The sequence below is a fragment of the Hemicordylus capensis genome, chromosome 4, assembly GCF_027244095.1.
Source record: "Hemicordylus capensis ecotype Gifberg chromosome 4, rHemCap1.1.pri, whole genome shotgun sequence".
Taxonomy (NCBI): Eukaryota; Metazoa; Chordata; class Lepidosauria; order Squamata; family Cordylidae; genus Hemicordylus; species Hemicordylus capensis.
The window spans coordinates 264,974,172-265,262,529 of record NC_069660.1 but is presented as its reverse complement, the minus strand read 5'-3'; the positions used below and the strand labels follow the sequence as shown (position 1 = coordinate 265,262,529).

The 288,358-nt window shown below is 43.6% G+C and overlaps 2 protein-coding genes and 1 long non-coding RNA gene across 4 annotated transcripts; 1 reads left to right on the top strand and 2 right to left on the bottom strand.

The window, feature by feature from the left end:
* The first annotated feature begins 50,072 nt into the window (after positions 1–50,072).
* On the top strand, positions 50,073–220,064 carry LOC128325113 (cytochrome P450 7B1). 2 transcript variants are annotated; one of them, XM_053250581.1, is made up of 6 exons: positions 50,073–50,495; positions 184,228–184,364; positions 197,979–198,575; positions 199,031–199,237; positions 207,284–207,462; positions 219,507–220,064. In XM_053250581.1, exons 1-6 carry the CDS (start codon positions 50,395–50,397, stop codon positions 219,837–219,839), a joined length of 1,554 nt encoding a protein of 517 aa, XP_053106556.1. In that variant the 5' UTR covers positions 50,073–50,394; the 3' UTR covers positions 219,840–220,064. The 2 variants fall into 2 exon arrangements, with proteins under 2 accessions (XP_053106556.1, XP_053106559.1); XM_053250584.1 differs by lacking the exon at positions 184,228–184,364 and having other exon boundaries at positions 50,074–50,495.
* LOC128325114 (uncharacterized) lies at positions 179,566–236,746 on the bottom strand. Its single transcript, XR_008307267.1, has 5 exons — positions 236,678–236,746; positions 218,714–218,781; positions 216,631–216,721; positions 182,263–182,428; positions 179,566–181,248 (listed from the first exon to the last, which is right to left on the bottom strand). It is a non-coding gene; the product is annotated as an uncharacterized LOC128325114 (long non-coding RNA).
* A 2,884-nt stretch (positions 236,747–239,630) lies between these two features.
* Positions 239,631–243,280, bottom strand: BHLHE22 (basic helix-loop-helix family member e22). Its single transcript, XM_053313700.1, has one exon. The coding sequence runs from the start codon at positions 242,580–242,582 to the stop codon at positions 241,650–241,652; it is 933 nt and encodes a 310-aa protein (XP_053169675.1). The 5' UTR covers positions 242,583–243,280; the 3' UTR covers positions 239,631–241,649.
* Positions 243,281–288,358: the final 45,078 nt, after the last annotated feature.

Genomic DNA, 288,358 nt, shown 5'->3' with positions numbered 1-288,358 from the left:
TTTTGAAGCCCTTTAACTCGCATCTCATCCAGAATGGAGGGAATGCGTTCACATATTGGCTAGATTTACCCCGAAGTCCCTGTGAGTTATCAGGTAGCAGTTCACACACAATTTAGGTATTTCACTGTGCGTTAGAGTATAATCCAATTTATATCCATTTTAATATAAACCACTGCGCCACTTTTGGAAGGGTGGCATAGAAATTAATTAATTAATTAATTAATAAATATCTGAGATTTTTAAAAATCCACTGTTTGTGTTGGTTTTTTGGGACAACTTCGAGTTCACAGTAAAGCCTCCTTGTAAACCCACGGTAAAACCTAGTGTGTGTAAAAGCCCCTCGTAAGTCATGTGAATGGCCCCCATGGCTTTTTAGCCAGGCTTTTATATGAGTGTTGTTTTCTTTTTGCTGCTGCTTCTTTGCTATGTTTTATGGTTTTATTGTGTATATGGTATTTTAAAAACTTTTTCAACAGATTTGTATTTTTTTATATTCCAATTTAATTTTTGTGTTGTTTTCACTGTTTGATAGTTTTGTATTGTTTTTAAATTTTATTGTGAACTATCTTGAGATTAGTTTAATGAAAAGTAACATTCCCTTACCAAATTTTTTAACAGCAGCTGTGGGAACCGCCTGCCCCCCACAAGTCAGAATTGTGGCATGGGTGGGAAGGGGGTTTACTGCAGTCTGGATGAAAATCCCTTCCCAAGACTCTTGTTTGCCTGGGAGAAGCTGGTATGAGTGGGGGGAAATAGTTTGTCTCAGGGGACAAATAGCACCTTAGGAGGATAATTTTTGCTGGGATTATATTGTGGGCATGCACAAAGATTAACCGCACATGCTACAGTCCCAATCTGAAAGGGGAGGGCCTGCTGCTACACATGGCACCTCATTTTATTTATTTATTTATTGTTTGTTTGTTTGTTTGTTGAATTTATATACCGCCTTTCATTAAAAACAACCCCAAGGCGGTTTACAAAAGTTAAAAAACATACAATAAAAATGACAATTAAAATATTAAGCTAAAAATAGAAAACTAATCTAATTTTAAAACTATAAAATACAAGCATAAAAACTATAAATGAATAAAAACACATAGAAGCAGCAACAGAAACAGTCATGTAAAAGCCTGGGTAAAAAGCCAAGATTTAAGAAGCTTTCTAAAAACTGTGATGGAGTCCGAGGAGCGAATGGCCACTGGGAGAGCATTCCAACGTCTGAGGGCAGCAACAGAGAAGGCCCTGTCCCGAGTGCACGACAGCCAAGCCTCCTTCATTGTAGGCACCCGGAGCAGAGCCCGCTCAGATGACCTTGTCAAGCAGGCAGCAACCCTTGGGAGCAGGCGGTCCCTCAGATCCCCCAGGCCCAAACCATTAAGGGCTTTAAAGGTCAAAACCAGCACCTTGAATTGGACCCGGAAATGAATTGGCAGCCAGTGCAACTCTTTCAGAATGGATGTGATGTGCCCCCATCGGGCAGCTCCGGATAAAACCCTAGCTGCCACGTTTTGCACTAGCTGCAGTTTCCAGATATTTTTCATGGGCAGCCCCACGTAGAGCGCGTTACAGTAATCCAGCCGTGACATGATTAAGGCATGGGTAACCATGGCCAGATCTGCCTTCTTGAGAAAGGGACGCAGCTGGCGCACTAGCCGAAGCCGTGCAAAGGCACCCCTGGCCACCGCCTCCACCTGAGCTTCCAAAAGCAGAGCCGGGTCCAGTAGTATCCCCAAGCTGCGTACTTGCTCCTTCATGAAGAAGCTAACATGAGAATCAACATTATGGTATTAAGGAATTCCTGATTTATATTGCTGTAACATTTGTAATACAAATAGAATGACATGTGGTGAACAAAACAATATAAATAGAGGTTCTGAGACATGTTTCCTTTGGTAGAGGGCAGATTTGATTATAAAGTCAAGGTTAATGACAGCATTTAATGGGAGGTAGGGATAGAAAGACACAATCCATCTGTGGCATTTCACTGGGATTGAATGTGCTGCAGAGCAAAGTCGGAGCTAAGTCTGTGATCTTGGACTATGGTGAGGTTATCCTGGACAACCTTACAATATGTACATAATATAAGAATAGCCCTGCTAGATCAGGCCCAAGGCCTATCGGGTCCAGCATCGTGTTTCCCACAGTGGCCCACCAGATGCCGCTGAAAAGCCCAAGGGCAAGAGGTAAGGGCATGCCTCCTCTCTCTTGCTGTTGCTCCCCTGCTACGGGTATCGAAAGGCATCATGCCTCTGAGGCTGGAGGTGGCCCATAGCCACCAGACTAGAAGTCATTGATAGACCTGTCCTCCATGAATTTGTCTAAGTCACTTTCAAAGCCATCTAAGCTAGCAGCCTTCACCACATCCTATGGCAAAGAATTCCATAGATTAATTATATACTATATGAAAAAGTACTAATGACAATGGGTACAGAAACCAGTGTCAGAACTGACAATGAAAACATTGAAGTGGTGGATAGCTTCTGCCTTTTAGGATCAACCATCAACAGTAACGGATCCAGCAGTCAAGAAATATGCTGCAGACTAACACTTCATAGGGTTGCAATGAAGGCCTTGGAAAGGATATTTAGATGCTGTGATGTGCCTACACTTACAAAGATTTGAATCATTTGGACAATGGTTTTTCCTGTGACACTCTATGGATGCAAAAGCTGGACCTTGAAAAAGCAAGATAGAAAAAGCATTGATGCTTTAGAACTTTGATGATGGAGAAGACTTCTGAGGATACCATGGACAGCCAGGAAAACAAACAAATGGATCCTAGAACAAATCAATCCAGAATTTTCACTTGAGGCACAAATGACCAGGCTCAAACTATCATGCTTTGGACACATTATGTGAAGACCCAGCTCCCTTGAGAAATCCATAATGTTGGGAAAAGTTGAAGGAAAGAGAAGAAGAGGATGACCAGCAGCAAGGTGGGTGGACTGGATTATGACAGCAATGAATGCACCACTGAGAGACCTTAAAGGCCAAGCTGAAGACAGATCACCTGGAGAGAATCTATCTATGTAGTCACTAAGAGTCAACACCGACTTGATGGCACTTAATCAATCAATATGAAAAAGTACTTCCTCTTGTTGGTCATAAATCTCCCGATCTTCAGTTTCATGGGATGAACCCAGTTCTAGTGTTATAAGAGAGTGTTGTCCTTTAGACCTTAGACTTATGATAACATTATCTCAGAAAGCCTTTGGCCTATGGTGATGTTACTTTTGACAACCTTAGTCCTATGGTGATGTATCTTGGGAAGCCTTAGGCCTAAAGAGATGTTAACCTGGAAAGCCTTAGGCCTATATTGATGATGTTAGTTTGGACAACCTTAGGTCTATGGTGATGTTATCTTGGAAAACTTTAGTCCTATGGTGATGTTATCTTGGGCAACCTTAAATTTATGATGTTATCTTAGAAAGCCTTAGGTCTATGTTGCCAGCTGCTAGCATATGACTCATAATGCTCTCCACCTGTCAAAGCTTAGGAAAAGGATTTTTCTTTTATGCCTGTTTTCAGTTTAGCCATTTTCCTTTGCCTCTATTCTGTCCTGCTTCAGCCCAATCTGGGCTGAAGAACCATGAAGAGTCAAGCTTCTCTTATGCTACAGCTGTGTAGTAAAACATTCAAAGTGGGAGAGAGTTTGCAAGGGGCACTGAGATAGTTGGAACTGCAGATGAAAAATTGTGTGGTGCAAAATAATCATCTGCAGGGTTGATGCAAGTCAAAATAGAAACAAAATATATTCGGATAGTGGGGCTACTTCACATTTCTTCAATAATTTGTAAGATTTTTCTGAGGTAAGCATGCAACATAAAAGTCCTAATGGTCAGCAAATTTTTGCAGAAGGAAAAGGGATAGTTTATCTGAAATGTAATCTTGATACAAACAGAGCAAGTGAAGTATGTATTCCAGGGGCATACTATGTTCCAAGTTTGCTAAACAGCTTAATCAGTGTAAAAACTGCTACAAAGCATGGATGTAGAGTTCTTTTTGGAAGGGACCATTGCTTTATTTTCAAAGGAGGAGAGCTTCTGATGAAAGGCATGTTGAAAGATGGTGAACTGTATGAAATAGATTGCCAAAGAGAGCAAGCTAATGTTGCAAGTTTCTGTGCACAAAGATTTCATGAGTCTTTGGCATTGCCGATTTGGACATCCAAGCAAAGAATGCATTTCAAAAATAGGAAAAGAACAATTGGCAAGAAACCTACAGGTTAAACCATGCAAATCTAAAGTCAAATGCATCGGATATGTGAAAGCAAAAGAAACAAGGGGCACATATTCATCAACTACAGAAAGGCAATCCAGTGAGGTTTTGGATTTGATTCACAGTGATATTTGTGGGTGCTTCCCAGTAAAGAAACCAGGAAAGAATCTCTATTTCCTGACTTTCATAGATGATTTTTCTTGCTATACTTACACTTACCTTCTCAAAGAGAAAAATGCCAAAACCTAAAGAATATGTGGCTAAAGCATCAAGTTTGGAAGTAAACCTAAGACTCTGCACACTGATAATGGTAGGGAATATATTGGGAAGAATAGTGAGCAATACTTAAAAGAAAAAGGACTTAAGAACATAAGAATAGCCCTGCTGGATCAGGCCTAAGGCCCATCTAGTCCAGCATCCTGTTTCACACAGTGGCCCAGCAGATTCTGCTGGGAGCCACAGGCAGGAGTTGAGGGCAAGCCCTCTCTCCTGCTTTTACTCCCCTGCAACTGGTACTCAGAGGCATCCTGCCTTTGAGGCTGGAGGTGGCCTATAGCCCTCCAGCTAGTAGCCAATGATAGACCAATCCTCCATGAAGTTATCCAGACCCCTCTTAAAGCCATCCAGGTTGTTGGCTGTCACCACATCTTGTGGCAGAGAATTCCACAAGTTGATTATGTGTTGTGTGAAAAAGTACTTCCATTTGTTGGTCCTGGATTTCCTGGCATTCAGTTTCATGGGATGACCCCTGCTTCTAGTGTTATGGGAGAGGGAGAAGGTGCGATAACCAGCCCCGCCTAACTCTCTGAATGTTTGCAAATTCTCAAAGCCTATAGTAGTATTTCAAAGCCTATAGTGGAAGAACCCTATAATATAATGAAATGCTGTGACAAATCAGTTATTCTTGTATTAATTGTAATCCTACTCTTCCTCCAAAGGAATTCATGTCGGTGTATATGCCCCAAAAAGCCCACTTTGTCTTCACAACAATCCTGTGAGGTAGGTTAGTCGGAAAGATGGTGATTAGCCCAATTTCTCCCAATGAGATACATGGCTAAGTGGGGATTTGAACCCAGGTCCTTGTCCAAAATGCTTACCAAATACATCATATTGGATCACAATATAGAGATCAACCTTTAAAGCTGACAGAATTAAGGAAGTCTAACAATACACGGAGAGTAGGAATAGTCAGCTTTCTTTCTGATTTACTTTGACTTCTAGACTAGAAGTACAATGTTCTGGTGAAATTAAGAATGGTGAGAATCAAAATCACAACCTTCAAAACTGTAAGAGACAGCTTAAGACCATGCTTTACCACAAGAAGACAAACATTCACATCCTTAATATTTTGTAGCTTGCCACAATGACACGGCATACTTCATACTTTATTACAATAATGGCTGAAGAACAATCGAATCAGTGTGGATATGTATAGTATTTTGATAGGACACTGAGCAAGGAATGCTCCCTTTCCTGTTAAGTGCATGTCAGCTCTAGATGTCAGGATAAATGGATTAAAAATGCAAATCTTCTTAAAACATTCATGTGAAATCTGTATCTTCGGTGCTTTAATTGCTTTGACTCTCTGAAGATTATATAACTATAGTCTTTATATAAGTAATATATTAAGAATATATTTTCCCCTGCTAACTGAGCAAAGAGGCACCTTTTTACAATGGCGTATCTCTTATTTGAGCAGGGGAAGAGCAACTGGCCATATCCAGCCCAAGCACAGCATCCCTCCATTAGCTGTTGCTGGTGTCATGTTTCTTTTTAGATTGTGAGCCCTTTGAGGCCATCTTTATTTATTTTTATTTTCTGTAAAAATGGCTTTGGGAAATTTTGTTGAAAAGTGGCGTATAGATATTTGTCATTGTTGTTGTCATAAGAATATATTTTTTAAAGTCAACAAATGGAGTGACTTGGCAGAACTTGGTGTTTAGAATAACAAATAATGTAAAGTGTGCCGTTGAATCAGTGTCGACTCCTGGCGATCACAGAGCCCTGTGGTTGTCTTTGGTAGAATACAGGAGCGGTTTACCATTGCCATCTCCTGCACAGACTGAGAGGATGACTTTCAGCATCTTCCTATATCGCTGCTGCCCGATATAGGTGTTTCCCATACCAGCGGGGATTCGAACTGGCAGCCTCTGGCTTGTTAGTCAGTTTATTTCCCTGCTATGCCATGAGGTGGCTGTTGAGCATAATAACCACAGTATAAATAATGAGCGTTCAGTTGAGTCTGTTAACCTATATATCTGAAACAAGCCTACTCTTAGCTATAGCCCTGTTGGTGAACTAGAAAACTTTGCAGGGAAAGATACAACTTCAAAATACTTTGGCTGACCTGCTGACTAAATTTACTAGAGGAACTTCAATTGAAATTAAAAGGGAAAGTTCGGCATGACTACCAGTAGTAATCCTAGTACTGTGTCATGGTGGCAGCGGCGGCATATACCAGGGATTCCTGACCTTGAGTCTCCAAATGTTGTTGGACTACAACTCCCATCATCCCTGGTCACAATGATCTTTGACAAGTTGTAGTCAAAGGTTGAGAACCCCTGATATAGACAGAGCATTCCAAGCCTGCCTTTTCATCACTTTCTATAGATGGTGGTAATGAAAGTGACTGACATACTGCACAACAGTACATCATCCCAGTACATCATTGATGCACTACATATACATAAATTGTGCAAGTTGTGTTCAAGTTGGGGTGGAGAGTCAGTTTTGTGGCAGCAAGCATTAATTGTCCCCCTTTGCTAAGCAGGGCTCACCTTGGTTTGCATTTGGATGGGTGACTAGAGGTGAGCAGTGTTCCCTCTAACAGGGATTCCCAGATGTTGTTGACAACTCCCAGAATCCCCTAGCAAATGCCACTGCAGCTGGGGATTCTGGGAGTTGTAGTCAACAACATCTGGGGATCCCTGTTAGAGGGAATACTGGAGGTGAGCACTTTCTGCTGTAAGCTATTCCCCTTGAGGAGTTCTCAAAATTGGGTCCCCAAATGTTGTTGGAGAACCACTCCCATCATCCTTATCCACAGGGGTGTAGCTATAGTTGAACAAGGTAGGACAAGTGTCCCTGGCCCCAGAGGGAGGTTCCCCTGCACTGTGTAGGGTGTGTGTGGTGTTATTTGCATAGGAACAAAAGAAAGAACATATTGAGATGGTTTTGTGTTTCACTATGACTATTTTTCTGGAACAAAGACAAAAGGAGGAGGTGGGGAGCATCTTGTCCCAGGTCCACTCCAACCTTGCTAAACCACGGCTTCATCAGAAAGCTGCCATGGTGACAAAGGAGCCTGGGTCCCACTGCTAGAATTCCTGGGTTTGATAATTGGTACCTTACAGCTTAGTTTTGTTAAGGGCTGACATACCACACAAGAGTACATCAGCACAGAAAAGTTCTGTGTTCTCAAGTTGTGTAAATGTTACACAAGTGTATGCCCATTGGAACTCTTGTGTAATGTCATTTGCACAATTTGTGCAGCTTATGTAGGGACAAAGGGGAAACTGCCATGCTGTGTCAGACCACTAGTCCATTTAGCTCAGTATTGTCTACACTGAATGGCAGCAGTTCTCCAAGGTTTCAGGCAGGAGTCTTTCCCATCCTTACCTGGAGATGCCAGGGATTGAACCTGGGACCTTCGGCATGCAAAGTAGATGTTCTACTACTGAGTTGTGGCCCCATCCTCTAAGACAGGGGCACTCAAAGTTTGGTCTCCAGACATTTTATTTTAATTTTATTTATTTAACACATTTTTATACCGCCAAATACGCATGTTTTGGACTACATTATTAGACTACAACTCCCATCATCCTTAGCCACAAATATTGTTTTAGTGCCATGCCCAGGATGAAAGCTAGATTGGCATTTGAAAGCTAATTCACTGTATTTTCTAATGGAGCAAGAAATAACAACTAGCAGCAACCATACAAAAAGACAATTACGATGATGAAGATAATGATGGTATTTATAAGACCTGGCCTTTTCTTATCCACTCTCCTGCCTTGAACAGTTTGTGTTTCAGGTGGTCAGAGTTCTGGACCCACCAGTTTTGAACCATGCAAGAATGGCCACAAACCCTTCTGTGAACAGGAAAGGGAGAGCTTTGGGAATGTAAGGCTTCCTCCTTCCTGAGTCCTGGAGCAAAGCGTGTGCTGAACGCCCTAAAGGCAAAGAGCTGGGAGCATGTGCTCGCTGGGCACTTCAGAGAATTTTAGGAGCCGCCACACCATTTCTTGGTGCTCCCTTTAGGAGACAGCAGCTTTGCTATAGGCTAGAAGCACATTTAGTGCTATCGCCCAAAGTGTTTTTAACACTGTCGAACATTCTATGAGCTGTGGTTTAATTAAAAGTTCGCTTTGCCTCCTTCTTGAAAGGGAAAACCATGGTGGGGGAGGAGACACTGCTTCTAAAGCATTCCCAGCTATATGCATGCACGCACAAATCAGTTCTATCATATTCCTAGTATAGAGATTGCTATACTAGGTGGTATAGAAATGCAATTAAATAAATAAATATAAATTAAAAAATGCATTTCCATGTGTATGACATGGAGCCACCCCAAATAGTTGGGATGGGTAACAAAAAATAAATACGCCACCTATTAAAATATAATGGGATAGAATAATGCTTTGCCAGCTTAATCCTGGCCTCTAAAATGCTATGCAAACAGATAGGTCTAACAATGCTTCTGAAAGGTGCTCTAAGGTCAAAAGGTCTGCCTATCTTGTGGTAAAGGTAATGGTAAACTTGTGTCGGTGTCGACTCCTGGCGAACTGGTGGTTTTCTTTGGTAGAATACAGGAGGAGTTTACCATTGCCATCTCCTGCACAGTCTGAGAGGATGCCTTTCAGCATCTTCCTATATCGCTGCTGCCCATACCAGCAGGGATTCAAACCGGCAGCCTCTGGCTTGTTAGTCAATTCATTTCCCTGCTGTGCCATGAGGTGGCTGTTTAGCATAACAACCACAGTATAAATAATGAGCGTTCAGTTGAATCTGTTAACCTACTGTATATATCTGAAACGAGCCTACTCTTAGCTATAGCCCTGTTGGTGAACTATAAGTGTTTCCCATAGTCTGGGAAACATACCAGTGGGGATTCGTACCAACAACCTTTTGCTCCCTAGGCAAGTTACTTCCCCACTGAACCATTAAGTGGCTTGTGGTAGCAAGCATGAATTGTCCCCTTTGCTGAGCAGGGTCTGCCCTGGTTGCATGTGAATGGGAGACTGCATGCGAGCACTGTAAGATATTCCCTTTAGGGGATGGGGCCGCTCTGGGAAGAGTACTGCATGCAGAAGGCTCCAAGGTTGCAGGCAGTTCCCTCCCTGGCATCTCCAGGTAGGACTGGGAGAGATTCCTGCCTGCAACCTTGGAGAAGCCACTGCCAGTCTGGGTCGACAATACTAAGCTAGATGGACCAGTGGTCTGACGCAATATATGGCAACTTCCGATGTTCCTAAGATGATCTAGGCTCACCCACTTGAAGGCTTGAAGGCAGCCCTACGGCAAGGTTGAAGGCAGCCCTACGGCAAAGCTTGAAGGCAGCCCTACGGCAAGGTTGAAGGTGACCCTGGTGCTGCCGCCCCTTGCTCAACCACCCCTCCCTCGCTCACCTGCTTGCTTGCCTGCTCCTTCCTCACTTGCCCACTCCCTCCCTCCCTCACCCACCCTCACCCATCCATTGTTGCCACCGGCCTGACTGTCTTTGCTGAACGAGCGTCCTGCAATAGGATTTCAGCTGCAACCTTTAACTCTTTGTACCTGTGGCTGGTGCTTGGCCCAAGCGAGCAGATCTAAACCTAAATAGCTTTCTTAATCCATAATTGCCCACAATCATTGCACCTCACCCCCCCCCACCCCGCTATTTTCTAACTGAATGTTTGGTGGGTTAGAACTTTCTTTCTTCCCCCCTCCCCACACCCCAAGGCAAAAACAACAACAACAAAACAGCTATTGCTGATGAAGTGATTTCATTTAACTGAAATGATCCCTGTTAGTTACATGAAAGATGGAACACTTGTTCTCTTACGCTGGTATGCAGAGAGTCTTCTAAGTACAAAATACACATCAAGGACCAATTACACATGAAAAACCACTGATGGTATGAGAGCTGGTTAATATTTCTGAATTATTAGGTCTGACAGCATAATCATGCCTTTTTGTTGTTTAGGCTGTTGATACCAGATGTTGAATGCACAGCAGAATGTAACAGCATAATAGAAGAGCATTTTAAGGTAGCACCGTACTGCAAAACGGTACAAAAACTGCTCTGGGTAATTCTAAATGTAGAAAAGCAGATGCTGGCTTCCAATAAAGGGGTGGCTTGGTGGAGCAAATTGGTGGATCTTTGCATTTTATTGTTCTGTCTCTAATCCAGGCAGGATTCATATTATTGCATGGATATTTAAGTAAGGGTGAGTTCAGACTCCCACTTTCTTCCCAGGGAGAGATGACTTCTTCAGTTACTGAAAACTCCAGCTAAATTACGTTCTATGAAGACAGCCATCACATGAGGGACTCTCCCGTTACCATGGATTCAGGAAAGCAGGTTTTGTAGCTTAGTTTGCTGGTCAGACTCTTCATTGCACCCTGGGTCCTTCAGCAGAGGCACCATTTATGGAGGGATTCAGTAACAAGCTCAGACTGGCCCACAGGGCAACAGGACATATTCCCGGTGTGCCCCACTGCATTCAGCAACAGTGAATACTCCCACCCTTAATTATCCATTCTGCTCAGAACCCAGCGCCTTCCTGACATACATTCCATCACCCTCTCAGTGCCCCCAGTCCAGCCCAGCCCTGTTCAGTAACCTCACTCCTTTGCATTTCAGAGTCATGTACTTATTCACACCTTTCGCTATCTCACTATGCTATTATTGCAAACCATTCAAGAGCATGTTGTAGTGTGTTTGCAAAGAAAGACCAGCAGCCATTTTGGAAGAATACAAACTGAAGAAGCCTCCTTCCAGGCAGAGGTGCTCTTAACTCTGGATTTCAGGGACAATGTCCAAGGCCACCACAGCCCCTGGGGCCCCCCAAATCCTCTTTACTCTGTCCTGGGTAGTGTGGTTGGCCGGCAGAGCATGATGATGCTTAATTTGCATGGGAAGGGGGCCTCCAAAGGCCTTTAGGTCCAAGCTCCAAAATTACTTAGGTGCACCTCTGCTTCCAGGGGAGGCAGTCCTTCCTTTATTTAATTCCACCTCTTAGTACATTTAACTTTTAACCATTGAAGTTCTATATACTCTTATGTCACAAATGCCTTCTCCATTATGAACCCCACTGCCTACTGAAATTGTCTAGGGAGGTCCATCTGCAGTTGTCTCCAGCTCGTCTGGTAGCTACTTAGTAATGGGCAAGCACGGAGCCAGCCAAGTGGTGGCTTGGGTCCAGCTCCGCCTGGCGGCCCCTCTGACAACATTATGCTTATGGGGCATGCCTGAGCCCTGAGAGAATCCCCTCCCCACCCATGAGCGAGCACTTGCCCGTCCATCAGGCAGCATTTGCTGCCTGAAAGCATCTATTCCAGAGAGGGAGAGAAAGGGAGAATAGATGCTGTCAGGCAGCAAGCACTGCCTGAAATGACAGGGAAGCACTCGCTCAGGCTCTTCGGAGCTCGAGGTCACATGCAAAGGGGGCATGGCCTCAAGCTCCAAAAAGCCCGAGCGAGTGCTTTCCTGTCATTTCAGGCAACGGGAGAGAAAGGGTGAATAGATGCTTTCAGGGAGCAAACACTGCCTGAAAAGGACAGGCAAGCTCTCGTTCAGGCCTCTTAGTAGCCCAGGCGTGGGCGGGGGGGGGGTTTTCATTCAGGGCTTTCCCAGAGCCCGAGCCATGCCCCCTGGAGGCTTTAGTGGCCCATACCTTTGGTGGCCCGGGTTCTTTGAACCTGTTGGCACAATGGTGGCTATGTCCCTGGTAATACGTCTTCTCCATTGCTACCAGTGGAGGCTTTGAAATGCACTCCATGCCAAAATAAGAGCCTCTCCATCTCTGACAGCTTTTGAAAGGGCTGATTAGACAAATTTATTCATCCAGGCCTTTATTCATGGTATTGTTTTAAAGTTGTAATTTTTGCTTGAATCTGTGTTGTTTATTGTAAACCACCGGGAGACGTGAGTATGGGGTGGTATTTAGATATGCCAAATAAATAAATAAATAAATAAATAAATAAATAAATGAATGGGAGTATGTTGTAGGTATGCATACCAAATGCACAAAACATCGACTTTAAAAGGGTCATATGTGTGACTGTCCTATTGGATAACCCTGCTATAGTTACGGTGTCATAAAAAGGGTCCACAACTCTTACATCAGACTGCTTTTTTCCTATTTAATCTGTAACTTGGCAAGGAGGCACCTTTTAACGTGGTGACTTTTTAAAAATTATTTAGCAGGGGGAGAGTAACTGGCCCTATCCACCCCAGCACAGTACCTCCAGTGACTGTTGCTGGTGTCTATCTGATGTTTCTTTTTAGATTGTGAGCCCTGTAGGGACAGGGAGCCATCTTATTTATTTATTATTTCTCTGTGTAAACCACCCTGAGCCATTTTTGGAAGGGTGGTGTAGAAATCGAATAAAATAAAATAAAATAAAATAAAATCTCTGAGAGTACAACACTTAACTTTGCTGTGAAGCTTGCCCCGCCCCTACCTGCACCAAAATCCAAAATGGCATCTCTACTGTTTGAGGATGATCTACAGGTTATTTCATCAAGCAAAAGAAGCATCCTCCTGCAAGCAAGTGCTGTTGGTCTGGAAACTCCAGTACAGAGGAACAGCACAGTGAGCAGCTCTACAGGTAATGGTGGCCTTGGGGATAGTGCAGAAGCCATTTCAAGTTGTACCCACATGATTAAAGTAATAAGTAAACCAATGCCCCCATTCCATCACCTGGTGGCAGGCAAGATAATCACTTGGGGAAAATCTGGTCTAAATCCCCTTTCAGTTCTCAGGCAGGTCTAATTCTTCATTCTAACATCAGACTGGCAGATGTATATATCTGCATATATGAAACTGGTGCAAGGGCCTTTTTTCTCATTCTGTTCATAATCATTCATTGTTAAGGACTCCAATAGTCCAATTGCCGACATTCACATGTCCTTGTAAACTACTGCCAAGGTTAACCCCAAAGAAGGTAGCTGCTTGTCTGTGAAATCCAGTAGGAATAATAAGAGCAGAAACAGCTCTGTGACCTCAGTAGCTTGATCGCTGTTGACCTGAAGCACTGTACAAAGGATCAACTCAAACAAACAAGAACTGTTTGCGAAATCTAGATTGCAGTCACAGTGCCTTCTTCAGCCCATCCATGACCAGTTTGTTTATGTTCCCTTCCCTGCTGCCAAATAAGTTAAAATACAAAGGCAGCCTCATCCTGAAAGGCTTAATTTCCATGCTGATGATCCAAAGGACTCTTTCTGATCATGTAAGGGAACTGCATGCATATGCTAAGCTTGAAGTCCCAGCTAAATAGTTCTTTCTCATTTACATACTGTAAGCAGCTTCTTTGGATCATGGCCCAAATGTCAACTGTAAAACTACATCTGGTGGAAATTCCTGGAGATGAAAACAAATCTGCTGATATGATTTAAAATTTGTTCAATAGTTGTGTTTATTGTTTTATGAGCAGAGTATATAAAGGGGGGAAATGGAGATCGAAAGCTATTTGCATGTGAAATATTACTGATGATTATGAGAGCTGATTAATATTTCTGAATTATTAAGTCTGACAATCATGCATTTTCCGTTGTCTCTTCTGTTGGCACCAGATGTTTAATGCAGAGTAAAATGAGACTGCAATATACTCTGTAATTAATGGTTAGAAAGCACAAAAGCATATACTCAAATTTTGTATTGCTATGAAGACCTTGTGTAGTAGTTTGACTAAACAGATGTTCCTTGGCAAAATTTTCACTTGACATTCCTGGAAACCCCCTGGGGAGGTGTGGATTCTTTTTTTGGGGGGGGGGGATGGGGGGGTTTCCAAGAACAAGGGACTAAGTTTATTTTTAATAGAAAATAAATTGTGTCTTTGCAGTTAGGCAGTAATGCTCTTACAGTATTTTAGCAGAGTACTAAAGAGTACTTTACTAAAAGAGTAACACGGAGATGTATATGATTTTATTAGTCATGGGATTAGAGGATGTTATGGTTAAACACAGTGTTCCCTCTAATGCATGCACAAAAACACACACAAGTTTTTTTATGTCCGCTAAGTTAATTGTAGATGCCACTCAGGTTGAATCAGGAAGGCCCCAATCTGAATGCACATGCTCACACACTGCCTTGATATTGCTGCTCAGAACAAAACCCATTCTGCACATAGATGGGAAAAGATATATATAGAGAGATCACTAGTTAGACATATTTTTAACTGAGCAGAGAGGCAGAATAACTCAGTGTTCTTCATTGTAAGGCCCAAGGGCCAGTGATGCCTCCCATCCACCCTGTGTTACAAATTGTTTCTTGGGCTTCTGTGAAGCTTCAGCCAAAGTTGAATATTCTGCACACTCCCCCTGGCACCATGCAGAGGTGACCATTCCCTCTGTGCAGTTCTGCTCTTTGCCCAGCACTCATGGAGCTCCTTTAAGGGAAACAGAGCTCTCCTGAGCCCCTGCACTATCTTGAAAGGGATGCAGAAGTTGCTAGGAAGTGTAATCCTTCCCAGCACTTTCCTCCGAGAGCTCTTAAGAGGACTCTATCTCTCTTAAGAGACTCTCCCAGCACTGAGAAAAGTGCCATACTGTGCAGTGGTCAGCAGAGTGGGAAATGACTCTCACATTGAAGGTTGCCAAAGTGGCCCCTGCTTGAAATATAGTGAAGAGCATGGGAATAACTGGTCACTATTCACAACAGAGGGAAGTAAGAAGTGTGGTCCCCAAGGATCTCTATTGGGACTGATGCTTTTTGACTTGGTCATAAACTCTCTCAAACTAGAGGCAAGGAGTGAGGTGGCAAAGTTTTCAGATGATACCAAATTATTCAGGATCATGAAAATGAAAACAGATCGCAAAGAGCTCCAAAGGCATCTCTTCAAACTGGCTGAATGGGCAACCAAATGGTAAATGCAGTACACTGTAAGTAATTGTGAAGCAATGAACACTGGGGCAATTTCCCCCAACTTCCCAACTTGTTGTTTGAGCGGGCAGTGACAAACCAGGAAAAAGATACCGAAATCATGGAGGCTAGCTCAGTGCAAACCAGAGGCGTAACTAGGGAAAACGGTGCCCGGGGCAAGCACTGAAATGGTGCCCCCCCGTGCCCCCCCCCGCCAGCCCCCCAACATACTACATTATACTTAGGTTTTTCCTCACAAGCGCCTGCCGCCGCCGCCAAGCCAGGCCACTGACTGGCCGCCAGGCGCCAGCAAAGCAATGGGGGGGGGGGCGCAGGCGGCGCGGAAGGGACCGCTCATGGGGAAGGGGGCACCGACGTGCTCCCTTGACTGCTGCAGCGCTGCTGCACTGAGCAGGAAACATTTGTGTTAACAAAAAATTTAAAAAAAAAATTTAAAAAAATTGGTCATGGCGGCGCCCCCCACATGACCAGAAAAGATGGCGCCCGGGGCATGTGCCCCCCCTGCCCCCCCTATAGTTACACCTCTGGTGCAAACATTGAACCAGTCCAGTGTACAGCAATGACTAAGGCAAATTCCATGCTAGAGATGTACATATTGGGTGGTATAAAAATATGATGGATAAATAAAAAATAAATTAGGAACAGGATAAATAAAGCTGCTAATATTATAATGTCCTTATACAAATCTGACATAGACCCATTTACAATACTGTGTGCAGTTTTGGTCACCACATCTCAATAAGGATATTATAGAGCTGGAAAAGGAGCAAAAGGGAACAACCAAGATGACCAGGGGTCTCTGGAGCACCTTCCTCATGAAGGCTACAATATTTTGAGCATTTTTATTTAGAAAAAACATGACTAAGGGGGGGACATGGTTGAGGTTTATACCATTAAGCATATTGTGGAGAAAGTGGATAGAGAGATGTGTTTCTCTCTCACACACAGCACTAGAAATGGTGCATCCCATGGAACCTCAGGAATGTATTTTTGGGTGGCATAGAGTACTTCTCTAAAGGAAGGGGAGGTTATCAAAATTTGCCCCAAGATTTGCCAAGCAAGCAGTGGAATTGAGTTAGTTGAACTTTTCAGAAGCACCAGTGCTTCATTAGTCAAGAGGTCAGTCACTGACTTGTGGCAATCTGAATAAAGAATGCAATGTCATTAAAACATGATGATGATTACTCTTACATCCTTGTAAGGATGGCTGTTTAGAGCCTTCACTTCAAGAGGCGAAGTGAGGGCTGGTGCACATGTCATCCTGCTTTATGGCCGTTTCCAGTTTAAATGTGTTAATGTCAGTACCCGTACTAGTAATGTCAACTGCTGGACTCAAGCAGCTGTGCACAGAACTTCTGATCTGTGCACTTGTGCCACTTGTGATGATGCTCTTGAGGCTGCACAATACTAGAAGAAAAAGATAGTATAGTCCTAGCATGGCCTACCCCCAGGCCCAATTTTTGTTGGTTCATCTTGACCTGACCTGGCTATAAATGCTTCCTGATCAAGTCTGGTCTTTGATTGGGCAAAACGTAGACACTAGCTTTGTTTCTCTAGCTCCCCAGTTTTGTTCTGCGCATCTCAGTCTGTTCCTCATATAGTCTGTTCCCCATGCAGCCTGCATCTTCCCTACTTGCTTTCCTGCTCTTCTGCCTAGTGCTTCCATGCATCCTTCTTCCAGCCTTCTTTAGTTGTACTTTTCAGCTGAAACCCTGGACTGCAATCATGTCTGACTCTGGAATGAAACTCCTGTAGATCTACCTCAGCACATCAGTGCAACTTCAGTCCCAGTCCTGCCAGGACTCAGCCTTCAGCCCTACATCTGTCTGGCTGGTTTGGCTCAGTGCTGACCACTGGACACCTTAGTTCTATGCTGCTGCATGAGTGCTACACCCATGGCAGCCTCCTGCATTGGTATTTGAGTCATCTAATTTATTTGCTAAGTGTGTGCACGAATCGATGTTTGGACAAGGCCCAAGCCGGTTTGGTGCCACAGGGAAGTGAGTGGCGAGCAGGAGCTTTAAGGAAGAGGAGAGCAGGTAAGGACCTGCTGGCACCAGATCTGCTGGCACACATCCCAAGTACTGTGCATGGCATCAGCTTAGGTACCTGTGTACCCATGCATGGCATCAGCCATTTGTGTGGTCAACTTAGGACATGTGCCAACCCAGCAGGATGCTCCATGGGGCAGTGGAGAGCAGGTAAGGAACTACTCTCCACCACCACCCCTCCATGCAGCTCCCTGCTGGGTTGGTGCACATCCTAAGCTGACCACACAAATGGCACCCATGCATTCACAGACACCGTGTGTGCTGATGCAATGCGCAGGTACTTGGGATGTGCGCTGCCCCAGCAGGATGCTGCATGGGGCAGCAGAGAGAAGGTAAGGACCTGCTCTCCTCTTTCTTAAAGCTCCCACTCACCGCTCACCTCCACACAGAACCAATCCGTTTCGAACTCATTTGATCCAGTTTGGCACCAAACTTGTGCTCAAATCTTGGTTTGTGTACACGGTTTTCATGCACACTGCTGTTTTGCCCACTACCACAAACACTCCATTTGAGAGCTGAGCAGGGACATGTTGATGGTGTTAAAGTTAAAGTTAAAGAAATCACTCACCATGAAAAGAAAGCTGCTAAGCACTGAGGAAAGAAGGCCATTAACAGGGCATGAGCCCTGGGAGAAATTTGATTTAAACTATTTTAGTACATTAGCATTGTCCAATTGATCTAAGATTACAACTGCACTATAAACTTATAGTGGTTTTATATCAGTTATGACTTCTTTCAAAATATCCGGAGGGTAAGGAGGGCTGTAGATCAATGGAGAGCACATACTTTGTATTTAGAAGGTCCTAGGTCCAATTCTTAAGTCACCTTAAGTGGCACAGTGGGAAAATGCTTGACTAACAAGCAGAAGATTGCCGGTTCGAATCCCCACTGCAACTATATCAGGCAGCAGAGATATAGGAAGATGCTGAAAGGCATCATTTCATACTGCACAGGAGGAGGCAATGGTAAACCCCTCCTGTATTCTACAAAGAAAACCATAGGGCTATGTGGGTGCCAGGAGTCAAAATCGACTTGAAGGCACACTTCACTTTACCTTTAGGTCAAATTCTTAGCATCTCCAGGTAGGACTGAGGAATTCTCCTGTCTAAACTCTGAAGAGTCATTCAGTGGTCAACATCAAGACTATCAAAGCATTGGTGCAGCACTGGTGCATGAGCACCCTGGGGAGGGGTGATTTTCATCTAACTCCCTTTCGCTCTGAAGACAATGGATGTAATGATGGCCACCAATCTAGATGGTCATAAAAGAGGATTTGCCAGATTAATGGAGGATAGGGTTATCAATGGCTACTAGCCTTGGTAGCTGTATATTTCCATCAGGATCAGAGTGGCTTTCCCCTGACCAGCAGATGCTAGTGAACACCAACAGGAGGGGGCAGTTGCCCTCCCCTCCCACTTGTGGACTTCCCAGATGCACTGGATTGGCCACTGCATGAGGCAGGGTGCTGGACGGGATAGGCCTTTGGCCTGAACCAGCAGGGATTTTCTTCTATTTTTATGGCTGCGACCCCCGAAAATCTGTCCCTGAGGATTGTGCAGCCAGTCAGCTTCAGAGCGAAGAGGAGATAGATGAAAATCACCCCACTGCACACATGCACACATACTGTATTAGCTATGCAAGAGCTTCCTTAGTTTGGTTGTCAGCCAGTATTGACAACACTGAGCTGAATCGACTCACAAAATGTTTGCAGGATTTCCTGGGGAGATGTATTGATAATTAAACCAAATTAAGTCTGTACTCTAGATGCAGTCTAAATCTACTAAGTTGTACTAAATCTACTTGTACTAGCTAAGTTGGAGCAGACTAGGCTCGATGCACTCACCAAAGATTGTACACACACACACACACACACACACACACACACCACAGCTTAAAGGTGGACTGACCAACCCTGTGGATATTGCTTCTGAGCCTCAGTTCTTCACCTTTTTTAAAACAGAAGAGGACTCTGGCATGTACATTTGTAGTTGGGTGAAGAATGTTGATAATGCAGCATGGGAAACAGTTCAGAGATCACATCTGCCAGGAGTGCACATTCTCATGTCCCAACTTGCAGTGGGTCGTGTGAACCTGCCCAGTATTTTACTGTCAATCACGATCCAGCTAGAACCTTGAGAGCAGGTCAAGATCACACCAAAATATTTGGCTGCTGTTACTGTTATGGACTGGAATTAAATTAATTGACGCATTTCACCTGAGATCATCTTGAGGGGCAATAATTCAAATCAGCAGGGAAAATTAGAGCCTGCCATTTCCTCCCATTGATACATCCAGCTCACTAACATCTTCTATATTTAAATAGCTTTCCCAATCCTTTATTGCACAATCTGCTAATTTGGAGGGGGAAACAGCTGTTTGGTAGACAGCTGTTTCGTTTAACAAACAACTGAGAAAACTGCTCTCTTGGATGTAGTAAACAAACAGGAAAATTTTTGATTTAAAATTGTTGGGACTCATGCAATTGTACTGCTGTGTGTACTGCGATGAGATGAGGGAACACATGCATGCCCACCCTACTCCTGTTGCATCCTGAAATCATCTTTCTCAGCTATCCACATTATTCTGGCACTGACTTTATAAACTGCTCCTGGAGCTTGAGTGGTTTCCAGTTGGGACTATAAGGGTTCTTATTTATTTATTTATTTCATTGTAAAATACTGGCCCTACATTTCTCACCATATCGTGACACAATGCAACCTATATTACAAGGGAGCAAAAACAAAAATACAGTAACATAACACGTAACATAAAAATCCACCACCCTACTTTTCTGTACTGGACAACATGGGTCTCTTTGCTGGTGCCAGGCACTCCATCCTCCTCATCTTGATTTGGACCTTAAAGGCCAAGGAAAAGTGTGGGTGCAACCAAGACAAGTTGAAAGTGAGCACGATTTGTGGCATTGCACATTACCGATCGTGTGGTACATCCGTTAAGGCATCAGCCTTAAGTTCCAGTTTCCTGGCTTTGTAGAGCTTGAGCCAGACTGAGATGGCCTTAACTCTGGTTAAAAAGAGAGGTTAAACGGACAGGGTTTTTTTTAAACCCATCGAATAATAATTAAAGTGTTCACCATTCCAGAACAAGAACTAGAACAAACACAGAACCACAACAAGCAGAACAGTGCACTAAGCCTTGAGAAATATCCAGGTCTTCATTTAAAAGCTGAAGGTAAAGTGGGTGGGACCATCAGCAGATGAATGTCAGGACCGCCAAAAAGACCCTATTCCTAGTAGGTGAGCACCTCTCCTCCAAAGGGCCTCAAATTCTACCAAACTGCTTCAACTTCAACAGTTTACATATCAATTGCACCACTGCAACTGAGGAGGAATCGTAGGAAACCAGAGCTATTTGGCTCTCTTGTGCCTCTCATGAAAGCTTGATCCCTTTTTCTTCAATATGAAGTGGCCAGTGCTGTAGGATCTCTCTCCCTCTCCCTCCCCTCACACATACACACCGGCCAGAGAAATCCACTGGCTCCTTTGTGGCCCAACTTTGTGGCCACAGCTCCTTTGTGGCCATTGTATTCCAACATCCGGGGACTCCCAGGTTAAGAGAATACAGAGTTGCCATGTAGAACATGGTGTCTTCTCAGTCACATAAGCAAGCCATAGAGGAGTTTGGGTCAGCAGTACCGGTATCATCAGACATGTCTAGGCTAGGAGCAACTCAGCCTTATAAGACCCTTGACTCTTTTTGGGGGACAGCACTCTGGAAACAGAAAGCCAGAAAAGCAAGCCAGGAGCACCTGAGGGCCTACTTTTGTCAGCCAAAAGGCACCTCCAGCTACAATGCTGGATCACAGAGGATCCAGTCAAATCCCCCCTTGAGCATCTTGTGGGATGGCACTTAGCCTCGAGGGGCTCTAGGTTAGACTTAGTGATCTATTGATTCTCACCCCTTTATCTCATCTAGGACACTAAGTAGGTGGATTTTTGCCAAACCCTGAGCAGTAGCATGAAGTCCTGAACAGCAGGGCACAATTGGGCTGGAAAAATCCGGTCCAGGCACAGCCCTGAAACTAAGCTGGAGCCTGAGCCATCATCTGGGAGACCCTGGAAGTTTAAAATTGTGCTCCCTGAGCCCCCCCCCCCCCAGTGAGCCAACTTCTTTCAAAACCTGTACCTTATACTTCTCCAAGCCTGCACAGCAGTGTCTGGAATAGGCTAGGAGGGACTTGATGGAACAGAGCAGAACTGCTAGACTGTAGGTGAGAGGGCTGCTCTTTTAAATCCCTCACACCAGGCAGTGGGTGCAGCCTGGAAAGGATAATTCCAGTTCTAGCCCTTGCTGGAGCAACTTGCTCACATCCAGGATGCCTTGTGAGTTCCTGATTTCAGGACAGGACAAAACCCAAAGACCCAACCCGCAAATCTTGGGATATCATCTTCCAGGCATAGGTCAATGAATGACCTCTGGCTGGGTTGGATATGGTGGGGATATGGATGAGAGACAGACACAGACCTCCGAAAGGGCAAAGGCACACACAGCAGAGAAAGGAGTCAGGACTTTGGATAGCTATGAGCAAGAGAGTTAGGTACAACATAGAATGATGGAAGTTGTTCCAGTGGATGCTTGGAGCTGACTGATGGCTAATATAGTTCTTACCCAGGTAGAGTAAATTTCCTCTGCCTGTTCCCTGGATAAAACATTGTAGTTTAAAAGGGCCTTGCAAGTACTAGCTCTGGCAGCGTGTGTGAGGGGGGAGGGGAGGGGCTTTATCTGGATGGGCAGATCCTCAACAGATTCCTCTGAGTCAGGGGACGAAGGCAGGGCTATGCCTTTCACTTATGGTGGGGCTGCTGGCTCTGGCTCCCCTGCTGTGGGGAGGCTTGGTGGTATGAGGTCCTCCAGAGAGAAACATTTCATCCCATAAACTGTCCACCACATCCCTTCAGTTGGGAGGTCCTGGATCCCAGATCATGACACAAAGCAACATCTACTCCCACTCCAGAATGGGAAACAAGGGCTAAACACTTAACTATCCCTGCCTAATGCACCTGGCATCTTCAGCTGAAGTATCTCAGCTAAGAAAGCTGAGAAAGAGCCCCCTTCTGAAACACTGGCAAGTTCCTACCATTCCAAGTAGACAATACTTAACTAGATGGAGCAATTCACTTATAAGGCACTAAGCCTATTTACACAAGCAACAAAACACAGGCTAGGGCAGCCCAGCCTGGGTTGGGCTACTTGTGTCCTGTGCTAGGATTGAGCCCAATCCAGGCACTTACCTTCCTCCCAATCCAATTTTTAACACCAGCGTTTAGCCAGGATTAAGGATGTGGGCACGCCCTTTACCCTGGTGCTGGGGTTGTGTGTATGCGTGGGCTAGAGCGCCTAGAAATGCTTGCATGGTGCATTTATCGCATGGTTCCTGGAAGCCGGGACCCATTTCCCCAGCCTCCAGAGATCCATGCTGCCAGGAGCAGTGCAGATTTTGTGGGTGCACGAGAAGCATGCCACACACAAACAGGAGATCATCTGTGGGGAAGGTAAGTTTGGTCATGCCTCCTCCCCGCACGCACACACACCCTCCCTGCCAGGCTGCAGTGGTTGTGTGTATGACCTTAATATTTCTTATGCTGAGAAAACTGAAGTATGAATATGACAAATATTTATATACCGCTTTTCAGCAAAAAGTTCCCAAAGCGGTTTACATAGAAATAAATAAATAAAATGGCTCTCTGTCCCCAAAGGGCTCACAATCTTAAAAAGAAACATAAGATAGACGCCATCAACAGCCCCTGGAAGGATGCTGTGCTGGGGATGGGCAGGGCCAGTTGCTCTCCCCCTGCTCAATAAAGAGGATCACCACTTTAAAAAGGTGCCTCTTTGCTCACTTAGCAGGAGACACAATAGATTACAATAGATAAGTCTTTTCTTTACCCTATAACAACTGGAAGCCATCTTGTTCACCTGTGTGTGGAGAAAGGGTAATCTGGTTTACTTTTTCAAACAAATTTGTAAAAATCCTCTATCTTATTCATTTCCTTGGATGTTGCACTCTCCAATCTTTAATAACAAACCGAAAGGATGTCTGAAATATCATTAGACTGTGCCACCATATGGCTGAGATTAAAAATGAATACAACTACAGCACATCTGTCAAAAGCAACTTACTATTTAATGAGAAATCAGAACTCCAAGATAAAAAGTCTTTGTTTCCCTTGTTGCAATACAGATTTATTTCTCTTGGCCATCTGGTCAATTGGGTATTGTTTTGATTCCAACTTGTGACTGCAGGGGTGTCGGGGAAATTATGTTGGAATACAATATATTATCTGCGTATGTGTACTTCTTAATCAGAGTTTCAAGTGCAGAACTGTCATGGTTCATGTTCTGAACTGCGTGAAATTGGAGGAAGAGGATTTTGAAAAGCATAGGATATATTTTAAATATAAATTGGGTGGTTGTTTTTTTGGGTGGGGTGGGGTGGCATTGTTCCTGAATATAAACTTACTGAGTTAATTTACTGTCAATGTCATCCTCACCTGGGAGTAAGCCCCACTGAACACAGAGAGACTTACTTCTGAGTAAGTATTCATTAAATTGTTCTGCAAGTCAGGGCATTCACTCTTGTGTGGAACTGTCCCACTGAAGTAAAAGAATGTAATCCAACACAGGTTGCAGGCAGGAGTCTCTCTCAGCCCTATCTTGGAGATGCCAGGGAGGGAACTTGGAACCTAGATGCTCTTCCCAGAGTGGCTCCATCCCACAAGGAGAATATCTTAAAGTGCTCACACGTGTAGTGTCCCATTCATATGTAACCAGGGCAGACCCTGCTTAGCTAAGGGGACAAGTCATGCTTGCTACCACAAGACCAGCTCTCCTCCCTTGTTGCTGCTCCTGCTACATATTGTACTAAGTGACTAAAATTTCTCAGGAGAACGTTTTAAAAAAAAAATCTGAGAGGCTTGAGTGTGCCTTTTACTGAGACATGTCACTGATTCATCTAAGATAGTTGTCCACACACTGCTGGGTAGCAGTTCCTCAGGGTTTGCAAGCAGGATCTTTCTCATCCCTACCTGGATATGCCAGGAACTGAACCTTCTGCATGCAAAGCATATGTTCTACTCTACTTACTAGGGAACATAGGAAGCTGCCATATACTGAGCCAGACCATAGGTCCATCTAGGTCAGTATTGTCTACACAGACTGGCAGTGGCTTCTCCATGGTTGTAGGCAGGAATCTGCAATTTTCATTAAATTGTTCTGCAAGTCAGGGCATTCACTCTTGTGTGGAACTGTCCCACTGAAGTAAAAGAATGTAATCCAACACAGGTTGCAGGCAGGAATCACTCTCAGCCCTAACTTGGAGATGCCAGGGAGGGAACTTGGAACCTTCTGCTCTTCCCAGAGTGGCTCCATCCCCTGAGGGGACTATCTTACAGTGCTCACACACCAAGTATCCCATGCATATACAACCAGGGTGGACCCTGCTTAGCTAAGGGGACGAGTCATGCTTGCTACCACAAGACCAGCTCTCCTCTCCTGTTAAGGAATAAGTCCCATTGGACACAGTGGGATTTATTTCTGAGGAATCATGCATGGGGTTGTGCACATAGTGGTGAGGCTTCTGAGGACTAGACCAAGAATCCTATGATCCTATTTATTGTTTTTGTTTTTAATTAATGTTTTTTTGTTTTTATCTTGTTGTAAACTGCCCAGAGACGTACATTTGGGGCAGTATAAAAATATGTTAAAATAAATAAATAAATAAATAAATAAATATAAGCACAGATGACTACCTGAGAATCATTGCATTGTGAGTATTGCATTTTATCATGTAGTAGATTGTGTGGCATAAAATGTGTCTGAATTCAGTAAACCTTATTGGGACAACACTGAAATAGAAGTGCCTTTATTTTCTCTGTTCCTTTTAAATTGAAAGAGATATAACCAAGGGGAGGGGGAAGCACCCTACAGGAGGGCTCCACACAGAGGCGTATCTAGGGAAAATAACGCCTAGGGCAAGCACTGAAATTGTGCCCCCTGTCCAAACACCTGATGCCCATCTTTCAGATAACATTACCATAATATCAGTTGAAAAAATACGAGTCAAGCTCGTTAATCTTTTAATATTTCAAAAACTATTTAGCAGTGGACGTAGCCAGACCAAAAGATGCTAGACAGGGAATGCCGATTCTCTGTACATAGTGCCAAACTGAATACGTGTACAGTGACTTATATTATATTAAATTTAAAAAAAAAATTTTTTAACTGTAGCCCCTTCGGGAGGCTACCTAAAGGCCGTGGGGGGTCTGCAGAGGTTCCCCCTCCCTCCGCTGGCCTCTAGGGCTTCACAGGCATCCTTTGAGCATGTGCGGTGGCCGTTTTTTTTGTTTTTGTTTTTTTAATTTTTTTTAATGGCTGCTGAAAACAAAATGGCCACCACGCATGCTCAAATGGCTTCTGTGAGGCCTGGCATGGCCTGGGGCCTCACAGAGGCCATTTGAGCATGCGTGGTGGCCATTTTGTTTTCAGCCGCCATTTAAAAAAAATTTTAAATGGTGCCCCCTTCAAGTGGCGCCCGGGGCATGTGCCCTGCCTGCCCTACCCTAGATACGCCCCTGGATTCACATGCTGTTTCTGGGATTACAGGTAGGTGCCCACACCAACACTTCCCCAGTCTCAATCGCCTCATCTGCATCAAGAGTTTTCCTCTCACCAGTACAGGCCTCCTGGAGGTCAGGAAAGAGAATTGGAAGGGAATGAGAGAGATTATTTCAGCTTGATCTTCTGTTCAGAGGTTGGTTTATAATCCAGTGAGATGTTTCAGTCCCCCAGAGACAGCTGCAACTCTATCGTAAATACCATCTTTGTAGACTGCTACATCCAGCCTGTTTTCCCAGTGATCCTCCTCTGCACTATGTAAAACTAGGCTTGGCTTTCAGAAGATGTTAAAATATATTGATGTAAACTGCATATAAAATGCAAGCGTGCATTAAATGAACATTGTAGGTTGTACATCAGAGATGGGACATGCCAGAGATAGGGCAAATACTTGTCAGTCTGAGAATCTTGGCAGGCTGATTGGGTTGGTGTAATAAGTTCTCAGCTTTGTTGTTTGAAGTTCTTGTGAGCTTTTCGCAAAACACATTTGTGATTTGACTGTAAGAACAGCCCACTGACTCCAGGTTGGGATGCTTGAAGACTACCCAGGATAAGACTCTCGCTCCTCCAAACAGCAGTATCTTGGTGGGAATCCCATTTTCTCCTCCACCTAGCCAGCTCTTTTGAAAGAAGCTAGCTTTTCCTATTCTGGCTGGCAAATATCTAATTTCTGTCTGTATTAACATTTATTTATCAAGCATTGCCTTTTTTGTCAGTTTTTAAAACATCAATTTTGATCTATCATTTCCATATTTACTATTTTATTCAGCATTTGTTGTCACTGTAGATTTAGAATTCTCAGTTTGAACGTATCTGAAATAATCATATTCTAGTTTTTTAAAATGTTATTCAGTCATCGTTACCAAAAAAAAATTTTGGCACCTTGCTATTTCCTGGAAAAATAATCCCTGGTACCTCTCTCTTCCCTGAGCCAAAAATACAAGACAAGATTTTAGCTATCTAGGATCTGGGATTTTGTATTATTCCAGTCCAACAAGTCATGCTAACAATAACACCCTGAGTTTAACAGGGAAGCTAACCAAAATGCTCCAATCTGCTACTGCAGCAAGCTGTCTCAGGGATAACCTGCACCAGCACACAGAGAGACCTGGGCTGTCTATTAGTTTAAGGGCAAATGTGTCTACTTAAGTGGTTTATGACTGCAATGGGTATATTCTAAAATCAAACAGATTGCTTTGCCTTTAGAAGCATACAAATCTATTAAAAAAATATGTCTTCAGAATTCCCCCTAAGCTCAGTTGTACTGTTCAAGGAAGCACTGTGTATTCTAACAAACACGCCTGCCTGGCATCACTGAACACTTTCTTCATTCATCCAAAGCTGCTCCAGGGATTTGTGTCAAGCTAACTTTGCTCATCTAGCTATGCCCTGGGAAGCTAAAAGAACTGCTCCCAAAAGGTTTCATAGGAGAGGTGGTTTTCAAATGTCTTATTAAATTCAGGTGTCTTTTCTATTGGGGGCAAACGCTTTATGGAAGCTTTTGCTTACCCACAAAAGCTATGGGTCAATATATCTACCAAGAAGTTGAGCACATAAACAGATTTTGATTTCAGATACATCTGTGCAGATCCAAACCTCTGAGAGTTGGTGGAGTGGCTAAGAGACCAAACTACCAATTAGGAAGTCCCCAGTTCAAATCTCACAGCTGCCACGAACATATTAGGTAGCCTTATACAAGCCATTTGGTTTCAGCTTTAGCCCTATTGCCTGCAGTTTAAGAGTAATAATATTCACCTTACCTTATAGAGTTGCTGTATGGATTTTTATTTATTTTTATTTTATTTAACGTACTTCTATACTGCCCAAAACACATGAGCACTTGAAAGCACTGCACAAATACTATGTACAGTACTTAGCCAATGTAGGGTTCTACAAACCTCCTCCCTTATAGCTTTGTTCCACAAGAATGCCTTTGGTCCTTCCTAGGGTGGCGTAGATGTGGGAAACATTATGACACAAGCCCAATTCAGACATTATGCTCTAGGAGTGTAAAAGTGAACCGGGATACATTTTAAAAGTGAACCTGGATACATTTTAAAAATGAACCTGGACACAGACCCTTCAAATGTATCGGACAAATAGGAAGTATGTGTGAATGGTCCTTCAATTGGTCCATTATGTGGCTTTCATCTTGCATACTTTCATGATCCAACCATATATCCAGCCATGATCTTCCAAAGCAATATAACAATGTAATGATGCAGGACCATAACAATGCCCCATTTAGTAGCTTTGGCACCAATGTGGGAGAAGTCACCCCCTGTTCTATGAGGATTGGCTAGAATTACCCATGTGACTAGAGGAGAGGTAGGCTTAAGGAAGCCCCGGCTTCTATATAAATAGGGAACAGTAGATAGGAACAATAGCAACAAGGGAACAATAGCAGCTGTTAGAGAGGCGAGCTGGTCTTGTGGTAGCAAGCTTGACTTGTCCCCTTAGCTAAGCAGGGTCTGCCCTGGTTGCGTATGAATGGGAGACTTGATGTATGAGCATTGTAAGAAAAATAATCCCTTAGGGGACAGAGCTGCTCTGGGAAGAGCAGAAGGTTTCAAGTTCCCTCCCTGGCTTCTCCAAGATAGGGCTGAGAGAGATTCCTGCCTGCAGCCTTGGAGAAGTCATTGCCAGTCTGTGTAGACAATACTGAGCTAGATGGACCAAGGGTCTGGCTCAGTATATGACAGCTTCCTATGTTACTAAGCTGCTTTACAGAGTAATCATGAAGGTCTATGAAAGCAACATATTCTACAGGTTTGCCCAACTCTGTTCAATTCAATGAGTAAACTAACGCAGTCTTTCAACATATAACTATTTCTCATCTTTAAAACTCTTTGAAAAGTGAAATGAACCATGATGTAGTGAGTTCCAACCTAGACGGGTGTCATAATATTCACAAAACCAATTCGCCTCACTTACATCTATTGAAAAAGTTAAATTGTATTGATTTTGTTCTGTAAAATGATGACCATGAAGACCATCCCCAAAACACTGTTCTTTAAAAATGGTGAAATACACTGAAGAAATAATATGAGGGGAGAGTGGGGGGAGAGAGAGAAAGAGCATTCACCAACATGTGTGGAGGATAGAAAATTGTGTTGAGCATGAATTAAATATGAACATGGCATGAAAGGGCATTCCTTTTCTAGCATATTGTGAAGAGAAACACAAGGTGGAGTTTACCCATGCATGAGCAAATCTTTTAGCTGTAGGGAGGAACAGAGGGAGCAGAGGAGGACGCTTTCGATTAGATTTTGGAAGAAGAACCCACACTGCTTGGCTTTGCCCCAGATGTGTTGGTAGATGCAGGAATCAGCCATGACAGGTAGCTCTGAGACACATTAGCATCGACCTCCACAGTAAAGGAGAGAATTCCCAAGGAAATATGACAGGCTCTGTATTTCCTGTTTTGAGCAGGTGTAGGAGACAGCAGGGTTGAGATTGGGCAGAAGAGCTGGAAGCTAGGTTGGAAAAATCAAGCCTCGGGAACAGTGGTTCTGGAAAGTGGAAACAAAGTTGATGCCTCTGGGGGCACTAAAAGAAGGCAGCCTCAAGGAGGAGTCCAGAATAGCAGCCAATGTGTGCCTATCCTTTTTAAAAGCCAAAAAACCCCAAAGTGACTTAATTGTTGATCTAGGACAGAGAAATGAATAGATACACACATTAAGATTCCAGGAAAGCTAGAGACAAAGTGTACTTCTGCACACTGCATTTATGTCTTTATTGAGCTGCCTGCTATCATACTGTTTCTTAGTTAATCATTGCCAGTTTAGACTCCATCAGTGTGTATGTGAATTTAGAATATTTTGCTCCAGTCAGCATGACTTTATGCTTACTTTATTCATTTGCCATTTCATTGCTCCTTCACCCAGTCTGAAGAGGTCTTGGAGCTTCTCATAAGCTCCATTCAGAGACTAGGACCATGCACACGGAGGTGGTCTTGGCCCCTGGAGTGGGAAGAGTTTTTATCCCATGCTGAATGGATAGCAGAGTCTCCATTGAGCTGTGAAAGCCCAGCACACACGAGCCCTGCAGCGGTGAGCTTCAGCAAGGAAGTCCGCTAAGGATAAGGAGAATCTTCCCACAATGGACTGCACTGCCAGGAGAAGGGAAAAACCTCATGACATCAGCAGCCACCCTCTGATTGGCCACATGGGGGCAGGAGGCAGACCTAGACCTATTGAAGCCATTCCAAGGAGGAACACAGAGTTTGCTGTGTAGAGGGGCACAATCACAGAATGTAGCCCCTGGAGCTGGAGCTCTCTATTACCAACATGGCGGCTGGCTGCTAGGAGCTGCTGAAACAGAGAAAGTCCAACACACAGTCTGTAACCCAAGATAGGGAGGCTCCTATTTCCCCCCAATCTGGGTTAAGAGCAGGATTTATGATCTGGGTTACCCTACTGTCAGAGATCTGTGTTTGAGGGATACCCATGAGCTCTTGTGACCAGGAATCCCTGGGTATATTGCCTCTTAACCCTGACTTCATGATTGTATGAACTGCCTTATTATGTGCATACAGATGATTGTACACTATACATGTACATTCTGTGTGTATGTGTGAATGCCTATACATGGGTTCCCTTCAAAAGTGAATCTCATACAGACTCCCTCAAATGTGGATAGATTGTCTATTGATAGAAAATGTACTACTGTTTATGCATTGAATATAACATGGGAATGACTGTATATGTGTACAGATCTGTGCATGTGTACACACAGATTGTGTGTACACTGAGCATTACATGTGAATAGGACTAGTTTCCACTTTCCACCATCCCTGGATTATTTGATATCTTCCACAATCTTAGAGTCAAACAACACATTAAACATCATGTGCACATGGGGAGGGGAGGGGCATTGACCCCTTTCCCCCTTGCCCTGCAGAAAACAGTGCCTCCAAAGCTGCTGTTTGCCATGGGAGGGAAAGTGCTGTTGGTGCCAATGGGAGCTTCCTTACTGGAGTTAATGTCAGGTTTTCATCAGGCCTTTGATGCAAGGGAAGAAAGGGTTACATCCTGGTTCCCCGCACCCCCATGGTTGCTACTTAATTTAAAAACCAAAACATGGAAGCACAAATGATGTGTTTTGTGTAGTTTGACTCTGAACTACTCCATTGCAAAACTCCTGACTCAAGATCTTTTGTGAATAAATGGCACTGAGGGACCCTGTTGCTTTCTCACTTCCATTGTGAAAACTGTCGGGTTTTCCTACCTACGCTTCTGACTTGTTCACATGACACTTGTTCACAGACCCAACTCCACACTGGCAGGGTAGGAGAAGTGCCCAGCCTGGGTAGATTAGGGGAATGTGATCTTGTGCGAGGTAACAGCCAGGTTGGATGGCTTTTCCTCCTACCTCGATAAAAAGCTGGGGGTGGAATCTGAACAGGGTCCACTCATCCTACCCAGCTGCTGCCTTGCACAAGATCATTCTCCCTGCCTCCTACCTTAATGTTTGCAAGCACATGACTGAAAACTGGGAACAATCCTGGCTCTCCTACCCAGGGCTGGATGAGAACCTAGACTTCCGGCAGTCATGTGAACAAGCTCTTTGTGTCTTTCAACCAGTTCTTATCCATAAAACAGCCTCTCTTTCAATTCCTTTACTGCTTAGTTTGTGTAGGCACTTTTGGTTAAGGAATTTGTCATTTCCTTGAAAATCCAAGCTTTTTCTTGAAAATCCAAGCATATGACAGAGAATTCTACTGTATTTACTTGAATCCAAGTCTAGGTTCCCCGCCCCCCGCCCCCAAGTTCTTTGATATTAGAACTCAGGGGGTCATCTTAAATTCAGAATCCTCTTCTTTTGGGCTAAATATAGGAATATCCTGTATTTAACTTCTATTTTTTAATTTTAAGGGTCTCATCTTAAATTCGGGGGTTTTCTGTATTCCGGTCAATACGATACATCTTTTGGAAAAGTAACAGAAGCCAAAGGGATTTAAAATGGCTTTCACTCGTACCCAGCAAAGACAATCTGTGTTCAGAAACAGGCTTCATGTGTCAATAGCCTTGCAGAATAAGATCAACATGTGCAAAAACCTATAGCACCCAGGGTTGCACACCTGCTAATCCTTGCTGGATCATTCATACAAGCATCCCCTAACAGATGGAACTGTCATCTTTGGCTGTACTAATCACCTGTTTGGGGAGGTAGTAGGGTGGACTGGATCCCTTCCCATCTTTGCCCCCAAACAGGTTATTGGGGTTGTCAGAGATGACAGCAGTGCACTAACCATCTGTTTGGCAAGTACGTGCACAAAAGTCCCCATGTGTGCAGCATTATGCGTGCAATCCACTGCTGTGCATGGGAATCCATGGTAGGGAGCCTTTATTTCCAATCTCCTATTAAAAAATAATCTTTAAAAAAATGAACTGTTTTGTTTTTATCCTGTAAAACTATTTTTAATATTTTATTTTATTTTTATTTCTGTTTTTACATTTGTTGTATTTGAAAACTATGTATACCACCGAGAGATGTGTATCTTAGGTGGTCTACAAAGGTGAGAAATAAAACAGACAGAGATGAAAGGTACAAATTTTTTGTTTCTCTTGCTGCATGCAAAATGCTTGTTTGAAGAGTTCAAACTACTAGATTTTTGGAAAAGCCAACTGTAACCATATGGGGTTAAAAAATGGTAAATGTGATGTGACTTTCATATCACTTTGGCTGCTTGTTCTTTCCTATTTGCCTGTGAGAATAAGGGAATGGGGCAGATTCACAAAGGTTGATGATAAGCAGAGAGGCTGGTCCTTGAGGTTCTTCATTAGTAAAGAATGCATCAAATTTCCAGACAGCACTTTTGCTGAGCATGCTAGGCCATCTGCTCTTGAGGCTTTTGGTTTCATTTCAGACACAACTGGCTCCAGCCCATTTCTAGCCATTGATTTTTTTAAAAAAGAAAAAAGTTCTTAAAATTGAATGAGCATCCCAAACCACAAATCACTTTTTTTTTTGCAAATTGGGGGGAGAAGTTTCAAAACAGCAATGAGGGAAAGACCGTATGTGTGCAGCCCTGAGGGGTACAGATTCCCATTGTCACTCGTCGATTCCTGCTGTACAGAGTTTCATCTGAATATTGCCACCAATGACATTGATCATTTTTACTAGGCACTACTTTTTTGTGTGTGTGATTTTTTTGTTTGTTTGTTTGTTTGTTTGTTTGTTTTAAGTTCTGAACTTCAAGGCTGGTAGCTTAAAAGCACTTTGGTTGGCAGAATTCCACTGGAGCTTATGAGGTTCCGGCAACACAAGTGACTCTAGGAGGATGGCCAAAATGCAGAGTTTTTGGAAGGGTGCAATGCAGAGTCACAGACAATTGATGTGTTGTAATGAAAAATAGGCACCACATTCCAGCAAGCCAGTGAGGCTGAAATGAAGAGATGGAGAAACACGTAATCCATGTACATGCCTAAGGCCTGGCCCAGTTGAATGTGTTGGAGGCAGTCATATTTGTTCATTCATATATCTGCCCTGTACAGGTAGAAAGTGGCAGGGTAGGTGCTTGTCTGTTTTTGACATCAAGAAAAGATGTGGGAGAGAGGAGCTGAATGAGGGTTTACCTCCCTGCACCCCATCACTTCAAGCACTGGCTCATTTCTGGTACTGGGATCAGGCTGGGGGGAAAGTGCCCAAATTGACAGACTGTGGAGAGGTAACACAGGGAAACTTCCCTCACCTGCAAGCACCTTTTCATGTAAACATCAGCCTCATGACCACCCTGCTTTATATGTGAGCAGGCAAACACATCAAAGCAAATGTGACTTGCCCCCATTACATTTAGAGACCACACAAACTCACCCACCTATCATGATTGAGAAAAGAAGTCCTGCTAGAAATCCCTCTCTGTACAAGCTATGCTCAGGAAGGGAGTGTGGCATACTTCCTTTTCTGCTACAGCCTCACGAAAAGAAAAGAATGACCATCCTCAATTAGAGAGTTCCAGCATGCAGAATTTTTTAATGGAAAGCACTACACAAGTTCTTCCTCTAGAAAGTTTTGGGGAATTATTGCAGATGTATTATGTTTTGTATCTGGTCACCCGCTCTGTAACCTATGGCAGTTTCAATTTTTGTCTTTTTATTGTTTTGGAAATAACCCACCAAGAAGTTCTCAGGCTGGTTCACACAATCATCAAAACCAGGGATTCACACAATCATCAAAATCAGAGTAGGAGGCAGGCTACCCTGGTTTGTATAATCATGCAAACTCACAAAAGTCCCTTCAGCCCAGGTTGCTCAAAGCAGGGTAACATAGCTTCCCTATCCTGGTCTTAGCCAAGGTAGGAGGTGATGAGAGCTCTCCTACTTTGGTTCTCAGGTTGTGTGAACCCACTCACCTCTTCTATCCAGCCACCAGGATCCAGCAGGCTCCCCCTCACATGGAAACAATAGAGAGGTGTGGTTACAGGGGTCTCGTCCATGTCTCTGCAGCTCTGCATAGCACGCTCTATGATCTTGGAGCTGGAGCAGCTCCAGCAGGACTGGGTCTATCTCCTGCTCCTTCATGGCCAGAGGGCAGAAGCTTTCCAATCTTCTGGCAAAGCATGCTGGGAAGGCATGTTAGGCCTAGAAAGACTTTCCATTCTTGCAGCTCCCCAGTTCAACAATCGGTGCCATGCCTGGCTTAATTTTGTTTTTCCTGGGTTTGCTAATCGAAGCAGAGGTTCTGGTCATATGCTGCTAATGAAGTTGGTGCTTTCCAACCTTCCAGCCCACCCCCAAATGATCATGTGAACTGCCTTATCAAATACCAGCCCCATTGAAGTGAATAGGAATTGAGCAATAGCACAGTAGGCTATGTTGCTCCTGAGCAGCTTCCAGTCACTTTAGTGGATTGATTCAGGAAAACTTCCTATAAGAACATAAGAGCAGCCCTGCTGGATCAGGACAAAGGCCCATCCAGTCCTGTTTCACATTGTGGCCCACCAGATGCCTCTGAGAAGTTCACAGGCAAGAGTTTCTCAAACTTGCATTTAATCCTGATAAAGTAGCTTAGAACAATGTGTAATAAAATTCCTTTGATAAAGCACAATAAGTCAATAAAATTAAAACCAGTAGAACTGTACATGTTGACTGTAAACTCCGATGATAAAATATGTATAAATCCTGACAGAACAATTGCTCTGTTGAACAGAAACAGATGTGAGAACATGGAATGGAGCACATTCAAAGGCTGATGCCAAGAAGTCCATTTCTATCAACTGATTAAAAAAAAAAGAGTCCTAGAAATGAATGAGAATCCCAAAACACAAATCACTTCTTTTGCAAATGTTGTAGTAAAGTTTCAGAAGTGCAGAAAAAAAGACTGTATGTATATAGCCCTGAGGAGCCGAAGATTGTAACTCATTCATTCCTGACATACACAGTTTCATTCGAACATTTCAAAATAGCACCAGTAATTTTCTACTAATTGCTTTTCTTTTTCAAAAAGTTTCCAACTTCAAGGCTAGTGACACAGAAAAAAGCAAAAAATCTGATTCTGGGGAAATCAGCATGGCCGTGTCAGATTTTCTCTGTAAAGTATTTGGTGTGTCCAATTGTATTTTATCAGCAGCTCATAGGGTAGAAGCTGGTCCTCCGTGGAGGACAAGAAATGAAGGCTATTCTCACAAACAGGCAGGCGGGGGATGGAAGCAGGGTGGAACCTACCTTTCCCCCCAGAGATCTCTGGCATCCTCTTCAATGCACCAATATGCACCCACATGATCTGCACTGCACCTGGCCATTCATCAAGAGCTGGGTAGGTCCATGCAGCTCTACCTGACAAATGGCCAGCCTTCAGGCAGTGCAGCTCTCAATGACACTGGGGCAGGATGGAAGAGAGGTGCAACCAGAGCTACTGGGAACCAGAGGCAGCTGTGCCTCATTTGGGCACCCCTGGACATTAGGATGAGTCGCTACTGTGATAATCAGAGTTCTTTAGCAACTACCCAGTAGAGACACAATGCTCTAATGCACAGCTACAAAGGTACAGAACAGCCTCTGCCTTTGGGAGCTGTGTAGATGGGCTGGTGAGTGCCACGTAAACTGTGAACTCACAGCTGCCTGTAAATATGATCAGTTGCCACGATCTGGCACTGAAGAATGGGCCATATTTGTTGTCAGGAAACTTCTGAGTCAGAGGGTAAATACGCAATGGCCGAATTCAGATGTAATGTGAAACCAGATATGTAGTTGTAATAAACCCTGTGGCATACCTACCTAGGTGTGCTGCCAGGACAGGGAGTTCTACCCCCTTCCCCAATGCTGTGTGCCCCATCCCCAGCCTACCATTTCCCTCCATCCAGCTTCTGCACCTGCTGCCCTCCGCCGTGCTCCAGACCCATGACACACCCCATCACAACCCCCAGAAACACAGGACTAGCACACACACCTCACTACCATCTACAGGCAGCACACCACACCACATCACACTGCCCCCACCCCATAACACAAAGCACCACTTCCACCCTTCTAACATCCATGGGTAACACACAACACCCCCCCCCAAGAAAACAAATCACCAAGTCCACCCCACTACCATCCACAGGTACCACCCTCCACCCCCCCCCACCCCCAAGCACCACATGACCAATTGCAGTGCACCTGTTCATTCCCCTGGCCGATCCAGCACAGTGCGACCTTGATCCTCACAGGTGGGCTGGTGGGAACCTGCACTTTCAGCTGCTACCAAATGGGCCGATGGTACGTGAATTGCTGTGGTGACCCCCCACACCAGACATGACATCAGGTGGTGTGTGGACAAACAGTTTCTCGGACCATTCAGCTTCTAGGCCTTGGTCCTTGCCGCTGCCCATTCCAAGTCCTGCCACCCCCCACCCCTCCGCAGGATATCATAGTCCAGCAGGCAGGCCTGGCTGTCCTCATCGCAGAGATGGGTGGGAGACAGTGGTTGCAGGCGCCCTATCTGGGTTTTATCATCTTCATTGCCCAACTCAATGGAATAGAGGCCAGATTGAAGGGGATGTCCTGCGGGATCCATGAACTGGACGGTCATGGATTCATCAGGGTCTGTGGCATCCCTTTCCAAGTTTCCCCTGTTCTTGGCACTCCTGTCCACTTTTGGGCAGGAGCAGGTTTGGGGTGGGTGAGGAAGAGGGAGTTTGTGGACACCCCCAGTGCTCTGGAGAGTGTAGCAGGCATGTGGGATTGGCAGGTCACTGTAGTTGTTGCCACTGGACCACTCGTCCGGGTAGAAGAGGATGCAGTTCCGAAGGATGGGGTGCCATGCTGGTGCCCTGGGACCCAGGGGCAGCTAGGGACATCCCTGGAAAGAGCTGAAAAAGTAGAGATGGCCACACAGGGCAACATGGATATGGCCTCTGATTGCACTGGGGCGGGGACAGCGGAGGCGGCAGTTGGTGGTGCTGGGGTGCTGGCAGTGGCAGCTGGTTGTTGAGTGGCCCTGCTTACTCCCTGAGCAGCTGTAAGAGCAAACATCTGGCTAGCCCTTGGCCTCCTCCCTGGCATTGGGTGCCCAGTCTCCACCGTGGCTCCTGGGGTGATGTCCCTCCTTTCCAGCAAGACCAATGCAAGCATGTTGTAGTGGGCCATGGTCCTGCACTCTACTCCAGAGAGCTTGTTGCGCATGGTCAGCTCTTTGGGGAGGTGTCCCCAGCTTGACTGCTCCCCGTGGCGCTGTCTGTGCCAGTGCCAGCAGTAGATGTTGTAGCAGAAGAAAATTGCTGGGCCTCAGCAGCTTCGTTTTGGCCAGGTAGCACTTTTACAGTGGAAAACTAATTTAGAGGTGCTGCAGGGAGACCACAGCAAGGGCAACCCGTGCCCCCCAGGCTTTAAACAGCAGCATCGTATTTTGTTCTGCTTCTGCACAAGAAAGCCCTTGGCTGTGGGTTCATTAGCACCCCGTGGCCGCCACCTTCCATCTGCTTGGGACCTCAGCAGCTGTGACTGCAGTTGATGGACACCTGTGCAGCAGGTGAAACCTTTCCTATGCCTGGCTGCCTATGTTGGGTATGGGTGGGATAATGGCATGGGTTGCCCTGTGAGGGGCATGGCTGTGTTAGGGACAAAAGCACAAAGGGATTTTTGAATGCCTCAGTTGATTGGAGGGGGCCTTGCTGGGGTGCACCCCTGTTTCTGCATGGATGGGCTCCAGCTTGGCTGGAGCAGTGATACATGTGCAGCTGTAGGTTGGATGGCCTCCCCCCCTTCACCGTCCCCACCTCCCCCCCAAAAAAATCTGGGGGTACACCAAGTTCACCTTGACAATGGCAGAAAGCTGGGAATAGATGAAAGGATTCTGTTTCTCCGAATGTGACACTTTTGCCAGGCAGAATTGAGAAGAGGGAGGAGGATGGCAGGCGGGGGGCGGGGCACGGCACTGTGGCCAAGAGGTGGTCATCGAGAGCCATGGCATGCATAGAGCAACCATAGAGCTTCCTGGGCGGCATGCATCGAGCCTCCATGGGTTCCGCCACCTCCATGAATGCAGATTCAAAATCAGCACAAAACTATGGTTATGGTGGCATCCAGGTCTGGATGTCATGCTTTGGTGGCCAAACTGCAGGTCTCAGCAGTGAACCTTACTGCAAACTGAAGGCTCAAATTCAAGTTTGGCCAGGCAAACGGGACATTGCTTTCAGCTTGAAACTGCGGTTGCACGAACTCAGACGTAATGGAGTTACAACCTCTGCCCCGTTTAACTATATACTGCTCTCCCTCTCCATGCCCACTCCCTGAAGCATCACCTGAGAAAGAGGATTCTGGCCAGCCACTACTAGTGCCAGAAGGACCAGCAATACCTACTGCACCAGCTCCCATGGAGCAGCTAGCACCATTACCTCCCACCCCACACGGAGCCATGATCAATGCTGAGTGCATGGCCCTGCTATGCAACAGGAGGTTTGTTGGTCTCTGGGGCAACCCGGAGAGACCATATTATGCCTGTCTTGAAACAGTTACACTGCCAATACATTTCTGGGCAAAATACAAAGTGCTGGTTATTACCTTTAAAGCCCTGAATGGCTTAGGTCCGAGTTATCTTTGAGAGCACCTTCTTCTGCATGATCCCCACTGCACATTAAGGTCATCTGAGGAGGTCCGTCTCCAGTTACCGCCGGTTCATCTGGTGGTGATTCAGAGGCGGGCCTTCTCTGTAGCTGCTCCTGGGCTATGGAATGCACTCCTGGCAGAAATCCATAATTTGAGTTCATTATTGTCTTTCAGGAGAACCCTTAAAACCTATCTGTTTGGCCTGGCCTTCCAGGGTTTTTTAATTGTTGGAAATTGTTTTAAATTGTCTTAAATGTTTGCCCTGGTTTTCCAAGGGTTTTTTTTTTTTAACTGTTTGGATGTTTAATTGGTTTTATTCTGTTTTTATAGCAATAGCAATAGCACTTACATTTATATACCGCTCTATAGCTGGAAGCTCTCTAAGCGGTTTACAATGATTTTAGCATATTGCCCCCAACATTCTGGGTACTCATTTTACCGACCTCAGAAGGATGGAAGGCTGAGTCAACCTTGAGCCCCTGGTCAGGATCAAACTTGTAACCTTCTGGTTACAGGGCGGCAGGTTTTTTTACCACTGCGCCACCAGGGGCTTATAGTTTTTATTTTAATGGTTAACTGGTTTTAATTGTTTTTATTTTGTTGTAAACCACCCTGAGCCATTTTTGGAAGGGTGGTATATAACTCAAATAGATAGACAGACAGACAGACAGACAGACAGACAGACAGACAGATAGATAGATAGATAGATAGATAGATAGATAGATAGATAGATAGATAGATAATACATAGGCTACCTTGAATGCATGGCCAGCTCAATGGAATGGCTTACCAACTATCTACCCTCAGCAGCTGCTCTACCAATCCCAGCTGCTGATGCCAGGACCCTACCTGCCCGTACCAGCAGGCCAGTCCCAAGCCACTCTGACCTCTCAAGGGGCCCAAGGGGTCCTGCAGGAGCATGCACAGGTCCAAACGCCACCTGGCTCACTGCAAGGGACTTTCAGGCCACTTGCCATCCATGCCTGATACACCCCTAATACCCTGCCATGGGTCTATGTATAGGGCCAGCAGGAGTGCTAGGGCAGCAGTCCAGCACCCCTGAGTGTGCAGAGACAATTGCCTCACTGCTTCACCTGACACCCTGGGGTCCTGTGCAATGGGAGAAAGGCCCTCTGGTACAGCCCCACTGCTGCGACCACTCAAGTTCCTAGCCAAGACAAGGTTCATGCAGCACACACCACCCCAGACCAGGAGCCTTCCATCCAGGGGGGTCCAGGGACACATCCAGAAATGCACCACCCCAACCCACTCCTCCCCTCACAAGAAGGTTGCAGCATAAGTGTGCCCAGTGCAGACGCACTCTTGTATGGGCTTCTCAGAAGTGCAGGGGAAGACAGGGGCTACAGCAGGAGGTGGCCATGCATGGCCACTGCTTCCCAAGAATGGTGTGGGGGGGGGATATTTTCCATGCCAAGGACACGCAGACCACTCTGAAAATGCACAATCGCATTTGGCTCGCTCCCTTCAAGATCGTGGCCCATCGCAGCCGCTCTGCTGATGCTTTGCCCCCAGTCTAGCCATGGAGCTTGCTGGGATTGGCCTCGGTGGCAAGCAGCAGGAAGGGGTTCCTTTCTCCTGGAAGTGGAGGTTGCCAAACCATGGTTGGACAAATATCTACAATGCGATTTACGGTTTGAAATTGAAACCGCGGGTTCATCAGCCTCCAGTTTTATGTTAGGTCTGAATTTGGCCAATATGTAGCACAACCCAAGTGAAACCAAGGCAGCGTGAGCAGGGGAAACAAAAGTCCTGCTAGGATTCAGACTGCCAAAAAGAAATCTTATAAGAAATCTCAAAACCCTCAGTTGTTGTTTGCATCTGACCTTTCATATCTGACACAGAGCAAGTTCTTTTTTCATACCCTGTAACATTTCATTCAGGTTTACATCAAGTGTAAAGTGTTAACCTCAATTTCCCTTCCCTCTCGTAGATTCCCCAGGGGCAAGTTGGCAACCTGCTAAAATATTCAATGAACCACAAACATTTTAAAGAGCTGCAAGCCCAAACCTCTCCTCCCACCCGCCTCCAGATGCTGCTGCTGCAGCAACAACAGTCACTGTAGCTTCAGCTGCCACTCCTTAGAATGGGGCTGCCAGAAATATCTTTAAGAATAAGGGGGAGAGGAAGTTGCACTGGGCATCTCTGATGGAGAAGTACAGAAATCATCCTATTTATCAGCTGTCATAAGAGCACAAGAACAGCCCTGCTGGATCAGGCTCAAGGCCTATCTAGTCCAGCATCCTGTTTCACACAGTGGGCCACTAAATGTCTTTGAGAAGCCCATAGACATGAGGCAAGGGAATACCCTCTCTCTTGCTGTTGCTCCCCTGACATTTATGGCAGGAATTCTCAAACATCTGGCTCTCCATGTTAGTGGAGCTGGGTTCTGAAGAAACCACTCAAAGTCATAATTCATAATGGTAAGAAACTTTCCTTAGAATAAGGAAAACTTGGCTGATTTGCATGTCTGTCTGAATGGAGAAGCTGCTGCCAGTCTGTGTAGACAATACTGAGCTAGATGGACCAATGGTCTGACTCAGGATAAGGCAGCTTCCTATGTTCTTATGTTGTTAGACTACAACTCCTTTTCACCATTATAGCTGAGGATGATGGGAGCTGTGGATCTGGGGGCCTCAAGTTAAAGAGCCTCTTGATGCTTTTTAAACACTTGGCTTTTTCAGCAGAACTTTACTTTTTGTTAATGCTTGCATTTGCTTGCTCTTCCTGTTTGGTTTTCATCTTTCTTTAAAGTCTGTTTAGTCTTTTTATGTCTCCACTTTGAGCTTTCTCTGATTGGAAAATTGGAATATAATGAACAAAATCTAGACTATGTTGTCATGACAAAGTGCTGTTGACACCAGTGGGGCAACTTAGTCATGACTATTAAATTCACTGAGACTTAGTCATTACTACTTTAGTCAAGATGTTGCCCAACATTTCTAAAATAAACACAAGTAATTAGGATATGTTCAAATATAGATTCAAGTTTGGTATCTAGATATGAAACCAATAGGTTTGCTGCTAGTTCATTTCAGTTGTTTATTATGGTCTATGACCAGCAACAACAAAAAGTATACAATGAGTGAAGGTATGCATCAGACAGAAATATACATGAATACTGATGGGTCTGCTTCTAGTGTTTCCCACCTGAGTCCTGGTGCATGCTGCCATTAGGTAAGCAGCTTAAGCTCATTGCAACATATTGGGCTGGATCCAAAGGCTCCTTCCTCCAACAGAAGGGACTTTCTACAGAGGAAGTGAATCTTCTTCTAGATCTTTATCTTAACCCTAAAAGAATATTATCAGATTAGGAATGAAAAGGTAGTCACAATAGAGCAAGGAGTTTAGAAGGTTATCTAATACTCATTTACTCCTGCCAACTGGGCAAAAAAGGGAATCTTTTAAAGTAGTGGTTCTCTTATATTAGCAGGTGAAGAGCAACTATCTTGATTCAGTCCAGCATATCTCTCTGGGCCTGGCTCATGGACTATATCTGTTGGAAATAAAGTTCCAGTGCATCAACATTTTGCACCGATTATCCTAATAACCACTAGGGGCATTGGGAGTAGAGGTGGTTAGTGAGGGTCTCCTTATCTGTTCCTTCTTGCCTCTACTCTGTGACCCCTGCTTTTACTCCTCAGGTACTTCCTGTAGTGAGTCAGTCCTCTTTGTTTCCTCCTAGAGAGAAGATGGAAATATCTCTCTCCGCCGCCTAAAGGTAAAGTGTGCTGTCGAGTCATTGTCAACTCCTGGCAACCACAGGGCTCCGGGGCTGTCTTTGGTAGATTACAGAAGGTGTTTACCATTGCTATTTCCCATGCAGTTTGAGATGATGCCTTTCAGCATCTTCCTATATTGCTGCCGCCCGCTATAGTTACCAGAGGGGATTCGAACCAGCAACCTCTGGCTTGCTAATCAAGTCATTTCCCCACTGCGCCATTAGGTGGCTTCTCTCCTGCTACCTATTCATTATGTAGCTGATAGATAAGATAGGTCTCTCCTATCTCAATGTACTTCAGCAGTAAATCAGTTTAGTTTAGACTCTATAGCAAGGATTTTCAACGTTGGGTCCCCAGATGATATTGGACTTCAACTCCCATAACCTCCAACTAAAGGCCACTGGGGTTGAGAATTATGGGAGTTGAAGTCCAATAACATCTGGGGACCCAACGTTGAGAATCCCTGCTCTATAGTAATCTCCATGTGTGTACCTTAAATAGGTGCAATGACTAAACCAGAGCTGCACAACTCAAATGCCCTGGTGGGCCGGAACCATCCACCACTTGGCATGCAGGGGCCGAGGTCAAATTTTTAGCAAATCATTACATTACAATTAAACATACTATTAATTACTTGTGGATCTATTCCCACTGTCAATGGACCATAGTTTTAACCAAAGACAGTGGCCAGAGAACAGGTCCTGTCCTTGCTCAATCAGTGGGGCCCCTGGAGTGCATGCTGGCCCCAAACAAATGCCAAGTCCTCTCCTCTCCCTAAATTGTTGTTGCTTTCAGGATGCAATGCTAGGCATGCTTACATGGGAGTAAGCCTCACTGGAGCATATTTCTGAGAAAGCATGCACAGGATGGCACTATGAGGCAGTTTCCAGCTCCTATGTTGCTGCAGGATACCTGGGGGCCAGTAAAATAGTCCCTGTGGGCTGAATCCGGCCCCCGGGCCTTATGTTGTGCAGGCCTGGACTAAACTCTGCACTCTGTGCACTCTGCCAAGGAAGTGGTAACTTCCTTAGCACTTTACTAAATAATCACAAAGCCCAACAATACCTGGGTTGTTTTTGAATGGTTGAAGAGGCTCTTGTTGTTAGCTTTTCCGTTTGTGTTAGGGGCAAGGGCTTCTGAAACCCATCTATGTCCCCTGGACAGTAAATTAACATTTTTGAACAGATAGATTCCCTTTATTGTTGCATAGATACAGGGAGAACCCAAACTACAAATGGGTTGTGTTCCAAAAGTTAATTTGTATGTTGGATGTTCATAACTCAGAATGCAAATAATAATAATAATAATAATAATAATAATAATAATAATTTGATTTCTATCCCGCCCCTCCAAAAATGGCTCAGGGTGGTTTACAAAGAGAAATAAAACAAATAAGATGGCTCCCTGTCCCCAGAGGGCTCACATTCTAAAAAGAAACATAGGACACACACCAGCAACTGTCACTGGAAGTACTGTGCTGGGGGTGGATAGGGCCAGTTACTCTCCCCCTGCTAAATAAAGAGAATCACCACGGTAAAAGGTGCCTCTTTGCCCAGTTATCAGGGGTTCCTATGAGGAACAACTTATTTGTATGTGTGGATTGGCATTGTAAGTTGGGGAGATCATTAATTTATTATATTATGGAGCTTTGTTTGTAAGTAAAGGTCATTTGTAAGTACGGGTTGTTTGTAAGTTGGAGAGTGCCTTTATATACAACAGAACCACATTTTCTGTAAACAGCTACAACAGAACCACAATTTCTGTAAACAGGTTCAAAAATCCAAGTCTGCATGTAAGACATTCCCTTTTTTCCAGTCGAGAGGACAACCTGGCTGTTGTGCACATGGAGTGAGGAGGAGGAGGAGGAGGAGAGAGGGAGGAGGAGGAGGAAAAGAAGTAGTAGTAGTAGTAGTGTTGTATCCCCAAAAGAAAGTTAGTTATATGACTACACACCATTGAAATCAATGAGACATATTGTTCATTTAAGAAAACCCAAAATCTTATAGCCTTTCTTTGTGGAGAATAGAAGCACTAAAAATACAGGAAGAAGCTCCAAGGTAAAATCTCATGGACTGCATATGAGGACTTGTGCTACAAGATTATCAAAATGATGTTTAAGTCACAGAACTTCTATCAAATAATGAGGAAGCAGAAACAAGATTCTTGCTACATACCCAACATACAGCCCAGTAAGGCTACAGGGCAATCATTATTGTTTGTTTCTTGTAGTCATTTTTTTGGTGAGAACTGAATAAATTTTTAAAGAAGACATCTCCATTAAGCAAATGTGTGCAATGAACATGGACTGCCATTAGGGCAAGTCTTGTCCATATTTCTGACTTAAATAATAATTTCCCTATATAGGGATCAATGGGAAACTCAAAAATATAATTCCCGAATGGCTAGGCAGAAAGCTCTGAAATTTCACATGGTGTTCCTACATGATTTTATCATTAAATGTGTGGACATTCAAGGAACTCAGTCCACCTGTTAATTTTTTAAATGAAATTTTATTTATTTATTTATTTATTTATTTGATTGATTGATTGATCTACAGGTGAAACTCAGAAAATTAGAATATCGTGCAAAAGTCCATTAATTTCAGTGATGCAAATTAAAAGGTGAAACTGATATATGAGACAGACACATTACATGCAAAGCAAGATAAGTCAAGCCTTAATTTGTTATAATTGTGATGATCATGGCGTACAGCTCATGAAAACCCCAAATCCACAATCTCAGAAAATTAGAATATTACATGGAACCAAGAAGACAAGGATTGAAGAATAGAACAATATCGGACCTCTGAAAAGTATACAGTGTACTGTGCTTGATTGGCCAGCAAACTCGCCTGACCTGACCCCATAGAGAATCTATGGGGCATTGCCAAGAGAAGGATGAGAGACATGAGACCAAACAATGCAGAATTGCTGAAGGCCGCTAATGAAGCATCCTGGTCTTCCATAATACCTCATCAGTGCCACAGGCTGATAGCATCCATGCCACGCCGCAATGAGGCAGTAATTGCTGCAAAAGGGGCCCAAACCAAGTACTGAATACATATGCATGCTTATACTTTTCAGAGGTCCGATATTGTTCTATTCTTCAATCCTTGTCTTCTTGGTTCCATGTAATAATCTAATTTTCTGAGATTGTGGATTTGGGGTTTTCATGAGCTGTACGCCATGATCATCACAATTATAACAAATTAAGGCTTGACTTATCTCGCTTTGCATGTAATGCGTCTGTCTCATATATCAGTTTCACCTTTTAATTTGCATTACTGAAATTAATGGACTTTTGCACGATATTCTAATTTTCCAAGTTTCACCTGTATATACCGCCCTTCCGAAACGGCTCAGGGCGGATTACAATTAAAACAGAAAACATTAAAAACAATTAAAACAGAGATACAAATATAAATACCAATTTAAAACAACTTAAAAAACAATTAAACTATCAAAACAATTAAAACCCTGAAAACCAGGTATTAAAACAATTAAAACTGATTAAAAACCCTGAAAGGCCAGGCCAAACAGATAGGTTTTAAGGGCTCTCTTGAAGGACAGTAAAGAATCAAGATTACGAATTTCCGCTGGGAATGCATTCCACAGTCCAGGAGCAGCTACAGAGAAGGCCCGCCTCTGAGTAGTCACCAAACGAACCGGTGACAACTGGAGATGGACCTCCCCAGATGACCTTAACGTGCGGTGGGGATCATGTAAAAGAAGGCGCTCTCTAAGATATCTTGGACCCAAGCCGTTCAGGGCTTTAAAGGTAATAACCAGCACTTTGTATTTTGCCCGGAAACATATTGGCAGCCAGTGTAACTGTTTTAAAACAGGCATCATATGGTATCTCTGGGTTGCCCCAGAGACCAATCTGGCTGCCGCATTCTAAACTAACTGAAGTTTCCGGACTACGTACAAAGGCAGCCCCACGTAGAGCGCATTGCAGTAGTCAAGCCGGGAAGTTACCAGCGGATGCACCACTGTTTTGAGGTCATCCTCTTCGAGGAACGGGCGCAGCTGTCGAATCAGCCGGAGCTGATAGAAAGCACTCCTGGCCATGACCTCCACCTGAGATACCAGGGTAAGGCCTGGGTCCAGGAGTACTCCCAAGCTACACACCTGCTCCTTCTGGGGGAGTGTAACCCCATCCATCACAGGAAGATCTAACTCACCCCTCAGATTCTGAGCCCCCACAGTGAGCACCTCCGTCTTGCTTGGATTCAGCTTCAATTTGTTCTCCCTCATCCAGCCCATTACTGCCTGTAGGCAGGCATTTAGAGAATAAGTGCCATTTCCTGGAGATGAAAAGGAGAAGTAGATTTGGGTGTCATCAGCATACTGATAACACTCAGCACCAAACCTCCTGATGACCTCACCCAGCGATTTCATGTAGATGTTAAAAAGCATTGGTGACAGAATGGAGCCCTGAGGGACTCCATTTAACAGCTCCCGTTTTGAGGAGCAACTGTCACCAAGCTCCACCATCTGGAATCTGCCCGAGAGATAGGAACGGAACCACTGCAAAGCAGTGCCCCCTATCCCCAACTCCCCCAGGCGATCCAGAAGGATACCATGGTTGATGGTATCGAACGCCGCCGAGAGATCCAGAAGAACCAGCAGAGTCACACTCCCTCTGTCGATTCCCTGGTAAAGGTCATCCATCAGGCCGACCAAGGCTGTCTCAACTCCATAGCCCGTTCTAAAGCCAGTTTGAAATGGGTCTAGATAATCAGTTTCCTCCAAGACTGCCTGGAGCTGGTCAGCCACCACCCTCTCAATCACCTTGCCCAACCAAGGGAGATTGGAGATTGGCCTGTAGCTGTCCATCGCTAAGGGGTCCAGGGAAAGCTTCTTTAAGAGTGGTCTAATCATTGCCTCCTTCAGGCAGGGGGGCACCCTACCCTCCCTCAGCGATGCATTTATGATATTAATTAGGCCATCTCCAACAATCTCCCTGCTAGACAGAAGCAGCCAAGTCGGGCAAGGATCCAGAGAACAGGTGGTAGGCCGCACCGCCCCAAGCAGCTTGTCCACATCCTCAGGAGTCATAGATTGAAACTGATCCAATCTAATACTGTAAGAAGGATTGCTGGACACCTCCTCCATAAACCTCCTCCATAGATTTTAAAACTTCTTAAAACATTCATTAAATATCAATAGGTGGACTGCTCTTCTTGAACTTGCACACATTTAATGCTACCATCATGTGCTACTCCCATATGAGTTTGGAGTACTTTCTGCCCAGCCATTCTAGAGTTTTGGCATGGGGTGCAAAATATTTGAGGTACTCCAGTTGGGGATAAAACTCCAGAACCTTTTGTAACTTTCTGCCATGAAACAAAGCAGTCATGACAGTTTAAAAAAGTTTTAGAAACGTAAAAATCATTTTTAAAAAATTAACAAGTGAACCAATATCCGACAATGTGCATCATCAGACTTTTTGTTATGAGGTTGTTGGTTTCTTAAACTGATTGAAAACCATGCATTTCAAGCCAAGCCATTTCCTGCTCATAAATCATGTTGTGATGGTGTGGCCTCTCATTTTCTAGGAAAGAAACCCAATGGCTGCTTTCTTTAGCAGTAAAGCACTTACCTCTGTGTTAGTGATGTTAGTATCTGAAGTTTTTCATCTCCCTTTTTCTGAAACAGTGCAACAAATTATGTTCCTTGCCTTGTGTCATTCTTGCCTTGTGTCACAATTTTTGTTATGTGACAAACTTGGCAGAATCTATGATTTATTAAGCTTTTCCAGATGATTACCAAAACAAAGGTTGTCTTATTGCTATCCATTTGTTGATTGTTTCCTATATAAGTTGTTCTATTTCCAGGGTGAAGATACTTATCCAGACAACATTGTATCTTTCCCCCTACTGTCTCTAGAATTAAACCTTGGCAAAGGTTATTTACAAAGCCAAACAAAGCAAGGAAGTGAAAGAATTGGGTATTTAGAGATGCTGAAATACTTGCCTCATCTTCTGGATCACTTGGTTTCAAACTACCTCCATCCATTACAAATTCCAGCTCTAAAATAGAAATATGCTTCTTTTCTGGCAGCCTTACCATTCATTAGTATATTTAAAAGGAGCACAACTGCTTTGCCATGATGATCCCATCTATTCTTGGAATAGGAGGAGGAGAACCAAGCTGCTGCTGTGAGATGCTGCATCTTTTCCTGCATCCTTTACACCAGGCAGGGTTCACAACCTTTGGTACTCCAGATGTTGCTGAACTATGACTCCCATCATCCCCAGCTATAATTTATTGGGCCTGAGGATCATGGGAGTTGTAGTTCAGAAACATCTGAAGTACCACAGGTTAGGTACCACAGACCAAGAACTACTTGCTTGGTCTGTGAATGTCCAGAAGCTCTCTGAATGCATGGCATGGGCTGTGTGTGTGTGTGTGTGTTTGTGAGTGTGTTTTGCTGCTGTGCATAGATTTATTTAATTAATGATCTATTGTAAGGTGCTCTAAAGACTATGTAGCTGGTGGAAAAGCAGAAAGTCCATGTTGCAGGTTTTCAGCTGGCAGACAGAGCCATATATCACTTTTGACAGTTCTCAAAATGGTTGCTAGAAGTCGTTGATAAATGCTTCATGTTGCGGTTAATTCATGGGCATGATGCAAGCAAGAATTGGGTCTAAGTTTAGGGATCCATCTGCAGCCAGGTGAGCCGTGCGTGTGCACACTGTAGAAGAAAGAGTGAACTTGTTTTCTGTCGCCGCCGGTGAGGGCAGCACTAGAACCAATGGGTTGAAATTACCAGGAAGGAAGTGGGGGCCAGGGCGGGGGCGGATAAGGCAGTTAGGTCAGGTCTAAATTACCTAGCTGCATCCCTGGCCCAGTCCAAGCTGGAGATGCCGGGTTTGAACCTGGGACTGGTGTCTGTGTGCATGATAATTAATTTAACACTAAGTAGAGTGTGTGTGTGTGTGTGTGTGTGTGTGTGTGTGTGTGTGTGTGTGTGTGTAAAATAAGCCAACTGAAGGAGTGATGAAACAATCTTAATTTTTATGACAGAGCTAGCTTTCAGTGTATCTCACCTGGCACCCCCTAGGAAGTGAAATACCCGCTCTAATTGTAAACTCTGGGGAAATTATTGGATTGCCACTAGTTGACAACATCCCAGAGCTTTCTTACAACTTTGTGATCTGTCATCCTTTCTGTCTGGAACTCGGTGTCTTACAAAATAGAACTTCCTTCATTCTGGGTGTGCTTCTCTCTCTCTCTCTCTCTCTCTCTCTCCACTTCCTTTGCACTCCGCCACAATGGGAAATGGCAGGCTGGTATCCAATTGCCCTGGAAAGAGGAGGGAGGGAGAGGAGATCGAAGCGGGGAATCGCTCTGAACTTCACTCTTCGTCCGCTCGTTAAGCCCATTCTTTCCTGAGGGGAGGGGCCAGGCAGTTCCCCTCTGGAGCCGCCCAAGTCCTCTCGCGTTCCAAGCGGAGCGATGGTCCCCCCGGGTGCGATCCAAAGTTCCTGAAACGCTGCAAGAGGGAGAAGGAGCAGGAGTTTTCTGTAAACTTTATTCGGAGAAAGAGGGGAAGTCCGCCTCAGTCGTCCGCAGCGGCAACAGTAGCAGGAGGAAGACGCCAACCGGGACGAGTTTCCCCCAAGATGGGCCTTCTGGAGCTGCTCCCGCCCTCTCACACCTATGGCCTGGCGCTCGTTACTGCCCTGGCGCTGTGGGTGTTGTGTGCGTTCTGCAGGAGGAGAAGGTAAGGGGAGAAATCGCTGGCCTGCACGCTCCCAGTCCTGGCTGCAGCTGATCGGGGTAGGGTGGGATTCCAGCCCGACTGGCAAAATGGGCAGCGAAGAAACAAACTTCCATTTAGCGATCTTCTTAGCGCAATACCATTTTTCCCCTCGAGAAAAACCGACTTCTGACTTGGACAGAGAGTCACTTCCTGAAGGACGAAGGAAAAGCGCATTCTGGTGCTGCAAAGTTTGTGTTGCAGTTAATCTTATTCGTTAAGGTGCTTTCTCGAGAGTCTCCCTCTCTCTCTTGCAGCAAACACAGCGATGCCTCTGGAGTCTTCCTAGGAGAGAAGTGCTAAGCTTCAGGATTATCTTGAAGTCCTGTGAAGATAGCAGTTTGTGTTTATCTGGATGCATGATCAGAGGCGCGTGTATGTGCTCTTTTTCACACCCAGCTTTTAGCTGGCATCTCCGCTGGAATGGAGGTGTGCCTTCACATATCGGACAAATTTACCCCAAGTGCCTCTGAGCTATCAAGGAAGGTTTTCACAGGGGGCTCTTAAAGCCCTTTAACTCGCATCTCCTCCGGAGTGGAGGGGGTGTGTTCATATATCGAACAGATTTAGCCCGAAGTCTTTGTGGGTTATTGGGGAGCAGTTCACACACACTATTTGGAGTTTTCACAACATGTTAGAATGTAGCCTGATTTATAGCAAGGTAAAAAAAAAAATCACTTTTTGTGTTGGTTGTTTTGGGCAGCTTCAAATAGGGATGTGTGAACAGTTCAAGGGAGGTTCGGTTCTGTCATACCGGTTTGGTTCAACAGTTCTGGGGCTGAACTGAACCCCCCTCCCCAGTTTGTTCTGATCTTGGACCAACCCCCCCATCGACAGTTTGGGGTGTTCACAATTTTTTAAAATTTCTTTTAACCTTTAGCCCCTTCGAGGGGTTTCCTCTAGGCCGGGGGTGTGTATGGGTGTCTGCAAAGGTTCCCCCTCCTCCTACCAGCCTCGGTAATCACCACCGTGGCCCGTTTTAACCCCCTTTTTGGCCAGTTTGGGCCTCTGTATGTTGGCACGGCAGCCATTTTCTCCACTCCTGTGCATGTGCAAATGGCCTCTGTGAGGCCCTGGGCCATGCCAGGGCTTGCAGAGACCATTTGCACATGCACAGCGGTGGAGAAAATGGCTGCCGCGCCAACATATGGAGGCCCGAACTGGCCGAAAAGGGGGTTAAAAACGAGCCGCGGCGGTGATTACCAAGGCCGGCGGGGGGAGGGGGAACCTTTGCTGCCCCCCCCCGCAGCCTAGAGGAAGCCCCCCAAAGGGGCTAAATGTTAAAAAACATGAAAAAACCCCACTTCGTGAACCCCCTCAAACCGAACTGGGGGGACATTCTAAGGGGTGCCGGACTGAACTGGCCCAGTCAGCTTCGAGTCTGTTCTGGACTCGAACCGAACTGGGCCAGCCGGTTCTGTGCACATCCCTAGCTTCGAACACACCTTAAAGCCTTGCAGAAAACTTGCAGTAAAGCCTGCTGTCTGGGTGTTGATGAAATATGTATACACCACTTTCCCACATGTTTCAGAGTAGTTCTTTTTTTAAAAAAAATGTTGTCATTGCAAAAGCTGACAGCAAATATGCAACAGTCTGCAACTTAAGAAACTAGTTCCCATGGGCTCAGCAGAATAAAAGCTAAGTTTTTCTCGCTGACAGAGAAATGAGGTGGACAGGCAGACCTCCTGGGGATGGCTTTCCACAGCTTTGAGGTCACCACAGAGAAAGCCCTGTTGCTGCTGCCTGGTGGTGACCATCCAAAGCAGATGGTCCCCGAACAAGAACTTCAATGGTTGATCTTGAATCTGGAGAAGAATTCTATCATAATAAACAATTCTTTGTCATAGGAGAAAAATAACATAAGAACAGAAAAAGAGAAGTACTTCATTTCTAAGAAGGGCTGGAGACTTTTTGGAAACTTTGTTGGGGTAAATTCCAATTTTTGGTGCAGGGAGGCTGGCTGAGGTTACTGCAGGGTAAAGGAAATAAATTCAGGGGTGCTCCCTTCTCTTATATAAAAGTTCTGGATGGGGCCAACAAACTTCTGGCTGGCTTTGGTAGCCAAGCAACCTCCTGTGGCTGCCATAATTCTATCCTAGAAGAATCAGGTCTTTGTATCCAGTACTGCACTGGCCTTCAAAGTGCACAGGCGGTGACTATGTCCCACCACTGACCCAGGAGAGAGGTAGGGAATTGTTTGCCCTGCTGTGTTTTGGAGCAAAGTGCAGTGCAAGAAGAACGATCTGCATTGCAAAGTGCAATGCAAGAAGAAAGAAAGCAGGAGTAGAAACCCTGCTACTCTGGATTCCTCCTTCTCTCCTACTCTATTCTGCATCCCACAGGGCTGCAACTGCCACCTTCCTTTCCTTCTCTGGCTTTGTACTGGCAGTGCTGGGCATGCAAGCCTTTGCTGTCCTTGCTAGAACCTCTTGGTACTAGGCTGTGCTCAGTATTTTGATTGCTGCTGCTGCTGCTATGCAATGGCTTTCCTTCTCTGATTGGTCCAGCTGGAAGGGGTAGGGATGTTTGGTGGAGAAAGTTACAATGTGTACTGAATGTTGTTTGATTCTGAAGGGTTGGGGGACAAGTTCATATGCTTGGAGTATCAGTGAAATACTCCATGTGCTTAGTATCAGTGAAAGGTAGGAGAGCATACTTCAGTGGATTGGGGTGGGCAGATGCTAGTGGTGTGCACAGAACTGGGGCCTGCTGGTTCAAAGGTGGGGGAGATCTCTTTAAGGATGGGGGAGGGTGCTCTTACCCCTCTCGCTGCATTTCCCCCACTGGCACTGCCTTTTAAAATGGTCTGGCAGGGTGGCAGCTTACCTCCTTGCTGCCTGGTGCCTCCTCGGACTGGAAATTGCCGCTATGCATGTATGTTGCGACATACGTGTGCAGAGGCAACTTCTGGTCTGAGGAGGCACCGGAACGGCGAAGAGGTACATTGCCGCCTTGCTGGACCGTTTTATGTTGTTGGAGGGGTAAGAGTACCCTCCCCCATCCTTAAAGAGACCCCCCACCTTTGAACCGCAGGCCTTTTGAACTTGTTTGGAGGCCCATAAAGGGCCTCCGAACTGGTTTTGCGCACATCCCTAGTAGATACATTTGTCAGAGGAGGGAGGGAGTGAAGTAGATGTTTCAGATTAATGGTTCTCTGATTAAGAACTGGATAATATTCCACACTGTTCAGTAGAGCTACCGGGGGCTGATATGGCTCCAGCTCAGTATTCTCTCTAAAAGGGGCCAGATCAAAGATCTTTCAGTAATTTATTCATACCCTGCATTTGGAGAATTCCATTGCCCACTGGACACTTTTGGTGATAGGCATGTATTGCTTTACATTAAGATGCTTGCCATGCCTGGTACCAGGGGCGTAACTACCATTAGGCAAGGGGAGGCAGTTGTCTTGAGGCCCCACTGCCTCAAGGGCCCCCCCAGAGGCACATCACATGAGTCCCCACCCGCCCATGTTGCACCCCCTATGAATTATGTTGAGTCTCTTGGAGATCGGCAGGAGCAGAGAGTAAAAAAACTAGATTCAAAGTGAACTAGATTTTCACTGTATTCATAATGGGGATGTGAGTGTGAGTGCACTATATATTGTGAAGTGTGTTTGTGTGTGTATATCAGCAAGGGGCCCATTTTAAAATCTTGTCTCTGGGCCCCCTCCAACCTGGTACATAATCATTCCAGGCATTCTACAATGAAGCATACACATGCAGAAACTAAATATTTACACATAATTCATAAATTTATTAATCTTTATCAAATTCAGTTTTTACACTAACACAGCTAAAGGTGACAGTAGCCATAAACCTGGCAGAAAGGTTTTAAGTGTCTGCTCAAAGCTGACAGCTGAACAGATAGGCTTGATCTTATTAGGGAGGGCTTTGCAAAGTACCAGTGCTGCCACTGGGGGAAAAAACCTGTGCCTAATAGGAGACAGCCTATCTGCTCCCTGAAGACTTTAGTTTTGTGGGTAAAACGTATGAGGTGATGTGCAGATTTGCTAAAACCTTTCAGCTATTCCATATAGACAGATATAGACAGAGTTGACAAATCCCAGGTACCAGGGCGCTATGGTGCCCAGAAATTTGAGATAAAGAGCCATTTATATGAATATGACAAATAATTATATACTGCTTTTCAACAAAGGTTACAAAAACAGTTTACATAGATATAAATAAAATTAGCTGGGCTGAGCACAGAGCATCTGCGCCTCCGCTGGCCCGCACAGCCTGCTTCTTGCCCCACCACTCGGCCCGCTTCTTCCCCCCTCACCTGGCCCGCTTTCTCTCCCTCCACCCTGCCCATGGTTTCTGGGTGGCGGGCTGGCTGGAAAGCTGGCTTACCACCTCCTCCCACCGGCCCATTCTCGGCAGCCGGGCCGGCCTGCCACTGCCTGCTCCTATCGGCCAGCATCCCTATTTTCTCACTGTCCACATCGCTAATCGGCAGCTGCTCGTGAACTCTTGTGAGAGCTGCCACGCCTAGGAGAAATAAATATATAGATGTTTCCTTGTCCCAAAGGGCTCACAGTCTAAAATATAAGATAGACACCAGCAACAGCCACTGGAGGGATGCTGTGCTGTGGGCGGATAGGGCCGGTTGCCCTCCCCCTGCTAAATAAAGAGAATCACCACTTTTAAAAGGTGTCTCTTTGCTCAATTAGCAGGAGTTAGCATTTACTCCCTGACGCTTCCACAAAGACGCACACACACACCATAACCTCCATCACTAAGTTAGGTAATTTTGCCAGGTGTCCACTGTCTGACTTGTAAATTTTGGGGTGCATCCTAGATCCAAATAAAATTGTCGAGCCCTGGTCTGATACTGTCATCTCTGGAGGATTCTGTTTTCTCTTCTGTTGCTATTATATTACTGACACTCAAGGCAACATGCCTGTTCAAGTAAATAATGTTCTGCCTAACAGGCATAATTTTTCAGGTTTAACAGGCTTCTTATATCACACAGGCATGGAACTGTGTGGTGGTGGTGTTTTAAAATAACAACAAAAGCTGGCAAGTATACCATATAAATGCTGCCAAGTTCAATACACGATGTACCTCAAGAATGTATTGGTGATTCTAGTTTGCATATTTAAGACTGTACAAGAATGTCCTTGCTCTCTTCTAAGAGTCTATTTCTGATAATCCTCTTCAGAAAGGATAAATTTCTGAAAAACACATTTTAACATTCAGTTCCTCCTTTACAAATTTACAAATCTACTAACAGCTTTCTTAAAACAAATTAATTGCATCTGACAATGTTGTCTGCCTGTGTTTTTTACTATCTGCATATGCAGGCAATATGTTAATGTAGCTTTTGTGTTTGTGAGAACCTCGGGGGAAGAGGAGACCTTCTGCGTCTCCGTATATTCAACTTTCGCTTGCTCTATCTATTGGCAGACCACTGAGGGACATTTAATGCCTAAATGCAGAGTACTAACTTCTTCAGTAAGAGTGAAATTCTAATTATTTGATGTAGGAATGGCCTACCACAGATCATTCTGTTTTCCAGACAACTGTCTTATATACCCTCCGACTTTAAATGTTGACATCACATGGCTGTCAGATTTTCACAATTGTACCAGGGTGGTATGATGTTGCTCATGGAGTTGAGAAATGAAGGTATTTCCCAAGAGATCAAGTGGCCGATTAGTACTTAGCCTTTCCAGAATGCCTTTAATTGAAATAGTTACAGTATTGCTATGAGACATGTCCATTTCTGTCTTGGTTGAACCTGGCCACAGATACTCACTCACACCCTTGTTCCATCTCTCTTGGAATACTGCCATGGTCTTCAGCTGGTCTAGAATGCAGTGGTGATAGCTTTGACTAATGAAAGATTATCAGAGCATGTGGTATCTGTTCTGCTCCAGTCGTCGTACTACTAACATATTTCCAGGTGCTGGTTTTGACCTTGAAAGCCCTCAACAGCTTGGGACCAGGGTATGTGAAGGACTGTTTACTCCCACATGAATCTGTCTTCTCCATGAGATCTTCTAGAGAGGTCTACTTGCATGTGCTGCTTCATTCTCCAGAAGATTAGTTTAAGGCCTTCTTGGTGGCAGCCCCTGAACTCTCTCATCTGGGAGATTTGATTAGCTTCAGTTTTGCTGATACTTTGGTATCTTAAGACTTTCTGTTTCAACTGGTATTTCTTCTCCCTCCTAATTTTGTACATAAAAGCTGTCTTATACTGAGTCAGACCATTGGTCCATCTAGCTCAGTATTGTCTACATAGACTGGCAGTGACTTCTACAAGACTGCAGGCAGGAGTCTCTCTCAACCCTACTGGAAGATGCCAGGGAGGGGCCTTGAAACTTTCTGCATGCAAGTATACAGATTTTCCTCCCAGAGCAGCTCCATCCCCTAAGGCGGGGGTGGACAAACTTGGCCCTCCAGCTGTTTTTGGACTACCACTCCCAGCATCCCCAGCCACAACTTTTTGTGGCTAGAGATGCTGGGAGTTGTAGTTCAATAACAACTGGAGGACCAAGTTTGCCCAACCCTGCCCTAGAAAAATATCTTACAGCGCTCACACATGTAGTCTCCCATTCAAATGCAAACCAGGGTGGACTCTGCTTAGCAAAAGGGACAATTTTTTAATCTGGACTTGGTGTTTGGATTGAGATGTGTGTTTTTGATTTGTTGTATGCAATCATTTGATTTGATGAGAGAGTCAGGATATAATTAAAATAAAATGTGTTTCTCCAAGTAACTATTTGCTGAGGCACTGTGAATAAACATAGGAAGCTGCCTTGTACCAAGACGGAACACTGGTCCATCAAACTCAGTACTGTCTACACAAACTGGCAGCAGCTTCTCCAAGGTTACAAGTTGGACAATCTCTCAGCCCTGATTGAAGATGCCAGGGAGGAAATTTGGAACATTCTACATGCAGATGCTCTTCCCAGAGCAACCCCATCTCCTAAGGGGAATATCTTACAGTGTTCACACATGTATTCTCCCATTCAAATGTAAACTAGGATGGAGACTCTGCTTAGCAAAGGGGACAATTTATGCTTGCTACCTTTCCATTCCCACATATCACCATGGATAATGAAACTGCGGATAATGAAGCATTGAGTCTATTGGATCGTGCGGTTAAGTTCCCAGACTAAAACAACCACCAAAAGAACACAAAACAGAAAAATGGGCCAAATAAAGTGCCCTACTGTGCTCCGTGGGCCTTTGGGAGTCCAAGGATGCCTCCACAAGTCCCTGAAATTCCTTGAAAAATCATGGTGTTAAAAAATAATAATCCAAGAGAGCCATAAAATAGCTCTCCTCCACAAAATGGCAGCTGGAAATGACCACCGAGCTCTTTTACGGCCACCCCCAACCTGAGGATACATGGAATTAACCCCTTTTATGTCATTTCCCCTGTGTATGCCAAGGTCGGGTGTTAATTGCCCAACTGTGGATATGCAAAACTGTGGATGCTGTATCCGCATATAGTGAGTTTCACCTGTACTTTCTACCACAAGACCAACTCTCCTCCCAACAAGAGGAGAAGAACCTGCCACCAATCCCAGCTCTCCAGTGAACTTGTATGTATATGATATCTGAGTTTGCAGATATCCATTCATTACAATCATACTTTGTATTTTAAGTCACCATTATTTTTTTTAAAACATACACCTAAAAATATTACGTGTGGCCCTGAGAATTCAGCCTAAACACACTTACATAGTAATAGGTTCAGCTGAACTGTAAAAGACTTTGAGAACTTTTCTGTTCAACAGAAAAGTGGTACAGTAAAATTAAAAAACAACAACAACTAGTTAGGCTGGGCACAGAACTTCTGTGCCTCTAGCCACCTGCCAGCCATTGTTTTTCTCCCCCCCCCACCTGTCTGCCTGCCATAATTTTCTCCTTCGTCCACCCAGTGCTGCCGCCACCGCCATTTTGCCCATGCGGCCTGCCGCTGGCTTGTCCTCCCATCTGCTTGTCTGTACCGCCATCGGCCGGCCATCACAGTAGTTTTCTTTGCCCATCAGCTGCCACCATTTTCCCCCCTCCTGCCCGTACCTGTGGTTATCTTGCAGCTTTCTGAACTCTCACAGGAGCTGCCATGAATGGGATTAACCATGGGTATGTCCTAGAGAATTAAATGTCTTAGAGAATTACATATAAAGAAGATAATAAATAATAATTTTGGACTTGCCTCCATCTACATGCATTTAGCACTGAAGTTCAAACTGGGAAAAGATTATTTTGTTGTTGGAGGCAGGAGAATGCTAAACATGACATTTGTGGACACATCAGTTTAAAGAAAAATATTGCACTGGCAATCTAGATAGCTGAAGAAGCTATTTAAAATGGGCTATATAGCCCCAAATGCATTTGCATTTATTTATTGCTTTTGAATAATTTTGTGCACCATTTAGTCTTCACTTTGAATCTGGTTTTAGTGCTGCCATTATGGGTGGCCCTTGTTATCTGCAGGTGTTCTGTTCTGGCCTACAATCATGGATAATGAAACCTTGAGTCAATGGGACTTGGTGGGGTTGGGTTCCTTGAGGGTAAAAAAGGGCTAAAAAAAAGCAGAAAAGTGGGGAAAATAAGAGACAGTAAGTACTGTACCACACTCTCTAGCTATCTAGCAGTGCCGCCCCAAACCCCTCATTCCTTCGGTTTTCCACTTGCAAGATTTTAGAAAAGAGCCACAAAATGGCTCAGTGCTGCAAACCAGTGGCCAGAAATGATACTGGAAGTTCTTTCCGGCCACCTAGGAACCGCAGATAGGCAGATTTTGCCAATTTTTTAAACCGCGGATCATGAGGTCAGATCTACATTGCCTGACCATTGATACGTGAAACTGTGGGTGCCGGACCACCTTATATTAAATACACAAACACACACACACACACACACTCAAAACATACCTAAAAGCTTTAGCCATTTTCCCTGGAAAATGCTGTTATACAGAAGCAGACTCACCAGATGTAGTGGCTAGTATCCAAACAGCTACTTATACATTTTAGAAATTTTGAAATTGGAACAGCAGGGCCTACCCCTATGCCTGCCATGATCAGACTCAGTGTTTTGAAGGTCCCCATTGAGATCTAAAAGCAGTTTGCTATGAGACAGAGGGCTGCTGTTTGAGAAACAAGCCCAAATCCCCCTTGGGCAAATACGACTAACCGCAGTCATGCTGTGTTTCTAAGCAAAACATTAAATGAGTTGTCATGGCCTTAAGTAGACTCCCACATAAAGCTCCCAACCCCATGCTATCCCTTGGCAGAGAAGACTCTTCACGTTCACACAGAATATGGCTGAGCTCAACAGGATACTTGCAAGGCTGTGCCCAGGAGTACTTTTATCAGCTTTGGCTGATACACCAGATATGTCCATTTCTGAGACAAATGACCTTAAAATGGTGGTACATATGCTGGTAACCTCTAGGCTTGACTACTGTAATGCACTCTACTTGGGGCTGCCTTTGTACGTAGACTGGAAACAATAATTGGTACAGAATGCAGCAGCCAGATTGGTCTCTGGGCTTACCCAAAAGGACCATATAACACTGATTGTAAAAGAACTGCACTGGCTGCCAATATGTTTCCGAACAAAATACCTATAAAACACTTAATGGCTTAGGTCCAGGGTACTTAAAAGAGCACCTTCTCTGTTGTGAACCCTGCCGCCTATTAAGATCATTTGGAGAGGTCCGGTTACTGTTGCTGCCAACTTGTTTGGTGGCAGCTCGGGGCCAGGCCTTCTCTGTGGCTGCCCCAGGGCTTTGGAGCCTGCTCCCTGCAGAAATAAGAGCACCTCCTTCTTTGTTTGTTTTTAGGAGGACCCTGAAGATGTACCTATTTTCCCAGGCTTTTAACTGAAACCAGATTTTAAAATTTTAATGTGTTTTTATCTGTTATGATTTTTATCTTTTTAATGAATTTTAAATGTTTTATATGTTATGTTTTAATTCTGTACAGCGCCAAAGATTTCTATATTAGGCGGTATATAAATTCAATAATAAATATGTATGTATATATGGGCTACCAGTCCATGCTCTTTGTCTGCAAAGCAGGGATTCAATATGCCATCACATTATTCTGCCATCCCCCCCGCCCCATGCCCGTGTCCATTCCCTCTTAAAACATACCGAAAGCTTTTAGGTGTGTTTTGAGTGTGTGTATTTGTGTGTGTGTGTTTAACGTAAGTGAGTTTCTTTAAGTAACTATTGGCTTTGTTTCTCTAAGTAGCCAGGCACTGCAAACAAAAAACAACTTTTTATCAGTAATGCATCCAGACCTTTTGTTGTTGTATTGTTGTAACAATAACTAAGAGAAATGAAGGTGAAGAACTAAAATAAACTCTGCTCAAAAACTTTGTAGCAACCAAAGAACCCTGCTAGTAACCTAATTGTCTCCTGTTACCTTGGGCCTCTGCAGAGTTGTTGAATATCGAACCTTATCAACCAGATAAGAAGAAAAGGAACAAGGTAGAAGAATGCATCAAAGGGAAATGAGAGGTAGGAAGGAGGACATGGTGGTGGGAGGATGTTAAGCTTCTGCATCACCTTGGCAAGAACTCTGATTCAGTTCTTGGCTGTGTTTGGGCAACATTGTTGTAGTCTGAAAAAGCATCTCATATGCTAGTAAGTTTATATGTATGGTATTCCTTGCAAGGAATGCAAAAGATTTCTTCATATATAGGTCACCAGGGGAGGCTGGCCAATTAGAGTGAATGGGGCACTTTCCCACCACTCTCGGGCTGCTCCCAGCTTCCTCCTTACCACCAGTGTAGGGGGTGGCAGGCTGGCAGACTCCTTAATTCCAATCTTGTCTCTGTACCACCAAATCCCTACAAAGATGCAGCTTTTTAGCTTGCTTTCCAAAAGGGAAAGTGGTTATGAGATCATTTTATGAGTACCTCTAATTTTTGCATTTACTGCAGGGGCGTATCAAGGTTGGACTGGGTCGGGAGACGCTGTTTTAAAATGGGCCCCTCACTGCCTTCCTCCCCTTCTCCTTGCCCTATGTCTCTGTTAACTATCCCATCTAGTTACAAGGTGTAAATAACAGCAGAACCAACTAAATACACACACGTACACTTCACAATATATAGTGATATACATTGAATACTATATATTTGTGCTACTTTAAATGCCCAGAACACCCTAGAAACACTAGAGGTAAGAGTATTTATGCTGCTTAGCTAGATAGATGCTAAGATATCCTGAGCTAGATAGATGTAATTCAGTTCACTCATTTCCTTCTCGACTTCAACAGTCAAATTCAGCACATGGTTGTCTTCTACAAGTTCAGCAGTTTGTAACATCTCTGCAAGATTAACTCATGGATAAATCACTATCAAGGTCCTTCGAACAATTGACTCTTGAGTAAAAGCATAATCTGAAGCTCAGCTCATGAGGTAAAGAAATCTTTAATGAGGCTGAATATATATATATATATATAGAGAGAGAGAGAGAGAGAGAGAGTGAGAGTGAGAGTGAGAGAGGTGTCATATATATATGACCGATGTACCACAATAGAACATCATCCTAAATTATTTTGTTAAAGGTTTTGTAAATTGTGGACGATGCAAGTCATTTAATGGTACTAGAGAAAGACAAATTGTTCTGGTATTAAAAATATTTTGTATCAGTACTTCTGAATTGATATTTGAGCAAGAGAGTCCCGCTTTATGACATTAAGAGAAAGTAAGTAAATAAAACTTTATTTCGGTTGTAGACCAGCAATAAAAGAAAGTATTTTTCCCTGTTCGATTTGAATTGGCATTTTGTGTAAATGAAGTATTCTTTAAAAGGATGATTTCTATAGTCAGTATACGTATTCCATAAATGTATAGAAAGCAGAGATTCCCACAGAAAAAGAAACATGTTAGCCCTCTGTAATATTTCAGATAAAGCCTGTCCCTTTAAGAATTATAAATATTATTGGAAATTAAATACATGCTGTGAATCATTTTAATTAATTTTTTAAATAAAATGTGTTTTTAAAAAGGCAATAGGTGAACAAATCTAAAAGAATCTTGGTTTTCTTTTGTTGGACAAGAAAGAAGTACAGCTTGATATTGCTTAGTGATGAATTCTGTACTTCACTGTACTATTCTTTTGCAAATAAACTGGCAGTTTCCATTGCTCAGCTTTGTATGATAATTAAGTGACAACTAAGAGCCAACGTGGTGTAGTGGTTAGAGTACTGGACTAGGACTGGGGAGACCCAAGTTCAGCTCCCCATCCAGCCATGATACTTGCTGGGTGACTCTGGGCCAGTCACTTCTCTCTCAGCCTAAGCTATTTCACAGGGTTGTTGTGAGGAGAAACTCAAGTATGTAGTACACCGCTCTGGGCTTCTTGGAGAAAGAGCCGGATATAAAAATAAATAAATAATAAATATTTCAAATACCTTAAACTCAAAGGAGCACTATTTTTTAGTGAAGTGCTTAACAAATCACAAAACTACAGTAAAAAAGCTGATAATGTGGCTTTCTCAATATTGTTTATTGAACATTTAGTTGTATCTTAAACATCTTGATCCTCAAAGTGTTTTAGTACATTCATTAACAAAAGAGAGCATTGATTGAATTAAACATTGATGAGATCCCCATCTTCTAAAAAGCTAAAGGAAAGAGACTTGCTTGCCTTGGGGGAGGTGGGGGGAGGAGAGACAGAGAGAAGCATCTTCTTCCTGATCTCTGTCTCTGGGATGGAGCCCTAGGTAGATAGGAAGTGAGTGGGGGAGAGGCTTGAAGCAGGAAGGAGAGAGAACGAAGCGATCCTCAGTGGAGATGAGGAAATGTTGGGTGTTCTGGTTGTGCTTGTAGTACAAGCACAACCAGAACACCCAACAGCCTTGTAGATCCACAGACATGTATCTCTGGCTACAAGGCATTTGGCACGGCTCTCTCCTCTCAACAATTTTGCATGAATCTGCTCTTTCCCCTCTCCTTCCCCGCGGACCTGTGCTGTGATAGCCCAAAGATTAAAAAGCAAAGATCCTCAGATTCTCTCTACTACCCCCGGCACCCTTACGAGGGGAGGAGGAGGGTGCTAGGGGAGAAAAAATTAGTGGGTGCACGTAAAATAAAGCACTGGGAATAGCCTCATCCCTTCTGTTTGCAGGACAGGCAATTAGGGATGTGCACGGAACTGCAGAGGCGCGATCCGGCGCTGGCACGGGTCTCCCTTTAAGGGTGGGGGGGTTGCACTTACCCCTCCCCCCACTTTCCCCCCACTGGCGCTCCGCCTTTTGGAACTGATTTTGGGGCAGTAGCATTCCTCCCTGCCACCCCTGCCCCTGTCGTTTGCAGGAAATACTGGAAGTCACAAGCGCGGTTGCTGCTGCGCATGCCATGTGCACATGTAATGTACGATGTGTGCTGCGGGCACACACGTGCTTCTTACTTCCGGTATTTCCTGAAAACGATGGGGGCAGGGGCAGCAGGGAGGAACACTGCCGCCCCAGAATCAGTCCCAAAAAAGGAGCGCCGGTGGGGAAAAAGCAGCAGGAGGGGTAAGTGCAACCCCCTGCCCTTAAAGAACTACCCCCTGCTGGCGATGGACCACTGGACCGGGCCAAGTTCAAAACAGTTCAGAGGCCTCTGTCATGGCCTCCGGCCTGGTTTGTGCACAACCCTAGAGGCGATGGGGGGAGGTGAATAAATGGGAGTTGCTGGGGTGGGGGATGGGAGCTTAAAACAATTGCAGTGGACTCGCGCTTTCCCCGCCAGACCTGGGGCGCTGCAAGCTGTGTCCGTGTCACTCCGCCAGGGGGGGCATCTCTGCTCTTCCCTTCCCTCCACAACTTCTTAAAGGGAAACACACCTGCGCTCCAGGACCAGGCCAATTGTGAATGCCAGGACAGGGTCTTGCTCTACAGAGTTAGAGCGGCTAGCTGTGAGATAATAATCGGAGGACCTGAAGTGGAGCGGGAGGGCATGTACATATCAAAGAGCTTATTTTAAGCTTCCGATTCACCTTAACCTGTTCTGAGAATGCCAAAACTCAGCCCTGGCTGAGACCTAAAGGAAAATGTGTCGTTCTTCATCTGTCAGTGAGGTTGCCCACATTCTCCTCCCCCACCCCCAGCAAGGCTTCTGTGGCTTTAACTGCTTGCCTGGCACAGGAAGAGAGCCAGTAAGTGAAGCTGGGCTTCCTATTATCAGCTTTTCATGCTGGAAAAAGCTTCGCTTGTTAAATCGTGCAGCTGTGAAAGCCATAGTAGCCCTCTGAAAGACATAGTAGCCCTACAGACAAAAGTTTGTAGGCCTTCCAGAGAGGCCAGGCACTACTACCAGGTTCCGTTTGGAGTCAGGCTCCAACTAACCAGCTAACCTGAGGAGTCAGGCGCCATGTCTCTCCTCACAAACACACAGCAGCCGCCCTCCCTTCCTATGATGCGTCTGTAACCAGCAGCAAGGCAGGAACGGCTGCCTCGATAAGCTGGGCATTCACAATGATGTCTTGCTCACCTGCTGGCATGTTCCAGCTGATCATGCAGCTTTCTGGACTTTTCCACATGTGGCGCCGACACGTCCACCTGCCAGCCAATGAGAGCCTCTGGACAGGACAGGGCCAGGATGGGGAAGGAGGAGCCTATGAGTAACGAGGCAAAAGTGAGATGGGGAAAAGAGGGAGGGAGGGAGAGAGAGAGAGAAGGAATACGGCACAGAAGGAAGGAATACTGAAGGAAGCCCAGGCGGGCTCTGGGGAGTCATGTGACTTGCCTCTGGGGGGCACCTCAAGTCAGCGGGCCAGGAGATAACTGTCTCCCCTTGCCCAGTGGATGGTACACCCATGATTTACAGTCTGATACATACAATATTCACAATAGATGGGAGGGGACCAGTGAATGACAGAGCGCTTTTTTTGACACTTTGCCATGTTGGTTCAAGAAGGTGGCCACTCAAAGTATAGATAATATCCTTTGTAACCACTGTTTCTTCTAAGGCGTGTGCACGTGTATGCATGGTATGTAGCACTCCTGAGGCAAGCTATTTGCCTTCAATATGTTCCAGAAGCTTGTTTAGCAAAAGAGAAGCTCTGAGAAGGCTTGTACAGAACAGCATCTGTGGGCCTGCTTTCAGTGATTGTAATGTGTGAAAAGATTTAGTTTGGAATGGGGAAAAGTTATTTCTTTGAGGGATCAGTTAAATAGTGTGTTGGACAAGAATTTGGATGTTAAAATGGGGAATCAGCATTACTGTATAAAATATCTATTGCCTGTAGGGGAGCATTGTAATGTTGATTATTCAGTTGTCCTGAAGGGGTAACTCATAATGCAGTATAATGTTTCTATTGTCTTTGGAACCTTTGCTATGCGTATTTTTATGAATGTATTGGAAGGGAAACAAAGCATAGAAACATAGCATAGAAACAAGCACCAGCCAGACAGTTCTTGGCTCTGTGCCAATATGTCGTCTTTCCTTTCAAATTAAAAATTGCATTGAAGAATCTGACTCTGGGCCTTCTGTTTAAAGCAAGGCCAGGCTTCCTATTTTTGTGCTTGTTCTTATTAATGGATGAATAAATGTGTCCTGGACCCTATATATACATAAAATAAACTCAAAGCGTCTTGCCACGCATAAAGCATTGATGCCATGACTGTGTCTGAATTGACCCTAAAACAACTTATCCCCTATGAGAGCATAACAGTATTTATATTTCAACTCTTGAAATTCCAAATCTTAAAACATTTGAACTTCTTTATTTTGAATCTCTAGTTAGAAACCTAGAATCCACCAGCATGTTGTAGCAAAGTTCACTTGCAGTAATACACTTAAAAATTTGGCCTCAAATCCTGTTTTGATTACTTATTCAAATATCCTTTTGACAGGTTTCTTTTAAAGGCTAAGATGTTTACATTTTGAATCAAGGGTTTTGCTAGCTATGCTGTAGAATTTAAAATCTGCCAAGTTCTGAAAACTTGTCAAACATAAAGCTCTAATCAAGACAAGAGAATAATTTTGTGCCTCTTGTGAGAACTTTCCAGCCCTTATGATTTATTGCATCAGCCATTTCACTATGCCCGATTTAGCAAACTTTTATATTAAGTAGGCTTTTATCACATATCTGTTGTGTTTAAAACTCATTGGCAGCTCCTCTAGGAGAGCTCTGGCTAACTCAGGGTGCCACAATACCTAACTGACCTCTCCACCACATTGAAACATTCAGCCCACTTCAACAAACTGTCTAAATGCCAGATTCTTTGTGTTCTTTGGCACATATCATTGTGGGGAACAGGGAACAAATCTTGGAATCTTCTACGAAGCCAATGCTTTTTGTTTGGTAATTCAGATCAATGAACAAGACTTACAGTTGAGTTGCCAGTGAAACTAATTTTGTTTACTTCTCCTGATGAAATATTCTGATGTTCTGTAACATTAGTTTCCTCGTGTTGGGCCCTTCCAGGGTCTATTGCAGTTTTTCAACAAACAATTAGGTTCTGCAGTACAAAAGCCAGAGAGCTTGCACAATAACGGCACTAGTGTGGTTTTGCTTTCCAGGCTAATAGCAATTTCTGGGGCTGGTGTGAGGGAAAAGGATTAATTATTTCCGTGCTGTGGTTTATTTTTATTTTATTCATCATATTTATATACCACCTGATGTGCATCCCTAGGCGGTGTACGTAAGTTAAAAATACAACAAATATCAAAACAGGATAAAATATAAAACATATGATAGAATGATTATAATATGATATATATTATAATATAATATGATATAAAACAAATTAAAATTAATCGTGGCTGAACTGGACTTGAATTGGGCATGTTTTGTCCCCCTGAACAGTCCCCCAGTTCAGCTTGAATTCTAGCTGGTCCAGGGTTCTGATAGGTAGATATAAAAGGACTCACCACCTCTGGGGGGCACAGCCACATGGGGTCTCCGGCAGTTCACCCTTTCCCCACAAGCCTCCCCCCCGGTCTCAAATCGGCCCAGTTCAGGAGGTTTTCGGCCCATTCTGGGCCTCTCCGTGCTGATGGTGGCACTTGAGGAGGTCGGTGCACATGCACAGCAGCCTCTAAAATGGCCTGAAAACTGCCAGAAACCTCCCAAACCAGGCCAGTTTAAGAGGGGGAACCACTGGAGACATGTAACCCTTGCAGCAGTGCCTCCCCTGGAGGTGGTGAGTTCTTAAAAAAAAAAATTCCCATTTGAACCCCCGGACTGGCTGGGGGTGGGGTAGGGGTTGGCTTGATCTTGAGCCAAACTGGATCTGGTTCAGCCCAAGGGTAAGCCCTCAAGCTGGCCAGGTTCTATATGAAACCGGCTCGAGGTCAAGCCAGTTTGCACATCCCTACTGCCTATCAACACATTTAAAATAAGGAGAGGCTGTTCTCATGTGCAGCCTAAACCAAGTTAGGGATGCCTTGCCTGGGTTAGGCTGTATATGAGAACCACTGGGCTTGGGCCCGATCCCAGTGAACCAGCACCACCTAAACCCATTGTGAAACCTGCCTCTTAAACAAGGTTAAGAGAGTGAGCACTCCCCTAGCCCTGTGTTTTTGATCGTGTTTAGTGGCGGCTGCTTTTAGCTGGCTCTGTAGCAGTGATGGGTGGGCGCCCCTTACTGTAGTGTTCCCACAATGCACTGTGCACTCGAGGATTATCTGGGCGTGTGGTGAGCACACCCAGCAATGGAAGAGCAGTCGTTTGTGGGGAAGGTAAGTTTAAGCAGCCAACCGCTTGGTAGCCCTCTCACTCTGTCGTGAGAATGGACTTGGAATTTATCTGGTTTTAGTATTTGCATCTCCTGGTTGGGATCTCCAGGCAGGCTAAGTGCCTGCTAGAGGCCCGGTGCTTAGAAAGGCAGCCTTAGAACTGTCATGTCTGCCTCCACTTCCCCCTAATTTCACACCCAGTCAGAGGGAGCAAAGTTTCTGTGACTTCTGGAAGTTCTTGTCTGCCATAGGAAGTTGTGGTGCTAGGCCTCAGAGATGGGTTCAGGAGGTGAGATCAGATGGGGTGGTGGGAGAAGCTGGACATCATGGGAAAGGAAGAAAGTGGCTGGAGATAATGGGTAAAGTAGAAGATAAAAACATCCGTCTGTAGCCCTTTTTTTAATAGTGATGTTCGCAACTAGTTTCTAGAACTCTTCTTGACTGAGTTCCAATTCACATGTAGTTGCTTTCTGTTCTTGAAAGGAAGGAAACAAGAAGGTTTTTACTGGGTTATTAAAATAAATTCCTTTGAATTTATTTTAGCCCTAGAGAACTGTCCAACTGCATATGAAGCAGCTGCCACAAAGGGTCTGATGTGCATGAAACTGCCTGCACATGGATGGCTGGTTGCATGGTGGCAGCACCATATACAAGTTGGGCTTTTTGTACTCTGCTTTCTGGTTGCAGAACCCATACTTTATTGCCATCTTGCCTGCTCACATGGCAGATATTGGTGCAGCGGTATAAGAAGGCCTGTCTGGATAGTGCAGGAGCTGCAGTAGTACAGCCTGTGCTACTTGGGTAGCATCAAATCTGGAGCCGATCAGGAGCAGTCAATAAAGTGGCCCTTCCCACACCAGCATCTTAAGAACATAAGAATAGCCCTGCTGGATCAGGCCCAAGGCCCATCTAGTCCAGCATCCTGTTTCACACAGTGGCCCACCAGATGCTGCTGGAAGCCACAGGCAGGAGTTGAGGGCATGCCCTCTCTCCTGCTGTTACTCCCCTGCAACTAGTACTCAGAGGCATCCTGCCTTTAAGGCTGGAGGTGGCCTATAGCCCTCCAACTAGTAGCCATTGATAGACCTCTCCTCCATGAAGTTGTCCAAACCCTTCTTAAAGCCACCCAGGTTGTTGGCTGTCACCTCATCTTGTGGCAGAGAATTCCACAAGTTGATTATGCGTTGTGTGAAAAAGCACTTCTGTTTGTTGATCCTAGATTTTTTTGGCAATCAATTTCATGGGATGACCCCTGGTTCTAGTGTTATGTGAGAGGGAGAAGAATTTTCTCTCTATCCACTTTCTCCACACCATGCATGATTTTATAGACCTCTATCATGTCTCCCTGCAATCGTCTGTTTTCTAAACTAAATAGCCCCAGCAGTTGTAGCCTTGCCTCATAAGAAAGGTGCTCGAGGCCCCTGATCATCTTGGTTGCCCTCTTCTGCACCTTTTCCAGTTCTACAATGTCCTTTTTTAGATGTGGTGACCAGAATTGTATGCAGTACTCAGGTGAGGCCGCACCATTGTTTTGTATAAGGGCATTATAATATTAGCAATTTTATTTTCAATTCCCTTCCTAATGATCCCTAGCATGGAATTTGCCTTTTCTCATCAAATTGAGGCAACCCTCTGTAGGAAGGAGCTGTGTTGTGGACTCCTGGAATATGCCAGAGTTGAAACAGTTTGTCCACATCTTCAGAAGTAACAAACTGAAAGTGATCCAATTCAGTCCCACAAGACGAGTTGCTGGGCACCTGTACGGTAGACTCTGCAGTAATTGTGGAGTCTAGTTCAGCATGAATACAAGGTATTTTATCTGCAAAAATGTTGTTAAGAACATCACAGTGAATGACAGATGGTTCCAAGTTCAAATTCCAGGCAGAGAGGGCATGAACTAGCCCCCTCACAATCCTAGACAACTCAGCTGGATGTTAATTTGCAGAAGCAGTGTGGGCAAAGAAGAACTGCTTCTTTGCCATCCACACTGCCAGATCATAGGTCCTCAAATGAGCTTTGCGTTGTAATCTGTTGGATTAATGCCGGGTTTTCCTCCAATAGCATTCTAGTTATCTACCTCACCGCTTCAACTCCAGCTTGAAACCCTTCCAAGGCTTGTTGGAATCTGATTGGATCCAATAACTTTCTTGGGCGGACCAACCTAATGGATCCTTCACCCCTATAGAGGTAGGTTGTGGCTGCAAGTCCTATCTTAACCAGATGGTGATCCATCCATGACAGTGGGGAGATAACAGGGCTCCTCACCCATGGCACACCACCCTGATCAGAGCAAAAGACCAAGTCGAGTGTGTGACCTGCATCCTGAATCGGTCCAGAAACCACTTGGGAAATGCCCATAGTCATCATGGCCGCTATGAACCCTGTCAACCTAGTCCCAAATAGACATTGAAGACCACCAGCAGCAGCCTTGTCCACTTCAATGCCAGCCCTGAAACCAGATCTGTCAGCTCAGTTAGGGACTCCATTGGACAACGGGGTGATTGGTATACCAACAGAAGTCCCAATCTATGCTTGGTCCCTAGACTTAGGAACACACATTCAGTATAGGCCAGCTCCCTGACAGGGATCCTGGTAAGGGAAATAATATTCTTATAGATCACAGCCACCCCATCTCCCTGCCCACATCCTCTCACCTGTTCCACCATCGAGTAACCCATTGGGAGGAGCTGGGACCAAACCGGACCACTAGCCTCTCCCAACCATTTCTCCATAATGCACACCAGGTCGGCATCTTCATCCAGGATCAAGTCATGGATGATCTCAGACCTGTTTTGGACCGACCTGGCATTACAAAGCAATAAGCGGAGGTTCTGTGGGTTGTAGGCACTGCTCTCCAAGGTAAAAGAGGTGGTAGGCATGATTGAGGGGGGAAACTAAATTACTAAATTCCGTTCCCATATTATGACCTGCTGATCTGTCCGTGCCAAATCTTAGTCAATTCCCCACCACTACTGGAATAGCTGCCCCAGAGACTCTCCCTGCCTCCCCATCTCTGGATCAACCAAGACATATACCTACACCAGGCTCAGCTAATCACAGGGCAGCAACAATATAACAGGAGGGTCCCTTCCAGGAGTCTAAAACAATGCATTTGGCCCCACCACCAAAGGCTGCCACCCTTTGGCGGCTGGCTTTGGCGCCCACCTGCAGGCTCCAACAGAGGCTTCCCTCCTTTAAGCACCAAAGAGTTGAAAAGTCCAAGCAGCTGATTCTCACTCAGCAAATGGGCAGGCTTGGCCCTAAGTGCTTCGTGTTGGAGTAAATTGGGAGAGGCAGCCAGGGGGGTGGAAAGGGAGTCTTCAGCAAAGCCTGGAGCTAGCCTGACCACCCCAAACAGGGAAGAAAGGGGAGGAAGGGAGATGGAATGCACACAAACCTCATCCTGACATCTCCTGCCTGTGCCAACAGCCTTACTATGAAGCACTTACTATGAAGCACTGTCACTGGGGTGATGGGAGTTATAGTCCAGAAACAGCTGGAGGGCCAAAGTTGTGGAACCCTGTGGTACAGGGAATAGGAGAAACCTTCTGAGATGAATTGTACACCCAGCTAGTCAAACCACCGTCCTCTATCCTTTTAGTATCTGTATCTTTCCAGCAAGAACACAACCATGTAGTGTTATGGTCCTAATCTTCCTGTAAGGCAGATATCCACATTGTTTTGTATATGCCAGGATCTCTGAAAATTGAATCCATGAATATATAATTTCAGGATGTATTAGTGTGAGTTAGATAAACCATGGCCTCATTGTGGTTTTGTGTGTGTATTTGAAAATCCTGTTTACATTTTTGTACTCCTTAGAGAATGTTTGGGTTATTTGTATTACTTCAGAGCCAAGAATCCTTCTGTTTTGTTACCTTTAAATTGTCTGTAACATCTTTGGAGACTCAAATGGACTATTTAGAGAGAGCATGTAAATGGCAAATGACTAATTCTATATCTAAAATGATTTTGGGATATATTTAATTGAAATGAAAATTGCAAGAAGGTTTTACATGGTTATGAAATGCAAACCACAAAAGAGTAAGTGTGCTTTGAAAACACTAGATTATATTGCTTTACTATTATAATATACACTACTTAATGCCTTTTCAGGATTATTTCATTCTGTAATGCATTGCTTTCCATGCTATGCTACCTGTGCTCCAAAGGTTACACCTGGAGGCTATAGCTAATGGCATTCTTCTTGCTATAGTTTAGGGAATCCTCTAGTAGCCTCTTACCTGTGGGTAGTTAGCTCACGTCACTTGTCCCTGTAGTAATCCCATTGGGTAGACTTGTGTTAAGTGAGAAGCTGAAGGTTGGGGATGGTCCAGTTCCCCATGACCACTAGAGGTAAGTCACCAATACTCTCACATCTTGTAGTGAAGGTTTGGGTTGTTCAGACCCCCACAGAACCTTCTGGTCAGGCCCTGACTGGTTTCCTGCTGCCACCACCTGTTCCCAACCTGGAGAGGTTTTACTGATCTCTTTCCTCTAGGGGTTACCAGGCTGGACTAAACAGGATAACAAGTCTCCCTCCCATTTTCTCCAAATACCTGAAACTGTAAAGTGATCACTTAGGAAATAATATGTGGCTCCTTCGGTCTAGGGCCTTGACTTGGGAGGCATGTGACTTGAGGGTCCTCCTTTCCCCACTGAGCACTCAGGAAACAATATTAACAACTATTAAGTATTAACAGTATTTTCACTGTAAACTGCCCAGAGATGCAAGTTTTGGGCGGTATAGAAATATTTTAAATAAATAAATAAATAAATAAATAAATAAATAAATAAATAAATAAAATAACCTCAAAAAACTTTATTGTTACAGTGGGATATGAATGAGAGCAAATGGGAAAAAATAGAAACGAAGGCCTCAGCCTTATTAATACACCCAGGAAATGAGGGTGCGGTGGGGGGGGGAGAGGACGAACTAACACAAACTGACTACAAGTACTGTCCCTACAGTACCTTTTGTCCTGTGTCCTTGGGGCTATTATACTCCACAGACCTCCAAGAGACTTGCCCAGATCAAGCTGAGCAAGACCCCTGGGAGAGAGACAGAGAGGCTATTCCCACAACCAGCCAAAACCAGGCTAAGGGAGCCCAGCTCTGTTTTGGCTGGTCGTGTGCCACCACGGGAGCCAATGTGGATCCCAGCGGCTAGCCCTCTAAAATGCCCCCCCCCCGAGTTAGCAGAGTGAGTGCTCTGTTAATCCTGTCTTTGTGATCATGAGTCGCCACAGCATGACTCCACGCTGTGGTGACTCACAAGGGGACCCCTGACTAGGAGGCTACAATAAGCCGCCCACCGCCGGGGGGCTCCCCAGAATTCCCAGCTCACTTGCGCACGGCATTCTGGGATTTCTGGAGGCCAGGTGGCCCCCAATCCCTGCCACCCCAGCCGTCTCCCTGATGGAATGGTAATCGTGTGGGTGGCCAATCCAGCTGCCCAAGGTGAGCTCCCTGCTTGTGTGTGGGGAGAGCAGGTCAAGCCTGCTGTCCCTGCGTAAGTCCTCATGGCCCACAAAAGAAATGAATCCCCTCCTCCCAAAAAGGAGGGAGAAGCCAACTGCAAATTTAGTTGGTTCCCTGTGGCAGACTGTAGCCAATTACAGGGTTTGGTGTGTGGTCTGACCATGATGTCATCTATCCTAGCAACCAGGCCCAGACTCCATTAACCCCTTGCTTACCACACATCTGTTCTTATGTATACAGAGACACTCTTGCAGAAAGTAATGCCTTGCAATCTGTGATAGAGACCCTCTTTCTTGATCCATTTTCCTTAGGGCCTCTAAGTCCTTTGTAAAGCAAAACTGCCTCCATAAAGAGAGGCTTCTAGAATTGAGTAGGCAGTGTTATGAACTCTTGAAAATGTGTATTTCCAAGTAATGACCCACACGTCCTTTGATATGGAAATAACTAGCTTAAGATGCTTCTCAAATGGAAATGAGCCTCTTGCCTGAAACAATTACTCGTCCCTTATTTTAAGGGCCCATCTGCCCTTCTGAAGAGACACTCTGCAAATTTAGATTCTTAATCATTTATCACAAATAACTGCTGGGTTCTCTTTAATCTATTTAATAGGTCTGTGCATGGCCAAAATTCCATATTCCTACATGACACAACCCAACAGTAGCATGGTTGGTGGGAGCCCATATTGGCTGCTCCCAACTGTGTGGCCTCCTTGTTGAGGAACTTTGACATTCTGTCAGACTCCCTACCCCACCCTCCTCCTCCTCCTCCTCTCTCTGTAGCTGGGTGGGTTAGGGGAAAGGCTGCATCACTTCCTTTAACTGGTTTGCCATCTGAGGCTTGATTTTAAAGTGACTTTTCTCTTTCTCTAGCTTTCATAGTTGCTCGAATGGCTGAGGCAATCCCAGAAGGAACTGCACCACTCAGGCACCCAGCAGAACAGCTATCTTTCTAGAACCTTTAGAAGGATCTCCTCTCCTGTCAGAGACTCCCAGAACTCTCTCAAACAGAGCATGTCCATCTGGTGTGTTAATCACATCCGTCTGACATATGTATGCAGCCCTATGATTCCACAAAGGTTCATCTTATCTCCTGGCCATGGGAATTTGTAAATATTGGTTGGGACTAAAACTAGCCTCTTCAGTCCCTAGTTGCTGATTGTACCAGCAACTTAAAAGCTTAGCTTTTCCTAAGATCTCTCAGAAAAAGGAGGCAATTTCTGTCTCAAGTTGTAGGATTATTTTTTATGTTTCTCTATTTAATTTTATTTTTTGTATGGCTGTTAATTCAGGGAAGGTGTGGCTTATTTGACTTGTTCAATTTTAATTTGACTAGTGGGTTGTGCTTTCTAGTCTTTGGATTTGTGTACGTTTATTTCTAGGTCTCTGCAAACATTCAGCTCTCAATGGCTGAAGCCGAATAGTGTGCACGGCCCTGTGGACATTATCTGGAGGTGAGCGTTCACCTGTGTTCATCTCTGTGTGGGATCCAGCTCTCTGACAGACTCCCTACTGGAGTCTAGAGCTCCATGGGGAAAATGCTGGAAATGACTCCACTTCCCCATGCTCTCCGTTTGCCTTCCAAGATGGTAGTGGAATGCAGTAGGCCTCTGTGCTCCTTATGGGGGCTTTGGAACCAGTAGGGAGGCTGTAAACACCTCCATGTGGTGCCAGCAGGGCTGTGGACATTATTTGGCTTCAGCTATTCAGAACAGAACATTTGCACAGGCCTACTTATTTTGCTAGGGGTGGGATAGGGGGGAAATCAATAAAACGTCATTTAGGGATGTGCATGGTCCGGAGCGGTCCGGACCGGCACTGAAGGGGGGTCTCCCTTTAAGGGCGGGGAGGGTTTACTTACCCCTCCCGCCGCTTTGCCCCCTCCAGCGCCCGTATTCTTAGTAGAAGCCGCCCCTTCTGCCTCCTCCAGTGCCAATGCCGCCTGGGCGCGCGCGCGGCTTTGCTTTTAAAAGTTCCTTTTGCTGGCGCTGAGGGATTAAACACCAAACAGAAGCCGGCAGAGCACCGCGCCGGCCGGCGGCTCCCCCATGCTCAGCCGCCCAGCAGCCACTGAGAACGCCCAGCGAGGACGCGCCGTCGCCATCGCCGACGCGCCGCGGCCCCCAGGCAACCCTAACTTCCGGCTTCCATGCGACTTCCCCCAGCATACAGAGTGGCTGCATTCTGCCACTCTGTATGCGGGGGGAAGTCGCATGGAAGCCGGAAGTTAGGGTTGCCTGGGGGCCGCGGCGCGTCGGCGATGGCGACGGCGCGTCCTCGCTGGGCGTTCTCAGTGGCTGCTGGGCGGCTGAGCATGGGGGAGCCGCCGGCCGGCGCGGTGCTCTGCCGGCTTCTGTTTGGTGTTTAATCCCTCAGCGCCAGCAAAAGGAACTTTTAAAAGCAAAGCCGCGCGCGCGCCCAGGCGGCATTGGCACTGGAGGAGGCAGAAGGGGCGGCTTCTACTAAGAATACGGGCGCTGGAGGGGGCAAAGCGGCGGGAGGGGTAAGTAAACCCTCCCCGCCCTTAAAGGGAGACCCCCCACCCGAACCGAACCGGCCAGGGGACAGACCGGTCCGGACAGTTCGGAGGCCTTTGCAATGGCCTCCGAACTGGTCCGGACTCATCTCTAACGTCATTAAAACAAAAACAAAACCCTGTAAGGCTGACATGAACTGACACCCATATAAGTGTGTACATAGATGATGATGATGACAATGATGATGATAAAACTTGCGGATTTCTTTTTCTACAGTTGTCTGTGTTTGATAAAATTAATTATATCTGAGTGTCCCCCACGCCTGTGTATCTTGATTCAAAAACTGAATTATATGCCTCACTGAGGGTGGATAAAGCTAAGTTAGGGATCCAGTACTCCGAGAGGGAGGGCTCATATGCTGCTCTGAACATCTGCCACCCTCAGGGTGCTACCACCTTCAGGAAAGGAACTGGAAACCTTTCCTGGTTTGCATGGTGCCATCTGCCAGCCATGTACAAAGGTTCTTCATGCTGTGACATTTGCGGTTCATGTCACCTGACTTCCTGAGTCAGTACAGCCTGTCCTCCAGCTGCAAAGGGCAGACTGTGATGTCTGCAATTAGGACAGACCTTAACAAATTTTCTGTGAATCTAGGAGCCAGTCCAAAAATTAAGAAGACAGACAATGGACACTTGGAAAATTATTGGAATAAGTGATGGACACTGTAGAAGGTAAATGGGCATCTCTGTATCCCCTTTAGAAGTAACATACTTGGAAACAAATTGGGCTGTTTGGGACAAATAAAGTTTTTATTAAATAATGCTACCTCTGAATATCCTAGTGTAGATGCCATGGTTAAATTTCTGTGTACCAACTCCCAGCTATCTTTTCCTGAATGAAGTGTTGTGACACTTGAACAATTTTGTGTTTGTGAGCCGGGGCAGCGCTGGTTTTTCCCTTTCATTGATATTGGGCCAGGATGATGGCCAACGTGGTAAAGAACATAAGAGTAGCCCTGCTGGATCAGGCCAAGGGTGTATCTAGTCCAGCATCCTGTTTCCCACAGTGGTCCACCAGATGCCTCTGAGAAGCCCACAGGCGAGAGGTGATGGCAACCTCTCTCTTTTGCTGTTGCTCCTCTGCAGCTGGTTCTATTCTATCAGGTTCTCTGGAAAGTTCCTTCTTATCTCATTTAGAAAGGGGGGTAGGTTGGCCATTTTTACAACACTAATAATCTTCTCCTAATGCTGACTTTGCTCATATAAATCTTTCATCACATCCACTTTGAGCATAGTCCATCCTACCCCTATCAGTTTAGGAGGGGATTGGCATAATGCTTAGTGGAGCCCTCTGTCCTTCCTAGGGATGTGCACAGACTAATTTTGGTGGTTCAGTCCAAGTCCAGATCAAGTTGCAGGTCCATGAAACAGCTTGAACAGATTTGGCGGTTCAAGGGCTGATGAGGGTGGCGCTGGGTGTGGTGGCAAGAGGCACCTTTACAAGTAATTTAGTAGGCCCTTACCAGCAGTCCTGTCACTCTAGGCAGCTTCCAGGTGTGAAGCTGCTCCCCCCAGCAGCCTGCGTCACTGCCATGTGGGCTGCTGGAAATGCTGCATCACCTGGAAGCCGCCTAGAATGGCGTTACTGCTGGTATGGGCCTCTAAATTGCTTTTAAAGGTGCCTCTCACCCCACCAGCCCTCAAACCGCTGAACCAGATCGCTTTGAACCAGATTTGGTTTGGTTCAGTCTTGGACCAGCCCCCTTCCAGTTCACAATCTGGACCGCCCCGTAGGGATGTGCACGGAACTGGATGGCCCGGTTTGGTTTGAGTCCGGACTGGACTCGAAGCTGACCAGTTTGGTCCAGCACCCCTTAGAATCCCCTCCCGGCTTGGTTCGGTCTGGGTTGTTTTTTTTCGCAATTTGTAAAAATTTTTTAAAAACCTTTTGCCCCTTTGGGGGGCTTTGTCTAGGCCACGGGGTGGGTGGGTGTCCGTGAAGGTTCCCCCTACCCCTGCTGGCCTCGTTTATCACCACTGCAGCCTGTTTTAGCCACTTTCAGGCTTCTGTAAGTTGGCGCGGTAGCCATTTTATCCACTGCCGCACATGCGCAAATGGCCTCTGTGAGGCCTGGCATAGCCCAGGGCCTCACAGAAGCCATTTGCGCATGCGCAGTGGCCATTTTAAAAAAATCACAGAGGCCATTTGCGCATATGCGGCGCTGGAGAAAATGGCCGCTGCGCCAACTTATGGAGGCCTGAATGGGCTGTAAAAGTGGGTAAAACGGGCCGCGGTGGTGATGAACGAGGCCGGCAGGGGGAGGGGGAATCTTCGCAGAGCGCTCTGCAGCCTAGATGAAGCCCCTGAAAGGGCTAGAGGTTAAAAAAATATTCCCCCTGCAAAAAAATTGTAACCCTCTGAACCATCGGCGGGGATGGGGGTTCGGTCCGAGGTCAGACCGATCCAGGGGGGGGGGGTGTTCCATTCGACCCTGGAACCATTGAACCGAACCGGTTCAACATAGAACTGAACTCCCCTCTAACTGTTTCCACATCCCTACCGCCCCGTTTCGCAGCACATCGGTTTGGATGGAACTGGTTCTTGCACATCCCTAGTCCTTTCGCTCCCAGATTGCCTCTTGGCTTTGACCTCTTCATCCGTGTGTGTGTGTGTGTTTATTTATTTATTTTAATGGGCTATTGAATACTTTTCCCATATAGCAATCCTTTTCTTATTCAGGGCCCTGGTGTGCAGGCTACTTCAAATAATAGCCAGTTGGTGAGGGAACATGTAGAGAGAGGAATCCACTGATTCTTGTTCCTGTTCCTTACCTTCATGTAGAGCTGTGCCTGCAGGGAGGTTGTGGATTTTGCCCTTTGTTTCCTGTTTCATATCTGTTGCTGAGTTCCACTTCTAATAGGCAATACCAGAAGGGTTGATTTTGATATAAATCAAATCTATTTAAATCATCATTTAAATCTCTTCACAGGCAGACACTATTTTAATGATTTAAATCTCTAGTCAGGAAGATTCTATTTAATCATCGTTTTCTAGTAAAATCCCGCACAAATCCTTTATTTATTTATTGACTTTCTTTGACTTTGCACTTTAAGTGGGGGGGGGGGCCACAGGTGCTCTGTGTGTGTGTATGTGTGTGCTGCATGTACACTTCCTGCAGAATAGGCTTGATCAGGTCTCTTATCTCTCATCCCCATATACTGCTGTTAACATCTCCATAGAATATAATTGAAGTTATGATTAATATTCCTGATGATATCTTTGAACTAGGTTCTTTTTTATGAATTGGGTTTTCAAAAATTAAAATCCAATGTAAATTTTAAAAATCGGATTTAAAAATTAAAAATCATCGATTTTTATCAACCCTGAATGCCAGACTAAGTGGGACAGAAGAGTTCTGGATACTTGCTTTGCTTTCACATTTTTACAGTGAAAGGTAAACTAGCTGTAAAATTGTGACCAATTGAGAATACATGTCACACGTTAAAGCATTTTCCAGTTTTAAGAAACTACCTTATGAAGTGAAATATGAAACTTGTGTATATGAAATAGCAAATTTGTGTGAAACAACAACAACAAAAACCTTCTTTTTCATCTGTTCTGAAAATGAGTGATCCAAGTTATGTGGGCAAGATTTTTAAAAATACTAATTCATGTGTCCTTATTTATAAGACCAATCACCTATTTGACAGTTTAATTTACTGTGTCCAGTATACCCAAGTAAAGCCTCACAGCAGTGTGCCTGTAAGCCCCTCTGCTGACAAGCTCTGAAAGAACCCTCCTCCGCTTTCCATAAGGACAGCATTCCTCTGTTCAGACCCTGTACTTGGGTAGTCTCCCTCTGCTGTGGACTACTGGCGTGCCATGTTCCTTATCACAGGGAGAACCTCTCCCAAAATAGTTTGCCTGTGGCGACAAACACTAAATGAGTTAATGATGGCATTGGCAAGAAAGCAGAACTTGCTGGTGTGGAGGATGTACCCAGGCACATATTCTGTGCTTTTGTAATGACTCAAAGGGGCACAGTTTGTCTACATCTTTGATTGGGATTACACAGAAATTAAGTAGACACTTGCCTGGTTCAGACCTCATTATCCACAGGGGCTCCATTCCTGCAGCTTATTGTGGGTAACAAAACACACATGACTCATGATAATGAGAAATTAGAGAATGAGTCATTAGAGTATGGAGGTAGGGGGTAGGCTCCCAGAAAATATCACTAAAAATCTTTTTAAAAATGTGAAACCTGGACAAATAAAGTGCCCTACCATGCTCCTCGGGCCTTCTTCAGTCTAGAGATGTCTCCACACCCAAGCCACAAAGTCCCCAAAATTCCATGAAAATTTGTGGTGTTTGTTTGTTTAACAAACAAGCCAGAAAATGGTTCTTCACAAAATGGTGGCCAGAAATATCAAACTCACATATCCAACCCATGGATATGTGAGTTTAACCCTTCCAGGCCCGACCCCAGACCACGTTTGCTGAGGTTGAGTGTCTGTTACCCTACCGCAGATCCATGGATGGTGAAGTTCTCCTGTATCGCAGGTTGTGAAACCCTGATTTAGTGCTCTATGAATGCACTTAAGGGAGCTGCAAGTGCATACATGCCTTCTTTTGCTTGTGATAGGTAAAGAGTGAGAGCTTCTGCTTCTACTTTAAGAATGAACAGTTCCTCATCATATATGAACTGGGAGCTGCAGTGTGTAACTAACTAGATTTGAAGCACACCAAATTGTCAAATTATGACTTGATATCCTGGTTTTCTGACTTTAGTTAAAAAACTGTAGTTCTTCGGGTTCATAAGCAACATGGAACTGCAGTTTGTAAAAAAGAAAGCCTCCATGCTCACCACTCTCTGGCTTACTGAAGGTTTAGTATTGAATCTGAACCAGTTAGTGCTCTACTGTTATATCTGCATCTAGTCATGTGTTCGCAATTCACATCCACTTAGATAGCTCTAGAACAGGGGTGGGGAACTTTGGCCCTCCAGCTGTTTTTGAACTACAACTCCCACCATCCGGGGGTATACTGGAAACTGAAATGGTTGCTGCTGAGGTGGTGGGGGGCCTGATGTCCAAACCTGCCCAAGTCCAGTTCCTGTACTCTCCACCTGACTTCAGAGCTTGGGGTTGCAGAGATCAGGTGGAGGCCAGGAGTTGTAGTTCAACAACAGCTGGAGGGCCAAGGTTCCCCAACCCTGCTCTAGAAGTTAGAACAAATATTATTTCAGGGTTGCATAGTGGATGCTGCATATGAGCAGTATGCCCAGGGCAGGAAGACATATACCACTAGAATGTTGTGCAGGAGAACTCTAGAATTCAGTGAAGTGCAGTTGAAAGGGTAGCTGTGAAAAATGATTGCCACTTTAAAGAGATCCAGAGGCATCTAGCTTTCAGTGGTTAATACACTTAACCACAAGCCCTCCCTTCCCCCCTTTAAGCAGCGAAGGAAACAGTATCCAACCACAAACCTCTTAGATTCGCACCATACTTGTTTATATATTGCAGAAAGTGGGCTCTGACCCTTGAAAACATAGGAATTTGAAGACTGTAAACTTATTGTGGATAAATGCCACAGTTGACAGCATTTGGGGGAAAAAATCTAAACTTCCCTGTCAAAAATGCCCTAACATACCCTATTTGAGTAAGAAGGATTTCTGGTATCATTAGAGAAACTTCTCAGTGGGCTTTCATACATCTCAAGACTTGTTTTTCAAATCTGATATTGATTCTATTACCATAATTAAGGTACTTATTTAAGAAATGTATCTAATTCAGCTTGCTTTAATCTCTTCTGACAACTGCAAAGTAGGTGATTTATATCTAGAAAGCAATGCCAATTTTAATTTCTTTATTCTCTAATCCATAGCTTATAAAATCCTAAGGCTAAATAGATGGTTTGAATTATATACCCAATGAATGATGTGTACCAAATATCGTGCAGCATGTTTGTATGCAGTTGCAATTTAAAAGTTTGAATTGAAAGAGAGCTGTGTTTTACCTGCAGCTGGTTACTTATGAATTTAATAAACTTGTCTGATGCTTAGACTCTTCATTCAAAAACGTCTGGACCTTTTTTTTTTTTGGTCAGGCTGTAATCCTGTGAATACTTGCCTGGGAATAAGACCCATTGAATGCAGGGAAATTATCTTCTCTTTGAGCATGCAAAGGACTAGACTACCCAGAAGAAGTTTTGGTTCTCCTGAGGGCCAAACTACATTTATTTATTTAGCTAGCTAGCATATTTGCACACCACCCACAATTCACATCTCTGGGTGGTTTCAATAAAACCACTTTGCCACTGGGTGGCTTTCACGTGACACTGGGTGGCTTCTCGACCACCAGCAAATGTGTAATTGGGGGAAAGGCCGGGGGTATGCTGGAAACTGAAATGGTTGCTGCTGAGGTGGTGGGGGGCTTGATGTCCAAACCTGCCCAAGTCCAGTTCCTGTACTCTCCACCTGACTTCAGAGCTTGGGGTTGCAGAGATCAGGTGGAGGCCAGGAGAATGTCGGGTGCAGAATGTTGGGAACCCAACCTGGCTAGGCTTGAATGTCATGCCTGCCAGGAGTGCACGCTCTCGGTTTCCACTATAACCCTGGTATTTCCCACACATACGTGCTGGCAGTTGTGTGAAGCTGCCCGTGGTTACCAGACAGTCTCCCTTCCTTCTGGAAACTTTAGCTTCTAATATAAGCAAGGCTGAGCAAAGCATGAATAAGCGCTTAGTGACCAACTTTCCCATTTTATCTGATGTTTATTTTTAGATTGTGAGCTTTTTGGGGACAGGGATCAATCTTATTTATTTATTATTTCTCTGTGTAAACTGCCCTGAGCCATTTTTGGAAGGGCAGTATAGAAATCGAATGAATGAATGAAATGATGACTCTGCTTTCTAGAGTAAAAAACAGGGTTCTTTCTGTTCTGGAACCCACCCTGTCAGTGCTCATTAATACACTGTCCTTACCAAAGGTTACCTTCCGGAAGGGCCACACAGCTGAGTTTACATGAATACTCCCATGGCTTACTTGTCCCCTCACATCAGCCATAAGGTTGGGCATGACTTGTCCCCTTAGCTGAGCAGGGTCTGCCCTGGTTGCATCTGAATGGGAGACGTGATGTGCGAGCACTGCAAGATATTCCCCTTAGGGGATGTAGCTGCTCTGGGAAGAGTAGAAGGTTCCAAGTTCCCTCCCTGGCTTCTCCAAGATAGGACTGAGAGAGATTTCTGCCTGCAACCTTGGAGAAGCTGCTGCCAGTCTGTGAAGACCATACTGAGCTAGATAGACCAATGGTCTGACTCAGTATATGGCAGCTTCCTATGTTCCTATGTTCCCCGCATTCACACACATTCTAGAATACACCAGTTGCCTGGCTAACCAAGCTTCTCCACTCTCCAAGAGATGTTTTCACTCCCTGCACAATCAAGATTGCACTAAGGATGCCAACTACCATGTTTTTACATTGTGCCTCTGCTTTATACAAAATAAACATTGTTGTTCAAAAGTCATGCCTTGAAGTCTGTCTGCTTCTCTGGGGAATGCTAAGTGTTAACATCTTACACTTAATATTTGTCTGGTCTTGCCTTCCAAGGTTTTTAAATTGTTCTTAGATGTTTTTAAATTGTTTTAAATTTTGTTTTATGTTGTCTTAAACTGATTGTTTTAAATGGTTGTTTGTTTTTGTTGTACACTGCCCAGAGCTTTGGATAGGGCAGTACAGAAATGTAGTAAACAAAAATAAAACAATAAATACTGCTTTATAAGATGAGAGATTTAGGTAAGAGCTGTGAAATTTCTGGAGAAGATGAATGATACATTGCTGAAAGAGACTGACCTTTCAGTGTTCTTAGTGCATTCTAAGTTAGCTACTTAGTTACAAGTTTTAAGAGAACTTAGTTTCTGGGTATTTAAGAGAGCCTCTTCTTTTCCATGAACTCCACTTCCCATTGAGATAATCAAGAGAGGTTTGTCTGCAGTTGCCACTGGCTTGTCTGATGGGTACTCAGAGATGGGCTTCTGTGTTGCTGTCCTGAGATGTTGGATGCTCCCTGCTGAAATAAGAGCCTCCCCCATCTCTGACAACTTTTTAAAAGGCAGCTAAGACACATTTGTTCACCCCGGCTTTTAATTAGATTTACAGTTTCAATATGTGTTAAATTTTAAATTTTTGTAATGTTTTAACCTTTTTATTTTGTTTTAATTTGTATTGTTTTGTTGTAAACCACCCAGAGACATCGGTTCTGGGCGGTATACAAATGTGCTTAAATAAAATCAAAATAGAATGGAATCTGGCTCAGGCTCTGTGGAAAGCATGTTGTTTCATGGCAACTTGAAGTCTTACCAGAGTCACTTATTTGCTGAAGAATAACAAGAAGGCAGTCTGAAGCTCATCCTTTCCTATTGTAAACCACAACTTCTGATAGTGGTTGAGGAGAACCAAATCCAGGACAATTCTTTTTAGAACACCAAGTCCAAACCTCCACCATTTCCCTTCTTTCAATAAAGAGACATATGCCATCTATACATGACTATAGTGCTAGAGGAAAGATGCTTTAAATAGTGATAAAATGGCTTTTACTTAGCTAGTTAAAAATTTCACACAGTGTAGCTGCATTGTGTTCTGCTTTGTTTTGGAATCACACCAAAACTCTTCTTGTGAGAAAAGCTACAGAACCTATGACTGTATGTATCTCTTTTTGCGCCTCTATAGGTATAACATTTATTTTTATTTCACTGTATATTTATATCTAGTTCTTTTCTTGTTAGAGCACTGTGCCATATGGTGCAGAGCTGTATGCCGGTTGATTAAAAATATTTTAAGAACACAGGGAACTAGCAGTCAGTTCAAGAAGGTGATGCTTCTTGACCAAAGCGTTTGTTACATTTCTGTTCACTTGTGTGTATTTTGAAATAGTGGACGTTTTTTGATAGAGACCTTCTGCCATGGTTTGTTTTAAAAATATTTAAAATAGTGCGAGAAATTTGTTTTTCTGATTTTATAGTGTGCCCTGCTCATTTTACTATCACTCTTACATGAATATCTATCTATCTATCTATCAATCTATCTAATTCCCTTAAACATACCCATTGCTAATCCCATGCGTGGCAGCTATCATGAAAGTTCGCGAGCAAGGGGAGGAGGAGAGGAAAGCGACAGCGGCGGGGAACATAAGGCCAATGGACAGACCAGCGAACAGGCGGGCAGGGAAGAGAAAGTGCCGGCAGTGGGCGGCAGTGAGGGAGAGAAAGTGGTAACAGTAACAAGAATGTACATACCCTCTGTACATATCCCAAGGAGCATAATTTACATTTCTTCTGTGGCTGTTCATGCTCTAGGGAAAGAATTGCACCCATGTGGTTCCTCTCCTAATATGTTTTAACTAGGGGTGTGCAAAATGTTTCAACATCAAAATGTTTCAACTTGACATGGGCCGTTTCGAGTGTCTCGAGCTTGAAACAAAACACCCTTTAAATAAAGGGCCTGTTTCGAGCTCAGAACAAAATTCAAAATCCATTGCATGTACATCCCTAGTTCTAACACACCTGCATGTGGCTTGTCCTCCATCGTGCTTGCATACTGTGCTAAAGCAGTGTGGATGAACTGCATGGGCTGAAGGTTTTACACACGCTCTTAGCAGCATGGGAGAAAGTATAATGGCCATGTTACTTGTCATGGATAAAGCGAGTCCTAAGGACTCTTTGTTTCGTGTGCCAGACTGAGTGAATTAATGGTAATAGCACTTAATCTAATTACTCTAGAGCAGGGGGTGGCCAACCTGAGGCTCTCCAGCTATTGTTGGATCACAGCTCCCATCACTCCCAGCTGCAATAAATTGTACCTGGGGATTATGGGAATTGTTGTCCAGCCACAGCTAGCAAGCCACAGTTTGGCCACCCCTGTTCTAGGACTCTGATACATGTGTGGTGCTTGCATAAACTGGAGATGCCCCCTTCACCTCAGTGCTATCAAAAGTTCTGTGTGCATGGTAAATGTGTGGAAATGTCATTGGTAAAATTGCCATTAATTAATTAATTTCCATAAATACCATAAATTAATTTCCATAAATACCATAAATTAATTTCCATAAATACTGAGGAGCAATTCTTGCTCTTGCAACACTCAGTGGGCACATTGAAGTTCACATGCATACTGGATTGGGCCTCTCTAATATTAAAAAAAAAAAATCTAACTGAAACAAAAATGGACCAAACCAAACGAAAGGTAAAAAGTACCTGTTCTGATTCAACTAATACCCCCTTTAAAAGACTGTCCCTTTACAAGAGGATAAAAAGCAAGCTTTAAAACTGAAGGGAGACTCTAATATACATTAGAGCAGTGATTCTCAAAGTTGGGTTCCCAGATGTTGTACTCCAACAGCACCTGGGGAGCCAACTTTGAGAACCGCTGCACTAGAGTCAATTGACTCTAGGTTAGAATAGCTGCTAGCAGATGGTTGTCTCACATAGCATTTCTCTGGTGCTTCAGAGTAGGGATGTGCGGACCGGTCCGGTGGTTTGGGGTCGAACTGAACCACCCCCCGGTTCCGTTGGAACGGAACCAGACCTCCGGGTCCAGTCCGGCCGGTCCGCAATTTTTTAAAAAATTAAAGTATATTCATCAATTTTTATTACAGCCATAGGCCAGCAAGAATAGAGGTAGCAAATATGTCCAATACAAAGATCAATAATCAATGCTAAAACACAATAAAACAAAATACAATCATTCATAATAAGTTATTTAAAAACAATAAGCAGCTCCCGCAATTAAGCACTTAACTGAGACCTTAACCTAATGGCTATATAAAAAAACTTAGCTACAGTTTTTGTAGTCTCAGAGCTTAAATCCGCAAGGCAATAATATGTGTAAAAAGGCTCACACCTTAAAGTATATTTAAAATACCTTTAGCCCCTTCGGGGGGCTTGCGGAGGCCACGGGGGAGGAGGTCCGTGCGGGTTCGCTCTCCCCCCGCCGTCCGTCCTTACCACTGCTGCGGCCCACCATGGCCGGGTAATTGACCATTTTTGGCCCTTTCAGGCCTCTGTATGAGCATGTGGCCGCCATTTTGGTGGCCACCGCGCATGCGCCAATGCCCTCTGCAAGGCAAAATGGCAGCCACGCGCTCATACGGAGGCCCGAAAGGGCCAGAAATGGTCAATTACCCAGCCGTGGCAGTGATAAGGACAGTCGGCGGGAGGAGAGGGAACCCGTGCGGACACACCCCCCCATGGCCTCAGCAAGCCCCCCGAAGGGGCTAAAGGTATTTTAAATATACTTTAATTTTTTAAAAAAGAAAGAAAGAAAATTCGCAGACCAGTTCAGGAGTGGACCGGACCGGGGGGGGGGACTCAATGGGGGGGGGTGGACCAGTCCGGGCCAGCCGGTTCCATGCATACCCCTACTTCAGAGAGATTGGCACACATATTTAGGACTTAGGTTAAAAAGCTACAAGAACATTCTGAATTACAATGCATGAGCCTGGTTTGCACAGTCATTCAAACCTAGGTTTAATGTGGGTTGCCAACATTGGCATGATTGTGTGAACTTATGCCAAGGTGGTCTATGGCCCAAGATGGTTCTGAGATTCCCACCTTGGTGTGGGTCAGTAGCAATCGGTGCAGACGCCTCTGGTGGGGGAGGGCGGCGAGAGGCACCTTTAGGCATAAATTAGAAGGTGCTTACCTCCTCTCTGGCAGCACTTGCAAGCTGCTCCAAACTGCAGTGTCCACCCAATACTCCCTGCAGTGGGGATCGGCTCCGCCAGTCACATGGCTGCTGGCAGGGGATTGGCTCCACATAAGGCAGATGAGTGGCAGAGCCAATCCCAGAGTGCTGGGCAGTGCGCTGCAGCTTGGAGCAGCTTTCAGGTGGTAAGCACCTTCTAATTTATGCTTAAAGGTTCCTCTTCTCCCTACTCCGCCGTGGCGCCCGCACCGGCCTCTAAAGGGCATGGGTTCACACAATCATGCTTATTTTGTAACCTACATTAAACCCAATTGTGTGAGCTAAGCTATGTTCTCTTTCTTTGTAGCTATAGAAAATACTAACTGCAACTGTATTTTAATTACAAAGGGAAATCTTAGAGGCTTTTTCAGGAAGTACAGTTATTGTTGTTCTTTCTTCAGAGTGGAAATAATAAAATCTATGTTGCCGTTAATAATGAAAATTTGAGAGCAGTTCATCAGCTAATGTCAGTATAACTCTCTGAATGGTCGGGGTAGGTCCCCCTCCCTCCGCACAACTCTACATGCTTGAAACTGGATTCGTGTGCTCTGTCCATTCTCTTTTGTATTTAACAGCCTCTATAATATTTTCATTCAACCCATGAACCTATCAGCAGTTTGTTTTTACAGGTTAATATACTTACAAATGATTTTCTAATAGAATATCCTCATCAGAGGGCAGATTTATTAACACTCCTCCTCGTCTTTTGATTGTCTTTTTTAATCCTAGCTACATGTATAATTTACTTCCTCCTTGGTGAGTGCTTAGCTTGAAGAAGGCTGTCTTGCTTCAGTACTTGAGCTTAGACAAATTTGCCCCACTCTCCTGGTCAAGACATGTTAACTCCAAGTGCTATTTTTTTAAATCCGTGGTGAAAATTGATATTAATTCATCTTGGTGACACTTAAACAGAAGTGAATGTGTTAAGAATAATAGCCAGGTTCCATATAAGTCTTAATAGGAGTCTTCCATGAATTCCATAAATGCATATGCAGAAAAATATATTGTGTGAGTGGGGGCCAGTTGGCATGTGGTCTTCTTCCAAGCCTCAATCTTTGCTCCATGTTCTTCTCCTTTGGAAAGAACTGTTCTTCTCTTTTTGTGGGCCAAAACAGACAGTATGAAGATTGCTTCATTAAGTATCATTAATGTCTGCATGCTTTGTGTTTTAAAGATGTAAATAGCAGCCTTGCAGGACCCTCCAAACTTGGAGGTCTCTAACCATGTGCCCCAGTGTGGTCCCAGTCATTTATTCAGGGCTGCGTTTGCTCTGGGTAAAAAGTTTCCACTGATGTCAATGGAAGCTTTCATTCTGGGGCAAATAGCAAAGATGGGAATGTCATCCAAATCAGGACCATGGCAGAGAGTGTGGGTTTCTAGGGGCCAGGCCTTAGCCAGGTTCAGATTACAGGATAACCGCAGTTAATTGTGGCAGGGGTTACAATTCCTGATTTACACCAAGGTCAACCTATATATGGAAAAAGTAGAATTTATCTGTTCCCGGATCCTTGCTTATGGCAGCACCTCAAAGCTGGACAGGAGTGCTCCTGCCACAGAATATTTGCTCCCTGTCTGGAGAGTATGTCCCCATGCTTACTGGCTATCCTTGCCATGAGGGGGCCATTTGGCAGGGCATACCTGCTTGCATGGACAGTGTGAGTGCAGGGATTGGGCGTGGACCTTTAAACCCATTCAGAGCTCCCAGGCTGTGTCCAACGTGGCGCTGTATGCTGATGTCCCAGCACAGGGATACCTGGGCAAGGAGAGACCCAGTTTCCAGATGCCTCAGGAGGGTGGGCTCACCCTTTGGGGCTACATGCAGTGGCGCACACCCACACATGGTTGTCTGGGCTGGCAGGGTGGAGGGTTTGACAGTGGCTTGGCAGCAGTTGCTGAGACTAGGACAGCACTTGCCCAGGTGCCTATCCAACCAGCTGTCTTGCATAGAGCATCCTCCCTTGCTCCCGTTAGTCTGCCACTCTCATAACAGAGTATTCTATGGGCTAATGGGACACTGCAGTTTACAACATGAATACCACCTCATGCAACTAGAATACCATCTTGTAAATTTGCAATTAGTGCCCACAGATGGTTCATCTCATTAGCAAGACTTAGAGAGCAAAAATCTCCACCCAGGAAAGGTGCCGGGCCCCCCTGCCCCAACCTTTCTTTGAAAACATCTACATGAAACCCCTGGGAGAGATCATCAGGGGATTTGGTGCAGGGTGCTATCAGTATGCTGATGACACCCAAATCTATTTCTCCATGTTAGCATCATCAGGAGAAGGCATAACTTCCCCAAGTGCTTGCCTAGAGGCGGTGATGGGCTGGATGGGGGATAACAAACTGAGACTCAATCCAGATAAGGTGGAGGAATTTATTTATTTTTATTTGATTTACATACCACCCCTCCAAAAATGACTCAGGGCCGTTTACAACAAATAAAACAATTAAAATCAATTAACAGTTAAAATCAAAACTAAATCAATCAATTAAACAATTAAAATCATTTAAACTTTAAAAACATTAACATTGAAATAATTTAAAACTAGCATTAAAAATTTAAACCATAAATCTAATTAAAAGCCTGGGTGAATAAATGTGTCTTCAGTGCCTTTTAAGAAGTTGCCAGAGATGGGGAGGCTCTTATTTCAACAGGGAGCACATTTCAAAGTCCAGGGGCAGCAATGGAGAAGGCCCATTCCCAAGTAGCCACCAAACGTGTTGGCGGCAACTGCAGGTGAACCTCTCTAGATGTTACTCATTGTTCAGGATCAAAAACTCGGGATATGAGTTTGATCTGCTTGTTCTGGATAGTGTCACACTTCCCCAGAAAAACAGGTACGTTGTCTGGGGGAGCTCCTGGTGTCCCAGGTTGAGGCAGTGGCCAGAAGTGCCTTCTATCAGCTTCATCTGATATGCCAGCTGTGTCCATTTCTTGAGATAAACATCTTCAGAACAGTGGTAAATATGCTGGTAACGTCCAGACTGGATTATTACAGTGCATTCTGTGGGGCTGCCTTTGTGTGCAGTCCGGAAACTACAGTTAGTCCAGAATGCTTCAGCCAGGTTGGTCTCTAGGTCATCTCAGAGAGACCATGTTACTCCCATATTGAAAGAGCTACACTGGCTGCCGATACAAAATACAAAGTGCTGGTTATAACCCTAAAAGCCCTAAAGCCCTAAACAGCTTGGGCCCTGGGGATTAAAGAGAACATTGTCCTGGGTCCGGCCAGGCATGCCACTGTATGCAGATCTTCCGGCTCAGGTGTTGACGGGAGAGGGGATCCCCAGTGCCCTGGGATGGTGGCATTGCCCCTGGGACGAGCCCTCCTGGTCCGTTTGGGGGGTTTGTGAACCTTTTTAGGTGGAATTTTTTTTAAAAAATATATTTTAACTTACCCCATATGGGGGTGGTTATCCAAGGCGGGGGGGGGGTTTGTCCGCAGAAGTTTCCCCTCCCTCTACTGGCCTTCCTTCCTTCCTTCAAAACTCCCCATTTGGCCATTCTTTGGCCTGTTCAAGCTTTTCCGCTGGCACAGTGGCCATTTTGGAGGCCACCACACCTGCACAATGAGCCTCTTCATGGCCCAGGGGGAAGGGGAACCTCCGCTGACCACGGCCACCACTTGGAGGAAACCCCCCCCCCAACAAGGGGGTAAGTTAAAAAAAACGGTTTAAAAAATATTTCCCACTAAAATGATTTGCGAACCCTTCCGGCCCAAACTAAACCAGAGGAGGGGGTTTGGGGGATGCCAGACCAAACAGGCCCAGTCCAGTTCATGTCTGGTTCAGACTCAAACTGAACTGGAACAGCGGGTTCTGTGCACACCCCAAGCGGGTGTGAGGTGTGCTTGAGAAATGTTGCGTCTCGAGCTCCTTTTATGAAGGGCAGGTCAAAAATATAAGAAACATGTATTTTTGCTACGTTGTATTATGATGTTGTGGAGACATCCTATAAATACAGTACTTACATTGTTTTAACATCATATTTGTTTAAATCAGAACTATTACCACCCACTGGTTAACAATTGCTAGTATTTAATAATATTTAGTGTTACATGTGCTGCACTAGAAGAACTGAAGAGAAATCAGTTTTGCTCAGAGTTTAGCTACTTAGACTGAGTATAAAGGAAAACATGCTTTAATGCTTTTGGAATAGGAGCCCTGAGTTCTAGTATCTTGGTATGCTCATCTTCTGTGCAGACCAAATAAGCCTGGGCACTCATGGCAGGGTCTTAGCTCTTGAACTTTGTCTTTAGTCTCCTTCCCCACATACCTCTATATAAGTCACTCTCTCTTCTCCCTTCCCGTTTTTACACTTCCTGCATATTCCACTGCTTTCCCATCTTTTGCTGGATGTTGGAGACAGTCTATGCATGCTCTTACTTACTTTGAACCTTCCAGCAGAGGCGTTCTTACCCCCAGACCTTGGGGCCCCAGTCTGTGACCTCCAAGTTCCGGGCGGGGCCTCCAAAGACCGGTGGGCCTCCTTGCCGCCACCTGGCACCCACTTTGCCGCTGCCCCAAATCGTGGTTTTTCTGTAATTTTAGCCATCATGTGCGGGGGTGGGGATGCGCCGAGCAGGCCTCCCCCCCCCCGTCGTGGCAGTAGGGGCAGGTGGAACAGTCACTGGGCCTGTCTGTCCAGCCCAGCGGCCCTCAAAAACTGTGAGGCGTGCCTGCGCAGTTCGAATAGATCATCACAAGCCCTTGAAGATGTACTTTGTACTTTATGAAGGTGTACTTTGTCTATAGATGTCCCACATTATCTTAAGAGCTGATGTTGCAATTGTATCATACAACTGTGCCCCACCCCCTGATTTGTAGGGCTTTAAGAACATTATGATAAACCAGTTGGCTTATGTCTCTGGGGATCATTTTTTCCATATAGCTGAAGTTTTACAAATTACTTCTGAACTGCTCACAATAGCAAAGGTGTCCTCTCCTTTATCTCTTCTGTTTGATCCTATAAGAGACTTTATTTCCGTAGATAATTTGGGTTCTCATCTTAGCACTGTCATTAGACAACCAGGACTTCAACCCTACACATCTCACTGGTTGTTGCTGTTTAAAACTTTATCAGGAAATTATGCATCTCTGGAGGCTGAAAGGGCAACCTACCACACATGGCTTATTATTATAGTTGCTGTTACTCTTATTCTCCTCAGACTATTTACAGTTCTGTAGCTTAACACAGGTTATCAGATGACTGGAATAACAAGTTTAGTGATTTCATATCTAATATTAACACTTGCTCAAATTAAGCTCATTTGGTGATCTCAAGTTTTAATTTTTCTCTATTTTAGACAATTTTTTCAATGAAAACTGAGGGTTGGCTTACATAGAGTGTGCATCTATAAACACAAAACTTCTGTTTGCAGCAAAGAATCACAGATCATAAATCCATCAGTGTGGGCCAAATTAAATATTACCTAAAATACATGGTTTGGCCCTGGATTTTTAAAAAAAATTAAATAGCCATGGGGGGGCATCCAGATTTGGACCACAGTGTACATGAAGAGGATATTTAACCCTTTTTTCCTATGGCTCTAAAAGAAATTGTGCTCCTGTAGCTGCTATTAACCCTGTGAGAAAAGCTTCCGTTGGTGTTGGTGGCATTTAACATACTATGTAGTTTGTCCCTGAGTTTTGCATACATTAAGTGTAGGGATTCTATACATTATTGTACCTGGTTGTGCATCCCAGTAGCCTTCAGTGAACAACTGTGACTGCAGAATCCCTGGATGCGGGGAAATATATAGTCCACCAGCTAACTGATGTTGGACACACTGGCCATCATCCAGACTAAGTCAGCAGTAGTACTCAAGTTACTCTAAAGGACTATTTAATTTCAATAGGATTGCTTGGGGTAATTTAGTCTGGATGCCAGTTACACTCTTGTGAATCAATCCTACAAGACATTGAGGCTATTCTCACAACCAGGAGGAACCAGGCTAAGGGAGCCTAGACCAGTTCTTCCTGGTCAGGTGCTGGGAGCCATGTGGCTCCTGGCAGCAAATCCCCCCAAATACCCCATCCCTTAAGTGAGTGCTCTGCTAACTCCTTTTAGTTGATTGTGTGCCACCGGTGGTACCACTGGTAATCACTTTTGAAAGGTAATCTCATGCCCTCATCGGCCACCATTGCTGCCACCTAATCACATGGAGTTGAACAGCCCATCAACTCATGTATTAAATACTTGTTGACACACTGGATTGTGGGTGAGATGTGCACACCGTACGCGTTGGTTGACCATCATCTGAACTGGCCCAAATAGTCTCAAACAGACAAGACTATGAATGTCTGGAAGAAGGGATTGAGAAATTAATTACGAGAAATTCCTTTGAATGACTGACATAGAGAAGGGTATGTTCTGTTTCATTCCTTCTTTTTGGTCACCAGTGGGTTAACATAAATGTAAAAGATTGGTTGTTTGCTTCTTTAAGTGAAGAAGGTAGCTGTCCCTTCTATAGCAAAGTAGCTTGTTGCACTAGGTAAAGGGAGCTTGTTCAGAATCCTTGGCCAGATTGAGGATCTACCTGTTGGAGTTTAGGAGTAGCAGCAAACTACCTGCTGCCTGGGAGGAGGTTTTGAAGGGCAACTACTGGTGATGGTTGACAGGCTCTTGGTGTTGGAGGAAGGAAAGATGCTTATTAACAAATATGTTTAGAAAATAGTGTACATGAGGTCATCCACTTGAATCGAGTATCTGGCTACTCTACAAGGTTGTATTCCCAGGGCAATAAAGCTCTCTCATATTCCCATTGTAGGAGTAATAAGGAATTATAGGAAGTCTTAGAACCTCTGAGTGTATGGACTCTACTTATGTGGGACCTGAGGGTGACGACTGAAGAGAAGAGTGTAACTGTACACAACTCTGTATCTCCACTCTGTTTCCCTTTCATGTCTTCTTACAGTAATGTGAGATGCACAGAGTTCCTGCTTAAAGGATGATAACTGCTCTAGGCAAATTTGTGTTCCGGTATATTTTTGTAAGAAATAACCCAAATCCCTAACACAGCTATTTTTGCTAATTCCCTTTAGGATAAAAAGTCACACAGTACATATCTTGAAAACATAATTGCTTTTTGATTTGTAACAGTCACTACAAACAAAATAATATTTCACATTACAAATTCTGGGCAGGCAGTCAGAGTATGAACTCTGGAACATCGCTATCTCCAACCACTTGTCCCAGAGGATCAGTGTGGCAACACTTGTTTTAAAAACATACGCATATTGTGCAAATGAGAAAAATAGTGAAATATTGCACAAATTAAGAAAACAGAGGGGGGATTTCCATCAACTACTTAGTAACCTAAAAGCATGATTTGAGAAACATTAGCCTTGTTCACAAAATTGTTTGGATCTAGGTTTAATGTGGGTTACCAACATTGAAATGATTGTGCATGTGTGAATCCACACCAGTGGTTTATAGCCTGAGATTCCCATCTTGGGGGCATGGGTTCACACAATCACACTAATTTTGGTAGTCCCAGTTACACCTAGATTCAAACATTTGTGTGAACAACCCTATTGTCTAAGTCTGAAAGCCATGCGGCTAAGTGCCTTCCCACGTTCTTCCGTAATTTGCTCCTCCAAATCTATCTGCGCCATTACGGCCTGTTCAGGAAGAGGAAAAAAGTGGAAGCAAGAGGCAGTGGTGGCCAAACCTGGGACTTGACTTTTGCCACTCTGGAGCCTTGAAGCCCAGCAGGCTACTTCTCCAGAAGCCAACACTGGTGGCTGCTGTAGGGAATATTGACAGATCATTCACAGGATGACTCTTGTACAGAGTTCCCAAAAACCTGGTGGAAAGAAGAGGACACAATATGCTTTTAAATGGCTCAGATGAAATGTTTCCCATCGTTATGACCACATCATCTCTTTGAAGGGGCTCAGTGACACTTTACTTTAGTTCTTCCTTTCAAAGCACTCTAGGTTTGCCCAACTGTGAATAAAACTAGAGCGGCTCTAATCATGGGACCTGCAATTGAAAACAGCTGTGTCCAGTTCCCCGGCCTCTGCCCATAATATTTAGTTAGGGAAATTCCTGATGTGACATCATCACATCGGGAATTTCCCTGCTTTGCCCCTTACAGAAGTCAGTAATATGGAGTGAGGGTGGAGATGTTGCAGATTTCCCTGCAGCATGATGGGAAGAGAAGGAAGAAATGTGCAGTTGCTGTTTGGGGCAGTGTTTAGTGTTATGTCCGATTCTGCCCTGTTCTTCTGGGAGAGCTGGTCTTGTGGTAGCAAGCATGACTTGTCCCCTTAGCTAATCAGGGTGCACCCTTCTTGCATATGAATGGGAGACTATATGTGTGAGCACTGTAAGATATTACCCTTAGGGGACTGAGCCGCTCTAGAAAGGGCAGCTAGGTTCCAAGTTCCCTCTCTGGCATCTCCAAGATAGGGCTGAGAGAGATTCCTGCCTGCAACCTTGGAGAAGCCGCTGCCAGCCTGTGTAGACAATATTGAGCTAGATGGATCAATGGCCTGACTCAGTATATGGCAGCTTCCTATGTTCCAATTCCTGCCTTGTCTTGTTTTGCACTTCTTGGGCAGTACAAGCTCCTTTGTTTGTGTCTTATCTAAGGTCTTCTGTAGGAGACTCTGCTTTGCTTTCTGCCTTTATCAGAGATTTGCTTTGGCAGTGACCCAGGACAGGGCCTTTTCTGTTGTCGTGCTTCGATTGTGAAATCCCATTCCTCCAGAGACCTGTCAGGTCTCCCACCCTTGGTTCTTTCTGTCACCAAGTAAAAATCCTTCCTTTTTTGGTGGCTGCTGATTTTTACGACCCAGTATTTATTAGGTTTCAATTTTATTCTGGGCTGCTGCTTTTGTAACTGTCCTATTGTATGATGCTTTTATTTGTGTTAAAATAGACTGCTTTGGATACCTTTTAGTAGAAAATCGGTTAATAAATAGATGATGATGATGATTTTATTATTTTCATTTTATATCCCACTCTTCCTCCAAGGAGCCCAGAGCAGTGTACTACTTACTTCAGTTTCTCCTCACAACAAACCTGTGAAGTAGGTTAGGCTGAGAGAGAAGTGACTGACACAGAGTCACCCAGCAAGTTTCATGGCTGAATGGGGATTTGAACTTGGGTCTCCCTAGTCCTAGTCCAGCACTCTAACCACTATACCACAATGGCTCTGGTCTTCCTTTCTATTACCAGCCTTCTCTTTGTGAATGACAATCCTCCCATTGGTTCATTCAGGTCCTTTACTTTCTCAAAACCTGTGCACAACAAAACCTTTCTAGTCTTCTAGGATACTGTTCTGAGGTTACCATTGTAGCATGTGGAAGCAGCTGTAACACGGTTCTTCTCTAAGGCCCTAACTACAGGAGTCCATGATGTTACTCCTACCACATCACCACCTCCCATTCTGTAAACTGGGGTAGGTTTGCTGTGGGAACTTTTGGACACCTCCAGTGGGACTCAGACAAGGCTGGCCCAAGGCTTGGTGGTGCCTCAGGTAAAGTGGGTGCCCCCACCCCCTTTGCCAGCTCAGAGGGTGTTATAATGACGTTATTGTGTGATGCAATATAATTATAATATGCCATGGCAGGCAAGCTGCCCAGAATCAGCAAGCGGCGGCTGGAGGCAGCAAGGAGAGCAAGTAGTTGGCCAGGTGGGTGACAGGGATGGGGAGTGCCCACTCCTGTCCTTGAGAGTGACACGTGACTCGGGCTGTCTGTGCCCCTCCCTAGAGCTTGGCGCTCTAGGCAACCGCTTAGTTTACCTAGCAGATAGGCTGGCCCCGGACCCAGAACTTTCGAAATTACCTTCCATGTCCTGAAGATAATGTCAGAAGGGAGCCCCTAGAGTCAACCTATTTTCTCTTCTAGTGCCATTTCACCCTCTCATCCCATCCTTGCTATTTATTATCAACCCCTAACCTCCTTTTTCCATACTTGCCTTGTTCACTATTGTAAATTATCCTCCTTTTTGGAAGCAACCATGTCACTTCTGCATTCTAAGCAAACCCTGCTATCCACGGGTTTTTTTTCCCCATGGGGAAACCACAGATAACAGAACTGCGGATAGTGGGGCAGAGTTGGGATTGGGGGGATAGGTTCCTAGAGGCTGGAAAATTGGCTTAAAAGCATGAGGGGGAACACGAAAGAAGGCAAATAAACTGTCCTCCATGGGTGTCGAACTGTCCCCCACCCCAAAGATCTAAATTCCCCATTTCCCCCATGAAACATCACAGAGAAAAATGCTTTTATAATGAAAAAATGAGCCACCAAATGGCTCCTCTTGACAAAATGGTGGCCAGAAATGACCTCCGAGGTCATTAGTAGTATATACTAGTAGTGATGGCTGTTTCTTGGATAAACGGCAGAGGGCAGTTTGTTCAGAAATCCTCCTGCCTGTCCTGCCTCCAAGCTTGAGGACGTGAAGTCTATTTTGTCATATTACAGTGATCTAAATCAGCAGCTATAATTTAAAAGGACATTGTCAACCCCTTTGAGGAGCTTAATGTCCATTTTGGAGGATATGAGTTATGACTATGGGAATTTAATTTCTGTGTTTAGACTGTAAAACTCCCAGCATTAAAAAAAAATTCCACACTGAATTGCTGCTACAAAGTAGTGTGAGAATTATTACCTCTCTGTTGAGTTCTGTAATGCGCAATCGTTCTTCATGCTGTGAACTCCTATATCCAGAGTTGTATTCTGGAAAGTCATGATCATTTTTTTAAGTCTTAAGACACAGAAGTAGAAACTGTTTGTGACTGCCGTTTCACCAGCCTGTCTATACACATGTGCATGTGTCCATACTTCTATTTAAGCATTTAAAATCAAAGGTCTGTGTTGATGCTGAAGGAAGTCCGTGTCTCTTTAATATGTACTTGCCTCCTTTAGTAATTGAAACAGTGTTTGTATTTCATCTGGACAGAATACTTAACAGGTTCTGAAAACAGGCTCAAATCAATGTCATATGTGATTAACTCAATAGGGAGGGAAAGGTGGAGATTTAAAGGAGCATTCTTTTTAATTTACCCGCTTTCTCTCTTCCCCCAAATACACGTGCTTGTGAAACCAAAAGGAGACAGTTCTGGTTTGAGGATAAATGGCTTACTCATGCAAATAGACTTACAATGTTGTTCTTGTTCTTGAAAAGAAAAGAAAAAGTAATGTTTGAGCAGGGTTGCTGATAATAACAGGAAGACTTGTTCTTCTAAGAACAACCCTGCTTTTAATAATGAAAATCACCACTTTAAAAAGATGCCCCTTTTCTCAAAGGGGCACCTTTTAAAAGTAGGGATTCTCTTTATTTAGCAGGAGGAGAGCAATTGGCCCTATCCTTCTCCAGCACAGTATCCCTCCAGTGGTTGTTGCTGGTGTCTATCTTATGTTTCTTTTTTATTTTGTGAGCCCTTTGGAGACAGGGAACCATATTATTTTATTTATGCATATCTATGTAAACCATTTTAGGAACCTTTGTTGAAAAGTGGTATATAAATATTCATTGTATTTATATTCCAAGCAATAGCAATTTGATGAGGTGAAATATTCATCATGTGTCCACCAATATATGCAAAGGTTATATACCCGATTCTGGCATTCTTTTGGCAACTAAAGGCAGAAAGTGGTGTTTATTACAATACTTCTTACTGTTAAAGGACAAAAAGGCCTAAATGCTGGAAGTTTGGAAATATTATATTATCAAAAGATTTTGACTGTTGCACAAAGTAACCTCTAGACAAAACCATATACTGGGATCAAAATTGCTTTGATTTAAGAGGAAATAAAATTTACTTCCAAGCCAACACTGTTGTTACATCCTCCCCCAAAATGACATTTCATGTCATTAATTTCAAAATGTGACCGAAATGTTATGTGAACATTTATATAGCACAGATATTGGCTTCAGTGTTGCTGCCACCCTGCAGAGGAAGAGGACTGGTGCTGAAAGACCAAATCAAAATATATGTAGACTTATGTATGGATGCCTAAGTTTGCAAGCAAATACAGTATATCAGACAGTACAACACCTTTACTTTACACATGATATGCAAAATTTAAAGCCGAAGCTAGGGATGTGTACAAGTCAATTTTTTTTGTTCAATTCATGCCCCAAACAAATCACCCTTGATTTGTTTTGTATCCAAATCTACCCCCTCCAAATCACCCCAGATTCAATTTGTATTTGCTTTGATTCAATTTATATTTGGACTGATTCAGACCACTTAACAAGGTCCTAAGGGCACCAAATTTGGGTGATAGCTAGGTCCCCATGGGTGCCACCTACCACCCAGATTTCAAGGCAGTGGGACACTTGGTTGATTTTTAATGATTTTATTTTAGTTTTTACAGATTTTGAACATTTCTGCCATAGGAAATAATGGTGATTCAAAGTTGCCATATCCTAACACTAAGCCAGTGTGGTGTAGTGGTTAGAGTTCTGGACTAGGACCAGGGAGAACCGGGTTCAAATCCCCATTCAGCCATGATACTTGCTGGATGACTCTGGGCCAGTCACTTCTCTCTCAGCCTACTTCACAGGGTTGTTATGAGGAGAAACTGAAGTATGTAGTACACTGCTCTGGGCTCCTTGGAGGAAGAGCAGGATATAAAGTGTAAATAATAATAACAATAATAACATGGATCCCCAGCTTTCTTTCCCCCCCCAAAGCTAAGCTCTAGCCCTTGTAGAAGTTGAGTTATGGAGCAAAATGCGCAATCATTATTTTTCAAGTGTTTGGATTCTTTGGTTATAATAACTTTTCTTCATAATGAATCCCTATGAAGATTCATTGCGCACATTCATTTCTTCTGTTCATTTTGACTGTCACTGGACAGTGCCAACTGTCAACTGCCATGTGCCAACCAAAGGCCCCCCCCCACCTGCAAGGCAGTGGGGTACTCATTTTAATTTTTAGGAATTTTGAAATGTTTAGATTCTTTGGTGTCTCATAACTTTTCCTCATAATGAATCCCTATGAGAATTAATTATATGCCTTCGTTTCTTATGTTGATTTTGACTGTCATTGGGCAGTGCCAGCTGTCAACTGCCATGTGTCAACTACACCCCCACGCCTGTCCACCCTGCACACACTAGAGTACTCAGTTTATTTTTTAGGTATTTTTGAAGTGTTTAGATTCTTTGGTGTGTTCCAACTACCCCACAAGCCAAAAGCCACTGGGTACTCAGTTTATATTTTAGGAATTTTTGAGGTATTTAGACTCTTTGTGTGTAATGAATCCTCATAGTACCCCTCTGCCTTGCAGGTGGGAGTGGGGTGTAGTTGGCACATGGCAGTTGGCACTGCCAAAAAGAGTGTGGTGGTATGTAATGATTCCTCATAGGGATTCATTGAGCAAAGGTTATTATACACCAAAGAATCCAAATACTTGAAAAATAGTGAACACACATTTTGCTCCATAACTCCACTTCTACAAGGGCTAGAGCTTAGCTTTTTTTTTTTTTTTTTAAATGAAAGCTGGGAATCTTGGGAGGGATCCAAATCTCAATTCAATTCAAATCAAATCAGGCACGATTCAATTTGTACCCGAATCTAGCCAATGGACCCCAGGGGTGATTTGTTTGGTTTCCAAATCACCCTAATCAGCTAGATTTGAGTACAAATTGATTTGTACCTGAATCAATTTGCACATCCCTAGCCGAAGCCTTAACTTAACAGAGTTCATGCTACATGATTGAACTGCTCTTAATTATTCTTTTAATCTGGGGTTCCTAACCTTCTTTAACAAGTTAACCTCTTCTGTCACAAACCTTCAGCTCAGGTGCGTGTTGCACACATGCACACACAAACACACGTGACAGTTATGAGATAGGCTACTACCAGGATGTGAGTCAATGGCTCACATCCACACTAAGTTACTCAGAAGCCTTCTGTTTCAATGGGAGTACGGCATACTGATTTTCTGAAGCCTATCAATCAGGCTGAAGGGAAGGGTATGTTGAGTTTCAGCCTGTAGCCAGCCAATCAGGAGCAGAGGATGAGGATCCTAACTCTCCTCCCTCCCCTTCTGCATCAGACAAATTGCTAAAGATGCACCAGCTTCAAGCTGGCAATCCACAGATGGGAAACAAATAATGCGGCCTCAGTGTGGGGAAGCGTGAGGGCCCTGAGAACCCTCTGGGAGCCCTTTAAGTACCTTTAGAAGTACTAATACCCCCTGTTGAGAGACCTTACCCTAAATCAAAGGATCCTGGAATTTCTGTCTTTTTTGAACAAGAAATTTACTGAATTATACCTCCTGTATTGGTTTCATTGTTCTTACGGGTACTTTGCCTTTCATCCAGCAGAGGCTGTTGAAGTGGTACAGTCCAGCAGGGACTGCACTGCACAATTGTGCTGTTCATCAGATACACTGTTAGTTGTTTCCTTTTTGACCTGTAAAGAAAGCCCTGAAAATGGGAGACAAATAGGATTTGCAAAGTTGTCTTTTACTCCATCAGTTAAGGCCCAAAATGTTTCCTTAACAAAAAGAAAAAGGCATTTGGCTTGGTAATTTCATTGTGAATGCACATTCAAAACTACATGTCTTGTTGAGTCCCTCTTTTCTTTTAGTAAGCAGGTCTGTTCTAGACCTAGTGACGGACATGGTGCTGTGTGGTGGGGCTGCTGCGCCCTTTAAGGGGCGCAAAATGAACAGTTACACAAAATGGATGGTTGTGTAATCAGTGCCTCTACAGATTTCCCTGTTTGGGACAATGGGGAAATCTGAGGAAGAGCGGCTTGTGCAACTTCCCATTTTGCACAGCTCTGATGCTGCCTTTGAAGGGTACAGCAGCTTCTCAGTGCAGCATTATGGACACATAACACTGCACTGAATGTTGGCCGGTAACTTGGCAATATTAATTTCAATGGTAAGTGGACTTAGGTTTCTGGCACACTTCATGGGGAGGAGGTTCCAGTGAAATTCATGGGACTTCTGTATATGTGTGTAATAAACACAATTGTAGCTCACAGCTGGAAATGTAGGAAGTGACCTTGTAGGAAGTGACCTTCCACATGGGAATTAGCCACGTAGACATTCAGAGTCTGTGCTGAACTGTGTCAGCCAAGTAGACTGAGAGGAGGGAAATCTACATACACCAAAAACCCTCAAGGGAGTAGATAGCACCATTTCTGATCCCAAATTAGAGCAGCCTGACTGTATAAATATATAAATATAACGTATATAAGTATTCATTGTATTGTATTGTATATGTGCATAGGATTTATTGATTATTTAAGCCCTCATGCCCTTGTGTGGGCATTGGCCATTGAGGTCTGAAAAACATGGGATTCTGCAAAATTTTCTAAGAGTCTTCCCACCTAAGAGATTTCTTATGCTTGCAAAAAATATTATGGGGTCAGAGTCACCTCAAAATAGTTCCTGATTTGCATGCATGGCTCCCTCCTGCTGCTGCATAAAATTCCAAGTAGCAGAGAGTTGTGTGCAGGTGCTAGACCTGGGATAAAGTGGTGCCGTACAGGATGACTGCTGGGGAGGCCATCCTATACTCTGAGAACTAATAAGACAGGCTATCACATTTTCCAGTTCCTCTCTTACAGGGCTGTCCTTAGGACAGGGCAAGCAGGGCAGCCGTCCTGGGCACCACTCTTTTAACCCCGACTCGGTCCCCCACTTAACCCCCACTAAACCCCACCCAGCCATCCTGGGTGCCACTCCTTTAACCCCCACTAAAATTAACCCTAAAATTAAATTAATTAAATTAAGTTAATTAAAATTAACTAAAATTAAAAATAAATTAAAATTAATTAAATTAAATTAAATTAAAATTAATTAAATTAAATTAAATTAAATTAATTGAGGAGAGCTGGTCTTGTGGTAGCAAGCATGACTTGTCCCCTTAGCTAAGCAGGGTCTGCCCTGGTTGCATATGAAAGGGAGACTAGAAGTGTGAGCACTGTAAGATATTCCCCTCAGGGGATGGAGCCGCTCTGACAAGAGCAGAAGGTTTCAAGTTCCCTCCCTGGCTTCTCCAAGATAGGGCTGAGAGAGATCCCTGCCTACAACCTTGGAGAAGCTACTGTCAATCTGTGTAGACAATACTGAGCTAGATAGACCAATGGTTTAACTCAGTATATGGCAGCTTCCTATGTAACCCGAAGAGGGCTCTGGACTGGCTAATTTGCCCCAGGCCTAAACCCTACCAGGGCTCTCTAAGGACTCCTGTGCACTCTTTGTTTCTTGGAAACTGCTGGGCAGCAGGTCTGTTTGGGGGTACAGGGAGACTGCCCTTTTCCCTCGAAAAAATGGGAGCTGGGACCTGGGCTACTCATGTCCATATAGTGACATGGAGCTACTCCTTCACTCTTGAAAGTGGGAAGGAAAATTGGGCTTTCGCAGGGCAGACATCCTGTGATCTCAGTTCATGCTCCCCTCCAGTTCTTTTTGGCAGCAGAGGGTCAGTCCCCATCACCACCATGGGCCAGTTCAAACAAACAGTAGCCCCGACACTTGATCATGTGAGGCCGTGGTAAGAAAACACCTGCCTCAATGTCATTAAAGGACTTGCCAATCCTCTCCTTCTAGCATGAATAGAGTGGGGCTTAGGATTATCACCCCTCACACACAGTTAAAGTAATTGCTGATAATACATCGCCGCATCCTTTTATGACACCAGGGCAGATGTATTCTTTCAGTAGCCCTAACATGATCATGTGTCAGGGCTGCTGTTTATTTGAAGCAGCCCCATGAGGATCTGTGGAGTAGGACTGAGCTTGGAGGACATGCACCCTCTGAGCCAGATCCTCACTTCATGTGACCTTTATAGTAGTATCAGTTTAATGCAGAACTATAAAAGCTGACAATGGGGACATTTGGGTACCCATTATCTAATGGGTACCAAGGTGTTTGAAACAGACATATTCTCCTTTATTGTTGGCTCTTCATATCTAGATATTGCTGTGCATGATACAAGACTGCCCTATAGGCACACTGAATATACAGCATCATGGATATTCTAAACACTGAGCTATATTCTTACTTCTTTACAAAAAAGGCGGGGGCAATTTTAGGGATTTCAGTGGAAAGCCAGGGCTGTGATGTAACTGTATCTGAGCAGAATTTTAAAATGTATTTTTAATTTTTAGCATCAAAAATCCCCCTTTTATCAGCTTGATGATGCGATGTCTTGAATAGTTGACTCTGGGGTTTTTACTAAACTGCCCACGAATGCTGAAACCATCTGTTTTTCTGGACGTTTGTCAGGGTGAGTGTGGCAGAGGCAGCTGTCTGAAAAGGGACGCTTGGATGATGAACCAGACCATTGTTTCGAAGCGATTCTCTTGCATTCAGAGGCTCTGCCCAAGCGTGCTATAGAGCAATCAAAATCAAACTATTGTTTGTACCGATCATATTGATCTGAAAAGAAGGTGGTGGGATGACCCCATTGTAGATGCAAAGGCTTGTTCAGAGCAGCTGTATGCTAGCCAAGACGTAACCACAGTAGGAAACACACTTAGAAGCTAGAGGGCTCGTGCACCCTACTGGGGAAAAAAGAAAAGATCATGCCAGAGAAATCTCTTGCTTAGAGCAAAAAATGAAGATACAGGACTGTTGGCATTGCTGATAGTCTGCTTTTGCAGAAATTGCTGACGTTACCACCTATTAATCCATTAAAGTGGATTGGTTTGGCTAAATGTAAACTGGAATTGTTCATAAACATAATAAGTACTAAACATATTTGTTTGGACTTATAAATGTCAACAAAGTAGGGTTTTTTGTAGCACAGGAAGATGACATTTTTATTGTTGATTAAGAATAATTTACTCTAGTTTCATACACAATTTAAAGATTTTCATAATTTATTTATGAAAGATACAGAGCAACAGAATCAAAACATATTGTGATGTTCATTGCTCTGTTACATATGACTTTTTCAATAAATAAAAATCCCATGGAAGATCATCTTCAGTGTAAGTGATGAAGGTTATGGATTTTCGTTTAGATGATAGCTGCATTTCATCCATTAACATTTAAGCTTTTTCAGTTGGCCTTGTCACTTCATTGCATGCATACTAATATCTCCTCATATAAAATTTAATCTGTCGAACTAAATGAAGGAATTAGTATCTGAAAGACATCTTTCATTAAGCAATTAACGAATCTTTCTAACAAATCTACAAAAGCATATGTGTTTATATTTAATAAGTATTTGTTTGATCAGCCAATTACTATACATGAGGACATCTTGTTTTATTTAGCTTTGAATGTTTCAAATGCGAAGCTCACATTCAGATGGCAGTAATGACTTGGTAACTGTGCCATAATTATCAACAGGTCTCATTAGTATGGACTCCCTTTAGCAGTTATCTTTCAAACAAAAAAATAAAAATAGTCATATAGTCTTGACACCACATAATTTTCCCCCATCACAAATTTGTAGCGGCACACTTTTCTCTTTTGAAAGGAAAACCAAAGGCAGAAATAAATGTGACACACCTCCATTTTAATTGTATTTATGTCATGCATGTGGACAGTTCACAGATGTATTATTAAGAGGTTAAGTAAATGGCAGTTGCACAGAAATATCTTTACCAACCCCAGGGTTGGGAGGAAGGGGTTGTTTAGCCACCAGACCAAACTGACACGCACCCTTCCTACTTTCCAGCTCTGAAGCTGGGAAAGGTGATGGGCCTCTATGACGGATCCCAGTGACTGCAATTTTTGACTTGGCGAAAGACATCATCTCATACTGCGCGGGAGATGGCAATGGTAAACCCCTCCTATATTCTACCAAAGAAACCCACATGGCTTTGTGGTCGCCAGGAGTCGACGCCGACTTGGCGGCACAAATTTACCTTTACCAAGGCAAGCTAAAATGTGAACTGCTGCTTAATGGAAAATCCTTAAGTAATCAAGTAGGAGAACTGTTACAATGTAGTAAATCTCCTTGCACGTTACATTACAATCTCCCTGCATGTCAAAAGCTGATATATCTTTGACTGTAGTACAAAAACACTTCATCTTTCTGGTGGCTCCCAAGCTTAGCTAGTTCCTGCTGAGCTTGGTGTGTGATTTCTCTTCCCCCTCCTGACATGGTCCAGTTTTTCTGGACAGGACGCATTCGCAAGCAAGAGAGAATGCACTCTTTGAAAGTCAGTTCCAATATGCTGAAGCACAGCAGCAATATGAAAAGTGGGGGGTGCAACTCCTTGAAAACCATAGCACATATCAGCTTGCGCTTTGAACAACAAAATGTTCTCAGAAAGGGATAGCAAGCATCAAAGTAAAGCAAAGATCCAAGCACCTAAGCAAAGCAGAAATATGAAAAGGGGACGGAGTGTATCTGATCCTCAGAAGTTGAGGTGGTATCTATCTCTAATGGGGTTCCCCATCAGTGTTTCCTCTAACAGGGATTCCCAGATGTTGTTGACTAAAACTCCCAGCATCCCCAGCCAAAGGCCACTGCAGCTGGGGATGCTGGGAGTTGTAGTCAACAACATCTGAGAATCCCTGTTAGAGGGAACAGTGTCCCTCATCAACTAGGGATGTGCACATATCTCAATTAGACAAACTGTACTGATTCGAAGTGCAGTTTGGGCACAAGAGAGGAGATCTGGTCTTGTGGTAGCAAGCATGACTTGTCCCCTTAGCTAAGCAGGGCCTGCCCTGGTTGCATATGAATGGGAGTCTTGATATGTGAGCACTGCAAGATATTCCACTCAGGGGATGGAGCCGCTCTGGGAAGCGCAGAAGGTTTCAGGTTTCCTCCCTGGCTTCTCCAAGATAGGGCTGAGAGAGATTCCTGCCTGCAACCTTGGAGAAGCTGCTAGTCTGTGAAGACAATACTGAGCTAGATAGACCAATGGTTTGACTCAGTATATGGCAGCTTCCTATGTTCCTATGTTCACTTTTAAAACTGAGAGCAAGTCGATATCTGCTCCTCTGCTGCTCCAAACAGCTTCTTGCTGTCGTGGTGCACCTTCCAGCACCCCTTGTGTGGCAGCAGCATGCAAAGGGCCACCACGCATGCGTGGAGGCCATGTGCATGCTGTTGTGCCATTGCATGAGGAGTGCTGGATGGTGCGCCGCAGCAGGAAAACTGTGTGTAGCAGCAGAGCAGGTTTGGACATGCTCTCCCCACTTTTAAAGGTGCCCAAACTGTGCTTCGAATCAGTGCACAAATCTTGATTCATGCATATCCCTACCATCAACCCTAACAAGGGTCTACCATCTCTGGAAATTTCATCCCATTTTGCCTTACAAGAATATATAAGCATTTTGGTGGTTTACCATTATTTCCTATGGGACAAGGCATCATCCTGATATGAAGTGTGGGGCCATTTTGATTTGGGCTGTCCTTTGTACCAGAGGAACAATACAGTAATATTTTGGATCAGATTGGATATTTTGATCTGTGAACAGCCCTAGTATTCAGGAAGAGAACCCCACATGGCTCAGATTGGCTCCAGCCTTGCTACAATAAAAGAAAATAAATGCAGCAATAAAGTGCAAAGTGTTAGCAACTTTGCTTTGGTAACAAAAAATAAAAGAAGGTGGAATGTACTAAAAAGATGACCATCTGCGTGGACTTGCAACATGACACTAAAATAGCTTTGCAGATGCTTTCTGCCTTTTCTAGTCTGCATATCTCAGTTTTGGTAGGGAAAGTGTCATATTTTGCAGATTTGTTTGGGTTATCCTTTTGTATGTTGCCATTGATTGTACATTTCCCATCAGCGTTAACAGGACTCCCAACTAAGGTGATTTTTGAGAATGTCACCAATGGTGCTTAAGCCTTAATAGAAATATATTCTATTTTGTTCTCCATCTTAGGATTTGTTCACATCAATATGTCCATTGTATCTTAACTACTAATCTGGTATGAAGATTATGTGGTGGTTCTCCATGAAATGATGTGACTAAATAAATTCCATCTACCAATAATGCGGCTGGGTTGGGTGGGATTTTATTTGGAGCAACCCTTCCCAAGACTAGTTTTCCAAGTTTGGATTCAGGTGACTTCATCCATGCCAGAAGAGTAGACAGGAAGACAGTTCATATATTAATGCCTAGGCCATCTGTCTTTCCTAAAGGCCCCCTGGCCAAGAACGTGAAGCTCAAAGGAGCTCCAATCAGAAATCATCAGTTTAGAATTGCCAGTGAGAAAGAGGTGAGAACAACTGAAAAGTATGCAGGGGGCTTCCCTTTGTTTCTTTTCTTCATCCCAGCTGGGACCTACCCTCCAAGGACTTCAGGGCACACATCACTGAGATGCACAGGGAAATCCAAGATAGAGGATGCTCAAGGTGTAATTCCTAAATATGATTCAGTACTATATATCTCTACTTAAAACAAAGGTAAAATGGACTATTTAATGAAAGTAGGGGTTATCAAACTTGGGTCCCCAGATGTTGCTGGACTTCAACTCCCATCATCCCCAGCCACAATGGCCTTTGATCTATGGACATATGCAGAGACAGCACAAGTATTTCCATTCCACTTTCTTCTTTGATGCACGAGCTTATGAAATATAATTCTTTTGCCTGCTTGTCTTGTAATTTTAGTAGAAACATGTACTTAGTAAACCTTTTAAAATAGAAAATAAAAACCTGCTTGTGTAATTTTGATTTGATTACTGATCTCTGCTAAACGTATGTACCACACTACCCTATAGTTAAAGAGAAGAGACGAAAGGCCTTCCATGTTGCAATTGCTTTAGCCTGGAGAAACTTGAAGCGGTGGAACTTTGACACATGGGAGGTATCCTAAAGGAGGGATTCTGAAGGGGCAAGAGATTATCTAATACCATATCACTGCCCAGAGACGCAGGTTTGGGGCAGCATATACATATGTTAAATAAATAAATAAAGTAATTACATCTTCAGGGTCATTTCATGGGCAATACCCATATTTCCCTGTTGGTCGCAGTGACTCTGACCTTTTGGGTCAGATATCAAAGAGGAATCGTGTTTGCTGAATTCTAAAACTTTGAGACTTCAACCTGCCTGGAATTTCTCTCACCAGGTAAAACTGGATGTGTACAAACTTTCTTATAATCTACCAACAATATGTTATAACCACCAACTAACCTTCGCATATGTAGAAGGCTTTGCCACAAATGTTATCACAGTGTACTATGAGCATGGTTTGTAGTCTTTTTAGGGAGATGAGGGGGCTGAACCTTTCCCACAAAGGGCAGTTTTTCAATCATTCTTTCTCCCCGCCCCCTGCTGCTTTCCCCTTATGGCTGGGAAGAGCACTATATGTATTTTTCCCCTCTGGAGGTGGGAAAGCAACTGGAGGGGGATATTTTTTTTATTGAAAAATACCCCCATGAGGAATGTTTCCCCCTTTACTTCCACTCTTGCTCTCCAAGCTGCTCCTCACAGCTACATTTCAGTTGAAAAACTAAAACAAAAAACCAGCCCTGTTGTGAGCCTGCTCACAATGTTCTGCTTCTTATCTAATATGTGCAGTAACCTCCCTCTTTCTCCAGTCACTGTTATTTTGGACAAGTTATCAGAAGATTTTGTGCAGTTTTCTGCTATAAACATGCATAATCTTATTTATTTATTATTTCTCTGTGTAAACCACCCTGAGCCATTTTTGGAAGGGTGGTATAGAAATCGAATTATTATTATTATTATTATTATTATTATTATTATTATTATTAAATAAAGATGGGGAATGTTAACACTCTGATCTCAAAACTGGACACAGTCCAGCAAAGCTAGGCACTTTTGAGATTTATTTTTAATTAAAATAATATCGAGCCTCCCACTCATGGAATTGCCCTCCAACATGCTTACAGCCTTCGCCACTTCCAATGAAGGCAGTAAGCATGAGGTGTCCACCCGCCCAGCAGAGGAGAGTGATTGACAGCTGGATGGAACTTTTTTGGAACTTTTTCGAACTCGAATATAGCCTCCATTTTATACTGAATGAAGCTCATGTGATTTGCAAATCTGCTCCAAACCATGGCTTTAGCATCCAATTTATGAGGGAACTATGGTTTGTGTCATTGCATGTGTAACACAAAATGTATGATTAAGGCTGGGAAGATGATTATCTCTAGAAGTGGATAGGAATGTGTATTTCCATTTTGCAAGTCATGGATTTCAGGAAGTGGGCATTAAATCTGTGCCAGACATTCTAAAGCTGCAGACAGCTTCTTCCAGGCTGTGACTGCAGACAGATGGGACGTGTGGTTACCAGAGTAATATCCTGATAAGGGATTGGCACTCTCTACACCTTGGCCTACTCTGGGCTTCTCTCTTAGCACCAGCTTGTTAGCTTCAGTTGCTTTCTAAAAGCCAAAATAGGAAACAATATCTCGCTAGAAATATGATGGCTTGTAGTGCATGGGGGCTTGTAGTGCATGATACCAATAAAAAGTTGAAATGATTTGCTTTTCATTATGTCATGTCTCAAGTGCACAACCTTTATCCCCATCTTGAAAAGAACACTTTCTATTTGGACTGAGAGAGGTAGCAAGTCAGCTTTCAATCAAGAAAGGCTCCAGAGTGCCCCCTCAGAAAGCAATTTCCCCCTCACCTGCTCACCCCCATTTCTGTTTCAGAAATTTAACTCATGGGACATAGCTCATCCAGCCAGAAATGCACTTTTCTGTGCCGACCATCAAGTATTTTTCCTGGTGCTGCCTCTACTTTCAACATAGGATGTCAGCCCCTCTGTGCATACCTAACACTATGAGCATGCTGCCAATAAAGTCACACATGCAAGTATAGCATCCCTGCTTCTGAAGCGTGGGGGCTTCTGTTTTTCTCCAATCTCCCCTCCTCCTGGAAGCACTCTGTGCAGCATCAAGTTGTGTCCCTGATGATCGTGCAGCCCTCAGGATCATATTTTGCATTGCACAGAGCATTTCTGGGAGAAAGGGAAAATTGCTGAAAATTGTCCTTCCTTCAGAAGCAGGGACTCTATCATGGGGTGTGTGTATCTTTTTCAACTGCATGTGAGCAACCTTACTCAGCATGTTGCACAGGGATTTCTGAAGGGAATTTCTAGCAGACAACAATTATAAAGAGTTTCATTGTGATGCAATGAGAAAGGTGTTAGAGCAGTAGGAAAGGAAGCAAAGCAGAGAGAGCAGGAGAAAAGATGACAGCATATTCCACCATAAGATAATAATGCTCATTTAATACTGTTGATCAGTGGTTCCCAACCTGAGGGCTTTCAGATGTTTCTGAACTACAACTCCCATTAGCCCCAGCCACAATAAGTTGTAGCTGGGGCTGATGGGAGTTGTAGTTCAGCAACAGCTGGAGGCCCCCAGGTTGGGAACCACTGGTGTAGATCATTTACATGGCTACAGAATTAATGCCAAAAAATCAAGGAAATGCAAAACTGAGAAATTCCTGTTCTCACCTTAAGCAGTTAGACAGTTGTCTAAGCCAGGGCTGCTCAACTTCAGCCCTCCTGCAGATATTGGCCTACAACTCCCATAATTCCTGGCTATTGGCTACTATGGCTGGAGATGATGAGAGTTGTAGTCCAAAAACATCTGGGTGGGCAAAGTTGAGCAGGCCTGCAGTGCCTTTTAAAGTCATGTTTCTTATATTTAGCAGGAGTAAAGCAACTGTCTCTAATCAGTCCAGGTCAGCATTCTTCCAGTGGCTGTTGCTGGCGTGTTCTTTTTAGAGCATGAGCCACTTTGGAACAGGAACTATCTATCTATCTAGCTACCTAGCTATCTTTCACATTTTTATACCACCCAAAACACGAGTTATTACATGTTCTTAATTTTTTTTACTATGTAGAACTTTGAGAACTTCTTTAAATTGGAAAATAGTGCATAAAATATCACAGTGGTAACCGGATAGGGTAGACCAGGGCTGCTCGACTTCGGCCATCCTGCAGATATTGGCCTACAACTCCCATAATCCCTGGCTGTTGGCCGCTGTGGGTGGAGATTATGGCAGTCGTAGTCCAAAAACAGCTGTGAGGCCAACGTTGAGCAGGCCTGGGGAAGACTCTTGAGCCAGCTGCTTTAAATTGGCACTAATCTGCTAACTATTGTGAATGCTTATGGTGCTCTAGGGTTGCTATCTTTTTATACGGAACAGCATCATATCCCCTCCTTCAATGTAAAACATTTCCATTTACATCCTAATTGTAAACTGCATATATATATATATATATATATATATATATATATATATATATATATATGAATAATGTTTACTAGTTTTTATTCTCTGTTTGGTCTAATGACCGTAAATAAAATTACAATACAATTTCCAGGGTTTCTTGCAACAGTAGATAGTGCAAACTGATAACAAAACAAAATTACACAGGTAAGACAACAAGATAAAAATGACAGCATTTAAACAATGCTATCACAACCTTAAAAGCTTGAAAAATAAAAATATCTTCATCTGGTATAGAGACAACATAAGCGTAAGCATCAAGTGAGCCTCCCTGGAGAGTGTATTCTGTGGGCAGGATGCAACAGCTGAGAGAGCCCTCTCACCTGAGCTGGGGGTGTGTGTGCACAGGTGGGATGATGTGGGGGCCAGCACTACTTCTGAATTCCAAGTCACATAAAGATAAGCAACAGCAGTTTGTATTGTGTTTGGAAATGGAGTGGGAGTAACTGGAGCTCTTAAAACTAACAAAAGAGGTTCCTAGTGACCACTTGCAATTAACAGCCTAGCAGCTACATGGAAACTGGAGTTTCCATGCAGCCTTCAAAGACAAACAGACATGTAATACATTATAGTAACAGGGCATAGATAACTGTCTAAGCTATCTCTGCTCAGGAGAGGGGGTGGTTCCCAGCTAGTGTAATAAACTCAGCAGGTAAAAGATGTTCCATATTACCAATCCACTTAAGCCTCCATTGAAAAAGTTGGATCAATGAGCATCCTAAAATTATGAACCTCATTTTTTTTAGAGGTTGAGTACCACTACCCGGAACAGATGAACCACCCACCAATAAAACATCCATCTTATCAGGATTCTTCAATGAGATATCAAAAAGAAACACAGTTGTGTCCATATCCCCTAAATCAGGTCATACTCCAAAATATAGTGTAGCTGTTTATGGGGAATATCTAGGTTAATTCTGCCCAGCAATACACTGAGATCGTTCCCTTACTTTCCATGTACCATATTTTAAGTATTGCTCAACTTAAACCCATAGTTAACTGCTTCAGGATCCACATTAGAAGAAATTCTTCACTGTAAGAGCTGTTCAAGAATGGTTTTGAAAGTGGTGGCCCCTCCCCCCCCCACAACTGCCACCACAGAGCAACCAGGGACCATCTTGCTCTGAGGGAAGGAGAGAAGAAAGAAGTGAGACTAAGGCCCATGTAAAGATGTAAACATGTGGCTTGATAAATTGTTCTTCATTCAAGTTTTTTGTAAACTGCTTTGGGAGGTTTGCCTGAAAAGCGGTATATAAATGATAAATAAATGAAATAAAGGAACAGCCTGCATCATGTAGTGATGGGCTATCTCTCGCTGGAGGTTTTCAGACAGAGGCTGGATGGACATTTCTCGGTTTCCTGCACTGTCCAGGGGCTTAGACAAGAAAGCATCCAAGGTCCCTCTCCACTCCACAGTTCTATGATTATATAAGCATACTTTGTTCTTGATGTGTATACAGCCTTTTGGTCTTGGTAAGAATTAAGCGACCAAGTTAAATGAAGACTTCATTCAGTAACCCTGGTTTTAAAGCTAATGTCTGCTGCCTTTGATTGATAGGTATAAACTCTCTCATTCCAGTAAGAAATTAGGGATTTAAAGTTTAATGGTAGCAATAAGGGGAGGCTAAACTAATGGAATTTATGTGAGAAATGTTATAAATTGCAAATTAATCGTATAACTATGGAATATCACTTGACCTACAACATAATCTTAACCTTGTTAATTGAGATATTGTTTCCCCTTTAATATCTCTAGTTGTCTAAAAGTCTAAGACTGAACTGGGAAAGAATACCTTTTCCCCCATGAACTGATACCTTTGTACCTAAAGAGACATAGAAATTTGTCTGCAGTGCAGAGCCATAATTCTATGGCTTGTGAGAGATCTAATGATTGCCCACCTGCTCCCAAGGAATTCTTCCCATTTGACAAGGTCATTGGAGGGGGCTCTGCTCCGCATGCCAACAATAAGGGAGACTTGGCTGTTATGTACACAAGACAGGGCCTTCTCTGTTATTGCCCCCAGACTTTGGAATGCTCTCCCAGTAGGCATCTGCTCTTCAATCTCCATCACAGTTTTTAGAAAGCAAATGAAATCCTGGCAAAAATATGAGCTTTTTACCCAGGCTATGAAGGCTCCTACCTTCCTCCCAGGTCACCCTCTTGTGGTAGTATGAATAACCTCACTATGCCTTGCCTCTCCTCAAAGCCTCCCTGATTTCCTCCTGCAACTCCCAGTCACTATCAGCGTTTTGATCCAGAAGGCAATAGCACGTTCCCTTTCAGGCCTTGTATAGTCACCCACAGGATTTCTGTGGAGGACTCCAGTCCACTTAGGTTTTCTACCTTGTTAGATTCTGTCCCTTTTTTATCATACAGTGCTACTCCACCTCCAAGGCGCCCCCCCTGTCCTTTCTATAGAGTTTATATCCAGGGATAACAGTGTCCTATTGGTTCTCACTGTTCCACCATGTTTCTGTTATGCCCACTATATCTATTTCTGTGTTATCAACCAAGCACTCCAACTCACCCATCTTGGCTCAGAGGCTTCTGGCATGGGCATATAAGCACCTATATACTGAATCTCTTCCCTGGTGTCTGCTATCTTTCTTTTGACTCTTTGACCAGCTGGCACAGCCTTCTGTCTGCTCTTTATGTTGTTCTGCACTGTCCTCTTCTGTTTTATCTGAATTCTCTGCACCCTCACACTTTAAGGGATGGCATTTGCCAAACCGGATACTGTCTTGCTTCTCTTGGCTATTCCCCAGGCATCATTTTAAACGCTGTTCCGCAACCTTTTTGATTTTAAGCACCAGCAGTCTGGTTCCATCTTGTTTAATGTGAATGGCACCCTAAAACTGAGCTTGACCTGGGCTGGGGGGGTTGGCTTGAAGTTGAGCCCTTGAACTGAGTTGGTTCAAGGTTGTGCCAGCTTGAGCTCGAACTGGCTCGCATATTCCTACTGCTTGCAAGTGGTCTGATTTTTATTACAACTCATGCAAAGAAAGTTGGTTAAAAGCAAGATATGTCTAATGCATTGGAGAATTCTGCTATACAGTGTTGATTTTTTTTTTTAAAAAGTAAATGCTTGTCTCTGGTACTTGAGTGTGTCATTGACTGCATGAATACTGAACAGTCTCCTTGGGTGTGACAGTAAGTTCACACTTAATCTGTTAGGTCTGTCATCCATTTAAAAGTGCCTGTGCAGCCAGCTGACAATCTCTGTCTGTCTTGGGTAGCTTTCATATTGCCTTTTTGTTACTGTGTCTTGGGTTGAATGGTGACAGATCTTGTTGCATTGGGAAAGATCCTGTAAACTAACGGTAAGAGTGTTGACTCAAGTTTATAACCAGAGATCATCACAGTTTAAAAATCACAATGGGGCCACTCTGACAATCAGCAAAAATCAAGCTAGCCTCTGCTAGCCCGATTTCTGCCGATCGTCAGATTTCTGCCGATCGACCGTTCTGGAGCGGGTAACCCACTCACCTGCCCCCAAACCAGGTTTATAGAGCGAGCACTCAGCAAACCTGGTTTTTAGAATCATGAGTATCCGTGGTGCAGCTTCATGCTGTACCTACTCACGAGTAGACCCCAGGAGGGGAGGTGAAAAGCTGTCTCCCAGCTCCGGGGGTCTCCCCAGTATTCCCTGTGTGCTCGCGCAGAGCATACTGGGGCTTCCAGGGGCCGCGTGGCCCCCAAACTCCCCAGCCCCCACTGGCTTCATCTCGGAGCTGGCAATCGTGGCTCCCAGGGCTCCCTTCCAGGGAGCCCAGGGCTCCCTCCCTGCTCGTGAGCAGGGAGTGCGGGCTTAGCCCACTCTTCCTGCTCACTGCCCCAAACCGGGTCTCACGGATTGTGAGACCTGGTCCAATGTGTTTGGAAGGGACTGTTGGCTTCTTTCTGTTTACGAAGTTCAAAGAACATAACAAAAGTCCAAAGTCATTTGGGTATATGAATGAAAAGAACAGAGAGTGCCTTGCAGAAATGTCTTGTTCCTCTTCCCATGAATGGAGGGCAAGATCCTCTGCTGAGAATAAGAACTGACCCTTCTTTTTCTCTAGTTGTACACAGGCTTTTCTCTCTGTCTCTCTCACTCACGTTCATGCAGAATTATGCCAGGTTGGGACTCTTGCCATTTTCTTTCTTGATTACTCCAGGAGATTGACTAAGACCTGTAGTTCGCTTCCTGCCCCTCTCTCTTTCTGACTCTGATCGGTACCTCTCCAAACAGCATTCATTTCCTGCTCCTCACTCTTCCACCAGCATTACACTTGTGGGTAGGCCTGTACTTGTATGCAGGCTATCGCCTCCACTCATGAGGCAGTCCCCCCAGATTGAGCCAGTTCCCATTTAATTCAATGGGGCATGCTCCCAGGGAGGAGGGTTATAAGATTGCTGGCTCCCTGCTGTAGACAGGGAGTCTGCGAATGCCCATGACAGGGTATTCTAGGCCAAAAACATAAGAGCAGCCCTGCTGGATCAAGCCCAAGGTCACCAGCGCTTGTACCTGCATGTTCTTCTTCTGTGTTAACTGCTGGGCTGCCTGGTGCCATGGCTGGCTGCTGCTCTCTGTGGTTTATCTTTGGCTTCACACCCTGAGGGTATTCTCACAATCATTGGGAAGCAGGCAAAGGGAGCTTAGCCCACCTTCCAGTGAGCTTAGCCCGCTTTCCAGTCACTGTGAGAACCAGTGGGCTCGCAGGCAAGCCCGATGGTTCCCTGGTGGCTAGCCTGCCAAAGTAGCCCTCCCCTTACCCTGAGCACTCTGCTAACCCACCCTTCCTGATCGTGTATTGCCGTGGCACAGCTCCATGCCACAGTAACACACGAGGACACCCCCGGCTGGGAGGCTGCAAGCAGCCTCCCAGGCTCAGGGGTCTCTCCAGGATGCCCCACAAGCTCACGTGGGGCATCCTGGAACTTCCGGGGGCCGCATGGCCCCCAATCCCCGCAGCCCCTGCTGGCTCCGTGGTGGAGCCGGCAGTCATGTGGGCGGCCGATCCGAGCACCTGGGCTGTGACCTTGATGTCTGCAGGGAGAGCGGGCTAAGCCCGCTCTCCTCGCAGAACCCCCTCTGGCGAGTCTCACTGATCATGAGACTCGCCTCCCTGTCTTCACCCTTGGCACAAACCCAATTTCTATTTTCAGTACTTTGATTCAGTGAGAGTATCTTCTGAACTTCTGAAAAAAACACTAGAATTGTTGATAATGGGTTGCATTCCCCCCAAAAACTTTTTTTAGTATAAAACCAGTTGTGTGTTGTACACTCACACTTGCGCCAGTAACTTCTGTAATTGATTATTGAATTTTATCCTGCCATCTGTATGACATAACTCCCGCCCATACCCACTAAAGACACTTCATAAACATTTTTCAAGGCTGGTTAAAGGTCTAAACAGCAGGACTATTTGTTAAGATTTAACTCTGAAGACCACTGGTTCAGAGCTAATGAATGTATGGCTTATTAATCAAATGTATGTAGCTGAAAGGAGCCAACCACTGTTCACTTACAATTGAGATTTAACCCCATTTTAACATATTTTAATGAGCTACAGATTTGAATGTGGGCTTTGTTCATCTGTTGCTTCCACTCAATTGCAGTCTCACCCTAAGAAGACACAAGACAGATTGATCAGACTTCCCTGCATTGTGAGACTTAAATGAAGTGAACAGGGCCTTATGTTTCAAAACTAAATGAGACAATTAAAAAAAACACCTTATCTGTCTGATGTTTTTAGGTTTTATTAAGCTACTGCTACTAAATGTTTCCCCTATACTGTAAATATGCTCTAGAAATTAATTTTTCTTGGCCATGGCTAACAATGAATAAGTACATTTGGGCATAATTTCCCCTTTGAAGTGAGTGTTTCACAGTGAAAACCTTACATTTTCAAAGCACAGTTTGATAGAAGAGACTTTTTTCTCCTCTAGTGAGAAATTATTCTAGTGGCTTGAGGACCAGAGTTTGGACTGCATCTAGAATTTCAGGATCAGCATTTCAAGAGTTGAGAAATACGGGCCATTCACACGACCAGGTGTATGTGTGGGGTGGGGGTGGGGTGGGTGGGAAGGCTGGTCCGACTCACCTTCCCTCCCACCCCCAAGACAATAGCAGAAATGTTGCTGGGAATGCAGACTGCACTCCTAGACGACACATCCTAGTCTCGATATCCCACAATGCACCATGCCACGAGCGCAGTACATTGATAGGATTTCTCAAGAGACAGGCACTCTAGGTGCCTGTCTCTGTGTCTGCTTGAGCTGAAAACAGCCTGAATGAACACATGATCCCAGAGCTGGGGTTAATGGCATGCTCATGTCCTTAACCCCCACTAAAAGCCAGGGTAAACAGCTGGGCTAGGTAATGCTGCCCCACAGGGATCGGGCCCAATCCCGATGGTTCTCTATCAAAGCTAGGACTTTGAAAGTTCCGAGATTCCATCTGCTTCCTCTGCCTCAACTTTGGAGTGTATATTATTGAAGTGACTATATCATTGCATATTAGCACCAGCTCTTTTCCATTTCTATGTAAACGGCCTAATCACCCGCCTAAGGCAAGCTGAAACTCACGTGTCAAAGATAGGGGATAGGTGTTTACCTATCCTCATGTATGCAGATGACATGGCCTTACTGTTACAGACCAGAATAGGCCTAAAAAGAGCACTAGAATGCCTGAGTCTGCACTGCAAAGAGGAATATTTGGAAATTAATTACACCCAAACCAAAATTGTGAGATTTGCAAAGAAGCAACGGATCTTCAGATGGTCTATAGGTGGAGCCAGAGTAGAGCAGGTGAAGGCTTACAGATACCTGGGGGTGGTGTTCCAGTTCAATGGGGGTTCTTCTATGCACATCAGTGCCGTTAAAATGAATGCCACCCGATCTGCTATGGAAATTAGGAAAAAATTCTGGGCACAAAGTGGTGGCTATATTCTGGCAGCAAGTGAAGCCTTTCAGGCCAAAGTGATACCTCAGCTGCTATACGGGGTTCAGGTTAGACCTCCAAAAGACCTACAAGCTTTAGAAAAAGTCCAATCGGGCTTTCTGAGATCGCTGTTGGGGGTACCAAAATGTGTCCCGAACTCCTTAATATGGCTGGAGACTGGGCTTTTGAAATTGGAGACTAGGGCCTGGCTTCTTATCATCCTGTATTGGATTAAGATTTACCTTTACTCGGAAGGACCTATCCTCCTTGCCGGCACCCCACAACCCCGTTGGTGCAAGGCGGTTGAGGAGAGACTCCGGAGGATGGGTTTCTGCCCAGCACAATTGCTAGAGTGTGGCAAGTCAATGGCAAGACACCTAGTTAAACAAAGGCTTAGGGACGTAAACTGTCAGGAGGAAAGGGCCTCTATAAATAGGCCTCCCCTACTGCTAAACGCTAAGATTGGGCCACAGCCACTTATTTTTATACAATCTATTCCCCAAAACTTCGCTGGGTGTTTACAAGAGCTAGCTTGAATGCCCTACCCTCAGCGATGTTATCAGGGAGATTTGAGAGAAAACCCTATGATGAGAGACTATGCCCTTGCGGATCTGCCCCTGAAACATTGAAGCATTCACTGCTACACTGCCCGCTTTATATCGCTGAAAGAGACTTATTTTTATCCCAGTACCTGAAAGGTTTCAAAAACCACTCAGAGGAAATGATTCTTACATGCTTACCAGAAGATAGGGACCCAACAATATCCTTGGCGGTTGCCAAATTCTGTTATATGCTAATCAAATTAAGAGAGGCTAGAGCACAGCAATCAGCTACTGCCAAAGGTTCTTGATTTTATGGATGTGACAATATTTTAGTTTCTGTTTTTGCTTTTTCTCTACTGAGTATATTCTGCTAGTATTACTGTTTGATCTAAGATCATAAACAAATAACTAACTATATGATTGCTAGTTAGTTCCTTTGGTTAGGAAACAAGTTTCCAGGTGTAATAGTTGTGTTAGGAACATGTAGGATATTACAGGTATTTTAAAAACAAGCTGACATCCTGACTAATGAAGAATCAGCACTTTGCACGCACGGCCGCCTCATTCCACACCAAGACAGCATGCTCTCTTGTGCAGGGAAATGTGATTTTGCCAACCTGCCCACCCTGGAAGCACTCCCTGTGACCTGGAAGTGGGTCCCTGAGGTTTGTGCAGCCCTCAGGTGATCAATTTCCATATATGGGCATCTGGATGGGCAAAGCCCCCCCCCCCAATTGAACCAGCCCATTGAATCCAATGAAGCTTACTCCCAGTAAGTGGGTATAGAATTTTGCCTCCCCCGAGAAAAAGTCCTGTGGATGCCCATGCCCCCATGTTGCAGGGAGCATTGCCTGGGTGGGGGAGTGACAATCTCCCTTGTGTGACCAGCAGAGCACTGCTAATCTGCAGGGCAGAAACTCCAGTGCTCCTCATGGAACACTGGCACTTGGTTGGGATGTTGGCTATAGTCTGTAAGGAAGGAGATGTTCACATATGCCTGTGCTTTGATTTACTCCTGTTCCAGTTATTTGTGTCATATAAATAAACCTGTTCAGTTGAAACAGTGGTTTTAACACAGCAAGGTTGGAGCTTTGCCCCAAAGAAAAGGCCCTGTGTTTAGTTAAAAACATCAGTAAGTGTGTGACACCATGATAAGCTATTAATCCTAGCCAGGTTTCTGATGCTTAAGTTTAACTGATTCCTCAAAAAGACAAACATGCCAAGATACCAATTTTTATTGGCTGCTTTTGTTGTGTTGTATGCTAGGATTCGCCACAATGAAAATGGAGGTAAAGCAAGCCTATATATATATATATATATATATATATATATATATATATATATATATATATAAAGTTTTTGTTTGGTTTGTTGTAAACTGCCTAAGAGACTTTGGTAGTGGGCAGTATATAAATGTGATAGGTAGGTAGGTAGATAGATAGCCTTAGCTGAAGGCTGGGGTAAAAAGTTGGGTCAGGCTGGGCAGGAACACTGAGCCCAATCCTGGCACTCCACACGAGCAGCCTAACCCAGCCTGGGCTGCCCCTATCTGGATTAGGCTGCTCGTTGAATAGCCTTGATAAATAATATATAGATTTATATAGATTTTTAATAAATCTATGTAGATTTATATATAGATTCATAATAATAACCTTCAGTTATATTTATTTTTGAAAACTTGTGCTGGACACAGTCCAGCAGGGGCGTAACAAGGCTGGAGTGGGCCCAGAGACAAAATTTTAAAATGGGCCCCTCGCTGATATACACACACACACTTCACAATATATAGTCATGTGACTTGCCTTTGGGGGGGCCCTCGAGGCATGGGGGCCCCCAGGCAGCCGCCTCCCCTTGCCTAATAGTAGTTACGCCCCTGCAGTCCAGTATTTTATTTGACCTTGGAGATTGTGAATAGCCAAATTCACCCAGCTCTGTCTTAATAGTCAGTTTTGTGTGTTCAGAGTCAACGGCCTTCTTACACAGTTAGCTAGCTAACAAAAGAATTTAGCCCTACATTCTTGAATGAGTCTTATGATAAGTTCATCTCATTGGCTAATGTGCATTTGGTTAGAGTATATTTTTAAAAGAATGAGCAGAATTTCAAAACAAGGATTTGATATAGATGGTAACTGCATTAAAAAGCAATCAAGTAATAGTGCCACATCTTTTGCTATGGACTTGGGAGAGTTTGTATGCTTAAAGTGTTTGAAGGCATAGTAACATGATTTCTTGGTATAATGTTTTTGGATTTATTTTCCCCACTGTCAGGATGTTTGGTGGCAGAGTCTATGGATATTTCTTTGTAGCAGCAGGCATTAAGCAAATGTCCCTTGACATTCAGTATATGTATGTAACAGAGAATATAGTTCATTTCATTTAGTGTTCAATCATCTACTTTCAAGACATTTTCAATATTACTTAGCTGTGATCGTATTTTCTAGATTGCAGACATGCTGTGTTTAAACCAAAGTTTCCACGTAGCTCAGGTTGCCAAGTATGGTTTTTATATTATTATTGCCCTCATAATAAGTTCAAGGTGAGGTTTTCAGGCAGTAAGCTGCAAGTCAGTTTGCATATAAACACTTTAGAAAAACTATCTTGACATCTACCGCTTATGCAGTCTTCCATCTATAATGTAAATGACTACACCTGTATTATGTTTAGCTTCTTTATTCTTTAGAGGGCATCCATTAATTTAAAAGAATGTTTAAGAATCTCTACAAATATATGTGAAAACAGCCCCATTGTTCTTGGCCCGATCATCCAAATAAAAGAGATGTCATTGAAATGATAAACATAAAAGGGCCAGAACTTGTTGTTATAAGGTTCACAGATCTTCTGTCTGCAGTGAGGACTGAATTCCTATTATGTTTCTAAAGCCTTAAAAAGACATGGGAAGGAACCAAAGTTTTAAGTCAAATAAAAAACACTTAAGCCAAGAGCACATGAATGTATAGCTGGATAATCGACCTTTCATCTCTGAAATAAAAACGGTTCAATTCAATTGGAACGGAGGGGTTTTCCCTTTTGAAAAAGTCTATTTTAATGAGTTTCCATTTTATGCATGTGTTGCTCTTTAATCGATGCTGCTCCATTGAAGTTTTACCCCAATGAAGACACAAGACAGATTGTCCAAGCTTGCGGCTATTGTTGAGAGTTGATGAAGTGTGCGGGCCCTTATGGTTGATAACAGAAGTAGATGGTCAAAGCCAATAAATAAAACTTTAACTCAGATTGTTGGGTGCTTTCCTCTGAAAAGCTTTCTATTAGCATGAATCTTTGGTTTTGAAGGACTTGTGAACCCAAAGGCAGCTCATAGCTCTGTCACACAAACTAAGTCGGTCAGACAAGCAGCAATCTGTCCCATCTGATAAACACCATTTTGTCTCTTAAAATTCTCGACTTCTCTTCAGGAATCAGCATTGTTAATGTCTTGACAGACCATTAACTTCATAATACATGTCGGTTGGACTGTTGATTTTTATCAACAACATTTTTGATGTTTGCAGGAATAAAATTGTTTTGTCCTTGATAGGATCTTAATGAGGTAAACAAGAGAATGAACAATTTCACTGTTGCAAGACTTTGGTTTTTGGAAGCAAAATTAGTAAAATAGTTTCAGTGATGGCACTGGCAAAGTAGCTAGTGCAAAGACCCATTAGAAAACCCATTTGCTTTGGTTAGAGCAAGAAATCTGAAGGTTAACCTACTTTTTCAATGACAGATGCAGTTCATTCTGTGGAGACAGTAGTGCTGAAGCTGGTCAGCTTTGCTTGTCACTAGGATTGAATAGATCACAGAGGACAGGAGGGCAACTATAAATGCAGTTAAAATATTCTGTCATGTTCATTGAAAGACCTTTCTAAAATTTATTGTTCAATCATTTCTTGATTATTTGCAGTGTACCCTTGCTGTCTCTCTAAAATTGTTGTGGAGGTTTGTTTAGACTTGCCTCTTGTTTCTGGCCCAGAGTCATAGTTCAGTACAGTGGTACAATGGTTTCTCAAGGCTGAATGTTTCTCAAAGCATCTGCTTTTGGTGTCTCTTAGTTATGAGGGGTTGCTACTGAACCCCTTTGGGATCTTGTAGGCATGAAATAAATCAGGACATTTCCCAGGAAAGTCACACCCACAGGTGTAAGAATCCAATTAAAAATTATATATTTTATTGAATACAAGTGAGGCTTGAACCATATTAACATGCAGGGCATTCCCACATGACACAGAACACGCACGATGGAAAACATGTCTGGGCACTATCACTTAACCTCTAGTTTAAGGTACATGCGCTATTTAAAAGGCTGTTTAAAGGGGCATGTTTTACTAAGTGTACTAGCCTACTGAGTGGGGGACAGGAAAGCAGGGAAGGGATGGCGGGGGAGATAACGGACAGACACCAGCTCAGAGATCCATAGAGTCAGCCGGGACAGCTAGACAAGAGATCCAAATAAGTTCAAGTTCAGAATGCACGTTGAGGTCAGTCGGGAGAGCAGGAGGACAGAGACAGACTAAGCTGGGTAGAATCGAAACCGAATCCGAAGTAGAGAGAAGGCAGGGTCAGTGAAGAGGTCCAGAGAAGAAGTGGAGAGGAAGACAGGACAGCCTCACGTGAGTTTGGGTAAAGATGGAAGGAAGGGTTGGTCCAGAAGAACTGGACGAAGAGTGGAAAAGAGCAAGAGACAAGCCCGACCAAGTTCAGAGAAAGGAGAGAGTGCAGGTTGTTGAAAGAACCAGTTAAAATAACAATCAAGGACAAGAGCAAAAGGCATCCAGGCACATTTGGGTGATGACAGAGGGGAAGAGTCAATCCAGGGGACCAGGAGAGCAGCAGGAGAGACAAGAGACAAAGATCCAAGTGAGTTTGGGTGACTGAGAACTACAGGTAAACTTTGGCTGCCTTGCTCTTTAGGTCTTCCAGAGGGCCAAAATTCCATTGGGGAAGCTACTTCAAAATATTAGGCTGCCCAGGCCAGGCTACCCTAAAATGGGAAGCAGCTGTTAGGCTCCCCGCTTAGCTAGTCTCTTTAGGAGGCTCTTGGCTGCAGTGGTAAGCACTGTCTGATTCCTGGACCCTCTTAAGCACAGGTCAAGCCAGGCTAGGCAACTCTGTGAAAGGTGCCATGGTGGAGTATACAGACAGTACAAAAATGAACCTCAGCAACACTTTGGTCAACACAGAGGAATGCCAGTGTGGCTGCTCATAATGCATGTAATGGAGTGTAGCAGAGTGGGAAATGAGGCTTGTTACTGAACAAAGTTACTAAGGTTTATTACTTAACTATTTAAGTAAAGTGTGCTGTCAAGTTGGTTTTGACTTCTGGCGACCGCAGAGCCCTGTGGTTGTATTTGGTAGAGTACAGGAGGGGTTTGCCATTGCCATCTCCTGTGCAGCATGAGATGATGCCTTTCAGCATCTTTCCTATATCGCTGCTGCCCGATATAGGTGTTTCCCATAGTTTGGGAAACATACCAGTGGGGATTTGAACCGGCAACCTCTGACTTGCTGGTTGAGTCATTTCCCCGCTTCACCATTAGGTGGCTATTACCGAATAAGCAACAGTCTTTCACTGAGTGAAAGATCATCCTAACAAAAAAATAAGAGTCTCAAGCATTCCATTAGAAATACAAACTGACTAATCAGTCTACCGAACTGATGATTGACATGAACATTCTAAACACTACAACAAACCTATACACAGATAAACTTACAATACATCAGTCTCAAGATCAAAGACAATATATATATATACACATAAATTCCAACAATGCAATTGATAAACAAAGAGGCAGAGAGGGAATTCCTTTTGAGTTGACTTGCTCATTCATTTGTACAGGAACTTGCTATTTCAACTGCAATGACTATTCAAAAACAAATATCTCTGTTTCATTATTGTGTTTTTCATATAACATTTAATTTTATTTTATATTGGAGAAAGCCAGGAATACATAATTGTATTAGATCAATATTTGAGCCAAATATCTTGTTAAGACAACCTGAAAGGAAGAAGTCCTCTTAATTAGTAGTGTAAGTAGTAAGAAGCGTGTCAAAAGCAGTGAGTTGGAGTGTAACCTTCTGAAGTTTTCCTTCCCACAAAAGCAACAACATGGCATCTAGTGATGTGAACTGAGCTGTGAGAAAGCTAGTCTCCAATTCAAAACTCTGCCCAGCTACAATTAGGGGTGTACACAAAACTGGTTTGCCCAGTTTGGTTCAAGTCCGAACCAGACCCCTCCTGGCCCAGCTCGAGTTTGAGCCAGTTCTAAACTCAGATAGATAGATAGATAGATAGATACACACACATATACAAATACATATATATGGGGTCACTGGCCCAGCCACAGGGGGGATCTCCTTACTCTCCCCACACCAGCCCCCCTAGTCCTACAAGGGCTGTTTTGGCATGTTTTCAAGCTGTTTGGGCCCTTTTCTGGGTGGTGGCAGCCATTTCGGAGTACCCCACGCATGCTCCCTGGTCATTTGCATGGCCTGAATAATGACCAGTACAATGGTGAACCAGCTCAACCTCAAGCTGTTTCGTACATCCCTAGCTACATCCCTAGCTACAATCTCACTTAGTGGCCTTAGGTAAGCCATGTCAGTTTCCAGTTGTAACCCATCCCCAAAGTTCTGTAACTCAAAATCAGGGTATTAAATGTAAATGTCTTAAATTAAATCTCTCATCCCCAGTCCTTTCCTCCTCCCCACCATGTGCATTATGGAGATAATAATGCTTCCCTACCTTACAGGGGTAATTGAGAATGGTATTTAGTTATTCAGGAATGTCTATCCTGCATTTCCACTCTGAACACAGATCACTCAAGGCAGCTGACATCAGGTTAAAAACAATGTACAGCAATAAAAATAAAACTCAAAGCAAATATAAGCCTGCAACAATGAACAGAAATTGGGCAGGCGGGGCAGCGGGTGGGCAGAGGGGAGGCTGGTTGAACTCACTTTCTCCCCCAGATGAGCACTCTGAATCCATTTGGCATGCAAGCTGTGCACCCACATGACCTGCAGTGCCAGGAGCAGCATGCATGACTATCCTTGCTGCTCCCAGCAGTGCAGAGCAGTAGGGGCCGGGACTCGTTTTCCTGGTCTCCACATATCCCACAAGGCACAGCACAACAAATGCGGGGCCTTGGGTGACCCACAGGTCCAGCAGCCAGGTTAAGGGAGCACTTGTTCCCTTAACCTCGGCTGAGATCCAGGCTTGGGAGCAGGGTTAGGCTGGGTGGGAGCCGGCTAGGCTGTTCATGAGAACAGCCTCATTGTTTATTGTTGAGCAAGATTTCCACATCCTGGGTGCCATAATTATGTGGTCCCTAATGTATTCTTTCTATCTATCTATCTATCTATCTATCTATCTATCTATCTATCTATCTATTTATCTATCTATTCGATTTCTATACCGTCCTTCCGAAAATGGCTCAGGGCAGTTTACACAGAGAAATAATAAATAAATAAGATGGATCCCTGTCCCCAAAGGGCTCACAATCTAAACAGAAACACAAGATAGACACCAGCAACAGTCACTGGAGGTACTGTGATAGGGGTGAATAGGGGCAGTTACTCTCCCCCTGCTAAATAGAGAATCACCATGTTAAAAGGTGCCTCTTTGCCAAGTTAGCAGGGGATATTTCACAATATAAACACTGCAGGAGTGTTTACCAAGTAGTGTTTATTTTGCTCAAAATGCTTTGAGCAAAATAAACACTACATAACTGCTCAGTACATTGGCATAGGATTCCGTTATTACTTTCCATGGATTTATATCAGCCTTGCAATGTTGTTTAAACTTGGGAAATGCTTGACTAACAAGCAGAAGGTTGCTGGTTCAAATCCCCACTGGTATATTTCCCAGACTATGGGAAACACCTATATCGGGCTGAAGCGATAAAGGAAGATGCTGAAAGGCATCATCTCATACTGCATGGAAAAAGCCAATGGTAAACCCCTCCTGTATTCTACCAAAACAAAAACCACAGGGCTGTGTGGGCGCCAGGAGTCTAAATCGACTTGATGGCACACTTTACCTTTACCACTCTTCTGCATTTACTACCCTTACTGACTCCAGTTTCAGTTTCTGGCATCTCCAGTTAAAAGATCTTGGGTAGCAGGGCAGTGAAAGATCTCTCTACTTGAGACCTTAGTCAACTGCTGCTAATCCAAATAAGAAAATAGGAAACTGCCTTATACCGCATCAGACCTTTGGTCCATTTAGCTCAGTATTGTCTACACTGACTGGCATCGGCTTCTCCAATGTTTCAGGCAGGAGTCTTTCCCAGCACTACCTGGAGATGTCAAGGATTGAACCTGGGACTCTCTGCATGCAGCGCAGATGCTCTACCACTGAGCGATGGATCACACTGGGTTGGCTAAGTATTAGTCTGCTTTCCTCTTTCAAATAGTGAAGGGAGCATTGAGGGGCTTGGTGCTACTTGGCTTAATCCTAACCACTTGGGAAGAGTTAGTCAATAGAGTAGTGAAGCCTTTGAGTAAAAGAGACCATATCATGCTGAAATTCTTGATCTTATAGAAAGCTAAAGGTGAGGGATGGTTCAAATGAACATATGATAATGTTGGGGCCGCAGCAAGAATGCGCCTGCTCCGACATCACTAAAGAGCATGCTGACACAATCCCAGCACACCCTTTAATTGTATGTGAGGAATATTAATCAGAATCGCCTTTCTACATGCTACATATGCTGATTATACACTCTGGCCCTTCTCTAATTGGACAAGGAGCTCTCTCTGGCCCCCAATCCACTCTCCTTGATTCAGCTTTCTTTCACAGAACTGTTGTCTGTAAGGGCCATGGGGAGTGCCACCACAGCAGTAGCTGGCAGCGCTGGGACTAGGGAAGAGGTGCACAAAGATGTGCGATCTTCTTCCGCAAGGACCAGACTCCTGTCACCTATCACATGGCCTACTTTATGGAGCAGGTTTGCCTGCTATTGTTACTTGCATTAGGATGCTCTATGGCACACACGTGGCCCACAATGATTTAAACCAGCTGCGCAAACTGGTTAAGAATGTTCTTAGAATCCTTGCACATACTGGATAGCATTGAGAATTGTCCTGGAAATAGAGAAAAATCCTCTGTGGCTGCATTTAAATAACTCTGTAGCTGTAGGTCTTTTTTCCATGAGTCACTTGCCTCCATCTAGCAGATATGTCTGGGCCTTTGGGGAAGACCTCATCTCCGACTCTGAACATTTGGTGACTACAGGCATTTTTCTTGGTATACAATCTGACTGGAGCTCTTAGAAACGCATTTAATTTTGAGCTATTCTGCTTTCCAGACAATCAACACACTAAAAGGCAATCACAAAAGACACACACTTTTACTCACTAGAAAAACAATCGCTAAAACACAATCACTAAAAGACACACTTTCCAGACAATCAACACACTAAATGCTTATTTGCGTACATTTCCTTTCTTCATATACCTCCTTATTGGTCAGCTGTCTTCAGTTTCTGTTTTGTGCATTCTACCTGTATACCCATGCATGTATTGTGAGGTCTGTATTGTATATTAAAATACAATGAAATAATATTTTGCAGCAGCTTTTGTTTTTCAGTGGGTAGCAAGTGTGAGTTCATTCTCAGTTCACCAATGTTCAGGAAACCTTTTGTGGGTGTTACACTGCATATGTATTCCATTCATGTACAATACACTTAAAAAAAAAAAGCACCCTGGTTAATTCCCGTGTTCAAATGTGTATGTGCTCATCTTTTTATGTATGCTGATATTGCTACACTTCACATTGATCTCACTGTACCTAAATTTGCCCTTTGAAGAACTACTGTTGGCTAGCTGGAAATTAGGTGCATACAAGAAATGCTAGCTTGTTCCAACACTTATCTCTTGACATATTTCTGTTCTGGTCAATGTTGGGATGGGACCAACAAAAACAGACAACTGAGGCAGTCCAAATACTTTTGTAACAACATGAGTTTACTGGCAAACTGCATGAAAAACCAGCTTGGGGGCTATGGTTTTCATTGTGTGTAACCCCTTGCTTCTTGGCTCTTTTTTTAAATTCATCCCCCCTGTCCCACCCACACACAGCCAAGCAGTTTTTCTTCATGCTGGGGTACAGTTTGAGTGTAAATAATCCTGTACACGCTTACATGGGAGTAAAAACTATAGGACACAGCAAGACTTGCCTTTGTATAAACATGCATAAAATCAGGCTGAAAACTAGTGATGTGCACAGACCACAGAGGTGCGGTCTGATGCCGGGGGGAGGTTTGCTTTAAGGGCAGGGGGGTTGTACTTACCCCTCCCGCTGCTTCCCCCCCTCTGGTGCTCCAGTTTTTGGCAAAATCTTCGAGGCGGCAGCGGTCTTCCCTGCCGCCCCTGCCCCCTTGTTCTTCTCCAAAACCGGTATTAACACGGACGCATGCACCCACTGCTGATGTGCATGCGCATGCCGTCCACGTCACAGTGATGTGCGTGACATGAGCAGCAGCAGTGGGCACATGCACCTGTGTTACTTCTGGTTTTGGAGAACAAGGGGGCAGGGGCGGCAGGGAAGAACGCTGCCGCCTCGAAGATTTTGCCAAAAACTGGAGCGCCGGAGGGGGAAAAGCAGCGGGAGGGGTAAGTACAACTGCCCCCCCTGCCAGCAGTTCGTCGGACAGCCAGACAAGCCTCCAACATGGCCTGCAAACCAGTTCATGCACATCCCTACTGAAAACTTCCTTTTTGTTTGTTTTCTCCAACCACTGCTGAATAGTGACTCACAAGCATTGAAGAGCAGTAGGAGTATAGTTGGCTGACAAACTGCGCATTTATATACCACTTTTCAACAAAGATCCCCAAAGCAGTTTACATAGATAAAAATGAATGCAGATGGATCCCTGTCCCCAAAGGGCTCACAATCTAAAAAAGAATCTATAAATATATAGATGGTTCCTTGTCTCCAAAGGGCTCACAGTCTAAAATATAAGATAGACAGCAGCAACAGCCCCTGGAGGGATGCTGTGCTGGGGCTGGATGAGGCCAGTTGCTTTCCCCCTACTCAATGAAGAAAATCACCACTTTAAAAATGTGCCTCTTTGCTCAGTTAGCAGCTGTGCAGAGTGCTTTGCGATGGCTGTTCTGGTGGTTTCCAATCCAATGTCCTAATGGGCACTTTGTATTGTTAGAAAAGGTGGCACCCATGAGCACAACTGCCACAAAATGATCTGGGCTGCTGCCTCACTGACCCAGTAAGCTTTAACTAGAGAGCCTTCCCCATTTGTGAATGGGCTTCTTTCAGAGGTCTCTGTATCATTGTCTGTCTCCCCCAAACCTCAAAGCAGTACACAACCAAAATGGAATACAAAGACATGAACAATTGCATTACATTAAATAGCCATGAACTGTGTGCATTAGGATCACTTGTGTATTTGTATCAGTTGTAGGCCTGTGTGTGTGTACAAAGTCCTCAGACATGCAGTCACTGTCAGGATGTGCAAGAACAGTAAAGGTAGACAAGACAAATACAACTTTGCTTTGCTCTGTGTGATGATACACCAGATATTTATATACTGCTTTTCAACTAAAGTTTCCAAAGCAGTTTACACAAATATAAAGTAAATACATAAAATGGCTCCCTGTCCCCAAAGGGCTCATAATCTGAAAAGACAAGAAAAAAAGAAACATAAGATAGACACCAGCAACAGGCACTGGAGGGATGCTGTGCCAGAGATGTATAGGGCCCAGGGCTGTCCCTAGGGAAGTGCGGGGCTGGGGGTGAATCCGTATGTGTGGGGCCTCCTGAACATTTCATATCATTACAGAACCATACTGACTGATGACATACAGTGTAAATAGTGTGAGTGAGGTTTTTGGACTTGTCCAAACAGCTTGGACATATAATGCATTTCTAAAGAAATAAAAATAAAAAGCACAACACATGCTTCACAGTTCTCAGACCTTCTGGGCTGCAAATCAACTTGCGCATAGTGCATCCATAAATTATATTCATACATTATATATTATTTGTTACAAAAACTTCTGGAATTTTCTGTCATGAAACAAGCCACTTATAGGACTTTTTGGATGGGTTTTTCTTCTTCTTAAAAACTAACCATTTGTCCAATCTACTTCAATTTAAATATACATATTCCTCCCCCACTGCCCTACATCTCTGCTCCATTACTAAGGCTGGGCTGGGCAGAGGGTCTGCAGAGAGCTCTGGTGCGGGACACTCTCTGCCTGCCTGCCTGCCCACCTGCTTCTTTCCTGAGCTTCAGGCTTCAGGGAGGCCTGCATGAGTGCGTCTCTGAAAGCCCCACCCATCTGCCGAACAGCTGAGAGGTGGGAGAGAGGGAGCTCTAGCAGCTTGCCTGGGAGCCTTTCAAGCTGCACACAGACACAGAAGATCGGCTGCAGGGAAAGAGAAGTGGCTGGGACTGGGGGAGAGAGGAGGGCAGGCTGGACACAACTGTGCCCAGAGCAGGGCCTGTGTCAGTGTGGGGCGTGGGGCAATTGCCCTGCCTGCCCTGCCCTAAAGATGGCCCTGATAGGGCCAGTTGCTTTCCCCCTGCTAAATAAAGAAAATCACCACTTTTAAAAGATGCCTCTTTGCTCAGTTAGCAGGGGATATTGCTCAGTTAGCAGGGGAAGATGGGCTGGATCAGCTTGAAGATACTGTCCAAACCAGCCTGATATTGCTACACTTCATGCTTGATCCATACATGCACCAGAATGAGGTGACAGAATGGACTTTACCACTTCAAACTGAAGACTGAGGATCACACGGTACAATTCTCTGCATTAAAAACAAAACAAAACCACCCTCTAGCACAATGAGAAGAATGTTGGACTTAAAAGCTCTCTCCCTGATAGCAAGACTTTCTGTAGCTTATAATTGTTTGTTTGTTTGTTTGTTTGTTACGTTTATATCCTGCTGTGTTTGGCTGAGAGATACATGACTGGCCCATAGTCACCCAGTAAGTTTCATGGCTAAATAGGGATTAGAACTCAGGTCTCCCCAGTCCTAGTCCAACACTCTAACCACTACACCACCCTGGCACACAGTCTGAGGGCCTGTTCAGTTGAGCACAACCTTGTACATGTAGTAATGTTGGGAAAGCACTGAGAGTGCACTCACCCTGATGTCACCAACGGATACTCTGACATGTTCCCAGCACATCCTTTAATCACTTGAGAGGGATATTCTTCTGAATCGCCCCTCTACACATGTTCCAAGGCCCAGGGTTTTGGAGGCTGTGGAGCTTTTCTCATGATTGATGAGAACAGCTCTGGGGCGGTCTATGAAGGTTTAGCCTACCTTCCCCGCAGACTATCGCTTGTCCTTCCCTGGGCAGATGGATTGCCTGCCCAGACGAGCAGCGGCTTCCCCTGCAGTTCGCCTGGCAGCTCCGAGGTCAGGGTGTTGGGACACGCTACTGTGCATTGCCCGCCTCGCCACCCCCCCCAATAATGCACCGTGCGAGTGCGCAGTGCATTACTGGGATCCTCCCCCCACCGAGTGTGCCAGCTGCGGCTGACACACGATCAATAAAAAGAAGTTAAGGGAGTGCTCACTCCCTTAAACTCATTTTAGAAGGAGACTACATAGGTGGGTTTGCCACCATGTAGCCACCAGGATTGGGCACGATCCCAGTGGTTCACACGAGCGTGCAAAACTGGGCTGGGCTCCCTTCACCCGATCTTGCACACACGTGTGAATACCCAGTAAGGCTCTGCACACGATCCGTGTGTAGAGCCAAAAGGGGGTTTGCAAGGATTGCTTGGCCCGCTCTCCCCGCAGAAGAGCAAAGAGCCCTCCCTGGATGGAGGGCTCCATCAGAGCGCCAGGATCCCTGGATCTCCATCACAGAGCCAGTTGGGACAGGGGGGTTCAGGGCCTCCCAGCCCCCGGGGAGTCCCATAAGGCATCGTGTGAGTGTGCAGTGACTTTTCGGGAGCCTCTCGATGCCGGGAGCTGTGCCGCAGTGACAGAATCATTTAACCCGCTTTTTGGGCGCTCTCATGCCTGAAACCTGGGTTAAGCAGCGGGCTCTGTAAGCAGGCATGCTGCAGAGCCACCGCCAGGAGCTGTGCAGCTCCCGTTGCTGCACACAAGCAGCAGGAACCGGGCTGGGCTCCCTTAGCCCCTGCTGCTCATGAAAATAGCTTCTCTGTGCATACGCACGATTCAGATGAATGCCCCCCCTCACATGATTAAAGGATGCCATAAGAGTATGTTCAGATGACTTGGCTTCCCCAGCATTATCATGTATGCAGAGGTGTACTTAGGGGTAGTTTTGGAGCCTGGACCTAAAGGCCCTACTGCAATTTAAGCATCATCCCCCTACACACATGCACACACACACCCCATGACAAACACCATGAAGCCAGTGTGGTGTAGTGGTTAGAGTGCTGGACTAGGTCCCGGGAGACCCGGGTTCAAATCCCCATTCAGCCATGAAACTCGCTGGGTGACTCTGGGTCAGTCACTTCTCTCTCAGCCTAACCTACTTCACAGGGTTGTTGTGAAGAGAAACCGAAGAATGTAGTACACTGCTCTGGGCTCCTTGGAGGAAGAGCGGGAGATAAAATGTAAAAATAAATAAATAAAATAATAATTCTCATGAGCAGCAAAAACCAGCATTGGGGCTCGGGTGCACCACATGGCAGCTGGTGCACCACACGGCAGCGCTTCCCTGCACCCAACCCCCAGAGCTGCCTGGTGAGCCACGGGCTGCCCGCAGGAGAGCAGCTGCTTGTCTGGGCGGGTGATCCGCCCATCTATGGAAGAGTAAGAGATTGTCTGTGGGGAGGGTCAGAAAAACCCACTCTCCCTGCAGACCTCTGTTTGGCGCTTCGCACTGCTCGAGTGAAGTCCCTCAGTATTATCAACGCGTGGGTTCTTGAGGGCACAAAGAGCAACTGAACTCACAAGAATGTAAGAATATAGAACAGGTATATTCATGCAAATATGCATTAGCAGAAACATTTCAAGGCACAACTTCCCATGTTCCCATCCCACAGATTTCTTCCCCCCACCCCCACCCCGTCTCTCTAAAGCACCCAGCACAGACCATAATCTCACTCGGCTGCCCAGTACAGTTTGGGCCAGCGGCGACCACTCCACGCAGGGCAGACTAAGGAGGATTTCAGGGCCCCTAGGGGGTGTGGAGGCCCTGGATTTCAACCCCAAAGTCCGGGGGTAAGAGCGCCCGTGCATGTGCGCCGGCGGATGATCATCCAAACTGGCCCACAGACATGGTTAACAATTCCCACACTGCATTTGTGTATTGCTCTCTGCGTATATTAAAAGCGTGTATATTTTGTCCAGGAAAACCTTCCACAGAGTAGCTGTTGATCATTTTTTGAAAGGAGAGACGATATTACTTTTTTGAATTGTACATGGTGACACCTCCCGGCTCCAAACATGCATTGTCTGCTTTTTCTCCAATTCAGCTTTTGTGATTGCCAAATGTGGGTCAGAAAGGTAGACTGGTAGTCCTTTTGTGCCCAAGCAATGGAGTAATGAGGACATCTGTTTTCATATGGTTCTTGACACACACCACCAGAAATTTGGTGTCGTGCTGTCCAACCTTGTATATCACTGCAGAACAGCATCAGATTTTCTGATTGATTCTGACAAGTCACTGACAGTTTTTGAGGTGAAACACATACATGACAAAGGGCAAGCAGAGGCTGCATATGTCAGCTGCAACTCTCCCTTGTTGACTTCAGGGGTAGCATTGCAGATTGCCTCTCTGTATTTACCCCGTTCACTGTTTAGCCTTTTACGTCTATCTCCAAGCATGCACTTGGAGATAGTGTATGTGTGTTTCCCTCCCCCATTGTATTTTCATGATAGGTAGCGCTTAATAATTTGGGGAGAAGCTCAGTGCTGCAGAATTAATTCTTTCTATGAATTCATTATTATGCCCATGAGGAATACTTGATATACTTGAGTCATGGATTTGTCGGGAACTATTTGGCAATGTTTTCATATGATTTGAGGCTACAGAATTGCAGGATGTTTTGTTGTTTCCCCCCTTTTAGTCATGCAGCACCAGCTAGTTCAAAATCCCTAGCAGCAAGTGTGGGATGGGTTGACATGAAGGGCTAGTTTAGGCTCTGTTTTAGTAGAATAAGGACAAAGAAGCATCCCTAACTTAACACAGGTTTGTCAACTTCAGAACAACAGTTAATCAGTTTAGATATATAATCTGTTCTTTCTCCTCTTGCATGTGTGCTGGACATAGAACAGGTGTGCTCTTGAAATTCAGTAACCTGCCATTGTAGTCACATTTTTCATCCCATGGGATAAAAGAGGGATGCTAAAGCCTGCCACTTATTTATATGAACAGCCTTGACTTCCCAGATTTATCTTGAGTAATCTCTGAGGTAATTCACACAATCAAAAACTGTCATACCCGTGAGCTGTGTGTGCTCTCAATTTTTGGTTGTGTTGAAGCAAGATTAGAGGGAAACCTGGGTAGAAGTGATTGTGTGGAAACAAGGTAGGAGGAAAAGCCAGGGCGATCTGGCTTGGGTAGGCTGGGAGGGCATGGTGGGGAGGCTGTACTTAACTTAACTTACCCCCAGACAACCAAATTGTCCATCATCAGTGCATCTCCCATGCACCCACATGGACAGCCTTGCTCCATGCAGCTCCGTGAAGCACAGAGCAGCATGGGGGGATCTGGAGTTGGAACTTATTGTTCCGGCCTCCAGGCAATGCAACACACAGCATGCACGTCACATTGGGGGTTCCCCCATCAGATGTGCTCTATGCACCTGTCTCTGTGACTCCTCGGGCTTAACCTCAGCCAAAAGTCGGGTTTGTTAAAGGGGTTAGGCGGGCAGGGAGCAGAGGGATCCAGGAGGATCCCACCGCTTCTCACGACCAGCCAAACCCTGCCTGGGGTAGCCCAGGCGGGGTTAGGCTGGTCATGAGAACAGCCTTTATGTGTGCTTGTGAATGCTTCTTAAAACTTTTACATCACACAAACACCTACCCTTGTTGCACACTGGGTGCCCTCACATCCAGTGTGCCATCCTGTCATGCCTAATTGGACATGGGTGGGTTTTGTCGGAACCATTCTTCAGTGCAAGTCATTGTTGAGGAGTGGTTCAGATGTGATTAGATGTTTGGGGGATGGTGCACCAGAAGGAGGAAGACATGCACACACGTGCTTCCCCCCACCCAATGCAATTAGAATAATCCAAACTGCCCCTTTTGGGGCTTTATTGCTGGGAAAGTAGAACTGAAAGCAAAGAGTGTTCCTCTCAGCTCCTTCATATACCTTCCATACACAGCTCCTTCAACCATTGCTCATAGGACTTGGTTTCCAGAGTCCAGACCACTCACCATCTTTGTTGCCCTCCCTGAGACCATTTCAGTTTATGAATGGCCTTCTTAAAATGCAGAGCCTAGAGTTAAACACAGTGAGGCTGTTCTCACGACCTCCGAAAACTGGGCTAGGGGAGCCCAGCCTGGTTTTCAGAGGCCGTGTGCTGCAACGGGAGCCATGCAGCTCCCAGCAGCAAACCTCCTTAAATGCCTCCACCCTTAAACGAGCTTAGCGGAGTGAGTGCTCTGCTAACCCCATTTCGCCAATCATGAGTTGCCATGGCACGGTTCTACATCATGGCAACTCACGAAGAGACCCCTGACCGGGAGGCTCCTACAAGCCTCCTGGCCTCAGAGGTCTCCCCAGAATGCCCCGCGCACTCACGGGGGCATTACCCCGGTTAGGCTCTAGACACAGATCGTGTGTAGAGCCTCATTATTTCAGGTGAGGCCTCTGTTCTGTGCTGGTCATGCCTCCCTGTCTCACCAGCAGAGAATATGGGGTCTAGTTCTGGGCCCCATGTTGTAAGATGGACATTGGTAAACTGGAACGAGTTCAAAGGAGAGCAACCAATATGGTGGAAGATATGGAAACCAAGTCCTATGAGGAATGTTAAGAGGAACTGGGTATGTTTTGTCTGGAGAAGAGAAGACTAAGGGGAGCTATGATGACTGTCTTCAAATATCTGAAGTTCTATCAGGGAGTAGCAGGCTTGTTCTCTCTTGCAGAAATAGAAGCAGTGGGTTGAAATTACAAGGAAGCAGGTTTAGGCTAGATGTTAAGAACAGTTTCCTAACTGTAAGAGATTTCTGGCAGTGGCAGTCTGCCTTGTGCAGTGGTGGGTTCTTTTTTGCTGGAGGTTTTCAGACGGAGGCTAAACAGGGGCTTTGAGATGCTATAGCAGTTTCCTGCACTAAGCAGGGGTTGGGCTAGAAGATTTCTATAGTCATTTACAACTCTAATATTCTGGCAGATTTTTTTTTAACATAAAAACATGAGAAAGGCTTTGCTTGCTCAGACCAAAGTATCCTGCTTCCATTGTGGCTGAGCAGACGCATTTCAGCATCTTCCTGTATCGCTGCTGCCCAATATAGGTGTTTCCTATGCTCTGGGAAACATACTAGCAGGGATTCGAACTGGAAACCTCTTCCTTGCTAGTTAAGTCATTTCCCTGCTGCATCATTAGGTGGCTGAAGGTAGCACTAGTAATCACTAATAGACGCATTCTCTGTAAATTTGTCTAATCCCCCTTTAAAAACATTTAGGCTAGTGGCCATTGCCACTTTTAAAAAATCCTCATATACATATTATTTATAATAATAATTATTATTATTTGTTTACACAGTCAGACAGGTGTTATTGACTGGTTTGTTTTATCCAGACATCGAGTCCTTCCCAAGGACCGGGGATGGCTCAATTTTATTATCAATCTCGTTGTGGTTATTATTATAGATATCGCCGTAGAATATAGGCTGTTCCCAGTAAAGTTGCTTTTTGTAATTGCCTGATGGTGATTTCTGTGGCCCCTATGGTGTTGAGGTGCTCTTCAAGGTGTTTTGGAATTGCACCTATGGCATCAATTACCACTGGGATTATTTTGGTCTTTTTCTGCCACAGCCTTTCAATTTCAATTTGTAGATCTTTGTATTTTGTGATTTTTTTCTATTTCTTTTTCTTCTATTCTGCTATCCCCTGGTATTGCTATGTCAATTATTTTAACTTGTTTTTCTTTCTTCTCAACTACAGTTATATCTGGTGTATTGTGTTGGCAGATGTTTGTCTGTTTGTAGTTGGAAGTCCCATAATATTTTTACATCTTCATTTTCTTCAACTTTTTCAATTTTATGGTCTCACCAATCTTTGGCTACAGGTAGCTTGTATTTTTTGCAGATGTTCCAGTGTATCATCCCTGCTACCCTGCTATCATGCCTTTGTTTGTATCATGCCTTTGTTTGTCTGTGCAATCTTTTTACAACAGCTGATTAGGTGGTCCACTGTTTCATCTGTTTCTTTACAAAGGTGGTACTTGCTGTTTGTTGTTGACTTTTCAACTTTTGCTCATATTGCATTTGTTCTTAGTGCCTGTTCTTGTGCAGCCAGTATTAAACCCTCTGTTTCTTTCTTCAAGTTGCCATTCTTAAGCCATTGCCAGGTCATGGTGATGTTTGATTTTCCACTTATATTGTGCAAATATTGACCGTGCAGTGGCTTATTTTTCCAATTTTTTGCTCATTTCTTGACTTGTTCTTTCTTGTAGGCCTGCTTAGTTTCATTGGTGCTGAATAGTTTCTTGTTATTGACTATTTGAGGTGCATCTTCTTCACTGTCCTTGATATATTCTTCAAGGCCTCTTTTCTCCTCCTCTACTGTTTGAAGGACTTGCAGCATTCCTCTTCCACCTGAGCTGCAAAAGAAGTATAGCCTATCTACATCACTGTGGGGGTGCAGAGCATGATTGATGGTCATTATTTTCCTGGTCTTACGATCTAGCGTCTCTAGCTCTGCCTGGGTCCAGTCTATTATTCCTGCAGTGTATCTGATAACAGGTATAGCCCAGGTGTTTATGGCTTGTATGGTGTTCCCGCCATTGAGTTTGGACTTGAGGATTTTTCTAACTCTCCTGATGTATTCACTTCCAATTTTTCTTTTAACTTCAGTGTGTGCGATGTTATCAGCCTGGAGAATGCCCAAGTATTTGTAATGTTCTTTCTCTTCTAGGTTCTTGATCTTGCTTCCATTGGGCAGTTCTATTCCTTCTGTTTTTTTGTTATTTTCCCTCTGTTCATTATTAATGCAGCACACTTGTCTAGTCCTATTTCCATTGCTATATCGCTACTGAATATACGGACAGTGTTTAGCAGTGATTCAGTTTTTGATTGGGACTTTCCATACAGCTTCAGATCGTCCATGTACAGCAGATGGTTTATTTTACTTGATGTTTTAGATGTTTGGTATCTGAGGCCTGCTTTGTTTAGTATTTGTGAAAGTGGAGTCATGGCAATTACAAACAACAGAGGGGATAGTGAGTCCCCTTGGAAAATACCTCTTCTAATGCTAACCTGTCCAAGTGTCTCTCCATTGATTGTTAACTGTGTACTCCACATTCTCATTGCTTTTTTAAATAAATATCTGAATGTTTTTGCTGACACCAGTTGTTTCTAAACATTTTAGTATCCATGTATGAGGCAATGAGTCGAAGGCCTGCTTGTATGTCAATCCATGTACCACTTAGGTTTGTTTTTCTTCTCTTGCAATCCATGTACCACTTAGGTTTGTTTTTCTTCTCTTGCAATTTTCTAAAATCATTTTGTCAATCAGCAGCTGTTCTTTTGTGCCTCTGGTGTTCGGGCAGTTTCCTTTCTGTTCAACTGGAAGCTGTTTGTTAGTTAATAAGTGTTGCATCACTTCATCTGCTATTATTCCAGTTAATAATTTGAAAATGGTTGGCAGGCAGGTTATCAGTCTATAATTACTTGGAACTGCACCTTTTGCTGGGTCTTTCATTATGAAATGAGTAATGTACAGAGCAGCAACAATAACAACACAAGAGCTAGGATATAAGATCAGTGGACTTGTAAAAAAAAAAGTAGTACATCACCTAAATGGAAGATTAGATTAGGGGGGGAAATCGCCAGGCTTAGCGCAGATGCTAGTAAATTGAAAGCTATGAAAGACAATAAGCTGACGAATGAAAACACCATACAGTATCTGATCCAAAAATACCATCTAGATTCAAGGAAAATTAGAGAAGTCCTGGAAATTATAAAGCAGCAAATAACAGCAGTGTCAAAGAAGATTAGCAGATACGAAGCCAGAATTACACAACACAGGCAGAATCTCCAATTCCATTCGAATCAGAGACATTTCTACCATAGCATAGAAGGAGGAACTGCAAGAACCATAGAAACACCAAATAAAGAAGAAACAGTGCAATTCTGGGGGAAATTATGGAACAATCCAATAGATTATAATAAAAAAGCAGGCTGGTTAAAAGACGTCAAAAAATGTAACCAACAAATGCAAGATCTAATAATAACACCGGAATTAATAAGTGAAAGAGCAAAGAAAATTAAAAATTGGACTGTACCAGGCAACGATGAAGTGCATGGCTTTTGGCTTAAACACCTAACAAGCCTTCATAAACAACTATCAAAACAGTTCAATCACATTTTGCAAGCAGGTGATATTGAACAATGGCTAACAACTGGGAAACCTCACATCATATTATTATTATTATCATCATCATTATCATCATCATCATCATCATCAACAAAATTTCTAGACCACCCCATCCAAAGGCTCTGGATAGTGCATTAAAGTCATTGTCTCTCTTTCCCGGCTAATCCCCCTGAAATAAAGATGTGATGGTACTACTACTACTATTTATATACCACTTTTCAACACAAAGGTTCTTAAATCAGTTTATGTAGAAAAAGAATAAGAAGATGGTTTCCTATCCCCAAAAGGCTCACAATATAAAAATCAACACAGCAGAAACGAGCAACTGCCACTCGAGGGATGCTGTGCTCGAGTTCAAAAGGACCAGTTGCTCTACCTATTGTAAATATAAAGAGAATCACCATTTTGAATGGGGCCTCTTTGTCCAGTTAGCAAGCCATTGAGCATTTGCCCCACTTACCGATTTCCAAACCCCAGTCACAGGACTGGTCACTGATAGTTGAGCAAACACACTTCTCAAGTTAAGAGCCAACTCTTGAATGACTGAATACATGGGGCCAGGCATGGACTAACAAGCTTTCACAGGGGCACTATAACTCTAGGGACTTTATGTCAGTACAGGCATACCTTGTTATTTGCAGGGGTTCCATTCCTTGCATACAACCGCAAGAAACAAAACGGTGAATAATGAGTAATTGCGCCTATGGAAATTGAGGGGCTAGGTTCCCAGATGGTCAAAAATTGCAGAAAAAAATGGCCCAAAAACATTTAAAAGGAAGAATAAAGTGCCCAACCATGCTCTGCAGGCCTCCAGCTATACAGCAATGCCTCTCAGAAGTCCAAATTCTTTCATTTTCCCACAAATTTCCATGGGAAAAGTTTTTTTTTTTAACTAAATGAGCCACAAAATTGCTACCTTTTACAAAATGGAGGCCAGAAATGACCTCCACGGTCATTTCTGGCCTCCGGGGTCATTTCCGGTCATATCCAAACCACGGATACATTAAATTAGCCTTTTTTTGCTGGTTTTTCCCCACGTATCCCAAGGTCAGTTGTCAATTACCTGACTGTGGATATGCAAAACCACACATAATGTGATGTCTGCCTGTACTTTACCCTACAGGTGTATAAAAAGGCCAGGTTTACACAAACATCCTGAACACCTGAGACTGACATGAAATCTACACAAACCCCCCTACTATAGGACATCCCTTTGTCTGTAGCTCCCTTTTCCTATTTGTGTTAGAGAATTCCTTTGCAGCTTCTCTTTGTTCATTGTGTACTTTTGTCTCTTAAAATTATTTGTGGCATTTGTATTTTTGGGCTCCTGAGGGCTGCTCAAGGCTCCTCTGCCCCAGGCCTTAAATTAACTTTAAATGGTTTGCATTCTCTCCTGAAGGTGAATCTGTTGCTTAGTAAAAATGTTGATTTCCAAAGTAGTATTTTCTTTCTTTGCTCTCAGTTTGGTTAGGAAATTTGCATTACGTTTTTGAGGACTATTGTAAAAACAAAACAAGGAACAGCAGCACAAGGAAAAATAACATATTCATCTCCCAGGAATAAACAAGAGCATTAATAGCCTCTTAGCCGTAACCTCTTCAAAGGAGCGTTTCTATTCAGGGAGCAACAGTCGAAGTGATTGGAGTCAGGCAGGCAACCTGTTTTTGGCACTACTTCACTCAGTTTCAGTTGATTTTGAAGATACTTTTTTGGCATGGCAAGTGGGAACAAGTGTTGCTAGAGTGTAAGGGCAGAAGATGGAATCCTGACTAAATTGCTGAGGGCAAAGTGACTCAGGTGAGAGCTACTTATGTATAGGCTGATCAGGTCTTGGCACCTGGATCTTTTTCTTCTGTTGAAAGCGGTATATAAATATTAATCATATTTGTCGTATCCGTAATCCTGGACATGGTGTGTTGCTTGCTCTTTTGGTGCTCTTGTTTTCCTCCCAGGAGAGAAGTCATGATTTCTCTCAGCATTTGCCACTAAATTCAGCATCCCTGCATCTCCGCCTTTGTCTTTCAGCAATAAACGCTTGTAAAACAAAAAGTATGATGCGTTTATTCTGCTACAACCTTTCCCCCCATCTACCTGGCTTAGAATGAAATAAGCAAACTTTCCTCCAGGAAAAATTAAATTTCTGTATGTTTGTTTGACCTAGACTGTTTTGGTTTGTCCCATTTTTCATTCAAAACAATCCCAAGATCAGTTCCACCGTCAAAGCTCAGAATCTAGTGGATCATGAGCAAGCCCTCTGTCAGTCTCTGCCATTCTCTGGTCTGAGTCTGTTTTGATTCTTCTCACAACTGACTAAGTACAGTATATCATAGTGAACTCACTAACCCTTCACAATAGCACTTAGAAGAGAAGTTCTAGCACACTAACTTTTAGGAAACTTTTAATACGGGGCACCAGAGAATTTAGGCACTGAAAAGAACTTAAATCTAAAACCCAGTTTAGAAATAAAACCTTTTTTTTTTCATTTCTCCCCCTTCAAATAATGGCCTTCTAGCCAGAGGCAAACTGCAATCTGGCAGCCACACAAGGCCCTGAAGACGTTAGCCGAACAGAAAAGGGCTGGATATCTCATTTGAAAGCGTTAGAGTAGCTTGGAATCCTTACTCCCATGAGAACTGGTTTGCTTAAAAGGTCTGTCTCTCAAGTGAGAGGGGAGCAAAAGGATTAGACAGACATTTTATACTTTGATGCCTGTATGTTTGTTTTTTAATGTTGCCATTGGAAAAGGTTGGACTCTTATACCTGCGTTGGCAAGCCTATTGATGACGAACCTTTATATCAGTACACGCCATCTTAGCTTCTCAGTAGTTTTCTCTTTCCTACCTTCTCACAGGTGTACTAACTCAGTCGTTTGGTGGTCTGTGGTGTGGTTGGCCGTTTTGTCCCAGAAACCAATCTGAGTATCAGAGAGGGACTCTAAATCTGCTTTTGGGTCTTTTGAATTTTTTTAAGTGCTCTCTGGAGTATGTCAAGTATGCTCTTTGTGTGTTGATCTATTCCTACTTACGCACTATGTTCAACACATATACAATCCATTTACACTGTACACACACAGAGATCTGTACAGAGGTACAGTTGTTCACACACGATGTTGAATGCATGTACAGCAGTCCACTTTGAATCTCTACCTTGCATCTGAGAGTTGCTGTACTCAGATCATGTTGTACATTCAAGTAAATGTACATACAATTCACACAAAAACCTGCACAGGTATTTAGAAGCCTGAATGCACATACAACATAGTATCTGAATAGAGCTTTTGCTTTCTTTTCCAAGCAAGAGTATTGTGCTAAATTTGACACAAAATAGTTTCTTTATGTAGGTATTGTGCTAAATTTGACACAAAATAGTTTCTTTATGTAGGTTGAATACTTCTTAATAATCCATTTTAAACAAATTAATCAAGAATTATCTGGTTTCAAAACTGCCAAGTGCTAAAATTATTGGAGCAATATGTACTCTGGGAACTGACAGTGGCGTGGAATTAGATGCACCAGAGAGAACTGGTTCTGCATTATCTGCTTAACCATTGACTTGCTAGCTATTGGCCAAAGACCACATCTTCACAGTATTATTCTGAAACCAACACATGAAGACTAATAATCACTTTGTAATGCATTGGTTTCATTGGGCTTAAGTGCACTTAACTCTCTGTTGGATTGTGGCCAAAATCTGCTGTGACCTACTGTGACAAACAGTAGGGATTCCCTGTCTGTGCTACTACTAATGCCTGGGCCACTATTGATGAGTTACCAGCTTCAAATTTTTTAAAATTTAATTTGCATGGATGAATAATGCTGTTCATTCTAAACATAGCAAAGCTCCAACATGGTTGTAAATTGCCTTCTGGCCCCAAGTACTGATGTGGGTGTGGTGGAGGAGTGTACTGTAAAGCTTAAATTACGTTCTCTTGTACGTTCTGTATGTTTGACAAAATGCAATTGTTTGGCATCTCCACACTAGCTTGCAGCTATTCTTTAAAATGTCCTTGACCTAAAATGCTAAGTTTATAGCCAGAGCAAGCATATTCTTGGCTTCAGTGTAATTTGCCCTAGTCCACTCCCAAAGCATGTTGTAAGATGGCAGGATGTTCATGGATTTAAGAAGGAAAATGTGTAATAGGAGAAAGCCTATGTACAAAATATTTGGAGCTTATTAAAGTACAGAATTTGTATCCAACTGTTGAAAATAATTTCTCAGATTTAAACATCTATTATGCTTTTGCTGTTGTCTCCTTAAATTGTATTTTTGTTATACTGCAAACCACTTTGAGCCTTTCCAAAAAGCAGTATATAAATATTTTAGTAAGACGATAAAGAAAATGTAATCTGATTGTGCCTATGATCTTGAGAAGAGATGACCACATTGTGCTCTAAGTGGCACTGCTCTTGAAAACCATTAGGAAATGTAAGATATCTCAGAATCTAGGGCTCGCAATGTGTCTCTTTTTTGCTTTTGCCTCATACAATGGCGGTTCACACAATTGTAGGACAAGTGTCCACCCCAGCTTTGAGAGCTGTGCATGCTCCTGATTTTCAATCATGTGTTAGCAAAAACCTTGGTAGGAGGAGAAGTGAGTGATTGTGAGAGAGGAACTGGGTAGGATTGTGCCATCCTACCCATCACTTGTACCCAGCATTTTAATGAGGTAGGAGGAAAAGCCATCCTGCCCAGTTCCTCTCTCACAGTTGCCCACTTCCTCTTCCTCCTACCTAGGTTTTTGCTAGCACACGATTGAAAATCAGAAGCACACACAGCTCCCAAAGCTAGGTAGGACACTTGTCCTACTTTCTTAACAGCCATGTAAACTTCCCTGAAGTGAGGTATCAGAACTTCAGTTCTGTCACATTCATTTGACTACATTTCAGCCTCCTGCTGCTGCCAGTGTAAAAAGGGTGGGCATCTGTGTTGCACTTGTGTCTACACTAGGGGAATGGATGTGGATGATCTAACTGAACCCAGGCAAACATGAGGAATTAAGACTGTCAGTAGGCATGACTGTCATCAGTAGGGTTTGACCTTGGCTTGAAGCTTTAGGGGTTTCTGCACTCATTGCTGCAGCTAGAATCCTATCTGCTTAGCTATGGACTTGCTAAGCAGCTAAAATGGTGATGGTGACCAGGAATAAATACTGGTGCAACTTTCCTTGAATGCCTTTGTCACTCTGGGACATTCTCCATAAGCTTTATGAAGCTTATGAAGAAGCTTCATAAAGTGTCTTCAGAAGTTTGGGATGCCAGAAGCACATAGCACCAGTGCTTCTACATCTACCCTAGCTTCCCATTGTTTTCCAATCACAATTCAACATGCTGGTTTTAACCTATAAAAACTCTTAGGTACTTAGGCCCTGGGAAACAGCAGAGATGACCACCCTTTTTGCTCTTCTCCTAAAGGCAAGTTTTCAACAGTTCCAACAATATGCCAAGTTCAAACAGCATAGGACCTTGACAATATCTTGAGGCTGCAGTTGTTCCTCAGCTATAGAATCCCTTCCCCAGAGACTTTACACATCCCAAGCCTTAGTTCGTTTTGGAAACATTGCAACCCTATACCTTAGGTTTTAGTTAGCAAAGGGCTCTAGTTTAATGCACTTTATTGAGTGAGGGTTTTTTTTAAATATGATTTGGTATGCTGCTTTATTTTCATGAGACACCTATACACAGGACAGGAAGGCACAGTCCAGACAGAACATGGTGAAACAGACTGGTTTCAGATTAGCAAAGGACTAAGACAAGGCTGTATACTTTCTCCTTATTTATTCAATTTATATGCTGAACATATACTGAGAGAAGCTGGATTGGAAGAAGATGAGCATGGTTTAAAGTTGGAGGAAGAAACATCAATAACCTGCACTATGCTGATGACACCACTCTGATAGCTGAGCATGCGGATGATATGCAAGCTCTAGTAATGAAAGTCAAGGAGCACAGTGGAAAAATGGGACTATGACTAAATGTAAAGAAGACTAAACTAATGACAATGGGTACAGAAACCAGCCTCAGAATTGATAATTAAGACATTGAAGTGGTGGATAGCTTCTGCCTTTTAGGATCGACCATCAAAAGTAAAGGATTCAGCAGTCAAGAAATACGCAGCAGACTAGGACTTGGTAGGGTTGCAATGAAGGCCTTGGAAAGGATATTTAAATGCCGTGATGTGTCTACACCTAAAATGATTAGAATCATTCAGACAATGGTTTTCCCTGTGACACTCTATGGATGTAAAAGCTGGATGCTGAAGAAGCAAGATAGAAAAAGCATTGATGCTTTTGAACATTGGTGCTGGACAAGACTTTTGAGGATACCATGGATGGCCAGGAAAACAAACAAAATAGATCATAGAACAAATCAATCCAGAATTTTCACTCAGGGCACAAATGACCAGGCTCAAACTATCATACTTCAGACACATTATGCAAAAACCCAGCTCCCTTGAGAAGTCCATAATGCTGGCGGAAGTTGAAGGAAAGAGAAGAAGAGGACGACCAGCAGCAAGGTGGATGGATTGGATTACGACAGCAATGAATGCACCACTGAGAGACCTTAAAGGCCAAGTTGAAGACAGATCATCCTGGAGAGAATCTATCTGTGTGGTCGCTAAGAGTCGACACTGACTTGACGGCACTCAATCAATCAATCAATGCTGCTTTTAATGAGTTGCTCATCTTGAGCCTTCATAATGGGGATGGGCTTAAAATTAAAATCACTTTTGGTAACTAGTTATCAAGGTACTTGGCTGGGAAAGTGCATATTATGAAGAGGGTAGTAGTTCCTGTCTTCCTCCTCTGGAGCCACATACCTTGTGGTTTTGAGAGCAGCAGGGCTTATGAAGCTTTGCAAGTAATACAGGTGCTGGCGGAGTAAAAAGAAATGCTGCATGCCAGGAAATACTGTGACTCCCTCTTGCATTTTGTATAAGCAATTTTCCAGTCTGTTGTCTTCTGTCAAATGTGATGTTCGGAAGCATTTAAATAAAGTTAATACTGCTATTGATTTATAAATGGGGGTGGTGAAAGCTTAATAATGAAATTCCCAGCTGGGTACAATCAACCAGTATTTCTTTTAACCAGTATTTCAGCGCTCATAAGAACTAAAATTTTGTCCGCATATTTTTGTCCAGCTGCTTGAGCCCATTGAACCAGTTGGCACAACAGAGCTGAGCTCTAAACCCAGTCATTTATTTCCAGTGGTGGAAGCAAACATTTTTCCTTGAATTTCCAGCTTTTTTCCATTCAAAGGTCAAAATCGCAGTGGGGAAATCTTTTTGTGTAAACCTGAGCACAACTTATGGGAATAGGTAGAAATGGAAAGATTCCTCCGCCAGTTCACACACAAATAACTCCACATATGGTTATTTCAGGGGGTAGTTATTTGAAATTTCTGCATCAGTTCATGGATGCATGCACTGCTGTGCTTCCATTGCTTATCACATGGTAGCTGCAACTACCATATAATCGCAGTGGTCTTGGCCCTTCAGCAGGTTTCACATGACTCTATCTATGCATTTCAGTGTTTTCTAGCTGCATTAACTTCACAGAACAGAGAATATTCAGTTATGTTGGTACCTTGCTGGGATATCTACTCCATATCTTAGTACATAAGAACAACCCTGCTGGATCAGGCCCAAGGCCCATCTAGTCCAGCATCCTGTTTCACACAGTGGCCCACCAGATGCCACCGGACGCCTACAGCAGGAGTTGAGGGCATGCCATCTCTACTGCTGTTACTCCCCTGCAACTGGTACTCAGAGGCATCCTGCCTTTGAGGCTGGAGGTGGCCCTCCGACTAGTAGCCGTTGATAGACCTCTCCTCCATGAAGTTATCCAAGCCCCTCTTAAAGCCATCCAGGTTGTTGGCTGTCACCACATCTTGTGGTAGAGAATTCCACAAGTGGGTTATGTGTTGTGTTAAAAAATACTTCCGTTTGCTGGTCCTAAATTTCCCGGCAATCAAATTCATGGGATGACCCCTTGTTCTAGTGTTATGTGAGAGGGAGAAGAATTTCTCTCTATCCACTTTCTCCACTCCATGCATGATTTTATAGACCTCTATCATGTCTCCCCACAGTTGCCTTTTTTCTAAACTAAATAGCCCCGGGTGTTGTAGCCTTGCTTCATAAGAAAAGTGCTCTAGGCCCCTGATAATCTTGGTTGCCTTCTTCTGCACCTTTTCTAGTTCTACAGTGTCCTTTTTCAGTACTGGAACAACTATTTTATTTTCATATGTGTGAATGTGGTGGCAAGCTTCTCAGTTGTCATTCCACTGTAAAAGAGTACTGTCAAATATTAGGTATGTTGGAATGTGCCAACTCATGACCATTCTCATGACCAGCCTTTGTGGGTAGGAGAGAGTTCCTACCTTGTGGGTAGGAGATTTTTATCCTGGCTACAGAGGCTTGTCTGGAGCCAGGGGGACTTCTCCTATCCAGCATCTGCCTAAGTGGGTAGCCTAGCTATCATAACCAGGCTTAAACCAATTTCAGGATAGAAACCCCCACCATCCTGCCTCAGTTTTTGGTCATGTGGGTGATTGCTGTGGTTTCTGCAGCTCCTGGGAGCCAGCAACCATGTTGACAAATGAGTCTAGTGGAAAGCGAGGCCAGGGAAAGGCAAACTGCTGTACTGATGAAGGCAGCCTCTCTGCTGCCTGCACAGTACATTGTGAGAGACTGGAGGGTTATTGGATCTAATAGAGACATTGTGAGAGCCTCTCTGCTGCCTGCACAGTACATTGTGAGAGACTGGAGGACTCCCAGCTCCTGAATGCAGCCCCGAGAAAGCAGGTAGGTTCCTGTCTCACATCCAACCCACCCCCATTTGATCATGTGAAAAGGCTCAGTATGTTCTGTGGTAGCCATGTAGGTGAGTCACGTCCAGCCCTGATTTCAACACATTTGTGCACAATGACATTGCGTATCATCTGGTAATGTTTGCCATTCCTACAATAGCATTGACAACCTGTGTAGCTATTTCATCAAGACATCCTGGATTAACTAGAGATCACCCTCTGTGCCACTATACAGATACAAATGTCACTGACCTAAAACTGTCTTAGTCTGTAGCCCCTCAAAGGTTCAAACTTGGATGGTAGGTTTTGCATTTAAAGTTCTGCAAATTATGAAATGTAAAGAAAATCACTTCTAATTAATGAACTTAATAAAAAGACGAATATATAACCATGTGTGAGTTCTGGTTATGTAATCTGATTATGAATGAAGGGGCCGACTTGGTATGTATCTCAGAGACTTGGCTGAGGGAAGTTGGTGGCCTAGTCTTGTCCCAGCTTCTCCCTCCAGGGCACTCTGTTGAGGAGTAGGTTAGGGGATGTGGGCAGGGAGGTGGAGTGGCTGTGGTCTATAAGAACAACATCTCCCTTACCTGGATCCCTGATGAAGTGTCTGACCATATCAAATGTGTGTACTTAAGTTTGGGAACCAGGGATAGAGTGGGATTTCTGTTAGTGTACTGACCATCCCACTGCTTAACAGTCCCAAACTGACGAGCAGACTTGGTATCAGGATTGGCATTGGAGTCCCCCAGGCTTGTATTGGTGGGGGACTTCAGTGTTCACTTTCAGAACAATTTGTCCGGAGCAGCTCAGGAGTTCATAGTGGCCATGACAACTATAGGCCTATCCCAAGCAGTCTCAGGACTGATGCACATTGCTGGTCACACACTCGATCTGGTTTTTTACTCTGCTCAGTGTGGTGTTCCATGGTGAGGACTTCTCTGATTTCTCCATTGTCATGGGCGGATCTCCATCTGGTTAAGGTTGGACAAGGTTGGTCCTACCTCCATAGTGGTGAGGGACCTATTAAGATGGTCTGCCCAAGAGGGTTATTGGATCTAATAGGATTCCAAGAAGCCTTGGAAGGATTTGTTGTTGGCTCTGCCATGATCCTGTTGATGCCCTGGTGGAGAACAGCAAACTCACCAGGGCAGTAAACATATTTGCTCCTAAGCTTCCTCTCTGACCCACTTCAGAACTGGCCCCTTGGTATACAGAAGATCTATGGGGCCTGAAGCAGCAAGGTAGATGACTGGAGCGCAAGTGGAAAAAGACTCGACTAGAATCTGACAGATTACAACATAGGGCGCATTTGAAGATCTATGCTCAGGCAATATGTGCGGCAAAAAAGCTATATTTTTCTGCCCGTATATTTTTCTATATTTTTCTAAAAAGCTATATTTTTCTGCAAGCTCACATCCATTTGAGATTTTCAGTGTTTTGAGAGAGCTAGTACATGCCCTTCCTCCCTTGAATCAGAATTTGGAACTATCAATTACCCGCAGTTACATTTTAATGAGTTCTTTGTGGATATGATCTCTTGTATTTGGAGTTACTGCAGTCTCTGATGCAGAGGTGTCCAGCAACTCCTCTTATGTGGTTAGGCTGGATCAGTTCCAGTGTGTGACCCTTAAGGATGTGGACAAACTGCTTGGAATGGTGCAGCCTATCACCTGTTCTAAAAGAGCTACACTAGCTACCAATATGTTTCTGGACAAAACACAAGGTGCTGGCTATAAAGCTCTAAACAGCTTAGACCCTGGGTGTTTAAGAGAATGAGGTGAGTCTCATGATCAGTGAGACCGGCCAGAGGGGGTTCTGTGGGGAGAGGGGGCTTAGCCCGCTCTCCCCACAGGCGATCAAGGCTGCAGCCCTGGGCGGCCGGATTGGCCACCCACACAACTGCCAGCTCTGTCACGGAGCCAGTTGGGGTGGCGGGGATCAGGGGACACATGGCCCCCAAAGTTCCAGGATGCTCCGCACAAGCGTGCGGGGCATCCTGGAGAGACCCAAAGGGCCAGGAGGCTTGTTTCAGCCTCCTGCTGAGGGTCTTCTCATGTGTTGCTGTGGCGTGGAGCTGCGCCGTGGCAATGCACGACCAGAAAGATGAGGTCAATGGAGCGCTCGCTCGATTAACCTCGGCTAAGGGGAGGGGTAATTTGGGAGGTTTGCTGCTGGGAGCCGTGCTGCTCCCGTGGCAGCAGACAATCGGCAAAAAGTGGGCTAGACTCCCTTAGCCTGCTTTTTGCTGATCATGAGACTCTCCTCAATGTCTTCTTCGCTATGAGCGCCACTGCCCATTGAGATCATCTGGAGAGGTTTGTCTGTAGTTGCCACCAGTTCATCTTGTGGCTACGCAGGGAGGGCCCTGTTGTTGCCCTGAGACTGTGCAATGTGCTTCCTGCTGAAATAACATTCTTCTGATCTCTGACAACTATTTAAAAGTCTCTGAAGAGTTGTTTTTTCACCCAAACCTTTTAACTGGATTGTGGTTTTAAATTGTTTTGAAGGATTTCATTTTTTATCTGTTTTATGTTGTTGTAAACCACCCAGAGATGGAAGTTTGGGGCGGTCCACAAATATGATAGATAGATAGATAGATAGATAGATAGATAGATAGATAGATAGATAGATAGATAGATAGATAGATATTTGTTTAGCCTTCTGCACTATTTTGATACCTCTGTTTCACTGTGTATGAAACAGGTAGATATTCAAATGTGTATATATATAAATCTTGGGCGACGTATCTTGGTCGACGTGTGCTTCCTTTAGGAATGCTCATATATCTCTCTGGTGTTGGCTGATGCTGTCCGCAGGTTAGAGGTTTATCACATACATAAGAGCCTTCAAAAGTGTGATTTGACGATTGTCATGATGCCATAGAAAACTGCCCATTTTGGTATTTGGTACTTTCAACACTGTTGCTATTCTTAAGGTGTTTATATTGTCATTTCTAACCAAAATAATGATGATAATTGTGGAATTTTATAAGATAGTTTAAAATGTGAAGTGTCTTACAAAATATAGATGAATTTGGTGAGGTTAATAATGGACTAGCCATGACTTATGTAATGAGTTGGCCCCATTGAACGCAGACGGAGCTGATTTCTAAGCCAATCTTTTAAAAAGCCACAGACATCAAAACACCACCTTTTTTTTTAAGGTAGGAGAGGAGGTAAATTGGTTGGAAATATAGTGGGAAAGAGAGCTGAAACTTCAGCAAAACTGAATTGAATTGTAAAAGTACAAAGGGAGGGAACGATGACATTTCTTTTCTTTTATATGTAAAACTAATATCTAGACATTGTGACATTGCCACAGTGTTTGTCATCCATAAATTCCTCCCCTATTCATAAATTGACTCTTTTTAATGCATAAACACACACACATACATATATACACACATATATATGTTTATGTATGTATATGTGTGTGTGTATATATATATACACACACACATACATATACATATGAATATAAAAATACCCAGTTACAGGTTATGTTCTATTTAGTCCTTGATTGAAACGTATTGCTCCTCAGTATCTTTTAGCTATGAAAATTATAATATGGAACAGAGATTAGAATGAAATTATCATGGCTAGAAGGCATTTACTCAGTGGTGGCAGCCACATAAACCTGGGCCCTGAGAATGATGATAATACATTAGGTTCTGCATGCCTGATATTATTGCTGTACATTATGTATGTTTCATTTATACTATTTCGCATACACCAGCAACGCTGACAGATAGGTAATTACTCTCTGCGCCAATGAACACTTATCAGCACCGCCACTGTTTATTGCTGGAATGAAGTGCACTTGTCAGTCAAGGTCACTTGTTTGTGTGTCCTCTTTAATAGTTCTTTCACAGTTGTTGAACTTTGCATACAGTTCTTATGGCAGGGTTTCCAAGGGTTACTTTACTCCATAATGTGTTGCTTGTGTTATCAAAGTCACTTATATTTATCACTTTAATTGATAAACAACTGGGTTGCAGGAAGCAGAACTAAAGATGTGAAAAAGCATATTTGGCTAGTCAGCTGATCCCAGCAGGCACCTAGTAATGAATGACTTCGGAAGTGGAGGTGTTTTGTAGACTATGATATATGCTGCTAGCCTAAGTGGAATTCTTTGTGCAAAAGATAAACCTTAATGCCGTGGCAGTGGACACCAAAGTGGCTTTTCAAACAGCTATGCCGTTAGTATTTTGTGCTTTGCAGCAAGATGTTTACTAAATCTGAATCAGATTGTGGCTCTTTACATCCTCATACATTTCTATAATAGAAACCATCCCATTAATGTGACTTTAAAATCAATAAGATTTATACAACTCAAATTAATATTGCAGGACATCATTATTATTGTATTAATGATTATATTATTTCTCACATGGATAATCCTTTTTGTCCTAGATCAGTGGCTCTTTTCCTTTAAACATCTTGGGTTTCCCCCCCTTTTGACGTCAAAGCAATCACAAAGGCATTATGTCAAGCTTGTAATTTCATGGTTACAAAAGAGAGTGAAATTCTTAAGCATTTTCCATTCCTCCCCTTGCTTCCCCCCCCCTCCACAAACTGGAGCTTTATTAGAAAAGCTGGAACAACCTTTAGGATATAATTTATCCAGTCAAGATAGCTGTGGCTATTTCCTTAAGCCTGTAATCAGCCTGAGTTTGTATGTTGTGAGATTTATACTGCAGTTGGTGGCGACCAAAAGGAGAGGGGAAGCTTAAGAGAATTTATGAATAGTGGTGTGTGTGTGTGTGTGTGTGTGTGTGTGTGTGTGTGTGTGTGTTTTGTATATTTCCTTTACTTTTCTGCTCTGGTAGTTTTTATGCCTACAGCCCTTGTAAACACAGAGAAATATTATGCTGGTTTAACTAAGACTTTATTCAGAAGCAACTTCATTTTTCTCCTTCTTTTGTTCCCTTGTCTTTCTGACTCTGTTTCTACAGAATTCCCTTGGTACAAACGTCCAAACAACAAAACACAAAAGATTATTAGATAGAATACAACATATCCCTCCCCTTTATAACAACTAAAATTGAATTTATTTAAAATTTAGTGGCAAAGTCAAGAAGTATTTTAGGTGGTATCGTGTCATGCATACTTCTCCTAAATCTTGGGTTTTCTGGCACAGGAGCTGTTTGTGATTTTAATTCTGATACCGAAGATTGTCCATCACTTTCATCAGCCTCGTGAGGGCAAAACTGGAGGCAAGATCAACTTCCTTTCCAGTTCCTCTCTTGAGATCAAATTCCTTTCCATCTTGTCTCATGGTATGCATACTGGAAAGTCTCGAACAGTTCTGTTTCTTTCCATCATCCAATACACAGAATTTCCTCAGATTACATTTGTTTTGCTCCAGAATATTGGCAGTATCGCTTTCTAACTTTATAAGGCAACTGTCCCCACCTGAAACATTTAAAGTCCTCCATCTAAAACATTCACTGTTTTGCACCCTGTTTCAGATTCACATACAATTTATATATTTGTTGTTTCTCCCTTATCCGATCATGATTCTCTGCATGCTCAGAGTAAGATAGCACAGAGAGCACTATCACTTGTTGCCATTATGTAAGTTTGGTGGTAGCTTTGCATCCTCTCAGTAGTTCAAATGGTGATTTTCCTGTAGTAGAATGAGTAGTTCAATAAGCAAATAGAGTTTCACAGTTTGCCTCTTTCCACGGTTGTTATAATATAGTAGCCAGTGGGATGGAAATATGTTAAGTTGTGTGTTGAAATGTTTCTTCAAATGCATATTTACATAAATATACCTGTTTTATATTCTTACATAATTGTGAGTTCAGTTGCTATTTGTGCCCTCAAGAACCCACATGTTAAAAACACTGCATGTTTCTCTCTCTCTCTCTCTCTCTCTCTCTCTCTCTGGCAGGGGGTGGAGGGATGATAATTAACTTGCAGTGGAGGGAGCCTTTAGGTCCAGAAATTACCTAGGTGCGCCTCTCTCTCTGGTCATGTCATCAATAAAGATGGCAAACTCACAGGTTACACTTGGCACACAATACTGTGACATATTGATCGATAGATTCTCCAGGTAGTTGGGATATAGAATATAACTTGTAACATTCAGCAATCACATTCAAATTAGGGTTGAGATAAGAATGGATCATGCTCAAGGCCCATCTAGTCCAGCATCTTGTTTCACACAGTGGCCCACCAGATGCCGCTGGAAGCCTACAGGCAGGAGTTGAGGGCATGCCCTCTCTCCTGCTGTTACTCCGCTGCAACTGGTAGTCAGAGGCATCCTGCCTTTAAGGCTGGAGGTGGCCTATAGTCCTCCAACTAGTAGCCATTGATAGACCTCTCTGCCATGAAGTTATGCAAAACCTTCTTAAAGCCATCTAGGTTGTTGGCTGTCACCACATCTTGTGGCAGAGAATTCCACAAGTTGACCATGCGTTGTGTGAAAAAGTACCTCCGTTGCTGGTCTTAAATTTCCTGGCAATCAGTTTCATGGGATGACCCCTGGTTCTAGAGCAGGGCTGCTCAACTTCGGCCCTCCTAAAGATGTTGGCCTACAGTTCCCATAATCCTTGGCTATTGGCCACTGTGGCTGGGGATTATGGGAGTTGTAGTTCAAAAACAGCTGGGGGGCCTAAGTTGAGCAGGCCTGTTCTAGAGTTATGTGAGAGGGAGAAAAATTTATCTCCATCCACTTTCTCCACACCATGCATAATTTTATAGACCTCTGTCATGTCTCCCCACAGTCATATTTTTTCTAAACTAAATAGCCCCAGGTGTTGTAGCCTTGCCTCATAAAGAAGGTGCTCTAGGCCCCTGATTATCTTGGTTGCCCTCTTCTGCACCTTTTCCAATTCTACAATGTCCTTTTTTAGATGTGGTGACCAGAATTGTATGTAGTACTCCAGGTGTGGCCACACAATAGTTTTGTATGAGGGCATTGTAATATTAGCAGTTTTATTTTCAACCCCCTTCCTATTGATCCCTAGCATGGAATTGGTCTTTTTCACAGCTGCCACACATTGAGTCAACACTTTCAATGAGCTGTCCACCACAACCCCATGATCCCTCTCCTGGTCAGTCACCGACAGCTCAGATCCCATCAGCGTATGCTTGAAGTTGGGGTTTTTCGTCCCAATGTGCATCACTTTACGCCAGGCAGCCCCAAACTGCGGCCCTCCAGATGTTGCTGAACTACAACTCCCAGCATCCCTAGACATAATTTTTTGTGGCTGGGTATGCTGGAAGTTGTAGTTCATCAACATCTGGAGGGCCACAGTTTGGGGATGCCTGCTTTACACTTTCCATCATTGAACCACATTTGCCATTTTGTCACCCACTCCTCCAGTTTGGAGAGATCCTTTTGGAGCTCCTCACAATCTGTTTTGGATTTCACTACCCAAAAGAGTTTGGTATCATCTGCAAATTTGGCCACCTCACTGCTTATTCCTACTTCTAGATCATTTATGAATAAATTAAAAAGTACCGGTCCCAGTATAGATCACTGGGGGACCCCACTTCTTACTTCCATTGTGAAAACTCTCCATTTATCCCTACCCTCTGTTTCCTGTCCTTCAACTAGTTAGCAATCCACACATGTACTTGTCCACTTATCCCATGACTGATAAGTTTCCTCAGTAGTCTTTGATGAGGAACTTTGTCGAAAGCTTTTTGGAAGTCTAGATATACTATGTCAGCTGGATCACCTTGATCCACACACTTGTTGACACTCTTAAAGAAGTCCAAAAGGTTTGTGAGGCAAGATTTACCTTTGCAGAAGCCATTCTGGTTCTCTCCCAGCAGGGCCTGTTCTTCTATGTGCTTTACAATTTTATCATTGAGGATGCTTTAAGAGAGGTTTGGATAACTTCATGGAGGACAGGTCTATCAACGCTGCTAGTCGGAGGGCTATAGGCTAGCTCCAGTCTCAAAGGCAGGATGCCTCTGAGTACCTGTTGCAGGGGAATATCAGCAGGAGAGAGGGAATGCCCTCAACTCCTGCCTGTAGGCTTCCAGCGGCATCTGGTGGGCCACTGTGCGAACAGGATGCTGGACTAGATGGACCTTGGGCCTGATCCAGCAGAGCTGTTCTTATGTTCTTATACTTTCCATCAATTTGCATGGAATGGACATTAAGCTAACTGGCCTTTAATTTCCCGGATCATCCCTGGATCCCTTTTTGTATATTGGTGTTACATTTGCTACTTTCCAGGCCTCCGGTACAGAGCCTGATTGCAGGAATAAGTTAAATATCTTAGCAAGGAGGTCAACAATTTCACATTTGAGTTCTTTGAGGACGCTTGGATGGATGCCATCTGGCTCTGGCTGTTTGCTAGTTTTCAGTTTTTCTAGACAGTTTAGTACATTAACTCTTGTCCCTTAGATGAGATGATCGTCTAAGGCTTGAAGAGCAGCTTCATAAGGGTTGGCATCAGTGGTCCCTCTATTATTATTATTTTCATCTCTGGGCGGCAGTATCAAGGCAGTGTGCGCGCACCTGTATTCAGAATGGGGCCTTCCTGATTCAACCTGACCGGGATCGAAAATGAACTGAGTGGACATCCAAGAACTTGTGAGCACACGCACGTGCACATGCCTTAGAGAGAACAGTGGTTGGCATCCCCTTCCAAGTTGGTAGGAAAGGACAAATGATTATATATTACTTGGCCTTCAGGGCCCAGGCAGTGAAGCAATATAGCCTTCTGCTTTGCTGGAATAGTGAGGAGGTGATTAGAGAAACAGGACCTCGATTGTTTCCAGGGAAGAGCAGGTTCTCCTGGAGTGGACAAGAAACGGATGGTGGTGGGATCTGAGCCATGCTGCAGTGGGCATGCAGTGAACAACAGAGTTCAGGATTGATAAGGAAAAAGTACCTTCAGGGGTAGTGCAGGTCATAAAGCTGAATAAACAATCAGCAGCAGCAATAGTAGAATGCAGCAGTTTAGGACTGTAGAGGGCCCATAATGCGATGAAAAGAAAAGGCAGGAACTTTCCCAAGCTTTGTGGGCTCACACACATAGCTAGCTCAAAATCTTGTCCCCAAATGTTTTATAGCTGCTTCCTATGTAAACCCAAAGAAATCTTATGCTTGTTTTAACTAAGACTTTATTCAGAAGCAACTCTGTTTTTCTCCTTCTCCTTTGCTTCCCTTTTCTTTCTGATTCCACCCTCCACACTCTCTACAGGATCCACACTGGTACAAACATCCAAACAACAAAACACAAAAGATTACTAGATGGAATACATTAGTCTTTGAGTTTGGGCTTTTAGTATGCAGAGTGTGCATACACACGTACCATGAAATACAGCTTTTTTTCAGGCATTAAGGTGAAACTCCACTAAATCAAAATAAATATTGCTTTTGTCTGAAATAGCACAATCCTCCATGCTGTAGCACCACATGGTTTCTGTAAATAGCTGTGGGGATCCAGTTGTGCAGAAGTATGTAATTTGATTATTAAAGGATTTTGACGGTTGACAAGGTGCATAGTGTCCATGGATGTTTTGGTTAATTTGATTACAGCCATAGAAAAAGAATTTGACTAGTGCTGAAAGCAGTAGCATTTTTACCTGTTTATGATGCAATTTGAATCCTACTTCTGGATTCGAAAGGCCCTGGGTACCTACAACCAACTTATAAATTTCTGTGAGACTTGAGTGGGTGGTCCATACAAGACCTACTGACATGAATTGCAGTTGTATAGTAACAGCACAAGGTGGTTTGTGCACTCTAGGCTTCATCTTTCCAAGTCAGCCCACATTTTAACTTAGTGGCTCTTCCGACTTTCCTTCCTCACTTTCCCTACTTTGAAATCTATGCCTTGCCTTGGTTCTTCGTTACTAGAATGTTACAAAGGAAGGGTTTTGATCTCATGTAGATAGCGTAGCATTAATTACCCTGACACTAATTAAACTGCATCAAACAAATACCACCGTGTTCCTCAGGGGGACAACAGAAGGCAGTTTAAAATAATTACTGGAGCTTCATGCATGTGTGAAGTTTTCATTACTCTTAGGACACAAGCAAAAGAGATTTGATATCATTAAACCCCCTCCCTCCTTCCATTCCTTTAGTGTTTTGCAAAAAAAAAAAAAAGAAGACTAAAATTTCCTTGGAGCATATTGATGTCTAAATAGTAGCAGTTTCAGTTCTTGAAAACAGTAACTTTCTTTAAGGACCGTAAGTCTGGGAAACCGGAACAGGTGTTCCCATGCACATTCTGGTATGATTATGTATTAGCTTATGTTTGTCAGACCATTTCATTAACCACCCACTGCTATCACATATACATATACTTTGTTCTTTCTGAACCATGAAATGAAATGCATATATCTTCACTAATGCTTGCTATCAATGTAAATGAGAAAAGGAGGCTTATTACCAATCTCTGCTGCTGTGGAGCACACACCTCTGTACAGTTACAGGTAATAAACATCTTTTCATAAGTAGGAAGCAAGATATATTGAGCTTTGTGTACCGTAAAATAGTGATCCTTTGTACCACACTTCAGTATTAATGGATTGGAATGCCCACGCACATTACACATTCAACAGGATACTAAACAAGCATTCTTTTAAAAGAAAAACACAAAAAACATGGATTTCAGAAATGTGCTGGAATCCAGTGAAACCTGGTTAACAGCTTCATCTCTCAAGTGGTCATTACTGCGTGTTTTGTGCCATTGGCATTGTGCAAACATCATCTTTTCCAGGTAGGAACATAGGAAGCTGCCTTCTACCAAGTCAGACCATTGTTCCATCTAACTCAGTTTTGGCTACACAGACGGTCAGCAGCTTCTCCAAGGTTGCAGACAGGAATTTCTCTCAGTCCTATCTTGGAGATACCAGGGAGAGAACTTGGAACATAAATACTCTTTCCAGAGCAGCCCCACCCTTTAAGGGGAATATTCAGATGCAACCAGGGCAGACTCTGCTTAGCAAAGAGAACTATTCATGCTTTCTACCACAAGACCAGCTCTCCTTCTTAACCCGCTCTCTCTTTCTTAACTCCTCACATCTGCATGCTTCTCTTATAGCTCCCCTCGCAGGTGTATGCACTTCTCCTCCTTTCTCCTACTTAAATCCCCTCCCTTTCCTTCTCAGTGCTAACTTTATGATCAGTGGTAACTTTATGGAAGCATAAAGTTGAAGGCTAACCATAGTCAACTTTAAACCAGAGTTCAAAATAAGCTTCTAGATATGCTTTGAAAAAGACTGAGGAGATTCTCACGATCCATGAAAAGCGGGCTAAGGGAGCCTAGCCTGCTTTTAGTGGATCGTATGCTGCCACAGGAGCCGCGTGGCTCCCGGCAGCAAACTCCACTAATTCCCCCTCCCCTTAGCTGAGGATAGTGGAGCTAGCGCTCTGCTAACCGTGGCTTTTGGATTGTGTGTTGCTCCACACCGTAGCAGCTTACGAGTAGACCCCCCGACCAGAAGGCTAAAAAGCAGACTCCCTGCTCGGGGGTCTCTCCAGCATGCCCTGTGCACACTACGGGGGCCTGTGTGGCCTCCAAACTCCCAAGCCCCCACCAGCTCCGTGACAGAGCCGGCAGTCGTGTGGCCAGCCACAGTGGCCGCCCAGGTAGGATTTGCTGCTCGTCTGCGGGGAGAGCGAGCTTAGCCTCTGGGTTAGAGGCTAAGTTTGCAGGGTTAGCCTGCAAACCCTGTGGAGGCGGGCCTCATTGATCGTGAGACCCGCCTCACTGTGTTCTTTATTAGTTGTTACAACTTGATGCAGATGTAACATTAACCAATTCTTAAGGAGGAAATGGAGAGCGGACAGTCAAAAGGTCAATGGAAGAGGAAGAGGAGCGTGAATGTCTGAGGAGTTGCTCTGATCTGCATCATGGTTAAGAGATTGGAGGAATTTGAGGCAGTGTGGAGAGCCTAACCGAGCTCTCCCCACAGATAAGCAGGAAGCTCACCCTGAGTGGCCAGATTGGCTGCCGACATGACTACCACCTCCGTCTCGTAGCTGGTAGGTGTGGTGGGGATCGGGGTGCGCTCGGCCCCAGAGGTCCCAGAATGCCCCATGCAAGTAGACCTCTGAGGTCTGGAGGCTTGTTGACTCACAATTGCCAAAACGGGGTTAGTGGAGTGCTCTCTCCACTAACCTAGTTTAAGGGGAGGGGTGCTTTGGGAGGTTTGCTTCCGGAAGCCATGCAGCTCCCATTGCAGTGTATGACCTCCCAAAAGCGGGCTGGGCTCCCTTAGCCCACCATTGGGAGGTCATGAGAATAGCCTCATTATGTTTCTGCTGTGTCATAGTGGATATAATTATCTTGGTTCTGCAGCCTGCAGTGTGATGCTTTCCTGTGTTGTGAGCTTTGCGCCAATTCACTGTGATCAAGCAGGTGTTTTCTGTGAAACTATGGTTAGAAACAGGTCTTGAGCCCTCTTCAGGCATAAACAAAAGCAGACATAATGAGGTGCTTCACACAATTCGTGTGAAGAGCTTGGAGGGTTAGTGCGGGGAGCATGGGCTTAGCCTGCTCTCCCTGCACATGAGCAGAGCATTCGCCCTGAGCAGCCGGATTGGCTGCCCACACGACTACCAGCTCCATCACAGAATCGGTAGGGGTGGTTGGGATCGGGGGCCAAGCAAGTGCATGGGGCATGCTGGGGGGACCCCCGAGGCTGGAAGGCTTGATGGAGCTTCCTGATTGGGGGTCTCCTTGTGAATCACCATGGTGCAGTGATGTGCTGCAGCATCTCATGATTCGAAAACCCAGCTTGCTCTGCTAACCTGGGTTAAGGGGAGAGGTTTTTAGGCAGGCTAGCCGCCAGAGAACCACCGGGCTTGCCCACGAGCTTGGTGGTTCTCATGACCGTGTGAAAGGGAGCTGGGCTGCATTAGCTCGCTTTCATGCAGTCGTGTGAATAGCTTCAACAGCTTCCTGAGAACACACCTGAAAGTCCCACCCAGGCATTGACACAGAAGCCCTACCCCCACTCTCCATGCTTACAATGCATGTTTGCAGAGACAAGTGCAACAGCCATACCATACTTGCTGTGACAGGGTGCCCCAGCTTTCTAATCATGGAAAGAATCTATCCATGATTACAGCATTTGTCTGTTGCGATAAATGCTGTAACCATGGACAGCAGGCGAGCGGGCCTTCCGAGCATGTCAGTGATGAGGTATCTCTTGCAGGCACACCCCTAGTGTACGGTAGATGAGTACAACAATCCCTTTGTGAATGTCTAAAGAGAGCTTCAGGCTTTTCTAGATTCCAAATAGGCTTTGGTTTTAATGCCTCCAGAGGCGTAACTACCATAAGGCAAGGGGAGACATCTTGGGGCCCCACTGCCTCGAGAGGCCCCCCAGAGGCATGTCACATGACTCCCTACCCACCCGTGTTGCACCCCTCTATGAATTATTGTTGAGTCTCCTGGAGATCGGCAGTAGCAGAGAGTAAAAAAACTAGATTCAATGTGAACTGGATATTCACTGTATTCATAATGGGAATGTGAGTGTGAGTGCACTATATATTGTGAAGTGTTTTTGTGTGTGTGTATCAGCGAGGGGCCCATTTTAAAATCTTGTCTCTGGGCCCCCTCCAACCTTGCTACACCCCTGAACACCTCCCCCCCACACACACAAATAGTTCTGCTGCATATTTTGGGCTGAGATCCAAAGGGCTGAATGTGGAATTCTTTTTGGCTTTTTGGATCCCCTCCCCCAGCTGCTAGGGATGTGCACGGAACTGGTTCGGAGGCCCGTTATGGGCCTTCGAACCCATTTTCGAAGGCAGGGGGCATAGCTTTAAAGGTGGGGGAGGGTGCACTTACCCCTCCCTCCGCTTTCCCCCCACCAGCACTCCGTTTGTAAAGTCCCTGTTGGGGCGGCAGCATATCTCCCTGCCACCTCATGCCCTCTTTGACCAGAAGTGCCAGGTGTGCGTGTGCACACGGGGTGCGCATGCACACCTGTCATGCTTGCATGTGCCTGGCATACACATGCGCACCTGGCACTTCCGGCCAAAGAGGGCACAGGGCAGCAGGGAGGTATGCTGCTGCCCCGACGGGAACTTTACAAACAGAGCACCGGTGGGGGGGAAACGGAGGGAGGGGTAAGTGCACCCTCCCCCGCCCTTAAAGCTATGCCCCTCTGCCTTCGAACTGGCCCCTGCTGGTTCCATGCACATCCCTACCAGCTGCTCCTGAAGCTCATGGAACCTTTCAGAGCAGCCTCCAGTGCAGCTGGAAGTTAAAATAAAGGCCTTATGCCTATGTGCAGAAGGACTTCTGATGAGCACACAGTGATGTTTGGATCCCAGCCATTTACAGAAGATGGAGAAGGTACAGTGGTTCTTCTTTTTCCCTTTCTCACATTTGTCACATATTTCAAGAACAATCTAAAGAATAAAAAATATATACTTCTTAAGTTATACAAAATAATATACCTGTGAAAACAGTGTACCTAATTACTGTTAGGCAAGCGACTCAGATTTAAGTACCAGATTGGTATTTTACAGTCAGATGGATTGTGGTTAGATTATTGATCCTGTCTGATCTCTGAAGTTAAACAGGTCGGTGCCCAGCCAGTACCTGGATGGGAGATCTTAAGGAAGCTGAATACCACTGGCTAAAAAAGTAAATAAAAAGCATTGAAAGTAATCTGAGAAAACTATCTTCTAAACAAAAACATCCTTTAAATGTTTCTTGCTTTAATTAAAAGGTTGCTCTGTTAACTTCCTTAAATAGAGCCCAGAGTTAATCTTGGGAATTGTCTCAGTGCCGGTAAACCGGTAGAATGGATTCTGAAAATCCAGCTAACATACAGGCAAGAGTAATTCTATTTCTTTACAGCCAGATGGTTTGTCCTATTTTAAACTGATAGATACTTCATATACTTCTTTTGGATGTCACTGATTTTAACTGCCAGACAGTATCTACTTGTAGAACTTTGTTATTCCTAGATTATTTCAAGTGTATTTTTGGCACATATGGGAGATCATACTGTATGTGAAGTTAATTTTTCCTTACACTTAGCTCATACTTGAAAAAGTGTTTATATAATATTAAAAAAAACCTGTCTGAAATGAACAGTTCATTTCCCCCCTCCCTTCTTCTTTTGACATGATGTTGACAGAAGTCGCTTTGATGTAGTTTAGAGTCATGAATTTTCTATCTGTTCTGTTTTTCCTGGGGCTCCATCTATTCAGACATCCTGATCTGTCATTTTGCAACACTTTGTGAAATGCTTGACAGAGAGTGGTTTTGACAAGTGCTGGACATCAGCAGCAATTCAGAATAAGCCGTGTATATTTCTCCAGGTAAAGTGACAAAACGTCCAAAAGCGTAAGAAAGGCTGTACAGTCTTCAATCATATTTAATGTTACAAAGCAAAACCTTTTCTGCTTTCTGTATCTGCTCTTACCATTTATAGTGGTTTATTCTGGAAAGGACGTTGGAATTTGGTATTGGAGATGATGATCCTTTTTCTGTTCTTTAATATAGAACTTAATTTTTAATTCAGTGAGAACAGAAATGCTTTGAGATGGAATGAAGGTCATGAATATACAGTATACAGAATGCGTTGTTTTAGTGACAAAGTAAAAAAAAATATTTTTCTGAACCGGATCAGCTCTGTTTTTAAGTATTGTTTAATGCACCGAATTGGACATAAGAGTGTTATTTTGAAAATGTTCATGACTGGAAGATGATCTGTTAGCTAATTGTGTGCTGCAGTTATGTTGTGCCCTCTGCTTTACTAATGCTTGCCTACAGTGCATGGTTGATGTACACATCATATATATGAGGCAGGTTGAACCAATATTTACGTGCTGCTCAATATTGGAAATGTAAAACATTTTGTATAATTAATTTGCATCTGTATTCGCTCAAGAAACAGCTGTTGAAAGTTGAAGGGGATGTAAAATGCCACAGCCTGGAGATGTTCTTGTTCATTCGGCTAACTCCTTTTTGATGTGATACCTACTGGCAGAGTTGTGTGGTGAATTCAACTTCTTTGACAGCCATCAGCCCCACTGACCAGTAGTTTCAGGTTTTGTAGTTAGGGGAGAGAAAAAGGGGGGGAAATTTCCATAATTTAGATTTTTTTTTTTTCAGCTGCTGGATCGAAAGCCCCTGCCAACAGCTATCTAAATCAACACCATGCCAACATGTTCTGTAGTCCGAAGGTCACTCAAACATCTGGCCCCACAATCTTGTTCTTTAAGGTTTGTCACTGGGCAGCATCTGTTTATAGATTCTTTCTCAATCTCTCTTTGATCACTTTGACAGCAAAAAGAAGCTTCTATCATCCTTGATGTGTTAAGAAAAAATATCAGGAGCATAGACCATTTTAAAATGACCATGATTTCTGATAGCAATGTATCTGTGCAGTAAATTGTAATCTTACACTAGAGTTCTTTTGCTGCAAATTAATTTTAAAATTTGCCAATATTTAATATTCATACATGGATGTCTTGGAACTAGTATTATTATTATATTTTTTTTAAACAAAGGGGCGCGGGTAACTTTTTGTCATGGCTTCCCAATGTATTGTTTTGTACAGTGGTACAAAACAATATCTGACTTAAGAAGATTTTGCTGTGGTTTTTCTTTCCTCCCCCCAGCCTACTTCACAGGCTTGTTGTGAGAATTAACATAACCATATACACTGCTCTGGGCTCCTTGGAGAAAGAATGGGAGATAAATATGAATAGATAAATATGTGTGATATTATCTTAACACTCTTTTAAATGGAAAAAGCTACTTCTAAAGGAGTAATTGGAAAAGTGTGGGGGGTATGGGTGTATGTGCTTAGTCCTCCCTTACCTAGTGTTCCAGATGGTCTCCATGCAACTTTGCTCTTCTTGCCTTCCTGGGGTTTCAGACATGTGTTTGCCCTCTCAAATATGAATGGAGTGCCACTGTTTGTAGTAAGGTATTCTGTCTAACTTTCTGTACTTGTGGGGTGTTGTTGTTTTTAAGACATAATCCCTCAGAAACATAACCATAGAGTTTTGATCTGCTCAGCCAAACCTAACCTCAGCCTTCCTTAAGTCGGCTGTTATTCTGTCTACCTAGAACCTTCGGTCTCCCATGCTTTTTAACCCTCAGCATTATAATGGGCTGGATGGGGGAGAACAAATTGAAGCTGAATCCAAGCAAGATGGAGGTGCTCATTGTGGGGGCTCAGAATCTGAGGGGTGAGTTAGATCTCCCTGTTCTGGATGGGGTTACACTCCCCCGGAAGGAGCAGGTGCACAGTTTGGGAGTACTCCTGGACCCAGGCCTCACCCTGGTTTCTCAGGTGGAGGCCATGGCCAGGAGTGCTTTCTATCAGCTTCGGCTGATTCGACAGCTGCGTCCATTCCTTGAGGAGGATGACCTCAAAACAGTGGTGCACCAGCTGGTAACCTCCCGGCTTGACTATTGCAATGCGCTCTACGTGGGGCTGCCTTTGTATGTAGTTCGGAAACTTCAGTTGGTTCAGAATGCGGCAGCCAGATTGGTCGCTGGGGCAACCTGGAGAGACCATATTACGCCTATTTTGAAACAACTGCACTGGCTGCCGATATGTTTCCGGGCAAAATACAAAGTGCTGGTGATTACCTTTAAAGCCCTGAACGGCTTAGGCCCGAGTTACCTTAGAGAGCGCCTTCTTCTGCATGATCCCCACCACACATTAAGGTTATCTGAGGCGGTCCGTCTCTAGTTGCCACCAGCTTGTCTGGTGGCGACTCGGAGGCGGGCCTTCTCTATGGCTGCTCCGGGGCTGTGGAATGCACTCCCTGCGGAAATCCGTAATTTGAATTCTTTATTAGCCTTCAGGAGAGCCCTTAAAACGTATTTGTTTGGCCTGGCTTTCCAGGGTTTTTAAATTCTAACCCGATTTTGGGGCTTTTAATTACTGTAACTGTTTAATTGTTGTTTTAAAATGTTTTTAAATTGTTAATTGTTGTTATATTGTTTTTAATTTGTTTTAGCTTTTCATTGTTTTAGTGGCTTGTTTTAATTGTAAACCGCCCTGAGCCATTTTTGGAAGGGCGGTATATAAATCAATCAAACAAACAAACAAACAAACAAACAAACAAAATAAATAGCTAAGTGCTGGACAAAAATGTCTGATTAGTGGCCAAACATATCCTCAGCCTCACACAACCCAAAGTAATGGTAACTACATGGAACTCTCAGAATCCTGTTCATGACCAATTTGTGAAATATTTTCAACTTGGAGATGTGGACGGGATACTTGGACCTGTATGGCTATCTATGCCCTCAACCGTTGCCAATCCTGGCTGATTGGATGGCAAGAGAAGGACTTAATGTTTGGATTGCTGAGATGATAAAGTGTCTCCCTAAGAGTGGATGGTGTACCATCAAGAAGTTTGTCATATGCCCATCATTGAATAAATAATCACTAGACCATCTGTGATTTGATTAGCTGAAGAAATAATAACTAGACCTTTTGTGATTTGATTAGCTGATTGTTCTGGTTCTAGTATTCCATTCTTGGGCAAATGTTTGAGCCTGTGGTGGCATTCCAGCTCCAGGTTTTTCTGCATGATAACTGATTATCTGTGCCCACTGTCTTGGTCATTCAAGTGCGTGACTTGGAACCAGGAGATGACTTTGCTGAATCTTCTGGCCCTCTTAATGACTTTCAATACCAATTGGTGATTATACGAATGGTGGTGGGGAAACACTAGCTGACATCCAGACTAGCTTACTGAATAACATTACTCATGAGTTGAGTTCTTCTAAAGGAGTACTTAATTTCCGTAGGACTACTCAAGAATATGTCAGTCAATGTTTATAGTTAGCTACTCATTCCTGCAAAGTAAGAACCTGAAGATGGTGCTGCTTGGACTTCTGCTTGTCCCCTTAGCTCATTGGGAATTTTGGGGTTCTGTCCTGTCTCCCATGCTTTTTAACCCTCAGTTAGTCACTAAATGAACTGTATTAATCCAGTTTGCAGGAAATAGTTTTAAAAAATATTTTAAAACAAGTCATAGGAGTCAACAGTACTCCATAGTGTTAATTTCACTGTTAATACTGAAATGGGTTGAAGTATAATGTACCCCATCATTCTTTAAATATACTAAAACATAACATGAAAAACAATGGAAAAAATATATCCCTTGTAACAAAGTTAACATAACTTCACAACTAAGCACAAGTATTAACAGTTTTCTACTGGGTGACCATCCGAGCTGGTAAACTGTTTTTGTTTTTTTTAACTTTTAAGTGGTTTTTAATCTACTACCTAAAACTAAACAGGGTAGGTGTCAGACAAATATATCTACTGAGGTGGGGCACCATAACAGAATGGGCACTCTGTCCAATTGCAACCTCCCTAGTTTTCAGACATGGTGACATCCAGAGATGGGCCTATAAATAAGATCTTGGTGATCTGATGGATGGTTCACACAACAATAGGCTATCCTTTAGATACCCACGGCCCAAGATGTAAAGGGCCTGAAAAGTCAAACATGCAGATTGTACCCAGAAAAGCCGGAAGCTAGTGGAACTGTTATTCTAACATTGGCAAGAGATGTTTCATCTGGCTGAATCTAGCCAATTTAGCCACCATCTTTCGGTGGCTAGACCTCCAAAAATAATCAGGGGATGTGGTGCTGATGACACCCAAATCTATTTATCCATGTTATTATTATCATCAGGAAATGGCATTATCTCTCTAAATGCCTGCCTGTCGGCAGTAATGAATTAGACAAGGGATAAATGGAATGGAATAGAATGGAATGGAATGAATGAATCCAAGGAAGATGGAGGTGCTCATTGTGGTGGGTTGTGATCTAGATGATGGGATAGAATCTTCTGTTCTGGGTGGTCTTACACTCAGGTATGTAGTTTGGGAGTGCTCAAACTGGTATGAAAGAACAGGTATGTAGTTTAGGAGTGCTCTCGTTGTCTCAGGTAATGATGTGCCCGGACCGGTCCGGAGGCAATGCTAAAGCCCTCCGGACCGGTCTGGACCTGGGCGGTTTGGGGTTTGGGCGATTCGGGTGGGGGTTGCTTTAAGAGCGGGGGAGGGTTTACTTACCCCTCCCGCTGCTTTCTGCTCCAGCGCCCATAGTTCCTATAGTAATTGGGGCGGCAGGATACCTCCCTGCTGCCCCTTCCCCATTTCACTTCTAAAGGCTCCCAGAAGTATTCTGCGCACGCGCACATCGTGCGCGCGCTTCATGTCTCTGTAATGTGCGTGCACAGAAGACTTCTGGGAGCCTTTAGAAGTGAAACGGGGGAAGGGATGGCAGGGAGGTATCCTGCCACTCCAATTACTGCTGCCGCCAATTACTGCCGCCACTGCCGCAATACCTCCTTGCCACCCCCCGCCTTAGGATATTTTTAAAGACATGAAGACTTCAGGGAGCCCTGAGAAGTGAAACGGGGGGAGGGGCGGCAGGGAGGTATCCTGCCGCCCCAATTACTACAGGAACTATGGGCGCCGGAGGGGGAAAGTGGCAGGAGGGGTAAGTAAACCCTCCCCCTCTCTTAAAGCAACCCCCCACCCCAGTGCCGGACCTCAGTTCGGCGGTTCCATGCACAACCCTAGTCTCAGGTTGAGGCTATGGCCCAAAGCACTTTTCACTAGCTTTGGCTGATATGACAGCTCCACCCATTCCTTAAAGATAATGAGGAGAGTCTCACAATCAGCAAAAAGCGAGTTAAGGGAGCCTAGCCCGCTTTTTCCTGATGGTCTGCTGCCACGGGAGCCACGTGGCTCCCAGCAGCAAACCCTCCTCATCCCCCCTCCCCTTAGCCGAGGTTAGTGGAGCGAGCGCTCCACTAACCCCATCTATTTGATCGTGTGTTGCCATGGCGTGGTTCCGCACTGTGGCAACACATGAGGAGACCCCCTCCAGGAGGCTGAAACAAGCTTCCCAGCCCTGGGGGTCTTTCCCGGATGCCCCGTGCTGATTGTGAGACTCGCCTCAGTGACTTCAAAATAGTGGTGCACCTTCTGGTAGCCTCCAGGCTGGACTACGGCAATGTGCTATATAAAGGGCTGCCTTTGTACTTAGTTTGGAAACTTCAGTTAAGATCATCAGGAGAGGTCCATCTTCAGGTGCCACCAGTCCGTCTGGTGGTAACTTGGGATCAGGCCTTCTCCGTTATCACCCCTAAGTTGTGGACAATGCTCCCCATGTGTATAAGAGGTTTATCATCTTTGGAGACCTTCAAGAAAGACATAGAGGCTATTCTCCCGATGGAGGGAAACCAGACTAAGGGAGCCCAGCCTGGTTTCCCTCCATCATGAGAACGGTGGCTAGCCCGCCTAATTACCTCTCCCCCTAAATGAGGTTAATGGGGCGAGCACTCCGTTAACCTTGTTAGTTTGAATGCGTGTCAGCCGTGGCTGACACACTCGGGGGGGGGCGGACCCAGGAAGGCACCCCACACTTGCACAGTGCCTTCCTGGGGCTCTGGAGGCTAGGGTGCCACATGGCGGCACTCCCTTCCCCCCTTCCCCCAGAGCTCATCAGCAAGCACTCAACCAAAGCTGCTGTTCGTCTGGGCAGCCAATCCAGCTAAGCCCGCTCTCCCCGCAGAACCCCTTAGGGCTCTACACACTGATTGTGTGTAGACCCTCATAAAGTCCTATCTTTTCAGCCTGGCTTTTAACAACCTGGCTTTTTTGTTTTAAAATAAGTTTTATGTTAATATTTTAACTGCTTTTATTTTATGTTTTATGTTAATATTTTTAATGGTGTGTGTGTGTGTGTGTACTGCCTTGAGCCCCTTTAAGATGGGCAGTATATCCCAGCAATCCCTCTTGCAGTATTAGATTGGATCAGTTTCAATCTGTGACTCCTGAAGATGTGGACAAGCTGCTTGGGGTGCTGAGGCCTACCACTTGTTCTCTGGATCCTTGCCCAACTTGGCTGCTTCTGTCTAGCAGGGAGATTGTTGGAGATGGCCTAGTTAATATCATAAACGCATCACTGAGGAAGGGTAGGGTGCCCCCTTGTTTGAAGGAGGGATTGATTAGACCACTCCTAAAGAAGCCTTCTTTGGATCCCTTAGTGATGGACAGTTACAGGCCAATCTCCAATCTCCCTTGGTTGGGCAAAGTGATTGAGAGTGAGGTGGTCGACCAGCTCCAGGCAGTCTTGGAGGAAACCGATTATCTAGAACCATTCCAAACTGGCTTTAGGGCTGGCTATGGGGTTGAGACAGCCTTGGTCGGCTTGATGGATGACCTTTACCGGTGAATCGATAGAGGGAGTGTGACTCTGCTGGTTCTTCTGGATCTCTCGGCGGCATTCAATACCATCGACCATGGTATCCTTCTGGATTGCCTGGGGGAGTTGGGGATAGGGGGCACTGCTTTGCAGTGGTTCCGCTCCTATCTCTCGGGTAGATTCCTGATGGTGGAGCTTGGTGACAGTTGCTCCTCAAAACGGGAGCTGTTATATGGAGTCTCCCAGGGCTCCATTCTGTCACCAATGCTCTTTAATATCTACATGAAACCGCTGGTTGAGGTCATCAGGAGATTTGGTGCTGGGTGCTGTCAGTATGCTGATGACACCCAAATCTACTTCTCCCTTCCTTCTTCAGGAAATGGCACTCATTCTCTAAAAGCCTGCCTACAGACTGTAAAGGGCTGGATAAGGGAGAACAAATTGAAGCTGAATCCAAGCAAGACAGAGGTGCTCATTGTGGGGGCTTAGAATCTGAGGGGTGAGTTAGATCTCCCTGTGCTGGATGGGGTTACACTCCCCCAGAAGGAGCAGATGCGCAGTTTGGGAGTACTCCTAGACCCAGGCCTCACCCTAGTTTCTCAGGTGGAGGCCATGGCCAGGAGTGCTTTCTATCAGCTTCGGCTGATTCGACAGCTGCGTCCATTCCTCTGAGAAGATGACCTCAAAACAGTGGTGCATCAGCTGGTAACCTCTAGGCTTGACTACTGCAATGCGCTCTACGTGGGGCTGCCTTTGTACGTAGTTCGGAAACTTCAGTTAGTTCAGGATGCGGCAGCCAGATTGGTCTCTGGGGCAACCCGGAGAGACCATATTATGCCTGTTTTGAAACAGCTACACTGGCTGCCGATATGTTTCTGGGCAAAATACAAAGTGCTGGTTATTACCTTTAAAGCCCTGAACAGCTTAGGTCCAAGTTATCTAAGAGAGTGCCTTCTTTTACATGATCCCCACCGCACGTTATGGTTATCTGAGGAGGTCCATCTCCAGTTTCCACCAGTTCATCTGGTGGCGACGCAGAGGCGGGCCTTCTCTGTAGTTGCTCCTGGGCTATGGAATGCACTCCCAGCAGAAATTCGTAATTTGAGATCATTTCCATCCTTCAAGAGAGCCCTTAAAATGTACTTATTTGGCCTGGCCTTCCAGAGTTTTAAATGATTGTTTTAAACTGTTTTAAACTGTTGCCCTGATTTTCAGGGCTTTTAGCTGTTTTATTGGTTTTATTGTGTTTTAATAGTTTGATTTTAATTGTTAATTTGTTTTAATTGTTTTTATCATGTTGTGAACCGCCCTGAGCCATTTTGGAAGGGTGGTATATAAATCTAATAAATAAATACATAATAATAATATATAAATGAAATATGGAAGAATGGATGGATGGACAGACAGACAGACATTTTGCACCAGCGGAAGGTTCTAAATAGTCTTCAAAGACAGCCCCATGTCAATTATCAACTCTGGATATTACCTCGCCAAAATTATCCTTACTCAGCATCTCTGTCCTCAGCTCCTGAAAGGTACTTCTTGCCACTTAGGGCCAGTCTTTACTTCAGATGCCAGACAGCATCTTCAAGCTGTGACTCATCAGCAACCAAATATACTTCCCACAGTCCCACTGGTGAGGTGGCGAGAATCCTTCTATATCTGCATTCCATTTGTTCATTCCCAGATCCTTGCTACTGCCTTTCAGTCATTCCCTGTTGCCTTCCGGGAGCATTCTCACAGTACTATTTAACACTAGAGGTTTGAGTCCAGAAAAGACAGGAAGGAATACTCTGGGAGTTTTATGTGCTTTCCTCTGTTACTATAGAGTTCAATACTGCAGCCTCATTCATATCCTTACCTTGATGCAAGTCAGGCTGCGCGATTAAACTCATTTCTATAGTTCATAAAACTCAATGTAGTGTGTATTAACAAACAAGTGTGTGATCAAGGAGGTGCTAGAACAACCAGGCCACCTGTTTTCAAATTTAGTTTCATCCAGGCATAATCACTTAAATCTCAGGCTGAAACAGACTGGCATCTAGAAAGTCCCCCGTGATTCTTCCAAATCAAAAACTTCAGCTACAGTGCTCTGGAACAAAATGTGATCTAACTACAGGCCAGTTGTTTTGGCTTCACAGCAGATAAATAATGAAGCGGGGCGGGGGGGGTAAGCCTGTACATCAACGACATGATTTTGGTTCTCATGTTTGCATTTTCTGTGGCAAACCAGATGTGGCCCGATGAGCTTTTCAGTACACTAACCAGTCATTCCAGCTGCTTCTGAATTTTTCCCATTGTCATGCATTTAAAGGAAACATGTAGCCTGGAGAACAGATGTTCTTCATGCTTGCTGTTGATTGGAAAAATTGAGATGGTGCAAGAAATGATTATTTAGCACCTGCCTCAGGCTCGAGGCTAACCTAATGTGCCTATGAAACAATTAAGTAAAACTATAATATGCATTTTCTGGCTGCTTGCCCGTTTGGTCCATAGTCAGATGTGGCGTAAATTCTCTCATCGTCTTCAGTCTTTGACCTTCTGTTAGTATGGGGAACCACCATGAATGGGAATTGGGCCACAAGTACATAAACTAGAAGCTCAGGTCCTCTCTCCATTCTGTGATTCTCCATTTTTATTATCTTCTGAATATAGAGGTCTCCAATAAAAGTAGTAAATATTTATTTACCGCTTTTAAACAATTAATTCATAGCAGATGTGAGTCATATTCATATACTGAAGTATATAAATATTATTTGTCAGCTTGACATTTTCTTTCATGATAGATGGGTGTCTGAGAGTTCTTTGTCAATGTCTCTCTCCATATTCTGTTCTGTAAAGCCAGGTACATTGCCTATTCCTTTAATTACTGGTAATTAATATTTCTTGTGCTGTCTGCCTTTAATATGTAATATATGCACATGTCTGTTTTTATGAGCACAGAAGAGTGCCTATCAATTTAATTATTAGATATTTTGCCATCTTGGGCCTTCAAGTTGTTATTATCATGTTTATATTTAACATAACAATAGCTGCAATGATTATCTGTTATACTTGAACAAAAACATTTATTTGTTGGCTCATGAATTGACATCAGTTCCTTTGTCTCTTAATTGAGACCTTGAAGCTGTTTTGGGGTATCAGTAAAAGGCCAGATGCACCTTTCAGAGGAGTCTGCACTAGCAGAATGCTGAAAATTCAAAGATAAAAATGGTATCATATCAATATACTTTTTAAATTGTAATCATGATTTCTCTTTTTTGTGGGAGCAATTGCAGATAATAAAGAATACAGACTAAGGGGAAAAATGCTATGGGTGGAAATCAAGCAATACACATAGCAGTTCATTTTTGAAATGGTTCCTAACGTCATATACAAAGCCATCATGTTAGGAAGGTCAACATTCAGGAGCTGGGTTTGTCGGGGAGGATAGACTCCAAGCCGCTAGGTTCTGGCGCTTGATCCTGTGCCATCAACAACCAGCCTGGCAGACTGAGTGTTGTGCTTCAAAGGCATCACCTAGGTTGCAGAACCAGCCCTGTCATCTGGTAGAGTACTGTGTACTTTGGAGAGTCCTCTGTGGCTGTAAGTCCTCGGCTGCAAAATTGCTCTTCAGTCTGAGCAGCTCATTTCACTAAGGGCAACCTCATCTGCTGCAGCTTCTGCTGTCTTCTCCTGCATTACTTCATAGAAACATAGGCAGCTGCCTTAAACGGAGTCAGACTAGCTCAGTATTGTCTGCCAGCAGCTCTCCATGGTTTCAGGCAGGAATCTCTTCCAGCCCTACCTGGAGATGTCAGGGAGTGAACCTGGGACCCTCTGTATGCAAGAACTCTTCCACTTAACTATGGCCCCATCCCCTAAGGGGATATCTTACAGCACTCACATGTAGTCACCCATCCAAATGCAAACCAAGGCAAACCCTTCCACTCCAAAAAGAAGAAGTCCAAGCCTTCCCTGTAGACCTTGACCCCCTGCCTTGGACTATGTGAACTTCCTCTGGCCCTTTTGCTGTTTCTGGCCTTTGACATGTGCCTTCTCTGGAAGGCATATGTCTACTGGACTACTTGCCTCTGGCACCTTAGACTGCCATCTAGTACCCTGAGAACTGACCACTTGGGGGCCCGACACCTACAGCCCATGGTGCCTCCCAAAAATATGTCCCTAACAACTGCACAACCTTCAATGGCATATTTTCACTGAAGCACAGGGGGATTCAAAGGCAAGGGGAGATCTGCAAAAATCACTCCTCCCCCCTTATGCAATGGCCCAGCACTATTGCACCAACACAATGCTAGTCCAGATGTCAGCCAGTGTAAATAACATTATTTCCATCTTTCCAGTCTATTGCACAACAGTTGCATTTAACAAAGTGTTTCCCATGCTGACCTGCATACAGTTAGGCTAGTTAAATCCATTGTCTCCAGTTCTTGCTTCTCAAGTATAGTTTTTAAAATTATATTGTTGTAAACTGCCCAAAGACTTGTGTTTTGGGTGGTATATAAATATGTTACATACATACATACATACATACCACAGCCTCAGCACTCTGTTTCTTCTGAGTATCTTTATGGGGCATGCAGCCCCTGGGTTCATTGTACATGTTACAGTCCAAGTGTTCAATAATGCTAGCAGCCCCGGGAAAGCACTACATGTCACCCTAATGCTGTTTAAATATTATGATCGAGTGAGTATATATACACAAACTGTTCTGACATGTTCATGCTAGCTTTTGATCTACATCTGTGCTAATATATTCACTTTCATTTTTAAACAGAATAAGATACTGTCTGCAGAGCATTGCTAGGTGTCTATGTCTCTGTATTTTAAAAAAACTGCATTCTTTTTTACATTAGAGTGAGTACAACGGCTGACTTTGGAATTGAAAATCAAAAAATGAATTTTAATTTGCACCAGCTTATTTTAATAGCAATGACTTATTAGTCCTATTCAGACATTATGCTGTGCTAGTGTACAAATGTCTGTACACTTGTTCATGTTCTTGTGTGAATTACTGTATCTGCATTTATTTAAAAAGTGAACCTGGGTACAGGTCCCTCAAATGCATGGTACAGAAAAGAAGTGTATTGCTGTACCTGTATGAATAGCTATACCTGCATGCAGATCTGTTCCTGTGTGCACTGTACACTTTGTACAAATGTTCAACATAATGTATGAACAGGGCTTTACTAAAATGAAAAAAATCTCCATGGAAAAGCAGTGTTTCTTTTCAGACCCTGCCGATGAATATTACTGAAAAGTATTCAGTTGAATCATTGATGCGCTGCAAGGTGGCATCTTCATGGTAGGCTTTTTAAAAATAATTCTTCATGCTGCAAAAGTGATGTCAAGGCCAGATGCCAATCACACACCACCAGTGGATTTGCTAGATTTAGGACAGGAGGGTGGAGGATGAAGGTTAAGAACAGGCCACAATGGAGATTACTTATGGTAATGAATTGTATATATATATTTGTAGACAGATCTGGATTAATGTTTATCCCAAACAAGAGATTACTATATGTCTGTTTCTTGTTGTAAACAGACATTATTAAGCAGAAGGTTTATGTTCATGAAATGCAACTACAGGTGTTGTACACTTATGATTTATTATATTCCAGAATAAGAACTCACCTGTTCAATTCCTGCTCTAAAGATTAAATTGGATATGAATTTGAGACACATTTCCCCATGAAACTAAGTAACAATGGTAGCAGATCAGATTTTACTGCACTTTACTTTGGATTCTTATACTAAGACAAATTTTTAAATGCTATGCAAAATAACAATAGAACACTGCTCTTAGCCTTTGTACACTGATTTTGTCATCCTTATGATGGATTTTGTCTTCTGCATATTCATATAAAGGATTCTAGGTGCTTTATTTTTTGTCTGTGTCTATATTTAACCTATCCTGTATTTGTGTGTCAACTTTATGTGAAAATGTTAAGCATTCTTTCTCATTTAAAAAGTTTACTGTTAACCTTTGTATTATCTCTTTTTAAAAAATCAATAAGCTTATTGGCTAACATTGATGGTATGTGTTAAGAATTACCTATGTCACTTTGATACTTTCATTATTTAATTTTTGTTCAAATACATTTTTGGTTTTAAAAAATCCATTAAAACATAAGTTTTTAATACTTAACTCTCTTTCTCTCTTAATGAAATTCAATGTACATAGGAATATAAGAAGCGGCCTTATAGTGAGTCATCAGATGGCTCTCCAAGGTTTCCAGCAGGAGTCTTTCCCTGCCTTACCTGGAGATGCTGCCCAGATTGAACCTGGGACCTTCTGCATGCTGTTCCACCACTGAGCTATAGTCCAATTCACAATGTACATTTGTGCATTTGAGTTATACTGTTAATTACCTGTAGATTTAGCAACAGAGGGTTGTACAATTTAGCCAGATTTTCTCACTTTCACCCAGTCTCTGAAGTTATGCTGAATATGTTCTGATAAGTTACTGTAATGCCTGTGTACACATTTCAGCAACTTTGCCCACCAGAGTTCAGTTGTCATGTTAAGATTCGTTCATACCAAGCAAATATGTTTGCAGGAGAAACTTTATAATGTTCACAGAAACCTTATGTGGAAACTGAAACTAGCCATCCCCGCCCCCACCTGCCCTTTGAGTTATGCTCTTTATAACGACAAAGTATGCATTCATTTATAACTACACACATAGATCAAATAACTGTTTCTAAGTGGCTCTGGGTAAAATGATCCCACTTTTCAGGTTTGCACTCTAAACCAGAGGTAGGCAACCTTAGGTCTCCAGCAGAATCTCCAATTTATTGTGGCTTGGGATGATGACTGGGAATGATGATGTAGTTCCAGGGGTGGAGCCACCAATGAGTGGACGGGTTCAAAGAACCCGGGATGCTGCCAATCAGGGGCCGCGCCTGGTGCCCCGGCCACACACCCTGCATCTGACGTCAGATGCAGGGGCGTGGCTTCTTTCCCAAATGGGGCCATGCGGCCCCATTTGAGTGCAAATACCAGCCAGCACTACATTCATGGCCATGTTGTGAATGTGGCACTGGCCAGAATATGCTCCCAAATGGGGCTGCACGGCTGACATCTAATGTAGCATTTGACATCAGACGCGGGGGACATGGCATGGGTGGCGGTGGAAGGAACACAGGCCACCGGCTAGCTTCCTCCACCAGTGTGTAGTTCAACAACAGCTGGAGACCCAAGTTTGCCTACCTCTGCTCTAAGCAGATCTGATGTCTTAAAAAGAGAGGGAGAGATACATCAAAGTAATGGTTATTTTTTAGCCTTACAGCTCTGAGAAAAAAATTCATGTATATTTAAATTATACTTGTGTTTTGAAGCTGAGAATCATTTTGAGTGTGTTGAGTAATAACTTCTTTCAATTGTGAATTGTGATCTCTTTGTCACAAAAAGAAAGTTGGTATATTTATTTAAAGTTCAATATACCACTTTTCATAAAACTCATTACAAAAATAAAAAAATAAAATAAAATCCACAAAAATCACATTAAAACATTAAATCAATTAAATTACATCATTCCAATTTTAGTATATGTGCTGCTGAAGTGAGCACAATTAGATTAAATCAAATATATTCTTCTGAGAGGATTAAAAAATTGTTTTACAAGGATAGCATTGTTAATATTTGAAATGTAAAAAATAAGGACCATTTTACATGCTATTATGGTTCCTGACACATGTTGCTATTTTGTTTCTCAGACTGTTTTTCAGGTTCTAAAACTGTAAATTTCAAAACATTCGCTTAAAAAAAGTTCAAATATACCCCTCAGATTCATATTATACATACATACATACATACATACATACATATTTATATATTTTACAATCCACTTGAAAAGAGCATGAAAAAATCACTTACAATACACTCAATCAGGAGTGCTCTGTGGTTTAAAAAGCTGTGTGGTGAAACATTTTATTCATACACACACACAAACACGGAGGCTAATAAATTAATACATTATTGATAGATATAGCAGCAGACCACCTCGGCTCTGTTGGCAGGGAGCCATAAGTCATTAAAATGACCTCCATCTTCCTAAGCAAAGTAAAGACATCAATGAAGACACATTTCTGTTATCAGCCTACTATAGGTCATAAGCAGTACCAGTATGATACTTTCCTCTGAAATGCGCAAAGGCCTGACATGGTATTTAACAGTATTAAGTGTATTGCTGCTGAGCTAAATGTGTCTGAAGCAAACGATGACCCTGGCTTCTTGGTGATGGCAAGATGTCTTCTTGACGTGATCCCCCAGACTTGGAGCATTAAGTTAATTTCCTCCTGGATATTTGAGCAGCAGCCTTTCTACCCCATGGAAAGCCTGTGAAGAATACAGCTTTTGACCAAATGACAGAGCAGAGAGGGTGAAACAAGGTGTATTATATTAGAATATGACAAACAGCCTGTCTAAATATCTGTCACAATGCTACGCCAACAATACACTGTCCAATTCCAATAGTGAAAGCTGGCCACTAAGGAAAAAAAGATAACAGATATACTATCCTAATAAGTTAGTTGGTTTGAGAAGCTAATTGCAGGTCAGCTGTGAATTGCCATAGTGCAGCAGAGATGTTTCTGTCTAAGCTACGCTTCCTCTGTTTTGTCATTTCATGGAGAATTAACCACTAGCAAGTTTTCTGTATCCAGGGCAATTTTTCAACAAACAGTAACTGCTGGAGGTTTCTTGTATATTAGTTCTATGAAACAGTGTCAGAGACCAAGAGCTTCCTATTGTTAGCTTTTTGTAATTCATCAACTGTTTGTAACTTGCTTGTAGTCCCGTGACTTACAAAGCCAAATTTCATTTTTATAGCACAACCACCAAAAAGAAAATGCTTTTGGAGATTCCATGAACACAAGAACACAGGAAGCTGCTTTATATGGGGCCCATTGCTCTGTCTAGCTCAGTATCATCTGCAGTCACTGACAGCAACTCTTGACTTAGGGCTGAGTGAGACTCAGTACTGATCTACCATGGTGTGTGAGAGATATAATTATGGGGAAGTTGCTGAAATTACATGCCTCTGGTAGGCAGTGTTGGAAGTTCATTGCCAGATGTTGGACGTGAGAAAATGGAAGCAACTTTTTTTGTACCTACTAAATTAAAACCCCATTCCGGTGATGGACATTTTTTGCCATTCCTGGCAAACCACAGTCCTTCTTGTGTGCAAAAGAGCGTCTCCAGTGTTTGCAAAGCTCCACCCCCTGTAGTAAGAAATGGCATCTTGTGTGCATACAGGGCTCTTGATTACAGCATAAAGCCGGGGTGGCCAACTCTGGCCCTCCAACCATCATGATTAAATCAGAACAGCCTTCTGTAAAGCCTTGGACTTACCTCTTTGTTTCATCCCCAATTGACAAAGCCTAAGTATTTGTAACAGCACTTGGTCACCTTTCTCTTCCTTTCATTTTTCATCTTCCCACCTGTTTTCTCTTCCCACTCTCAGAACTTGGACAGTAAGCTGGTTGGGGAGGGTTTGACTGTCTTTCCTTGGAAATCTCTGTAAGACATAAAAAGGCTCTCCACATGAGCAGTGTGAAGAGCCTGAATGGGTTTGTTTCTTTGTTAAAGCATATCTTCTGTCATTTCTTGAGAGGTTATGATAGGGTTAATCCAGCCACATAAATTTCCATGCAGTGTATGATGGTAGTAAAGCTTGTGATCCCTTGATCTTTGATTAGATTCACGCTAGTAAATATCTTACGATTAATCAAAATGAGTTCTCATAATTCACCTTCCCAGATGGGCCTGTAGCATCAGAAGGCTGTTTTGTTTTGGTTTTTTTAAAAATAATTGTTTTTGTTTTAATCCTTTCTGTAATGGACTTAGTTTCTGTTCCTCTGTTCAAGAACAATCAGGTTCAGGCAGCTAAGCAAAGCTAAAGACAAATGTATATCTTGCATTTGTGAACACATTTAGTGGGTCAGGATTATTAATAATTGTATGTTTACCTGTTCTATTTGTTTAAATCAATAAGCTATATAGAGAGAGATTCAAAAGGGGAGCAGTGTATTAGTTAGATCAACATTTTCACTCTGTGGAATCAAGTCTTTCTCTCACACATTTACTTTATGAATTTATTATTACATTTTTATCCCACCCACCCCTCTTCCAAGCATACATACTCCCCTATTTTCCCCCTCACAACAACAAACGGTTGGAAGAAAGTGGCTGGCCAGGGCCATCCTGAGAATGTTTTGGCTGGGTGGGGATTTGCGCCAGGTTCTAATCTAACCACTGCCCCACTTGGGCTTTAAGTGGTAGAGAATCACTAATTCACAGACTCATGTCTTTTCAACCATTTGTGCACACGTATAACACCTGCAATTACAAGAACCTGCCCCAATGATATTAAAATCAGGAGCAGTTCTAAGCATGCAGGGGAAAAACTGGCCTTCCAGGGTTTTTAAATTGTTGTAAAAGGTTTTAATATGCCTGTTTTTTTTCAGGGTTTTAAAATTGTTTTTATTGGTTAACTGTTGTTTTATGGTATTTTAAAATCTTTGTTTTAATTGTTGATTGATTTTAACTGTTTTGCTTTATCTGTAAACCACCCTGAGGCATTTTGGAAGGGCAGATAAAAATTTAATTAACAGCAACAACAGCAACAACAACAACAACAACAACAACATATATAAAGGAACACAAAACACTGGTCAATGAGGAAACCCTTGCTTGTACATCAGGAACCACAAAGAGCTAGTTGGTGCCTCTTTAATCCTATTCACACATGTTCAGCACTTGTACAACATGTATGCAGTGCACTCTGGTACAGATTTGTACACAGGTACAGTTATTCCTGTGTAATGCTGAACATAGGTATAGCAGTACACTTCCTATCTATACTATGCTTTTGAGGGGCCTGTACCCAGATTCACTTTTAAAATGAATGCAGATACAATCATTCACACAAACATCTGCACACTTGTACAACATTCACACATCATGTTCAACACTTGGTACACATTTGTGCACAGGTACAGTTATCCACATGTTATGTTGAATAGCAGCAGTACACTTCCAGTCTGTATCATGCATTTTAGGAGCCTGTACCCAGGTTCACTTTTAAAATGAGCCAGGTACAGTCATTCACACAAACACATGTATGAATGTACAAACATTTGTAGACTTGTACAACATAATGTCTGAATAGGATTTTTTTCAGTCTGTATAGTGAGGAGATGTTTGTCTCATTAACATATATTGATTGATTGATTTGATTTGATTTATATACTGCACTTCCAAAAATGACTCTGGGGGTTAATATATATATATATATTTGGCTTGTTTTTTTAACAGACGACCAGGAGAGCCTCCCTTAGTGAATGGCTGGATTCCTTTCTTGGGAGTAGCCCTGAATTTTCGAAACAATGCTTCTAAGCTTTTGTTGTCCTTGCAGCAAAAACATGGAGATGTTTTCACCGTACTTCTGGCTGGTGAGAAATATTTTTCTTAGATACTTCTTAGTAAATGAATTGAAAACTGCTAATGGTAAAGTTCATATGTTTAAAGCTGCTTGGCTGGATTCAAAGCAAGATTCATTGGTACATTTAACTAGCAACCAACGTGATGCTTCTAAGCACTTACAGCTGGACATGAGCTGATAGGGCTTGAGCTGATAACCCTGACCTGTTGTCAGATGGCATACTATCATTGTCTTCATATATACATGCATACAAATACACATACATATATACATACACACACAAAAACAAATACGATGAATATTTATATAACGCTTTTCAAACAAAATTCCCAAAGCAGTTTACATAAAGTAATTAATTAATTAATTAAATGGCTCCCTGTCCCCAAGGGCTCACAGTCTAAAAAAGAAACATAAGAAAGACATCAGCAAAAGCCACCAGAGGGATGCTGTGCTGGGTTATGGGTTTGTATGTACCTATAAAGGTAACGTGTCCCATCGAGTCGGTGTTGACTCCTGGCAACCTGGCAACCAGTGGTTGTCTTTGGCAGAAAACAGGAGGGGTTTACTATTTCCTCCTCCAGTGCAGTATGAGATGATGCCTTTCAGCATCTTTCTGTATCGCTGCCCGATATAGTATATGTATATGTATACACACACACACACACACTGCAACTTAAATCCAGAGAAGTGCAAACCGAATTCTGCTGGTACTGTATTTACCTGAATCCTAGTTTCCTCCCAAGTTTTTTGATATTAGGAGGTCATCTTAAATTCGGATTCCTGTTCCTTTTGAGTAAATGCAAGTATAACCTGTATTTAGCTTCAACCTTTTAAGGGGGGTCACCTTAAATTCAAAGTCATCTTCGATTCAGGTAAATACACTAGTACACGATTTTCCCAGTTTATTCTCCCTGGGTAGCTTCTGTTGCCCTCCTGAAAGCCACTCCTGAGGATTGGGAGACCCTCTGGAATGGCATGAGAGATGATAAAACTGATGTTGGAAGGGGAAAATTGGTAGAAATCAGGGGATCCCCCTTGCATGACTGGAAATACCTTCTGCTTACTCATGAGACTTTCGGAACTATACACAGAGGCGTATCTAGGGAAAATAGCGCCTAGGGAAAGCACTGAAATTGCACCCCCTGTCCAAACATCTGACACCCATCTTTCAGATAAGTTTATCATAATATCAGCTGAAAAGTACAAGTCAAGCTCATTAATCTTTTAATATTTCAAAAACTATTTAGCACTGGACATAGCCAGACCAAAAAATGCTGGAAAACTACAAATTTCAGTATGCTGGGGCTCATGAAATACCCAAATGCTATGTGGAGGTGTACTTGGAAAACTAAACAGAAGTGTCTGCCTAATTCTCTACTATGCATTGTAGCATCACTATTACATATGTTTTTAAAATAAATAGAGAATTTGACTTTTCCCAGATACTCTGAAAATAATTAAAGGATATGCAGAGTAAACTGTGTCACTGCTTGGAATATATTCTAGTATTTTTTATTTATTTTATTTATTTATTTTTATTTATTTACATTTATATCCCGCTCTTCCTCCAAGGAGCCCAGAGCGGTGTACTACATACTTGAGTTTCTCCTCACAACAACCCTGTGAAGTAGGTTAGGCTGAGAGAGAAGTGATTGGCCCAGAGTCACCCAGCTAGTTTCATGGCTGAATGGGGATTTGAACTCGGGTCTTCCCAGACCTAGTCCAGCACTGAGAGAAAGAGAGCAAGAAACTCCCAGTGAGCCTTAATACTAAGGATTTCACACTGATACAAAGACAAACTCACCATTAATAGCCATATTATTAAGACATCACATTTAACTCACTTATCACAAGAAGCAAAGTAAGAGCAAATGAATACAACCCTAGCTCATAAGCATCAGCTCAGTATTCACAAGCCCTGAATCTCTGTACATAGTGCCAATCTGAATATGTGTACAGTGACTTATATTATATTAATTTTTTAAAAAAAAATTCTTTACCTGTAGCCCCTTTGGGGGGCTTCATAAAGGCTAGGGGGTCTGCAAAGGTCCCCCCTCCCCCCACTGGCCTCTAGGGCCTCACAGGGACCATTTGAGCATGTGCGGTGGCCATTTAAAAAAAAATTTTTTTTTAATGGCTGCTGAAAACAAAATGGCCACCGCGTATGCTCAAATGGCCTCTGCAAGGCCTGGCATGGCCTAGTGCCTCAAGGAGGCCATTTGAGCATGCACGGTGGCCATTTTGTTTTTGGCGGCCATTTTTTAATTTTTTAAAAAAAATTAAAAATGGCGCCCCTTCAAGTGGCACCCGGGTCACGTGCCCTGCCTGCCCCACCCTAGATACGCCCCTGACTATACATCATAGGTAGACTGAATCCCCAGTGCTGCTTCAAATGCACCTGATGACTGTATCTCCCCTACGTTTCTAAGCATTTTGACATTCTGTGTTTGGAGGAGGAGCTACTCCGCAACCTCACAGAACATGCAGAATAATGTATATTGTTGTATATTTGCACATGTGCATGTAGGTATGCATACCAGCACATGTGTATAAAATGCACAGATACGTAATGTGTGTTATATACCTTTTGTGAAAAAAGCAAATGATTCACACTTATTCTAAATTCTGTTTTTAGCAAAAGGGATAATGTCATCATATGCAGAGGAAAATGTTAGCTCACATCTAGATAATGGCTATTTTTTAAAAAAATACAGAGTATATTTTTGTCTGATTTGTACAATGAAGTTGACAGTAGTGCAGAAAAGTGACTGACACATTAATTCATTGATACATTAGAATGAGAACATAGAAGCTACTTCTCTAATAACCTATGGCTCTGAGCATACATCTTCATAAATCCAGAATAACAGGAGCTGGCACTATATTGTGAGCGTGTGCCCTGTTCTGCAGTTGTACACTTACAGACAGCAAAGTGTTGTGAGTTTTGTGAAGGACTTTGTGCGAAATTGGAACATCAATGGGATTTAGTAATCCTAACCATACCCAGGGTTCAAATGTAGTCTTTGTGATATAGTGAAGACTGTAATTTGCCCACCATATGTCAGAACACAGAAATCTAGTCATCCACTCCAGATGAGACTTTCATTCCAGATTGGGACACATTTTTCAGAATGTGCAACTCTGATATTACACCACTTGATTGGCTGCTGTCTGCTTTGGAACCAAGCCAAAGTGCTGCTTGGTTAAACTCTTAAACTCTGGCCCCGAAACCTTCCATGTTTAGATGTAAAGGCGTACATGGCCTCTTGCCATGTGATCCTACTTGTCCACTTGGGTCCTCAGTGTCCCAATGCTCTCAGGGCTCTGCTTCATGTCCCACCACTCTCAGAGGTTGGCTGTGGGTTCACAAGATAGGCCTTTTTAGATATGCTATGGAATACTATGCTTGAAGAGGCTCATTTGTCAGCATTTGGATGCAGGAACTCTGTCCTGGTATTATTAAAAAGTGGGAAAGGCATGTACAACATCCCTAAGTACAATCTGATCCTACTTACGCATTGACATGCTCAGAAGCTACACCCCTACTGTCCACATTTACAACATTTGTATCTGTAGACAAACACTGTAACCATGGATGGGGGTGGGGGGTGCTTCTTAGTAGAATATCATGGGGATGGAGCTTTAGAACACAACACTTTTTAATAATGCCTTAACAGGACTAAGGTGAAAATTTATCTCCGTATGCTTTTCTCATAACTTGTTCTTTTTTATATTTTGGGCTCTAGGTTTTTCTTCCTGTGCTGTGTTGTAAGTGTGTGTGTGTGTGCATGTGCACACACATACACACGTAACTGCCTTTAATTCCTGACTCTTTGCTGCCTTGGTGAGGGGCAGGCATCTCAATTTTGCATGGAAAGGCAGAGTAGAAAGATTTTAATAAGTAATAAATATTCAGCCAAGATATCTTGTTATATGAATTGTCAAACTGACCAAAAATGTTAAATATGCTGGCCCTTCTAAATATGTCCTTAAACTTTTTTGAATTGATTTGTAATTGCAAATGATGAAATCACAGTCGACAACTTCATTTTAGAGACTCCTCTCCAGTTCTGAGAGTAATATCTCCTTTTGAATACAAAGAAATTAGAGTAATAAATACTCCAACACACTACAGGTATGCCAGTGGTCTCCCTCTTTTTCCATAGTTTAAAAGCATTACACACTTCAAATATATGACAGCTAATTATTTCATTTGTCTCTTAGGGTAATCTCTGTGTCCACACAAGCTAAAAAGAATAAGACTTATTTATGACTTGCATTTCACCTTTTAACATATCACATTATGGCTGCTATGAAATAGTGGGGAGAATTGACTGAGTTATAGGTAGTATTCTTTCTTTGGAATGCCAGAGTTTTTATGACTTTATGACACACTTACTGTTTTTAACCTCTCTTTTTCTGTTAATATTGGAGGTGTTGAATATTGGAAGTCCATAAAGGAAAAATAGTAATGTATCCAGTGCTATAAGAACTGTGGTTCATTGTTATCTCAGACAGCAAAATGCCCAGCATTTCATGATTTCTTTCTGAATTGACAAAATTGATGTTGTATACAGAACTATCAAAATACCCACAGCTCAACTGCTATATATGTACTATCATTACTTTCTCCCCCTGGTGTCTGGCTAAAGGTCCTGTCAAAAAATTCTGCCAATATATATTGTTTTAATTATTGGTTCTCAGAGTAGTTCATTTGGAAAATGCAGAACGATGTTTGGAGTTTTGCCCCAGACCGGTAACACGATTTCACTGATTGTACTTTCCCATCTGATGAACAAATGATTGTCATCCCGAAAAGTCTTAAGGGACATGGATGTCATCTTAATAAAGAAATTAAAAAGCACATCTTTCCATGAGAAACAATGTAAATTCCTGACCTGTCGCAGAAAATAGTTATCTAATTGGTTTTGTGTGGTGGTGCAGCAGAATCGTTTTCCTCAAACGTCATTCCGACGAATCGCTACTGTACATCATTGTCAGCAGTTCAGCAAAATCTTCCTAATAAGACCACTGTTACATAAATGTGATCATCTTCCTCCCCTTCCCCCCAAAAGAGTTGTTTCTATATAATAGTACTTCAAACCCCATCTTCTATTGCTTGAGCATCTAGCTAGGTAGCAGCATTGTAGACCTTGATGTCTTTTCATTGTTTCTCAAGAGGCCATATCTGCTTCTACTGAAATGTTGTAAAGAATTTCAAAGGGGCAGCCATGTTAGTCTGTTGTAACTAAAACAGCCTAAAGAATGATGCTATGCAAGAATAACATATTTATTGTGGCATAAGCTTTTATGGACTAGAGCTCATTTAATCAGATGCAATATTTGTCGATGCTATTCATGTGTTTTGAAAAGACAGTTATTTTATTACAGTCTCTACAAAGGCTCACATTGCCACCTCCATCCTTTTCAGTTCTAACTCAGAAGCAAGTCCCACTAAAATAAATGTTAGTTAAATACAAATTTAACTAATAAATTTATATTAGTATATATAAGTGCTCCTAGTATATATTACTGTTCCATCTCCTCCTAGGACAATGGGAATATCCCAGGCTAGCTTTTTAAAAAATAATTTATACATCATTACATCATTCTTTGTGCAAAGATGCAATGCAAACTGAATGGAGATCTAAGCCATTCTGAATAGGGGTTGTAACAGAAGTTGAAGGTCTGGGGACAGATAAGCATTGTTGTCGATAAAGAGGAATCCAGAAAAATCCAAGGATTTTTGGTCTTCAGAGTGGGTTTGGGGTGGGGGGTAGTATTACATCTTTTCATGCAATTAAATAGAAGAGCTGACTTTGCTTATTAAGCAGTAAGGGGTTTTCACATGGCTATGTCATACAGGCATGTCTCTTCATAGTCCATTGGCAGGAGAAAAAAGAATTTTAGCATCCGCAGACATTGTCAGACTCGTAAGAAGAACTTAATTAAATGGTCACTGTAGACATTGTATGAGTGGTTCTAATACAGAAAGAATGCTGCCTTTAGAAGGACTTGTGGTCTGATCCCTTGAACGCCTTAGCAGATGTGCGAATCTGCTTCTGCAAGTGGTCTGATGGATGCTCTGGCTCGTGAGTTTGAAAAGATGGCTTGGTGGTCAATATTTAAAGCAAGAAGTAAAACTCCTGTGAGGTATCTTCTGACTATATAACTAGGCAACATTTTTTAATGAGTTTGGAAGCAAGGGTGTGTGTGTTTAAATGTCTAAAAACACACCACACCATTGGAATGGCTGCATTGGCTTATTGATCATGTGGGGACTTGTGTAGAGGGAGCTCTCTTGCAGCCAACAATAAGAGACCATTAAAAGTTGCTTTTGTTTTTGTTGGTGGTGGTGATTTCATATTATCGTGTTTGTGTTGACTGCCATGAGCTATGGAAAGGCCAGATATAAATGTGTTCCATAATACAGGTTGATAGAATTCAACAAAAAGCCAGAATATTGCTCATTGGTAATGGTGACAGTAACAGCTGCTGAGAATTTTTGCATGTAGATGAAAGATACTGAGAAAATGATGCCAATCACTACTAAGCTCTGTAACAGAAACTGGAGTGGTCCATATATACTGAAGTGAAAGATGTCATTTAAACCAGACATAAACAGTACATGATTGCTCGGTAAACTAGCTGCAGTCCTGAGAACTATGTGAGGAAGATCTTCACATACTATAGAGTTCTCCTTGCTCATGTGTACTGTCCCACAGGCCTTAGCCTTATATATCCCATATTTCTTATTTAGGGGTGGGATGAAATAAACATTGCTGATAGAGGGTGAACAATACAATCATGAGTAACATATACATGACTTAGATTGAAACCAGGGGCGTAGCTAGGGGAGAGGGGGCCCGTGTTCATCCCTCTCTCTGGCGGCCCCTCAGAGTGAGGGAGATAATGAAGAGAATAGGGAGGGAGGGAACTGGAGGGCCCTCAGGAGCTGGGAGCCCGTGTTCTTTGAACCCTTTTGTTCAATTATAGCTATGCCCCTGATTGAAACCTTTTCTATGGAAGTAATCTCCTTGGAAAGAAATTGAGCATGCATTTTGGATTTACTGTATGTATGTTTACTCCAGAAGTAAGTTCCACTGTGTCCAGTGAGACTTATTCTGAAGCCGCTTCCAGTCTGTGTAGACAACACAGAGCTAGATGGACCAATGGTCTGGCTCAGTATAAGGCAGCTTCTTATGTTCCTATGTATGTAAGAGTGCATAGCTTTTTATTTTCCAGTATGGAGTTTATAATAACAAGTTGGCTATCTGATTCTTCTTTGTGCAGAAAGATTGCTGTTACTTGCCACAAATTTTAACTGGCAAAAAGCTCTTACATCTTGTTTGGCATTCCCCCCACCCTTTTATTTAAAGTAAGGATTCAAGAATTGTTATTTATTGGATGCAGTTTGTTAGGAAACCTCCAAATAATGCCACTTTGTGTTTGTAAGTTAGCACATTCATCATATAATTAATTATTTTTCCATGATATATAATTCTCTGCATATTGCATTTTTCTTATTTCTTCCATTTCACGCATTTTGTTGACTTGAGCCTGAATGCAGTGACTTTGCAAAATGAGGGTTCACTTTTGGCATATATCAACTTAAAAGCATCCGATGAATAGAAGTGTTGATGCCTGACACTTCCTTTGTCAGGAAGATGTTGAGTGAAGCCCTACTTTTAAACATGCTTACATTGGATGAGTGTGTATTAAGACCCTGAGAGCTTAGTCTTAAACAGGCTTACTTGGAAGTGAATCTGAATAATTTCCAGGGGAGTATAGTTTATGGGTTTATATGAGAATCATGTAGGATTCAATGCCTAAGTAAATGTTTTGAGAATGGAGACAATAGTAGTAGTAGCTCATGTTTGAAGGATGATTTGCTCAAAATGATGTTGGTATTTAAATGTATAAGAATTGAGAATTGTTTTGCAAAATGTTGGAGTGAGGATCACAAAGAAAGCAGCTCATATTTTTCATCCAAAAATAGCAGATGGCGGACAGATGGTTTAAATTAATATTAATTAATTTTTAAAGAAATCTTAAATTGTTTACCCTGAATGCTCAAAGTTGGGAAGCTAGCTGACATGTTCAGGTTAATAGCATTCAAAATCAGTTTTTTAAATACCAGAGCAGAATGTAATATTTTCAGATTTTTGGTCACAACTTTAGTGCCTGCAATAAAAGTGCCTCCAAAATGATTTCATTGTAAAAGATTGGGTTGTGGCCATCAAATAATTTTGTATTTTTATTTTTTAAATCAGGCTCTGTACCTTTTGGAGCAAAATTTGGAGATAAGTCTTATCTCTGTCAACAAACTATTCAGAGGTGCGCTTCTTTTGTTTAGGCAGACTTAACTTCTCCTTTGAAAGGTCACTGTTAATTTGAGTAACTTTGTAAATTCATGGGTTTCCAGGTCTTCCAGTAATAAACTATTTTGTCTAAACATGAATAAACCCTAATTAGAGATTACATTTGAAGCCTGGCCTTTTTCTGCTCTCCTTTCTTCTCTGTAAAACTTGAATTGTATCGTTAGGGCTGAAGATTATCTTACTCTGACTTTAAACTAGAGGTTCAAGTGAATTTGATGAAAACATTATGATACAGGATTGCTTTCCACATGTAGCACTATGGGAAAGCACTGGGAAGGAGCACTTCCCAGAGCTCCGCCCATGCCTTCCAGGATGGCACTGGGGCTAGAGAGGGCTCAGTTTCCCTTTAAGGAGTCCCACCAGAGCAAAGTGCAGTACTGCACAGTCGTCAACACACTGGGAAATAGTATTGACATAGCAGATCAGCTTGTACTTGAGTATGTAGTCTCGCCTTTGATCAAGCAAATTTGCTAAAGCACAACAAATCAATTAGAAAAAAAATATTATTTTACAACCTGTTTTATTTATTTATTTACTATTTATCATATTTCTATACTGCCTGACATGCGTATCATTAACAGGGAGCTTGATCAAAGGCATTCCAAAGCCCCAGGGCAGCCACAGAGAAGGCCAGGTCCCAAGTAGCCACCAAACAAGCCAGTGGTAGCCATAACTGCACCTCCCCAGATGATCTTACTAGGAGGGGAGGGTTTATGACAAAGGAAGTCCTCTCTTAAACACCCTGGCTTCAAGGCACTAAGAGTTTTAAAGGTAATAACCAGCACTTTATATTTCTCTTGGAAACATATCAGCAGCCAATGCCATTCTTTTAAGATCAGTGTTATATGGTCTCTTCAGGTTATCCCAGAGACCAGTCTGGCGGCCGCATTCTCTCCAACTCTAGTTTCAGGACTACGTACAAAGGCTGCCCCATGTAGAGTGCATTATTTATTGTTCAACTTTATTTATTGTTCATTGTTTATGCCATGTTTCATAAGGCATCCCACGACGATTTACAAATGTTAAAATACAATAAAACTCCATAAAAATCACATTTAAAACCTTAAAATCAGTAAAACAATAAAAAACATAAAACACCAAAAAAAAAAAACAACCCAAGCATAAAAAAGACAAACAGAAGCAGGAGAGCTGATAGACCCGGCAGCCCCAAGGGGTAAAAGCTTAAACAAATAAAAAGGTATTTAGTTGGGTTTTAAAAGCAACCACAGATGTCTCAGAGTGGAAATTCACTGGGAGAGCATTCCAGAGTCTGCGGGCACCAACTAGTGTGGTGTAGTAGTTGGATTAGGACTGCAAAGACTCAAGTTCAAATCCCCATCCAGCCATGAAATTCACTGGTGACTCTGGGCCAGTTGCTTATCTCTCAGCCTGACCTACTTCACAGGATTGTTGTGAGGATAAACATAACCATGTACACAGCTCAGGGCTCCTCAGAAGAAACAGCGGAAAATAAATAAATAAATAAGATGACAGAGAAGGCCCTGTCCCACGTGCACAACAATTTAACATCTCTCCACGTCAGCACATGGAGCAAAGGTCCCTCTGATTACAGTAGTCAAGCCTGGAGATGACCATTTGGTGAATTCTTGATGAATTCCATATATGATGACATTTTTAGGTGTCCTTGGAAAAAGATTTGGACATGTTGAATTAAGTTATATCTTGATAGAGTCAGAAGTTGTTGCACAAAGATCAATTAATGATGTTTTGAGCTGTCACCACTATATTACAGCACACAAATGTTTACATGGAGTGTGCAGCATATAAGATTCCCATGTTTCCCAAAGTCTTTACCATTGGCCAGAGTAGATGAGTTTCTTGAGGTAAAAACAAACATACCTTGTGACACATTTGTTTCTCCTTGTACTTCAGATGATTTTACCAATCTGGTCATTAAATTCATCAAGAGAAAGGGAAAAGGAAACAAAACTTTTGCTTTCTAGAGCTCTCATGTTGGTTCAGCATCAAGTTGGTTCAAAACCAGCTTGTTCTTAATTCTAACTGGGATGTATATCTTTCAATTATTTGCTTTATGATGCCTCCTCCTCCCCCTCCCCCTCCCCTCCCCCTCCCCTCCCCTTCCTCCTCCTCCAATTAAATGTGCTAGGTAGTCTTTCTTCATATTGGCTGGAAATTGTGAACTTGCCAATTTCAAACCCAAAGTGCTACAAGGAACTCGCAACTCACAGACAATGGACAGTTCAACATCAGAGGAGTTGTAGTTCAATCGCATGCGATTATCAGTTGAACAAATTTGCAATAAAGATTCAAAAACCAAAAAATGGCTTAACTAGATTAAACCAAACCAGCCCATGATTTATTGATGGATCCTGTCACAACATGAGAGGGCCAATTACCCAGAGCAAAGTGATGGCAAGTATGACCCCATATCAAGACAAATGAAAAAGTCTGACAGCACAAAAATGCGAAAAGATGACTGTCCTAAAACACATTATAAGGTTGTTCACACGATCTCTTACCTAAGTGGTGGGGAGAGTGAGTGGGGAGGCAGACTCTGACCTGCCTCCTGACAGTCAATCAACTGACAGCCCAGATCTTTGCTGATCACACACCCACACATGTGCCGGGGTGATTGGCAGAGTGCCGGTGGGAGGGAAGCTCACACTGGGTCCTCCGTGGATCCAGAATGCAGCACACAAGCAGTGGGGCAGCGGCTCTTTGTATTGTAGCTGCTTCGTTCTGCATGGCCTCTCTTTCCTCCCCACTCGCTGCCAAAAATGGCGGCAGGCCAGAAGGGAGCCCAGTTACTCAGTACATTACTCATCAAGTACTGCTGCATGAATGGCCAGCCTGCAGGCAGTGCAGCTCTCATTAACGCTAGGGTGGGGCAGGGCAGAAGAGAGAGTAGCAACTGGAGCTGCAGGTAGAAAATGGAAGGCATTAGATGATGTTTTCCCTAGCACGAATCCCCAGTAGTGCTTTGTCTGATTGTTCCATTGTCTCTGATAGGCTAGATGGGGATGGTTTTCATATACAGGCTTACTTCACTATCCATGGACTCATGATCTACGGTTTCACATATCTGCAGTCAGATAATGGACACCTGACTTTGGCATACACAGGAAAACCAGCCGAAAAGGTGTTAACTCCGGGTATCCGCGGGTCAGGAGTGGTCGTAAATGACCTCATTTTGAGGTCATTTTGAGCTCAGGAACCATTTTATGGTTGATTTAAAAACATGATTTGGGGCCAAATTCCAGGGAATTTTTGCAGGGGGCATCCCTGTACTCCTGAAGGTACAGGTGGCATGGTAAGCCACTTTATTTGGCCCATTTTCGCATTTGGGGGTTGTTTTCTTTCATCTGGGAACCTAACCCCACGATCCCGTAGACTCAATGAACCATTGAAGCTACTCACATGCGCAGGCAAAACCAGGCTAAGGAAGCCCAGCCCAGTTTTGCCTGTGTGTGTGTAGCTCCAGGATGAGGCCCAATCCCGATGGCACCTTGGTGCTGACAAACCTGCCTAGACAGACACCCTTTAAAATGAAGTTAGGAGAGATAGTGCTCTCCTAACTGTTTCTGTGATTGTCTGCCAGCCGTGGCCAGCAAGCAGCCACGGCTGGCAGACTGCGGGGATCCCAGGCAGCTTCGGGGAGGGGCATAATGCACCCATCAACCATGCACTCACACAGTGCATTATGGGAGATCCAGGCGCGGGGTGATGCGTCCCGGCACTCTGAGCTACCGGCAGCAGCCGATAGTTGTCTGAGTGGGCGATCTGCCTGCCAAAGAGGGAGCCCATGGTCGTCTTCAGGGAGGTAAGCTCTTTCAGGCTTCTTCCCCACTAGCCCTCTTGCCCTTTCTCACTGATCATGAGAAAGGACTCAATATCTTCAGTTTCATTACCCGCGTTAATCTGTGGGAGCAGAACAGCAGCAGATAATGAGGTACTCCTGTACGATGTACAGTTAAAAGCCCAAGTCCTAGAAATCTAGCGGCTCTTTTTTCCCTTAGGCAAAAGCTACAGTTGATTTATTCTATACATTTTATACACATTTTGTGCTGTCTCTTTCATGATGCACCCACAGATTATTTAAATACATTGTGTATGTTTTCCAGTCATTTTGAACCACCCGGGACCCAAACTGGGCAAAAAGTGTGAAAGGCCCCAAACTCTTATACTGACTGGGTGCAAAATTTTGAGCATAGGAGTGTCCCTTTAAGTATCCTAACCAACACCCCCCCACACCAAAAAAAACCCTCCAGGAAATTCTGGAGATAATTTTTAACCCAGGACTAGGGCAATAGGCTATTGCCTACACAAAAAACGTGCAGAGATTACAAAGTATCATGGTAAGTATTGGGCCTCTCCTCACAGCCTATAAAAAGGAAACATAGATCAATAGTTGTTCATTACCAGACACAAAAATGTTTTTTGCAAAACCTTGCAAATGCAATGAGAAGCCAGTAATGGAAGAATGATGAGGGCAAATTTAGAATATAATAATGAAAAGGTGTGAATTCATTATTACATGTCTTGAGACTTCAGTACCTCAAATAATTGCCTGTTCATGCATTGAGAATTCCCTCAGAGGTCCTTCTCTGGGTCCTTCCACAAATGGAAGAGGCCAATGGTAACCAAAGATAGGAAGTCTTTCAAATTCTCTCTCTGGTGTGGGTGGCTGGTGCTGAGTGTCTTACCTTTCTGACACTGTGCAAAAGCCATTTTTATGATCCCAGACCTTTAGTATATTCATTTGTTGCTGCCTTATCTTCACCGTTTTGTTCATTGTTTCATTTATTGGTTTTGGTGTAGTTTTAAATTCTGTTGTATGTTTCTGGAAATCCCAGGATTGAAGCAGCAGTATATTAAGTACTTTAAATAAATAAACTTTTTCATATGTTTTAGTTAATTGACCATTGAGTAAGTGTGCATAACTGAATAACTGTTTTGTAACTACTGTTCCTGTTTAAATTAAGGTTTAGAGAATAATTAAAATTAACTTAGAGCACAATTGTTTTCTTCCTACAGGGCCATACTTTACTGTGGTCCTGATGTCAAATCTCAAATCAGTCTGTATTTGAATAAAGTTTTTCTGCTTTTAATGTATTGGATGTGTTTTCTATCTGAATATTTTCCCAAGTCTCACTTCTTGCACATTGGAAAATGATGCTATTGTAGTATAGACTGGAGTCCTCATAAAAGAGGTATTGACTTAAATTGTCATACTGAGTTTGATCCATTTTTTTCTTCTCCAGGCAGATACATTACGTTTATAATAGACCCTCTGCAGTATGTTTCTTTGACCAAGCTTAACAAGTATCTGGAATTTGAAGAGTTTGCTGATAACATATCATCCCGAATATTCAACTACCCATCCATTCTAAAGGGAAATTTCCCAGATTTAAGTGAAAATGTGCACAGGAACTATCAATACCTTAAAGGCAAATCATTGGATGCTCTCTCTGACAGCATGATAAAAAATCTTCAATGTATATTTAAAAAAAGGTTTTCACAAGCAACAGATTGGGAAACTGAGAAAATGAACAAGTTCTGCTTCTCTGTAATGTTCGAAGCCAGTTTTATAACACTGTATGGAAGAGATCCTAGTGCAGATGGCCACAATGTTGTTGATGCAATTGGAGACAAATTTACCAAGTTTGATGCCAATTTTTCCTATTTAGCTGCAAACATACCAATTGAATTGTTAGGCTCTACCAAGAGGATCCGGGAAGAACTCATCCATTATTTTTTACCCAACAACACATCAAAATTGCTGGGAGTTTCTGAAGTGATCCAAGCCAGAAAAGATTTGTTCGAGATGTATGAGGTGCTTGGAGACTATGACAAAGCAGGTAGCAAACTTTTGAATGATTGCTTGTCTAGAATCAGATAATTTACTAGAGACCTTTGAAATAAAATGGCAAAATGGCGACCTTGAACATTTTTAATGTTTTTTCTAATTGGCTAATGATAAAATGTTTTACCCTGAAACAACCCTGTATGATAATTGATTCTCTCTCTCCTTTTTTGGCTGAGGTGGTAAAACAAGATACTTAATGGTGATAATGAGGGAGATTATAACTGAGCTGCATTTCCTCCCTTTATTTCGCCCCCACCCCCACCCTGAAATTACATTTCAAACTATTCTCATTAAGCAGAAAATTAGACTTCAGAAGCCTATTGGTCCTCATTAGCATTCACTGATCCTTGGCTGGGTCTGTGTCCTAACATCTTTTAATTAGCACACTGCAAATCTAATCAGTGTAATAAACGCTATTAATCTTCCTTTTCACTTATTTTCTCCCAGCACATCATTTTACCTTCATGTGGGCCTCTGTGGGAAACACGATTCCAGCTATATTCTGGACCACGTATTATCTTCTGCGACACCCAGAAGCTCTTGCAGTGGTGCGTGACGAAATTGACCATTTGCTGCAGTCAACAGGTCAAGAGACGGGGCTTGGATACAGCATCCGCCTCACCAGAGAACAATTGGACAACCTGGTCTATCTAGGTAATTTATTTTATCCCTCCTGAAGAAAAGTAGGTATCTCCCTGTAAACTCGGTTTATCACTCATTCTATTTAGTGAGAAGGTGGAGAACACAGCTGCTTAATTGACATAATAACAACCATTTACATCAATTATAAATTATGTAGTTTATAGCTGCAGATACACTTGCTGCATGTAAACATAAAAAGCCCAGGTAATTAACTAGGCAAGGTATGGAAAAGGCTGAATCAAAGCTTTGCAGTTATTTACAAAAAGTTTATGCTTATTAAGTTTGATTCTAAACATCTGCTGAAGTGGTAATGCATTTCAAAGGCATGCATGGTATTTTGCAAAGACAGACCTCACAAACTGAAAGGAAGATAGTTGGAACAATCAGTTTACATGCAAAATAGAATTACATTTTACAACGATAGCTTTTATCCCTTTAAGGCATAAAACAAAATGTATCTTTTCTAATTTGAAAGCTTAGTTTGGAAAAGCGACGACTACAGGGAGACATGATCGAGGTGTATAAAATTATGCATGGAGTAGAGAGAGTGAACAGAAACATTTTTCTCCCTCTCAACAATAGAACCAGGGGTCATCCTATGAAGCTGAGAGCCAGGAAGTTCAGGACCAAAATAAGGAAGTACTTTTTCACATAGCACATAATTAATCTATGGAATTATTTGCCACGGGATGTGGTAATGGCCACTAACTTGTATGGCTTTAAAAGGGGCTTAGACAAATTCATGGAGGACAGGTGTATCAATGGCTACTAGTCTGGTGGCCACCTCCAACCTCAAAGGCAAGATGACTCTAAATACCAGTTGCAGGGGAGCAACAGCAAACGAGAGGGCATGCCCTCACCTCTTGCCTTTAGGATTCTCAGCGGTGGGCCACTCTGGGAAACAGAATGCTGGACTAGATAGGCCTTGGGCCTGATCCAGCAGTGCTGTTCTTATGTTAATTTATCCACAGGCTGAATTTATCCACAGCTTAGTTATCACTAGCTGATCTGCACAAAACTGCTTCTCCCGGCTCGGTTAGAATCCAAGCAAAGTACCTGATGGTGGCTCCACTGACCCGGTTCAGGCCTTCTTCAGCCCATTTCGGGCTTCTGTGCATATGTGAAAGTCATTTTTTTTTTACCTCCATGCATGCGCCCGTATGCATGCACGGAGGTTTTAAAAATGGTCTCTACACATGCACAGAGGCCCAAAATAGGCTGAAGAAGACCTGAGTCAGCCCTGGATACTTGGTGGGGAGGCCGTCCGGGGCCAGTGGAGCCACCACTGGGTATTTTGCTTTACATGTAAGATTTGTGAGTACTTTCTGAATACTTATAGAAGCTCCCCATTCCCACTGGTCCCTTTACCCATAAAGGGGAATCCTCACTGGATTTCCCTTTGCCGGTAGAGTTCCGAACTGGGCCCGAACCAGCCTGTTCAGTTTGGTTCATACCCAAACTAAACTGGTCTCGGTTTGAGGTTGAGCCCCTTGAACCAAACTGGTTCAAGTGCAAACTGGCTCAATTTCATCCAGTTCGCTCATCCCTACAAGCTGATCTGGGAGGAGAGAAATGAAATTCCTTCTTTATGAAAAATCACACATAAGTGGTGTTTGGGAGCACCTCAGTCCTAAAGACATTTACTTAGAAGAATAGCTCTCAATGGAAATTATTTTCCTTGCTTAGTTGCTTTTCCAAATATAATTGTACTATCTATACTCCTGATTTTTTATTTTTAAAGCTCATTTATAATAGTTGGAAACAGTTAAAACATTCAAAAGGACATGTGGTACAGACCTCCCAGGGGGTAATACTGACCTCAACATGCATGAGAGAAATTGCGAGTTTGAAAGAACCTCTACATTAAAAACAGCTTTGAGTCTTGTCACTGAGGTTTTGGTGTGCAGGAAGATTTTGACATCTACTTACCTTTTAAATGAATGATGTCTCCTGCCCCATATGTATTCTGAGGTGGTCCATGAGAACTGTACCATGCGTCCTCCCTCAAAATTTGAATGGATTCATATTCTCATTGTTTTCAATGAACTGCCAGGCAATTAACTTAGGAATGCAGCTTTAACTCAGTGCACAACTGTATCTCAAGCAACACCTAAGCCAGCACCACGTTGAAGTCTCACCACTCGGTCCAACAGCTTAGTTAATGCTGGCTGAGATCTCCACACAGTTATGCCTAGGTACCTGTAAGTGTGCATAGGATCACCTGTGGTTTGGTAACTCAGCAACATGTTGCCTTCTGTGCATTGAGATGTTTTGCTAGCAGTTAATATGAAAAGTGTACATTGGTGTTGCTCACGCCATGCCTGTTCAGTAGATGATGGAAGAGTTTCCAAGTCTATGGTTGCTCTTGGAAAGAAAGGCAACACTAGCTCATGTAGCACTGCAGCATGTTATTTGCTAAACATAAATTATACTTTGTATGGAAATGTATATAAAATTAGTTCACACAAGTCCATAGGTACATAGGACCCCTTTCCAGTGAAGGGTAAAATGAGGAGTATAAATAGGCTAACTCCTCATTTTACCCTTCACTGGAAAGGGGTCCTATCTACCTATGGACTTGTGTAAACTAATTGTATAAGTAGGCTAACACCTAATGGTGCAGCGGGGAAGTGACTTGCCTAGGGAGCAAGAAGTTGCTGGTTCGAATCCCCGCTGGTATGTTTCCCAGACTATGGGAAACACCTATATCGAGCAGCAATGATATAGGAAGATGCTGAAAGGCATCATCTCATACTGCGTGGGAGATGGCAATGGTAAACCCCTCTTGTATTCTACCAAAGAAAACCACAAGGCTCTGTGGTCGCCAGGAGTCGACACCGACTTGTCAGCAAAACTTTACCTTTAACTAGGCTAAGGAGATATATTAGAGAAAGGGGGAAAGTGAAAGATCAAGGAGATAGGACTGAGCTAAATTCTTCATAGGAGAGACCATCTATCCCTTTGACCAGAAAAAGAAAATGGTTATTATATATTGCATATTTTTTTTAATGTCATTGTGGTTAGAATCTTATAATGTGCCCAGTTTATATTCACAGAAATTTTGGCATCAGACAAATATACATTTATCACTATAGCAATATTACATAAACCCTATGGTTTGATTCTGCCCCCCCCCCCCCGCCCTTTAGACCGAAAAGTGTATTTCTGCTTTATAGAAGACATTTTCATAATTTTAGAAAGCATGGGTGTGGAGTAATCTCTGCTGGGGTATGTGGACTAATAATATCCTCACCATGCAAGAGTATGTGAGATGTCATTATTTAACACAAATCAGTTCTAAACTCCCGTTTATATAAATGGAGTCAGGATTGCTCTAAATGCTGAAGAACTCATTGACAGATCCTACATTACTGTTGCAAAAACCTCTATGTACAATTTAAAAGGTTTTGTCCAAAAATTTAAAAAATGGGTCTGTCTGTCATATTATCCTTACAACATGGAAACTAGATAATTACCCTTGCTTGTGTGTGACTGTCTATATGGGATCAACTATTTTCATATTTTCCTTTGTTTTCCTGTTTTACATGCAATGATTTCTTCATTCCATTGTGAATTTCAAGGGACTGAAAAGTAGTTTGTTGATTATCTATCTATCTATCTATCTATCTATCTATCTATCTATCTATCGTATATATGTGCCACCTGATATGAGTATCTCTAGGCAGTGTGCACAATTTAAAACAAAAATTAAACAGAGTAAAAACAATTAAAACAATTTCACAGACTAAAAAGTTAAAACAATTTCATAGGATCAAAACAATTAAACAGTTTAAAATTAATTTCAGCCTGAGAAAACAGGTGTGTCTTTCTAAAAGCAGTTGCTCTTATTTTGACATTCCAAATTATTTTGATATTCCAAATCCCCAGGGCAGGCTTGATCCCGAGTCACCACCAAATGAGCCGGTGACAACCATAACTGGACCTCTGCAGACTATCTTAATAGATGGCTAGGTTCATGACAAAGAAGGCACTCTTTTAAGTACCCTGACATTAAGGGCTATTTATGAAGTATACTTAAAAATAATTCCCTGTTAGTCCATTAATACCGCCATTTAATTGTGGGTGGGTCATCAAGCTGCCAAATATGTGGTAGTCAACAGTTTTTCATCAACTTCTGAGTTCCCTGAATTGCCTGGGAACCACTGCAATATTTTCTCTTGGTACTGATAATAAACATCATTGAAGCCCTTGACAGACATTTTCTAGGTTCTGGTCTCATCATCAGTCAGGGAATGATGCATTCAGTTTTACCACACAATCAGAAATGGAAATTCCAAGGAAATATTGCTTCACCAAATTCCATCCCTTAGTTCACATCTTTATCAGCCACAGTATTGTCAACTTTTTAGAGCTACATATATGATTTGCAAATAAACTAGATTACTTGTGTGTTCACAGCAACATACATCATTAGCCATCATGGTTAGTAGTAGAGCTTTAATTCAGAAACTGATACAAGAGAGTCATCTGTCCATTTTCATGACTCTCACAGAGATGCAAAAAGTAAAACAGAGACACATCTACTATGCATTTAGCTTTGGTCATGTTTTTTTTATTTTGCATATATTTTAATTTGTCCATACATTGCTAATGTAAATTTGTCTTGCCTTTGGGCTATTACTGAATTCCAGGTATTTGCATTAAAGGAAGAATTGCTTGGGCAACAACCTTCTACCAAGAGGAACAAAAATAACTAGAACTAGTCAGAGTTAGGCTGTGGCCAATCATCTTGAGAGATAGACCAGAAGTGTAAAAGATGCCATCAGCACCCATTGAAGCCATGGTTGGGGCTCATCAGTGCTTAATAAATCACAGTTGTATTTGCATGTGTAGATATTACTATTAATGAAGTTGCATCACGCTGGATGGAGTAAATAATACATTCAAACTATTTGCATACCCAATAACTATTTTTCTTCCATACACTCTGATATTTATTGGGTTCTATTACTTACTAAATGCTTAGTATAAAATTAACAATCCATTATGTGCAGTAAGTTTTTTTTTTATTAAACAGTTACAGATTGAGATCATGTTTAATTAAAATTAACTTGCTTATGAAAGCCAAATGCACTAATGATTCACAATGACCTTTTATTACCTGCAGTCCCTTGTTTTGGCTGGATGATTGACAGCTTGCTGTTTGGCTACTGTGTTGTATTTCAGCTGACAAGACTTTTCATTTTAACTCAATTTGCCTGCCTATCACAAGCTGGTGGCAGGCCAGGCTCGAGTCGCCCAGCTTTGCCTCAGCAGCTTGCTCTATTTCTCATTAGTACGCATTTATTCAGTGGAAATTGGAAGACAAATGCTTGAAGGCATGTGAACTAAGTATAGCAAATTAGGTTTAAAGACTGAATATTTATAAGTATATTGAAACGGCTTCGACTTTTAAAAAAAGGATCTAGGATGAATTGAAAGCTGAGTATGTAAGAGAAAAGAGAAGTGGGAGGATTCTAAAAATAACAATACTATAGGATGTCTGTCTCTCTGTGCATAGAAAATATGTCAACTTTTCTGACAATCCCTTTTTGTGCAATGAAGTTTCAGCATCTCATGTGTAAGAAAGGGGAAAAATGAGGGTCATGTTCATTTGCTGCTTGGTTATCCCTTGGTATGCTTTAAATTGCCTTGTTTGTTCGGCACTAGCACAGAAACAGATGTTGCTCTACCGTGCTGGATAATTTACTGTACCTCATGGTGCCGAATGGAAGACCTCCCAAGCTACCCAGCTGGTCTGACAGGAGCACTGGCTTGTGCCTACTGAAGTATGACAACAGCAAGTGCAGGCTGCAGTTTTATCATGCAGTTGTCATTCTTCTCAGCACTGAACTCCAGCTTTCATACAGGGACTGTTGGCGGGCGAGGTTGGGTGCGGGGAGACAAATGCCTTTTTTGTTTGTTTGTTTGTTTTAGTGGTAGACCTCCGCAGACCCACACAAGCTCCATCCTCCTTTTGTTGATCATAATATGACTCATTACTTTTGTCATCTAAGGATTATCGGCATGATCGCTCAGAGCGAGAGCCAAGCTCGCCTTCCCCCACATAACTGGTCCTGGAAGGTAAAACAGATTTGTCATTTATGATCTGACCACTAAGCCACACTTTGAGCTCCATTATTGTGATTAACTTCTGCATAAGATATGCTTGCCCAATTGTCATTTGTGATACTGCAGTGGGCACAGACTGCCATGTTTCCTGGGAAAATGTCAGCCAATCTGATGTGACTGGGTGGCTCATGCCGGTTGGTGTAAACCTGCTCATTCCACAGCAGCACTTCCCTGCTTATTTTGCTTGCTTTCATGTTGCTGTTGTCTTTCTTTTTCCTCTTCGTCCCACCCCCACCCCGCGCACCCCACCCCTTGGGTTGCTTTGGTGTACACTGGCATCACATATGTCAGCTACCATTTCCCCACTGAAGACTCAAATGGTGTTATCAGCTTCATTGTGCTGAGGCTGGAGACAGCCCAGGAGTGGAGGCTGGACCTTTCCTTTGTACCATGTAAAGTTTTTGTTGCCAGAATGCTGCCAGTTGAAATCCATCGTGTCAGGTGCCTTGTGGCTATCTGCAGTAGAGGCCACATTCTGGAACCAGAGTTCTTTTCTGGCTTCGTCACCAACAAGCCGATTTGACTCTCCCTGATTATAGTAACGAAGGCAGTCCAAAAGAATATGCACAGCCTCACTGTACGTCACATTGAATCACGGCGCCGGCCACACAGAGCTGACCGCAGCCTCATTTCTTTAGACAAATGCACGCTTAAGGAAAAAACTCCTGCGAGAAAGCATGCAAGACCACTTTATTTGCTATGCATGCTGCAACAGATTTAATTTTTAGTGAAAGAACGTTTGTTATTATCTTTTTCAGATGTTTCCACGCTGGGGTTGCTACTATCTCTAGTCAACTAACGGTTGGGTTGAAAGGGTCACACAGCCTCACATCCTAGTTTGGGGTGTTGGGAGGGGGGGGTTGAGGATTCTTCTATATTCAAAAAAAAAAAAAAGAAAGAAAGAAAAGAAAGCAAACATCTATTTGCCTTTTGTGGGGAAAGAGCTCTTCTTTTTTTTTAAAGGCTAATTTTCACACTGATGACTTGAAGGAGTCAAGCCGCCTATTCCTGTGCCCAGCCACGCTGGTGGAAAAATAGTCAGTTTTGATTACAAAGTGAGAGATGCAGCCCCAGACAGGAGCTACATGCTGGTATGCATGCTATCAGAATGATTTATGCAAATTATGCATATTATTCCCAAAGGAATTCCTCCTCAAACTGCCAGGATAAATTGCCGGAAATTAGCCATAAAATCTGTCGTGCTAGGAGCAAGAGGTGAAGGCCACTGGGAAAGCAAGGACATTTGCCTTCTAGAGCCTTCCAAGATACGGTGGGCCTCCTGGAAAATGTTTGGAATTTGTGTCAAAATATTACACAGTATATGGGTTTCCCCCCATTAACTCGTCAAAGCATCACACATCATTTAAATTTGCTCAGCCAACAGTAAAAATTATGATGTGATGATGATGATATTGCTAAGGGTTCCTTAATTCCCAATATCCTTACCTCACAGTTGACTGTACAGTTATTTGGGTAGATGGTTTTTTAACACACTAAGTCTAGCACAGGGTTTTTGAAAGGCAGGCTGAATGGATCTTTGGATGCTGCAGCTGGTATTTGCTTGCAGTTTATGTAAATGCATAAAAACATTCATCTCTTCTGATTGTGGTGTTTTCAACATGATGTCCAAAGAATGGTTTTCCACCCAAAATCCACTGCACTGCCTACAGCCTAACTAAATACATCAGATCCATCAGTGAGCATTATATGTAAAAGTTCAGAATTGCAGAGCTTCTCTTCTAGCCCTCTGGGAAAGTTTATTGCCTCTTTAGGCTTCCAACACCCTCTAGCCCCCTCTTCCTTTTCTAGCCTTCTCTAGTAAACCTGTAGTTCTCTGGCAGCTGTAGCAGCTTATAGCATCCAATCACCTTCCATATTTTGATGCTTTGGGGTTCTTTTTTTCCTCTCCTCTTTATTTACATTCAGAGAGTGCTTTAAATGAGAGTTTACGACTGTGCTCATCTTCCATGAACATCCGCATCGCCAAGGAAGATTTTGCTTTCAAGCTTGAAGGGAATCAGGAAGTCAGTTTGAGAAAAGGAGATTTCATAGTAATTTATCCTCCGATTCTGCACATGGACCCCGAGGTCTATGAAGATCCTAAGGTAAACATTCAGCTGGTATTACACATACTCTTTCAGGCATATTTCAGCAGCCAGACATTTTGTAAGATCTTGGTTGTTTTTTAAAAAAAAAAATGTGGGGGGGGGCGGCTGCTGTTCCTTCTTGTGGAACAAATCTTCCTGGTTACAGATCTTTTCAAGGGGCCTGCAGGTCAAAGGATTCATGGCCAAAGAGAGAAATATGGTGATGAGAGTGACTTGCTACCCCTTTGAAGGGAATTGACAATTGCACATTGAGTACCATAAACTTGCGGCTAAATGTGGGCTTTGTTTGGAAGTGGATCATTGGATGCCCAAAGAAGGCTGAATAATAGAAGGTGGCTTAAAGAGCAAATAATGTGGGCCATTTAGCTAAGTGCCCCCAAAGCATCATTGACTCTCTAAAGCCCCTCTAATAGCAGTGTCTTCTTGAGCCGTATGCTTTTTCGCCTCTCTTTATAAGGATTGGCCCTTTCGTGGTCAATTAGTATGGCGCCATGAACTCGAGATTGCAAAGCTGTTGCTCTGCAGTGAAGCTTTGAGGGTAATTGTGTCATCTCCTTGTATGTACCCCTCCTTCAGAAGCTAAAGCTAATGAATACCAAAGATTGGAAATTAATCCACCCTCACTCAGCCTTGATATGGCTCCAGAAGTTCATCACCTGCATGCAAATTGGACAGGCATATTTTTCCCCAGATTTTTACTAAGGTGTTATTGCTGGTTTTGGGGTATCCTGCAGGAAGTGAACTTTGTCAAAAGTGAAGCACCAAACATCTGTCAGGGCTTTAATTATGTCATGCATGTCTTGAGGAATTTTCCTGATAATATATGAAATTGCCCTTGTTTGCAGGTTCTGATTATTTTGTACTGCAGATAGCTATGGCAAACCATAATAGAAAACTGTAGTCTTTCACTATATTTATACTTTCTGAAAATGATAGCACAGATACTCTGCTTCCCAACTTCTGCTATGTTCAGAGTCACTTCATAAGTTATATGCATATTAGAAAACTGTCTTGGGGCCCCACTGCAGTGCTTGAAATGGCTGCAGTTTTCTGTATAGCCATGCGTGTACTACAGAAGAATGTTCTGGAGAGCTGTCGTGGTGTGCAGCTAGCTGATGATAGGGGTGTGCACAAAACTGCAATACCCAGTTCGGTTCCAGTTAAACAGAGTCGAACTGAAACAGGTCTGGTCCAATTTTTGCACACTAGAGCCAGGCCTGGTCCAGCTCCAGTCTGAACTAGTTCAGGCATGGCTTGGGGGGGGGGGGGTAATTTTTTTTTTTTTTAAGATGGCACACTTACTGCCATTGTGGGGCCTCAGGATGCTACTGCTCCTGCAGCTGGGGAGGGGAGTCCAGTGGATCCCCCTCACCCCAGTCTCAAATGGGCCTTTTCAGTCCATTCCCGGCCCATTTCCGGCCTCTCTATGCTGGTGGCAGCCATTTTGGAGGCATGCACACTGGCCATTTGCCTGGCCAGTGTGCATGTGTGGCAGCTTCCAAAATGGCTGCCACCAGCACAGAGAGGCCTGAAATGTGCTGAAACTCCCCATTTTAGACCGGGGGGGGCCAGCAGCAGGAGGGGGTACCGCCAGAGACTCCCCACATCCATGGCAGTATCCCCCATAAGTCCACCATTTTTTTCTTTAAAAAACAAACAAACAAACCACGAACTGGCCCTGGACCAGACTGAGTGTGGGGGTTCAGCCTGATGCCGAGCCGGGCTGGTTTGAGTGCAAGACTGCTCGCACATCCCTAGCTGATGATGTTTCCTTCATTCCAGCTAGAATGCCATGTGACTTATCACTACTACAACCAGAGGTGCACCTAGGTAATTTTGAAGCCTGAACCTAAAGGCCTTTTGAGCTCCCCACCCCTGCAAGATAAGCACAATCCCCCTCACATAGCTTGACATGCGCAGTATTTTTAGCACATGGATTCTTGAGGGCACAAACAGCAACTGAACTCACAAGAATGTAAGACTATAAAACAAGTATAGTTATGCAAATCAATAGCAGCCAGTGCGGGTGCCACTGGGGGGGGGCATGTGGCGAGAGGCACCTTTAAGCATAAATTAGTAGGTGCTTACCTCCACTACCACACCTGAAAGCTGCACCAAGCAGCAGCACACCACCCAGCATATCCTGCGGCGGGGAGTCAGCTCTGCCACTTACCTGTCGGAGGTCATTTGCATGACCAGGAAATGGCCTCCTTGCATGTGTGGAGGCCACGTGAGTGGCAAAGCCAGTCCCTGCCACAGGAAGTGCTGGGTGGTGCGTTGCTGCTCAGAGCAGCTTTCAGGTGCAACAAATTTACACTTAAAGTTGCCTCTCACCCCCACCCCCGGCGGTGCCTGCACTGACCGCTACTGATGCAAATATGCATTATCACAAACATTTCAAAATGCAACTTAATCCCACATATTTCTTTCCCAACTCCCCCCTGTGTCTCTAAAGGGTCCAATATTTAAGCAACTGGATTCACAAGAATGTAAAGGTGTACAAGGCTCTTTATGCACATATATATTAGCGGACACATTCCAACGTGCAACTTGACATATTCCCATCCCATATATTTCTTTCCCCACTCCACCCCGCCCCCTGTCTCTAAGGAGTCCAATTTTAATGGAACTTAAAGTAAAAGTGCTTTGTTGAATAGGAATCATAGAGAGCCACTTTGGCTAATATGTTTGAACACTCTGCAAGTGGGGAGGAGTGTAATTACATATGCTGTTGACAACACTAGACTACCTCACAGGGGTGTTTCGGGATTAGATCATGTCCATATGGACAACATCCTAAGTGGAAATGCATTTGCTTTGGGAGACGGGGGGAAGTTATTTCTCCTGTGCTATTCATGGCTTTAGAGCAGAGGGAATGTGGTGGTGGGGAGAGATCCCTTTGGATGAGGGAGTGGGAGACTGGTTAGCTCCTAACTGCTCAACAGCCCCGTGTCCACCTCTCCCTCCCTCCTCACCCAATTCCATGCTTTAATTAGAGACACTTGTTTGGGCCTGTCTCCAGGCAGGGATCAGTAGTGGTAGTTGTGCTCCCTTTCAGCCTCCACAAGCAGAATATTGCCCAGCAAGGGCAGATCTTCACCACTCACTCAGGGGGACTCCGTCTCTCTCAGTCACCCCCGAGCCCCACAAGGCACCCCAGGACTCCAACCCAGCCACCGCATAATAGGAGAACTAAGATGACTCCTTTTACCAGTTGTTCAGGTAAGCACCATCGTTTTGCTGCTGCCTCTCCCGTCTGAGTCTCCCCTCCCTCACTGTTCAATCGCTGCCGCGCTGCCTGAGCCTCACATGCTGGCCGCTGGCTGCTGTGGTTGTCTGGAGCCTGCCTGCTGCCTGACTGAGCAGCCTCACTGGTGCTGCTGCTGTGGAGCCGGCCTCACCTTGTTGGAGCAGCCGCCACTCCCTCTGGCTGCCTCATGCACATGTGCGCTGTTGCCCTCTTTCATCCATCAGATCACGTGCTCTCGCAGTGACTCTCTGAGCAGGTGCACCTGAAGCCAGGCCCAGAAGCAGCCCCATGAGGAGGCAGGTAGGCAGCCGCAGCCCACACTCAGTCATGCCCTCCACCACACAGAAGAGAAAGTGGGCTGGGTTGGCGGGAGCCATGCCATGTGTCTCGCCATGCACTCGGCTGCCTGGCGGTGGCACAACCACCATGGTGTGCATGCACCATCCACCTTCCTAGGCCCCCAGGGGGACATCTGGACACAGACACACACCCCGCAGAGGACCATACCTGAGACTGGAGGTCTGGTTCAAAGAGCCTTACATGCCAGTTTCTGGGTTTGCATTCTGCTCTCTTGCTACCATGTAATATTCATTTACTAATGTGTAGCAGGGTGGCCGACCTGAGGCTCTTTGGCTGTTGTGTAACTACAGCTCCCATCATCTCCAGCTGAAGTTTTTTGGGACTGGTGATGATGGGAGTTGTTCATCAACAACTGGAAACAGATGTGCACCTAGGTAATTTTGGAGCCTGGACCTAAAGGCTTTTAGAGAGCACCCCTCCCCCTAGTATTTTTAAACACATTTTAAATGTGATCATACCACCCTGGACAGACTAAAAAGGTTTTGGGGTGTGGAGGCCCTGGACTTCGGCCCAGAAGTCCAGGGGTAAGAGCGCCTCTGGCTGGAAAGCCTCAGGTTTGCCACCACTGATGTATGTGGTTGATGCCTTTTGAATCCTAAAAGCCTCATACAGCAATAAATAAAAGCAAAAAGTAGAAAGAACAAAACCCCAACAAATCCACAAGGATAACAATGGAGCCAGCCTATTAAAAACAGCATTTGAACAAATGATAATAAAAGGACCGTAAATACAATTAAAAACATGAAAGAACAAGACAGACTCTTAGGGATGTGCATGGACCGGGATTTGCATTCTGTTCCAAGCTTGGAATAGAATGCAAATGCCAAGAACATTCCACTGGAACAACTGGGTGAGCCGGTGGTGCCGACGGAATGAGCTCGGAACTTTTTGAGTGTTCCGAGCACCATTTTGGAGGTCTGTTTTTCACTTACTGACTGGTTTTGGCACTGGCTTCCGATTGGCTTGCAATTTCCTTGCTTTGTTGTTGTCTTGTTATTATACAAATCAAGTTGATTTGTATGATAACAAGCCAACCAAGAAGCAAGGAGATCACAAGCCATTCGGAAGCCAGTGCCAAAACCAGTCAGCAAGGGAAATACAGACGTCCAAAATAGCTCTTGGAACACTCAAAACATTCTGACTTGGAAAAGGGTTGTTCCACTCCAAGCGCAAAACAGGCCCTTAAGGGTGTTCTGAAGGGTGTTAAGGGTGTTCTGAAGGCCTTCAGGGTGTTCTGTTTCGAACTAGAAACACTCAAAACAGCCTGTTTCGAGCCAGAACATTTTGAGCTCGGGATATTCTGCACATTTCAACAGACTCTGGGGCTATTCACACAGTCTGCAAAAATCGGGCTAAGGGAACCTAGCCCAATTTTTGCAGCCCATAAGAACCACTGGGCTTGGCTGCAAGCCCGGTGGTTCCTAAGTGGGTCACCTGCTTCTGTAGCCCAGTGCTTAAACCGGGTTTGTGGAATGAGTTTTTAGCAATTGTGAGTTGCTGCAGCATGGCTCTGTGGCACGGCTACTCACAAGTAGACCCCAGAGGGGAGGCGGAAAGCCACCTCCCAGCTCCGGAGGTTTCTCCATCATGTCCTGCGCACTCGCGCAGAGCATGCTGGAGCTTCAAAGGGCCTATCGACCCCCTCTTCCCCCAGCACCCGTCAGCTCTGTAACGGAGCCGGCAGTTGTGTGGGCGACCGCTTCGGCCGCCCAGAGCAGACTGCTGCTCGTGAGTGGGGATCGTGGGCTAGGCCCGCTCTTCCCACTCACCCTCCCCAGGCGGGTCTCTGTGATCATGAGACCCGCCTCTCTGCCAGATACCTAAAATATAACAGATAACACCAGGCAAACATATCTATGTGGAGTTCCATTATTCGGGCACTGTGGAGAATGATGTCTCTTCCAGATCCTCCTGGCCTCTGAAGGTGGGGCTATATGGAAAAGGGCCTCTGTTGAAGATTTAAGTTGGCAGACAGGTTCAGGTAGAAGGAAGTCTTTTAGATAGATCAGGTCGTTTAGGGCCTTATAGGTCAAAACCAATTCTTTGAGTTGAGTTCATTCTGGGAGTCAATGAAGATCTTTTAACATCTGAGTAATATTGCCATGGCAGTCAATAGTGCAACCCACACTGTTGCCTCTGTGCAACTTTGAGTTTATTTGCAACCACACTAGTTGTGGTGGTTTAAGGACACAATTGCACCCAATCCTGAAAACCTATTTGGTCAAGCAAATTTGTTTTATAACACAATGTGGTTAGCTTTTCTCACACTGCAGCTGTAAGATCAAAAGTAACCTTTAAAGGTTAGGATTAAACATTAAAGGTTAAAGGTTATGGATGTAAACTTTAAAGCAGAAGTCACAGAGGACCCTTCAGCAGCAGTAGCACCACCACCACCCCTGGTGTGAGTCCAGCTCTGCAATTTGCAAAACAGATGTACATACTAGCAAACTGAGTCTGAGCCAAAGAGTCTCAGACTCAGTAAAGGTAGAAAGAAACTTCTAGTTCCTGATTTAATATGGGGACTTCCCCATTCTTCATGAAGCTCCTGCCCAGCACATGACCAACTTCATTGGGGAGCTAGAAGTGTTGCTGTAGCTGCATTGAGTCATCCATTTGTGCAAAACTGATCTGGAGTTTTGAAGGGGTGGGGAAGGCATTGTGACTGGCTCCAGCCAATCAGCAATGGTGCAGTTTCTTCACAGCTCAGCACTGGAGGAGGAGTGGAACCGTTAAATAAAATATGCTTTTCAACTGGTCTCACCACTGGATATTTCTTCTTCTTGACCCTATAGCAGCAGCAAAATGTTGAAGGATTTTACTTTATATGGGAATGGAGTGGGGTGGGAGATAAATTGAATAGAAGAGTTGAAAGCTGAGCTCAGTAGAAAGTTGACTAACTTATGATCTTCAGTAGCAAACAAAAGGCTAAATGTATGTACAAACTAATCAGAAGACAGGCAGTTATCTGGTGCATCATGATGCTTTTACTCATGTATATCTTTCCTCCCCCAGTCCCACAGATGATCTCTGTTCTTTCCCTTAGGCACACTACCGCACACCCACATGATCCGCAGTGCATGGAGCAGTGCAGATCTCTTGAGGCCAGATCCCCCTTGTCCCCTTAACCCTGGCTAAAGGCCGGGGTCCAAAGTAGGGTTAGACTAGATGGCAACACCTGGATCAGCCCTGATCCCAGTGCTGCACACAAGCAGCCTAACCCTAGCCTGGCTTAGGATACTCATGAGAATAGATACATAGTTATATTCAAGTACTGTGTTAACAAAACAGAACAGTTGCTTATAGCAGGAGATCACACTGATAAACTCAATATTATCTCCTGGAAGTAAATGTTGTTGCCAGAGGACATTGTAGAACTGGAAAAGGTGCAGAAGAGGGCAACCAAGATGATCAGGGGCCTGAAGCACCTTTCTTATGAGGCAAGGCGACAACACCTGGGGCTTTTTAGTTGAGAAAAAAGATGACTACAGAGAGACAAGATAGCAGTCTATAAAATCATGCATGGTGTGGAAAACGTGGATAGAGAGAAATTCTTCTCCTGCTCACATAACACTAGAACCAGGGGTCATCCCATGAAATTGATTGCTGGGAAATCTAGGACCAACAAACGGAAGTACTTTTTCACACAACGCATAATCAGCTTGTGGAATTATCTGCCACAAGATGTGGTGACAGTCAACAACCTGGATGGCTTTAAGAGGGGTCTGGATAACTTCATGGAGGAGAGATCAGCGGCTACTAGTCGGAGGGCTATAGGCCACCTCCAGCCTCAAAGGCAGGATGCCTCTGAGTACCAGTTGCAGGGGAGTAACCGCAAAAGAAAGGGCATGCCCTCAGCTCCTGCCTGTGGTCTCCCTTGAGGCATCAGGTGGGCCACTGTGTGAAACAGGATGCTGGACTAGATGGGCTCTGGGCCTGATGCAGCAGGGCTGTCCTCTTATGTTCATATTCAATTAAAGTAGCTCCATGCTTAGGGGCAAATATTATTGCTGTGGCCGTGGAGACTGGGGCGGGGTGGGGAGGTAGAGTGGAAGGCGGAGTATGTCATGAATGTCAAGAATGGCAGCTTAACATCCCCTCTGCTGCTGCCTGGCATCCTGAACAGACAACAAGCTGCTCACCCCACCCCTGCCACTCAGCTGACCAATGCGCCTGCATGGCGGCCACTTGAGGAGTCATATTTTTGCCATGCTGACCCTCATTTGCCATGCATGAACCTCGGGCCGTGCAGGTGCATTGGCAGCAGCAGCAGGATAAGCTTCGCTTTGTCTCCTTGGGATGCCGAGTGATGGCAACAGGAGCACTTACCACCCCAGCCTCCACCAGCCACCACTGCACCATGAGTATACTGGTGTCACACTGGTGAACCTTGCAGCAAACACGTCAAGTATAGGTGATAAATCCATATCTTTAAACAGTTATGCTCATACTGGGAGCCCTGATATGCTTGGGGTTCTTTGAATTGCAAACATGGGTGTTTAGAGATGGAACTATATCATTTATGTTTGTCACGTGGAGAGGGGAAGTTGTGTCACTAGCAATGCCACAAGCCCATGAAGCTCATGCAGCCACAGTCCTGAATGGAAGCAGTAGCTGGGAGTTGAATAGCAGTTTTCCAAACAATAAAATATTGTGGCTGTTGTTTGCGGAAATTAGACTTTCTCAGAACAGGAACACTTCCTTGAGGGAAAATGTTGGAATCCTCCACAACAATCTCTTGGTTGTGCAGTGCTTGCATGAAAAAGTCCTAGTCTGGTAAGATCCTCGTGCAGGAGTCTCAAACTTGGGTCCCCAGATGTTGTTGGACATCAGCTCCCATAATCCCCTGCCATAAGAGGTCCTTGTGGCAGGGGATTATGGGAGTTGGTCCAACAACATCTGGGGAACCAAGTTTGGGAACCCCTGTACTAGTGTATGTGCCACTCCGTGGAATGCAGCAGTTGCTAATGTTGACAACAACTTCTGCTTAGTAAATCAACTTTGATTTCTTAAATAAATTCAGTGGCATATACTTAAAGTGTGTAATTTGTATAATTCATTGTGAAAACTTACAGCATTTTGGTGTAAATGCACTGTATTTATTTCTGCATTGTAGAGTTGACTTGTTAATAAGATCCCTAAAAACAGGATAAATTGAGATTGGATTAAAAAACTTAGTATTTTACAACTTTAGACTATGATAACACATTTCATTCATTTAAGGATTTTTTTAAAGGATTTTTGCACCAGATCATTTTTACAGAAGTGCCCAATGAAAATAGCACAAAGAAATGAAAATTTAGTGCCTAAACTAAAGAGGTAGTAATTTAAAACCAAATAATTTGAGCAAATGTCTCACAAGGGTCCTTATCCCAATAATTAACCAATTTATACCACTTTTATTATTGAAGCCATTTCCTTATTTACACACATCAAGGCATTCTTCCTAGACACTTTGCTAACTGCTTTGAATAATTTGGGGTGTGCAGGAGGAGATTAACCCTGTGTTTGGGGTTATCTTTCACAATAGCAGGCATCTCAAAGTTCCCAATACATACCCATGCTTTTTTCCACATGAAAAATCCAAGTGTATAAGTGCAGGAGTACACAGCTGCTGAAATTGTGTCTCTTACTTGTCTGGTTGATGTTCTATCATTAAGAGTAAGAGAAATTCTAATTAGTGGCATTAAGCACAATTAATTATGTCATTTTCATTAGAAGGCTACATGATTATTTGGAGAGACAATTCATAAAATAGTACTTTGGTGGACTTGGAAAGAAACTAATAGTCTTTAAGACAGGATTCCCACTGCTCAAATAAGCCTTTATCCAACATAGTGATTTATAGTGTATAGTCTAAAATACAAGAATTGTAGCTGAAATCAGACGTGATGCGTCCTTGGTTGAGTCTGTGCAGAACTCATCAGACACGACTTCTCTTGACTACAAACTGCAGTGGGGAAAGGAGACTGGCCCAACTAGAGATGACTTTAAACATGTTTTGAAGCCTTCTCCCCTGGTTTTTAATCCCAATGCAGTCCTGGGGCCTGCTCTGAATTGTAAGTCATTGGGTGACTCTGGACCAGTTACTGATCTCAGCCTAACCTACCTCACAGGTTTGTTGTGAGGATAAACATAGCCAAGTATACTGCTCTGGGCTTCTTGGAGGAAGAGCAGAATATAAATAGGGATGTGCCTGAATCGTTTCGTCACTTTAAGTGGCGCCATGGGGAAATGCTTGACAAACAAGCAGAAAGCTGCCGGTTCGAATCCCCACTGGTACTATATTGGGCAGCAGCGATATAGGAAGATGCTGACAGGCATCATCTCATACTATGTGGGAGGAGGCAATGGCAAACCCTTCCTGTATTCTACCAAAGAAAACCACAGGGCTCTGTGGGCACCAGGAGTCGAAATCACCTTGATGGCACACTTTACCTTCACCGAATCATTTCAGGCTGCTGCAGGCGGGGGAAGGGGTGGAGAGTGGTAGCTTTAAGAATGAGGCACGCAGGTACTTACCTGCTCCTCCACCACCCTGCTGCTGTTCTGATCATTGCGCTGTCCATCCCAAAAGGTTGCGTGCAGCTGCATCACAGTGGTGGCCTTTTGGAAAGCAAAGTGCCACGACCAGAACAGCAGCAGGGTGATGGAAGAGCTGGTAAGGACCTGCATGCCTCAGTCGTAAAGCTACCACTCGCCCCCTACCAAAAGGTTTCGGATACAGCTGCCTGAATCCTCTTGGCGCCTCTCTAATTTCACTCCAAATGATACGGGCACATCCCTAGACATGAATGGAATAAATAAATCTATTATATATTTTGAATAGTTTCTGAGTGCATTTGTGAAAAGAAAGTCATACTTCCAATTACCTATGGATACACAATTCTGCTACTGAAATTAGCTGAATGAACTACTTTTTACACCAGAATATGCTGGCGGGGGAGGGAGGCATTGAATTATTATTATTATTATTATTAATTCAATTTCAATACCACCCTTCCAAAAATGGCTCAGCCATTTACACAGAGAAATAATAAATAAATAAGATGGATGTTTGGATCCCTGTCTCCAAAGGGCTCACAATCTAAAAGAAACATAAGATAGACACCAGCAACAGTCACTGGAGGTACTGTACTGGAGGTGGAGAGGGCCAGTTACTCACCCCCTGCTAAATAAAGAGAATCACTCCATTAAAAGGTGCCTCTTTGCCAAGTTAGCAGGGGATAACGTAATGTAATAAACATAATAATGTATTTTGTAGCAGAAATTCTGAATATAATCTTCAGATTTTAACTGTTATTTTTCTGAATGGATTTCTCACACTTGACAATCAGATCAATAATTCAAAAACATCATGCCCAAGAAAAGCAGAAGATCTTTCTTAGATTAAAATTTACTATGATTCAAATTTACCATATTTGGTAATTAGTTTATATTTATATTAAATATCTGTATTCTTGTATTTTAATTGTTAATTGTTTTAATTATATTGTAAACTGTTTTGAAATTATTTTACTGAAAAGCAATATAGAAATCAAACAATAAATAAAAATACATAAAATAGAATGAATTTTTGAAACTGAAATCCTACAAATTTCAAACTGGCCAAAAACTGCCGAGAATTGTGAAAATACTTACTGTGGCATGCTCCGTGGGTCCCCCATGTGCCCAAGAATGCACCCTAAAGGACAAAATGCCTCCAAAACCTGTGAAAAATCATGGGGGAAAGTCTGAATTTTTTGAAATGGCTCCTTTAGACAAATGGTGGGTGGAAGTTACTTCCGTGGTCACTTCTGGCCCTCTAGGAACTGTGGTTATGTGGGTTTTAACCCTATAGTATCCACGGATACTGGAAATGGGTGTCTATTATACACCCCACAGATATGCGAAACTGTGGATAGAGGTTCTGCAAATACTGAGATTCTCCTGTAAATGTAATCCACACAACAAAATGACTTTGCCTGGTCAATAATTGGCCTCACCTACTAATAATAAATAAATGAACTGAAGTCACTCTCACCTGAAGTTGCTATTTGCAGCCAATAGCAATTGTGAGGGGATTTTTAAGTGGGAAAATGGGAAGGAGAAGATTAAGTTTCCCTGCTCCTTGCTGTGGTTCTGCTATAAACTGAGGGTGGGGCAGCAGCAGCTTTGGGACATCAAGAAAATCTTGAATTACTTGGTCTAGTTTGGTGCAAAGATGTGCAGAACATTTTAATACAGGGAGTATAGCAATTATCTCTTTCCATAGTTGTGTTTCGACATCTACCTCATATTTTCACTTTTCTCAAAGTTGAGGTGCCATCATGGCTTTTGAAAATAACTCAGGGAGAAATGAAGCCACTGTTTATTATTATCTTTTTAGATCAATTTTGACATCCCTTTGTGACCACTACTGATATCTGTCTCTCTCTCCCTCCCCCACCCCCAGAAATACAAGTTTGACCGTTATGTAGAAAATGGAAAGAAGAAGACCACCTTCTACAAACAGGGGAAGAAGCTGAAATACTTTCTGATGCCTTTTGGCTCTGGAAGCAGCATCTGTCCTGGCAGGTTCTTTGCGATGATTGAAATCAAGCAGTTTCTGGTTTTATTGTTGACTTATTTTGATATTGAAGTAGTTGGAGAGAAAGAAGTTGGCCATGACAAAAGTCGACTGGGCCTTGGTATCCTCTTGCCAGACTCTGATATTGATTTTCGGTACAGGCTAAGGCCTGCTCCAAAGGCTAGGCCACCTCCATCCTCAGAGGCAAGATGCCTCTAAATACGTCACAGGGGAGCAATAGCAGGAGAGAGGGAATGACCCTCACCTCTTGCCTGTGAGCTTCCCAGAGGCATCTGGTGGAGGCCACTATGTAACAGGATGCTTGACTAGATGGACCTGATCCAGCAGGGCAGTTATTATGTTCTTAATACAGGGATTCAGTTGTTAACATTAAGTGTCCTCAAATGTGTTCTGTCTTTAAAAATAAATACATGATTAAATGCATTGTGGTTTTAATCTCTTTCTGGTCTCTCTGCTTGCTACATTTAGACTGATGCTAAATCAATCAACTTATTTATTTATTATCAACCATCCTATTTATTTTTCTATGTGAATCAAATCAAATCTTTATTGTTATGGTCATTCGACCAGCAAAACAAAAAGTACAAAAACTTTACATAAAAACAAACATGGTCAAAGAAATAATAAACTGTTAAAACATAAAACAGAGCCTAACGCCCAAGTTCATCCATTACATAAAACAGAAGGCCCCATACATTATAATAATCTAAAATTTAATTCAATCCAACCCCATATCTCACTTCTCGACATTTCTTATCCTAGTCTTGTTATCCAGAAAACAAAACTTTGCCACATTATAAGATACTACATCCCAATGGTCTGTTAAAAGTAATTCCAGATAGAATTGCTCAGCACAAATGGGGTATGCTGTTAAAAAAGGACTTGTATATCTCTCCCGCAAAGTTTGATAAAACTGACAATTCAAGATAACATGGACTGTTGACTCAACTTCCCTTCAGAACCACAAGGACAGACACACTCTTTGTAGGGGATATTACAGTATCTCCCCTCCCGGACAGCCGTTTCTAAGGCATTACACCAGGCCAGCATCAGAGCCCTCCGGAAACTAGGTACTAATATTTTATTAAAGTATCTTGCTGGGACAGACAGTGATGTATGATTACCTAAATAAGTGTCAACCCCTATCTGGTTCCTGTCCATCTGTTTCCTGTCCATATCCATAATGTGTTGACGCAGACATGATCTCGCTCTCCTATAGCCCAAGACAACCAAAGCGTAGCTGGAGAAACCATAGTAGTTCAACCCCTTCTCCACATAGTATTTCCACCTAGACCTATATATATATCATTCAACACTAAGGATACTAGTCCTACTGGCTGAAAAATCAACTTCAGCCAATATTCAAATAATACCAGCCAAACACTTGCCTCCACCCAAATCCAGCCTGCTTCCAATCGTAAATTGCATTAGAGACACCCCGGGGTAGTTGGAGCACACTTCTCAAAAACTTAGATTGGATTGCCTTCAGCTTGGCAAAGTTGGAATAAATACCTAGCTGCGCTCCATAAAGGATCAAAGGCCAGACTTTGGCTGAAAAGAGTTTAAGGGCAGCTGGAACAAACTGTGCACCTTGCCTCCTATGAATGGAGTTAATAGCTGCTGCTGCCCTTGAGGCATTTTGCATTGTATATTCCTCGTGCGCATTCCTCCTAGTATTGGTCTGGAAGACTGTACCCAAATACTTAAACTATGAAACCTGTTCAAGTCTATGTCCATTCAACATCCAACACCGCTTCTTAGGTTTGTTAGCAAAAGCCATCACCTTGGTCTTTCTGTGTAAACCGCTTTGGAAACTTCTGTTGAAAACCAATATCAGCTTTGGCTGATTTGACAGCTGCACCCATTCCTTGAAGAGGATGAACTCAAAACAGTGGTGCATCAGCTAGTAATCTCCAGGCTTGACTATTGCAATGTGCTCTCTGTGGGGCTGCCTTTGTACATAGTTCAGAAACTTCAGTTAGTTCAAAATGTGACAGCCAGATTGGTCTCTGGCGCAATGTGGAGAGACCATATTATGCCTATTTTGAAACAGTTACCCTAGCTGCTAGGATGTTTCCAGGCAAAATACAAAGTGCTGGTTATTACCTTTAAAGCCCTAAACAGCTTAGGTCCGGATTATCTTAGAGAGCGCCTCCTTCTACATCATCCCCACCGCACATTAAGGTCATCCAAGGAGGTCCGTCTCCAGTTACCACCAGTCCATCTGGTGGCGACTCAGAGGCAGGCCTTCTCTGTAGCTGCCGTGGGGCTGTGGAATGCACTCCCAGCAGAAATCCGTAATCTGAATTCATTGCTGGCCTACAGGAGAGCCCTTAAAACCTATCTGTTTGGCCTGGCCTTCCAGGGTTTTTAATTTGTTGTAAATTGTTTTTAACTGCTGTAAGTGTTCAGCCTGGTTCTCCAGGATTTTTAATTGTTTAAATGTTTTAACTGTAAATTAGTTTTATGCTGTTTTTATAGTTTTGGTTTTAACTGTTAATTGATTTTAATTGTTTTTATTTTGATGTAAACCGAGCCTTTTTGGAAGGGTGGTATATAAATTGAATGAATGAATAAACAAACAAACAGTAGTAGTAGTAGAAGTAAATATTGGGGATGTTTTCACAGAGACTGGCATATTTGCAAAACAGGCCCAGGTCATGTGTGCACTGATGGTATAGGGAGAAGGAGGCACCAAATTATTGTATGAATCCAGAGATTTAGGATTCAAGCCCTCACAAATACTGAAGTGATCTTCACGATGACTGCAGGAGGCTCCCACCATCTGCGGGAAAGAAGCCTGAAAGCACTTACCTCCCTGCAGACGATCACTGCCTCCTCTCTGGGCGGACGGATCAGCCACCTACACAATTGCCGGCTCCATCATGGAACAGTCAGGGAAGGCAGGGATTGGGGGCCATGTGGCCCCTGGAAGTCCCAGGATGCCCCGCACAAGTGCATGGGGCATCCTGGAGAGACCCCCAAGCTCGGGAGGCTACTTGCAGGCCTCCCTGCGGGGGTCTCCTTGTGTATTGCGGTGGCATGCAGCCGCACCGCAGAGCACATGATCCAAACAGGGTTAGCGGAGCACTCGCTCTGCTAACCTAGTTTAAGGGGAGGAGCAGCAGACGACCAGGGGAAAGGGGGCGAGGCTCCCTTAGCCCGATTTCCCCGGGTTGTGAGAACAGCTTCACTGACTTCTCTGTGGAGTCATTGACCTGCTTAAGAGAATATGCCATCTAAGGCTGAACCCCTAAGCACATTTGCTCTGCAGTAAGTCCCATTGAATACCATGGGACTTAATTCAAATTATCTGTATAAGATCATCTGAAAGGGAGAAAGGTGAGCTACAATGTAGGGCAGAAGGTCAGACTGACCACACATTTTTCACACCACATCCTTAATTTTCAGTAATTTGTTTCAACAGAGTACATACTGTAGTAACCTGAACCCCACCAACAACTCCATTCATAATAATAAGCAGGCATCCTGGCGGTGCACTTAGTCGTCTCCTTTCACAATATAGCATATCATAATCTGGATTATTGAGTTAACCTTTTAGAAATTCTTGAGTAAAAAAGATTCTATCTTGGTATGAGAGATGTAATCTTGTGCATATTTATTTGGAAACAGGTCTCACAAAGTTAAACAGAGCTTGCTTTCAGGTCAGTATACATAAGAGTGCAGTCTCAGTGGCCATCTGGCCCCACATTTTTTTCCAACAAAACCTCCAATTTCTATAGCCAACTTCCTAACAAAGTATGGGTGCTAGGGGAGAAAGCACTGGTGGTGCAACTGAGTTCTGCTAATATGGTTGAGGCAGTAACAGAGAGAAAGAATTTGGGTGGCCTCTCCTTCCCCTAGAAGGGCTCTGTGCTAGATGCAAATATGTACCTAAGGGCTACATAGCCCTCAGGGACCAGCTGCGGAGGGAGGCCAGCGGTGGCCTGGGTTCTACCGCTGCTGTGGACCCCTAGCCCCACCCCAGGCATGGAGCCAGCTGAGTGGCAGCCTGTGACCAGCCCCGCTTGGCGGCCCCCTCCTCATTCGCCCATGCACGTGATGTCACACACATGGGGGCGTGGCTCGGGCTCTGGAGGAGCCCAGAGTGAACTCCCCCCTCCCACACCCAGGCCGCCGAGAGCCCAGGGGAACTATCTGCTAGTTATTTCAGGCAGCGCAGACTGCCTGATAGAGCAGCCCAGACCACACCCCCTTTGCATGTGATGTCATGCACAAAGGGTGTGTGGCCTGGGCTGCCGAGAGCGCAACAAGCTCTCAGCATGTCATTTCAGGCAGTGTTGGCTGCTTGATGGGATGTTTTCCCCTTTCCAGTGAGGGAGAGGAAGGGGAAAACGTTCTATCGAGCAGTTTGCCCTGCCTGAAATAACTTGTAGATAGTTCGCCCGGGTCTCGGCAGCCTGGGTGTGGGAGGGGAGAATTCTTGCCACGTGGCTTTGGTGGCCTTTTCCATTGGCAGCCCAGGTTCTTTGAACCCCTTCGCCCAATGGTGGCTCCATCCCTGCCCCGCCCCCTGGGTTTAGCCATGCCCCCACATCTGATGTCAGACATGGGGACATTATTTAGCTCCCAATCAAGCTGTGTGGCCTGTTTAAAAGGCAGGGAGAGTTGCTCTGGCCGCAACCCTTTAAAAGGCATGAAGAGTTGCTCTGGCCACGCTGCAAATGCAGTGCTGGCTGATTTAACTCCCAACGAGGCCGTGTGGCCCCTTTTGGGAGCTAAACCATGCCCCGCGCATCTGATGTCAGATGCGAGGGATGTGTCTGGGGCACAAGGCATGGCCCCAGATGGGTGGTGGCCTGGGTTCTTTGAACCCGGGGAGAGGATGGGGGGAGAGGTCATCCTGCTCTTTGTCCAAGGAATGTGCATGAGGTTCATGTTATAATTCAGAGTCCTGTGGTTCAGTAAAGCAATAATGACTAGTCCAAGAGGGTTTTCAGGTGGCAACATGTGGGATCTGCAAAGCTTTCACACAAGTGCCAAGTGCAATCTTACTCCACACTCCTTCCTAGCACAGTCTTACCCTCTGTCCACATGCTGAAAAGGGACACACACACCCCACCAAGGCCACCTACTGAGCTTTCTGGATGAATGAATGTTAAGTTTGAATTACTCACATTCAAACTTAATACTAGCCACTCAGTCATAATAGTTTTCAATTAGAAAAGTGAATACCAAAAACATAAACGAAATTTTATGTAGAATACAAACTAATGAATCTTGAGAAGAATAAAGGTGAACATGTATGAAAGGACCAAGTTGACATAAAAATAAAGTTGTGTCCATGTTAAGTACTCTTCTTCCAAATAATAGTATGTGTTAGGCTAATGAAAAGGAAATTACTGAGGGAAGAGCAAGCCCAAGGTATTTTGCCCATCCAAGTTGTACCATATGTTCCAAGAGGTAAGCTTCCAGGTCCCCCATGATGTCATAGAGGCTGTGCTTTATCATTTTTCTAAGCCACATCATGGCTGCTGGTAGTTATTATTGGGAAGAGAAAAAATGATATAAACTGGAAAATGTTATCCACACAAAAAAATCATTTTTTTACTTTTAAATGGCAGTGATGTTACATTACAGCTTTTGCAAGGTGGGCTTATATTTTTTGGTAGATAGGTCTATATTTTGTGGTGATTAATGAAAATTATTAGCATTCTTTATTGCATCTCCTGTACCTGGTTTAACAGTTTTCCCAATAGCCAAGCAGTTCTAGCCTTCCTTTGTCTGTGTGAGCAGATGGCCAACATAATGTGTTGACTGCCTAACCATGGCAAATCACAAGGCAGTGGACAGAGAGATATATCAATACCAGTCATACTGATGATTTGTTTTGATGAAATCTAGTTCCCAAATCCATGATTGCCCAATTTATTAATTACATTTTTCTGTGGGAGTATGTACCCAGCATGTTCAAGATTGCTTGTTTAGACATAGATTGTGAGAACCATGCTTGTAGTAGCAAGCATGACTTGTCCCCTTTGCTAAGCAGGGTCCACCCTGGTTGCATATGAATGGGACACTACATGTGTGAGCACTGTAAGATATTTCCCTTAGGGGATGGAGCTGCTGTGGGAAGAACAGAAGGTTCAAAGTTCTCTCCCTGGCATCTCTAATATAGGGCTGAGAGAGATTCCTGCTTTCAACTTTGGAGAAGCCATTGCCAGTCTGTGTAGACAATTCTGAGCTAGATGGACCAATGGTCTGACTTGGTATATGGCAGCTTTGTATGTTCCTATGTTCCTAACTATTCACAGAATACACATTTGGGGGGAGGGGAAGATCCATCTATGTTTCAGATTCTCAGGAAATAAATTTGTGGTTTGTACTGCATGAATATGCTCTTACCAAAATTACTTTCTCTGCCGGGCCATGTTTCTGTGAGATCAGCATTATATGAAAGAAAAAATGTCTTCATGACCTCAACATTTCATATACTGCAGTGCTAAACTGTGGTCCACAGACCACTGCTGGTCTGCAGTGTGCTTTCAGGTGGTCTACAAGGTCATGACATAAGTGGTAGACGAAGAAAAGCTGGATGTTTTATCTATGCCAGGGATTCTCAAACTTGGGTCCTCAGGTGTTATTGGACTTCAACTCCCATAATCCCCAGCCTCAGTGGCCTTTGGTTGGGGATTATGGGAGTTGAAGTCCAATAACACCTGAGGACCCAAGTTTGAGAATCACTGATCTATGCAAACTGAAAGTGGATTCCAGCAATATAGCGTTAACATGGAGCATGTCCAAACCTTGCAACACTGACCTATTACAAGGCAGTGCTTCCCTTTTCCTTTCAGTCCACCTGCATTAGCATGCAGGAGTCGGGTTTTTAACTTTTAATCTGGAAGCTTCTCATTTGGCACCCCCATATGGGCAGTCATAAAACAAAGGGCAACTTCACATGCAATATGGCATGGTTGCTGCAAAGCTCCGGTTCCCCATAAGTGTACACCCCCGGCATGAGCCATTACTTCCACACCAGTCATGCCATCTAAACCCAGAAATGTTGGCTTACCCCAGCTAACTGGGCAAAGATGCACCTTTTTAATGTGGTGAATCTCTTTATTTAGCAGGGGAGAATAAATAGCCCTATCCACCCCCAGCACAGTACCTCCAGTGACTGTTGCTGGTGTCTATCTTATGCTTCTTTTTAGATTGTCAGCCCTTTGGGGATAGGGAGCCATCTGATTTTTATTTATTATTTCTCTATGTAAACTGCTTTGGAAACTTGTGTTGAAAAGCGGTATATAAATATTTGTTGTTATCCTGCAGCACTTGGCTCTGGCAACCCAAGATCTGCAACCAACTTCAAATCTAGGTTACAGACGTCAGGCTGCCAGAGGGAAGTGTTACAGGATAAGCCCACATTTCTGGGTTTGGACAGCACAACTGGCATGGAATTGGTGGTTCATGCTAGGAGCTCACATGAAACTTGAGGTTTGTGGGAAGTTTAGGGCAGAGTACAAGTTTGATAGATAAATAAATAAATAAACCTTACTTGCTCCGTTACATGTGAAGCTACCCCAAATGTGAAAAGCTACCCTAAATGTGAAAAGAACACATACAAATCAGGGGCGTAGCAAGGTTGGAGTGGGCCCAGAGAGAAGATTTTAAAATGCGCCCCCCCCCCCACTGAAGCTCAGCTCATGAAGTAAAGAAATCTTGAATGAGGCTGAATAGTGGTTACAAAAAGCATAGTAAAAATTATATCTATCTATCCTATGTGCCACAATAGAACATCATCCTACATTATTTTTTAAAAGGTTTTGTAAATTGTGGACAATGCAAGTCATTTAATGGTATTAGGGAAAGACGTGCTGTTCTGGTAGCTTCAGGTCTTAACACTCACATCAGTTTTGGAGGATGAATACAACTGAAGGAAGTTCAGGCAGGTACGTGGCTGGGGAGTCAGTCATGTGACTTGCCTCTGAGGGGCCCCCAAGGCAGTGGGCCCCCAGACAACTGTCTCCCCTTGCCCTATTATAGTTACGCCTTTGATACAAATGATCTGTAACACAGAGTTTAAGGCAGGGGTGGGGAACTTTGGCCCTCCAGCTGTTGTTGAACTACAACCCCCATCATCCCCAGCCACAATTATTGTGGCTGGGATGGTGGGAGTTGTAGTTCAAGAACAGCTGGAGGGCCAAGGTTCCCCACTCCTGGTTTAAGGGTTGCTGATCTACTGGATAACTGCCTGTTGCTTAGGCTTCCAAGTTATCAAACAACTTTCATGTTTGTATTAGGTGCTGATGGTGTTGTAAATCTGTGGGCAAATATGATAATTACTCAGTGATCGCTCACAATCCAGCTAGATTGTTACACTGTTTTACAGAGCAAGAGCAAATGTTAGCATCACAATGTTGACTATAGACACTATTGCATAAATGCAAAATGTTTCATGCTGCAGTTATGATCAATCTGCCTTTGGCATACTTCAGTAGCAACTGTGAAAAATGAAAGCAGGTATTTTGTTTTAAATACAACCCATATTTTGATTCATGCTGAGCTTTTAGGACTTTGAATTTAAACATTAGGAGTATAATATGATAGAATGGAATGGCACTTCGTCAAACGGAGGCAAAGCATACATTAGATTAATCACTGATCTGTTGCCGATGTGTCTCTGCGGGAACCAATCGCAAAGCATCTGTAAATGTGCAAATGAAATCTATGGAAGAGACCTTCAAAAGCACAATTGACTGCGAGGTGCCCAGCTGCCAGTCAAATGCTTTGTGCACATGAAAACATACCGAGAAGTGCTAGACACAGCCCAAACTCTGCAGAAAGACACACAGGATCTTAAAATAGATTTTGCTGGGTTGGTTATGACTGAGTCCTGTCTCTTCATAAGCTAAGCAAAGCAGTAGCAGTAATGAACTTCTGGTCTGCTCAACACCACAATTACCTGGATAGGACCTCTATTTATTTAAAAGTTCTGTAGGAGGCAGGTCATGGAAAGAAGTTTGGGAAAGAATATTCACCAATGCATTGATTATAATTTTTTTTTAACTAATGTTTTTTTCCCCTGTTCTCATTTCTTTTGTTAACTAATGTTTTAACTTTTCTGTTGTCATTTATTTTGTTTTGTTGTAAACCACCCAGAGACACAAGCTTTGGGTGGTATACAAATATGTACAATAAATAATATGACTAAAGAGAACTTTTTTGGAGAACAATTCTTTCCATTCTATTAAATGCATTGGTGAATATTCTTTTCCAAGTCTAAACCCTGACCTCTCTCGACTTCAAAGGATGGCAGGTGTTGGGAGGGATTAGGAGAGCTTAACTGCAACACTTCTTCGCATTCCAGGAACACATTCCAGGTGAATTATAGGTGCTGAATATACCATATTACCAGGCAATGAAGCTAAATTATAGGAGTGCATTTACAATGAACATTTTGAACATTCACAAAAATTAAGCGGTCCGGTATTTGAACCTTGTAAGGCCTGGTAAAGAGCAGTGTCTTCCTACCATAACTCTTCACTATGGCTTCACAAGAAGTTGACAGTGACTCTGTTCACCCATCATGCCAACAATTTTGAGTGCAAAATAAATCATAACTAATAGCTGTTTGGAAAGTTGCTGATTTGTTTTGTCTTAGGAAGAGAAGTGAACATAGAACATTTTCGATTAGCACATACAGATTGCTAATATGTTTAGCAATCTTGCAAATAAGCATTTGACCTTCACAAAATGATTAGACCTATTATAGAAATTTGAAATCTGGAGTCCTGAAACTTTTCATAAACATTCAGAAATATTTAGAAGTTAAACTGCACGCTGAAATTTAGAGGCACAATAAGATAAACACATTTAAATCCCATTGATCTTAATAGGAGAATGAACTACATTACATGCTTTACTTTCTTGCTCATTGTCACCAGAAGGACCGCGTAGTGCTTAACATTGGCTGGCTCGTGCCCTAGATATTTTGGTCACATCCCTAGCAGGATAGTTCAATTTCCTTTAAAGTCAAATAATGTAATGCTGTTTCCTGATTTACTGTTTTATACTAAGGATGTTTGACACTTATTGTGACAAACTTTTAATATGTATTTTGTTGTATTTATAATTATTTTGTTGCAAACAGTTGTAATTTTTTTTACTACAAACTGAAATTTCATTTTACTTTTCATTCTTTGTATCTTTGACAAAAAGTATATTTTGCACTTCTCAGAAAGAAAGTGTATATGCCATTGGTAAGATCAATTAGTGTCATAGACATGTAAGAGACAATGGCATATATTAATATCAAATAACAGTTCATTTCTTTCTTCCTGGCTATTTTATTCAAAGTTCAGAATAGTTCTTTTCAGCCTTTTTTTTTTCATATGTTTGTGATATAATATTTCTTTTGGGGAGGGGGATGTAACAAGCTCACAAGTACTTTTGTGCATTCTGGAAATCAATCCCTTTAACATTTTTAATCCTGATATTATTCTAATAGGTGTTAACTAAGTTTAAAATATGTAATACTTGGGACAAATCTCAGACATAAGAATAGAGATATATCTGTCAGGAGTAAAATGTTTTTACTACAAACTGAGAAGGGCCTGTTATCTTAAGCAGGTTATGTCCAAGGGTAAAGCAAGCCACCATTATAAAATGCATACAGTGCTGCATTTAATACATGAGCATCTCAGTTCCATCACTTGGTTCCATGCTAGCACCATTTAAGAATGGAACCCAGAGGGATTGATGCAGAAAGGAATATGCTTAGTTCCCAGTGACTCTCATTAAGTTCTGAAAAACCCAGTGAACGGACTGCAGGAGATAAGACTGTTGGTAGAAGAACACATTAGCCCTCTGAAACTTCACCCCAAGATCAGAGGTCACCAGGTGCTGGTTTGACACCCCCACACACACCCCATTGTACCAGACGAGGGCTGGTCTTGTGGTAGCAAGCATGAATTGTCCACTTTGCTAAGCAGGGTCCACCATGGTTGCATTTGAATGGGAGACTACATGTGAGCACTGTAAGAAACTTAGGGGATGGGGCTGCTCTGGGAAGAGCACCTGCATGCTTACATGCAAAGGTTCCAAGGTCCCTCCCTGGCATCTTCAATAGGGCTGAAAGATACTCCTGCCTGTGTCCCTGGAGAAGCTACTGCCAGTTTGTGTAGAGTACAATACTGAGCTAGATGGACCCATGGTCAGACTCAGTGTATGGAAGCTACCTGTGTTCCTATTACTGACTACTTCCCTTTATTTGCACCCACAAATGCTTATGAAATATGAGAGGATACTCAAAAGTGAAAAGTATCCTTTGAATTGCCACTCTTATGAAGAAAAAAAGTGCTGCACTTCAGGATATTTGTGTGAGTAAAAGGCAGTGGCTGACATCATCTTGACACTGCACTTGCACAATGAGCAAACTTACGTTAGCGCAAGAAAATTGCATACCTGAGCAAAGGCACAGGGATTTTTTTTAAAATAAATTGTGCTTCTGTGCAAAAGTTCTCTCTCAAACATGAGGTTGCCATAGGTTGCGTACAGAGGTGCTCTTACCCCTGGACTTTGGGGCTGAAGTCCAGGGCCTCCACACCCCTGGAGGTCCCCAAATCCACTTTAGTCTGTCCTGGGTGGTGTGGTCGCCACAGGCCAGCACTGCGCTGGCCGGTTGAATGTGATTATGACCTGTGCTGGGTGCTTTAGCGACAGATGGGGAGTGGGGAAAAGAAATGTGTGGAGTGGTAATATGTTAAGTTGCGTGTTGAAATGTTTCTGCTAATGCAAAATTTGCTTAAATATATCTGTTTTATATTCTTACATTCTTGTGAGTTTAATTGCTGTTTGTGCCCTCAAGAACCCACATGTTAAAAAGAGAGAGAGAGAGAGAGAGAGAGAGAGAGAGAGAGAGAGAGAGAGAGTGTGTGTGTGTGTGTGTGTGTGTGTGTGTATAGGGCGATAATGCTTAACTTGGAGTGGGACCCACCCTCCAAAGACCTTTAGATCCAGGCTCCAAAATTACTTAGGTGCACCTCTGGTTGTGCACCCCTTGTGCAAGTGCAAACATGCTTGCACAAGTCCAACACTTGTCTGGAACACAAGCTCCAGACTTAACACAGATCACTAATGCACGTCACTAGCACAGCAGCTTTGCACCAGCACAACATCCTTGAATGAGTGCAGCATTAGTCAAGATGTCAGCCACTGATTGAATAAGCCTCCACTCAGACAAACTCTACCAAGGGTGCATACATTATGTCTATATTGTGGCTTTCAAGGTCACTGTACTTCACACACACACACAATTCTATCTAAGTAGCTCTAGGTTACAATGAATAAACACATCAATTAAAATAATCATGTAACACAACAATTAAAACAAAAGTTTAAAACCAGATAAAAACAAACAAACAAACAAAAAACCCTGGAAAGTCAGACTAAAAAGATAAGTCTTAAGGGTTCTCTTCAGCGTCAATAATGTAGATAAACCTCAGATTTCTGAGATGAGCACTTTCCACAACCTGTTAGGAGCAGCTGCAGAGAAGGCCCAAACCCAAGGCAGAACCAGACAAGCCAGTGGCAATCAGAGACACACTTCTCCAGATTACCTTAATGTGTGATATGGGAGGCCTACTTTCTCTGCCTTTTACCTATCAAAATGGTGGATGTTTTGCAAATGATAGTATATGGGTCACCTGATTCACATTCTGCCATATAATTCTGCAAAATAAAACACAAGTCCGTCCACAGACTAATTCAGCATGGAGTACACAGGATGTCAACCCATTTAATCTCATTGACTTTAATGGAACTGATTACTTAAACCCAGTAGTCCAGCAAGGTAGAGCATGCAACTGGCAGACAATTCAAAAGCTTCCCTAACAGTTATAATCACATGAGAATCCAGAATAAAAATAGCAGTTACCTTTCCTTTGTCCATCAAGTCACAAAGGTGATGATTGTCACCTGTCCTTTAAAAATTGTGTGTATGTGTGCTGGTTGAGTTTAGAGAAATACTACTCGAAAACAGTGTTAGTTTAAAAAAAATAGAAAGAACATCATTAGGAATAGCTTATATAACTTTGCAACATATAATACATTGACTAATTCTGAAAGCCATTTAGAGCTAAACCACTCAGAAAACTGCCAATTTAACTTATTGAATGCTCATGGCTTTGAACAAAAATCACATTTTATGGTGAAAGTGCTCTTTATCTATGACAGAGACAGAAGCAGACTAAAATGATCATTTCCCTGTATGACATTAACTAATATTTGTCCTGATGTCAATGATACCAAGTGCATATAACTTTTAAATTAGCACATGATGCACCTAGTATAAGCCAATTCATATAGTTAATTTCCATTCATTGAAACTAAAGGTCATAATGGGTCTGAATATAATGAAAGCATTAACATCTTGTCTGCAAAATTACAATTGGTGTATTCATGCTTATGAGTTATAAAGCATCTTCAGTTCAGAGTTGACCCTCAAAATATTGGTTTTATATCTCTATTTATCAAATTTATCATGGCAAGCAAGCAAAATTAGTTTTTACTTCTTCAAAAGCTTTACAAGTGTCTAAAATTGCCATACAGCAAAGTAATCTTTGCTGCAAAGAAAGACTGAATGAAAATGTCAAGAATGCAGAGTGGTTATGATTAGGTGCTCATATCAAAGTATAAAACCCTTTTTGTTTTAGATTTTCCCCAGTGTGATGTCTCCTCATGTCCAGACATCAATTTGGATAATACCAAAGCTTTTTGTGCCTGCATGTTTTGTAATTTCTTAAGTAAACTTCAGTTTCAACTTGAAATTCATGCATATATATTCAGTCTCATTAGAGAAATGCAGCATAATCCTATGCAGGTTTACTCATTCTTCCTCCCTAGTAGTGTGTTTAGGATTGCAGCCTTCAGTGACAAATCTGAAAACAAGTTTAACTTTGTTTTTTAAAGGGGTTAATATAAATATTTTGCTCTGTTAAATACATTTCAACAGAAAAGAAAACCTGTTATCTGAAACAGATCAGTTCCCACAATAATGATAGTGCTCATCTCTCTTCTTGCCTTGTGAGCTATTCTAATACGATTCAACATTATTCATTTTTGCCAGGTTATGTCTAAATTTAAGCTATACACAGAGGTAGAATAAATATTCAAAATAGTTAACCTGAATACAGAAGACTAGTCTTAGCCTTAAAAAAAAAAATCCATGTAAGATACTTCCTGTCTCCTTTTAATAGAAAAAGCATTTAAGGTTGCAATGCAACATATTTACAATTTATTCTCAGTTCCACGAACCCAACAAAGTAATAGTGGAGGATATGGCTGATGTCTAAAGGATACAATATGACAATAATACATAGGCTGCATCCCAAGGTGCGGTATATTGTCCAGTTTCCTGGCATGTAAGGTATGATTGAAGAGGCAGTCCTACCATTTCCTTTAGTACTTTTTTACACGTTGTTGTGCCAGATACTGTGGTTTTAGAATCCTAAATCCAACACTTCCATTATTGAGCAGCACAGAAAAGCTTGACAGACTTGATCTGCCAGCATGCCATCTCTGAATTCCTAGGCAAATACTTAGACTGGTGGATTTGACAACTCATTAGGCATCAATACTAAGAAATGATTACAATTTCTGGGACTGTCCTATGAAACTCTCAAGGGAGGGGGGAAATACATTTAGAACCGCTTGACATTTTCACTTTTGATGCAAAGGCTATTCGCAAACTACCAGCACAGTCCTGTGCATATTTACTCTAAAGTAGTCTCATCTAAGTTCCAAGGAGCCTAGTCCAAAGAAAGAGTGTACAGGACAGATGCTTTAATGTATGTAAGCTGCATTTTTAAAACATCATTTTAACAGTTACATAAGACAGGCTTTCCTCTTCCGCTCAACTATTTTGTCCTGCCACCTACCATTTCAGATTATTCACACATCTTCGTTCTTCTATATGTGTGTGTGTGTGAATTTTAAAATGCAGCAATAAAAGTGCTTGGAACACATCATAAATCCACTTGCTCTTTTACGACCCAGCCCTGCATCGTGTTGAGCGGACAAGGGCAACTACAAGCCTCGGCGGGGGAGATTTAACTCCTTCCCAGGCGGGGCGTTCCTAATGAAAGCGAAGCCCATTAGGAGAAGCTTCCTCCTAATAGCACTTTGCAATGGAGCTGATCTCTGGAAATGGTTATGGAGAGATGCCCTCACGCAGCGGCCCACGCTCCACGACTTCTGCTCATTTAGCGACGAGACTTGATAGCTACACACCCCAGTTACGCTGGAGCCCTTCGACTGAACCCGACAGACTGATTTCAAACTGGGCCGCGTAATTAATGGGCTGGCTTGTTCCCGGAGCTTTTTCAGAGACGATCGTGTGGCGAAATCATGCAAGAATAATAGTCACTGGGGATCGGGGAGGACAGAAGCGTCACCTTTAAGTGGACCATTTAAAACCTCGGTCCCCAGTTCACACCCTGGCATCTCCAGGTAGGGCTGGGAGAAATCCCTGCCTGGAACCTTGGAGAGCCGCTGCCAGTCAGACGATACTGAGCTAGACGGACAATGCTCTGGCTCGGCATAAGGCTATGTTCCGAGAGCCCCAATAAAGTCTAAGGGGATTGTGAAACCGGTGGGGCCACCTTAGTGTTGAATCATGGTCGCCTAACAATTCCTTTCGCGTGCATTTATTCATTTAGACGATTTATATGCCGCTTTTCACACACGCGCCCCCCCCAAAAAAAAGTTTACAAAGCGGAAAGGAATAAAGCGATGGTTCCCTGTTCCCAAAGGGGCTCACAGCCTAAACAAGCTGTGATGTCTTCCCTTGAAATCAGCTGTGCCGGCTCCCAGCAAAGGTACTTTAGTAGCCAAAGGGGTAACCTGACGGACTCTCGAAAGGATGCCAATCCTTCCTTCTGAGGTCGGTGCCCGATTAAACAGAGGTGTGGGGGGGGGGAGCCATCGCTAAAACAACACACGCGCACACACCGGATGCCAGAAGTTGAGGCCACCCGCGCTTGAAAGGGCTGCTGCGGAGTTTAAGCGGAGCTAGAAAGTTCGGGAGAGCCCAACGGCTTCGCTCTTTTGGCCGGGCCTCCCTTACTCGACTGACATACCTTGAAGGGGAAAGACGAGCATTAGGAACCTTCGATCCTGCCTGAAAGGATAAAAGCCAGCCAAGCGCCTGGGTTGCGGGAGCGAAAGGGTGGCTTGCTTGGCGAACGTTCCAAAGGGGCGGGGAGGAGAGGCTTTCCAGCCGCCTCATTGGAGGAACAAGAGGAGCCCGAGGGGAATCTCCGAATCCCAGGACAATTAGCAGCGCCGCCAATGGGCGGGGCGGGGGGGGAGAGCAAGCTGCCGCTAATCGCTTCGATAGGAACCCGTGCAGAGGAAATTGACTCTGTTCGCCAGCTTGGCTTGGCGCTTCTTCGCCGCGCGAGTCCACAAGTGTATCGCCAAAATATTCCTTTGTGAGGAAGTGGGTGATCAGAAGCGGTTAAGTTAATCAAGACCTTCCCACCACCCCCTCAAAGTCCCAACGTTATCGTCAGTTTGAACACCAGGCCAGGGCTTCCGATAAAGTTTCCCTTCTGTGTTGGGCATCGACTGGTGCTCGGCTGTCGCTCGCCACCCATTGAAAGCCCTTCCGGCTATCGATAAAGGGCAAAGCAAGCACGACTCTCTAAGAAAGGGTCTTGCAGAAAGCAGGACGAGGGCTAGCGTCCCATTCAGTAGGATGCCAATAAACAAGCCACCCACCTCTCTTTTCTTCCTCTGCCTCGACAAGAAAAAATCGCCAGTTTTAACTGGTCTAAAATGTTCTGGCACAAGTTCACCTTGCCTGCTCCTTTTAAAAATAATAATAATAATTAAAGCAAATATATGTATGCTCTGATGTTTATATTGCGCTCTTAATTACGTTTAGAGGCAGCATTCCGCGTGCCCCTCCCCCCTTCCCATATCCTAAATCACATTTTCATTAAAGGTTTTAATAAGAAAACTCACTTGACCGCTATTCATTATCTCATCCCTTCCACGCACACAAGTTCACTTACCCATCCGTTCATTTATTCACTTACTCATTCCAGCAGATCCGCTGCCACTGACTGCTAGCAGGGATGTGAACACTCATAATTATTTGTCAAAGTCTGCAAAGTGTATTATCCCTTTTTCTAGTGGTAATTAGTTACCATAGCATCTAATACGTAAATGTGCCCAGAGCACACCATTAACAGTTAAACGGAGGATTCAATTTAACACATGATTATATCTTTCATAAGTCATTACATTAGGAAAGTCAATGTCACTCACGCTGGGACAATCGCGGGATTAGAACCGGGGCTAAAGAGGGAGGGAGCGAGAAGTTCGCCTTGGCAACCAAGGTGAAAAGGGAAGAGCGGACTGGCGCGGGGAGGGGGGTGAGCTTGGACTGGCTGAACGGTCCTAGTTTGGAGGGGTGGCCTGAAATGAAACAAAAGCTCTTCAAGGGGAATATTCATTTCTGATTAAGTGATCCATCAAGCCGGCAAGGGGAGGGTGGAGGGAGCCACACAGAGAAAGACACACACTCAAGGGGGGTGAGAGAGGGGGGAGAGAGAGATCAGATGCACAACGCAATTTGCAAGCCCTGTTCAGTGAGCGCATCTATAAGCTCTGGTTCCTTGTCAATTCCCAGCGACGCTGCTGATTATACAGTGTAATAGGAACGAAGTGTTAAAAAGCGCCAGAGTCCCTGTAACTCGCTGAGATTTCACACACTGGGAACACAACACGAATAATTACAGCCACGCTCAAGCCTGGCCCTAGGGAGACACCAAGTCTTTCTCCAAGCCGAATCGCTCTGCGGTGAACCAGAGCAAGAGGGAAAGTGGATCGGCGCAACTTCTGATCTGCCCTCCCCCACCCCACCCCTAATTGGAACTTCCTGGAATTCGGCGACGTTCCACTGAGTTACAGAAGGTCGGTGGCATTTGTAACCGAGGGGTCGCTCTGATCTCAACTGACAACTCCATCGCTAAAATGTCAAACTCCAGAAAAGCCCGGCTGAAGGGATGCCGAACAAGTTACTCGAGCACTTTGTTAAGCAGGAGGGTGGGGGGAGAGAGAGAGAAAAGGATGATAATCTGTCCAGGAAGTGACAAGACGGCCCGGTCCACCAGCCGACCAAACTTTTGCTTTTCTGCTGCTGCTGCTGCCGAAAATTGACCAGAGTAAGAGATAAAGGAGCCCGGGGCAATTCAAACAGGTGAGAATTCTCTCTGCCAAGAGTACGATCCACGCCCGGGAAAGTAAACGCCCAAAGATCTGGTTTCTGGGGTACTTCAGTGGAGTTTCTCCACGAACTCAAACTACAGACTACCGACTAGTGTAAACTGGTGGTTGCGAACTTAAGGCTGCTGGTACGGTACCAGACAGTATGAAGTGTTGCCAGTCCCTGACAACGAAGGGGGATTGCATTCTGAGCACACAGATACACGTTTCTGAAACAGATCTACTTGGAAGCAAATCCCACCGATTCCAATGGAACTTATTTCCCAAAAGGGTGTATTTGGGATTCCAGCCTGTGGCTGGACACTTTATACCCACTGAGTTCGGGCAAAAGTGCTCAACAAACGTCCCAAATGGGGCGTCCGTCCGTCCTCTCCATTTCTCGAATAACGTGATCCTTCTTTCAGCGCCTAGCAGTACCTGCGTAGCATCCTCACCAAGGGAAGGAGTGGCTGCGCCTTTACGGGTAGCCTTTTCCTGTAGTGGCTACAACTCAGCGGTGCTAGATCTTAGTGCCAAGGAAGGAGCCCGGCGCTGTTTAATATGCACACACATCTAAAAAAGGAGAAGTGGGGTGAGGGGAAGAGCCAGGCTTCTGGCTGTGCTTAATTCCTAATCAGGATGATGGACAGCAGAGACAGAACAATACAAACTAATGGCTGTGTTGCTGATCACTTTACCCCTTGATTAAAGACACCCAATTATGGCGCAGAACAGTGTCGTAATTATGTTCCTTAATCACATCCAGGAGGTCTAATTGCCTTAACGATGTGTTTCATTAAATGAATTTAGGTATTATAGTCGACAGTTTTCATACACAGTTGTTTTCAAATTAACATAATATTAGACATCGTCATGGAAATTGTTTTAATAATCATAATTAGACGCACCCAGGCTTTGTCTAGTAAATACTGAGAGACGGTTTCTCCTTGCGCCCGGGGGTGAACTGCCCACCCTGACTGGGCTGCCTTCGCCGCACTGCACAGTTATTGCTCTTGAAAAGTTACAGGTTCTGATTAATCTTTTTTGATGCGAAGTGGAGCAGAAAAATATGTATCCACTTCTTTCCCCCACCCCCGCTCCCCGGCATCTTTGGCGGGCAGAAACCTAAAGGAGCTACAAACACCGGGCAGACGGGTGGGAACTGGAGTGGGAGCTGGCGGCGGAGTGGAAGGAAGCCTGCAATTCCCATCCAGAGACCCACAAGGAACCCGAGGTGGAGCATCCGCACGCCCAGAGCAACCTCCCCAGGCCGGGAGATCCCAGCAGCTCGCTTGTCAACTACCTAGGCGCGACAGGTAGAGCAAAGCCAACGCCTTCGGACTTTCTCAGGTGTTTTTGCACACCTGGGCACTATACCAGATAATATAGCACCCGTGTGGGCCAAACCTGGCATATTTTATGCACTCGAGAGTGGAAATGGCCTCCCCCCCGCCATCAATCCAGAGCCTGATCTTCTTCTGATCCATCGCAAAACCTTCACTCCTCCTAGAAACCAAAAACTGCCGGCCATTCCCCGCGCACTCCTATATGGTCCTGATATCACAGCTTTCAATCCCCCCCCCAGCACGCTCTAAACACCGATCAAAAATAGGTGAACCACGTCAATGTAATGTGGACGCCTTCCTCCGCCTCTAAACAAGTTCGACTCCTCCCGCCCCCCCCACACCACTTTCTGAACGAAGCAAACAGGAAGAAGGCTGAGGTTTTGCCCCTCTTACAAAGCACAGAGTGATAAAGATTTGTTCAAAATATTTTAATAAAGATTCTTTCCGACATGGATACACATACAAACCATCATACATCGCTGTCATCATCTGAGCGACCTATTTAATATATATCACTCTTTACACATCCATGACCTGCCAACAGATCCATCACGGCTCTCATTTTGCCATCCAGAGCTGACAGACTGAATTTGGATTATCAGCAAGTAGTGGAAAATACGAGAGGGAGGGGGAGGAGTGGGGGGAAAAATAAGAATTTCGGGATCTACTCTTGATTGGCAGCATGTTCCACAAACCAGTTCTGCCAAAGTACTTAGATTTAAGATTGCTGGAGGCAAAGGACTGATAATAGAACCCAGTTATGCTTAAATGCTGCTATTTAAGGCTGAGAAATAAGTTACATTGATTTAAATAGGATTTACTTTTAAGTCTGAATTTTCAGACTGAAGACTATGTAGCCTTCCAGCAGAGACTAATTGCCTGATCCACAATTCTGTTTGGCTGAGATTTAAACCCATCTGAGCCTAAAATGCTAAACACACTTGCTCAGAAGAAAATTATTCTGACGTCAAAAGGATTTACCTTCACCAGAACGTAGTTAGGATTAGGGTGTAAATTAGGTGGGAATCTACTTCAATTTTGCTAAGTTCTATATCAGATGTTAGCTTAAAACCCAGTACTTTGGCTTAAATGGTTATGGATGGATTGAGAAAGAAAAAGGAACCCTTACAAAGTCAAGTTTAAATCTACCCTTGAGGGAAACAGCTAGTCCTTTACTGCTCAGCCTTATATCACCATGCAGGGAAAATGCATGTGAAACAGCAGCTAAGATGACCACCTTCAGCCAAAATAACTTCCATAATCAATGGGGGGAGGGGGGAACCTGCCATATTCTTTCTCTTTGAGAAACCAAACACGACAATCTGGGAAAACCTTGTTTTGCAAATTCTTGATAGGAGCTATAACCTTATGACCTGTCACAGTAAATAACTGGAAACAGAAATTCCTTTTTGCTGCAAAGAGTTTCTAATCACCAACAGCCCATTTCATTAAGCAATTAAGAATACACCTCTCCTGTCATTTTTGGACTGAAGCAATTTATTAAAGCTCAATTTGTAAATACAAGGATGATGCAACTGAAAATCCAGATGACCTTTCATAAGCCTCAGCAGCTTGGATACATCAAGATTTCTGGTTAACATGTCCTTGGCAAATCAACGTCTTAAACACTTGGCACAAAGTTTAGGTTAATGGGAATTTTAAGAAGCATTTGAAAGAAAATTCACATAAGACCCATGACCTTAACACAGGATGAATATTGTTGACCTGAACGGGCCATTGAAATAAATATGTCTTCTTGTATACAGCATTGCAAAGTGAAATGAAACAAGGTGCACATCTTTTTTTAGAAAAAGAATAAACCTGCAACACTTCAGCCACACGAACAGGAGTTTGCCACCTCTTTTTAAGCTCACTCTCCGCCAAAACTTTACGCATTTTCACAGGCTCAAAAGTTCAGAGAAAATAAAAAATACAAATATTTTCAGAGCAATTTTGCGCGTGTCTAATCTCAAGAAGTCTACGTTTCAAGTTTGCTTTGTTTCCTGGCTCAGAAGCAAAAAATAAAAATAAAATAAGACAAAAACTTTTTAAGTGCCCTTCTTGATTTGTCTGAGTTGACAGTCCAACTTGCTTCCACCATATCTATCTCTTGCCCAAGCCCAACCAACTGCCCCCTCCCAGTCCTGGTTGCCTTTAGCAAAAGTTCCCAGTATTTGGAGGTTTTCAAGAAACCATGTGGAGGGAAGAGGAGCTTCCTTCCGATCTGTTATTCCTCTTTGTCCACACTCACCCAGAAATCATACAACCCCCCAAATTGCAATTTTGTGTGTGTGTTTAACTTCGCTGAGGTCTCAGTTGCACTCAAGTCCCCCCGCTTTACCCCATGATCATCCCCCTAAAGGCGGCTACAGCGGAAGTCCTGCCAAGGGAAGGAAGGAAGAAGGGATCAGGCTGGAGTTCTCGTCTGGTTTTAAGGCTTCTCCGTGCACTGTTTGCAGAGGCTGGACGAGACGCTGTTGAAAATGGCACATTTATCCGGGCACGAGGTGGCGGGCGGCAAGCCGGCGCTGAAAGGGTAGCCCGCTGCCGCCTGCTCGTAGGCCCCGAGCGCCGGGTGCAAGGCGGCTGCGGCGGCCGCTGCGGCGGCGGCCGAGCTGGGCAGCGAGGCGGCCGAGATGGCCTGGCCCTGGTTGAGATAGGCGACGAGGCGGCGCATTTCGTCGAGGGCTTGCGCCTGCATGAGGATGTAGTTCTTGGCCAGGAGGAGCGTGGCGATCTTGGAGAGCTTCCGCACCGAGGGGCTGTGCGCGTAAGGGATGACGGCCCGCAGCTCGTCGAGCGCGTCGTTCAGGTCGTGCATGCGCCGCCGCTCGCGGGCGTTGATGTTGAGGCGCAGCGCCTTCTGCTCCTTGGACTTCTTGGCCCCGCCGCCGCCAGCGCCGTGGTGGCTGTTAGAGCAGGCGCCGCCCTCGGGCGCCTTCAGGAGGGCGCCCCCCGCGCCAACGACGACCCCTGAGCCGCCGCCGCCGCCGCCAGAGCCCCGCAACAGCAGTTCGCAGCGCCCGTCGCTGTCGTCGTCGGGGCTCTGCTCGCCGCCGCTACTCTCGGCCACCGAGCTGCGGCTCGTCGTGCTTTGCCCGTACTTCACGCACACCGAGCCACCCAGAGGGTCCCCGGCCACCAGCGCCCCAGCCGCACCTTCCCTCAGCAGCACCTCGGAGTCGGCCGGCTCGTAGCAGCTGAGGGGAGACGGCGCTTGCCGCTGCTCGCGCGGCTGGGGCTGGTGGGCGGCCAGGTCGAGCCCCGGGGGCGAGCGAAAGGCGGACTCCATCCTCTTGACCGAGGCGCTGAGACTCTTGTGGAACAAGTCCTCGTCTGAAGGCAGGCTCAGAGCCCTCTCCATGGTCCCAGCCGGCGGGCTCCCCTCCTCCAACTCCTCCTGCCGCCCCCCTCCTTCTCCCTCTCCCCCTCCCCCGCTCGGCTCCTCCGAGGCTCCGGGCCGGGGGCCTGACTCTGACTGGGGCTGAGGCTGCTGAGGTGGCCCCCCTCAGAGAGCGGCTCCTCGCTCTCCTCCTTCCCGCCGCTCGAGTGTCTCTCTTCTGAGGCGAGGCTGCTCGGCCGGCTGGCCTCTTTGGCGCGCGTTCTTTCTCCCCTTCACCGCGCGCGTCTCTCTCTCTCTCTCTCTTCGCCTCGCTCGCTCTCAGCGCCTCTCTCCTATCACCCTGTGAGGGACTCAGGCATTGTGAGCTGCCAGCGAGCCTCTCGCACCGTTTATCTTGCTTGGATTCACCTTCAAGAGATTTCCGGGACCCATCAAGGAAAGGCGGAAAGGAAGGGGGGGGGGAGCCGCCGTCACAGCGCTCGCTCGCTCGCTGCTGCCCGCCTGCCCGCCACCACAACCTCCGCCGCCGTTGTCGCCGCCGCCGCCGCCGCCACAGACGGGGGAGTCTTTTACCTCATTATCTCTCCGAGAAGGTTATTATGAAGAAGCCTCGCCTGTTGGGACAGAGCTTTCTACCCAATCAGGTTAACGTTTTAATTAATAGGATTAAAACGGTAACAAACGAGCCCAGGCGCTAGGCTTGGCCCTGAGTCTGAAGAATTTTCATTTCACACACGGGTCTGGAGGAGAAGACAGGCAACAGCTCGCGCTTTATAAAAGGCGCCTGCTCCATTATTCTCCCTGCCATCTGTAGGCACAGCTTAACGCATATGTTTGCAAGGCGTTGTGTCCTATTAGGAACCCAACAACTGCCTTTAAAGCTTGACATGTGTGGCGACTTTCACTCCTCAATGAGCACACTTAAAAGCTCTACTTAGGTCGGAGAATGCTCTTTGCCTCCTTCAGCAAATTACCGAGCGGCGCTGCCGGGGTGGGGGAAAGTGCGCGCGGGGGCGGCGGCGGGGGGGCTTGCTCGCTTGCTGCACACTTTTTCTCTGAGGGCCGCCCGCGGACTTTGCTAACTTTGCGCCAACGCCAGCCTGACGCCTCTCGCCACGCCAGCCTGTTTACGTCCAACTTTACCGCTCTTTGCGAAGGAGGAGGGGGGAGGGCCAGGGACCGCTTGCTCGTTTATTGGCCACCGAACTTCACCTTGGGCTAAGGAAAGCCAACCCATTTGTCTCCATTGCGGCTCATTTGGAGTACACACTTGCTTTCTTGGCAAGCTGTGTTTCTCTCTCACTCCCACCTTTTACCCTCACCCACTCTCACTTTCCAGTCTTTCATCTAACCACTAGTGGCTGCATCTTCCTCGTTTATTCCCCCACAGTGGAGAAGTGTAAACTCAACTGATGGTAGTGGTGGTGGTGGGAAGTCGCAATCTGTCCTGCTTCCACAGCACCCAACTTTCAAGTCACTCACTCACTTTCTCTTAGCCAAGGACGGATATAAACTGCTGTTAGCCTCGGTCCTTACTTGGAAATAGTTTCCGCTATTAGCACCACAGAAGTTGTTTCCAATGTATTCTTAAGACTGCAGTGCCAATCCATTTGAAATCAATGGGGATGGATCACCTCAAATCAAATATCTGTTGGGGTATATGGATAAGGTTCCTATTACTACTTTAAGGGTGGAACTTTCTCAATTTCAGAATAGATATTTCTCCAAAGAACAGCAGAGCTGTCCTGTTGGTGCAATTAAATAGCTAAGTCATCTCTCAGACCTGCCTTTTATCCATATTGTTATCCTGCCCCTCCTGTTCCTCATCATACTATCTGAGCAGCCAGAGGTTAACAATGAACTAGGATAATACCGTGGATCTTTGTAAAAGAATACCCATCTGGTTCTCTAAAAGAAACAAGCAGCCAACTTTTTTCTTGTAAGCTTTATGGCATATAATGTCACAGTTTTTATTTTTATCCCCTCCTCCATTTGTATGACATCACTAAATATTTCCCCCAACATTTCCACTAAATCATTCTTATGTGACAGAATAACTGAAGGCTATGAAATTTTGGGTTTCCTCTGGTTTCATTAAAAACCTTTTAATTGTGTCTTTCACAGTTGGCCCCAGGTGCTGGACTCTTTTCATTACATTTTGCTCTAATGTGATGAAATTCTAATTCTCTCCTTACCATATGGTTAAATTTCCCCACTGAGAATTAGTTGAAAAAGAAGAAATAATCTATTAATCTCTGTAATAGATTCACAAATGAGGTTTGCCACCGAACCTTGTTTTTGAATGGTAATATCAGAACAGTTGGGTGTCTTGTTTCGGCAAAGAAAAGGAGCAGGCGACAACTGACTCCGTTTGAATTTTTCACCTGGATAAGAATGAAAAGAAGCCAAGCTGCCTGCAGCTCCCCCGCACCCCAACCCGGCACTGACTGGAGAGTTCCATCTAGGGAGCACTCGAATAAGATACACAGTCACCTCTTGTATTTAAGGGAGAAACAAGCCAAGCCTCTCCCTTGGGAGACCCCTCTCCCCGCCCCCTTCTCGCAACCCAGCACTTGACTTGGGCTCAGATCCTTGGCGGAATTACCAAACTCTCCACTTCCAACTTATTCTTTTACAGGACTCTCTCTGTTCACGTCTATCGTGGTTTACTGTTTTTCAGTGAGCAACTTCATTTTCCCTGGGCCCATAAACAGGAAGTCCTTTTAAATAATCAGTCCCTTAATTCCCTCCTGTTTAAGATCAACTTGTAAAACTTCTCGGAGCGCTTAAGGATGACGGATACTGCGATTATAATGTGATGGAGATGGAGGACCTTTTTACTGTTCATAGCTTCAGTTCTTGGAAGACAGAGAGCTACGTCGTTATTGAGCTATGATGCTTCATTAACCCTGCCTTCTCCCCTCCCCCATCTTTTTTCTTTTTTTGCTTGAAACTTTTTGGATGGTGGTTCACCTTGCTCACTAAGCAATTTGGCAAACGAGAGACGGAATAGCTCGGCGGCTGATACGGTGTTAAAGGCTTTTCATCATCATCATCAGAGCCCTGATTGCTTTCAGAAAGAGAGACTGGTTAGCTGAATGATTGATGTCGCGTCACTTTCTGGACAGGTGGACCACTCTACGCTGAACAGGTGGAAGAAGTGTAAGGTCATCTCACAAACAATGAGATTCAAGGCGCCTAGTGCCTTTTGCTTTTTCCCTGTGGATCTTTCCTCATCATAAGGAGGGTCAATGACTTCCTGATTAAATACAGTATTTCCCCTCCCACTCTCTGCGTGTTACCATCTTTTCCCAGCCGCGTTCCAATAATCGCCTTTCTGCGCGAATTTCTGTCCAGCCTTGCTTCAAAACACAACATAGCCTTCAATCTTATTCTCGACATATACATATCTCGAGCATAACCTAGAGTTCTCAATCATTTTTGTACCTATCTCGCAGTTCCTCTGTAGCAAACTCTTCCTGGATTCCCTAGAGAAAGGTAGCCTGTTTAATAGTCGCCACTAACTTTAGTTTGGAAGCCGGCAGAAGAATTTATAGAAGCTTTAAATGCGGGGCTTATAAAAAATACCCGAGGAATGGTCTTTGTGGTTTATGCACTCGTAAACTTTTGCTGATTGCTTCTGGGAAGTTGTCAGGCATTTAACACTGCATTTATCTTACAGTGCAATGAAAACACATCTGCCCAGTGTCTCGTTACCTGGTTTAATTGTAGCGCAGCCCTATGTCACTGACTAAGCAAGGTTCCCCCTCTCTTTCATTATGTCGGTTGCAAGCAGCCAGGGTCTATAGGGCGAAGAAGGGGAAGACTCGGAAAGCGCTAACAAATCAAGCAACTTGGCCATTATGCCCAAGAAATGTAAACTGCCGGTGAACTTTCCTAGACTGCGGGGCGGTGCTTCAATTTGCAACTGTGGCGAGCAGGCAGGGCTGGGAGAATTATGCCTCATCACAAAAGCAGGAAATTCAATTCAGTACGTGCAAAGTATCTCCCTAGACAGACCGAGGTCTGCCCTGACATTACGCCCAGGAAAGGCAATCTGGGTTTAGCTTGACAGATTGATTCCTCTTAGGAGCAAAATCCTTCCAGTATCAAAAAGGCCCGAATTCTACATTTACTTAAACAAAAACAAAACGTCTTATTAGTGAAAAGTGGAAAGTAGGTAGTTTCTCCATAAACTGTAGTATAAAACTGAGACTTGAAAGTTTAAAAGAACACCCATTGTCCCATACTTCAGAATAACACCATATTCTTATCACATTGACTTGGATGTAAGTTTCAGGTAAACGCGGACTAAGGGTATAGCTGCCAAGTAACTGCTTGCACTTATGAAAAGAGCCATCACAGCTTCTTTGCGTCACCTCAGATGCAAACTTTCTTTCACTTCTCCTCAGAATGAACAGGATGTTTTTCAATAGATGCAGTTCACACATTCATCTGCCAGTCAAATTGAGTGATGGTGAGACATGCACGTTTGAATCGTAAAAGACGTTTATGGAGACAAGTCCAGAGGAAATGGCGTAAAAACATCACGTTTAACAAACCTGTTAAGGGTTTGTTTGTTTTTGGCCCGTTCACTTCTGTTTGGGTCAATGGAACTGCTTTAGATGCTATTCTGTCCGATTTAAGAAACATCCCAGAGAGAGATATCTTATGATACTTCTTTCGGGAGACTTGCACACTCAAGCTGTCTATGATCACGTCCCAAAGGAGTCAAATCACGTCTTTCTCCTCAGTACTCATACATCATACAAAAGTATCAGAGACAGATTTCTGTGGGACGTGGGTTGTATATGGAGTGCACTGCAGTCCAGCACCTCTTAGCAACGCTTCTGCTTTTGAGATTAGCCTTATCTGCACCTCGCAAGTCCCCAGGTAGTGCAAAAAGTTGTACAAAAAGTTGTGCTTCCTGTTCCTATGAAAATCTCATGATGTATGTGTAATCACTGGCAGAACTTGACTGGTAGCGAGACATATTTTATAAAGATTAAAGACAGCTTCAAAGCAAGGGGAATAGTACATATCCCTAAAGCTCTACAAAGCTTGGGAAATATTCATCGTTCCTTTGACACCTCGAGTATAGCTGATATTAAGGTTAGTAGTAGATCCAAGATCGGGTTTTTTGCGTGGTTTTTTTTTGTTTTGTTTTTTTTTAATCCCCAGCTTCAACCTCTTCTGGACATTTCAGTCCTCATTATCTGGATTCTTTCTCGCTACTGCCTAAATGAAATGTGGCATCCCATCTCATTTACCTGAAGGACGTGCCATTGATTTCTCCACAGAATTACTGAAGCTGCAATCCTAAGCATATACACGAGGAAGTAAGTCCTGGTCCTGCTGTTCTTAAGTTTGATTTCCAAATTCACATATTCAGGGTCCGGCTGTCTTCCTGTTCCCCTGGCCTAAGCAAGCAAGCGTCATTAGAACTAGTTCCTATAAAGTTTAATGGAACTGGCGTATAATAAAGGACAAACCCCACGATTAATTTTCTCTTTTCAAACACACCAAGTACTTTCCTCTGTCTCCTTGTTTAGATTTACTAGTCACTTTCGAGTCCTTGTTACTGTGTTTCCCAACGCAGTATGAGGCTTACAGATTTTGGCTCCTACCCAGCTAGTCTGTGAGACCAAGGCTGCAGGTTTAAACAAACTTGCTTGAGAGTAAGTTCCACTGAACTCTGCGGCACTGACTTCCAAGTTTCGGATCATGTTCCTCACCCCACTGCGCCGTTAGGTGGCTACAAGGTAAGAACATGGGACAATTTAAGTCCTATGCTTTCAATGCGACTTAGCCACAATTAGCATTTGCTGGATTGGGGCCTTCAACTCCAGAGTGTTTAGCCTCTTTAGTCAGAATTTAGATAGAGGTATATACACAGATCTCTCTTGGCAAGTCTACCAACCTCCCCTATATAAAGTGGAAAAGGTTTGAATAATAGTATGGTTAAGAATATGTGTATATCACTCTTCTACAAGCTCTCAGAGAGGATTACATAGCAAAGGAGAGGAGAATGGTTCCATCGTGTGCCAAAAGAATGCACAATCTAAAAAGAAACACCCCATATCAAAACTTTGCAATTCTACAGTGACCGCTGCTGGTTACTTGTGTGCTTCCATAGCGGGCTCAAAGGTCTGGTTTTGGGGGGGTGGGGGTGGGGGAGGGGGAAGAGAAGCTACAGTCTAAACAATCTTCACTAAATCTTATTACGGAGGGATAAAGAGGGGGGGAGAAGAGGTGGGGATCCCTAGATCACAGATAAGAGACCAGAAAGCTCAAGTGAGGAAATGATCCAAATAAAAGCTCCTGTATCTGGAAAGTACCACATAAAATGTTCCCTCATCTTTTATCATAGGGTTTTATTTGCCTGGTTGAAATGTCACATGCCTTAGAGTTTTAGGAATTGAATTTGTTCTTCCGAACAAATGGCTTCAAGATAGAGCAGTAAAGTTGTAAAGAGCAGCGGGGGTGCGAAAGGATTCAGTAGGAAACAAAGTTACACCTTGGCTTCCAAAACGGCTTCTCCTTTTATCTGAATCAGGGTTAAATCAACACGACCCCAGGAGTTGATCCTGTAATTAAAGCAATCCTATTAGCTGTTCATTTAACAGTTTCATAAGCACGACCTCAAGTGAGGGAAGGAGAGCCGACAGAGGGACCATTTTCTCGTTCAGGATGGGCGCGGGGTGGTGGACACCGTTTGGAAGTCGCAGAGCATCGTTTAAAAACTGTTCAGGGAAAGTTAGCAGTCCAATCCACCAACCACTTTAACTGGATTAAGGCTGATTTCACATCTTAGTCCCCAATGCATTTGTATTTCCTATCAACACAAGAGTTTCCTTAAAATTCTGCACTTTAACTAAGTTTAACTGGTTGGCTGTGGGTCCTGTAGCTTCTGCTGTAGGCATCGCAGTACCGGAACAAGGTGCAAGGGAACTTCACGGAAGTCATGAGAGAGTAAATGATGAGTTTATTTGAAGAACAGAAAAAAGCGGGGGGAGTGGATCGAATTTCTAATGGCAGACAAACATGTTCCACTTAATTGCATTTTTGTACACATCATGTAGAAATGAGCCTATTTTGACCGAGACTAAAGTTACAGTACTTCAATTTCTCTTGAATTTATTTCTCAATTAAGAAAGAAACCTGTACGAGAAATTGCCATCTTTTGGTTATAGGCTTCAGTAGGAGATTCAAAATCCACAGCCCCATCTCCTGGCAAAATGGGTGAATAGCTTCGTTTGAAAGAGAGCAATATTTCTGAGTCTGAAGTTAGCAAAGTTCAGAGAAGTTACTGTTGTGCTACTCCTTCTTGTTCTTGTTCTTGTAGTCGTCGTCGTTCTACAGTTCAGAATTCCCGGGCATGTTTCAGTTCCACATGTCATAGCCTAGGGGTGTGCATGGACCGGTCGAACTGAATTGGGACCAAACCATAGGTATTTGAACTGGTTCAATCAAACTGATCAGATGCTGGTTGGTTTGATGAACCAGCTCCAATCGGTTTGAAGCAGTTCAAGATGGAACCGCTCGTACCAGTTCGTGGCGGTCCAGTTTGCTATTGAATTAGTCCTGCACATCCCTATCATAGATAAAGTTGTATTACTTCACAAGGAAGGAAGGATGTGCTGTCTGGAGCCACTTCTGGACTCTCAGTGGCTGCTGGAGTTTCAGATGGTGGCATATATTCCTTGCTGGGTAATTGGAATTGGTGCTGGTACCTTTCAGCATCAACTTCCATTATCCAGGAAGAAATGTTTCCTAGAAAATCCAAGATAGGTGAAGTTGAAACATACCAGCAAATACACTGAAGATATACCATTTACCAGGCTACATGAAGACGGGTTGTACTTTTTTGAATTGTACTTCTGGTTGGAACCTAAACTTAAATCTTCTGGACTGTGTTTTAAACTAGTTGTTTTATGGAGTTTTAGGGGCTGTTTTATTGCCATTGTTTTAACTGTACTGTATACCACTTCAGGTGCTTAACACTTCAGGTGCTTAACAGAGACCATAACATTTACTTTTAAATAACATATATATAATGAATATCTGTGATGCTGGTGTAATGGTCAAGCACTGTGACTCACTCTGTCCCCTTGTTTGCTGACAGAATGACCCACAGGGCTGAACTTGAAGTTCCTTCAGCAAACTGATATCATTGAAAGTGAAATCTGTGTTTTTAAGTGGCTGATGAAGAAAAGTACTCAGAGTAGTCCCACTGAAATTAAAATGGCAAATTAAGCAATGTATAACTTGTCCTGTAAATTTCAATGTAATTATCTTAAGTAATATTCCTCATCAAGTCAGCCACTATTAATTTTGTTATACATGTATAGACTATACTTCTACAAGATGCACCCAAGATGATATACAATCAAGTTTAAAACATAGATTCAAAATAATAATATATGTTAAAATGGGCAATACATTTCATATATACCAGCCATGACCACTGAGAAATTCTTGTCCTGAGTTCTCACCAGCCTTCAGCTGGTGAGGGAACTTACAGGAGGTTCACTCAGATGGCCTCACTATAAAGAGTTCATTTCCAGACGTGTCACAAGTAGGCTGTGTAAAAGTAAAGTGTGCTGTCAAGTCAGTGTCAACTCCTGGAGAGCACAGAGTCCTGTGGTTGTATTTGGTAGAATACAGGAGGGGTTTACCATTGCCATCTCCTGTGCAGTATGAGATGATGCCTTTCAGCATCTTCCTATATCACTGCTGCCCAATATAGGTGTATCCCATAGTCTGGGAAACATTGCAGCAGGGATTCGAACCAGCAACCTCTGGCTTGCTAGTCAAGGCATTTCCCTGCTGCGCCATTAGGTGGCTGTGTAACTCCCATTAATTTCAATGACATCTCAGTGTATTAGCAATTAACTTTCACATGTGACATCCAGTTAATACAGATGGACTGTGTTGCGCAATTGCACAAGAGCACTCTTGCACAAATGTTGGAATGGCACAGATGCAGTTATGCAATGTATAGCCATTGCAAATAACAGCTCTACATTCCCCAACTGCATATGTGAAATGCCAGCATTTGTGCAAGAGTGCTCTTGTGCAATGGTGTGAATGCTTTTTAAAGAGTGAGCAGCAGCCCCCTCCCTTGGTGCTAATCACACCCATGGGAAGCTGCACTGAATGTCAGTCTTTGACTTCATGGGCATAGATGACATTTTTGGGACAGCTTGTGTAGAAGCTGAACTACCGCTGCTTTCTTGTGTGCCTGTTTAATAAAGTTAATCTATATTTTTCAGAAACCTGGTTTTGAGTCTGTTACTCTCCTTTGGGGTACCCTAACACTGACTTGCAAACTATCCATGGCCTATCCAGCTATCCAAACTGTATGCATATTTGCAATGGGTTCAAGCTAATTCACCCACTTAAAACAACGTATAGTCACAGGGTGTGAAAACAAACACACACCCAAGAAAACATGATAACACTGCTGCTACCAGGACAAAGTATGCCCCTCCACTACACACACACACACACACACACACACACACACACAGGCTGAGTTCAGACGTACAGGATAACCACAGTTATAGCTGGCTGAGGTGGTAACTTCAGTATGTTTGAATTTACGAAACTGCAGTTATGGGCCAAAAGCTAACTCTGGTTTAACTCCCCAAACTCCAAGTGGAACCTTCAGTTATCTCTAGGTTTTGCTGCCAACAACTGAGGTTTTGCTGAAAAAGCGTTGCACCCAAATGCTGACCTAGCTGTAACTGGGGTTTAGTGCCTATTCCAAACTCCAATCATAGAGGCAGCAGGGAAGTGCCTTGTCGGCTGGGCAGCAAGGAGCGGCTCATCTCTCCTTTAACTGAGCCATTTTTGGATGGGTGGTATAGAACTCGAATAAAATAAACAAACAAATAAAACCTGGAGTTTGGCTGGCCATATGTTTGGTGAACATCTGTGGCATGATTTGGAGTTAAGAATTGAAACCTTGGCCGTTCTTAACTCCAGTTAACTTGTACGTCTGAACTGGGCCACAGAAAATGAATGAGAAACCTATCAGAAAAAGCGATTTGTTACTTTTTTTTTTCTTTTTCATTTTTTTAAACAAATGAAAAGTGAATAAAATAAGTGTCATTTATTTATTTTCCCCCTACTAATTTTGGCAAATGGTCACCCCTCTATGTGAGCTTAGAACATTCCTATACTTAATATAATATAAAGTGTTCTATTCAGGCTCCTGAGTTAGAGGTATTTGTCAACTCCATAAAATAATTTTTATGTTTAATAATTTGCTGTCATAACATTATATATAAAATATTCATATAAGAAATAGTTATTTGAATCACAGATTCAAAGGTTTATACAAATCAGACTTTAATTTTTCAGCAGTTCAACTAATTTTTAAAATTAAATGGGCTGTATTCTCTTTCTCAAATCACCTCCTAATGTCTAAATAAATAAAATAATGAATCCTCTCTCCTTTGATTACTTTGCTAAATTCATATTTGAATCTTTTAGTACATCATGTTTTTCAGATGCCTGATTGTCAGTTTTATATTTCAGGAAGTGTTACCAGCAATTCAGATACAGTAAAAGTGTTTTCCTCTAGCTAGTCTCTAGGTCCTATATAACTTTTATAGTCATTATAAAAATAATTTATTGAAAAACTTAAACCTTTTCCAACTCAGCTGACTTTTGCTTTAAATGTATCTGCACCTGCTTATGGTAATCAGTTGTGGTGAAGGCTTCCTCACTCCACCAAGCAGGGTTTTGCTATTTATATCACATGTTTTGAAGATATGGCAATGGTGAGTTCTAAAAGAAAGCAGGCAATCAGATCAGGAAAATCTCAGGTCATCTTTTACACCCATATCAGCTGAAACTTCAGCTCATAGAAGATTGGAAGCTATTTCTATATATCAAATGTATTATTTCAACTTCTCTTCATTCCTTGGTTGTTGAGTACTGAGACAAGAGCACAATCCAAATAGGTTTAGAACAAACAGATCAGGATCTAAGGGGCCAGAGATGGGGCATGGATGGTGGTCAGGGCTGGGCTGAGGGTTGATTTACAAAGCAGGCAGAGGCAAGAATAGTCTGCTGTGTCTAGTCCTATTGTGATGGAATCGAGTCACCACTCCTCTGGGTTATGTCTGTAATACCTCACCAAGGATTTGGTCTCCTTTGACCTAGGTGATCAGATCCTAGTCACTCTATGGGGCTGTTCTCATGCGCAGGCAAAACCAGGCGAATGAAGCCAAGCCCGGTCTTGCCCATGCATAAGAACCACTGGGATCATGCCCAATCACGGCGCCGTCTCAGTGGCAAACTCACCAAGCCAGCCACCCTCTTAAACAGGGTTAAGGAATCTAGAGCTCCTTAGCCCCGAGTTTTTTAATTGTCTGCCAGCCACAGCAGGCTCCCAGCTGGCGTTGAGGGAATCCCCATAATGCACTGTGCACTTGCATGGTGCATGCATTATGGGAGTTCTGGGGATCGAGGCAATGCATACCAGCCCACAACCCTCCGTGCTGCCTGAGGAAGCAGCTGCACATCTATGTGTGTGATGTGATCTCCACACCCAGACCAACAGCGAGGTTCGTCTTTGGGGGAGGTAAGCTTTTTGAGGCTTCCTCCCCTGCCCTTTCAAGCCCTTTCTCACAGATCATGAGAAAGGGCTCTATATTTCAAAGATAAAAGGGAGGAAAAACTGTCATTGTACTTTAAACTATTTGATTCACTGCCACTACTTTCTGAGTCCCATTCTCTAGCCTCTCTAGACTGTTTGAGTAGTGGGGGCCTGGCTGTAGGCATGATATAACAACAACAACAACAACAAAATTGAAATTGAAAGACTGTGGCAGAAAAAGACCAAAATAATCCCAGTGGTAATTGGCGCCCTGGGTGCAGTTCCAAAAAACCTTGAAGAGCACCTCAACACCATAGGGGCCACAGAAATCACCATCAGCCAATTACAAAAAGCAGCTTTACTGGGAACAGCCTATATTCTGCGACAATATCTATAACAACAGCAACAACATTGACAATAAAATTCAGCCATCCCAGGTCCTTGGGAAGGACTCGATGTCTGGATAAAACAAACCAGTCAATAACGCCTGTCTGACTGTGTAAATAAATAATAATAATAATAATGATTCAATTTCTATACCGCCCTTCCAAAAATGGCTCAGGGTGGTTTACACAGAGAAATAACAAACAAACAAAGAAATATGATGGAACCCTGTCCCCAAAGGGCTCACATTCTAAAAAGAAGCATAAGGTAGACACCAGCAACAGTCACTGGAAGTACTGTGCTGGGGGTGGATAGGGCCAGTTACTCTCCCCCTGCTAAATAAAGAGAATCACCACAGTAAAAGGTGCCTCTTTGCCCAGCTAGCAGGTGTAGATAAAGAAACAGAGTAATCGTTACAGTGGTAAAACTAAGACACATTTTTATTTTACAACAATTGGTCTTCCAGGTTTTAAGTAAATAAAAAGGAAGAAATAACTATGGATCTCCCCACTCCCCTCAAAGTCGTACTTACTTGAAATGTTATTCAAAGAACATTGGTTTTACCCTATAGGATCAGTTACTGTCCCTGGTTTCACACAGTGATCCGATATGTATTCTTTTTCCTTCCTAGAGTTAATCTGTCCTTATCCCTTGGACCAGGGTTTCCCTTAGAAGCTGTGTATACAAAAACAACAGTCCATTGGGCTTGTCCACATGACCAAACTGGAGGAACATAAGAACTTAAGAACAGCCCTGCTGGATCAGGCACAGGGCCCATCTAGTCCAGCAACCTGTTGCACACAGTGGCCCACAAGATTTATTTTATTTTATTTTTATTTTTATTTTTACATTTTATATCTTGTTCTTCCTACAAGGAGCCCAGAGCAGTGTACTACACATTTAAGCTCCTCCTCCCAACAACCCTATGAAGGTTAGGCTGAGAGAGAAGTGACTGTCCCAGAGTTAACCAGCAGGTATCATGGCTGAATGGGGATTTGAACTCGGGTCTCCCCAGTCCTAGTCCAGCACTCTAACCACTATACCATGCTGGCTGCACCATGCTGGCTGCACCATGCTGGCTACACGATGCCTCTGGGGAACCCACAGGCAAGAGGTATTAGCATGCCCTCTCTCCTGTTGCTCCCTTACAACTGGTATTGAGAAGCTTCATGCCTCTTAGGCTAGAGATGGCCCATAACCACCAGACTATTAGCCATTGATAGGCCTATCCTTCATGAATCTGACTAAGCCCCTTTTAAAGCCATCCAAGCCGGTGGCCATCACCACACCCCATGGCAAAGAATTCCATAGATTAATTGTGCGCTGTGTGAAAAAGTACTTCCTCTTGTCGGTCCTAAATTTCCCGACCTTCAGTTTCATGGCGTGACCCCTGTTTCTAGTGTTGTGAGAGAGGGAGAAATTTTTCTCTCTGTCCACCCTCTCCACTCCATTCATAATTTTATACACCTTGATCATGTCTCCCCTTAGTTGCCTTGGGGAGTTGGAGGGTTGTTGGAGGGAAGGCAGAATTCTATCTTCCTGCTCCAGATGACTGGAACCTGTTCATGGCTCTGTCATGTGGATGCCCACATGAATGGCATGAGTGATCTCCATAGCTGAGATTGGCGCGGGGGTGGGGGTGGGGGACCAACAAAACAATGCACCATCAGCTGCCCAGGAGCAGTTTAAAAGTGGCAATGGCACAGAGCAGGAGGTAGAGCAGGCTCTGTTTCCCTCCTACCTCACTTTCAGCCTGGGTAGCAGATCTGGGTAGCAGACCCAGGCTCAGAGCTGATGACTTGGAGCTGCTGAGTCAGGAGGACTCCCAAGGCCTCAGATATCCAGAGATTCCTGGGCGGATCCTCACCTACCCAGGAATTTAGTCATGAGAACAAGCTCCCTCCCCACCCTCTGCCCTTTGACTGGTTACTTTGTTTCTCAAATCCCCATGACGAATAAAACCAGACTCAGGCACCTTACACAGAGTGGGAGGCAGATACTAACAAAGTGTGCAGCTTCAAGGGAGGGACCGCAGGGGCATGATGGGAGCTCTTGTGCACCACTCCCCCCCCCCCCCGCAGGCCCCTTGCATGCATGCTGCTGCACAGGAACCTTCAGTGCTCCTCACACTCCAGAAGGGCTCTGCAAGAATGGAAGCATGTGGCTGACCCTCTGTGTCAGATATGCTTCTGACCTTGCAGAGCCATCCCAGAGTGCGGTGAGCACTCCAGCATCTAAGGGCTCTTGCACAACTGCGCACATGCAGTGAGACTGGGGGAGTTGTGTGATTATCAGTCAGGATGTCAGCCACTGCGTCTCTCTCTTTCTCTCTGGAAGCTCTCTGAAGGGGCAAGAATAAGAGCTGCTCACTCTCTCTTTAAGTGTCCACCCACCAACTAATACCACTTCTAACTTAGACTACGAATCCAAGCTGTTTCCTTGCCTGGTCTTTACCTTCTGTTGTGTATCATATTATATATATTGTCCATCTCCCAGCTTTCTACTCAGTCCAACCTCTAACCAAGGGCTTCACAACTTTTGCCATCTAACCCTAAGCAGGGACGTAGCTAGGGGAGAGGAGGCCCATGTTCAACCCTCTCTCTGGAAGTCCCTCGGAGTGAGGGAGATCATGAAGAAAATAGGGAGAGGTGGATCTGGGGGGCCCTCAGGAGCTTGGGGGCCTGGGTTCTTTGAACCCATCCACTCAATTATAGCTACACCCCTGACCCTGACCCTGACCGCCCAGAGACATAAGTTTGGGGTGGTATAAATATATGTTAAACAAACAGACAAACAAACAAACAGACAAACAAATCCAGCTGTTTTTTGACTATACCTCCCATCATCTCCAGCCACAGTGGCTAATAGTCCAGGATTAAGAAAGTTGTATAGTCCAAAGTCTGCAAGAGGGCCAATGTTGTGCAGCCCTGCTTTAACTGAACACAATTTCCATTTCTCTTTCTCTGCTATTCGAGGAGGATTTCCAGACGGGGCTTTTAGCTTGGAATTGAGGCTGTGCGTTTGCACATCGGCCAGATTCACATCCAAGTCCATGTGAGATGTTGGGGAGCTTTTCACACACAATTCGGGTTTTTCATTGCGTGTTAGTGCCTAGTCCGATTTTATATCCTGGGTTTAAAAAAAATAATCCACTTTTTGTGTCACTTTTTGGGGGGGAAATTCTAATTTTCAGTAAAGCCTCACAGTAAACCTGTGCTAAAGTCTGCTGTTTGGAAATGCTCCAGCTCTCACCTTCAGCTGCCCAACTAAACTATCCTTGTTGCCTCTAGCAACCTCCCTTGCGGTTAAAGCCACATCCCTCTGGAACAGAACTAACTCAAGCCCTTGCAGACACAATAGCAACCTTTTAAAACAGTCCATTAGATATAGGTCTGCTGTAATGATCATCTTATAATTTTGGATTCATTACTTTGGGTATGTCTCCAAATGGACACAGCTGTGTACAGGGTTGGGATTCAGCATGGGGGTTAATGAGGTTCTCTTCCCTCCTTGCCATCCCTGGTCACATTGGCCACTGCTTTTAAGAGAGGGTCATACATGCCTCAGGCAAGGACACAGACAGCCCTTTCCTTTCCAGGGCCTTGGTCAACAGCTCTCATGCACAATATCCTAAACCCCTCCTGTTCCCTGCAGCTGCACCTGCAGGTGATGGATGGTGCCCTTCACATTCTATTTAATTATCGCATTTGGATATTTTCTACCTTCTCTCTCTCAAAGTTCAGGTGGCTTACAACAGTTTCCCATCCAAAACCACATGCCCCCACACCAGCAAAAAGCCTCAATAATAATATTCAAAACCCAGGGCTGTCAATTAACATCTTTATACTCAGCACTCGCAAAAGTCAGATGCAAAACGATCATTCAGATGTTGTCTCTCATAATACGTTTTGCATCACTTCCTAAAGGCTGCCCATAGACTCAGAAGCCAGCTTGTATAGAATACATTAAAAAAATTCTCAGAAGGAACAAGAACAATTGCACAATTTAGAACACTTCCCCACATGCTGCTTAAATGCAACTTTGAAACTTTCTTGCAGTACTTGTGCCATATGTGAAAGTTAATGCTGCATAAAATGTGGAAGAGAAATCAGATGTATATTCTAGCCAATATAGGGTTTACAATTACATAATGGTATTCCTACAATGAGGATAGTTAAAGAATGACAAAAGGACCCCCCCCCCGCTCAATATATGTTTACATATTTTATTCATGTTGGTATTTCTAGGCTGATTTTTTTCCACCAGTAGGCCTTTGTGGCTTACATAACTAAAATAAAACAGAATAACATTATATAACTAAAAACACTAATACTAGTTGCATAAAATAGCTGCAGAGAAACAAGAGGCTCAACTGAACAACTCAGCTAATATCAAATGCCTACCAAGATTACATTTAAAAAAGCAGCCCAGCAAAAGGTTTGCAGGGTGAGCATCCAGTGGGAGGGAGTTCCATAGCCTATGTGCTACTGTCCCAAAGGTCTTGTTCCATGTCACCAGCAGCTGTAATTCTGAAGGTGATAGGACTTGGAACAGGACCTCTGCTGAAGATCTCAACATGTGAACAGATCTCAACGTATTCGTTCATATAGCAGAAGAAATCTTTAAGATATTCTGGGACCAAACTGTATTTTAAAGGTGATTACCAGCACTTTGAATCATGCCAGAATCAACAGATTGGGAGGCTATGAAAGTCAAATATGATTTCCAGTCAATGAGAGCCAGTGTGATGTAGTAGTTAGAATGTTGGATTAGGCCTGGGAGACCCGAGATCAAATCCCTGTTCAGTCATGAAACTCACAGGGTGATTCTGGGCCAGTCCCTTCTCTCTCAGCCTAACCTAGCTCTCAGGGTTGTTGAGAGGATAAATATAACCACATACACCACTTTAGGCTCCTTGGAGGACAAATAAAATAAAATAATAAAATACAATAATAAAATAAAATAAATAACTAGGGAGTAATATGATCCCTGTACCAGCCTAACAATGGTCTGGTTGCAGTATTTTGGACTGAGTACAGTTTGAGCCATTTTTCAGAGGCAGCTTCATGAGAGCACATTAAAGTAGTAGACTCTGGATGTGACCAAGGTATGGTTGATAGTGGCCCTTTGCCTTCTCCACTAAAGGATGTAATTGGTACACCAGCCCAAGATATGCAAGGATACTCCTAGGCACAACAGCCATCTGACTATCCAGGAGCTAAGCTGAATCCAGAAACATCTCCAGACTTCATACCTAGTTTTTCCAGAGGGAGTCTAATCCCATCCAGAACAGGCTGTACCTATACCCAGATTAGCTTTCCTGTTGGCCGAAAGCACCACTATCTTGTTCAGACTAAGTTTCAGTTTGCTAGTCCACATCCAACCCATCATTGATCTTGGAGATAACTAACCTGCCCTATTAATTTCAGTGGGACTTCTGTTCAGAAATTTAGTCAGGATGTCAGCCTCTGAAAGCAGTACAGTTCAGTGACCCTCAGCCGCACCATGGTACAGCAGTCCAGAAGGATACCATGGTTGATTACACTGAAAGCCCCTGAGAGATCCAGCAGAATCAACAATGCCACAATCCCCTTTCTAGCTTCCAGAGTAGATTGTCCACCTGGGTGACCAAAGCAATTTTGGTCCCCAAATCAGGATGGAACATGTGAGTTGGGGATTCAAATTGCATTGGCAATTGAAAAAGCTGATGTCTATGATTATTGTGACTTCAAGGTTACAGAGTGAAGCTACTCTGAGTTAGCTTTTTGGTGTGGTACCTAATTTTGTAAGTTCTCCAACGTGTCTCTAATCTGTATTATGGTTGTACCTCACCACCTCCTGATATAACATCCATTTTGAAAGATATCCAGGAATTAGTGGAGTGTAGTTTCCTCACATGTCAGGACACAGGGGTGTATCTAGGGCAGGGCAGGCAGGGCACGTGCCCTGGGCGCCACTTGAAGGGTGGTGCCATTTTTCAAAATTGATTTTAAAAAAAAATGGCTGCCAAAAACAAAATGGTCACCATGCATGCTCAAATGGCCTCAAATGGCCATGCCAGGCCTCAAAGAGGCCATTTGAGCATGTGTGGTTGCCATTTGTTTTCAGCGGCCATTTTTTTTTAAAAAAAAAATTATTTTAAGAAATTGCCACTGCACATGCTCAAATGGTCCCTGTGAGGCTCTAGAGGCCATGGGGGGGGACACTTTTGCAGGCCCCCCCCATGGCTTTTAGGAAGCCCCCAGAAGGGGCTACAGGTAATTTAAAAAAAATATGTCACTGTACACATATTCAGATATGTGACTTGTATGTGACCTTCAGACTTGTAGTTTTCAGCTGATATTATGGTAAAGTTATCTGAAAGATGGGTGTCAGAAGTTTGGACAGTGGGCGCAATTTCAGTGCTTGCCCTAGGCGCTATTTTCCCTAGATACGCCTCTGTCAGGACATCTGAGGACAATCCAGAACAAGTCAAGAATTAAACTCAAGCTAGGCTATTTAAAACTTGAGGAGGAAGAGAAGAGGAAGAAGAATAAAGTTTCAAGGGAATTGTTAGGGCACCACTAAAATTTAAAACATGCCGTGAACTTTCCACTATTTAAGTCTCTTCCCTGGGAAAGCATACTTTTAGCAACATTTCAGCAAAAAATGTTCTAACAAAGAATTATGTCACCTCAGAGCAGGTAGTTTCTAAAGACTTGATTCTTGTTATGGATTGGCAGCAGCAGATGGCCAGCAGATGGCACTGTGAAACTGCACAATGGCCAACGACATCCTCTGAATGCTGTGGAAAAGTAGGAAGAACTTCAGTTTTCAGAATCTTTCTCTGTCTGGAAACACCCATAGATTCTATCTATAACTGCCCCATGTGGCAGATTGATGAATGGCAAAAGCCTTGTCAAAATATTCTCAAGCCTAGAATTGGCTCCTCCCAGGCAGGCTGTTCATTGGATCCTGCCAGAGCAGGAAGGACTATAAAGGCTTCCTACCTTGACCAAGGCCTTGCCTCAGTAACATGGTCTCGTTGTGTTTGTTTGTGTTAGCTTCATTACTTGGCTTCTCTGACCTTTGGCTCTATTCCTCACCTCCAGTTTACCACCTGAGTGCCCTGGCAGCTAGTTTGTCTGCCTGGCCTGACCCTGGACTCTGTTCTTGACCACTTTCTTCTGGCTTCTGATTTGTCTGCCAGTGGCTTGCTGCTTGCCACTACCCCTGACCAGGGATGCAGACAGAAGAAAAGCTTAAGAAGCAACTCCTCATTTAATTTGCTTTGGAGGGGGAGAGGAAAGACACTTCTGTGGTGAAGAAAAACAGTGTCTTGGAGATTGGAGGTATGGGTTACTGCTGGGGGGAGAGTTCAGTACAGTGAGGGGAAAATGCCCCAAATTCTTAGGGGGGATATGCACCCTTGCCCCAGACCTCTACTGTGTGATTCTGGTCAGACTCAGCCCACCTGGTTCCTGAATCCCCTCTGTCTCTTGTCTTCTGTCCTGCCTCTTGATTCCTGACCCTCCATGTTCAGACTTCAAAAACTGCATCACTTTGAGGGAGCTGTTCTCAACCCTGACAGTCAGTAAGCATTCATTAAAAAGCCGAACAACAGCAGCAGCAACAAACCGATCTGTTTCCCAAGGGTTCTGTCCTGTTGGACTGGTCATGTTGGTGCAGGCATGCTGATGCCAGGTGCATGTGCTTGATCAATGTGTCTGGTTTCCAGCCCAACGCTGGCACAGAAAATGCCTTGGTGGGTGATCTGCATCAGATGAATGTGGGGAATGAGACCCTGTTGAGTCTCCTGCACTTCTCAGTAGCTCTCAGTACCATTGACCCTGGTATCCTCCTAGGGCAGTTTTTGGGGTCTGGGCTAGGGGATATTTTGCAGTAGCTCTGGGCCTGCCTAGAGGGATGGTCCCAGAAGGTGGTGCAGTGGTAGTAACTGTAGCTGTTGGCTTATGGGACACTGCAAGGTTTCATCCTGTTCCTAATTCTGTTTGTTTGCTTGTTTAAAATACTTCTATACTGCCCAAAACTTGTGTCTCTGGGCAGTTTACAATAAAAATCATTTTAAACATCAAATCAATTAACAATTAAAACCCAACATTAAAGATATTAAAACTATAAATCTAATTAAAAGCCTGGGTTAAAAAGCCTGTTTAACATGTACATAAGACTACTGGGATAGTTATCTGTGGGTTTGGGCTGCAGTGTCATCATATGGGGATGAAACCTCTCTGTACCTATCATTTAAATTTGCTAATACTAAGGTTGCAGTGGAAATTCTGAACTTGTGTTTGTATTGACACCAGTGGCCAGCCAGTGACCAACAGGTTCTGGGATTCGGAGGCAATAAGCTCAGAGCAGTGTAAATGCCAAAGAGGTTTTATTAGACAGAGCTAAATATTTTTTTAAAGAGGATCACAGAGCAAAAGATAAAGCATACGTCCCTGCTCTTTGCCTGAGCTGTGCATCGGGGACCGGCAGCCGAAGATGGCAGCTGAAACCCTTTAAAGTCAGCTGGTGCGTAGCACCTTCCCGGGTCTTGGTTTATGTGGAAGTTCCAATTACTGGGGTGTCTGTTTGTCTTTCTTATACTTTTACAAATCCCATAGGTACTACCTGGGAAGGGCTGTTGGCCCCTTCCCCCATCAGTAGCCTGTGTGAGACCCAAACATTTGACCACCTGCCAAGTACATTCCTATCCTTGGCAGGCCCATAGCCAGCAGATGTCATGGTGTGCATGTGCCACACCAAACAATTATCTTTCCTCCCCAGCCTTACTGACTGTTTTCACTGAACATTTTATAACCTGCCTCCCCTGACTTCTGCAATCCCCCCACCCCCATTTTTTTTTTAGGCTGGTTACAGGATTCATCCTTGGCTGCACATCTTTCCATCCTCCCTACTTCAGGTGGGTGATTAAAGAGTGAGGTGGGTCTCACGATCACCGCCTCCATAGGGTTTGTGGGGAGAACGGGTAAGCCCGCTCATAAGCAGATGAGCAGGACGGCAGCCCTGGGTGGCCAGATCGGCTGCCCACATGACTGCCGGCTTCGTGACGGAACTGGCGGAAGCTGGGAGGATCGGGGGCCATGCGGCCCCCGGAAGCTCCAGTATGCCCTGCGTGAGTACGCAGGGCATACTGGAGAGACCCCTGAGCCGGGAGGCTGCTTTTAAGCCTCCCAGTCGGGGGTCTCCTCGTCAGTAGCCACAGCGTGGAGCCACTCTGTGGCTACTTATGGTCCTAAAAACTGGATTTGCGTAGCACTTGCTCCACAAACCCAGTTTAAGGGGCAGGTTACTTGAGTTGGTTACCCGCTCTGAAACCACCGGGCTCGCAGCCGAGCTCAGTGGTTCACACGGACTGCAAAAATTGGGCTAGGCGCCCTTAGCCCAATTTTTACAGTCCATGTGAATAGCCCCAGTATGTTTTAAGTAAACCTTATTCCTGCCTTGCTATACTAATTGGCACAAAGATATAGAATTCAAAATTTGCGTACAGGTCTGCACAATTTGTAGTGAAGAACAAGATCTCAGGCTTACAACAGTTTAAAGTTACAAAAGTTCAGAAGGAAACTCTATGTGTATGAATATGCGAAGTGTATAAAATTCTACATGTGCGTTGAAGGGACAAAGGAGAGCACACCACTAAACCTCCTCACCATATCTTCTGCAGTGCCACTACAGTGTTTGAAGGCAGTTCTGGTCTGGATGAGAGCAAACAAGCTGAAACTTAATGCAGACAAGATGGAAGTTCTCTGGGTCAGAAGAGGTGCTGGCCCAGCTAGTGACATATGGCCTGTTTTACATGGGGTTGCCTTCCCACTGAAAAATCAAATTCTTAGCTTGGGGGTTGCACTGCCCACCTGTGTGATTACAAGCCTGATTCAAGGCACTAGAATTAAGCTTTGAAGCTAACAGGGCCTGTTACTTTGCTAATTAAGGGTATATGTCCATATGAACCTACCTGGGCTTTAAGGTTTGCCTCATAGGCCCTGCTCTTTGGCTCACCACTATCTCAGGTTCAGCAGACAGAGGCAGGGCCTTTTCAGTGGTGGTGCCACACCTCTGGAACCCCTTTCTATGGTGCCCTTGTTGTTATTTAAAGCAAACATCAATCAAGACCCTACTGTTCCAGGAAAGCCTTTGGCTGTGTGTTCTTAGCTGGCCCATTGTGTTACTGATTTGCCTTATTGTGGTTGCTTTATCTGCTGCTGTTTTTCCAAGCTGGATTTTTAAAAAAAATTCTGATGATATTTGGCTTTTTTATATGTATTATGATGTGTTATTTTAAAATTGCTTTTTTGTGAGCTGACTATTGAGGCCAACTGGCTTGAAATATATAGGATCCAAACCTGTTATAGCCTGGAAAAGGTAATTCCTAGTTTCAGCCATGAAAGAGAGCTGCCTGGAAGTTCAACGGCTCCCACTCAAAACAAATACATCCAGGAATAAGAGAGGGTTTTAGATGGATTTTAGAGGGTTTTAGATGGGGGCCAATCACTGCATAAAACATGTGCAAGAAACTGTTTGTTTTTTGTTGCATTTTGCTGTTTTAGAGCATTGAATTTTAAATTTGTCTTGTATGATGCTGTGCACACATTCAGTGGAAATGCATCTAATGCATGCAACAGATAATGCAAACAGGTGTTCCCTGATCTACAAGGACTTGCAGCCTTACTCTCTTCATAACAGGGTGTATAGCGATGCTGTTTACAGTAGTATACTATGGACGGACTACTGCAGTTGGAGCCAGGAGACACCCCCCACTGTAAGGCAGAACAATGACTTCTGAGCTCATTGTTAAGTAAGTCTCAAAAGAACACCTTCTAATGTGAATACATTCTTCTTCTAATACAGAAGCCAGCATAGAGTGTTGGACTAGGACTGGGATGACCCGAGTTTGAATCCCCATTCAACCATGAAACTCACTGGTCATGTATCTCTCAGCCTAACCTACCTCACAGGGTTGTTGTGAGGATAAAAATAACCATGTACACCACTCTGAGATCCTTGCAGGAAGAGCGGGACATAAATGTAAAAATAAATTTTAAAAATGAAAATATCATTTCCTTATATTTAATGAGAGCCAGTGTGGTGTAGTGGTTAGAGTGCTGGACTAGAACCGGGGAGACCTGGACTAGAACCAGGGAGACCTGAGTTCAAATCCCCATTCAGCCATGAAACTAGCTGGGTGACTCTGGGCCAGTCACTTCTCTCTCAGCCTATCCTACTTCACAGGGTTGTTGTGAAAGAGAAACTCAAGTATGTAGTACACCGCTCTGGGCTCCTTGGAGGAAGAGCGGGATATAAATGTTAATAATAATAATAATAAGCATCAGACATCACCATAATAGACTGGACCCAGGCAGAGCTAGAGACGCTGGATCGTAAGACCAGGAAAATCATGACCATCAATCATGCTCTGCACCCCTGCAGTGATGTAGATAGGCTATACCTCCCTCGCAGCTCAGGTGGAAGAGGAATGCTGCAAGTCCATCAAACAGTAGAGGAGGAGAAAAGAGGCCTTGAAGAATATATCAAGGACAGTGAAGAAGATGCACTTCAAATGGTCAAGAACGCGAAACTATTCAACACCAATCAAACAAAGCAGGCCTACAAGAAAGAACAAGTCAAGAACCGAGCAGAAAAATGGAGAAATAAGCCACTGCATGGTCAATATTTGCACAATATAAGTGGAAAATCAGACATCACCAAGACCTGGCAATGGCTTAAGAATGGCAACTTGAAGAAAGAAACAGAGGGTTTAATACTGGCTGCGCAAGAACAGGCACTAAGAACAAATGCAATAAGAGTAAAAGTCAAAAAAATCCACCATTTTAATGGATGTAGAAGCTGATGCAACAGAAGTGAGATTCCAAGATTTGTGGATTTCTGGACAGCTCCAAGTATTTTCATAATATGAAATATCTTAATTTTTTTTTTGCGAGCTGCCCAGAGAACAAATGTTATGATGTGGCCAGCAAATTTAAAAAGTTGTCATCCTCCTTCTCCTCCCTCACGTAGAATAAATGGAGAACATAACCAGATATCAATATTTGCTAGATTGTTTAGAAAGTTATTTTGACATCTTGGTCAAATGAACTCTGGATAATAATGCAGACTGTCTATTAAATATAGAACAATGGCATAAAATGGATTACAAATAAAAATCTTAATACTGAGGATGCCATGAGCATCTTCTCAGGTTTGATTTCAATTTCTGACATGGATATTAAAATTTTAAAATTTTAATGTGTTTTTATCTTGTTATGTATTTTAAAGGTTTTATATTTTATATTATGTTTTAATTCTGTAAACCGCCTAGAGATTTCGATATTAGGTGGTATAGAAATCCAATAAATAAATAAATAAATAAATAAATAAATAAATAAATAAATAAATAAATAAAATTTCATTATGAAACTTCTGAATGACCCATGCTATCCAATGTATTTTCTGTTGTGGGGTGGGCATAAAAGTGACTGGCTGGCTGCAAAACATTTGCTCATGCTACACAGCAAAGTCATTTACACAATCAAAAACTGTGTTCTACCCAGGTTTGGGAGCTGTGAGTGATCCCAATTTTTGGTGGTATGGAAGCAAGGTGGGAGGAAATACAGTAACCCCGCCCCCCGTATTTATTTTTATTTATTTATTTTTACATTTATATCCCTCTCTTCCTCCAAGGAGCCCAGAGCAGTGTACTACATACTTGAGTTTCTCCTCATAACAACCCTGTGAAGTAGGTTAGGCTGAGAGAGAAGTGACTGGCCCAGAGTCACCCAGCTAGTATCAGGGCTGAATGGGGATTTGAACTCGGGTCTCTCCAGTCCTAGTTCAGCCTTCTAAGCACTACACCACGCTGGCTCCTGTATTAAAAATTGGGTAGCTTTTCCTCCTACTTTCCTTCCACACAATCACTTCTACCCAGGTTTTTCTCCTACCTTGCTTCCACACAACCAAAAATTGGGAGCACACACAGCTCCCAAATCTGGGTAGAACACAGTTTTTGATTGTGTGAATGACTCCAGAGAGGGTGAGGGACAGATGAAGAATGTGGCTAACAATGCACATTCAAGTATGGATGTCAGTCAGCATTGCCTTACCCTCAGTGGTATGTACATGTCATTATGTATTCTCATCCATAATTAGTGCAACCACTGTAGACAATATTAATTTGCCTGTCTGCCTGGTGCTATAATGTACACCAGAGTGCACAAGTACTTTTGCAAGGGGGTCTAACCCATAAGAACACCACATACTCAGAAGTTATTTGAAAAAGCAAGGATGCCCAATGCATCTCACAGATATTGGAGAACATGAGGAGGTAAAGCAGAAAACTCCATGGAAATAACGGGACATGTTTCACATGTCCGTACTTAATACTTATTTACCCAGTGGACCATAAGGTGTATTCAAACCTTAGAAATTAGAGATAGAAAAGATCTCTTGGGTCATCTTATCCATCTGGGAGTCCTTCTGCTTGCTTGGACACAACTTTCAAATAGACTCTGAAAATGGATTCAGACAGGAAAGTGTTTAGTTTCTTGGCTTGGTTTTTCATTATGTTCCTCCAGTTTTAAGCCACTATAGCTCACTTGTAATTCTCTTTTTATGGAAATGACTATTGCTAAAATGCCTACTGTATAATTTACTCCACGCATTTTTACACATATACTCGATTGTAACCCGCACCCCTGTATTACCCACAGAAAAGTAGTATTTGGGTTAAAAGAAATTATACCCTGCACCTCTGTATGACTTGCACCTATTAGCAGGCAGGAAGAGAGAAGCAGGCAGGGAGGGGGCACCTGTCTGGAGTGGTTGACTGGTCGGGTGCGAATAGAACTCCTCTGCACTCTGGAACTCAGTATCACATGTATTCTGTGGGTGGAGTCAGGGAAGGAGGAGGCGGGAGGCTCGAGGTGGGTGGGAGCTGAACTGTGACTGATCTGACCCAAAAGGTTGCTTCACTGGCTTCTCTCTGTGAATAGAACTTCTCTGCACTCTGGGTGGGCGAGCTGGGGGGAACGTATGCTGATCCACCCCATGTGAAAGGTTGCTTCCCAGGCTTTCTCCTTCCTTCCTTCCTGTAAAATGCATCTATACAACACTAAAGTAAAACCGCCCTGAGCCTTTTCTGGAAGGGCGGTATGTAAATCAAATCAATCAATCAATCAATCAATCAATCAATCAACAAACAAATAATAAAGTGGTACAATGGTGAATCAGGCTTATTTCTTAGATTGCATTGGAGAAACAGAGGGGTTAGGTACCTAGTACATAGGAAAACTGCCTTATACCGAGTCAGACCATTGGTACATCTAGCTCAGTATTGTCTACACAGACTGGCAGGATCCCAGTGCTGCCCACCCACCTGACTCAGCTTTTCACCCTGGCTTTTAGCCGAGGTTAAGGGTGCAAGCACGTCCTTAACCCCAGTGTCAGGGTTGTTTGTGTGCTCAGACACAGAAATGGGTGCCTAGAGTGCCTAGAGATGGGTGCCTAGAGATGGGTGCCTAGATAGCCAACACATGGGGCTATCCCTCAGTGCATTGCATGCATCACAGGGTGCATTGTGGGATATGTGGAGGCCAGGAGAACAAGTTCCGCCCTCCACTGATCTGCATTGCATGGAGCAGCACAGATTGTCTGGTTGTGTAAACTGAAAAGGCAATAGATGATTGTCTGGGGGGAAGGTAGATGAAACCCTGCCTTCCCCACCTCTCTGTGCTCCCCACCACATTAGGGAGCATGTGAATAGTCTTAGAGATGAGAACTTGCTTAAAACACATGCAGAGCAGAGCCAAGTGACAGACCACAGATTAAGTCACATACATGTATTAAGACAGACCACCGATTAAGTCGCATATATTTATTATGTAGTAAAGTGACACACACTTTTCCTCAGTTGATTCATGTGTGCTGCATGCACGTGTGTACACACACACATGCACACACTCAGCGACAGATCCAGACTGACTCAGATCCCCATAGATCTCTCTCTTACGCACATGCTCACACTGAAGCATGGGCCTGACCCCTTCACTGACCACTGCCCCAATTGCACTTGCTGACTTGGCTGGTGAGCAGTTCTTTGCCACTCATCATTCTAGCCCCAGGCAGGTTCTATTGTGAGAGGAGTGGGCTAGCAGAACAAGTCAGAAAGCCAGTCAGCATAGTCTTCCACTCTCCCAGTTGCCAGCCTCCTCCCCATCCCCGTGTTACCATGGCCGCCAGTCATTAATGTGGGGTGCAATGCAAGCGTTAGCACCATGAGTGCATGAGCCAGACTGGCAGCCAGTCTCCTTGGTGATACTCAGTGGACAATGGCTGCTGGTGGGCAGAGTGACCATTTAAACCTTCACATGCATGTGCTGATGCCACATGTGCATGTACACTCAACAGCTCCCACGTGCATACATAGTATACAAGCACACTTTAAAATCAAAGACAAACACACTTTGTGAAAAACAAAAACAAACACATTTTAAAAACTTGAAACTATAAAGTTCAATAAATAAGCCGTAAAACCAAGTTGAGGAAAACAGTTCTTCCCTCTCTTGAGTAGCCATTTTTCTGATGGGTTGTCAACCCAAAATCTGGCCATGCTTTCTCTACTCTGATTCCCCTTTGTTAGGCTGATAAGTCTCAGGTTTCATTCTCTCACCTGGAGAGAGAGAATTCCTTCTTCCTTCCCTCTTCCTTCCCTCTCTTCCTGTATGTAGCTAGCAGCAAGGCATGGAGGCCTTATCTGTCTCCCTGATGGATTTCCTAAATAAACTACTTTCTTTATTACTTTAACTCCACGTCTCCAGACAGTATTAATCAGCAGTGCTCTCCTTACCTGTGCACTTCCACTGAAGCTGGGCTCGATAAAGAAATCTCCCCTCCAAGCTCTTTCACATTTGGCACCCCTCCTCAGACATGGGCTAGTCTTGGGTTGGCCTTGCTTTTGGTGATAAGCAGTGCTGCCCTTTTGTACGTAATGAAAGCTGAGATTTCATCAAGATGGGAGCAAAGGCTCTTCCATTGATGTTTTCTTTGCTATGCCTATTATGTGTTTAAGTATTAGGGCAGTCCACATGATCTGTATTAGGTAGAGAAACCTTCCTACCCCAACTTGGGAGCTGGGTGCGCTCCCAGTTTTTGATCGTGTGTTAGATTAAAAGAAAGGTCACAGGTAGCTGTCAGTCAAGCCCCACCTGGGAAAGATTAGTGCTCCCTACTCAGATTTCACCCCCAGCTTCAGAATGAGGCAGGCAAGAAAATCATCCTACCCAGCTGGGGCTTGACTGATGATCAAGCACCTCATCTCTGACCTTGTTTTTATCTAACACATGGTTAAAAATCAGGAGCACATCCACCAGCTCCCCTAGGAGGCTTCTCCTACCCTAGCGAATGTCAATTGTGTGGACTGCCCTTATATGGTGTGGACCTCCTTCTCAAAGGACAGTATTATCCTATTTTATATTACTTAATATAGAAGTACAGAATTTGTGGTTGATAAACTATAAATAATTGCTATCACTAGAAACTTAAACATGAATATGTATTCACTCAAAGATAAAGAACTGTATAGGCATGCATCCATTGTTACAACCCTGTTAGCATTTACCAAAAATCACTGAAGGGCCATCTTAAGTGTGCATAGCCCTAACCAAGAGAGGTCACGTCTGTGTCTTCATTTTTGCATTCATTGCTCTCTCTCTTTTTTTTATCGCGCACCATTAATCCATGGATTTTTCAGATTTCATTTCTGTATCCGTTGGTTCCTTTTTTGGGAAGTGAACAGTTGACAAACTACTTTATATGCAGCATGCGTGCCATGCAAATAGTGTTCAAATTTAATTCTGCACCAGCTGTACATACATACATGTGGCATGCAAATGTTGCTGACTGCAAATGGTGCTTATTTTGATTTGGAGCTGATACCTAAAACTGTGAATTATTGCTTGTATATGTATTGTTTTGCTTTCAATTGGTAAATTCTATATGTATTAATGAAAATAAATACAAATGTGGCATTGCAATATGACTTTCCTTGATGCAGGTTAAAGTTTACTTTAAAAGATTCATTGTTCTAAAAGCTTTCCTCTTCAGAAGCAGGGATGGTCCCATACTGACAGGAAGGAAACAGAACATTAAAATAAAGTTAACATTGCAGCACAGACAGCAACTTTCTCTACATGACATACTCCTCGTGCACCAAATACATGATGCAAATTTACTGGATCTGTTCAAGGAGGGATGATTGCCACAAAAACTCTGCCTCTCAACAGTATAATCATATAAGAATTACTCCAATGAGAAGTTCTGAAGTACCAGCCAGTATGGAATTGAATGCCCTGGTCTAACTAAAGAGCATAATATGTTCATGAAAGCTTTTACATGTGCAATCATCCTTAACCAGATGTTTATGGGCTTCCTAGAAGCATCTGGTTGGCCGCTGTTGGAAACAGGATGGTGGACTAGATGAGGCTTGGACTGACCCAGTAGGGATGTTATGCTTTTATATAACTGAATTAGGAACCACGAGTGAGGAACCATGTGTGCAAATGGGCTCAGTGTACGCAGAGTTTAATTCAGCCTCTGGGCTGCAATAGTGCTAGCTGGTGGTTGAAGAGAGAGAATGGTGGGCTGGATTTGGTTGCTTGTGCTACTCTTTCCTGTTGATTAGCTGATCAATGTGATCACTAAGAATCTGAGAGAGTTGTTGGATGTACCTAAGTGTAACTGGATCACAGTCTGAATCTGTAGGCTAAGCTAAAATAACAACTGTTATGACCAAAATAGTTATTATATCCCGATTATTCAGATGCTGGAAGTAGAAATCTCTTGTGGTCCAGACCCAAGTTCTATGGATTCCCAACTGCCTATGTGAGCACCTTTTAAAATACATCTGATGTTGTGGACAAACAGGGGAAGGTCATTTTAGGAATACCCAGAATACTTGACCAGATGGACCTTAGTTTGATTCAGCAAGGCAGCTTTTTATTCTTATGGACTAAGCGATCCTTTGGCCCAGCACTATGGCCCCAGTCCACATTTGGGTGAACTTAATAGGTCTTAAAGAACTCCAGGCTCACCAATAACAACTCCTTAATCCAGATGAAATTGATCAGAATTTTTTTTAGTCTACTGGCTGTATACAAGAAGTTAACATTTTCTAGATCAGATCAGATGATTAATTCTATATGTAAAGTGTCCAGCAATTGCAATAATTTTGGATAATTTCCAACCCCCAAATTTCTGAGAGGACACTCTTCAGTAACAACTCTCTGCCTCTCTCCCGCTTCATAACAACTCTTATGAGGAAAGCAAATAAATAAATAAATGAGAATTGTTGACAGCTGCATGGCACAGACCACTCTGCCTATTCAGCAAGATCATGGCCAATATCAGAAATCAATATAGTTGGGCAGCTGGCAATGGCCCAGAACCCACAGAAGGGCCTACCATTGAACCCTCAGTGCTCATAGCTTGTATGTGGCGGTGGTAGTGAGCAACCACCTTTTGGGGCCCACCACAGCTATGACAAGGTCCTGGAAGGCAGTTTGCCAAGGATCCCCTGAAAACTGGAGCTGCCCCTGAGCAAGATGTTTCTGCACGAAAGCAACACCAACAATTCCAAAAACAATTTACTGGCAGTGTCAGGGTACACTTTGAAATCTAAACTAGCCTCCTATTTTCATACTGTTGGAGGACGGGGAAACTTACAAGTATGCTGAACTGAGCTCCCCCTGCCGTCCCCATGAGAAACAACCTTCATAGATGATAAGGATCAGGTAGACTGAGATGTTCTGGAAGAAACTTGGATAGGAAGATGGGGCCTCCAAACAGTAGATGAAGAGTGTGTAGTAGGTTGCCTGCAATTCCAATGCCATAGTTTCCCCAACTGATGGTGATCAGGGGAAAGTAGCTAGGAAGTTGGAATTGGGAAGCTAAATTTTAGAACTGGAAGAGCTAGGACAATAAAAGGAATGAATCCTCTTTGGACTCTTGTGTGACTATGTGCTTCTTGGAGATGGATTCCTCACATGTTCTTGATGTTTACCTCTTGGTCCTTTCCATGTGACACTGAAAATTAATGAGACAAAATGGAAATAATCCAATTCTTAGGGAAGGGCAAATTGTTGCTTGAGTGCTGTAAACTCCTTCCTTTCTCTGCCCAGTATAGTTTATATATACTCTGAATGGATCAGCAAGATGTGTGCTCCATGCTACCCTTTCCACCCAGGCAACAGAGTCTCCTGCTCCGTGGCATAGATGAGGAAAAGGCTGATATTGCCTTTAGATAGATAATCATGGGGGGAATGAAGGGAGGAGTAGAATGCTGGTAGTAGAGGTACATGAAAAAAGGCAAAGGAGAGAGAGAGAGAGAGAGAGAGAGAGAGAATGAGAGAGCTAGTTAGCTAGCTGCTGGCAAAGAGACAGCAGAGAGACAGATAGGAAGTGTGGAACTCTCTTCTCCCTTCTGCACAAGGACTTCAGCACAATAGTGACAAAATACTTCTAAAACATTGATAAGTATCGGACCGTACATCACTAACTCTAAAAGGGGTTTCCACCATAATCAATAATATACATTAAAACAAACTAACTTATAAACATCAAATGGTACATCAACTTTTCTAAAATCAGAAAAAGAGGGAGACTAAGAGTAAAACATATTTTTCCAATTCCTTAAAAATCCTTTCTTCAAACAACTGAATTCCAGGGTGAGGAGGTCCTGATGGTACAAAGAAGGATGGAGGTTTGAAGGGAGTGAATGATATTTATACGATCCATCGAATTCTCGAAAAAATGTTTTAACTTGAATGTCCTAATGAATTTTAAAAGGTCCAAATGTGTCTGTACAGGATCATGTGTGGGAGCTGGAACACAGGATACCCTCTTTCCAAAATTTGTTGTTCTACTGGCAACTGTCTACGGGATAAGTTGACCACCATACTTTCCTTCTAGTCCTGAGATAGGATTCTGGATTTGTGGTTTTCCATTTCATTCTCTTGGATAAAAGTATGCTCTGGGTGGGTCATCAAGTCTCTAAAAAAACTGCTAGATGTTCAGGGGAAACAATGGCTTTCATTGTCTTCTTCATCTTAAGTCTCATAATCCATGTCTCCAAATGAACTTCTACTATCTGGAGCAAAAGATACTTCCTTAGTTTTACATTGCAATGTTTTATTTAGTCAAGAGTATATGCCTTTATTTTCATAATGCATCAATTCCTTGAAGAGGATGACCTCAAAACAGTGGTGTACCAGCAGGTGACCTCCAGGCTTGACTATTGCGATGTGCTCTATGTGGAGCTGCCTTTGTACATAGTTTGGAAGCCTATTTTGAAACAGTTGCACTGGCTACCGATATGTTTCCAGGCAAAATACAAAGTGCTGGTTATTATCTTTAAAGCCCTGAATGGCTTAGGTCCAGGTTACCTTAGAGAGTGCCTTCTTCTGCATGATTCTCACCGCATGTTAAGGTCATCTGAGGAGGTCCGTCTCCAGCTACCACCGGTGCATCTAGTGGTGACTCAGAGGTGAGCCTTCTCTGTAGCTGCTCCTGGGCTGTGGAATGCACTCCCTGCAGAAATTCGTAGTCTGAATTCTTTATTGGCCTTGGGAAGAGCCTTCAAAAACCTATCTGTTTGGCCTGGCCTTCCAGGGGTTTTTAAATTGTTGTAGATGGTTTTAAAGTTGTAACCTGGTTTTTCAGGGTTTTAAAAAACTGTTTTGAATTTTCTTCTGACTGTTATTGTTTTATGGTGTTTTACAACCAGTTTTTAACTGTTAATTGATTTTAATTGTTTTGTTTTAATGTAAACCACCCTGAGCCATTTTGGAAGGGTGGTATAGAAATCAATCAATCAATCAATCAATCAATCAAATAAGTAAGTAAGTAAATAATCACCCTGGTCTCTCAAAATTTTCTTACACTTAAATTCTTTCATTTATTCATTAAATTGTTTTAAATCCTTGTCAAGTTGTGCCAGTCTGGAATCAATTTGTATGGAGCAGTGTGCCTCTTTATAATATTTAATACATTCATCCAGTTCTTTGGACAATTCTTTGACTCCTTCATTACCAGTATCAATAAAAAGAATCATTAGGTCCAAAAAACACTTGTTAAGGATAGCATACCACTTCTGTATAAAAGAGTCATCATCTTTAAACAAATTGGGTTCCTTATTCCTTAAGCCACATGGGGTTTATTTTTTTCTGTAGTATTTCAGTAATGTAGAAGAATGTAAGTCTGTTCTTACATTTTGCTTATGTAATTTCTTAAAATGATCCCAATCATCCATTCCAGTAATAAAATTAGATTTTTAAAAATGGAGGGTTGTTCTAGCAATTTTTGTCCAAATGTTCTTTTGAAGGACTGGATTATGTTTCTCTTTTAAAACAATTAGATACTTCTGACACTCCTTTAAAGAGTTAATTTCCTCATTAGTCTTTCTCTCTCCAAAGCAGCACAATAACATCAGATGTTTGCTTTTCGAGAGAATGTTTATTTAGAAAGGTGCTTTTGGAGGATGAACATAGAGAGTCTGCTAGTGTATGATATACTTTCCAACAGGTGAACAAAGATACAGTACATGTGAGTAAAAATTGCTGGTTAATGCCAAATATTTTTTACTCTTAGTCTTCCTCTCTTTTCTGATTTTAGAAAGGTTGGTGTGCCATTGGATGTTCTTACATTAGTTTGTTTTAATGTTGTATATTATTGATTATGGTGGAAACCTCTTTTAGAGTTAGTGATGTATGGTTTGATATTTATCAGTGTTTTAGTAGTCAAGTTTTTTTGTCAACCATTTTTAGATTACTAACAGCGTCATATAGTGATGATTCATGCTTTGGATAAATACCTTTATATATATTTCTCTTAGGCATACCCATTGTTAATCCCATGTGTGGCAGCTGTAGCAAGAGTTCGCAAGCAAGCTGCTACATAGTGATGGGGACAACGGGGGCGGGGGGAGGAAACTGTAGTGGTGGGCAGCAGAGAGGGCAGTGCAGCCTCTCTCTCTGGACTATCTGCTGGCCCAAAGGAAGGATGGCCTGGCTGGTGGGTGGAAGAAGGTGGCGGTGGTGGCCGGCTGGCGGGCAAAATCGATGGTAGCGGGTGGTGGAGAGGGCGGTGCACTCCCTCTACAGCCCACCTGCTGGCTAAAAGGCAGCAGCACTGGGGTTAGGAGCACTGGGTGGGGGGAGAAAATGGTGGGGGGATGGTGGCGGCAGCGGGTGGGCGGCAGAGAGGGCAGCACAGCCTCCCTCCCTCTCTGACCTGCCTGCGGGCAAAAAGGAAGGATGGCCCAGCAGCACCAAGGGTAGGAGCACCAGATGGGGGGGAGGAACAATGGCAGCAGGGTGAGAGAAATGGTGTCAGCAGCACTGGGGAGGAATGGGGAAGAATTGGAGAGGAGAGCTGGTCTTGTAGTAGCAAGCATGACTTGTCCCCTTAGCTAAGCAGGGTCTGCCCTGGTTGCATATGAATGGGAGACTTGATGTATGAGCACTGTAAGATATTCCCCTCAGGGGATGGAGCCACTCTGGGAAGAGCAGAAGGTTTCAAGTTGCCTCTCTGGTTTCTTCAAGACAGGGCTGAAAGAGATTCCTGCCTGCAGCCTTGGAGAAGCCGCTGCCAGTCTGTGAAGAGAATACTGAGCTAGATAGACCAATGGTCTGACTCAATATATGGCAGCTTCCTATGTTCCTAACTAGAGGCACAGATGCTCTGTGCTTGGCACAGCTAGTATATAATATTTCGTAGTTTTTCTAATGATATAAGTTTTAGTTTTTGGGGTTTTTTTTGTTTTTTGTTTTGCCTCTTATGTGTTTACAGTTGCCTCTGAAATGTGTCAGGTCTAAAATAAAGACAATATCAATTTGCTCAGCACCTTTGGGTTTTCTTCCCTTCTTTTTCTGTCAAGAAAAGCTTCCCACTCCCAGGTCTCTAAACTTTGTAAGTGGTCAGTTTAATACAGGGAGAATCCATAATGGTAGAGTGTCTTGCCAATCCCTTAGGTTCAATCCCTAGTGTTGCCAGTTAGAAAGATCTCAAGTAGCAACATGGAGAGAAAAATGGAGGGATTCAGACCTTTTCCGAGTCTGCCCCAACAAGCGTAATAATCAGTATTCTACTAGATGGGTCCAGAGGCAGTCACTTCTCTCTCAGCCTAACCTACTTCACAGGGTTGTTGTGAGGAGAAACCCAAGTATGTAGTACACCGCTATGGGCTCATTGGAGGAAGAGAGGGATATAAATGTAAAAATAAATAAATAAATAAAAATAAAAGGTCTCTCTCTCTCTGTGTGTGTGTGTGTGTGTGTGTGTGTGTGTGTGTGTGTGTGTGTGTGTTGGGCTTAGATTAAATTCCCAAACATGTCAGTTTAGAGATCTTGGATCTGAAGCTCTTTACAAAGCATATGAATGAGTCAATTTCTGCACCCCACCCCCCACCCCCCTGCCCAGTTGTAACTGCTGTTCTGCAACTAAGCTTTACTTTTCCTCTGGGTCTTCCTCATTTGCACAGGCCCTGAAACTTCCATGGAGTTCCAAACCTCTGTTTCAGATGCCATGAATCTGGCTTTTAGTTCACATCTCCCCCAGAATGGAGGTGTGCATTCACATATCAGCCAAATTTACCCCAAAGTCCGTGTGAGCTATCCGAGAGCATTTCACACACAATTCAGGGTTTTCATCGGGCATTAGAGTGTAGCTCGATTTATATCCAGGGTTAAAAAATCCACTTTTTTTGTCCTTTGGGCGGGGGCAACTTTGAACTCACTGTAAAGCAGCCAGGGACCATCTTGCTCTGAGGGGAGGTGAGAAGAAAGAGAGACCATCCAGCCCCTTGTCCCAGCTGAAGAGTTCCACCTCCCGCAATGGCCACCATGGAACAGCCAGGGTCCATCTTGCTCTGAGGGGAAGAGAGAGGAAAGAAGTGAGACTAAGGCCCATGTAAAGATATAAATGTGTGGCTTGATGTATTGTCCTTTATTTAAGTTTTTTGTAAACTGCTTTGGGAAGTTTGCCTGAAGAGTGGTATATGAATGAATGAATGAATGAATGAAGCCTTGCAGAAAACTTGTGGTAAAGCCTGCTGTCTGGGAAAGCTCCAGGTGGTTTCACAGTGGTTCTTCTACCCATATCTTTTTAGACTACATTGCAATTTTCCTCTAAGTAGGGCTGGCACTGTTCTCCATTCAACAACAACATACTTTCCAAGCTCATGATCAATTGTGATTGCTAAATAATATAATCAGAAAGCTTAAAGTGAAAAAAAGAGAGAAAACTCATTAGGTATGTGAAGAAGGGAGTGATTTCATAACTGGTCTTATTACTTAGTCCTAACATTATTTTTACTACTCTTTTGTCTCCTATAAATTAAGATAAAAGTAGTTGGACAAGGGGAAACTGGAGTGCTGCAGAATGCTTCAGGGATCACGTCTTTAAGGGTTATTAAGCACAATTTGTTTTTGTCAGGCTCCAATTTATCTGTATTTCAGCGAATCCCAGGAACAAGTTCTGACATCTTGTATATCTTTATTAATAATTCATTCTGTAGGCTTTGTACTTGCTTGACCTTAAGGACTGCATACTGTTTACTTTACAGAATGTGAAGGTAGACTCCTTCCTAGTGGGTCTAAGCAGATGAGTCAATAGCACTTTGAGAGACCAGCTTAGGGGATAAGGCTCTGCAGAACAGTACAGCACATTGTAATGTGTGGAATAGTTAATGACAAGTTACTTTGGGAAGGGATTCTTTAAACTGGTCTGTATCTGCAGATCTAGGAAACTCTACACTATGCAATTGGTGATGTCCATGATGCTAACCATATGCAGCAAAATACCTTCACTGTACATGAGCTCCAGACAGTCAGTATTTCTCAAAGTATTCCAACCCTTTGTCCCACTCCATCTGTATATGGCATTTTCTCAGTTGTATTTATGGCCCAGCTGGCAAATCAGCTGATGTGCAGGTGCTGTATATGGCTGGGTTTCAGCACATATCATGTCCCTTTGAACATGATATCAACCATGGGAAACTCAAATAAAAATAACCAATATGATTGTATGTAAGAAATTTTCAGTAACACATCACTTGTCTGGCTGCATCATGTCTATGTCAGCTCCGCTAACTGAGCAAAGAGACATCTTTAAAGTAGTGATTTCCCTGTATTTAACCGGGCGGGGGCGGGGGCTGTCACTATACAGCCCCAGCACAGCATTTATTTATTTATAATATTTATATACTGCCTGGTATGTGTATCCCTAGGTGGTGTACATAATTTAAAATACAACAAATTTAAACCATATAAAATGAGTAAAACAATTTTACAAAATAAAACAAGCAGTTTTAAAATAATTCACTCAAAACCTGAAAAAACAGGTGCATCTTAAGGTCTTCTTATAAGCAGCCAGAGATGGAGAATCTCTCATTTTGACAGGGAGTGCATTCCAGAGCCCTGGGACAGCCACAGAGAAGGCCCAGCCCAAAATAGCCACCAAACGAGCCAGTGGTGGTAGGCGTAACCGGAACTCCTCAGATGGTCTTAATAGGTAGCAGGAGTCATCAGAAAGGATGCACTCTCTTAAATACCCTGAACCTAAACTGTTAAGGGCTTTATAGGTAATAACCAGCACTTTGTATTTTGCTTGGAAATGTAGCCAGTGCTGTCCTTTTAAAATCAGTGCTATGTGATTTCTTCAGGTCATCCCAGAGACCAGTCTGTCTGCCGAATTCTGCACCAATTGTTGTTTCTGGACTACGTACAAAGGCAGTACCCCATAGAATGCATTACAGTAGTCAAGCCTGAAGGTTACCAGCATTTGTTCCATTGTTTTAAGGTCATTTATCTTCAGAAATGGGCATAGCTGACATATCAGCTGAAGCTGATAAAAAGCACTCCTGGCCACTGCCTCAACCTGAGAAACCAGAGAGCGTTTGGGATCCTGGAGCACTCCCAAGCAGGCCTCTAAGGCATGTGTACATGCACATGCCCACAAGTTTTTAAGTTGTCAGCTCAGTTAATTTTAGATCCCGCTCAGGTTGAATCAGGAAGGCCCCACTCTGAATGCATGTGAGCACACACTGCCTTGGTATTGCTGCCCAGAATAAAACACATGCCACACTGTTCCCAAGCTATGCACTTGTACTTTCTAGGGGAATATAACCTCATCCAAAACAGGCAGCTCAAACCATCTCTTGAGACTTAGCTCCCCATAGTCAGTACCTCCGTCTTATTTGGATTCAGTTTTAGTTTGTTATCCCTCATCCAGCTGATTACAACCTCCAGGCAGACATTTCGGGAAGTTCTGCCATTTCCTGATGAGGTTTATGTGGAGAAATAGATTTCTGTGTCATCAGCCTATTGCTAACACCCTGCACTAAATCTCCTAATGATCTCTCCCAGTGGTTTCATGTAGATGTTAAAAAGTGTTGGAGACTGTATAGAGACTTGTGGAACGCTGTACATTGACTCATGCTTTGCTGAGCAACAGTCTGCAAGCAACACCATCTGGAATCTACCAGTGAGGTAGGAAAAGAACCACTGTAAAACAGTGACACCCAATCTCAACTTTCTCAGGTGACCCAGACAGATACCATGGTTGATTATATCAAAACATAATCACCAAGAGATCCAAAAGAGATCCAAAAGATCCCAGAATCTGTTGATCTCTCCCTCTGCCAATACCAGTGTTCCTTCTAACAGGGATTCCCAGATGTTGTTGACTACAACTCCCATAATCCCCAAGCAAAAGACATTGCAGCTGGGAATTCTGGAGCTGTAGTCAACAACACCTGGGAATCCCTGTTAGAGGGAACACTGGTCAATACCCAATTGGAGATCAACCATCAGGGCGACCAAGGCAATCTCAACCCCATATTCCACCCCAAAGCCAGTTTGAAATGGGTCTAGATAATAAAGTTCTTCCAAGACTGCCTGGAGCTGAGAGGTCACCACCCGCTCAATAATCTTGTCCAACCATGGAAGATTAGAGATGGGTCTATACTTGGCTAAATCTTCAGTGGTCCAGTGGAGTCTCCCCCCAGTGGTTGTTGCTGGTGTTTACCTTAAATTTCTTTTAGACTTATAAAAGAATAGTCTCAGATACATTTAACAGAATAGGTAGAATAATTCTCTGAATTATTCTCTCCTATGCTAAATAATGCAGGGGGATATTCTTTTACAAGTCTACTTTCTTTTTACATTGTGAACCATTTTGGGACAGGAAACCAGCTCTACTGCCACCCCGCCGCCATATAAACCACTTTTAAAAAACATTTTATATCCCGCTCTTCCTCCAAGGAGCCCAGAGCGGTGTACTACATACTTAGGTTTCACCTCACAACAACCCTGTGAAGTAGGTTAGGCTGAGAGAGACGTGACTGGCCCAGAGTCACCCAGCAAGTATCATGGTTGGATGGGGATTCGAACTTGGGTCTTCCCGGTCCTAGTCCAGCACTCTAACCACTACAACACGCTGGCTCTTGAGAACTTTGAGAACTTTTGTTGAAAAGCAGTATATACATATTTGTAATTGTAGCTCTGACGTGGTTCACCTTATGGAGGTGCTGGCAGTTATGATGAAATGGGTGAGCTATGCCAGAAACCCTCTCAAACAGTTCAGGAGCCAGAAAGTTGGCCTAAATATTTCCATACTGTACAGGTAGCCTTTTGCTATTCAGTTTATACTGCGTGGCAGACTTGAGGATCAACAAGGCTTATTATTAATTATGATGATGATAGCTATTTACCACTTCTCAACAAAATAGTGCTTAAAGTGATTTATACAGAAAATAGAATAAGATGGCCCCCTGACCCAAAAGTGCTCACAGTCTAAAAAGAAACACAAAGTAGACACCTGCAACAGCCACTGGAGAGATGCTATGCTGGGGTTAGTTAGGGACAGTTATACTTCCCCAGCTAAATATAAGAGAACCACTGCTTTGAAAAGTGGTTCATGCCCAGTTAGCAGGGGTGGTATATATATAGCATATAGAGGTCATTCACACAATCAAAAAACGTGCTCTATCCGGGTTTGGGAGCTGTGTGTGCTCCTTGTTTTTGATTGTGTAGAAGCAGGTTTAGAGGGAAACCGGGGTAGAAGTGACTGAGGCTCTACACACGGAGGTGGGTCTCACAATCAGTGAGACCCCCTTTTGATGATACTGCGGGGAGAGCAGGCTAAGCCCGCTCTGCCCGCAGATGATCAGGGCAGTAGCCCTGGGCAGCTGGATCGGCCACCCACACGATTTCCGGCTCTGTGATGGAGCTGGCACGGCATGCTGGCGAGACCACCGGAGCCGGGATGCGGCTTTTCGCCTCCCTTCCGGGGGTCTCCTAGCCTGATTTTTCCCTATCGTGAGAATAGTCCCACGATTAAAGTATAGATTGTCAAGGGGTTTGGTGGGGAAAGCTGGCTTAGCCCGCTCTCCCTGCACACAAGCAGTCACTCATTGCTGGGCAGCTGGATCGGCCGCCTAGATGAGCGGTGCCTTTGGTCGGGCTCTCCCATGCCAGGCCGTGGCTCGCTGGGGTGCCCTGGGGGGTGGGGGAAAGGGAGTGCATCCACACAGCGCCCCAGCCCCTGGAGCTCCAGGAAGGCACCACACAAGTGCACAGTGTCTTCCTGGGGTCCCCGTCCCCTTCCCCCCCCCCGAGTGTGTCAGCCATGGTTGGAAGCAGCCATGGCTGACACATGATCAAAGAAACAAGGTTAACCGAGTACTTGCCCCGTTAATCTCATTTAGTGGGAGGGGTTTTTCAGCTGGCTAGCCACCATGGAACCGCTATGGAACCATGGAACCATTGTGGTTCTCACAATGGGGGAAAACCTGACTGGGCTCCCTTAGCCTGGTTTCCTCCTATCATGAGAATAGCTTCACTGTGTGGAAGCAAGATAGGAGGGAAGACCTGGGTAGCTTCCCGCCCACCTTGCTTCCACACAGTCACTTCTACCCAGGTTGTCCTCCTCTTGCTTCCACACAACCAAAAATTGGGAGCACACACAGCTCTCAAACCCAGGTAGAACACAGTTTTTGATTGTGTGAATGACCTCATAAACGCTTGTGGGCCATCAAAAGTTCTGGAAAACAGTTGTGCAAAGGCAAGTGCAAATGGAAGCACTTATCTGGACTTGGGATCCCTTTTCTTATACAATGATCTTCTGTTAGGTTACAAACAGTCCTTCCATGTACCATAGTGGCAGGACACTTTTGGATCCAACCCTCAAATATTTGGAGGGAAACCGAATCTAGGTCATTATGGGTATGTTTATGTCATGTATTTATTTAAAAATATTTCTTACTGAGTTCATAGTGGTTTAAAAACTTAAAACAATATTTCCATAGTATCTACTAGCTAAAAGTGTTGCATAAAGCAGTAGATCAGCAATAGGATCTGAAACATAACAGAGCATACAACATAGTGATCTGTTGTTATTTCTTCAGGCTTTCAGAAAAAGAACAGTTTGGGGAGGATGCTGCATGAAATGTTCTTGGAAGGAAGTTCCAGAGTTTAGGGCTGCTATTAACAAAGCCCTGCTGTGGTGGAGATTAACCTGGCTTCTATGTGTTTGTTTGTCATATTTATAGACTGCTCGATATATATAGTAGATAATCTAAATTACAATATAAATGATGGAATCTAAAGCAGGGCTTCTCAAAAGATCTCAAAATATAATCTAATATGTATTGCTAGTGCCTTACATATTGCACAAACATAAATGCAATGTGCATGAAGTTGCGCAAGTGTGCTCTTGCATACATACACACAAAAATTATGCACACCCAATTGTGTGATAGTATGGCCTTTACTTCCAATCACTGTACTATCACACAACTGCATCCACATTGAGGATTTGGTTCATTCAGTTCATTCGCATTCAACAAAAGATGGACACAAGTTTCTGCAGCATTCGAGCCATTGTCCCCCAGTAATATTTTTACTGAGTTCTATAGAGCAAGGGTTTCCAAATTTGGGTTCTCAGATTTTGTGGGACTACAATTCCTATAATCCCCAGCCACAATGTCTGGTCATTGTGGCTTGAGATGATGGGACTTGTAGTCCAACAACATCTGGGCAGGGGTTATCTAGGGTAGGGCAGGCAGGGCACGTGCCCCGGGTGCCACTTGAAGGGGGCGCCATTTCTTAAAATTAATTCTTTTTTAAAAGGCTGCTGAAAACAAAATGGCCACCGCACATGCTTAAATGGTTCCTGTGAGGCCCTAGAGACCAGCACGGGGAGGGGGAACCTTTGCAGACCCCCCCCCACAGCCTTTAGGAAGCCCCCCGAGGGGCTACAGGTATTTTTTTTTAAAATTAATATAATATAAGTCACTGTACACATATTCAGATATGTGACTTGTATGTGACCTTCAGACTTGTATTTTTCCGCTGATATTATGGTAAATTTATCTGAAAGATGGGTGTCAGATGTTTGGACAGGGGGTGCAATTTCAATGCTTGCCGTAGGTGCTATTTTCCCTAGATACACCTCTGCATCTGGGGACCTACATTTGGAAACCCCTGCTCTATAGAGGATGCTTATCAAACATCAAACAATCCAATATTAACAGTTAGAGCAGAAATTGCCATGGAGTGAAAAGATCACGCAGGAACTTGTTTAACAGGTGTGGTTAAAAGAGAACTGGGATATGTGTACCTCAGGTTAAATTTTTGGGAAGGCAAGGGAAAGCTTAATAAGATCAGATCTATTATACAAATGGAAGCATGTTTTTATATACTGGCATCATTATTACAATCAAAATTATTATTATTATTTATTTACACAGTCAGATAGATGTTATTGACTAGTTTGTTTTATCCAGACATCGAGTCCTTCCCAAGGACCTGGGATGGCTGAATTTTATTGTCAATTGTTATAGATATCGTCGCAGAATATAGGCTGTTCCCAGTAATGCTGCTTGTTGTAATTGGCTGATGGTGATTTCTGTGGCCTCTAGGGTGTTGAGGTGCTCTTCAAGGTGTTTTGGAACTGCACCCAGGGCCCAATTACCACTGGGATTATTTTGGTCTTTTTCTGCCACAGCCTTTCAATTTCAATTTGTTCATCTTTGTATTTTGTGATTTTTTCTATTTCTTTGTCTTCTATTCTGCTATCCCCCGGTATTGCTATGTCGATTATTTTCACTTGTTTTTCTTTCTTCTCGACAACAGTTATAGTTGGTTTATTGTGTGGCAGATGTTTGTTTGTTTGTTTGTTTGTTTGTAGTTGGAAGTCCCATAATATTTTTACATCTTCATTTTCTTCAACTTTTTCAGTTTTATGGTCGCACCAGTTTTTGGCTACAGGTAGCTTGTATTTTTTGCAAATGTTCCAATGTATCATCCCTGCTACCTTGTCATGTCTTTGTTTGTAGTCAGTCTGTGCGATCTTCTTACAACAGCTGATTAGGTGTTCCACGGTTTCATCTGCTTCTTTACAGAGGCGGCACTTGATGTTTGTTGTTGACTTTTCGACTTTTGCTCTTATTGCGTTTGTTTTTAGTGCCTGTTCTTGTGCAGCCAGTATCAAACCCTCTGTTTCTTTCTTCAAGTTGCCATTCTTAAGCCATTGCCAGGTCTTGGTGATGTCTGATTTTCCACTTATATTGTGCAAATATTGACCATGCAGTGGCTTATTTTTCCATTTTTCTGCTCGGTTCTTGTCTTGTTCTTTCTTGTAGGCCTGCTTTGTTTGATTGGTGTTGAATAGTTTCACGTTATTGACAATTTTAAGTGCATCTTCTTCACTGTCCTTGATATATTCTTCAAGGCCTCTTTTCTCCTCCTCTACTGTTTGATGGACTTGCAGCATTCCTCTTCCAGGGAGGTATAGCCTATCTACATCACTGCAGGAGTGCAGAGAATGATTGATGGTCATTATTTTCCTGGTCATACGATCTAGCGTCTCTAGCTCTGCCTGGGTCCAGTCTATTATTCCTGCAGTGTATCTGATAATAGGTATAGCCCAGGTGTTTATGGCTTGTATGGTGTTCCCGCCATTGAGTTTGGACTTGAGGATTTTTCTAACTCTCCTGATGTATTCACTTCCAATTTTTCTTTTAACTTCAGTGTGTGCGATGTTATCAGCCTGGAGAATGCCCAAGTATTTGTAATGTTCTTTCTCTTCCAGGTTCTTGATCTTGCTTCCATTGGGCAGTTCGATTCCTTCTGTTTTTCTTATTTTTCCTCTGTTCATTATTAATGCAGCACACTTGTCTAGTCCAAACTCCATTGCTATATCGCTACTGAATATACGGACAGTGTTTAGCAGTGATTCGATTTCTGACTGGAACTTTCCATACAACTTCAGATCATCCATGTACAGCAGATGGTTGATTTTACTAGATGTTTTAGATGTTTGGTATCCGAGGCCTGTTTTGTTTAGTATTTGTGAAAGTGGACTAATGGCGATTGCAAACAACAGAGGGGATAGTGAGTCCCCTTGGAAAATACCTCTTCTAATGCTAACCTGTCCAAGTGTCTCATCATTGATTGTTAACTGTGTACTCCACATGCTCATTGCTTTTAAAAAAATAAATATCTGAGTGTTTTTGCTGACACCAGTTTTTTCTAAACATTGTAGTATCCATGTGTGAGGCAATGAATCGAGGGCTTTCTTGTAGTCAATCCATGCAACACTTAGATTGGTTTTTCTTCTCTTGCAATTTTCTAAAATCATTTTGTCAATCAGCAGTTGGTCTTTTGTGCCTCTGGTGTTAAGGCAATTTCCTTTCTGTTCAACTGGAAGCTGTTTGTTAGTTAATAAGTGTTGCATCACTTCATCTGCTATAACACCAGTTAATAATTTGAACATGGTTGGCAGGCAGGTTATCGGTCTATAATTACTTGGAACTGCACCTTTTGCTGGGTCTTTCATTATAAGATGAGTTTTCCCAGTTGTTAGCCATTGTTCAACATCACCTCCTTGCAAAATGTGATTGAACCGTTTTGATAGTTGTTTATGAAGGCTTGTTAGGTGTTTAAGCCAAAAGCCATGCAGTTCATCGTTGCCTGGAGCAGTCCAATTTTTAATTTTCTTTGCTCTTTCATTTATTAATTCTGGTGTTATTATTAGATCTTGCATTTTTTGGTTACATTTTTTTGACCTCTTTCATCCAGCCTGCTTTTTTATTATAATCTATTGGATTGTCCCATAATTTCCCCCAGAATTGCACTGTTTCTTCTTTGTTTGGTGTTTCTAGGTTTCTTGCAGTTTCTCCTTCTATGCTTTGGTAGAAACGTCTCTGCTTTGACTGGAATTGGAGATTCTGCCTGTGTTGTGTAGTTCTGGCTTCATATCTGCTAATCTTCTTTGATACTGCTGTTATTTGCTGCTTTATAATTTCCAGGACTTCTCTAATTTTCCTTGAATCTAGGTGGTATTTTTGGATCAGATACTGTTTGGTGTTTTCATTCTTCAGCTTCTTGTCTTTCATATCTTTCAATTTACTAGCATCTGTTTTAAGCCTGGAGATTTTATTTTCTAATCTAATCTTCCATTTAGGTGATGTACTACTTTCTTTTTTGACAGGTCCACTGATCTTATATCCGAGCTCTTGTGTTGTTATTGTTGCTGCACTGTACATTAGTTGGTTTGTTTCTTGCAAATTCTTGGTTGTTATTTCTGCAAGTGCAGCATTGACATCTTTTAATGCCTGAGCAAGTTGTTTTTTGGCAACTGTTTTTAGAGCTGGAAGTCGAACCCTGGTGGTTGTTTGGTTCATGTACTCAGTTATTTTTTGCTTTAGTTCTTGTTGCTTTTCTGTTAAACGGCATTTGGGTTTTTG

Excerpts from the sequence above, each read along its gene's own strand:
- LOC128325113 (XM_053250581.1), top strand. The coding sequence starts at position 50,395 with ATGGGCCTTCTGGAGCTGCTCCCGCCCTCTCACACCTATGGCCTGGCG. Across the intron at positions 198,576-199,030 it reads TGGAGACTATGACAAAGCAG|CACATCATTTTACCTTCATG; the intron begins GTAGCAAACTTT and ends ATTTTCTCCCAG. Across the intron at positions 199,238-207,283 it reads GGACAACCTGGTCTATCTAG|AGAGTGCTTTAAATGAGAGT; the intron begins GTAATTTATTTT and ends ATTTACATTCAG.
- BHLHE22 (XM_053313700.1), bottom strand. The coding sequence starts at position 242,582 with ATGGAGAGGGCTCTGAGCCTGCCTTCAGACGAGGACTTGTTCCACAAG.